Source organism: Hemicordylus capensis, chromosome 6 (assembly GCF_027244095.1).
Source record: "Hemicordylus capensis ecotype Gifberg chromosome 6, rHemCap1.1.pri, whole genome shotgun sequence".
In the NCBI taxonomy this organism is placed as follows: domain Eukaryota; kingdom Metazoa; phylum Chordata; class Lepidosauria; order Squamata; family Cordylidae; genus Hemicordylus; species Hemicordylus capensis.
This window is the reverse complement of record NC_069662.1, coordinates 25,885,892-26,164,298: the sequence shown is the minus strand read 5'-3', so window position 1 is coordinate 26,164,298 and position 278,407 is coordinate 25,885,892. Positions and strand designations below refer to the sequence as shown.

Below are 278,407 nucleotides of genomic sequence, written 5' to 3'. Positions count from 1 at the left end.
CACGTTGGAACTGAAGTTCCTAAAGAAGTTATTTTACATAAATTTAAATGAGATTTTGAGCAGTCATGGTCAGTGCTGAGTGTACTATAGGCCCAAAGCTACTTCCTTTTTAGGTGCATTTGGAGATGTTTAATGTCAGCCTTATTTTCTCATCTAGTTGAACTACATTAAATATACAAACAACGGCTTGGTAATCAGATTTTCACAAGTTCTTTAATGTTAACCACTACTGTCAATGAGACTCTTTTTTGACTGAGGATAACGATGTTTCCAAACTATTTGACCATACAGGCTTGAGTTTGATTGATAACCTTTCCATTTGGGACAAGCAGTTTCCCCCACAGCATAGAATAAAGACACAAGACACTTGATGGCTTGAACTATATGTGGCATATATTAAAGTATGACATGTTGACATGTTATGCAGGCTCACACTTGTATTCCCAATCAGCCCATGCTGATTGACCATGACCATGGCTGATCCTGTGCAAGAGCATGCTTGTGCATATATTTAGCCCAGCATGCATGCACTTTAAGAGCACAATGTACATTGTTTCCAGTGTAAGTATCACTTCCTCTCTGAATAAGATGCACATATCTGTCGAGCTAGGGTGGTGCTGAAGCAGGAGATGGGCAGTGTTGTGTAGTAGTAGTAGTCAAGTCAAGTCAAGTCTTATTTACGGTCCTAGACCAAACAATCCATACATGCAAAAGGCAAAACAAATTTATAAGAGACTATAGGTTCTCATTATACATCTTAAGAGCAATATAACAAAATTTGGCTACAGAGTTAATTCCACAACTGCAGTGGTGCACTGTAGTAGTAGTAGTAATTTTATTTTGGTCACTGACCAGCAAATACAGAAGAGCAAAAGTGAAAACAACCCCCCCCATAAAATTCCTAGAAGTTCCTAGAAACATATAAACATATTGGGGGAAAACACCAACATCATTTATGGGGAGACAAGAAAAGGGAAATTAACTCAGTTTATAACAGCTATCCTTGATAGATAGTGATACTTAGTTGTTCAGGTGCAAAGGATGGTCTTATGAATCCTGTTAGCAATTAGGCAGAACCTGGCAACTGCATCAAGTGTTGTGTATTTTGGGGGGAAAGCAGCAGGATTAGTACAGAAGAGGCCAAAGCCAAAGATTTTAAAAATAGACCATCATAAGAAATATTAAATTTTAAAAATAGACCATCAGAAGATGTCTTGCTTGGCAGGTAGAAATAATGACTGAGAATATAAAAATCTAGTATTGCTGGGACAGACTGTTCTGGTAAAGTGCAAGGCTGAAGGTACGGCTCTCAGGGAGGGAAGAGGCTTAGTGTCCATTGTGAATTGCCAAATGTCCAGTGGCTCATTTTGACATTTGCATTGCATCCCTCCAGTCCACCTAGAGACCAGGATGGATTACATTGGTAATTAGGCTTGTGCAAATTCAGATTTGAAAATCTGGGTGGGTTTTTTTTTTAACCAAAATTGCCCCAAATTGGTAAAAATTGGTAAAATCCAAATCTGTTTGTTTTAAATGGATCAGTAAAGTCACCCCATAGATGTGAATGGGGAAACTGAAAGAAAATTACCAAAAATCAAGGTACTAGAACCTTGAAAACTGAAAAAAAAATGTGGGGAAGGAGTTTGGGGGGCCCTGTAGTGAATCTGAAGAGAATTTATCAATCCCTGGTATTTGATGAATTTTGAAATTTTTGTTAAATAAAAAAACCCTGCTAAAAATTGTGAAAACTTGGCTTACAATTGAAAATATTCCAATACTGTATTCAAATAAAAGGCGTTGAATGACAAATTTCATTTTAAACATTGGGGCTAGTCTTATGATCACAAAAATCGGGCTAGGAAAATCCTAGCCCGGTGGTTCTGTAGCGGCTAACCCGCTCCTGTAGCCAGCCCCTTAGCCTGGGTTTGTGGAGCAAGCACTCTGCAAACCCGGCCTATCTGCTTGTGAGTAGCCGTGTTGCGGCTCTGCACCATGGCTACTCGTGAGTAGACCCCCGGCCAGGAGGCTTAAAAGCTGCCTCCCAGCTCGGGGGTCTCCCCAGTATGCCCTGCGCGCTCACACAGGGCATACTGGGGCTTCTGGGGGCCGTGTGGCCCCCGAGCTTCCCAGCCCTCGCCGGCTCCGTCTCAGAGCTGGCCATCATGTGGGCGGCTGATCTGGCCGCCCAGGGCTCCCTTCCCACTCGTGAGCGGGGAGACCGGGCTTAGCCCACTCTTCCCACTCAGCGCCCTAAACCGGGTCTCACTGATCGTGAGACCCGGTCCATTGTGTTATTTGTCCAATTCTCCTGAAATTTAAGATAATAGGTTTCATGGCTTTGATTAAAAATGGACAATGTGCTAATATTCACATGGGCACAAGGATACCCAAGAGTAATTTAAATGTTTCTGAAATCAAAACCAATGTGGGGGTTTAAACAAGACCTTCTCAAGCTTGTCAAGCTTCAGGATGTTGATGGGAAAATACTGCACATACACAACAGTTTCCCTTTGGGTAAATCTTGAGTGAGATAGGACTTTGACAGCTCTAAGGAGGAGATATATAAAAGGAAAATTCTCATTAGAAAGCAGTCAAAAATTCCAAGAATTATACATCTACACAACTGTGGAATGCACCTTACAAACAGGACAATGAACAGACGTCAATTTTTTCGTCGTATGAGGTTCTCCCTGTTGTTCATCTCTGGCCTCAACACAATAATGTAACATTTGGGGGAAAAGATGCATCCCAGCAACCCAGCACTGGAGGACAAGATGGAGAAAATCTCCACAGCTACCATGTATTTCCCCTTAGTACTCAGGTAGGTTGGGACAAAGGACAACCACACACTGCAAAAGACCAACATGCTGAAAGTGATAAACTTGGCGTCATTGAAATTGTCTGGAAGTTTCCTGGCAAAGAAAGCCACAGTGAAACTGATAATGGCAAGTAAGCCCATATACCCCAGGACACAGTAGAACATAGTGACAGACCCCTCATTACATTCAATTATAATTTTGTCAATCACAGAGTGCTTGTCAGCATCTGGAAATGGAGCTGAGGTTGCCAACCACACAGCACAAATGCCTGCTTGTTTAATGGTGCAAGAAATAACAATAGTAAATGCCAGTCCTTTCCCCATCAATCTCCTCATCCTAGATCCTGGTTTGGTGGCCATGAATGCCAGAACCACCATGATAGTTTTTGCCAGCACACAGGAAACAGCCATCGAGAAGATGATGGCAAAAACTGTTTGTCGGATGAGACAGGTCACCTTCTCTGGCTGGCCAATGAACAGCAATGCAGACAGGAAGCAGAGCAGGAGGGAGACAAGGAGAGTGTAGGTAAGGTTCCGATTATTGGCTTTGACAATAGGAGTGATATGGTGCTTCATAAATATTCCTAGCACCAAGATTGTGCTGAAAGAAAAGAAAAGAGCAAAACAAACTAAACTAAGTCCCAAAGGTTCTTCATAAGACAAAAAGCTGACCTCCTTGGAAATGCAAGAATCTCGTTTTTTGTTTGGATACTTTTCATCAGCGCATTTATAACAGTCATTCATGTCTGGAAGAAAAAGAAGTGGTCTCAGCTGCACCCTCTCTATAAATCTCACCCCAACATTCTCTGTTTCTTAGATAAAGTAACCATTTGATACAATTTGATACAGAGGAGTTATTCCATTCTGATCCTTTAATATGTGAGAGGAAAGGCATGATAGTGAACATTACCAGCACACACATAGAGAATATTTTTAAATATAATGTTATTGAATGATTTCATTTTGTAGCAAGAAATGAATTGTTTTGCTTCTTCCCATAAAGCTAAGGTATTATGGTGAAATTCCAGAGAATTGTTAAGTTGATTTATTTATTGCATTTATGTAAACTACTTACAATTTTCATTCTTAATGCACATGCAATTTAAAATGAAAATTCAACTTCCAAGACTATTTTCGTTATTTTAAAATCACAGCTAATAGCACTGTCAAAATCATATTGGATCCAAATTATCTTTGTTTTCAGGAGACTGACAGAAAAAGAGAGAAACAGACATCCACTGGAACACTATTTTAGTGCTCCGAGGATACACAGAAAGGACTTGATTCCCATATACTGTAAACCAACCTGACCTCTATAGAAGCAATGATTTATCTCAAAATTCAAATTACTTACCATAGCAAAGGTGCTTTCTGAGCAAGGTGTGCTGGCTTTGAATCAGGCTAAAAACAACTTTGAATTAGACTCTGAAATAAATAGGTGGTCAAGGTAATGGCTTCAAAAAAGAGTCATAGGGCTAAAATGACTAGTGCCCTTCATTAACTGGACAGTATAATTTTGAACCAGTTGAAATTTCTGAAGAGTCTTCAAGTTCCACATGGAACACTTGTCTAATTAAGACATTACATTAGTTATTGCCTTATACAGCTACGGATGGAGCCACCATGCCAGACAAACCTATGAAGAGGCATTTCATGACACAGCTACCTACATTACAGAAAATTTAGGAGAAACCTGAACCCCCAAATACTCTCAAACCATGAACTTGTACCCATCTATGACAGGTTTTCTCCATCCAGGCAATCTATGGGGTCCCCACCCATCATTAAATCCATTTTGTATGCACTGAATTTAGATTTATCTGCCTCCATCTGGCCTATTAGCCAGGCATTATTATCTGGCATTGAACTTAGATTTATCTGCCTTCATCCAGCCTATTGCCCATTTTTGGCATGAATTCAAGGATGTCTTCTCTACATAGGATGTGAATAACAGGACAAACAGAGATGGGTACCAACAGCATACTGACTGCTAACACTGGACAATCTCAACCACTGGACAACCTTAACCAGCATGTCACACTTGCGAGCACGTGTGCATACCTGCCGACATGTGCAGGCGCGTCAGGTACTTCTAGTGATGTGGTGTCTGATGGGGAAACAAGGTGGCAGGGAGGTACACTCCCACCTCGAAGGACCCTTTGCTAATGGAGCACCAGTGGGGGGAAGTGGAAGGAGGGGTAAGGGCACCCTTCCCTGCCCTTAAAACCACCACCCCCCACCTTCGAATCGGCAGAACTGCCGGTCATTCAAACTGGTTCAGAGGCCCATAAAGGGTCTCCAAACTGGTTCCCTGAACATCCCAATCAGAGAGGAGGCCAGCAAGAAGCATGGCAGACATAGGCAGTGGTGCATCTAGGGAATTTTGGAGCCTGGACCTAATGGCCTTTTGGAGCCTTCCCCCACTCCCACTACCACCACCACCAGCAGCAGATAAGCTGCAATGCTCTATTACTAATTTTTTACACCAGAACTTGCTCAAGGAAGTTTTTTTCCTGGACTGTTTTTCCTTATTCTATTTTTAGAAGAGATTCTGAATAAGATATTTCTCACTGACTTGCAGAGAGATACCACATTTTGCATGGACGATTCTGCCACTTAGAATTAGCTGATTGCATTACTTTTTATACCAGAATAAGCTCAAGGTGGGAAAAGGTGGATTTTTTAAAAGAAGAAACTTCCCACTGACTACCTGTGCAGCACTTACATTTTGCAGGGAAGCAATCCTTCCAGGCATTTCTGGGCTTGTCTGAGCAACCCTCTCGATGGTTTTGGCAGTGGCCACAGCACAAAACCCAAGTTACAGTGGTGGCAGAATTTGGATGACACAATGCCACTTTCAAAACTCAAGTTTGACAGAATTTGAGAGTTGAAAGGGAGCTTGGAAGTGCTTTAGTCCAACCCTCTGCTCAGAGCAGGAAACTGCTATAGCACCCCTGTAAGTGACTATCCAGCCTCTGTTTGAAGATCTCCAACAAAGGAGAGCCTACGCTGACATGAGGCAGTCTGTTCCATTTTTGGTTGCCATGTGTTCACCATGTCAATTCATCTGGGAAAGGAATTCCACAAACATATATTCCTTACCTTTCTGATTTGAAATCTTCCCTTCTGGACAGGGGATACAATCATAGCAGCAAAATGGCTTCCCCTCCTTTGCTTTCTTGATGGAACCAGGAAGGCAAACCTCACTACACAGAGAAACAGGCCGTGTCTAATCCATAAATGAAATAGAACAATAATAAACTTATTTAATAATTAGCTCAGAATCCTTAAGCTTCCAGAAGCATTTTGTACATTACTGAAGCATACAGAAGCCACTGTTCCATGGTCTTAATCCAGGCCACCGTGCTACTGTTGGAAATGCTGGGACTATGTAGGTGGAACAAATCATAGCAGGGTGACAACTAAGTGTAAGTGACCTCCATGATAGGTCACACCCACCATTTTCCAGAATGACCATGTAGGACTAAGCCACAGAGAAAATAGATTCCATGCCATTTCCACCTACGTATGTATGTTCTCATAGAGATCATTTGATATACTATATGCTGATGCTACTTTCTTTTGTTCTTTTAAAATAGTCATTATTATATATACATAAAGTTCTAGATAATTATCTCTGCATTTATCATTCTGCTCAATTATTAAAATTGACAGAGTAAAGATTTTATCATTAGTGCTCTGTCTTTTGAATTTAGTTTCTGAAGTTGTGGCATTTTATGACAGGAGTTGATGAAAAGAAGCACACTGCATTTATTTTTGTAAAGATGCAAAATGCATGGTCAAAGTGTTATTGAAATAAATATCAAACTGTAAGAAACAATGGCTTCCTGCAAGGATCAGCATGACATGGTTAAGTAACTATCAACATATAGGAAACTTCACACCACAGTTCACAGTTCTCTCTTACCGTTCTCTAGAGTTGACCTTTCTTCCCTCCCTCCCACAAGTAGAGGCAAGGGATGTGTGTGGAACCATGTGGGGGAGGCTTGAAGTTGGTGGAGGTGCTGCTGTGAGAGCGGGGCAGAGTGCACTTATCCCTCCCACCGCTTTTACCCTGCTGGCGTCCGTTTTTGTCAAAGCCCATTGGGGTGGCTGCATACCTCCCTGCTGCCCCATTGCCCCTGTTGTCCAGATATAACTGAAAGTATCCGACGTGCCTGTGCACGCCAGATACTTCCGCTTATATCCAGGCAATGGGGGCAATGGAGCGGCAGAGAGGTACGCTGCCACCCCAATGGGCTTTGACAAAAATGGACACCAGCAGGGTAAAAGCAGTGGGAGTGCTAAGTGCACCCTCCCCGCCCTTAAAGTTAGACACCTCCCACCATCGAACCAGTAGAACAGCCAGTTCCATGCACATCCATAGTAGAGGCCAGACTGCATTTAGTAGCTCCCAACAGACTCACCTGGTTAAACCATCTGTGCCATGTGATGGCATCCTCACTGATTGAGAATGCATATTCTGGAGGAAGCTGGGCATCCATCTTTCCAACTTTCACTCTTTGAAAGGAGTGGTTTGAGGAAGTAATCCAATTGATAATATCAAATCCAGCCACCAGCTCCCCTTTCTGATCAAATGAAATTTTGTCCCCAGCACTGTTGTTAAAGGAGACACTTCTCAGAAAATGATGGAGCTAGATGGAAAAGGAAAATCGAGAGATCAGAGAACTGTACATTTGGAGAGGAGTTTGCTGGGACTATCAAACTGAGATTTGCAAACATCTGCCCTGGATCAATGGAACTCTAATTTTTATCCCTCTGGAGCCAACCAGGCCTTAAAATATTGGTGCTAAATTTAAGTTCATTTTCAATTCCTTGAAGAATCTCACTTAAGTAGTTACAATGATGACATCTTGACTAATGAAACACTTGCAGAATACTAGCTACGTGAACAAAGTCTGGAACTCCAGAATAGTGTTGCATTGACCCTAGGCTACTTGCTCTTTCACAACACTGTGCAATTGTGGTATTTCTTTGTTTTCAATGACACTTCTGTGCAAATGCACCAGTGTGCTGTTGTGCAATTGTGACATCTTGCAAATTCCCAATTTTTAGCACAACTATGTGATATTCTTCCTTTGCTTGGCAAAGATGCAACAAAAAACAGGTTTTTTCATGCAGTCTATTCACATTAGAAATACATTTAAATGAAAGTGCATTGTATAAAACTTGAAATTTACTCTCTCTTTTTGTATTCAGAGGCCCCTCATAATGTGAGGCCCTAAACTGTAGCCTAATTAGCTTATGCCTAAATCCAGCACTGGACTAACTCCATCTTTTTAGTACTTCTGCCAGTCCATTCAAATGGAGAGTTACTACCTTGGGCTGTGGTGTGTGTGTGTGTGAGTGTGTGTGTGTGTGTGTAAGGATATCAAATCAAAGAAGATCATTTCTTTCCAGACAACAATCAAAGCTTTCAAATGCTTAGAAAGTGCACCAACTCTTCTTTAATGAAAATATATGTGGCATACATCTACAATCTTTATGACTTCTCCCTGTTGAATAAATGTGGTCATATTTTTCATTATTTAGCAAACTATATACAGTGGCTGAGATCCATACTAACAAAGCATTTGTACAATCAACAACGCTCTGCTAGTGCAAGAAGTTCACATAATTGTGCTAAGTCAGAGGGATTTTTGGAACTGTTCTCTTGTATAAATTCGTAAGATGGCAATGCAATACACATATTTAAAAAGCCTCCCAAGTATTTCTTTAAGACCTTCAAATTTATTGCAGAAAAACAGATGATAAAACCTTGTAAAAGCATTGTTTAAAATGTTGTTAAAAGCATAAAAAAACCCAGACATTTCCGCATCAGACACCAGCCTCTGTTTTGTTCCTACTTCTTCTGTGGCTCATCTGCTTATATGGTTCACAGTTTTAATTACACACACTCTGGCATTGTCCAAACTGAATAACCCATGTAATGAATACCACATGGAAAGTTTTGATGTAGAGGCACTGTATACTAATGTAGATAAGGAAGCAGGAGAAGTTTAGTTAGGCTATTGAGGAAGAGTAAAAGACAGGTAAATTGCTATGGATTTACAATTGGGGATATAGAGGAAGTGATAGAGGTCAGTTTAAAATGTAATGTTTTCAAATTTAATGACAAATTTTATTCACAGGAGACAGGACTTGCTATGGGCAATCATCTTGCCCCATTATTAGCTGTCAGCTATATGGACACACTAGAAAAGAAATGTGTAAAACAGAATATACTCCAATATAAAAGATATACTGATGAAATAATAATCATAACTTGGTCTAGAGAACAAGCTGATGTGATTTTTGAGAGGCTGAATATAGTAGGAAGCATAAAGTTAACTAGAGAGAGTCCCAATGTATTGGGTTTGTTACAGTATTTGGAAGTGGAAATTCATCTTGGGGGGAGTAGTCCCAAGACTAAGTGGTACAGGAAACCAGCAAAGAAAGACTTGATTATTAATAACACATCTGCACATCCACATATTATTAAAACTCACACTATAGAGAACATAATTAAAAGAGCAGTAACAGTCTCATCAGAAGAATATAAAGAACAATCAAAAGAAAGAGCTATAGCATTGGGAAAGAGTAATGGCTACAGGTTTCCTTTAAGGAGAATAGCAGAAATTAAATTTGTACCAGGCTTACCCATTTTGAAAATTCCCTTTGTATCTGACAATCTTGTTAGACAATACCAGAGAACATTACATAAGTATGACATTAAGGCCAATGTGGTGGTTCAGTCAGCTAAGATACTGGAACAACAACCGTTGAGAATGAGGTTACATGATAGGAGATGTGACAAGACAGACTGCCCAATATGTGAAATGGAGAAGGGGAGTTGTGGTTTGAAAGGAGTAGCATATAGAATAGCTTGTAAAGAATGGGGGTGTGTGTGTTATATTGGAGAAACAGGAAGAGAGTTACTCACTAGATTTAAAGAACACTTGGCAGATACAAAATATGTGAAGAGAGAGAGGCCATGGCCAGCACACATGACCAAATAGCATCATCATCATGTGCTTTGACTAACAATGCGCATTAAGGTGGATATAATGGAGGTGGAGCATTGTTTACTATGAATAAAGATTAGAGAGACTATATATATAGATAAACCCAAACCAATTGTAAATGGTAGGGAAGAGATAAAGGAGACTGTGAAGTATTTTGGCTGCTAAGGAGTATGTCATGTAGGAACACAGACACACAGCTGTGTGAACTTAGCTCTCTTTATCCCTTTCCCCCCACCCATCTACCTACCTGTTAACCTCATTTGTTGATTGAAATTACTGCCAGAGTATGTGTAATTAAAACTGTGAACCATATAAGCAGGTGATCCATGGAAGAAGTAGGAACATTACTAAGGCTGGTGTCTGACACTGTAATGTCTGGTTTTTAAAAATGTTTTTACAACTTTTAAAACAACATTTTAACAAAGTTTTATCATTTGTTTGTATGTAAATATTGTGTTCTTGTGCAAACATTCCCTGAAGATATATAAGGTGTGGCACAGGTTGTGTACCTTGTTGTGCTAATGCAAAAACTAGTGCAATATTGGAACAGAGACATCAAGAAGGGATGAATTTATAACTGTGTAACTATGTCTGTTCTAAATTTAAAGATCACATAGAGAAAAGCCCTCTCTGGCTTTATATAAACAGAAATGTGAACAATTCTGTAATTTCTGTTTGGTTGGGAGAGGAAGGAACATGATGCACAGTTTACTGCCCAGATTGCAGACTGTTATGAAATATAATACTATGTTCTCAGGCTTTAGGATATACAGCCTGTTACCTGCCACATGTGTTGATTCAGTCCCTCTTCATCTAGCATTGCCTTGTGTTTGAGCCTAAATGAACGCATAGCATGCAGAGCATTGGCCACAGCATAGGCAGCATTGTAGATGTTGTAGCTGTGACCAGTCATCCTCATTTCAAAAAGAACCCCAGGAAGACTCTCCAGCTTCTCATGCTCTGTGCAAATATTTCCCTCTGCCTTGCCTACGATTAGGTTTTTGAATGCACAATTGAAGGCCTGTTGCCAGAAGTCTCTGATGAAACCATCTCTTGTGTCGCTGGAAGGGTTTCTAGTCTCAACAAATTGTTGAAATCCTGCTACATCAGAGGAGTGAACAGTAAAGGATATTGCGCCATGGAATATTTCTACATCCCAGTCCCTTTGCAAAACCAGGGAAGTGGAATCCACCTGGGCTGTAGCTATCCACACTTTACCTTTTGGTAAGCTTGTCAACTCTTCTGATAAAAATGACAAACATCTAAAAAATGTCAAGGAATATGATTCTCCATAGGCAACCACTACATTGGCTTTGCTTTTCATAATTCTATCACGCATTTTCGCTCCTTGGTGAAGTTTGTCCAAAACATCAGTGAGAAAGGATGCTTGGGGGATTCTTTCTATGAAGTCATAACAAATTCCCTTCTGAGAAAACAATGGAACCACAGTTTGTATAAATCTTTCGCCATTGTCATTATCCATTACAGCTATCCCAATCCATATCCAGTTGAAATGCAGAAGCAGAGAAAGAATTCCCTGAAACTGACTTTCTTCATTGGGGGCCATCTGATAGAAGGGAAGTCCAGGAGTTTTATCATTCATCACTGGAGCAGGACCATAGATAAGCTAAAGAGAAGTGGAAAGCAGGGAAGGGACAATAACAATTAATGGAATTACTGCAGCATTTTCAAGAGTCCAAAGCACCTTGAGAGCAATAAAATATAGTATAAAATAAATGGCTGGCATATGGACTAAATTACTCCTGAATAGTCCTACTGAAATTAAGTAGAATACATCCAAAACATGACTATGGAGTAATTTAGTCTGGATGCAGCCAGTGAAATTTATTATTTTCATAGTGCAGATAGAAGTCTTTTCTATCACTTTTTAAAACCATATGGTAGCTTCATGGTGGGGGAGAGAAGTGTACAGGAAATGGCCACTCATTAAAAAAAGACATTGAGCCCCTTCTCACAACACAACCTGACTGGGTAGAAGAGAGTTAAGCTAGGTAGCTCATGTCATCTGGACCACAAGAGTGCTTTCCATATTAGACCCTAAAACAGGGTAAGGATGTATCTCTGAAGAGTGTTTCCACACTTCCTGTGATGTGACACTTCAGACACATCATGCAAAAACTCAGCTCCCTTGAGACATCCATAATGCTGAGAAAAGTTGATAGAAAGAGGACGGCCAGCAGCAAGGTGGATGGACTCAATTACAACAGCAGTAAACGCACCATTGAGAGATCTTAAAGCTGGAGACAGATCATCCTGGAGAGAATCTATCTATGTGGTTGCTTAGAGTCGCCAGCAACTTGATGGCACTTAATCAATCAATCAATCTGTCAATCAAGATTCTTATTAAAAGGTCAATAAGAAATGAAATACACATGAAATGGGACATGGAGAGCTCATTACATTTCACACATTTTTTGTTCCTTGTTGAATTATTGACACTGCATTTCTTAGACTAATTTTGAAATGTGAACAAAGTATAGTGTATTTATTTCAAATGAAATCACTGGTCTCAAATGCACAAAATCTATCTGGAAGGGCAAAGGAAGTGTGAATTAAGTGTTAAAATATCAAATAAAAAATACTACCTGTGTAATTTTGTAGATATCCAGAACCCTTGCCACATGAAGGGAAATTATGGCGTCCAGCCCTCCAATGACTGTTATCAGGTTATACTGGTCATCACATAGGTAGTTGGGAATAAATCTTTCCAGTGACGATGTAAGTAACAGTGTAGTGAAATAGGTCCACTTTGCACTGAAATAGCTATCATAGATATGGAAACCTAAGGTGATATTGGGTAAGATCTGAGGGTTTTCATTGATCTCCTTTACTGCAAATGCCAAGGCTAGGATGTGCTGGAAATTATTCATCACTATGCTAGAATGAGAGTTTATTTTATTATCATCATTATATTATTATTCAAACTTTGTAAGAATATTGCTACTATAATATGTATAATATGCACTTATGTAATAATATTATTATTTAGTACATGATTTATATACAATTTATTAATTCAGTCCTTACCCTTAGATATAACCAAGTGATATAGACAGAATGCTGGTGAGTAGATTCAGATAGGAAAGCAGAAGGTGTGTGTGTGTGTGTGTGTGAGAGAGAGAGAGAGAGAGAGAGAGAGAGAGAGATTTTGATTCAGAGAGGAAGACAAAAGCCAAGAGAAAGAGAAAGTAGGTGTGTCACAGAGGACAGCAAAAGAAAGAAAAATATATGCTAGAGCAATTTTTTCCCTGCACCACAATGTTATAAATCACTGTTCTTATTCTCCATCTCTTAAGACAGTCACTCTAGTGACCCAAAATAAAAAGGAAACAAAAATGAAAAAGCAACCTTTTTACAAAAATATATGTATAAAAAATCTCTTACACAAGATCTTCAAACAGTACCGGTGGAGGGACTTCAGTGAGTTGTGAAACTGAGTTGGGAACAATGAAGGTCTGAGAAGCAATGACACCAATGATGACATCTCCTGACTGAAGATAGTCATGAAATGGAGGGTGTGGATCACATAACCTGCATTTTACCATGTGACCTTCATATACAGCCTGGGGAATCAGTATCAGGAAAAAGAATGTTGATACTACCATACTGAACACTAATATTCTTCAATTGCCATGTATACCTAGGTCGGGATGCTGGAGTGTAAAATGTAAAGTACTAGCAATCAGATTGGTGGATCCTTGACTCTTATCTCTTGACCTAATTATAAACTTTACTATGTTTGTTCTGTATTTCATAGGCAGTTAGTAGTTTTGTAAGTGACCACAGAAACTCCGTTAGACTGCTAATACTACCATGCGGAGCACTAATATATCTAGACAAAGGTTCTCCTATTGCCATCTAGTTTTTAGCTCTGGAGGCTGGAATGTAAAATATCAGCTATCTTCCTGTTGGATCCTTGTCACTAATCTCTTGACCTAATTATGAACTCTACTGAGTATAGTTGTACTGTATTTCACAAGCAGCTACTTGTTTTCGAAGTGACCACTGAAACTTCATTGTGAAATACTCAGGTGATAGGTTTAATTACAGATGACATGAAAAGTAAGGGGAAAGTTAGTCATTACTTCAGAGTGGGACATTCCCTGTGGAATTGCTTAAGAAAACATGTTTGTCACATCTGAACAAAAGTTTTCTCTGCCATTTAGTTGAACAAGTTAAACCTGGACTTGAGATGACGCATAAAATGAGGAAATCAGATGGCTGGTTTGGATTTTACTTTTTCTGACGCAAACCAGTCCATGTGAACTAAAAATTTAAACTAGTTTTTGGACTAGTTGTGGAAAGGTTGTTTGGATTATGCCCCCTCCTCCATATACATGAGGAAAAAATTTACTCTGGGGATGTCAGGAGATGCAGAGGAAGCATAAAGTTGTGTGCACTAGCAAATGTATCCCTTGTTTTAATTGTGCGGGTTGGGGGTGTATCATTAAAAGCCACACAGATTAGAACACTATGCCCAGGGAGAAGATGGTCAGAATGTTTTACCATAGGAATGGCCTTGAGAATTTTACAAGCATGAGAGTATCTGAATATTTTTTTAAATGTGTGAAAACAACAGGAACAATTTTAAAAACATACATAAGGTCAAAGAAATAAAATATGGTAAACATTTTCATCTTTTACTATAATAAAATCTTTCCCTTTCTCAACTTTTTATAGTATATAGAATAGTATATAGATATCCATCACATTCCTCAAAACCTAACCAAACAAAACCAAACAAAACAAAAATAATAATAATAAAAGGAATAAAACTAACACAAAACAGACTCTGTTCTGAATACTTAAGGTTAGAAAAATAGCATACAAAGAAATGTCTGTTGCTCATAAAATTTATAAAATGTAATCAAAGATCATAAAATTTTACACAAAGCAGCTAGTTTACAAACATAACAATCCCTCCAAATTTGGTGCAGATCAGTTGAAAATGGCAGACATACAGCAGGTTAAAATAAATGCATGGGGTATGAGTATTGGCAGACTTTCTTTTCTTTTCTTTACCAAGGATTGTGAACTCTTAATCTTTTTTCCCTTCCTCTTTAATTTTATCCAGAAATTTGGGTCTATGCCCGAAATTCAGATCCTAGGCAAGAATACAGGCTCTCTTTTCCCTCCCCAGACTGTCAGGAAACCATAGGAGCTCTTCTCATAATCAGTGAGAAGAGCTATGGGGAGGTCTGTAGGGAGAGTGGGTTACACTTTTCCTCCCCGCAGATGAGTGTGCTTGCTACCCTGGGCAGGCAGATCGCCCACCCAGATGACCTGTTGGAGATGGAGTGCCACTGCATCGACCTTTCGCACCAAGTATCCTAATGACCACTAGGGGCATTGGGAGTAAAGACAGTGAGTTAGGGTCTCCCTATCTGTCCCTGCTTTGCTTCTACTCTATGTCCCCTGCCTCTTGATTCCTCACTTGGGATAGTGCCCAATTTTGAGGGTCATTATTATTTTGACTGGGCCCTGCCCATGAATGCTCCATGTCTTGTGCAGCTTTTGAAGCTTTTAGCACCTGGCTGGAGTGAGCACTGCGTAGCTGGACAGGCCTGAACACCACAGCATATTAATTAGATGATTTTTTTAATTGTTGGTCCAATAGCCTCAGGGCAATGCTCTCTCCTGCTTAACTCCTTCATGTATTTATTTATTTATTTATTTATTTATTTATTTATTTATTACATATTTGAAATATTTATATCCTGCCCCTCCAGTGCACTACTGCTTGGGGCAGCTCACAACAATAAGATAGACACATATACAATAAAAGTAATAAAATTAACTATTTTTTAAAGTCAGATTAAAAACCACAATTATTAGGTTCAAATTAAAACTGAAAATTATAAAAAGCTAAAGAATCTACCAGATATTACAAAACAATAAAGGAGCATTTAAAAGCCTCTTTAAAAGGTGTGTTTTGAGATGTTTTTTAAAAATACTGAGGGAGAGAGCATGGCAAAGCTCTCTAGGGAGGGCATTCCAAAGCCGATGGGCCACAATCAAAAAGGCCCTGTCTCTAGTCCCTGCCAACTGGATCTCTGTTCATGGCGGGGTCATGAGCAGGGCCTGAGATGATGAGCAGAGGGCCCTGGCAGATTCATATGGGCGAATGCTGTCTGACAGGTACACCAGCCCCAAGCCATGTAGGGCTTTAAAGGTAAATACCAGCACCTTGAATCTAGCCCAGAAGCAGACCAGTAGCCAATGAAGCTGACTCTGGATGGGTGTGATACTTGTGAAGTGAATTGCACCCACAAGCATCCTTGCAGCAGCATTCTGAACCAGCTGAAGCTTCCGAACAGTCTTCAGGGACAGTCCCACATAGAGCACAGTGCAGTAGTCCAATCTGGATGTTACCAATGCATGAGTGACTGAGGTCAGGTCCGACTTCTCCAAGTAGGGTCACAGCTGGCGTACCAGCCGTAGTTGGTAAAAGGTGCTTCTGCATACTGCTGCCACCTGCACCTCCAAGGACAGTGTTGGGTCCAGAAGAACCCCCCAAGCTGTGGACTTTGTCTTTCAGAGGGAGCGTGACCCCTTCCAAGACCAGATTTACCTCCTTACTTGGATGATCAGTTCTACCACCCCAAAGCACTTCCATCTTATCTGGATTGCGTTTCAGCTCATTTGCCCCCATCTAGTCCAGAACAGTTTCCAAACCCCAGTTTAGAGCATTCACTCTAAACTGTAGACTTAAAAGATAGGTAGAGCCGGGTGTCATCAGCATATTGATGGCACTGCAGCCGACACTTATGGATGACCTCTTCCAGGGGCTTCATGTAAATGTTAAACAGCACAGGGGACAGAATAGATCCTTGTGGCACCCCATAGGCCAAAGGCCAAGGGGTGGAGCAGGCATCCCCCTGCACCACCTTCTGAGTATGGCCCCCTAGGTAGGAATGGAACCACTGTATAACCATGCCCCCAAGTCCCAACCCAGAGAGACATCCCAGAAGGATACCATGGTCGATAGTATCAAAAGCAGCTGAGAGGTCCAAGAGGATCAACAGAGTCACAATCCCTCTGTCTATCTCCTGGCGTCGGTCATCCACTAGGGCGACCAAGGTAGTTTCAGTCCCATATCCAGGTTGGAAGCCAGACTGTAAAGGTTCTAAGTAATCAGATTCATCCAGAGCAGTCTGGAGCTGAGATGCTACAACGCTCTCCAACACCTTGCCCAAGAAGGGGAGATTTGAAACTGGTTTGAAGTTATTTAAGTCATCTAGGTCCAATGAGGGCTTTTAAAGGAGGGGCCTAATTACTGCCTCCTTTAGTGAAGGATAAGACCAAAGGGCCAACGGCTCAGCTTATGTTTTGGGGTATTGAGTTAGATTCAGTTGCAGGATGTGCCAGATTACTGGCTGACAAGCTGCAGGTGCTATGTTCACTAATCAACGAGTACCTCTCTGCATTTAAGGTTTCCCTCAGGCAACTCCAGGTTTTGTTGGGACATCTTAATTTCACCTGTACAGTAGTTGATCCTGGCAGGGTATTTTTATGGCACCTTTGCTATGCCAACAAGGGGCTTAAGACTCTGTACCAGAAGCTTAAGGTTTTGGCCCAGATGCAGGATGGCCTCCAGGTTTGGGAAGGCTTTATGGACATGTTTAATGGAGTTTCCCTTTGGTGCTGTGAGTGCCTCTTAGAGGCTGAGCAGCAAGTTCACTCAGATGTGGCAGTGGGCTTTGGTTTTGAGGGTTATTTCAGGGGCCGTTGGTGCACTGAATGGTGGCCTGCTGCATGGGTAGAGCAAGGCCTCACCCGAGACCTCATCTTTTTGGAATTCTTTCCTATTGCAGTCCACATATGGGTTTCTGCCATTGCCAATTCCATGGTCAGGTTTTTGGTGTGAAAACCAGGCTAACATTCTTTTGTCCCACAGTGCCTGCAGCACAACACTGTCCCCACACCCCAGTCCAAAGGAGCACGCAGACACAATAGGCTTGGGTAGAATGGGCCAAATATTATTGACGTGGTACAATCAGCATATTGTGTGAAGCAAACTCCACCCACTTGCAGTGTGGGCCTAACCAGGCCTGTTCCCTAAACAGGCGTGCTTCCCCAAACCAAGTTGGGTGCCGATCAGCGAGGTCCTGACTCGCTTGTGGGCCCAGAAAACCAGGGAGTGGCCGCAGATTAAGACACGCATGGGAGCCGCTGCTCCACCAGCACCTGCCAAGGAATAACAGTACATGTTGATTAGTGAATATACCGCAGAAGAAGCTTGGACCTCCAACGATCAATGCACTTAATTTCACCTTCGGCTAAGCCCAGCTTGCAGGTGGTGGTGGCAGCACCAATTCGAAAGGAGTGCAGGCTAAACAGGTGAGCTGGTTCGGCCAGGACAATGAGCGCTTTCTGCAGAACAGCCCAAATTTGGTATTGTGTCAGAGGCAAGCCATCAGGGTGCATGCGAAGGCAACCTGTAGGGTGTGCTGAAACGCACCGTACTGCCACAGCACCCATACCAGGCATAGCATGTCCACCCCTGAGGGAGCCAGCTACACCCACTGACCCTTGCCTCTATGGTCAGTCTTGGATCAGCGCAAGAACAGCTGCACCCCCAGTCCCTCAGTGCACAACTGCTACGCTGGAGAACCTCATTTGGCCGAAAGGCCCCAAAGTAGGTAGTAATGACAGCAGGTTGATAGAGCATTGCTTCCCAAAGGGCAGCTCAAAAGGGATTGGAGCCTATCGAGAAGGTTGCAACCAGCTCTATAGTTATAGTCCGCCTCTGTTCCAGGACCCTTGAGCCCTCCCTAGCCAGTCCTGCAATATGTGCCTCACTCAAACATCGCTTGTGGTATTGAGCACCCCCGTCACCCACGCCTCGACTGGCAGTACGGTATGTAGATGTACAAGGTATTGCATGAGGTGATCAGGTGGGATCAGCCAGCTTTCTGGCAGGCCCACACTGAACTCCTGCAAGAATTCCACCCACACTGCCAGGTCAGCACACATACCTTCCGTAATGCACACCCTATGATGTGGTCGCTTAACTCCAGAAATGGCATCACACGGAGGCCTCAAAAAGGCCCACTTGGGAGCAATGACCCTGCACGTGAAGTTAAGGTGACCAATCACCACCTGCAGTTCCTAGGGGTGAAGAGGGCAAACTTCTCAGCACTTCCAGCTTATCCTTCAGTAGGTGACTAAACTCAGCCACCGTATGTAGCTCAGTGCCTAGGAAGGACAGTCTTGTGGTGGGCCAGCCTGGCAAAAGTGTCCAGCAAATGGTGACAAACTTCAGAAGCCCCCAAGCAGGAAAAAGGAAATCGTCTAGGACAGGGATTCTCAACATTGGGTCCCCAGATGATACTGGTCTTCAACTCCCATAATCCCCAGTCCCAGTGGCCTTTGGTTGGGGATTATGGAAGTTGAAGTCCAATAACATCTGGGGACCCAGCGTTGAGAATTCCTGGTCTAGGTGATACTCTGTGGACGTGAAGCCTGTCCTCCACCTTTGTGCCCCCTCCAAAAATATGCTGAAAGCCTCAAAAGCAGTGCATGAGACCGAGCAGCCGCATAGGGAGCACTCCGTCCAAGTAAAACTTAACAGCCACTGCAAAGCCCAGCAGATCAAAGTCTAAAGGGGTGAACAGGCAGGAAGCAGACGGAAGACTCAACGTTACACTTTGCCAGCAAGGCCCTATAACCACAACCCCTGACCATCCTGATTGCCTCATCAAAAGAGGTATACTGCACCGAACACAGGTGCTCTGGGGTCCCATCATTAGCTGATGACTCCCTAGGGTAGAACAGGTGGTGAATCAAGCAAAACTCGCTGGGCGTCTTTGTTTGGGGACCACATCCAAAGAAGAGACCTGCAAATTAGGGGAAAAGGAGGGCTGTTGAAAGGGTCCAATGCCCTACTGGCTGCTGCTTCCTTTCCAGTTTTACATAGCACCACCTCCTCCATCGAACGTAAATTGTTGGCCTTCGATGCCTCCCACCTAGAGGATGAAGGGATCCTAAAAACTGATGTGAAAAGCCCCCCACCAAGTATGTAGCTGCCCGGCAGTCCGGTCACCCACCCAAAGCTGCATCAATACTGGGGGTGTGTGCCTCCCTACTGGGGGGTTTGCCTCCCTACTGGTTGGCCACACAACCCCTAAACTCTGAGCTCCAGCCCCTTGCCCTACTACAGGAGGAGCTGGGATGTTTGGCTCTGCATAAACCGCAGGTGTGGCAGAATTTACATTGGGACCTGGAGCAGCGCCCCCTGCTGTTATACTCCCAACATACAAGGTGGGGTTGAACCCACTGCTGGTCGGCACCTGAGGTCTGTGTCAAGGTGGGTGCTTTGGACAGCAGGTGACTGCTGTCCGCCCTCTCCCCATCCACAGGGCGTGAGTCACAACTCTTGGAGTGGGGAGTCCCATGGGAGGGTGTGGTCTAGAGCAGCGCACATTCTAAAATTCTCATTATATCGAGCCCAGGTGGACCCCACCAAATCCATGATGGCCTGGTGGATAATATCCATGTATTTTACCAAAGCCGGGCCTCTACAAGGCTGTGCCCTCAGTATGACACCCATGTAGATGCTGGTTGTCCTGCCAGAGCAGGTTCTGCTGGAACTGGTACCTCTGGAGGTGGGCTGTGGACCTCGGCTGGTGATGGCCCAGCAGCCTGCCAGACGTCTGGGCCACTAGGTGAGCAAGGAACCAGTGCTGACACAGCCTCCCCCTTCTCCCACAAAACCAACCTGTCCGACAAAGATTTCAATAATTCTGCCGAGCAGCCCCCTGGTTCTCTTCCCATGTTTAGGTAGCAGACCTGATGAGCCTGAGGCTTTTTGTGATGGGGCCTTCTTCATGTTCTCCAGTGCTGTTCCATCCTGTGCAGCAGGGCCCAAATTTACCCCATATCACCCTCATCCTCTGATGAGGAAGACTGCGGGGGCGGCATCCTGGGTTGTTTTACCAGATGCCCCTTTCTTCCCGTGCGCCTTCCTGGGGGGCATGGTGGTATGAGGGCCCCTAGTCCCTGAAGGAAGTATGTACACTGGAGTGGACTCTGCTCAGCAAGGGAGGCCCTGCTTAGCAAAGGAGACAATTCCCCAGGCCTTGTCAGGAAATTAAAGAAGACCGGGGGAAACTCTGTCCAGGAAAGGATCCCTTTCCCCAGGCCCTGCAAGAAAAGCAAACAAACCAGGGCAGACCCTGCTTAGCGAAAGAAACCCGGAGAAAATACCTCCCAGAAAGGGCCAGATCACCCAGATATTAGGGATATGCCCAGTGAAAATGGGGGGTGCATGGTGGGATATCAGCCACAGAGGGCCAATTGCACCAAAAAAAGAAGTGGTGGGGAAAGTGCTACTCCCCAAGGGGCTGTTCAGTTAGTATTAGCCACAGGCAGGGTGGGTGGGATTTTTCCGGGCCTACCCCCAAAGCCTCCCCTCGGGAAGCCATTGCCAGTCTGTGTAGACAGTACTAAGCTGGATGGACCAATGGTCTGACTCAGTGGAAGGAAGCTTCCTATGTTCATATTTTCCCTTGGGCTCATTTGCAAGGTGCCTGCCACTTTAAGGCAGCTCAGTGCTGTTTGCTGGACAGGCTTTCCCCAAGCCTGCTTGCTTTGCAGCCCACTCTGTTATCCAGTCTCTATGGTATCCCCGGGGAGGGAGCCTCAAGCAGGGTCCCACAGCGTTCCATGGCTCCACACGGGCACTGGGAGGGGGTAGGCAACCTCCCCTGCTTGCTGAACCTGGTTTTAGAGGAGGGGCTGGGAACTGGGTGACCCTCTTTTGACAGAGCCCTGTTTGAGAGCTTGCCAAGGTTTCACACGGGAGTGCTAACCCCGTCTTCAGACCTCAAGCCCTGTTTTTGCTGGTCGTGAGAATAGCTTCAATCTCTAGAGTATGCCTTTGATCCGGGGTCAGTTGCACTTCAATTGATAAAAATATCCCAGGAATTAGATGTGGGCATCAGAATAATCATAGGAAGCCCACTTTGGGAGAAACTCAAGCTTCAAAGGAATTCTCTCTGGACTTTCCATACAGGGGGTCCTGGATCTTTCCAACCAGTTTAAGAGAAGTCTCATGGGAGCTTGGTACTGGAAGAGCTTGCAGGGACTCAAAATCGTAAGAATGGCCAGGATAAATCTAACAGTGAGAAAAATCTAGAGGTTCCAGATCCTACTCAGGTGACAAAAACTAGGTACAAACCACCACAGATGCTGTCATCCATTATAAGCCCCTGCAAAAAACAAACAAAAAAGGATCCATGGAGGCATCGATCCCAGTGTCCATTCAGTTGATGACCAAAACAGCAGGGCACTATTGTCCTCAATCAGCATACTTAAAGCAAACTCCTTAGATCGATTAAATTTTGAAATAGTTTGAATATGTAGAGAACTTTGTCCAATAGAAACTGGCTTTCCTCTAGTATACAGCTGACTGAACACTGGGGGAACCTCCCTTTAACAGGCTCCTGCCCAACATGGCAACTTGGCCCTATTCATGGTGAGGCCTCTCTCAATCTCAGGCACCAAGCATCAAGTTTACCCTGCTGGTAGCACTCTTCCCAAAAGCCTTTGGCTCATGCAGGCATCCCCAAGCTGCGGCCCTCCAGATGTTGCTGAACTACAACTCCCACCATACCCAGCCACAATAAATTGTGGCTAGGGATGCTGGGAGTTGTAGTTCAGCAACATCTGGAGGGCCACAGTTTGGGGATGCCTGGCTCACAGTGTCCACAATGGGGAGCAGGCTCCCTACTAAAATCTGTGGGATGTAGTCTACAGGAACAACAAAGACACACTCTTCAATTCTTTCTTCTTATAACTTCCCCCCTGTCATTCATCTCAACAAAATAATGTAACATTTTGGAGAAAAGATGCCTCCCAGCAAGCCAGCACTAGAGGCTAAGATAGAAACAAATCTCCACAGCTAAGATGAATTTCCCCTTTGTGCTTAGATAGGCTGGAACAAAGGACAGCCAGACACTGCAAAAAACCAACATGCTGAAAGCAATAAACTTGGCTTCATTGAAACTGTCAGGTAGCTTCCTGGCAAAAAAAAAAGCCGCAGTGAAACAGATGATAGCCAGGAAGCCCAAATACCCCAGGACACAGTAGAACATAATCACAGACCCCTCATTACATTCAAGTACAATTTCTCCAGTCATGGAGTGCTTGTCTGTATCTGGGAATGGGCAAGAGGTTGCCAACCATACAGCACAAATCATTGCTTGAACAAGAGAGCAGGAAAGAACAAGAGAGTTGGCCAGTCTCTTCCCTACCCATTTCCTTATTCTGGATCCTGGTTTGGTGGCCACAAATGTGAGAACCATGGTGATGGTTTTTGCAAGCACACAGGAAACAGCCACTGAGAAGATGATGCCAAAAGCAGTTTGTCGGAGGAGACACATCACCTTATTTGGCTGACCAATAAATAACAATGGACAAAAGAAGCAAAGAAAAATGGAGAAGAGGAGAGTGTAGGTGAGGTTCCGGTTGTTGGCTTTGACAATGGGAGTTTCATGATGCTTCATGAATATTTGTAGCACCAGCACTGTGATCAAAGAAAAGAAAAAAGAAAAAGCAGCTAGTGTGAGTCCCAAAGGTTCTTCATATGACCAAAAAAATAATCTTCTTGGGAATGCAGAAATCAAAGTTTTTGTTTGGGTACTTTTCCTCTGTGCATTTATAACAGTCATCATGTCTGGGGAGAAGAAAAGGCTGTTGTCCCAATCACAAAAAATCTGTAAATTTCACTTACATTCCTTACCTGCTCCTTCCTTTGATAAGGTGTTCCCCATTCCAGTCAGAGGAATAACTCAGTGCTAATTGCTTGCTATTTAAAGTAAGGGATGTAAATGGCCATTATCATCCCTCATATATTGCACTTTTTTTAAAAAAAGTACTATAATGATATAATTGAACAGATCTAAAGAAGGTTTTTTGCATCTGCTCACAAAGTTATAAGCACCCTGGCAAAGTCACTGTTAGAAGTGAGAATTCTAAAGCATTGGTCTTAGCACTAGGGATGTGCATGGAACCGGCTGGCCCAGAGCGATTTGAATCCAGAGAGGACTCCAACCCAATTGGGCCAGTTTGGGCCAGCACCCACTAGAACCCTGCCAGCTCGGCTCAGTCCGGACGGGGTTCGAGAACATTTTTTTAAAAGAAGAACCTTATCCCAGTCAGGAAAGTTCCTGGAGGTGCTGGGGGGGATACGCAGATGTTCCCCTGAAAGTCTGACGTTGCCCTCAAAAAACAATGCAAGAAGTGGATTTTTTTAACTCCAGGTATAAATCAGGCTACACTCTAACGGCTGATGAAAAACCCAAATTGTGTGTAAAGGGCTCCCTGAGAACTCACAGGGACTTTGGGGTAAATTTGGCCGATATGTGAACACACACCTCCATTCTGTAGGAGATGTGAACTAAAAGCAGGGTGTGAAAAACCTCTCTGCATTTTTTCAGCATGTTTCAAGAAAAGTGAATATGAATGCATGTTTTAATGTACTGTAGGCTTATGTGTATTACAGCCAGGCTGTTTAATAAATATGTACCCAATATTTTATGCACATTTTTAATAGATCTTTGCCATGTCCGTCAAGCATATTTTCAGGGCAGTTTGCAAAAAAGGGGGGTGGGGTGGAGGGAAACAGCAATAAATGTATAAAAATCACATAATAACTAAATGTGATTTATTTTAGCGATGAAAAACAGCATTTAATAATGTTCAAAACTCAAAGCATATAAAGCATGGAAGAAGAAAATTGCTGATAGGATAAAGATGTGGGCATCATGCAAATCCATTTGGGGAGTGAATTCCACAAATGGGTATTTCTTTACCCTTCTGGTCTGAAATCTTCCCTTCTGGACATGGGATGCAATCATAACAGCAAAATGGCTTCCCCTCCTTCATTTTCTTGCTAGAACCAGGAAGGCAACTTTCAATACATAGAGAAATAGGCCGTGTCTAATTCATAATTGAAATAGAACAATAATAGTCTTGAGAATCCTTAAAATCCAGCAGTTTTCATGTGGTATAGAGCCAAAATTCCATGGTCTTAGGCTATGCCACAGAGCTACTATTAGAAATGACAGAATTATGTAGGTAGGGTCACTCTGATAAAGTAGAAGAGGTGAAAAATAGCCCACTTCCAAATGCAAAGTGGAACAAAGTTCATCAAGATTGAATCGGTGTAGATTTTATGACCAATATACATGTTCATGGCTTCTCTTAGAGTTTTAATGGATAGAGTGCCATTTTTACTTTTCATCTGAATTATAATGGACTCTACCATGTCCCTGTAATAATACTCATAAGAAACTGGGATTCCAATTTCTTATTTTTGTATTGTTTGTAAGATTTTTGAGAGTGTTCTTGTCTAATATTGAATGTTCTGTCATGCATTCACCTCGGTTCTACCCTACCAAGAGATGCAAGCAATAAATATGGATGAGCTGTATCCCATGTTTTTCAGATCGCAAGTTGTTTGGTTCTCTGGACTGAGACTGGTTGGAAGCACATTAACAGTGGAGATCTCTTTTCATTTCTTCCACCAACTTGTCAGTTAATATATTCAACAGCACAAGAATCAGAGTATATCCTTGCAGGGCCTCATTTCTTAAATATGTTTATTCATTGTGCTGTTTTCATTAAAACATTATGAAGCGGTTCTTACGACCACCAAAAAGCAGGCTAAGAGAGCCTAACCCACTTTTTGATGGCCGTGTGCTGCCACAGGAGCTGAGTGGCTCCCGGCAGCAAACCGCCCTAAGTACCCCACCCCTTAGCCCAGGTTAGCTGAGCAAGCACTCCACTAACCATGGTTAACGGATCATGTGCTGCTGAAGCGTGGCTCTGTGCTGCGGCAACTCACGAGGAGACCCCCAACCAGGAGGCTAAAAAGCAGCCTTCCAGCTCGGGGGTCCCTACATCATGCTCTGCACTCTTGTGCAGAGCATGCTGGAACTTCTGGAGGCCGTGTGGCCCCCAAATGCCCAAGCCCCCACCGGCTCTGTGATGGAGCCGGCAGTTGTGTGGGTGGCCAATCCAGCCACCCAGGGCAGAATGTAAAATTGTCTGTGGGGAGAGCGGGCTAAGCCCGCTCTCCTCTCTCAACCCCATTTTGCAGTTTCCGCTGATTGTGGGAACCGCCTCTAAGTATTATAAATATGTTCATCATTGTCAAATGAAAATAACTTGTAACATATCCTCAGATTCAGTGATCATTAAAAATAGAAAGCTTTTCCAACCTGGTGACAATTGAATCTTACCTGGTTAAACCACTTGTTCCAGATGATGGAATCCTCATTTATGTGGATTGCATGGTCTGAAGAAGCCTGGGAATCTATCCTCCCAACTTTCACTCTATGAAAGGATTGATTTGAGAAAATAATCCAGTTGATAAGATCAAATGCAGCCACTAGCTCTCCTTCCTGGTCAAAGAAAATATTGTCCCCAGCACTATTGTTGGGGTATGTGATACCTCTCAGGAAATGATGGAGCTATAGGGAAGAGGAAAATGTACACTCCAAGACACATTCTATGGCACTTTACTGAGAGTGAATATTCTGTGGATGTGTTTTTTTAATAGTCTAGATTCCTTTAACAATTTTTTTAAAAACCCTATTTCATTCAACATGTATATTAAAGTCTTTCCATTTTCACTCAAGCTCCAAAATGGAAGGAAATAGCAATTGTCAATGGCAATACTCTAACAGACTCATTATTCAGTCAATATGGATATGGTATGGTATCCTACGCTGTAGTCCATTCCAGCTTTGCCACCACCTTGGACCTGGATGGCTGTTGGTGGTGGAGTAATGTAACTGAGTCCCAGATTTGTTCGCTGTGGCTATCCTGCATGGAACAGGATAATGACCTTCAAGTTCCATCCAAATCTATAATGCTGTGTGGATAGCAGTGGTTGCTAGTTGGGTACTCATAACCAGAATGGCAGTTTCAACTGCATAGATTCCATGTGTCTATTCTATGTGTCTACTCTAGTGAACAGACACTTTTTGTCCACGACTCTGTCACTGACAGCCATCCAGCTCCATGATGGGAATAAAGAAAGAATGTAGGGAGGCAGTTGAGTATTACAGATTGCAGTCTGTGGTTAAATACAAAGATCCACATGTTAAGCAGTCATCTGCTGCTGCAAGAGATCATATGACGACAACAACAAATATATATATTTGTTGCTATCACAAAAATAAAAAGGGAAAGGTGGTGGTTTTTGGTATCAAATCCTGCACAAACAGATCTGGTTGGTGGAAAAAGAGATACCTTGAAGAAGGGAGATGCTTACAGGACTCAGTTAAACCCACTCTGCCTTTGCCTTGTACAAGACATCAGGTGAGCTCAGAGCAGCAACTCTGTGTGTTGCTGCTCTGGATACCTTATGACAGTGGACGGCTGCTCAACATATGAGCCTAAGGTATTACAATCCTACTGTTGAGGATGTTAAGCCTCTTACCTGCCACAAGTGTTGATTCTGAAGATTCAGTCCTCTCCATCCAGCATTGCCCTGTGTTTGAGTCTAGAGGAAGACATGTCATGGAAAGCATGGGCCACTGCATAGACATCATTGTAGATGTTGTAGCTGTGACCAGTCATCCTCATTTCAAAAATATGTCCAGGAATATTCTCCAGATTCTCTTCTCCTGTGCAAATATTTCCCTCCACATTGCCTATAACTAGATATGGGAATACACATTCAAAGACCTGTTGCCAGAAGTCCCTGAGAAAACCATCATTTGTGGTGATGGAAGGGGTTCTAGTCTCAAGGAATTGTTGAAATCCTGGTACATCACTGTAGTGAACACTGAAGCATATTGCACCATGGAATATTGATGAATCCCACGTCCTTTGCAAGATCAATAAAGTAAGTTCCATCTGGGCTGTGGCTATCCACACTTTACCTTTTGTTATACTTGCCAATTGTTCTGATAAAAATGGCAAAAATTTTAAAAATGTCATGGAATAAGATTCTGCATATGCAACCACTACATTGGCATTGCTCTTCATGATTTTATCATGGGTTTTCGCCCCCCAGTGAAAAAGGTCCAAAACTTCAGTGAGATAGGGTATTCGAGGGTTGCTTTCTATGAAATCAAAACAAATTCCACTCTGGGAAAACAAGGGCAACACAGTTTGCACAAATCTTTCTCCAGTGTCATTATCCATAACAACCACTCCAATCCATCTCCAGCTGAAACACAGAAGCAAAGAGATAATCCCTTGATACTGCCGTTCTTCATTAGGGGCCATCTGATAGAAGGGAAGACCTGGGGTTTTCTCATTCATAACGGGAGCAGGACTGTAGATGAGCTAAAGGGAAAGGGAAAGGAGGGAGAAGTAATAAGAAGACCTTTATCCTAACAGAAGATATATAGAATAAGTAGATTTTATCATTTCTGTGATACAGAAAGAGGACTGGAAATAAAGTGGGTTTTTTTTGTTTTTTTGTTTGTTTGTTTGTTTGTTTTGAAGCCATCTATTGAATTCAAGGCTGGCAAGGGAAATAAATGCTCCAGGAATTAATTTGCTTACAACTACAAATTTTAAATTAAAACACAATACAAAGAAACACTTTTTATTATGAATTATTCAGACATTTGTGCTCGAAACACAAGTTGCATTAGAAACATGAAAGTGAAATCATGGTTCCAAGTATTAACTGGGATCCAGGCCTATTATTGAAGATGGTCCTTATGGATACCTTTTCATACAGATGTTGCTGGATGCATTTCCACATAGCATCCTTTCCTTCAAACAATAGGCTGGAAACATTATTGTAAAATGTGTAGTGAGAGAAGAAAAACTTCTTGGGTTCTAAGAATCAGGCTCTAAAGAACGTGCAAGATCAGAGCACACTGTAGGAGAGAGTGAGTAATTGTTATTGCTAGTTACTTGGTTGCTAAGCAACAGTGGCCGAGTATCTGGATTGAAATTTCACTGTGGAGTGAGAGAGACTTCGGAGATTTCCTATTCATAATGGTAAAGGGGAGTGAATGTCCACAGTTTTAACTGACTAAAGGGCAAAATTCCAATGCCCATCATTGGACAAAGTTCAGAGACCAATAAGGTTATGATGATCAGCTGACAAACAAGGATTGGTTCAAGGTCTCTGAATACTCCCAGGGAAAACAGTATAAAAGAGCTCTGCGCATGAACCTGGGAGTGGGGGGAATTGTGTGGTGGTTGGAGGGAGGGAGAGTAGTAGTAGTGGTAGTGGTAACGGTAGCAGTAGCAGTAGCAGTGGTGGTGGTGTGGTAGTTGTGGTAGTGGAAGAGGAGGAGGTAGAAGTAGAAGTAGAAGTAGAGTGGCTAGAGTTACATAACTCTTATCATTTATAAAAGCCAATTGTTGGTGTTGCCTTTTATCATATGTATAACAAGTTTCAACCTCATTTTTATGGAATAGTCCTCATATTTCAGTCTTGAATGATGTTGCATGCCTCAGCTTCCCTCACCACTCAGGTTTCTGTAATTGGCCTGGTATGATTTTCAGGTTCTGATATTTAACTTGAATATGTTCTCCTTCTGGTCTGGACAATGTGATAGCCAGAGGGCAGTGGACTATAAGGAGAATTACATATCAAACTAAAGGAATTCATCACCATGTACCATTATATTTAAGAGATGTCAGAATTGGAGGAAAGATGGCGCTGTGACCTGTAGACTTTTGCTGAGTCTACAATACCTCTTCAGAGTAATTGGCTTGTTATCAATCATGAGGATTGTTCACAGAGGAAAAATGGAGCTATCACCCTGAGGGCAGGCTGGTGTCAACATTTAAGCTATAAAATGCCTTAGAATCAAAACAGAAATAAACCATGAAATGTCAGACAAACTCAGGAGAGACTTTCCATGAGTTTCCCACCCGAAGAGAAGAGGAGACAATAACACCTGCCATATTAGCGACCGCCTTCCCATTTTAAAATTCTTGTTCTTTTTCATTTTTTGTCTTTATTCTCTAAACTTCAAGATCTGCCAAGGTATTTTCTTTCTCCCCCCTCCCCCGCCCTGAATTGAGGATTTATGGTAGGCTATTTCCACCAAACAAACTGCCAACCAGAACAGCACGGAAGACCCAGCTTCCAGTTCATTACAGCACGTGCTGTTAAGGATTTACAACTTAGGAAACCTTCAAGTTATTTAACATTCCAGAATGGGACTGATCAATTACTTCGTCTAAACAAGAGGATGAACAATCAAAATGTAAGCTCAAGGTTTGTTCATAACTTTTTTTTCTCGTTAACTCTGTTAAACACTTCTCAAAGGATTTACATATTTCTGAAAGAAGAAGCTTAACGATGTTTTCCTTTCTCTTTTCTTTTTTCCTTTGGATACCACTTTTTTGTTAATTAACTATTAGTTTTGTAGGACTCTTAAGGATTTTCATACTTTTTGAGACGTATATCAAAGTTCAAAACATTTTTTTTTACATATATGAATAGATAGGCGAGTAATGAGGCAATGATCAACATTTTAGTACATTTTATTGGATCAACAAGGATTAACATTTTATTACAATGTAATAATGCTTTTCCAGATGACTATCATTAATGGATTATTGAAGCCCTTAACTGTTTTAACCAGGCTATCTGAGGATTCTGATGTTAAACTTTTATTAAAGTTATTAACTGAACTGAACAAGACTGGATTCAGCTTTCAGTCAATGACTTTATTTCAGTTAAGGCTTTACAATTTAACAATTTTGGAGTAATGAGCACTATTTAATATTATATGAAGCTTACAGAAGGATATTATTTAAATTGGACTGGATTTCTTTCTTTCTTTCTTTCTTTCTTTCTTTCTTTCTTTCTTTCTTTCTTTCTTTTCTTTTGCATTGGTAAAGAAGAATCTTTCTCGGCTGTGGGAATTTTTCCTCCTTAGCTTTAATGCAGAACATCTGTAGACTTTCCTGAGAAAGCTAACAGCTCCCCCGGATAGCATACTCTTACCTGCTTTGGAGTTCAAACCAACCATTTATTCCCCCTCTGGGAAGAAGAGGAGCTTTTAACACATTAACTATCAGATATTAATGGACTTTTGGTCTTTGTTAAATTTCCACAAAATGTGTTAACTGCCTAAAATGGTCACGAAGACTCTGCCCTGATAAATGATAATATTTACAGCTTACAAGCACAATTAAGGATTTACAATCTAAGCAATCTTCGAGTAAGGAGCATTGTAATTAGACTTCGAGTCAGGAGCATGGTTTAATGCTTTAGATTAGTTTATGAGGCTGCGCTGAACAATTAGCACAGTTAAACAAGAACATGATCAATCAGGATGTTTACTTAAGGGCAGTTCGCAACCAATTGGTTTTTATAATCTTGGTTACTTTTATTATGCATTTTGAAGAGAAGTCCTGGGTAACTTTTTGTTAAAACTTCTTTTTGCCAAATAATATAACAATTATTTTTTATTAGGTAACAAACTGGCTGTTTCTGAATGTTGACCAGGGTAGAATCATCAGAATAACATTTACTTATGTGAAGCTTATGTAAAACCACTAAGGAACTCTTATTGCTTTTTAAAAATATAAATTAGGATTTAAAATATCCTGTTTATTTGAATATGAAGGATTAACAGTGGCAGGACATTTGGATTTTAGCCCGGTTCTGCTTTGTGGTAATTCTTTTTTATTTCAGGACTTCATCCATCCATGAGAACTTTCTCCCTTATTTTTAAGCAGAATATTTGCCTACAGTTTGTTTTCATAAAGGACTTGAGAAAGCTGAAAACCTCCCAAGGCAGCATATTCCTGAAGACAGTGGGGGTTATATTAACTGTTTCCTCTCTTTCTGGGAAAAAATAGTTTGTGTTATTCTAATTATCAGATAATAATGGACATGTGCTAATCTGGACTTTAGAGCATTGTACGAGTTGGGGAACTATACTGTTAGGTAAATTCCTGTATTAACTCTTGCATTCCCTGTATATATTACTTGGTAACTCATTTATTCGGGAATTCTACATTATCTAAGTATAGTTAAGCTCAATAATTTCCTTATTTACTCTGCTTGGCATTACTGTTAAGAGGAAATTCGGTTAGGGCATACCACATATTTTAATTTGAAGGAAACTCCTTTATGAAGTTGCTTTTTGAAGACCATACATGTATTTAACATTATTATTCTCTGTGAAATTGCTTGGTGTTAAATACAGTAGGGAATTAAGACTGGCCTGTTTAGCATTTACTTTTCTCTGCAGAGTTACCTGAAGTATAAAACAAATGACACAGGTCTTTACATTCTCAAATTCGTTCTTCTTATTAGGTGTTCCCTGTTGGTGTTCGTTCTTCTTATTAGGTGTTCCCTGTTTATTAGGTGTTCCCTGTTGGGAACATCAGGCTTCAATACTATAATATAACATTTTGGGAGAGAGATGCATCCCAGCAACCCAGCACTGCTGGCTAAGATAGAAAAGATCTCCACAGCCACCATGTGTTTCCCCTTCCTGCTCAAGTAGGTTGGAACAAAAGACAACCAAACACTGCAAACACAGCACAGTTGGTTTTTAAAGGTGCCAAAACAGGGTCAAATCACTTCAAATTTTATTCAAATTGGAATCAAATCTTTGAACCAAATTTGAATTTGGATTGAATTCAAAATGAATTTTTGGAATTTGATTTGAATTTGAAATGAATTAAAAAATTGATTCACATCTTTTTTTTTATTCACAAAAAATTGTGCACATCTTAATGGCTTCCCACTAAGACAAGCTAAAGACTGATATGAAATCTCTTCAGAAGATTACAATCATAAAGCTGACCAGAGAGGAAATGACAGAAATGCTCTGGTGTGAGCAGCATGCATATGCAGAGATAAAGAGCTGTACAAGGAGATATAGCAAATGACACCAGCCTTACATTCTCAAATCCTTTTTCCTTATGAGCTGTTCCCTGCTGTTCAGCTCAGGCCTCAACAACAAAATGTAACATTTGGGGGGAAAGATGCAGCCCAGCAAGCCAGCACTTGAGACTAATATAGAGAACACCTCTACAGCCACCATGTATTTCCCCTTGGAGCTCAAGTAGGTTGGAACAAAAGACATCCAAACACTGCAAAAGACCAACATGCTGAAAGTGATAAATTTGGCTTCATTGAAACTGTCAGGTAGCTTCCTGGCAAAAAATGCCACAGTGAAACTGACAATGGCCAGGAAGCCCAAGTACCCCAGAACAGAATAGAACATAGTCACAGAGCCCTCCTTACATTCCAGTACAATTTTGTCAACCACTGAGTGCATGTCTACATCTAAGAATGGGGGAGAGGTTGCCAGCCACACAGCACAGATGCCTACTTGATTAAGGGAGCAGGAAAGTACAATGGAGTTGGCTACTCTTTTCCCCACCCATTTCCTTATTCTGCTTCCTGGTCTGGTAGCCATGAATGCCAGTAACACTGTGATGGTTTTTGCCAAGACACAAGAAACAGCCACTGAGAAGATGATGCCAAAAGCAGTTTGTCGAAGGAGACAAGTCACCTTCCCAGGGTGTCCTATGAAGAGCAATGAACAGAGGAAGCAAAGCAGCAAGGAGAAGAGGAGAGTGTAGGTGAGGTTCCGGTGGTTGGCTTTGACAATAGGAGTATTGTGATGCTTCATAAATATTCCAAGCACCAGAGCCGTGATAAATGAAAAAGAAAGAGCAAGACAGGCAAATGCAATCCCCAAAGGTTCTTCATAAGATAAGAAGCTTATATGCTTTGGGGTACACAAATTTCGGTTTCTGTTTGGATAGTTTTCATTTGTGCATTTATGACAGTCATTCATATCTGCAAAACATTTAAAAAATGAAGTGTCAATCTTTATTACAGTCATTGACCAAAGAACATTAAAGAAATGTTGTTTCACTCTGAAAACATGTCGTAAATCTCACCAACATTCTTTAACTTATCACCCACCTAGATAGCATATCATCTCTTCAAATGAGATTATCTAAGCAATGCTGATCCTCTGATCCTGTTGGGAATTTTGAAGACTACTTCAACATCCTTTTGGAGTTGTTGAAGGCTCTGGTCTCTCTTGATTTTAAAGTTGGTCTGATCAAGGTGCTATCCACAAAGTTATAAGGACTGAAGTGAAATCCTGGAATCTTGCAATATGTATTCAGGGGCAGATCTAGCAGGAAATCACAGGGGGTGCAACAGGAATTTCCGCCCCCATAAAAGATTCTCCCCCATACAAAACTTGGATTTTTTTCACTCTTGCAAATGCACTGTGCCAGGGGGTGTCAATCTCAAATCTGGTGGTGGTCCAGATTAGATTCTGATGCACCTCTGGGGAGCCACACATAGCCTTACACCCACCTTACACTACCTTCTGTCTTCCTCCTTCTCTCTGCTCTTTCTCTCATTCCTCCCCCCTCACCCTTAAATTAGCTAAGTTCACTACTTTCTACACTAAAATATACTCAGGGAAAGATTTTTTTTTTTGTATTTTTGGAAGATATTTTGAACATACCTGCCAATACCAGATATTGCATGGACAATCCTACCACTCTTCCTCTCTCCCTTAACAGAGGAGTTGCTAGGTACTTAAAAGATCTAGGGCTTGGGCCCACAGCTTCCCCACATTTTAAACCCTTTCATGCTTTCTTAAAGATATCCAACATTTTCCTCCCCACTAGTTTGCTTCACCCTAAAAATGAATATTTTCCTCCTGCATCAAATTTATCCTGCTATCAATACACACACAGTTGAGAACAAATGTGGTGTAGTGATTAGAGTGTTAAGACTAGAATTGGGGGACTTGCATCCCCCATTCAGCCATGAAAGTCACTGTGGGACTTTAGCTGAGACACTCTCTCCCACACTTCCAAACCTGTCCCACAGGATTGTTGTGAGGATAAAAGTGGGGATGAAGAGCATGTACACTACCATGACCTCTTTGGAGGGAGAACAGGATGTGTGTTATTAATATATAGCACTTAGACTTTTAGCCGCATGCACTCCACTCCTAAGCATGTAAACTCAGAAGCAAATTCAAATAGCCTTTTTATACCAATCACAGCAACACGCAATCCAGTTTGATCTCTTCTATTGACTACTTTTCATTTAAGCAAAAACTCATATGCAACTATAGTGTATGTCTATATACTACAGTATGTATACAATGTATAGTGTGTGTCTATACACTACAGAAAGAAAAGCCACCATTTTGATTTCAAATAGGACAGCAGAATGTCATATATGGAGTTACCCCAATTTTGCAGAATTTAAGGACACCCAATCATTTTATGTGCAAGGGAGTTTTAATAATGAGTTTCTTGTGAACTGGGTTGCTAAGCCTTATTTTGAAGCAAGTGTACAAAAATAGACATTTGGTCTATACACTACAGAAAGAAAAGCCACCATTTTGATTTTGGTGGGGGAGCACCATGCACAAAGCAAAATAAAATAAAATAGTAATGTTTAAAAGGGGAAACTTGTTAAGAGAACCATTTTCTCATATTTTGCTATTTAAACCATGTTGAGAACTCTGTTGCTTAAAAAAGCAGCATATATTTAAGGGCGGGGGGGGGGGGAGAAAGAAACCCAAACACAGAGACCAGATAAGAGCTATAAGCTGCGTATCTTCAGGAACAAAAACAAAACAGATCCATTTTGTCAGAACATTCTTTTCAAAACTTTTAATACTTTTGCACGGGCTAATTTCCTCACAAGAAGGTGTACTGTTGGGATGGGGAGGGTTTTTCTTAGAGGATTGCACTAGAACAGTTGTGGCATATTTGGAAAGGTTTTATTTTAAGCTTAAAACTCTCTCTCTCTCTCTCTCTCTCTCTCTCTCTCTCTCTCTCTCTCTCTCTCTCACACACACACACACACACACACGATGGGACTTATCTCACATGTACAACATACACACAGTGCATGGGTGTGGGGAGAGAGAGCAACACGGTAGCTTGACCAAGGGGAACAAATCACACACAAATGAAGCAAACAGCAGAGAATTCATTTTTACAAAATGTTTTACTTTCCTTCTTGGAGGGAGCCCAACAGCCAACTTCCTCAGCTCTTGCACAAAAACCCCTGGTTCCACCCCATATGTATTCATGGACTTCATACAAACGGATCCTAGCTTTAATTCCCAAAGCAGCAGACAAAGAAATTGTAAATCATATCATAATGGAAATACCAGTTTTGACATATTTACATTGTTTTAGAATGTTGCAAAACAGAAATGTGATGAAGCTTGTGTCAATGTTAACCCCACATTGGAACAACATTGGCTTTGCAGGGTACTGAGAAAGGGAGATAAACAGAGAGTTTCATTCGTATATTTCAGAGATATTAGAAAAACTGATGAGATTGCCATAAAAGCCTATCTGTCTTCTTGCTCATAGAAGCAAGAAGAACAAGGTCTCTGGGATAATAGGGCAATACCAGTACTTTGAATTATGCTTAGACAGAATCAGGTAGTTACTATAAAACTTTCAAACAAGAGTATAATGCCTAAAGTTACCCAGGGACAGCAATCCTACGTGGAAGCACATATTGGCCTCTTGAATGGGACAGAGAATTCAAGGCTCATGAAAAACTACATCCCCAACCTCCAAGGAAGATAATGGGGAGAGCAATCTGGTCCTAGGCATGAGTCAGTAAAGATCATATGCAGGAAGCTCCATTTTTCTTACCCTAGCAGACTCCACACATGCGGGTGTTGTGCAGGGGGAGCCAGGAGATGCCTCTCTGGTGCACAGTCATAGCTGGGGGGAGTGCCGCCATTACAGAAGTGGCAGCTAACAGAGGAAGAACAGGGATGGACCTACGCTCCTTCATGTTAAATGGTGTGTGTAAGCCCTCGACTTTAAAGGGATTTGCTTGCAATTTGGACACTGAATCACATTTCAAGCACATTCCTAGTTGATGGAACAAAAAAACCTATGAAAGACAGAGAATCAACGAAGTCCTATTCCCACTGTACGCTGTCACATGAATAAGACTCTGAAAGGACAACAAGGTGGGGACCAGGAGAACCTCCATTAGAAGGAATTCTCCAAATATATATTTCTTACCCTTCTGGTTTGAAATCTTCCCTTCTGGACATGGGATGCAATCGTAGCAGCAAAATGGCTCTCCCTCCTTCACTTTCTTGCTAGAACCAGGATGGCAACTTTCACTACATAGAGAAACAGGTCGTGCCTAATCCATAAATCAAAGAGGACAATTGTAAGCTTGAGAATAATGAATTTGAAATCCTTAAGGTGCTGGGTTCTTTGAATTTGTTAATGAAGTGGTATGGGAGTTGTATGGGCTTCATCCAGTGTCCCTAGCTTCTTTGACAATGCTGATATTATGTAGGTGTGGCTGGCCACTCGTATTGGATGCTTACCATCCACTTCTCACTTGAATGGAAAAGGAGATTGACAACCAGGTGGAAATGATCAGCATGGCAGTCCTCACCTCCAATTCTCCATAATGTCAAATTTCACCATAACAGCACAGGATGAAGTAAATAAATTAATGAATAAAGTTCTGATACTATTTCATTAATGCATTAATTGTTCATAGAACAATTGATATACCACAGACAGTTGCTACTTCTGATATTTGTATTTCTAATATGTGTATTACTCTCATATTTGTATTTGTAACCACAGTTTATCTGTTATTAAATACTTTACAGCATATTCTTTCTGTATACATTATTATAAGGATGGACCTATATAAAGCTTTTCAAAAATAGTAATTTCATCATTAATGCTATGTGCCACACACTTTTAAACTCAATTTCTGATTTAATAGGGATACCTCCCCCCCCACCACCAAAAGGCATTTCTGCTTAATTAATCAATATTAAAGCTTTTAGTATAGCACCATGCATGTACATGGTGGGATACCTTCAGCCAGCTGAGGGTGATGTAGCAGGATAACAGACGGTTCCAGTCAAGGACGTAGCTAGATCTGACAACATAGAGATAAGGTGGGAGGAGCCATGGAGGGTTTTGAAGGTAAAATAACTAGGTGAGAAACATGTACAACCCCAGACTAGCCCAGAAGGCAGTGTAGGGATTTAAGGAAGTGTGCGGTATGCATGGGTGTGGATCATTTTTGCAGCAGTATGCTGGAAAGAGGTGAGGTAACTAAGGTGAGATAATGCCAGACTGAAGAAGAGAAAGTTACAGTATTTGGGGTGAGAGTTTACCAGGAAACTGGCAGAGCTCTTTTTGAAGGGACAGAGAAGAAGTATCATGTTTTTGTAAGAAGTGAGAATAGTCAAAGGGAAAACAAATGATGCACAGGATGGATAGTGAAACTCTTTAATTGAGAAGAATAAGGAAAGGAGGACTTGGGAGGAAAGATAAGGAATTTGATCTTGGACATTTTGCATTTCAGACACCGTTGAATTATCCAAGTGCTGGATTTAGGCACAGGCTAAGTAAATTACAGACTAGGGCCTCACATTATGAGGGGCTCTGTTCTATAGCTGTTTCCCTCACAAACACAAACTAATCTTATACAGAGGTAACTAAGAGTTTATTCAGAAACAGCTCCATTTTCTCTTTCCATCCCTTTTCCTCTCTGATTCCACCACAAACACTCTCTACAGGAACCCCACTGGGACAAACATCTAAACAAAACTTAAACAATATCGGATAGACTACAACAGGCCTCTGAATTTTTTTAAAAAATACTAAATTTAAAGTTTTACATAATTGTTCCAAAAAATTTATATATACATATTTATTTATTTATTTATTTATTTATTTGTAAACCACTTTAGGAATTTTTGTTGAAAAGCAGTATATAAATATTTGTCATATTCGTATTTGTAAAAATAAAGGAGAAACAAAAAGGGCACTAAAACAGATATCATTCTGATAAAAGAAACAGCAAAGGGAGAGGTAACAGAAGGATTTCCCTTTCTAGAAACATTCAAGGATAAATTAGAAACAGTAAAGGATCAAACAATGAAGGATCAAGGAGAACTAACTGAAAATAGGATCACAGAGACCTAAGGCAAAAAGGAAGTCAAGTAAAAGAGAGAGGTTGCCTTCAGACATAACAACGAACCCAAGGCAAGGGTGCCAGAGGTTCAAGATTGCGGTAGTCTGAGAGCATGAAAACTCAGTTTTGTCACAGAACTGCAGATAAATTTTCGACCCCAAACCTGAATTTGAACCTTAGGTTTATATTGAATTTTGTCACCAAAACCTCAGGTTTGAAAGTGTCATCATGTCATCCAGATTCTACCACTGTGACACACAGCAGAATCCTTAATACTTAAATGGAGTTAAGGCAGACACAGATTCCTTAATCCTTAATCCTTAACTGGAGTTAAGAGTAGGAAGCTCCTCCCTCTCTCCTACCCAATTGGCCGCCATGGTTTTCTGTCATGCATCAGAGGAAGCCCACACAGTCAGTTCCTGCATCTTTGCAGTCTCCCAGACTATAGATTGCAATAGTCTGGGAGTGTGACAGGGGAGTGGAGGAAAACTGAGGGTCTGTTGGACCCATGGTTTGCCATTATGTCCGAAGGCGACCTCTGATCAACAGCATCAAAGGCAGCAGAGAAATCACAGAGGATGAGCAGAGACCTTTTGATTTGGCTTTCAGAAGATTATGAGAGTAGTTTCGGGGGGGGGGGTGTTAAGGACCAGGGGCGTAGCTATAATTGAACAAAAGAGCTCAAAGAACACGGGCCCCCAGCTCCTGAGGGCCCTCCAGTCCATCCCTCCCTATTTTCTTCATTATCTCCCTCACTCTGGGGTGCCGCCAGAGAGAGGAATGAACACAGGCCCCCTCTCCCCTAGCTACGCCCCTGGTAAGGACAGAAGTCAGTTTAAATATGAAAAGCTAGGGAGCAAAAGCAGAGATGGAACCAAGAGAAATGGAGAAAACTGAGACAGTGCTTGGGAGCAGGGACCTGAGACAGCAGGCAGACATGCTCCAGGAATTTGGAAATAGATATTGGATTTCTCTTCAGATAGAGATCTGGTCAAAGGATAGATTTTTCCGAGAGAGAATGCAAAAGTTCCTTGTTGAAAGCCATAAGGAAGGAGCCAGAAGAGAGGCATGAGGCTGCTAATGTTGGGGAAAAGAGGAGTAATTAAGGGGAGATGGTATTCAAAAGTCAACAGTGGGTAGGATCAAGAAAACATATTGTGGGGGTGGGGTAAATAGGGACAGCAGAGTAGTCAACATCTAGAAAGACGGGTGGGGTGTGAAGGGTCTGAGTGATGTGTAGGAGAAGGCAAAGCTAGAAGAGTGGGTGACTAAGGTCTCGGGGTGTGTGTGTTGTGCAACATTTGGATGTCATGTCATTTTTCTGTATTAACTTCATTTGACCAGGAAACAGAAGGAAGAAGTAGAAAGAAATGTCAGCAACTCCATTAATCTCCAGACACCAAGACATAGGGACATAGGAAGCTGCTTTATACCGAGTCAGATCGTTTGACCTTCTAGCTCAGTATTGTCTACACAAACTGGCAGCGGCTTCTCCAAGGTTGCAGGCAGGGGTCTCTCTCAGCCTTATCTTGGCGATGCCAGGGAGGGAACTTGGAACCTTCTGCATGCAAGCATGCAGGTGCTCTTCCCAGAGTGGCCCTGTCCCCTAAGGGGAATATCTTTCAGTGCTCACATGTAGTCTCCCATTCAAATACACACTGAGGCTATTCACACGATTGTAGAAAATTGGGCTTGCCTCCACTAGCCCGATTTTCTACAACCGTGTGAACGACCACGCTCAGCTGCAAGCCCGGTGGTTCTTGAGTGGGAAACCTGCTCAAGTAGCCCACCCCTTAAACTGGGTTTGGGGATTGTGAGTAGCCACAGCGCAGCTCCATGCCGTGGCTACTCATGAGTAGACCCCCGGCAGGAGGCTGAAAAGCAGCCTCCCAGCTCAGGGGTCTCCCCAGTATGCCCTGTGCACTCGCACAGGGCATACTGGAGTTTCCGGGGGCCACGTGGCCCCTGAACCCTCCAGCCCCTGCCGGCTCCATCACAGAGCCGGGAGTCGTGTGGGCAGCCAATCTGGCTGCCCAGGGCTCCCGCCCTGCTCGTCTGCAGGGAGAGCAGGCTTAGCCCGCTCTCCCCACGAAACCGGCAAAAGTGGGTCGCACTGATCATGAGACCTGCCCCACTGGGTCCTACTCTGCTTAGCAAAGAGAATAATTCAAGCTTGTTACCACAAGACCAGCTCTTTTCCCATCTGGCCCTCTGTATGGAATCTGGTTAAAATCTCAAATCTTTACGTATGGATGAATGAATGTATGAATGAATGAATGTATACACATATAAAGATGATCTGCTTTAATTCCTTCTACAGTTGTTAGTATATTCAAAAGCACACAGAACATAAACATGTGGAGCCATATTTGTTAGTGCTCATCCAAATTTTCAGGTTCCTCAAAGTGAAGACAATGGGTCCTACCTGATTAAACCATCGGTGCCAAGTTATGGCATCCTCCTTGATGGTAAATGCTTGATCTGGAGCTACCTGGGGATCCACCTTTCCAACATTCACTCTATGAAAGGATTGGTTGGGAGAAATAACCCAATTGATAATATCAAATCCAGCCACTATCTTCCCATTTTTATCAAAGGAAACCATGTCCCCTGCACTGTTGTTAAATGAGACACTTCTCAGAAAGTGATGGAGCTAGATGTCAAAGGAAAAGGCAAGAGATTAGAAAATGCCACAACTGGATTATTCAGATACTCTATTTAAAACAATGACACAGATGATGGCTCTTTGCAGAGACTGGGTCTTCCATGCATTGGGTTGTTTGATCCTTTTAATGTGGTGATTCTCTTTATTTAGCAGGCGGAGAGTAACTGGCCCTATCCATCCCAAGCACAGTATCTCCAGTGACTGTTGCTGGTGTATTATGTTTCTTTTTAGACTGTGAGCCCTTTGGGCATAGGAAGCCATCTTATTTATTTATTATTTCTCTGTGTAAACTGCCCTGAGCCATTTTTGAAAAGGTGGTATAGAAAAAGAATTATTAAGTTAATGAGGCCATACCTTTTCATTTATGTAGAATAAGATTAAAACCATTGAGTTAAGTGTGTATTTGAGGTATAGCAGGGGTGTAACTACCATTAGGCAAGGGGAGGCAGCTGCCTGGGGGCCCCCACGCCTCGAGGGGCCCCCCAGAGGCAAGTCACGTGTGAAGTGTGTGTGTGTGTATAAGCGAGGGGCCCATTTTAAAATTTTGTCTCTGGGCCCACTCCAGCCTTGTTACGCCCCTGAGGTATAGTAAATATTTTGATCAACAGAGATGAGCACTAAGTGCATTTTGGCAATGATTAAGATGCTTAAAATTTCAATTTATGCTCCAAGAAGCACAGAAATTGCAATTAAGCTGATGACCATAACTCTTTGTCAAAATGAGTGTGCATTTTATGTACTCTGAGAAGAAGAAGAATTAAACTGCCATTGTTCTGCAGCTCTGTTTTCCAGGTCAGGCTCAGGTTCAATGAAGTTAAGTGCCCTGTGGTGTTTCATCCACTTCTCCCCCATAGTACTGTCTAAAAGTGCACTTTTTGCTAATGTGGATATTGAGGTATCAATCCCTATTGGACTGCATGGGCAAATGAAATCACTATGCACTGATGGTACTAGGGGTCAAAGAGGCCCTACAAAATGCTGCATTTTGTAATAGTTGTAATATTGTAAGCACGTTATGTCCATAGATGCTTGGACCAGAACCTCCTCCTTCCTCCTGTCTTGTGGGGGGTGGGCACAAGATCATTCCTAGATGCCTAACAGAATAGGTGAACATTCTTCTCAATGTCTCTACAGATTGTTTAGAGATAAATGGTCCTTCAAGGAGACTATGAATGTACTGCCTCATTAACTTTCACTGGTTATTAAGAGCAAGAGGAGCAGAAATGTGTTGGTGGGGGAGGAGGGGAGTAAGAGAATGAGCATTATGTAGTGGTTAGGATATGTTGGACCCAGATTCAAAATGCCCACTCGGCCATGCAATTATCTGGATGAGCTTGGACCAGGCACTCTCAGTTTAATCTACCTCACACAGGGGTATCCTTAAAGAGCTCTGGTGGGGTGTGGGGCCTGGGGCAAATCAGCCAGTGTGGAGGCCCCTTCCAGTTAATTTTGCAATAAATAAATATGCAATGAATGAATGAATGATACATTTTGATACCACAACAAGACAGGGGTCCAGGCGGCTACTCTGCTTGTCCAGCCCTAAGGACAGCCCTGACCTTTCAGTTTACTTGTGAAGATAAAGGCAGTGGGCAGACCATGAACCTCAGTTCCTTGGGAGACAGGTAGGATAACAATGCAAAAAAACCAATTTACAATAAGAATTAAAAATGAGAGAAGCATAATTCATATTTTCAGAAAAGGAAATAGCATGGCGGTGGGGATATTACACACTTTCTATTCTTGATAGATCTCTGGTCGCATTCGTACATTACACAAAACCAGAGGTCCCTTCACCTCCGGTTTCATTAACTGTGTGTCCAAAATCAGGCAACCTATGTTTCATTCAGAAATAGGCCCAAGTTTCCCTCCCCAAACTCGATTTTGTACAGTCAGTTTGTAGTGAGTTTTGCCACTATTAACTCCAGTTCTGCGGTGCCAGCATTAAATCTGGATGCTGACACCACAGTTTCCCCTTTAAGCAACAGGAGTTGATGGAGAAAGCTCTTCCCATGTTCCAGCTGCTTTTGGCTGCTGGGGATGTCCTTCATCAAAGAGAGAAGCCGCAGCAGCCATTTCCACCTCCTCTCTGCAGTCAGTGAGACTGACTGCAGAGAGGGAGCTCTCCGTTTTGTCCAAATACAGACAGGAGAGTGGGGGAGGGGGACATGTCCTAAGGCAGCCACTGTGTAGATTGTAAATTCAGATACTATGATCAGAGGCGCTCTTTCCCCTGGACTTAGGGGCTGAAGTCCAGTGCCTCCACAGTCCCTGGGGCCCCACAAATCTTCTTTAGTCTGTTCTGGGTGGTATAGTCACCTGGCTGAGCATGATGATGCTTAATTTGCATGAGAGTGGGGGGCCTCCAAAGGCCTTTTGGTCCAGGCTCCAAAATTACCTAGGTGCACCTCTGACTATGATGTCTACAATGTGAACTAGTCTGTCAGTTCTATCCAATTGAGAGTGGAAGGACCATAATGAGTCAAAGTCAAAGTCAAGGTTCTTTATTTGCGACCCAAGGTCAGCATAACATAACATAACATAACATAACATAACATAACATAACATAACATAACATAACATAACATAACATAACATAACATAATGACATCTCATAGCGTAGAGAAATACAATAAGGAAGTAAAATATTTAAATATATAGATAAATATCCACAAACAAATGAACAATAAAATTTTACAATTAATCAAGGAAAAGCTCGCTGCTGCAACAGTACTGCAATAGAACAGAATTTAGCCACCTTAAAGGTGACATCTAAAGTTCTATCCGCAAGAAGATAGGAAACATAAAAATCTCCAGAGCAACCTGGGAAGGGTGTCAGAAGAGGAGTAAGTAAGGAACATCTTAAATTTCTATATAATGGACAGCGAACAAAACATGTTGGATGGATTCGACTTCCCCCATACCACATGGGCATAATCTGTCCTCTCTAGGAATCCCCAAAAACCTCCCTGAGAGCACCGCTGAAGGTAACATATCAAATCTTGCTCTAAAAAAGGCTCTCGGATAGCATGTCAAGCTCAGGGCATTCAAATAAGCACCAGGGCCCCAACTAAAACTGCTCATAGCCAGCCTCCTTTTAGTACAATCAGGGATTCGGGAAAGTTCTTGTTGGATTTCGAAGTCCAAGAGTCTTTGTTTCAGGATCTGCCTGGCCTGGTTGTGACTTAACAGGACCAGGTAGTCCATAGACAAACCCAAGGACACAATTTTGTCCTGGATAGCCTGGTCCTAGGTGGGCTGGAATACATCAGCCAAGATAAGGGAAATCCATCCTCGGGGTGAAAATCTGACTTTAAGCCAATAGGTCAAAATAGACAACCAGGCCCAGACCTCGATCTTTAGAACACCCAACTCGAACCTTAATAATGCATTGGGGACACATCTAGGTACTCTAAGTAGAGCCCTTAGGAAGTCATTTTGAACCATGTCCATAGACTTGTATGAAGGAAAAGGACCAAGTTGAGCCCCATATAATAGCTGGCTCCTAACTTTGGCCGTAAATAATTTCAAGGCGGCTGAAATGATCTCGCCTCCTTTAGAATAGAAAAATCTCCGGATAGCCAGAGAACTTCTCCGTGCAGTAAGAGTAACTTGATCTGTATGCGCCTTCCATGAACCCCTTGCTTGCAGGGTCACACCTAAATATCTATATGTATAGACCTGTTCTAACTGTTGATCCTCAATCGACCATCTTAACAGCCTGTGCCTTCTTGAAAAAAATCATGACTTTGGATTTTGAGTGATTGATCAAAAGATAATTGGCTCTACAGTAGAGGGCTAATCTTTTCAATGCTCGCCTCAGGCCCACCACGGTCCTAGCTAAAATAGCAGGATCGTCTGCATAAAGAAGTAAAGGACCATAATGAGGAGATTACAGGAAAGCTTTGGGGAGGCATTTTACCAAAGGCTGGTTGTTACATCCAGTATATATCACACTCCCACATGAGGATGTGCAGTCCATTACCTGCCACAACATCTGAATCAGAAGCATCAGTCCCCCTCTCACCTTCATTGCTTTGTGTTTGAGTCTAGATGAAGATATGGCATGTAAGGCATGGGCCACTGCATAGATAGCATTGTAGATGCTGTAGCTATGACCAGTCATTCTCATTTCAAAAAAAGGCCCAGGAAGGCTCTCCAACTTTTCCTCCCCTGTGCAAACATTCACATTCGCATTTCCCATACGTGCATTTGGGAATACACAGTTGAAGGCCTGTTGCCAGAACTCCCTGGTAAAATCATCTGTTATGCTGGATGGGTTTCTGTTCTCAACAAATAGTTGGAATCCAGGTAAAACATTTGAATGAACTGTAAACAATATTGCACCATGAAACATTTCTATATTCCATTTCCTTTGAAAGGCAAATGAAGTGAAATCTACCTGGGCAGTTTCTATCCAGACTTTACCTTTTGGTGTATTTACTGTATGTTCTATTGCTGATAAATATGGCAAAAATCTAAAGATTCCCATGGAATACGATTCTCCATAGACCACCACTATATTGGCCTTGCTGTTCATGATGTTATCACGGATTTTTGCCCCCTGTTCAAATAGGTCCATAACTTCAGAGAGGAAAGTTATTTGGGGGATTCTTTCTATGTAGTCAATGCAAACACCATTCTGGGAAAGCAATGGAAAAAGAATTTGCACAAATCTTTCTCCATGGTCATTATCTGTAATAGCAACCCCAATCCACCTCCAACTGAAATACAGAAGCAAAGAGAGAATCCCTTGATACTGATATTCTTCATTAGGGGCCATCTGATAGAAGGGAAGTCCTGAGGTCTTATCATTCATCACTGGAGCAGAACCATAGATGAGCTAAAGAAAAGTTATGAGGGGCAGCAAAAATAATAAGAACATTTAGGTACCACTGTCAAGTGTTCAACATACTTCACTTACACAATGTGAGCAATCAGTACAACAATCCTATGGTTAATACAGCTCACTCACTAAGTCAGTAATGCATTTCCTTTAATCCAGTATTCTAGGGGCCTGCATAAATAGTGGGTTTCCTAAAGTCATACAAAGGGTTCAGGGCTGAGATGAAAAGTGCCCTGGGGACTACTTGGCTTACAATGCCAGCTCTTCATTGAAGACAGTGTTATACCTGCCAACAAAGCTGTTTTATCAATCAATTGTGGATTTTGTGTGTGTGCTCTAAATGTATTGCTGCCAGTGCACATGTGGGTGCATACCCATTCTTGGGGAATACACTGATCTACCCCACCCATCGTTCAAGCTCAAGGAAAGGGCTGCTGGAAACTAGAGAGCCAGCTTGGTGTAGTGGCTAGAGTGCTGGACTAGGACCGGGGAGACCCGAGTTCAAGTCCCCATTCAGCCATAAAACTAGCTGGGTGACTCTGAGCCAATCACTTCTCTCTCAGCCTAACCTATTTCACAGGGTTGTTGTGGGGAGAAACTCAAGTATGTAGTACACCGCTCTGGGCTCCTTGGAGGAAGAGCAGGATATAAATGTAAAATAATAATAATAATAATAATAATAATATTTGAAAACCCCAACATTTGAAATTAACTGATTGTTCCATTGCCATTCCATCTGAACTTGGACTTATTTTCCTTTGATTTTTTCTTCCAATTTCCCCACAAAATATATCTGGATGTGTGTGTTTTTTTAACAACACACCCACATGAAACTTGAATTAAATTCAAGTAATGCCAGACTTTTCCCATCCTTACAGGTCATGATATTATATGTTGTTAATTATACCTTTAAATAAGAATTTCCCTACAAATGTATGAATGTCCCAATTCATAAAATTGCTTGATTTTATAAACTCCAAATGGATGTAATCAGGACTAATGTATTCTCTCATGAATGTGGCAAGAGATGAATATGGTAGCATTTCTGCCATTTCTACCCACAGTGCCTCATGTAGTGTCACCATGCTGCATGGGACACTTTTGTGGGTAGGTAAGCTAAGAAGCTGCCACCAGTTGGTATGCCTTTTTTGTGCTGGTGGCTTAACATGGTATAGCCACTAGTTGCTACCCGGGCAGAATCTTCTCCAGAGGGGCATGGCAGGCATTAGCAGTGGATTCCTAAGACTGTTGGGCTTGTGGTAGCAGTCAAAGAATGCCTTTTGCTTATGCTGGTCCTGGATAACATATTAATACAAAGGTCAGTGAAAGCTGACAAGAAGTGTTATCAGTGTTCCAAATCCAAATCCTACCTGTGCAGTTTTGTAGATATCCAAGACATTTGCCACATAAAGGGAGGTTAAAGGGTCCAGTCCCCCAATGACAGCCATCAGATTATACTGGATTTCACATAGGTAGTTAGGCACAAATCTTTCCAGTGTGGATAGAAGAAGCAGCACGGAATAATATGTCTGCTTTGCAGTATAATAGCTATCATAGATACGGAAGCCCAAGGTGACATTGGGCAGGATATGAGGGTTTTCATTGATCTCCTGTACTGCAAATGCAAAAGACAGGATGTGCTGATAATTCTTGGTCACTAACCTAGAATGAGAATGGCACAATAGTCAAACTTTTGGAAGAATGTTGCTAATGTGTCTTTCAGCTTTTATATTATTAATAATCATTCCCTCTAATAGCAAAGTCACAGCTCCCTGTTGCAGACACAAGGGGAAAGGAGAAGTTGCTACTTTTCAAAGAAAAAGTGAGTAGAACATGAGTAGAACAGGCCCAAATGAAGATGCCCTGTGACTACTTGATCTGTGAGTGCCTTTTCTTTGCATGACAGGGTTAAAAAAACCAACTATTTAAACATTTGTCCCTGTCTCAGGTATCCTATTGAGGAACAAAATTATCCACTCCATGTTATCCTTTGTTCCCCTTAGGGATTTATTATAAATGTACTACTCAACATAATCATACAACAAACATGAAAAACCTACCAAACCATAAAAAAATCTCAAAATTTCTCAGTTATCACAAAATGCCAAAAATAATTCCATAGCTGTAAGATAACAATCAATGTAATGTTCGTTATATAATACATCTGGGCTGACCAAAATGGGTGCCTATGCCAACTTTCCAGTGTGCCTGAAAACCGGTTGGCAAAACAGGACTGACCCTCTTCATAGCAAGGTCAGGCAGGAAGAATACCCACCCTGGAAGTACAGTATATTTAGGAGGAGCACCTGCCTCAACTGGGCACTTGATCACTCTCTCTCTGTTCCTCCGGCAATAGGCTGCTGAGGCAAGATGGAGAAACCACCTCATTTTGAAATGTTAGTGCTTATATTATCTGGAGGTCATTGTCTATGGTGCAGAAAATGGCTTTGCTTCAGAGAAGAAGACAACTTAAGTTGAGACAGAGACACTTGGTGTGACACAGAAGTTGGGAAAGAAACAAAATCTTAATCCATGCTAGTGAGGTTCCTTTCTCTCAAATCCCAGGCCAATAAACTACGTTTCCTGGGCTGCGCCAAACAAAACAAAACATGCAAATACACCAAAAGATTTTAAAGCACATAACTAACACCTTACAGAATCTCATCAAACGATGCTGGTGGTGGTTCTTCAGTGAAGTCTATTGAAAAGGAGACAATGCCCATCTGGGAAGTAATTCCACCAATGATTATGTCTCCTGACTGCTGAAACTGGTGAAGTGGAGGGTGGGGATCATTTACCATGCATTTAACAATGTCACCCCTGCATATTGTGCGTAGAATCAGGACCAGAAGCAAGAGCACTAATCCTGAGTACAAATTTATGTAGATACACATTTTCCTATTGCCAACTATTTCCATCTCTGATTTGCTGAGAGAGTTCTGACTTAGGAGAAGGCAGCTCCATATGTTCCACTCTCTATAGAGGAAAATGTCAGTGATCAGGAATTGGTCCCTTGTCTGTAGCTCTACCTCTGAATTCTGCAGAGTATATTGATGCCATGTTTTCACTGCCAGTTATTAGTTTTGTAAGTGGCCACCAAAATTCTATAGAGGGTTTCACAGACTGTAGAGTTAATTACAGATTGTTTGATAATTAAAGGGAAAGGTAGTCACCATTAAAGTTGGGGAATCCCTATGGAATTGCTGAAGGAAACATGTTTCTCACATCTGAACAGAAGTTTTCTCTGTCACTTAGTTGGAGAAGACTTTATACGTAGGCTGGAAATGACCCACAGCAAGGACATCAGAATAAAAGTACAGAGACGGAAAGCAAATCAACAAGTTTGACCATAGAACTGGCTTGAATGAGAATATGAAAATGGAAAGATGGCTATTCTTTTACTCTCACCTCACTCTCTTTTCACATTTTCATAGAGCTGGTTCAGACACACATGCACCTCTGTGTGTGCACACGCGCGCGCACACACACACACACCCCATCTTGTAAATAGTGAGCTAATACTTCATCAAGATGTGGGGGATGCCTATCATAGTAGTGCCAGGGAAAGCCCTAACAGGAGCCTAGGACTAAAATACTGTTGGCAGGACTGAACTGAGCAGGAAGGGAGTGCATTTAAGAGCCTTGTGACTGCTGGCCAGAAAAGCACGGGCATGACATTAAGAGCTGGAACCCCACCATATGCTTCAGAATGTCTACTGTATGTAGAGGGTGCCAAACAGTGAGAGTCCATTCTTGCCTTAACTGGACTCTAACATTGAATAGTGGATGAGAAAATGGAACTGGGATCCCCTGCAGTGCCAGCATAGAGGCTTCTGGAGATCTGTTCTGGTCTCTCTGCAGGCACCTGTGGCTGCCAGTGTTCCCTCTAACAGGGATTCCCAGATGTTGACTACAACTCCCAGAATCCCCAGTTGCAATGGCTGTTGCTTGGGGATTATGGGAGTTGTAGTCAACAACATCTGGGAATCCCTGTTAGAGGGAACACTGGTGGCTGCATATGAACTGCACAGATCAGGAATTTCTTTGCTTTGCCAGCCAATGCAAGACATTGTCATTGCAGCTTATTGATATCTTGATATGTGCAGAGGCGTATCTAGGGAAAACAGCGCCTAGGGCAAGCACTGAAATTGCGCCCCCACCCCGCAAATATCTGACACCCATCTTTCAGATAACTGGAGGGAGAGAAAGCTGAATAGATGCTTTCAGGCAGCAGGGGGGGGGAAAAGTAATTTACTGGAATGATAGTGATGGTTTTCAAAGTGGGCAATGAGCTTTCCTGAGAAAATGCAAACAGCTACTGGGAGAGACAAACCCCCTTTGCCTCAACTATGGACAATTGGTATTACTTTGAGTGTTGCATTTATAATCCGTACAGCAGACTTGTAAATAACCACTCATCAGCTGTGGCAAGTAAGACATGCATTCAGATGATCAGGCAGGGAATTTCTAGTAAAATGGAACAGTTGGCATTCTACCCCCCCCCCCACCTCGCCCCACTCCGTTTACAGACTGTATCAAAGACCTAAATGTAAACAAGACATACGCTGGTGAATTTGGGCAGCAGGCAAGTAACAAAGTTTGTGAGCTAGACACTTATGTCAAGTAATTTGCAAGATTTTACACAGCATCAATAAGTTGCTAGGTACTATTTCCCTTCACTTAGGAAAGCAGCAGCTGAAACCCATCGTGTTTAAGGAAGTTCACTGTGGTAAAGTTGAGTATCACCATCACCCCAGTCTAAGATGCATTGTGACAGGAGCCTTGGTTGCTTTGGAATTTGGGAGTTGGTGAAGGAAGACCTCACCCCAGATTTAAATCTCTCTGCTCCTGACCTTGGGCCAGTCATGATCTCTCAGCATAACTTACCTCACAGGATCATTGTGAAGATGAAATCAGAAAACCTTGGATATGCTGCTTGCCCTCTGAGCTCCTAGCAGGAAGGGTGGGATACCAAGGAGTAACAAATAAATAATGATTTTTTATAGAAACATTGCAAAATATGAAGGACTAGGACCGGGAAGACCCGAGTTTGAATCCCCATTCTACCATGAAACTCACTGGGTGACTCTGGGCCAGTCGTGTATCTCTCAACCTAACCTACCTCACAGGGTTGTTGTGAGGATAAACATAACCATGTAAACCACTCTGAGCTCCTCGGAGGAAAAGCAGGATACAAGTGTAAAAATAAATAATAATACATGTTCAAAAGAAAGGGTTAAATTGCAATAAATAAATAAAACTATTCTTATTCCAAGTGAGGATTTTCCTATGGATTTTGTTGGAGGGATTCCCCCTCCCATAAAACCATGATTCTACGTTCTACCTAACAGCGCTTCTGAAAAAGAGCCTTGATTTACAAGCAAAAAATGTATTCCTTGGACAAGGCAATGCATTATTTATGCAATATTTCACATCTTATCCTTTCCCTAGGCAGGCAGTTTTCTTAGGAAGGTAAGAAATATGACTGAAGCACTCCAGATATCCCTGGAGGAAACAAGCAATGGGGGGAGGAGGAAGAGAGAGAAAGAGAGAGAGCTGTACGAAATGACAGCTTTACACCTCAGAACTACACAGGCAAAAGCATCTCAGACTGCACAGGGCAGTCTTTAGCTAGATGCTTCAAAGACCAACCGGCTACAAGATGGTTTTGTCATAGCCACCATGCCCTGTCATTCACACTCCTCTCACCTCCAACCCCCACCCACCCACGCCCTTAACCCATCTCGGAAAGAGACCTTGCTCTGCGGTCTAAGGGGAGAAGAGAGAAATGGACGAGTAATAAAGCCAGCGTCCTCCTCCTTCTGGCTCGTGTTGGCCCTGGGCGAGGGAGGCGGGGTAGGGGAAGCCCTCTGCTCATCACTGGCAGCAGGTCACCCTGACTTCCATGCCGAAGCTTGCCTGCTCCCGGCCAGAAGGTGAAAACTTCCAGGAAAGCTCCAATTGCTCCTCCTGCCCAGCCAAAAGGGCTGGAGTCGAGCTTTCCTGGCTTCTGAGCCTGGATCGCCTCCTCAAGCATCCAACGTGGCACACAAAGCCCCCACTGCCAAGAACTGGTCGGAAGATTCGGGTCGAGAGCAGCTGCAGCTCATCCCGGACGCCCTACAGGGATATAGGGCTGTTATTTCGGCTATTCTTTGAATCATTGATGCATTCTGCAATACAATCCATCTTGCCCCTCCCACACCCAGGCTCCATCTAGGCTACTCTGCTCCTGAACACACTTCTGAATCCCTAATTCCAACCCTAATTCCAACCGTTAATCAGGCAGGCTCCGCTCCCCCTGCCCCGAACGGTACCCTTTTGATAGCAAAGTCTTCGTGTCCATTTCTCCATATCCTAGTCTCGACGCCCCCAATAAGAAACGTCCCAGGTATCTGGGATTTGCCGGGCATGATCCACGAAAGGATCCTTCGTCACGGCAGCCACACTCTGCTAGTAGTCCGCGGTTTGCACACACGCACCAACAATCATCAAGGCACAAACTTTGCAAGGAGCCTGTCTCTGCTACCTGGCGAGAGACTTTCCCTCCTTTCATTCGCCCTGCTGTCGTACTGGGCGGATCAGGTCTGTCGGGGAATGTCCCCTTTGGACTGCTCTGAGTGCTTGTGATTTCATTAATATCATGCAGAAAGTCTGTAATTGTGGAATAATATCCCTTTCATAAGTATAAGGTCCATTTCTATAAACCCTTGTGTAGCAATCAACCCTCCTTTAACCTAAAGAGTGAACTGGAAGTGAACCCTGTCCTGACTCACAGGCTAGGGAACAGCTACTCAGCGCATGGTGGGTGCGACCTAATGGGCCATGAGGAAGGAAGTGTGGTGTGTCTTTGTTCTCAGAAGGAGCTAGGAGTGAGATGAGAGAGGATGGGTGGAAGGCTTAGTGAGGAGGAGCAATGGAGCTATTGCTGCCTCATGGTCAAAAGCTAGCCTCAAGAATTCTCTCATAGAAGGACATCTGCAGGTTCATGAGAGACAGGATTGCAGGAAGCTTGAGATCTCTCCTGGAGTTTGGGGTGAGGTTCAAGGGAGAAGGAAGCCAGGGCTTCTGGGCTTCTGAAGGGTTAAGCGAGAAAACAGTTAGTTATCTCACATTAGATTTCTTTCTTTTTGTGTTATGCACATCCTTACAGCTGGTCCATTGTGTTTTATCTGTAATGTAAGAATGCTGAACCTGTGCCCACTTATCCATCGAGGGCACTGAAAAAATCTCTGTAACCTTTAAAAGTGCTTTTTAAAATTATCCTTGCAACTGAATAACCACAATTTTTAAAGTATGCCATTCCAAATATGAGCTGGAGTGTTCCATGGAAGTATTCTTGCAACTACTGAATGTTTCTGTTATCTGTAACTAAAAGCTGAGAAAGCCTCAGACTGAAGCAGTCTGTAGTATTTTGAATAAAGTTTTCTCTTTTTGTTCTTTGTATTTTACCTGCGTCTGAGTGGATGTTTAACTTGGGGAAAGGGGTTTTACTCTGGTGCAAACATGCCTCAATGTTAATTGCTCAGAAACTCACTACCAAGTGTTCTCTTAATGTGTAGGCTGCATGTGGAGGTTTTTTTTTTTTTTGTAAATTTCCGTTGGTAATTGAGAAGGAGAGTTCCCTGGAATTTTGCCCACACCCGGTGGGGGGACTCTTAAAAAGTGGGTATGATGGCAGCAAGTAACAAAGGAATAGTTTAAGTTTTAAACTATTTTAAAGTTTTAACTATTTAGTTTTAAGTTTTAACTTTTAATAAGTTAAGTTTTGCTTTGTTGAGCAAACATGGAGGAAATGATGCAGCATTTTTCTTCCCTTCATGTGGGCTTGCTCTGAGACAAAGGCTGGGCTTAAATCTGCTACACCTTGGCATATTGAAAGGGAGTATCCACTGTGATGGTGCTCCAGGTGTGTGGGTACTATCTCAGCTAGCCCCACTTCCCACACTCTGGGATGATCCAGCGACCTAGGCTGATTAGATGGGGAAGTCTGAACTAGTGTTCTGTGGGAAAGTGTTCTTGCTGACATTACTGGGGATGGTAATGTAAAATCCTATGTCATCCATTGCAGTGGTTTGAAGTTGGCACCAAGCTGTTGAACTTATCAGGCCAACCTAGCCACTATACTAAATGTTATTTTGCTTTACCACAACCGTTTGTAGCTAGATGTTTTTCAACCCTGTACACCTTGTCCTCTTCTGCTTTGACTTTTTGTAATTCTTCAGGGTAGAAGCTTCCAAGAACTGGCTCACCCAGTTAATCTTTTAGCACATCGACTGACCTTTCAACTCTTCTGCTGACAGGGTCCACTATAAACAGCTCTGTGGTATAGTTCTGTTTATATCCTTTCTCAAAAACTCCTATAATTTTAGAAATTCTAATGTGACCTCCTTAACACAGGTGCCTTGACTTCTTTATGGGTGGTGCTACCATAGACTGTTTTCCAAACAGCCAGATCATTGCTGGAGCTAACATCAACTGGCCTGGCTTGTATGGTTCTGTGAAAGATGTGGTTATAGCTCTTTAGGAGTTCAGGCAAGACATCATTATATCTGAATGTGTTGTGAGTGGTAAAATAGCTCCACATCCGAGTTTCTAATGTCCTATTCAGCCTCTCCACAAGGCCAGCTTTGACATCATTGTTGGTGACAAAATGGTGAATCCCATGCTCCTTTAACAGTACACCTACAGGTTTATTTAAAAACTCCCTCCCTCTATCAGTCTGGAGCTTGCCAGGCTCTCAGCCTTCTCTGAAATTAGCTTTAAAAGCAGCAACCACTTCCCTGTCTGTTTTGTATTTTAGCGGTACAGCCCAAGCGTATTTAGATGGAATATCCACCACTTTCAAAATGTACTTGTAACCTTTGTTGTATTTACAATACTGCTGCATATCCACTAAATCTGCCTGCCATTGTGCATCTACCCCGAAACAATAGTCTTGTTTCTTTTTAAATGAATCCTTGCAGGTTTGTGTAGAGTGTAAGCATCCTGCTCTGAAAGCCAGGCCTCAACTTGCCTTTTACTCAGCACTTTACTGTGCTGCCTGGCCTCTTGAAATAGCAGAGTTACGCTTCCAAAACTCCCCATTCTCCCAGGGATATAATGTATTTTCTTTAGGAGTTCCTTGTGCCTTGCCATGGTTCTGCTTTATACAGGTATGAACACACATATTTAAAAACAAAATTCTTTTATTGGTCACCAGCAGTGCAAACACATGAGATGCAGGATATGTTGATATCCCCGATGTGCATGTTCTCAAAGGCACAAAAGAGGACAACATTTTAATACCTCAGGGTAAAAACAAACAAAATAATCAAATTAAAACACATACAATTTACCAGCTCCTCAGGCTCCTCAGTTTGCTCTTCAGGTTTTGTAAGCACACTACCATCCATGCCTTCCTCCTCCTCCCCACTTTCAGATGATGAAGTGAAGCATACAGCCCTGCATTAAGAGGATCTTGGGCTGCCTGAAATTGGCATCAGGCAATCACAAGATGACCAATCTTCACTAGCCATGCAGCACTTTTTCACGCAATGTGACCTCCAGGGCCTGCTTGACAACAATGAATCACAGCCATACTCTTCATCTTCAGAAAAGTCTCCATCTGAATTTTGGCAACAGTTGTCATCATACCCCAAACACCTAGGTCTAAACAACTTTCGTTTCACAGGAGCTTTTGTTTCAGAATCTGATGAACTCATGTTTCCCTTTTTGGAGCCAGGAGCTAGAGGCTCTCAAGAGTCAGCTTCCATGACTGATGCAGGTTTGGTGTTACAGCACCCACAATTGCATTTCTATGTTATCATTCTCATCCATTGGGTGTGCCGTGAAGTTAGTTTTTAGTACCAGAACTTCACCAGCAATATGGGCAGCCATCTGGTGGGTTTTCAGACCTGTAGGAGCATAGGGCAGACTCTTTGGTGTCATAGGCCTAATGCCCACCTTCGGGAAAGGCCTGGACATATTCTAGGGTGGGGTGGAATATGTGACCTCAGTTACAAAAAGAATTAATGAATAATATTTCCTAAGTGGGAACTTCATAACTGATGAAAAGGAGAAAAATCAGTGCAATCATGGCAGCAAATTCCATAACTACAATTGATTTCATGCATTTGAGAGCATGAAGAGACTAAACTTTACCCTGTGAATCTGATCAGATTTACTACTACTACTACTACTACTACTACTACTACTACTAATAATAATAATATTGTAGTAAATTTAAAGATGTTTTCTGCTAAATTACAGCTTATTATGGTTTTTAAGGTATCTGCTCTTTCATCTCAGTGAGTGAGACAGCAGCATTACATTAAATTTAGATACAACTTTATGAAATGGAGAATCTCTGAAATAATTCAAGAATTAACTTTCCCCCCTTTCTCCAGTGTGAGTTGACACAAAAGAGAGTGTATCCTATAGTGCAATCTTTCCCTGCAACATAGTGTGTGAAATAATCAATTGCCCAAGAGGGCATGCACCAAATATTGAGCACTCTGTATACAAGCACAAGGATGTTTGTGCTAGTCCAGCACAAGTCTGGAATACAGTATCCGACTTAGTGGAAACAGAATATCCGTACATGTTCGCAACATTTCCACACAGGCACTTCGTTAGTTTACATGCCAATCACTGTCTGCAAAAAGGGCAGCAGATGAGGTAGAATTCCCCCCCACCCCCAGCACTAGGCCAATTAATTATTTGTTTTTGTGGTCTTGGTACTAACACCCTAAAAAGTTGACATTCTTTTTTCTTTTTTCTTTTTTTTGGCTTTTAAATTTTTTTATTGATTTTTACAATATCTTAACAATCTCGTTACATCCAATTAAACAAATGTTGACTTCCCGCTCACCAATCCACGCGAATCACTAACTATACAATTCAACCATTGCTATAGTAATTCAAAACATATATCCTGTACCTTACAAACTCGATTTTACTCTACTCCACCTGCTAATATTACTAAATTTCAAACCCTGTTGAAAAATCAAAGTTGACATTCTGACTAATCAAGCTCTGCTGCAACAGGAAAATCACCATACCTGCTTAAAAGTTACACTAACTCAGCTCCACTGCTGGCTCAACAATGGAAACATATTTCAGTTACCTCTCCTTACATGGGAAGAACTCTGTGCCAGCTGAAGATATGTCCTTGAGGACCATGCAGCCTTCAGAGACATATTCTGGGGCAAGACAGAGGACTTCTGAAATAGGGGGAGGTAGCTGAAATCCCCACACACACATTCTTGCACTTGTGCAGCTTTAGTCTGGAACTTTTCAGAAGCATTGGTGCTTCTCCTGTCAGCCCCTGTCACTTTTTTTCCTGTTCGTACCTGTCACTTGGGATTTATAAAACAATCTGAATTTGAATTGATTCAGCTTGAAACTCAATGATTTGATTGATTCAAATTTTAATTGAAACACCCTTTAAGAGGGCAGTTCAATTTGAATTCAATATCTGAAATTCAATTTGAATTTCACTTGAGAGCCTTTGGACACCTTTTTAAAAACTATTCAAGCCCCCAGTTGGTTTTTAAAGGTGCCAAAACAGGGTCAAATCACTTCAAATTTTATTCAAATTGGAATCAAATCTTTGAACCAAATTTGAATTTGGATTGAATTCAAAATGAATTTTTGGAGTTTGATTTGAATTTGAAATGAATTAAAAAATTGATGCACATCTTTTTTATTCACAAAAAATTGTGCACATCTTAATGGCTTCCCACTAAGACAAGCTAAAGACTGATATGAAATATCTTCAGAAGATTACAATCATAAAGCTGACCAGAGAGGAAATGACAGAAATGCTCTGGTGTGAGCAGCATGCATATGCAGAGATAAAGAGTAGGCATGTGCAAAACGTTTCGGGTACAGAACGATCCGTACCCGAAACAGTGAATTTCGGGTGATTCAGATTGGAACCGAATCACCCTTCTGGCCCTCCAAATTTTTTTGTAGCTGAACCGAATCACCTCCGTTTCAGCTCCGAATATTCAGATTTTCGGATTTTGGCGTCTATTTGAATTTCCCGCCTTTTTGTCTCCCATTGACTTCAATACAAAAAGTTCTGAAATTCTTCTACCCGAATTTTGAGTCCCAGGGGCAAAATAGTGGGGTGGGGTGGTAGTGCCTAATGGGTGGAGGCTGCCACCTCAATTGCAGAGGGATTGGGCAAAGGGCTGATCTATGGTGAATTTTTGAAGTTTTAGTGTCTTTGGGGCAGATTGGGGGCATAACTTGGGATCTGGGCCAAAAGAGTGGGGTGGGGTGGTAGTGTCTAATGGGTGGAGGCGAAGACCTGAATTGCAGAGTGATTGGGCAAAGGGCTGATTTTTGGTGAATTGTTGAAGTTTATGCGTCTTTAAGGTTTTCCCCCATTAGGTATATTGGAGGGTGTATCACTTCACGTCGGGGGGAAAGGGGTGGCCTAGAGCGGTGTGGGGTTGGTGGTAGTGCCGGGTAGGGGCAAGGGTTAGGGTGGATTCATGGTGTCTCATGAATCCACTCTAATTTGCTGTCATAGAATCCACACTCAGAATACCTCAGAAACAACAGAACCATGTACCCCATGGTTTAGAAACCCATGGGTGTGGTTGGCACCCCATGTGAACTACACCACTCTGGGCCACCCCAGCACCCCCCAAGTGCACTTATGGGGCTGCTGAAAGCTTCATTATACATTATGAGGAAAAACCTTAAAGACGCGTAAACTTCAACAATTCACCAAAAATCAGCCCTCTGCCCAAATCCTTTGAAAAAATTCAGGCAGCTTCCTTGCCCCTTCCCGGCACTACCACCAACCCCACACTGCTCACCTCCACCCATTAGGCACTACCACCCCACGCTTTTGGCCCCAGGACCCATTTTTTAAATCCGAATCGATTCAGATTCGGATTCGGATTAATTCGGATCTGAATCGAATCAGGGGTGATTCAGATGGGAAATATTCAGATACAGAATAGATTGGGGTGTTTCCGTTCGGATCCGAATCGAATCACCAAAAATCCGAATTGCACACCCCTAATAAAGAGCTGTACAAGGAGATATACCAAATGACACCAGCCTTACATTCTCAAATCCTTTTTCCTTATGAGCTGTTCCCTGCTGTTCAGCTCAGGCCTCAACAACAAAATGTAACATTTGGGGGGAAAGATGCAGCCCAGCAAGCCAGCACTGGAGATTAATATAGAGAACACCTCTACAGCCACCATGTATTTCCCCTTGGAGCTCAAGTAAGTTGGAACAAAAGACATCCAAACACTGCAAAAGACCAACTTGCTGAAAGTGATAAATTTGGCTTCATTGAAACTGTCAGGTAGCTTCCTGGCAAAAAATGCCACAGTGAAACTGACAATGGCCAGGAAGCCCAAGTACCCCAGAACAGAATAGAACATAGTCACAGAGCCCTCCTTACATTCCAGCACAATTTTGTCAAACACTGAGTGCATGTCTACATCTAAGAATGGGGGAGAGGTTGCCAACCACACTGCACAAATGCCTACTTGAATAAGGGAGCAGGAATACACAATGCAGCTGGCCAGTCCTTTCCCCACCCATTTCCTTATTCTGCTTCCTGGTCTGGTGGGCATGAAAGCCAGAACCACCGTGATAGTTTTGGCCAGCACACAAGAAACAGCCACTGAGAAGATGATCCCAAAAGCAGTTTGTTGAAAGAGACATGTCACCTTATCAGGCTGGCCAATGAAAAGGAATGCAGAAAGGAAGCAGAGCAGGAGGGAGATGAGGAGAGTGTAGGTGAGGCTCCAGTTGTTGGCTTTGACAATAGGAGTGTTGTGGTGCCTCATAAATGTTCCTAGTACTAGAGCTGTGGCCAAAGATAAGGAAAGTGCAAAACAGGCTAAACTGAGTCCCAGAGGTTCTTCATATAACAGAAAACTGATCTCCTTAGGAATGCAGGTATCCCTGTTTTCATTTGGATAGGTTTCATCTGTGCATTTATGGCAGTCATTCATATCTGAAAGAAATAAAACAGGCTTTTTCAGTCATAAATGAAAACATAAATCTCAGCAGTATGCTTTAACTGCTCTATAAGCCATCTAGAGAAAATAGTCTCCATATAATACAATATTTAGTGATCTTGTGATGTGTTACAGGTGAGGGGATAAGGTTGCAGAATATTAATCACATTCATTGCTTTGTAATGGTTTCTCAAAGAGTTTGATGAAGGAATTTTGCTTCAGAATGCTATAAAGAGTCATGATCTTATATGAGTATCACATAGGATTTTACAAGTAGGATCACATAGGCCTGGCCTTCCAGGATTCTTAAATCATTGTAAAGGGTTTTAATGTACCTGGTTTTTCAGGATTTTTAAACTGTTTTTATTTTTTAACGTTTGTTTTACAGCATTTTAAAATCTTTGTTTTAATTGTTGATTGATTTTAACTGTTTTTGTTTAATCTGTAAACCGCCCTGAGTCATTTTGGAAGGGCAGTATAGAAATTGAATGAATGAATGAATGAATGACTCACTCACTCACTCATTCAGTCAGTCATTCATGAAATTCAAATATACCACTTATGTTTATTCCCAAAGCAGCAGACACAAGAATTTTAAACATTGTTTGAAATCTGCTTCTACATATTCAGTTTCATAAAAGAAATAAAACCTGGTGTTCAGTCTTTACTGAACATATGTCCTACACTATGAACAAGACTCCGAAAGGGTAAGTATGAGGTGCCTTTCCAATGCTTATGGGGAGGGAATTCCATAAAGGAACATTTCTTACCTTTCTGGTCTGAAATCTTCCCTTCTGGGCATGGGATGCAATCGTAGCAGCAAAATGGCTTCCCTTCCTTCACTTTCTTGCTAGAACCAGGATAGCAACTTTCAGTACACAGAGAAAGAGGCCGTCCCTAATCCATAAATCAAAGAGGATAATTATGTTCTTGAGAATATTGAACTTGGAGTACTTAAGATCCCATGGCCTTTCATATATTAATGTAGGAGTATGGGCATCACTACTCTGTGGATTCATCCAGTGCCCCTGAGGATAATATCAGAATTATTTAGGTGTGTCTCATCATAATGGATTCTTCCCATCCAATTGTCACCTGTTCAGAAAAGAAGTGTGACAACCAAGTGGAAATGACTTGTATGATAGTTATCACCAACAGTGTTCAATAATTTATTATTTACTATTTATTAATTACATTTTATACTGACAAAAATGGGCCTCTCGTGGTCATTTTCTGCAGAAGAGTAAAAACAATAAAATCACAGTTCAAACCAGCTTAAACTGTTAAAACCAACTTACAGCAAATAATGTATTGATTAAATAATGTCCAATAAATCAAATATTTATATGTGAATGAATGGTTTTAAAAAAGTCCAAATGGCTCTTGAATTAAATTCAAATTGAATTCCAAGCATGTGTTTTGAATTTGAATCAAATTGCCCTTTTAAAGGGGTGATTCAATTCAAATTCAAATCACTCGAATCACCCATCTTCAAGTCAAATCAATTCTAATTTGAATCGATTTGTACATCCCTAATTCTCACACCTGAGGATATCCAACCTATTACCTGCCATGACTGTTGATTCTGAAGCTTCTGTTCTCCTCTATGCATCATTGTCCTGTGTCTGACTCCAGATGAGGACATGACATGTAAAGCATGGGCCACTGCATAGACAGCATTGTAGATGCTATAGCTGTGGCCAGTCATCTTCATTTAAAAAAAAAAAAAACCCAGGAAGGCTTTCCAGTTTCTCTTCCCCTGTACATATATTCTTATCCATGTTACCCACCACCATATCTGGGAATACACAGTCAAAGACCTGTTGCCAGAACTCCCTGGTAAAACCATCTCCTATTAGGATAGATAGGTTTCTGCTCTCAACAAATTGTTGAAATCCTGGTAGATCATTGGAGTGAATTTTAAACATTATAGCACCATGGAACATTTCTACATTCCATTGCCTTTGGAAAACAAATGAAGTGACCACGACCTGGGCTGTTGCTATCCACACTTTACCTTTTGGTGTATTTATTACTTGTTCTACTTCTGATAAATATGGCAAAAATCTGAACAGCGTCACGGAATATGATTCTCCATAGGCAACCACTACATTGGCTTTACTTTTCATAACTTTATCACGTAATTTTGCCCCATATTCAAAAATGTCCATAACTTCAGAGAGGAAAGTTATCTGAGAGATTATTTCTATGTAATCAATGCAAACACCATTCTGAGAAAATAGTGGATATATGGTTTGTACAACTCCTTCTCCATTGTCATTATCCATAACAGCGAGTCCAATCCATGTCCATCCAAAATAAAGAAGTAAAGAGAGAATCCCCACATATCAAAGGGATTCCTTGGGGCCCATCTGATAGAACAGAAGTCCTGGGCTTTTATCATTCATCACTGGTGTGGGACCATAGATCAGCTAAAAAGAAGAGAAGAGAAGAGAGGATGCAGATAAATTAAGGGTAGTGTTAAAAACATTTTACATTATCTATCTATCTTTCTATCTATCTATTGTTCCATTTCTATACTGCCTTTCATTGAAATAAGCCCAAAGCAGTTTACAGAATAATTAATCAATCCACAATTAAAATACAAATTAGAAGTAGAAATATAAATATAAATGTAATATATCTCTATTTAAAAGTTTAAAATCCAATATAAAACTGTAATACACAAAGAAGCAGCAGTAAAAACTGTACTCTCTTATAGGGATGTGCATTTCGTTTCGGGCACAGATCGTTCTGTGCCCGAAACAACGAATTTCGGGTGATTCGGAGCCGATCCGAATCACCCCTGCGCACCTCCGAAAATTTCTGTGCCCGATCCGAATCACCCCGATTTCGTGAAAAAAAATTCGGGTGATTCGGACCTCCGTGGGCATGTCTGCAGCCTCCATTTTGTGGCTGCAGAATTGCCTTCTTCTTCCCCCTCCATTTTAATTCTGACAGCTCTTTGAATTTCCCGCCTTTTTTCTCCATTGACTTCAATGCAGAAAAATTTTCCCATTCACCTCCATTGAAAATAAAAGTTCCTACCTGCAGAGGAAAATGACCAAATAAGGTTTGGATAGTAAATCACACCCTCCCATTGGCCAGGTACAGGTGGAGGTAGGGTCAAGGGTGGGGGTGATTTTTGGAGGGCTTTGCAGGAGGGTATTTAAGGGGCCACCAGTAGCCATTTTCTTCCTTTCTGCTGCCTTGCGTGGGAGAAGAGACACAAGAGAGAGATCTGCTGCCTTGCTTAGTAAGTCTTGCCTCCATTTTGATTTTGGATTTTTGTGGGTGCTGTTTTTCTGCATTGACGCCAGTGCTCTGCCTTGTTGGTTGGTTTTCTGCTTTATTTAAGCAATTTTTAAAATAAAGAGAGAAGAGGGTGGAAATTTTTTTTAAAGAAACCTCTGCCTTGCAGAGGTTTCCCACTGCTCATTTTTAAATCCTTGTTGGGGCTAGAAGAGGGGGAGAATTTTTTTTTTCTAAGAAAACCTCTTCCTTGCAGGGGCAAACCACTTTTCAATTTTTAATCCATTTTTGGATTAAAAGAGGGTGAGATTTTTTTTTAAAAAAAGAAACCTCTGCCTTGCAGAGGCAAACCCTCTGCTCATTTTTTAATCCTTGTTGGGGCTAGAAGAGGGGGAGATTATTTTTAAGGAAAGGATTGGAAGGAAACCTCTTCCTTGCAGAGCAAACCTCCTCTTCCCATTTTTTAAAATCCTTTTCTGGATTAAAAGAGGGTGAGATTTTTTTTTTTTTTTTAAAGAAACCTCTGCCTTGCAGAGGCAAACCCTCTGCTCATTTTTTAATCCTTGTTGGGGCTAGAAGAGGGGGAGATTTTTTTTAAGGAAAGGATTGGAAGGAAACCTCTTCCTTGCAGAGCAAACCTCCTCTTCCCATTTTTTTTAATCCTTTTTTGTGAAGAGAAGAAGAGGAATAGTTAGATTTTAGATTTTTTTTTAAACATCTGACTGCCTGCAAGCATTGCCAGCCTGCAGCCCTTGGTGGGAAAGGAGGGTGTTTTTTCTCCTTTTGAATCCCCCCACCCTATTTTTTGCCAGACCACTTTTTTGGGCAATTTTTTTCTGCGGAGAGTCACTGCTGCCTGTGCCTGCTGCCTGCACTCCAGGCCCACCTGTGTGACCAGCCACCAGACCAGACCCTCAGAGGTGGACGCCAGAGACCCGGCGTTGGAGAAGCCTACACCTGAGTGAGATTGGCCCAGCCATTTTATATTTTACACACGCACACAACACACAGACACACGCACGTCACGCACGGCGTTCTAATCTGTAGTGTTCCATTCTTTAACTGTGCGCTTGGGGTTTATTAATTTTTCCCTGTTTTTAGGTTTTTGGGGTTTTCACTTTTCTCTATAAGTGTTGTGTGATAGTTGTTGTAAGATTGGGTTTTAAATAAATAGTGTTTTAAATAAATAGGGTTTCAAGGTGTTGTGATAGTTGTAAGATTGGGTTTTAAATAAATAGTGTTTCAAATAAATAGGGTATTAAAGTGTTGTGATAGTTGTAAGATTGGGTTTTAAATAGTGTTTTAAATAAATAGGGTTCTAAATAACTAGGGATTGTGTGTAACCTTCCCCGGTAGCTAGCTATTAGGAGGAGGTCCAACTGTAGAGTAGCAGTAGACTGTAAGAGTGGCCTGGCCTAGCAGTGCTGCAACTTTATATTTCTGTTGCTGCTTTTGTGTATTTTGCAGAAATATTTTTTAAGGGCCTAGTCTGCCCACAGTTACTTTTCCATCTTGTTTGCCTGTGTAATTGACACAGAGATAATTTTTTGAAACATTTTTGTAACTGTGTGCTACTTTCAGACCACAGAGAGAGTAACTTTCCCCTGTGGTGGAGTGCGTTCGATACAACTACCCCTTCTTCACATTCTGAAATTTTTAAAAAAGTTTTAAAAAGCAATGGTTGGGAGGACAGCAGGAAAAGGGAGGGCGCAAGTAAGTGGGAGGCTTGTCTTCCCTACAGCTGGTCGTGGCAGGGGGCGGCAAGAGGGGCCTACTCCCCAAGTCACCCCCGGCCCTGCTTCGGCGGGCAGGCTTGACTTCTTCTTGGGTCAGCCTGGCCCTATGCCAGGGCCTGCGTCCAGGCAGGATTTAGGGGGGGGGGCCTCCCAGATTGCCAGGGAAGAAGATCTTCCTGTGGCAGCTGAGGAGGTGGTGCTGGTGGAGGAGGTTGGCAGTCCAGCCAGATCCACCTTGCGGACCCCCCAAACGGTCACTATGGGGGTTGGTGGGGGGCTCAGTCTGGCATCTGAGGGGGCTCAGGAGGAGGGAAGATCTTCTCCTGCCCCTGGGCCTTCCCATGCCAGCGCTGAGGGCATTGGTGGTGGTATGCCCGAGAAGGAACCAGCAAAAGTTCCACCAACAAAGCGACCTCGTGTCGCTGGGGAGTCTGGCAGTGTGGTCTGGGATCACTTTGAGCTTAGCCCTGGTGATCCCACCCATGCTGTGTGCACCCACTGCAAGGCACTGGTCAGCAGAGGCAAGGACCCTATGCACTTCACAACCTCGGGGCTGTGGTCGCACATGCGTCGGCGGCACCCAGGTGTGGAGACCTCTGCTGGCACTGGCAGTAGGCCCGGTGCCTCACCTGGTAGCAGAAGCAGTAGTAGTGGCAGCAGTAGCAAGCGGCCAGCGGCTCCTGCCCACAGGCAGGAAAAGCTGACCGATCATCAGTGGGTGCAATCTCTTGGGAAGCGGTCTGATCGTCCAAAGCCTCATCTCGTGACTCGGGCCATTGGTGAGATGATCGCTCTTGATGACCAGCCGTTCTCCATTGTCGACAATGTCGGCTTCCGGCGTCTGCTCCAGCTGCTTTCTCCGGAGTACAAGATCCCCTCAAGGACCACTTTCAGCAGGAGGGTGGTCCCCTCCCTGTACCGTGCGTGCAGGGGGGCCGTGTTGGCCAAGCTGCGTGCAGCTGGGCCAAACACCAGTGTGCATTTCACTGCGGATATCTGGACTAGCCGCAGTGGGCTGCACACTGCCTTCATGTCCCTGACAGCCCATTGGTGGGGGCATGGGGGTGAGGGGACATCTGGCGCTGCTGGTGCTGTATCCAGCTCCTCCCATGCTTGCACGCCTTCTTGGGCAGTGTTGCATGTGGAGGCGATGGACACAGACCACACTTCAGATGAGTTGGCTGCCGTCATGGAGCGGCAGGTGGGGGCGTGGCTGGCCGGGGAGCCAACCCTCCGCCGGGGCTTCATGGTGACGGACAACGCAGCCAACATCACCAAGGCTGCTAGGCGGGTTTACGGTGTGAACATCGCTTGCGCTGCGCACACCTTGAACCTCGTAGTGAAGGGTGCGCTTGGCCTCAAGGAGGCGCCGAAGAAGGCCAAGGAGCACCAGCGTGTTCGGGGCTCTTCCAGTAGTTTAGGTCAGGATCCTGCTGCTCCCGTGGCCGCCCTGGTGGAGCGTTGCCGCCAGGTAGCGGGCCACTTCCACCGGAGTGAAAAGGCAAGGCGCCAGCTCAAGGCCAGACAGATCGAGCTGGGCCTGCCCGAACACCAAATCCCCCAGGATGTTCCTACCCGGTGGAACTCCACCTTTCTCTTGCTCCGGCGCATGCATGAGCAAGAGGGAGCACTCAACAGCCTGGGGACGCGTGGTTGCTTGGATCTGTGCAAGTCTCTCTATGATGACTGGCCGGTGATCCGCGAGCTGGTCTTAGTACTAGAGCCGTTCTATTCTGCAACGAACGACTTGTGTACTCAGACCGCCACGCTGAGCCTGGCTTTGCCCACTGCTATTCTCCTGGAGAAGGCAATGAGCGATCTCCAGACCACTCTGACCACTGGGGTTGCGATTGCCCTGGCAGGTCGGTTGAGGACTGGGGTAGTTGAGCGGCTCAAGACACCATGGGCCGCATCTGCATGGCATGTCCTGGCATGCATTTGTGACCCAAGGATGAAGGGCAGCGCTGTGCCTCCTGGCGAGCTGCCCAGGTGGAGGGGCCTCCTGGTCGAACACGTGAAGCGTGAAGAGGAAAGGAGGCTAGGGATAGGTGCAGCAGACGACCAGGAGGAGGGGTCTTGGTCGCAGGCTGGCACTGCGCATCCCACCCCCAGCAGCAGCAGCAGCAGCAGCACTGCCACCACCCCCACTTCTTCCCAGTCCAGCGGCATGGTTTCTCCGGCACTGGGACCAGCAGAGCAGCCAGTGCGACCTCGAACCACCACCCGGTGGCTCAGGGGCTATGCTAGTCTCATGCCTGGGAGACGGGAGGAGCCTGTCCCTCGCCCCAGCCGTGCTGAGCAGACTGTTCTGCAGTACCTGGAGGAGGCGACGGAAGACGAGGAGAGTGAGCCGTTCCCCTTTTGGGCAACGCGTCGCAAAGTCTGGCCGGACTTGGCATCCGTTGCTGTCCGGTTTCTCTCTTGCCCGCCAACCAGCGTCTCGAGCGAGAGGTTGTTCTCCATGGCCGGGGACGTGGTGACTCCTCTGCGCTCACGCCTGGATGCTGATTTGGTAGAGCAGCTCGTCTTCTTGAAGGCCAACCTCCCCCTGCTGGGCTACCCCGAACTGGCCGTGGAGGGCGAGTGACTCGCGTCACCCCCCCTATGTAGCGCCTCCCACGCCACGGCAGTTCATCCCGGCCAGAAGATGTGTCACAGTCCATCCCTCTAAGCCCACCCTGCCACTAAAACATGCCCCGTGCTGCTGGCACATCCAGACACGCATGCATACACAGGCACCGCTGCACTGTCAGCCTGGGATGGTGGACTGCCAGGTGAGTGCTCCCAGCATGAGGGAGGGGTTACCACAGATGTGGCAGAGAGAGACAACTCCCATTTCCCACTGTCCTGATGGCTGGCCACCATCAAGACTAGGGACAATGGGAGCTGTAGTCACTGTCTCTGCAGAAGAAATCTGTGGTGGGCCCCCCCCTGATGCTGGAAGCACCCACTTGCCCAGTGCTGAAGGCTGGGCCGTAGGGCAGCGCACCATCCATCCACAACCTCAGAGACAGGCTGCTGCGTGTGCGTGTGTGGGGGGCACAGTCAGGATTGGAAGGGACATCCCTGGGGGAGAGTAGTGGCTCTGTGCAATGGGCCTGTGCCTCCTGGCGAGGGGGGCACACACACACTGTCACTGAGTGGGCTTGCCGCTAATTGCTAGCCTGCTTGCCTGCTAAAACTGTCATCATTGCTTCCTCCCATGAACAATTGCATTGAAGCTGTAATCTAAAAAAGGTCTGTCTGCTGCTTTTCTCAATGCGATGTAATTATTTCTGATTTCGGCTTGCTTGTCAGGTGATGTCTAGTTTACTTCTTTCTTCATGCTCTCCTCTGTTCAAATCCAAATATGTGGTTTGCCTTGGTCTACTGAGCTATTAGGTTGTCGCCGCCGCCGCTGAGTGAGATGGTCTGCTCTGCTGCTGCCTGCTTTTTCTGGCCACAATGGGAGTAGTACTACTGCTGTGCCTGAAGCGGCACACACACACACATGCACCCACCCTCCCCTCCCCTCCCCCCGCAAAGCTGTGTTGCCAATGATGAGCTTGATGCTGGTGCAGCCCTCACACAAATGTCTGTCTCACGCAGACAGAGAGAGCACACATTGCAACCTGAGGCGACACAGCCCTTTTCAGCCCTAACCCTCTTGCAGAGAGTGAGTGACTTGAGCAGCAAACCCGCACAGTGCACACACACAGGGGAATAAAGGCATCTTCTAGACTCCGAACTAGTGGTAATGTCATATCATGTGATTGCACAGTCTTTCTGCCCAGTATCTGCGGCATGCATTGGGATGCAATCCGAAAAAGCCTGCAAAAATTCTAGCTTGCTTTGTTGCAGAGACCTCTTCGTGGTATGTGGTGTTGTTGTGTGATGTGGTGTGGAGTGGTGTGTCCGTGTGGGGCCCGGTAAAGGACAGGACAGGTGCAATTCACTGTGCCTGTGCATGTGTGTGGGGAGATGCATCATTGCATTATGTTTCCAAATGAAGATCGGGTCATGTTTGCGAGTTGATTGACAGCATTTTATTTGAAGATTGTGCTTGCCGATACATAGATGCGGCGATCTCATGCCACAGAGTCAGACAGGAAAAGAAATGTCCAGAGACACGTGCGTGCTGCCATTCTCTTCTTATCTGCCATCATCATCCGTTACTCTTCAAAGCTGTGTGGGCGAGGAGGGGGCAACAACAACATGCCAAGACTTGCTGCTCCACTTGCGGAGTGTTGTTGTCTTGCGTGCGTCCTATGTGTGTTCCCTCCTGGCTGTGCCTGTCTGTTGACTGTAGTGGGTGAAAGAAGTTTGGATGAGGTGAGGTTCAGGGCAGGGCACTGTTGCTGGACTTAGAGTGGGATATGGGGCAGCAGAGTGGGGTGGGGTGGGGTGGTAGTGCCTAATGGGTGTAGGCTGCCACCCCAATTTCAGGGGGGTGGGAGGGACAGAGGGCTGATTTTTGGTGAATTACTGAAGTTTTTGTGTCTTTGGGGCAGATGGGGGGGACAGAAAGTGGATCTGCCCCAAAAGAGTGGGGTGGGGTGGTAGTGCCTAATGGGTGTAGGCTGCCACCCCAATTTCAGGGGGGTGGGAGGGACAGAGGGCTGATTTTTGGTGAATTACTGAAGTTTTTGTGTCTTTGGGGCAGATGGGGGGGACAGAAAGTGGATCTGCCCCAAAAGAGTGGGGTGGGGTGGTAGTGCCTAATGGGTGTAGGCTGCCACCCCAATTTCAGGGGGGTGGGAGGGACAGAGGGCTGATTTTTGGTGAATTACTGAAGTTTTTGTGTCTTTGGGGCAGATGGGGGGGACAGAAAGTGGATCTGCCCCAAAAGAGTGGGGTGGGGTGGTAGTGCCTAATGGGTGTAGGCTGCCACCCCAATTTCAGGGGGGTGGGAGGGACAGAGGGCTGATTTTTGGTGAATTACTGAAGTTTTTGTGTCTTTGGGGCAGATGGGGGGGACAGAAAGTGGATCTGCCCCAAAAGAGTGGGGTGGGGTGGTAGTGCCTAATGGGTGTAGGCTGCCACCCCAATTTCAGGGGGGTGGGACAAAGGGCTGATTTTTTGTGATTTTTTGAAGTTTTTGTGTCTTTGGGGCAGATTGGGGGCAGAAAGCGTATCTGCCCCAAAAGAGTGGGGTGGGGTGGTAGTGCCTAATGGGTGTAGGCTGCCACCCCAATTTCAGGGGGGTGGGACAGAGGGCTGATTTTTTGTGAATTTCTGAGGGTTTTGTGTCTTTGGGGCAGATGGGGGGGCAGAAAGTGTATCTGCCCCAAAAGAGTGGGGTGGGGTGGTAGTGCCTAATGGGTGTAGGCTGCCACCCCAATTTCAGGGGGGTGGGATAGAGGGCTGATTTTTTGTGAATTTCTGAGGGTTTTCTTGGGTGCAGCAGAGCAGAGTGCTAGATTGATTCATTCCCATACTCGTCATAGTAATTAAGGAGAAAGTGAGAGAAAAGCGAGAGTGTTAGGGTCATCTAGAGTTGAGAGTACTATATGCTGCATGAATGAATGAATCAATCACTCACTCTGCTGCACCCAAGAAAATCCTCAGAAATTCACAAAAAATCAGCACTCTGTCCCACCCCCCTGAAATTGGGGTGGCAGCCTAAACCCATTGGGCACTACCACCCCACCCCACTCTTTTGGGGCAGATACACTTTCTGCCCCCCCATCTGCCCCAAAGACACAAAAACTTAAGAAATTCACAAAAAATCAGCCCTCTGTCCCACCCCCCTGAAATTGGGGTGGCAGCCTACACCCATTAGGCACTACCACCCCACCCCACTCCTTTGGGGCAGATACGCTTTCTGCCCCCAATCTGCCCCAAAGACACAAAAACTTCAAAAAATCACAAAAAATCAGCCCTTTGTCCCATCCCCCTGAAATTTGGGTGGTAGCCTACACCCATTAGGCACTACCACCCCACCCCACTCTTTTGGCTCCAGAGTCCTTTTTGCTGATCCGAATCGATTCGGATTCGGATTAAATCCGAATCCGAAACGAATCGGGGGTGATTCGGGTCAGCAAAATTCGGACACAGAACAGAACAAAGGTGATTCGGCTCGGGTCCCGAGCCGAATCACCGAAAACCCGAAATGCACACCCCTACTCTCTTATAAAAGCATGGGTGAAGAGCCACCTTTTTGTTTTCTAAAAACTGTGGTGGAGGCTGAGGAGCAGCTGGGAGAGCAGTTTCACTATGAACTGTTTCACAGGTCATGCTGAACCTCCACAGGAGCATAGGAAGCTGCCATATACTGAGTCAGACCATTGGTCCATCTCGCTCAGTATTGTCTACACAGACTGGCAGCGGCTTCTCCAAGGTTGCAGGCTAGAATCTCTCTCAGCCCTATCTTGGAGATGCCAGGGAAGGAATTTAGAACCTAGATGCTTTTCCTGGAGCAGCTCCATCCCCTAAGGGGAATATCTTACAGTGCTCACACATCAAGTCTCCTTTCCTATGCAACCAGGGAAGACACTGCTTAGCTAAGGGGACAAGTTCTGCTTGCTACCACAAGACCAGCTCTCTTCCGATGGGAGGAGTGGAAGCGATCCACATCTATGTTTTCCATTATGAATTTTCGGAAGATAGGAACTTGGTAAGATCCCTAAATAGCATTTTACATATAGCACTGCCATGCTACTTTGAGGGGCAAATATGGTAAGCACTAGTACTATATTTCAGCATGGTCAAAGCCAAATAGTCTCCACCATGCCCATCTCCGTGCAGCACTGCACTGTTCTATTGTGTATGGAGGAGCTCCTTTACAGGAAGCAAAGCTCAATACAGTCCCAGTGATATCAACATGTGGGAAATGTTGGGGTCCCACTATGTTTCATATACTTTCATTTACTATTGGACAATGAGCATGGTTATTTCTTAGCCTAGTTCAGAAATGAAAACCCAAAATTGTCAATTTTGGTTTATATTTACTTCTGTGTCCAAAGTAGGGGTATGCGTTTCATTTTGGATACAAAACGTTTTGTGCCCAAAACAGGCCATTTCAGCTGTTTTGTAGCCAAAACAAAACACCCGATGCTCAAAACAGAAAATTTTGTAGCCAAAACAAAATGTCATTGTTTTGGATACAAAACATTTTGTTGTTTCCGCTGTTTTGGAACTCCATTTTGTAATCGCGAAAAGTCTTTCTCCTTCAGTCTCCATTTTGAGTTTTGACATCTGTTTGAATTTCTGGCCCTTCCAGCCTACAGATTGGTCTGCAGATTCCAAAGGAACAGGGCAAAGGGCTGATTTCTTAGGAATTGTTGAAGTTCACACGTCTTTAAGGTCCCTCCCCCCAAGAATAATGGATGTTTCAGCAGACCCATAACTCTATTGGGGGGGGCACTGGGGTGGCCAGGAGCGAGTGGTGGTGTAGTGCACATAATGTGCCAACCACCCACATGGGTTCCTAACCCATGGGGTGCTAGGTTCTGTTGTTTCTGAGATATTCTGAGTGTAGATTCTCTGATAGCATATGAGATTTTCATTGACAAACCATGAATCCACTCTCATATGCTACCAGAGAATCTACAATCAAACATCTCAGAAAAACAGAACCCAGTTCCCCATGGGTTAGCAACCCATGAGGGTGTTTGGCACCCTATGTGCTCTACACCACCACATGTTCTGGGCCACCTTCGTGCCCCTCAAGTGCAGTTATGAGGCTGATGAAACCTCCATAATTCCCTATGGGGAAGAACTTTAAAGACATGTAAACTCCATTAAATCTTTAAAAATCAGCCCTCTACCCAATTCCTTTGAAATAATTCTGGCAGATTCCTTGCCCCCACTGGGCACTACCACCCAGCCTACTCTGCTCTGGGCCACCCCTTCCTCCCACAACTTGAAGCTATACTTTTGCTGAAACCTGCATTATTCCCTATGGGAATAATCTTAAACTTCAAAAATCACAAAAAATCACCACTTGGCCCAATTCCTCTGAAATTTGGGTGGTAGCTTCCACCCATTGGGCACTGCCACCCCACTCACTAGTTTTGCCCTGGGGCTGTTGTTGTTTTTTCAAAATCTAAAATGTTTTGGATTCAGATTTTGCAATTTTGAACAAAGAACAAAATTAGGGTGTTTCAGATTGGTTGATTTTGAACAAAGAACAAAATGGGGGTGTTTCTGATTTGGGCCAAAAACAAAACAGAAAACAAAACAAAAAGCATAACTCTAGTCCAAAGCACTAAAATATCATCTGGAAGGAAAAAGGAAAACCCTTCACACAATCCTACCTGTGCAATTTTGTAGATATCCAGGACAGTTGCCACATGATGTGAGATTAGGGGGTCCAGTCCCCCAATTACTGCTATCAAGTTATTCTGGATACCACATTGATAGCTGGGGAAAAATCTCTCCCATGAGGAGATAAGAAGCAGTGTGGAATAATATGTCCACTTTTCACTGAAATAGCTGTCATATATATGGAAACCCAAAGTGACATTGGGTAAGATCCGAGGGTTTTCATTGATCTCCTTTACTGCAAATGCTAATGACAAGATGTTCTGATAATTCTTAGTCACTAAGCTAGAATGAGAAGTGCAAGATAGTTGAAAGTTTGTGAGAAAACTGCTACTGACTAACATCCAGACTAGGACTGTACTGTGCTGATTTAAGAGTGTAACATTCAGACTACCACGATGCCATTTTCAGCTATCTGCCTTTCCCTCTGAAGCCTGATGTGCACCCCAAAATATGTCCCTGAGGGTCATGGAACATTGCACAATTCAAATGTTATTACACAGCAGAATTAAAGGAAGTGGTCAAAGGTATTGATGGTAAGCTCATGCTGTGATTGATTAGCATAGTACAGGTAGATGCTGGTAGAAAGATGCAGATATCTGATATCCTAATGTAGTAAATATTGCTAGATGTGACCGGGTGAATTTTATTTTGCATATCAATAGTGCAATCAGTTTACTTTTTATGTTTTTTAATTATCAATAACAATAACTCCTAATAACAGGAAAGTGACTCGAAGCCCCTTAAAGACCTGCAAATTTCTAGATGGAAATCTACAGTCTACTTCATCAGATGCATAAAATGATATTCTAGGTTGCCAGGTATATGGAAAAAGATAAATAACCATCAATAAAAACAGGTATAGCCCCTTTCACCTCTAAAATTGTACAATTCTATGATTCTGTATCATTTCCAATATCTAAGTGTAATATAGTTATAGTGTAATATAGTTATAATATAGTGTAATATATACTTAGTGTAATATAGTTAGACATTGCTACACTAAACCACTTAATATTTAAGAAACCACAAGATTCTTTTTTGATTTTGCCACAACAGACTATCATGTCTAGTCCTCCAAAGACAAATAGTAAGAAAATGAACAACATCCAAAATTACTACAAAACATATTGAAAAACATCTACATTCTCCCGTGGGGTGGTATGGAAGGAAGGAAGGAAGGAAGGAAGGAAGGAAGGAAGGAAGGAAGGAAGGAAGGAAGGAAGGAAGGAAGATTCTTTCTCCCAATTCTCTTTTGAAAGAAAGGAGAATTGTAATATCTTCCTGTTATTACAGTTATCAGACTTTGTGGGATCATTGAAAATCTAAACCAAGAAAAAAGATGGAAAAGCTAATATGGGAATAATTGTAATGTGACTCCTCAAGGATCAAAAACAGTAGCAGAATGCAGCCATAGTTAGTTAGGGGCAGTACTGTTACTAAGGTGCAACAGGAAGGCATCACACATAGTAGCAAACTTGATGTGGCGTAACAAGGTCCATTATTCACTGGAGCATTCCAATCTCCAAGTTCCCACCATATGCTATCTAAAAGAAAGTGTTTGAAAATGTAGGGTGCCATAGCTGGAGAGGTTTCATGATGTGAGGCAGAGCACATGCTTTGGTTGTAAATGGTATGAGATTCAATTCTGAGCACCTCATGTTAAAGGTCTCTCCCTCAGATCTTGGACAGTTGCCTCCAGCATTAGTTGGCAGAGCTCGACAGAATAATGTTCTAACTCATTATAAGGCAGTGAATTCTTTGGAGGACTTGCTCATAAAGGCGCCATGAAAGAATTTTAGAAATGGAATTCTTGGAGCCCTATAGTGGAATTCTTGGAGCCCTAAAAATGGTTCCACAGAAGAGACAAAAATGACTCATTTCATTCATTTCATATTTCAAAATATGACAAAGGGCACATGCCCTCTGCTCTGAGTAGGCATTATACATTGACACATGCTGAATTATATGCACATATACATGGAAATCTGTGGAACTGAAATAGGAAAGAGAGAACCCAAGAGCAGATTCTGAGGGGAAAAAACTTCAGATGGGATAGAGAAACCTGGTGTGACACAGAAAATGGAAGAAAAAAGAATATATTTAACCCGGCAAGTGAGTTTTTCTCCCTAAGCCCCAATCTAATAAGTCACTTCTCTGGCCTGGGGATGCAACTCCTGGGACTAAACATACATTGACCTAAACAAAATAAAATATGGAAATAGAACTAAATGGTGTTTTGTTTGTTTTGCTTTAAAAAGAACAATGTAACATCTTACAGAACTTCATTGAACGATGCTGGTGGAGGTTCTTCAGTGAAGTCCATTGTACTAGAGAGAATGAAGGTCTGAGAAGTAATCCCACCAAAGAATACATCTCCTGACTGATGATACTCATAAAGTGGAGGGTGGGGATCATTTACCATGCCACTTAAGAATCCCCCTCCCCTTGCCTCGTGCAAGTGGGAGGGTGTTTGTCCCAGCCCCGTGCTAGCAGGCCCAGGAAGCAGCCCGATTGGCTGAATAGCCTGCAGGGGGCGGGGCTTTAGGCTCCAGCTGAGCGTTCGCTCGCTCAGCTTCTCAGTGCGGTTTGGGCTTCGGTTGAGGAAGGAGCTCAGTGGCAGAGCTCCTTCCTTGGAGGCCTAGTGGGGCGGGTACGCCCGAGAGCGGGCGAGGCAGTCAGTCGGCGGCTTTGCCGTCGTGGGTGCTATAGGGTCGCCGTTGCTCGGGGGTCTCCTCTTCGGTTCCGCGGGACTGGCGGCGGCAGCGTCCTGCGGGCCTGGCAAACGGCTTTAGGCCTCTCCCGTCCCAGCGTTCGGTTCAACGGGGCTTTGGCCCCCTGGTTTGTGGGATTGTCTGGTGGTTGGGCGTTGGGTGCTTGGTGGTTGGGTGCTTGGTGCCCAGGCCCTGTAGGGACCCTTTAGCTGGTAAGCGGGGTTGCCGGGTTGTTCCCTGCTGTGCTTTGGGGCTTTTTTGCCTTGGTATACGCTGTTTGGGTTGGGGTTGTTGGCCCTCTTTTGCACAGCGGAGAGTTTCCAGCCTTTTACAGTGAGGGCTGCCCTGCTTGGTGCTAGCTTGCTTGGTGGGCCCTGGTTTTGTTCCCCTGCTGGCTTAGGCTTTGCTTTTGGAGGATCCTGGTCTTTCTCCTGTGGGGCCTGGGCTGATAAGGCAGGATGCCTGGTAAAGCTAAGGGTAAAAAAGGGGGGTGGCCTATTAGGCAGCCCAAGCGGCCTGCCCCCCCCCCCCCCCGCAGTCCTCTTCTGAAGAGGAAGATGAGGAAATGACACTCATTAGGGGGTTAATTGTTAGAATGGAGGCTTTGGAAAAAGCGAAAGCCACCCCTTCCGATAAGGGTGCTGGCCCTTCAGGTGGGGGCGGGGTTCCACCTCCTAAGGTTCCTCGGAGAACTAGGGGGTCGGTGAAGTACCAGTTACTAACCTCTCTTTCTAGCAGGTTAGATGTGCTTGAACGGGGTCTGAACCCTACTGGACCTGATCCTTCTGCGCCTGCGTTGCCGCTTCCTGCTCCTGAAGCTCCTGTTCCAGAGGCGCCTTCACCATCACTTCCTGCGCCTGCAGCGCTGGTTGAACAGCCACCGCTGGATCTGACTGGCCCTTTGGTCACGGGTGAGCCTGCAACACCTTCACCACCCGGCATCACCGGCCAGTGGCCTTTCGCGCCCTGGCCGATGCCTGCCATGGGTGTCTGGGGCCCAGCTTCATACTGGCCCCCCTACACACAATCCTGGGGTTCGGGATCTCAGCTTCTTTTTCCAGGGGTGATGGCGGGTTTGCAGGGCGTCGCTGAGCAGGTTTGGCTGGGTAACCGGCAGACCGGCGGGTCACTACCTGTTCCTGGGTTTTCTCCTGCTCCAGTATCCGAGGCGGGTAGCTTGCCTGGTTATTATCCGATGGGGGTCTTGCCCTCACCACAACATGCTCCCTACGGGGGCATGGGTCTTCCCTTAGGGGGACACTTGCTCCCGTCCACCAAAGAAAAAATTCTTATGGGGGAGTATGTGGATATTTTTAGCTTATTGTTCCGGGAACCCAAAGTTAAGCACAAGGAGGGGGAGTCGTGTAAGGAGCATGAAGCCACTAAAAGGAAGCCAGTAGAAAAAACCTGGAACAATTGGCTGTCCGGCTTCATGATCTACATGGGTGTGATAGTCCAGGCCCAGCCCACTCGGGGTCCTTCCCTGCTGAAATACATGGATATTATTCACAGGGCGGTCTCTGACTTTGCCGGATCTTCCTGGATCCGGTATGATGAAAGCTTTAGGGTGAGGGCTGCGCTGGATCCCACGTTGCCTTGGGATGCCCCATTACAAGAGTTATGGTTAGTCACTATGTCACCGGCTCGGCCGGTAGATGGCGATAGGTCCGACAGCAGGCATCTGCTATCTCGGGCAGGGGGGACTTCATCTTCAGCCGTTCCGGGCCAGCAGTGGGTTCAACCCCACCTGGTCTGTTGGGAATATAATTCCAAAGGCAAATGCTCAAGATCCCCCTGCCGCTTCAAGCACATGTGTGGTGTCTGCGGGGCCAAGCACCCCAGCAGCTCCTGCCCTAGGGCTAAGTTTGGTGGTACCGGGTATAAATTTAAGCAACAAGACAACAAGGGTGCCCCCCCCACACCCCCTGCGGGTAAAGGGTCCTAGCCCTATTAGAGTTGAGGTTCTGGAGGGGCTGTTGCGGGACTACCCAGACCATTCAGCGGCTTTTTATTTGCTAAGTGGTTTTCGGGAGGGTTTTCGGATTCCTTCGTCAGCCCGAAGGGGTCTTGGTAGTCCTCGCAATCTTAGGTCGGTGGTAGGAAAGGAGGAAGTAGTGGTTAGAAAGATCAATAAGGAAGTGGCTGCGGGCAGGGTGATGGGGCCGTTTGATCTCCCCCCCTTCCCCGGCTTTCGGGTTTCACCGCTGGGTGTGGTCCCCAAGAGGGTGCCTGGTGAGTTTAGATTGATCCATCATCTCTCTCACCCCAGGGGGTCGTCGGTAAATGACGGCATCCCTGATAGTCTTTGCTCTGTTAGATACACTTCCTTTGATCAGGCGGTTGCAGTGGTCAGGAGTAGGGGCCCCGGGGCCCTTTTGGCCAAATGTGATATAGAGGCTGCCTTCCGCCTGCTGCCCGTTCACCCAGATGATTTTGGGCTCCTGGGCTTTGCCTTTGCTGGCCAATTTTACTTCGATAGGGCCTTGCCCATGGGTTGCTCTATTTCATGTGTGGCCTTTGAGGCCTTCAGCACATTCCTTGAATGGGCAGTCAGGCGGAAGTCTGGTCTTTTGGGTACAGTGCATTATTTAGACGATTTTCTTTTCATTGGCAGTGGGAATTCTGGGGAATGCCAGCACCTGCTGCATTCTTTTATTGCCCTGGCGGGGCAGTTAGGCGTTCCCCTGGTGCGGGACAAGACCAAGGGACCAGTCACCTGCCTATCTTTCCTGGGGATAGAGTTAGACATGGTGGCCGGCTGTTCCAGGCTGCCTCTAAGTAAACTCTTAGTACTTCTGGATCTGGTTAGATCACTGGGCCGCTCCAACAAGGCCACCCTGCGGGAATTGCAGGTTGTTCTCGGTCACCTCAATTTTGCTTGTAAGGTTGTGGCACCCGGCCGGGCCTTTTTGTGCCGGCTCTGTGACTTGAGGGTAGGTCTTTGGGCTCCCCACCATAGGGTGCGGATTACCGAAGGGGTCCGGGCCGATTTGGCTCTGTGGGAGGCCTTTCTGCTTGAGTTTAATGGGGTGGCTTTCTGGCGCAGTGAGCGGCTGTTAGAAGCTGACCTGCAGGTTCACTCTGCTGCCGCAGGTGGGATAGGTTTTGGGGTCTATTTCCAGGGTCGCTGGTGTGCCACCAGGTGGCCTGAGGAGTGGGTCGAACGAGGGATGGTTCGGGATTTAACTTTCCTTGAGCTTTTCCCGATTGTCGTTGCTGTGCATATTTGGGCGGAAGAGTTTGCCAACTCCTCAGTAAGGTTTTGGTGTGACAACCAGGCGGTGGTCCAGATTGTTAACACCCAGACTTCCCAGTCCCCGAGGGTTATGGGTCTTGTTAGGGCTTTAGTATTACAATGCCTGCGGGTGAATATCCTATTCCGGTCCCGTCACGTCCCGGGTATCCGGAATGATATAGCTGACGCTCTGTCTCGTTTTCAGTTAAACAGGTTCAGAGAGTTAGCACCTGAGGCTGCCCTACACCCGGAACCCATGCCGGCCTTTTTATGGGATCTTGGCAGGCGGAGGCACAGCAGGCCATAGCGGCTTCTCTGGCGCCTGGCACCAGAGCGAGCTACGCGGCCAAGCTCGAGGCCTTTGCTCTTTTTCGGAAGGCGGAAGGTTTGGTGGAAGTTTGGCCTGTCCCAGTGGAACAACTTCAACAGTTTTTGGTCTTCCTTCGTAGGGCGGGCCGGGCGGTGTCCACCTTGGCGGGCTATCTGGCCACCCTGGCCTTTGAGGCACAGGTTAGTGGGGTCAGGGACGCCTCCTCGGACCCTAGGGTTCGGCGCATGTTAGAAGGTTGGGCTAGGGGCGAGCCCAAGACCAAGGATCCCAGGCGCCCGTTTACTTTAGATATGGTGGAGTCCACTTTGGGCTACCTAGTCGGGTGCTGTGCTAGCCCGTGGGAAGTGTCTCTTTTCCGGGCGGCGGTCTTGGTGGCCTTTTTGGGGGCCTTCCGCCCTAGGGAATTACTTCCCTGTAGCGCGTCCTCTCCCAGGGACTGCTGCCTGCAGTTTTCTGATTTATCTTTCGGGGAGGGTGAGGTTTGTTTGCTTCTTCGGCGCTCTAAGACCGATCAGAGAGGCAGGGGCCATTTGGTTCGCCTGGCTGAGGCCCGGAATTCCGGTGTGTGCCCGGTCGCTGCCCTGAGGCGCTATGTTGGGTTGGGCCCTTTCCCAGGTGGGTGCCTTTTTTCACATGAAAACCAGTCCCCTCTCACCCAATATCAATTCTTTGCGGTGTTGCGGAAGGCCCTACAGGCTGCGGGGGTCCCTATCCAGGGGCTTACTCTGCATTCATTCCTCATTGGGGCCGCTACTACGGCCACCCGTATGGGGTTGCAGGAGGCTGCAGTGCGTAGAATAGGTTGTTGGAAGTCCGTGGCGGTCAGGCGTTATGTGCGCTGACAGCGGGCAGTCTGTTACATTGTTGACATGTTATTTTCTTTTGGCAGGTGCTGGCGGGGCGGCGGTCCCAGTCCGAGTCCTGATGTGTGGCCATTCGTTGGTCTTCTGGGCTTTCAAGCGGGCCAGCACCTCACACTGGGGATCCCAGCTGGGGATGGGTGGCAGTGCGTCTGTTTATTGGTTGGGCATGCGAGGCATGCTCTGGAGTCAGCTGCTTCCGGCTTTGAGAGACCATTTAGACAGGTTCCCTACTCCTAGCATTTTAGTTTTGCATCTGGGGGAGAATGATCTGGGCCAGCGGACTGGCCTGGCCATCTTTCAGCAAGCCTCCGCGGACTTAGCAACATTGCGCAGGTGGATGCCAGGGGTGCGCATAATTTGGATCAATTGGCTCCAATGTAGAGTGTGGCGTGGGGCTCAATCTGGCTTAAGCCTTGAAAAGGCACGCCGTAAAATTTCGGCTGCGATTGGAAAAACAGTGGTGGCTGCGGGGGGCTCTGTGTTGCGGCAGCCAGAATTGGCTGCTCGCTTCCCGGAGTTATTCCGTCCCAATGGGGTACATCTTTCCCAAAAAGGTTGCGACCTTTATATTCGCAACATCCGGGAGGCTATTGCTGGAAGTTTGGGCTGGCGTGGGGCAGGAAGGTCAAGCGAGGGCTAACCTTCCTTAGTGGCAGGAACAGTGCGGGCTTTGGGGTAAGGTGGTATATTTTATTGGTGAGCACCCTTGGATATTGTAAGGTGGATTGGTCAATCGCTTCCTTGTGGCCTGTGCGGCACGGGAAGACTTCGATTGCCATGAAACCTGCTTTGGGACTTGACAAACCTTTGGGCTGTGCGGTCCGGGGTGGATAAAGATCCGAAGCTGTCCAGATCCCCTCTTTTATAGGGGGCGGTCGGCTGTGAAGGAACTGGGTGGGAGGTACCTGCCTCTTTCCTGAGCCAGGGTGTGTCGCCCTTTGGGCTGATGGGTAGGATGAAGTAATCCTAGCCCAGGCCTAGGTGCCCGCACTGTTTTTTCTTTGGTGATTAATCACCTTGTTCAGTCCGCTATGTTTATGTTAATTTAATAAAGCGTGGCCCATTTCTCCCACTACAAATGTCTCCTTGTCTTCTTGGGCCTGGGTCTGGGTACAATATCATCCTTGCATATTGTCTGTGGAAGCAAGACCGAAAACAAGAATGTTAATACTGACATCCTGAGTACAAAGCTCTCTAGCCGCATATTTGCCTAGTGCCAACTATTGGAATACTGGTGGCTGGAATTTGAAAGGTAAAGCATAATTGATCAGTGCTCAGTTCCTTCCCATAAGTCTAGATCTGAACCCTGCAGAATATATTTGTAACATGTTGCATACTAATAACAGTCAGTTATTAGTATGTAAGTGGTTACAGCAATTCTATAGCTCCTTTCACAAGCAGCAGAGTTAATTACAGAACATGTGATAATTAAGGGGAAGTCACTACTAATTCAAAATCAAAGATTCCTTGTGGGATTGGCAAAGAAAACATTTTCATCACACTTGTACAGAAGTTTCTTTCTCTGCATAGTTGAAGAAGGTGAACTTTTGAGGACTGCATAGGGAAGGGGAAGAGAAGCATGAGGGTTGCCATACAGAGTGGTTAACAAAAAGAGCAAGGAAGCCCCAGTGCAGCAAGAGAACAGCCTAATAGAACTTTGCACCCAACTGCATCTGCAGCAAGGAAGTGCTAATCTGTCCCATAAGAACAGAAGAATAGCTCTGCTGGATCAGGCCCAAGGCCTATCTAGTTCAGCATCCTGATTCACACAGTGGCCCACCAGATGCCTTTGAGAAGCCCACAGACAAGAGCTGAGGGCATGCCCTCTCTCCTGATGCTGCTCCCCTGCAGATGGTATTGAGAAGCATCGTGCCTCTGAGACTGAAGGTGGCCCATAGCCACCAGACTAGTAGCCATTGTTAGACCTGTCCTCCATGCATTTGTTTAAGTCCCCTTTAAAGCTACCTGAGCTAATGGCCATCATCACATCCCATGGTATTAGTCTCAAGCACTAGTGCACTAGAGGGGTGGAGTTGAACAACAACAACAACAACAATGTGGCAGTTTTTCACACTGTTCCCTTCCCTAGGAAACTCTTGGGGCCACCCCCAAATCAGTCCCCCATGGTTGCACATCTCTTGGGTATATATTTTTGAGAGGCACAAAGGATTTCCTGGAGAAGTGGAGAGATCACACATTGCCATTTCCCTGCTTCACCAGCACAGTTTGTTGGGAAGCTCTATTAGGCTGCTCTCTCTCACTGCACCAGTGCACCCTTCCTCTGTGTGTCATCCACCTTTCAAGTGTTGGCTCTCTTATATTCAGTTGTGGGAGAGCAACTGTCCCTATTCAACCTGTAGCTGCTTGCTGGGGCTCTCTTGTACTTCACTTCACTTCACTTCTTGTGCTTCACTTCTGGATTGCTCACATGAGTGAGCAATCCATTTCACTGATGTCTCACTTCTTTCACTTATTATTTTGTGAGCCTCTTTGAGAAGGGATCCACTTTTAACCTACTTTCCATCAAAAGCAAGACTTTCCAAAGAAAGACGGCTTATGAGCTCACCATACATACATGGCTGTGCATATGGGATGGCATGTGTCTCCCTCTAATTACTGTTGTGCATAGAGTCTGATACAAACCAGCAGCACTCCCAAGCTACGTACCTGATCTTCTAGGGGGAGTATAACCCCATCCAGAACATGCAGATCTAAACCATCTCTCGGGTCAAATCACCCCACAGTCAGTACCTTCATCTTATTTGGATTCAACTTCAGTTTGTTATTCCTCATCCAGCCCATTACTGCCTCCAGGCAGTCATTTAGGAGAGATATGCCATTTCCTGATGAGTTTGGCATGGAAAAGTAAATCTGGGTGTCATCAGCATATTAGTTACACCCAGCACCAAACTTCCTGATGATCTATCCCAGTAGTTTCATGTAGATGTTAAAAATTATTGGAGACAATATGGAGCCTTGTGGGACCCCTCACTTCAGTTCTCACTTAGCGGAACAACAGTCTCCAAGTGACACCATCTGGAATCTGCAAGAGAGGTAGGAGTGGAACCACTGCAAGACAGTGCCACCCAATCCCATCTCCCCCAGGCAGTCCAGAAGGATACCATGGTCAATGGTATCGAAAGCCACAGAGAAATCTAAAAGGACCAGCAGAGTCACACTCCCCCTGTCAATAGCCTGTTGGAGATCACCCATCAAGCTGACCAAGGCAGTCTTGACCCCATAGCCCACACAAAAGCCAGTTTGAAATGGGTCTAGATAATCTGCATCATCCAAAATTGCCTGGAGCTGAGAGGCCACCACCCACTCATCCACCTTGCCCAATCATGGAAGATTAGAAACAGGTCTGTAATTAGCTAACTGAGGGATCCAGCGTAGCTTTCAAGAGTGGTCTAATAATAGCCTCCTTAAGACAAGAAGGCATCCTGCCCTCCCTCAGAGAAGCATTAATAATATTAACCAGACCCTCTCTGATGATATTATTATCCGATACAATAAGCCAAGCTGGGCAAGGGCCAAGAGAATAGGTTGTAGAGCTCACAGTCCGAAGCAGTTTGTCCATTTCCTCAGGAGTCACAAATTGAAAGTGATCCAGTCTAAATCCATAAGAGCAGTTGCTGGACACCTCCACAGTAGACTCTGCAGTAAATATAGAATTCAGCTCAGCCCGAATCTGAGAGTTTTTACAAAAAAGTTGTTAAAGACGTAACAGGAGTGACTGATAGATCCAAGTATAAATTTAAGGGGGAGGGGGTACATATTAGCCCCCTCACAACCCTCAACAACTCAGCTGGATGTGAATTTGCAGAAGCAATGCGGGCAAAAATTGCAAAACAATTTTGCAATTGTTGTAACCTATAAAGCCCTAAATGGCTTAGACCCTGGGTATTTAAGAGAACATCTTCTTTGTTATGAACCCGACCGCCCATTGAGATAATCAGGAGAGGCCTGTTTGCAGTTGCCACCAGCTCGTCTGGTGGCTACTCAGGGATGGGCCTTTTCTGCTGCTGTCCCAAAGCTTTGGAAAAGAGCCTCCCCATCTCTGACAACTCTTAAAAAATCTTTAAAGACGCATCTATTTACCCAGGCTTTTAACTAAATATTGTTTTAATACGGGGGTTTTTTTTTTGGCTTTTTAAAATTTTATTGCTTTTTACATCTTAACAATCCCATTACATCTAATTAAGTAAATATTGACTTCCCGCTCACCAATCTGTGCGATTCATTAACTATACAATCAACCATTGCTATAATAATTCAAAGCATATATCCTACACATTACAAACTCAATTTTACTCTACCCGACCTGCTATTATTGCTAAATTTCAAACCCTGCTGAAAAATCAATATTAGAAAAATAGTTCTTTAAGTATAGAAAGAATGGTTTCCAATCTTCTTTAAAACATTCCAAGTTTTCATCCCTTATCAGTACTGTAAGTTTTGCCATCTCAGCATATTCCAAAATTTTTATCAGCCAAACTTCTTTTGAGGGCATTTCATTGTCCTTCCATTTCTGCACATATACTATTCTGGCCGCCGTGGTTGCATACATTAAAAATGTTAAATTTCTTCTGGAAAACTCTCCTTGCATTATTCCAAGCAGGAAGGATTCTGGTTTCTTAGGAAATGTCATTTAAAAATTTTTCTTCATCTCATTATATATCATATCCCAAAAGGCCTTTGCCTTCCCACAAGACCACCACATATGAAAAAAAGTTCCTTCACAGTGTCCACATTTCCAACATTTGTTTGGAACATTTTTATACATTAATGCTATTTTTTTGGGTGCCAAATACCGCCTGTACATCATCTTATAATAATTTTCCTTTAAAGTATAACATGCAGTAAACTTTAAATCCATTTTCCATAATTTTCCCCAAGCTGCCATATATATATTATGACCCACATCTTGAGCCCATTTTATCATAGTCATTTTAACCATTTCATCTCTTGTCTCCTCCAGAAGCGGCAGCGTATACATCTTAGAAACTAATTTTTCATCATTTTCACACAAGTCCTTCTCAAATCTCGACATTTGATCCTCAAATCCAACTTTAAGATCCTTCTTATAGATTTCATTTAACTGATGGTACTGAAACCAGTTACTAACCAAATTTTGTACTTCAATTAGGTTTTTTAACTTACAGCCCTTTTCCTGGAAACATAAATCCCTATAGGTACCCCATTCAGGTTGCATATTTATCTCTTTACTTGCTAAAGCTTCAATCGGGGATAGCCATAATGGAGTTTTAAATTCCAACAATTTTTTATATTTAACCCACACTCTCATTAGACTCCTTCTTACATAGTGATTAAGAAAATCTTTATGCACTTTACTTTTATCATACCACAGATATGAATGCCATCCAAACCTTCTATCAAATCCTTCCAGCTCAAGTATTCTGGGATTTCTTAATGTTATCCATTCTTTTAACCACGTCAAACAAACAGCATCAAAATACAACCTTAAATCTTGCAGGGTAAGATCACCTCTTTCTTTAGCATCTGTTACATTTTTAAATTTAATTCTTGGTCTTTTCCCTTGCCAAACAAATTTGGTTATGTCCTTTTGCCATTGCTTGAAACAAGTTAAGGTGTTAATTATAGGAATAGTCTGAAAAAGAAAGAGCATTTTAGGTAAAACATTCATCTTCACAACTGAAATTCTTCCCATTAAAGATAAGTTCATTCTAGTCCATCTTTGCAAGTCAGTTTTTACTGTATTCCATATTTTGATATAATTATTTGAAAACAACAAAGAGTTTTTGTTTGTCAACCAGACACCCAAGTATTTAATTTTTTTCTCCACTTTCAGTTCACTTATTTCAAAAAATCTATCATTAGATTTCTGGTCCATATTTTTTGTAAACACCTTCATTTTAATCTTATTTATATAAAACCCGGCCAGTTGGCCAAATTGTTGTATTTTTTCCAAGAATCTTCCGATCTTCTCTAATGGATTTTCTAGAAAAGACACTACATCATCCGCAAAGGTTCTAAGTTTATACTCCTATTTCCCAACTTTCGGGCCTTGTATTTTATCATCTTCTCTAATATTTCTACAAAGCACTTCCAGTACTAATATAAAAAGTAATGGGGAAAGTGGACAGCCTTGTCTAGTTCCTTTTTGTATTTTACAATTATCTAATAGTTCCCCATTTATAATAATTTTAGCATATTGCTCCAAATATATTGTCTAAATAGCCCTAATAAAATTATTTCCAACTCCCATTACATCTCGTATCCTCGACATAAACTGCTAGGAGACATTATCAAAAGCTTTCTCTGCGTCCAGAAAGATCATATCTATCTGTTTATCATTATGTTTTTCATAATACTCCAATACATTCAAGACTGTTCTCACATTATCTCTTAATTGCCGTTTTGGCAAAAAGCCTGCTTGATATTCATGAATAAAAAGTCTTAATACAACCTTCATTCTCCTTGCCAAAATGGTGGCAAAAAGTTTATAATCATTATTTAAGAGTGAGATTGGCCTGTAGTTCTTGACTTGCATTAAATATTGATCCGATTTTGGAATTACTGCAATATTGGCATACTTCCTAGACTCCGGCATAATCCCTCTTTGCAAAATATCATTCATCGTCCATTTGAAAGGTTGTAATATTTGATCTTTAAAAGATTTGTAGTACAAAGCTGGTAACCCATTGGGGTCTGATGCCTTATTAGCTTTGGTTTGGTATATTACTTCTGTTATTTCCATTATTGATATCGGTGCATTCATAATTTCTATATGATCCTTAGAAAGTTTTGGAATATTTTGTGTCTTGATAAATTGGTCAATTTTTATATCTTCTGCTTTGTTTCCTTTATATAATTCAGAATAGTATCTAAAGAATTCCCTTTTTATTTCCTTTTCGTCATAGGAAAGCCCATTTTTTGTTAATATCTTGCATATGTATTTATTCTTTTTCTCACTTCTGATTTTCCAAGCTAACAACTTACCTGGTTTGTTTGCAAATTTAAATGACTTTTGCTTCACATATTTTAGGTTCCGTTCAACTTCATTTAATAATAACATAGCGAGCTGGTGCTGAAGCACTTTAATGACTTGAATAGCTTCTTCTTGTTCTTAGCCCATAGAAGTTCTCTTTCTTTTTTAGAAATCTCCATCAAAAATTCCTCTTTTTTCAGTCCCCTTTGTTTTTTAAGGTATGCATTTTGTTGTTGTTTTAATACTTTGAACATTGTTTAAAATGTTTTAAGATTTGAATCGTTGTAGTGTTTTAACTTTTGCTGTATTATTTACTTTGTTTTAACTGGTGTTTTAATTTTTGTTACCTATTTTAATGAATGTTTTAACTTTTTCTGTTTGTTTGTTTGCTTTGTTGTAAATCGCCCAGAGACGTGAGTTTTGGGTGGTATAAAAATATGTTAGATACATACATCCATAAAATAAAATAAAAATGGGAATATAATAGTGGAAATTCTGGTACACACACACACCAACAGAAAGCTCTAAACAGGAGACTAAATCACATGATACAGACCATTACATTCTCAAATCTTTTCTTCTTATGAGCTGTCCCCAGTTGTTCAGCTCAGGCTTCAACAATATAATTTAACATTTGGGGAGAAAGATGCAACCCAGAAAGCCAGCACTGGAGGCTAAGATAGAAAAGATCTCCACAGCTACCATGTCTTTTCCCATAGTGCTCTGGTAGGTTGGAGCAAAGGATAGCTAAACACTACAAAAAATCAACATGTTGAATGTTAGGGGTGTGCAATTCGGGATTTCGGGTGATTCGGCTCGGACCCGAACCGAATCACCCCTGTTCTGTTTTGTGCCCGAATCTGGGTCACCCGAATCACCCTTGATTCGGTTCGGATTTGGATTTAATCCGAATCCGAATCTGAATCGATTCGGGGGGGTAAAAAGGGGCCCAGGGGCAAAATTTTGCAGTGGGGTGGTAGTGCCCAAGGGGTAGAGTCTACCACCCCAAATTCGGGGGGATTGGGCAAAATCCTGATTTTTGGTGAATTTTTAAAGTTTTAGTGACTTTGGGGCAGTTCGGGGGCATAGCATGGGATCTGGGCAAAAGGAGTGGGGTGGGATGGTAGTGCCTAATGGGTGCAGGCTACCACCCCAATTTCAGGGCGATTGGGCCAAGGGCTGATTTTTGGTAAATTTCTGAAAATTTCATGTCTTTGGGGCAGATTGGGGCATATTGGGGCAGAAAGTGGGGCCTGGGGCAGAATAGTGGGGTGGGATGGTAGTGCCTAATGGGTGGAGGCTAACACCCCAATTTCAGGGGGTTTGGACAAAGGGCTGATTTTTTGAGAATTTTTCAAATTTTAGTGACTTTGGGGCAGTTTGGGGGCAGAAAGTGGATCTGCCCCAAAAGAGTGGGGTGGGGTGGTAGTGCCTAATGGGTGGAGGCTACCACCCCCATTTCAGGGGGATTGGGCAGAGGGCTGATTTTTTGAGAATTTTTGAAGTTTGGGTGTCTTTGGGGCAGATTGGGGGCAGAAAGTGGATCTGCCCCAAAGGAGTGGGGTGGGCTGGTAGATAGTGCCTAATGGGTGAAGGCTACCACCCATCCCCAATTTAAGAGTGATTGGGCAGAGGGGTGAATTATGGTGAATTTATTTGTATGAGGTTTGTCTTCATAAGGTGAAGTGTGCTAAATTGATTACTTCCTCATATTATTCATAGTAAAGGAAAGTGTGAAAAAGTGAAAGTGGGGTCATGAGAGTTGTTTAATTGAAAAAAATCTCATTTGCTATGATAGAATGAGAATTCACATCTCAGAAAAAACTTCTGAGGTGTGAATTCTCATTCTATCATAGCAAATGAGATATTTTTCAATTAAACAACTCTCATGACCCCACTTTCACTTTTTCACACTTACTATGAATATGAGGAAGTATTCAATTATGCCCCAGGCCCCACTTTCTGCCCCAATATGCCCCAATCTGCCCCAAAGACCTGAAATTTTCAGAAATTTACCAAAAATCAGCCCTTGGCCCAATCCCCCTGAAATTGGGGTGGTAGCCTGCACCCATTAGGCACTACCACCCCACCCCACTCTTTTTGCCCAGATCCCATGCTATGCCCCCGAACTGCCCCAAAGTCACTAAAACTTTAAAAATTCACCAAAAATCAACCGTGAACCGAATCACCCGAATTTTTCATGCCCAAAATTCGGGTGATTCGGCTCGTGCCCGAAAAATATCGGGGGACATCGGGGGTGATTCGGTTCGGCCCCGAATCACCCGAAATTGTTCATTTCGGGCACAGATCGTTCTGTGCCCGAAATTTTTTGCACATCCCTATTGAATGTGATGAACTTGTTCAGTTGTTCAGTAACATATTTTCGTAGTAATATTGCTTTAACTGACCTTATTTCCACTGTACCCCTACCCTATAATAAAAAACCTGTTTGAACTTTAAGCTCTCTGTTAATCCATTTTTCTGCCACCAAAGCTCTGCACAAAAAATATTCTGATTTGGAATTGCTCTACCCCAGCAAGCTATTTTCACCACACAAAGCCCAAATGCAATTTTAAGGTGTTCACCAATCACTCCGAGTGTACAAGCAAACTATTGCAGGCAGTGTTCTTGAATTTGACTAGCTGGCAGATGATCATTTAATGCATTAGTACACTATTTCACAGGGCTTGCTCAAAACTTGGTATTCTTCTATTTCCTTATGTGATGCTGGTGGGCAAATCCTCCCAAAACTCCCTGATCTCTCTTATATAGGAAGATGCCATGTACTGGGTCAGACCATTGGTTCATCTAGTTCAGTATTGTCTACACAGACTGTCAGTGGCTTCTTCAAGGTTGCAGGTAGGAGTCTCTCTCAGTCCTATCTTAAAGATGCCAGGGAGGGAACTTGGAACCTTCGGCATGTAAGCATGCAGATGCTCTTCTCAGAGCAACCCCATTCCATAAGGCAAATATCTTACATTGCTCACATGTAGTCTCCCATTCAAATGCAAAGCAGGATGGACTCTGCTTAGCAAAGGGGACAATTCATGCTTGCTACCACAAGACCAGCTTTTTTCTCTGTATCCTTTTCATAAGAGATGGTAATACATTTGGACTTGTATCTGGTCTGAACTTCAGCCATTTTCGGTCCACCTTTTTTTTCCTAAACTGGGAAACCCCTGGGGAAAGACAGCGAGGCGGGTCTCATGATCAATGAGACCCGCCTGGGGAGGTTGAGCAGGGAGAGCGGGCTTAGCCCACTCTCCCAGCACAAGAGCAGACAGTCTGCTCTGGGTGGCCAAAGTGTCTGCCCACGTGACTGCCGGCTCCATTATGGAGCCGGTGGGTGCTGGGGGGGAGTGGGGACCAATCGGCCTCTGGAAGCTCCAGCATACCCCTGCACAGGGCATGCTGGTGAGTCCCCCGGAGCTGGGAGGTGGCTTTTTACCTCCCCTCCAGGGGTCTCCTCATGAGTAGCTGCGGCGCGGAGCCACGCCGCAGCTACTCACGATTTTTAAAACCAGGTTTGTGGAGCGCTCACTCCGCAAACCTGGTTTAAGGGCAGGCGTACTTAGGCGGATTACCCACTTAGGAACCACTGGGCTTGCAGCCAGGCCCGGCTAGCTTCCACTAGCCTGATTTCATCCCATCGTGTGAATAGCCTCAACGTGTGTTGATGTGGGTCGTGAAGCCTAGGACCTCTGAAAAGTATACAGTGTACTGTGCTTGACTGGCCAGCAAACTCGCCTGACCTCACCCCATAGAGAATCTATGGGGCATTGCCAAGAGAAGGATGAGAGACATGAGACCAAACAATGCAGAAGAGCTGAAGGCCGCTAATGAAGCATCCTGGTCTTCCATAATACCTCATCAGTGCCACAGGCTGATAGCATCCATGCCACGCCGCATTGAGGCAGTAATTGCTGCAAAAGGGGCCCAAACCAAGTACTGAATACATATGCATGCTTATACTTTTCAGAGGTCCGATATTGTTCTTTTCTTCAATCCTTGTCTTCTTGGTTCCATGTAATATTCTAATTTTCTGAGATTGTGGATTTGGGGTTTTCATGAGCTGTACGCCATTATCATCACAATTATAACAAATTAAGGCTTGACTTATCTCACTTTGCATGTAATGTGTCTGTCTCATATATCATTTTCACCTTTTAATTTGCATTACTGAAATTAATGGACTTTTGCACGATTTTCTAATTTTCCAATTTTCACCTGTATATATGGATGTGACCTGTCTGGGGATCCACTCAAGATTCTGGCTTGCAGGAGAAAGATAATGTCAAATAAATAGCTGCCAACACCTATTTCTCAATCCAGAATTTTCACTCAAGGCACAAATGACCAGGCTCAAACTATCATACTTCAGACACATTATGCAAAGACCCAGCTCCCTTGAGAAGTCTATAATGCTGGGGAAAGTTGAAGGAAAGAGAAGAAGAGGATGACCAGCAGCAAGGTAGATGGACTTGATTACGACAGCAATGAATGCACCACTGAGAGACCTTAAAGGCCAAGTTGAAGACAGATCATCCTGGAGGTAATCTATCTGTGTGGTTGCTAAAAGTTGACACCGACTTGATGGCACTTAATCAATCAATCAATCAACATCTAATACTACTACAACAAATATTTATATACTATTTTTCAACAAAAGTTCCCTAAGAGATTTACATAGAGAAATCAAAATAAATAAAGATGGATCCCTGTCCCCAAAGGGCTCACAAACTAAAAAGAAACGTAAGATAGACAGAAGCAACAGCCACTGGAGGGATGCTGTGCTGGGGTTGATCTCTAATGCATTAGAGACCAGTTGGCCTACAAAAATCTCCACCTGAGTACTGGCAAGTAAAAAACCTTGAGATGGGATGACTTATACTCAAAATACACACAGACCAGTATACTTAGCATTTTAAAAGAGTCAAAGGTTTAATTTATGATACATGACACCAGAAATGTGTAGTCTTCTAACAAATAATGACGATCAGGTTACTAACTGATACTCACACTATAATCATAATCATTCTTCCATGAGACTTTCTCACCTTCTTTCAGTCAAACTTTCTCTTCCACTCCCTTTTCAACTCTCACACTCTCCCATCACTCACTTGATCCTCCCAGCATTCTGTTTCACTCTCCAGCTGTTCCTGATCCTTCCATTCCAATGGATTTCAAGGAAGAATGTTCAAAGGGATACTTTGGAAAAAGATGATGGATGTTCATACATTCTGCTTCCCATTAAGCAAATCTTGGTTCAGTTTTCCAAAGTAATTTTCTAGCTAGAGAGTGCTTGGTGAACCCTCTGAAAAAAGTAATCATGCTGAAAAACTCCTCCTCCACTTGTAAAATTGACTTAAAATTTTAAATAATGTTTTATTGGATTGTATTCATTTTGGAAATTTAAAATCAAGGTCTAATGATGGTTATTTTATGATTTTGTGATATAGTTTTGAATATACTGTATTACATGTGCTATTATGTTTTTTCAAAATATTGATAAATTTGGGAAGCATCACTTTAGTATAGCATTATAGTTGGATTTTCTTTTGATTGTCACAATACATACTCTACATTGCTTTTCTTTTTATTAACTGTTCCCTGTTGTTCGGCTCAGGCTTCAACAATATAATGTAACATTTGGGGAGAAAGATACAGCCCAGCAAGCCAGCACTGGAGGCTAAGATAGAGAAGATCTCCACAGCCACCATGTATTTTCCTTTTGTGCTCAGGTATGTTGGAACAAAGGATAACCACACACTGCAAAAGACCAACATACTGAATGTGATGAACTTGGCTTCATTGAAACTATCAGGCAGTTTCCTGGCAAGAAAAGCCACTATGAAACTGACCATAGCCAGGAAACCCATATAGACAAGGATTAAATAAAAGAAACTTACAGACCTTTCATTACATTCTAGAATGATTTTGTTAACTACTGAGTGCATATCAGCATCTGGGTAAGGAGGAGATACTGCTAGCCACACAGCACAGATGCCTGCTTGAATAAGGGAGCAGAAAATAACAATGGAATTGGCCAATCCTTTCCCTACCCATTTCCTCAGGCTAGATCCTGGCTTGGTGGCCATAAAAGCCAGAACTACTGTGATGGTTTTAGCCAGCACACACGAAACTGCTACTGAGAAAATGATGCCAAAAGAAGTTTGTCAGAGAAGGCAAGTCATCTTCTCTGGCTGACCAATGAACAACAGTGGACAAAGGAAGCAAAGCAGGAGGGAGAGGAGGAGAGTATAGGTGAGGCTCCGGTTGTTAGCTCTGACAATGGGAGTTTCGTGTTGTTTCAAAAATATTCCTAGCACCAGAGCTGTAATCACACACAAAAGGAGAGAAAAACTGGCTAGTATGAACCCCAAAAGTTCTTCATAAGACAAAAAACGTATATCCTTTGGAATGCAGAAATCCCGGTTTTTGTTTGGATGCTTTTCATCTGTGCATTTATGTCCAATATGGACTTCATGTATGCCAGATTGCATAATTGTTTGCTCATCCATTATGTAAACATAAGGCGGGAGCAAAGGAGGCATGTTGTTACCCCTTTTCATGAAGGCAAAGGGAAGATTCCTCCGCATACTGGTGGACTGATGGCCCAAGGAGGGTCTTCAGTTTCAGAAGTGTTTGTAAAGTTCTGGCTTGAAACCAGTCAGATTTCACAATTGTAAGCCATTTCTTTAAAAAATTCCAGACATTCACAAAATAACAGGGGGGTGAACAGTTCTTTTTTAAATTCAGTACATAGGGCCCTCACATCAATCTCCATATTTGTGGTAACTTATTTATTTCTTATTATTTATTTTTTCAATTTTTATACCGCCCTTCCAAGCTGGCTCAGGGTGGTTTACAATTAAAAACAGAAACTTTCAAGTCTCTAGCTGAGTGGCCAGATTTGGCTTTTTAAAAAGCCAAATTCTGGCTTACGGCCTATTTGACCCACGAGTATACCCCTTAGGTTCTGGCAACCTTGGCTCTCTAGGACCAACTGGTGAGTTTTGGTGATATTTTGGTGACACTGACCATTATTGGGGAAAATTTGAATTTGAATTTAAATTCTGAATCTGATCTGATAGCCAACATTGCCATAGCCCATAGAATCTGAATCCAACCATTTTCAAAGTTATATTAGGTTTGATCTGAATCCAAATTCAAATTTTTGGAATGCACACAGGCCTAGTAACTTTAGGTTTGCTCCAGGTTCAGAGGAAGGAGGCCCTGGAATATCAGTTGCAGGGGAGCCACAGTGAGAAAGGGTCCATGACTTCAAGCCTGCCTCTTGCTTGTGGGATTCCCAGAGGCATCTGTTGGACCACTGTGCAAAACAGCATGCTGGTGTAAATGGGCCTTGGGCCTTATCAGCAAGGCTCTTGTTTTTGTTCTTATTAAAATCAACCAATAAACTCTTTCTCTCATGGATGCATTCCATATTTGGCTACCTCGTCCAGACCTTTTCTCTTTCTTGTCTTTTATATGTATCCAAACATTCAGGTCCATGTGGGTGGAACCTCCAATTCTGTAAAGCTTTTAGCAAGCCCATTTGACAATTAGATCTACAGCCACAGCTCTGGACAGTAGTTGAGTTGCGGAACAACATCTTGAAATCTCTGCACGTGGTTGTCTGCTGCCACAGAGAATAAAACACAGACAAGAAGTTGAGTGAAGTATCTAATATTTATTGCATCATACTCAGTTTAAAGTAGCAAAATAATGCTCAGGATCATCCAACGAAGATTAGAGCCCTACGTGGAAATGCTGAATGTTCAAGCTGGTTTCAGAAAAGGCCGAGGAACAAGAGACATCATTGCTGATGCATGCTGGATAATTGAGAAAGCCAAAGAATACAAAGAAGAAGTCAATATGTACTTTATTGACTACAGAAAAGCCTTCAGTTGCATCGACCATGTCATGTTGTGGAATATCCTTATGTAAACGGGCATCCCAGAACATCTCATTGTTCTCATGAGAAACCTATACACAGGACAGGAAGCCACAGTCCAGATGGAACATGGTGAAACAGACTGGTTCCTGATCAGCAGAGGAGTAGGAAAAGGCTGTATACTTATTTACAATGAATACGAATATGATGAACACTTATATACCGCTTTTCAAACAAAGTTCCCAAAACTGTTTACATAGATATAAATAAAGATGGATCCCCATCCCCAAAGGGCTCAAAATCTAAAAAAGAAATAAGATAGATCCCAGCAAAAGCCACTGGAAAAATGCTGTGCTGGGGATGGACAGGGCAAGTTGCTCTCCCCCTGATAAATAAATAGAATCACTACTTTAAAAGGGTGCCTCTTTGCTCATTTATCAGGGGTTTATTCAACTTATATGCTGAACCTATACTGAGAGAAGCTGGATTGGAAGAAGATGAGCATATTTTTAAAGTTGGAGGAAGAAACATCAATAACCTGCGATATGCTAATGAAACCACTCTGATAGCTGAGAATGCAGATGATCTGCAAGCTCTAATAATGAAAGTAAAGGAGCAAAGTGAAAAAATGACAATGGGAACAGCAACCAGCCTCAGAATTGCTAAGGGAGACACTGAAGTGGTGGATGGCTTCTGCCTTTTAGAATGGACCATCAACAGTAAAGGTTCCAGCAGTCAAGAAACACTCCACAGACTAGCACTTGGTAGAGTTGCAATGAAGGCCTTGGAAAGGATATTTAGGTGCCGTGGCATGTCTATACCTACAAAGATTAGAATTGTTCGGACAAAGGTTTTGCCTGTGACCTCTACAAATGTGAAAGCTGGACTTTGAAGAAGCAAGATAGCAAAAGTATTGACACTTTTGAACTAGGGGTGTGCACAAAACCAGTTTGCTTGGTTCAAACCAGGTTCGAACCAGGGTGGTGTGGTTTGGTTTTGGTTTTGCTCGGACCCCCCCTGGTTCAGTTTGAATTTGAACCAAGTTCAAACCATTTCAAACCAGTTTGAGCCTCCAAAATGGTTTGGGTGGTAGGCACCCATGGGTGCCAACTACCACCCAAACCCCAAAGCAATCGGACACTCCTACAATGTTTTATGAATTTTTGGATTTTTTATTATTGCCCATTATTCCCTATGTGGAGTACCTAGGGGTGCAAAAGTGGGGTGGGTGGTAGGCACCCAGGGGTGCCTACCATGCACCAAACACCAAGGCAATTGAATGCTCCTACTATTAATGGTGAATTTTTACATTATTTTTCCCCACAGTGAATAATGGGGATGTGGGGCAGCCCTGAACTCTCCATTTGGGGGTGACAAGGCACCCCAAATTTGGTCTGGGGGTATGGCAGGATGGCCTCAAGCCATAAGAGGCACCCCCAAGTCCCTGGGATTTTTAGTTTTTAAGATATTGATTTTTAACGGTTTTTATATTTTCCCTCCAATTTGCAGGTTGCAGATTTTGCAGAAACACTTTCACTGACCTAATTGCTGACCTCAGGTCACTCATTAAGCAAATAAGGTTATGAGTGCATAGTGTGTTCCCTTACAGGGAAAGTAATAGTCTGCAGACTGCAAGTATTTTGCAGTTGCATAAGAGAAAGAAGAAGTGGATGGACTCAATTACAAAAGCAATGAATGCACCAATGAGAAACCTTAAATGTCAAGTTGAAGACAGATCATCCTGGAGATAATTTATCTATGTGGTCGCTAAGGGTTGACACTGACTTGATGGCAATCAGTAAATCAATCCACCTAAACGTATCTTATACAGTCATTTAACATATGGGTAACAAATATATCTCAATAAAGAACCTCTCTGTGAAATAGGGGTGTAACTAGGGGAGAGGGGACCTGTGAATGCCCCTCTCCCTGGTGCTCCCATGGAGTGAGGGAGAAAATGAAGAAACTTGGGAGGGGTGGACCTGGGAGGCCCTCAGGAGCTCAGGGCCTGGGTTCTTTGAATCCATTTGCTCGATTATATATAAACCCCTAGCATGAAATTTCATAAAATGGGGCCAAATTTTCTAAATTATTTGAGTATTAGAATGTTCAAGTACAGGTGTTAGCAATTCCAAATGGAGAATATTGACCAGTGTTCACCTTATGTGTAGAGAAAGATTCCTAGGCAATGGGGATTTCCCCTAAATCTCAGATTTCACTATCCATCTCATAACTGCATACAGGTTAACAGGTAGAGAAACAAGAATCATTGTTATCACTTTTACAGCTTTCAAGAAACTAAACATTAAAATTAGCCTAGTAATAATGGGGACTGAAAATGCACCCTATTGGCTGATAAGATGATGACCTTACGATCCTGAACTTGTGTGAACAGATATACTGCCAATGGTGCTGCTCATTTTGCTGGCTTTACTGTTTCTTCAATTACTCTCATAGTTGTGTGTGTGTGTGTGTGTGTGTGTGTGTGTGTATATAAAAGTCTCCAGACATATATTGACTAGATATATGTCAGATCAATGCCAAACAGATCAAGGAGAACAACCAAAGTTCATGGTGGTAGTTATTTCTACTTACTTAAGTGTAAAAAAAACATGGCTTTCAAGCAGACCTTTTCAAAGGAAAACTTGTGGAAAACAGTGGAAGTTCATAATGCGGCCTTCCCATTAAGCAAATTTTGGTTCCAATTTTCAAATAAAATTTTCAGCTAGGGAGTGCTTGGTGAACTCTTGGAAAAAATTATATGACACAGCTGATGAGAGCAGGAAATTAGTTCTGAAGCATATACAGAGGCTATTCTCATGATGGGGGGAAATTGGGCTAAGGGAACAGAGCCCAGTTTTTCCCCAGCATGATAACCACTGGGTTTGCAGATGACCCCAGTGGTTCAAGGGTGGCTAGCCTGCCAAAGTTGCCCTCCCATAAAATGAGGTAAGCAGAGAGAGCGCTCCGCTAACCCCACTTTTTTATTGTGAGATGCTGTGTCATGGCTCTGCACCATGGCAACTGACAAGGAACCTAATGACTGGGAGGCTACAAAATGTCTCCTTGCATTGGGAGGCTCCCCAATGACAGAGCCAGTAATCATTTGGGTAGCTGATCTGGCTGCCCAGGCCTTGCCTCCCAATTGTCTGCAGGGAGAGTGAGCTTGAGCCACTCTCCTTGCAGAAACCTGTTAGGCTCTATACACCAATTGTGTGTAGAACCTCAAAAAGGCACATGGCATGGATTTTACATTGTTTTTCTTTTTATTAGCTGTGCCCTGTTGTTCAGTTCAGGCTTCAACAATATAATGTAACATTTGGGGCAAAAGATGCAAACCAGCAAGCCAGCACCCGAGGCTGAGATGGAGAAGATCTCAACAGCCACCATGTATTTCCCCTTCGTGCTGAGGTAGGTTGGAACAAAGGATATCCACACACTACAAAAGACCAACATGCTGAAAGTGATAAACTTGGCTTCATTGAAGCTGTCAGGAAGTTTCCTAGCAAAGAAAGCCACTGTGAAACTGACCATAGCCAGGAAGCCCAAATAGGCCAAGATCAAGTAAAAGAAAATTACAGACCCTTCTTTACATTCTAGGACAATTTTGTCAACTACTGAGTGCGTGTCAACATCTGGGTAAGGAGGAGACACTAGGAACCACACAGCACAGATGCCTGCTTGAATAGTGGAACAGGAAATAACAATGGAGTTGGCCAATCCTTTCCCCATCCATTTCCGCATGCTGGATCCTGGTCTGGTGGCCATGAAAGCCACAACCACTGTGATGGTTTTTGCTAACACACAGGAAACAGCCACTGAGAAGACGATTCCAAAAGCAGTTTGTCGGAGGAGACACGTCACCTTCTGTGGCTGACCAATGAAAGGCAAAACACAAAGGAAGCAAAGCAGGAGGGAAAGGAGGAGAGTGTAGGTGAGGTTCCGGTTGTTGGCTTTCACAATGGGAGTTTCGTGGTGCTTCAGAAATATCCCGAGCACCAGAGCTGTAATCACACAAAATAAAAGAGAAACACTGGCTAGTATAAACCCCAAAGGTTCTTCGTAAGACAGAAAACTTATCCCCTTTGGAAGGCAGAAATCCTGTTTTTTGTTTGGGTACTCTTCATCTGTGCATTTATAACAGTCATCCATGTCTGGAAAAATGTAAAATGTGGGAATTCAGTCTCAAAACCATGTTATAATTGTTTTATGCTACTGTTTTTTATTTCTGATTCATGCTACTGTTTTAATTGTTTCATGTGTTTTAATCTGTCCTGATTTTTAAATATTATTTTAAATTTTGTACTTTTCAAGAGGTATATAAATATGACTGACAAACAAACAAACAAACAAACAAAGCTCAACCAACACCCCTTAGCTTTTACCTCATCAAGATAATATATTATCCTTTTGATTAGGAGAATGCATTCAGGCCTGATCCTGCAAACCATAGCTTTTGAGAAGATGATGTTAAAGATACTGACCAACACAATGCACATGGTACAGGGCCATTGCAAACCAGTTTGGGACTGCTGTTAACATTTAAGACAGTCTGGGTGCTGCTTAGAATGAGTGGTTACACAATCAGCACTACCACATTTCCCTCCATTCACCATTCACTGCATTCACTGTTCTCTTGAGTACCCAAGACATGGCTAAGGCAGCAAAGCATGGGCTAGGCTGCCCATTAGAACCATCACAAGCCACATAACTCCCAGCAGCTCCTCAGCAGCAGACCTGGCTACAAATCCTATCTGTTAGACGAGGTTAAGGGAGTGATTACTCCCTTAACCCTGTTTAAGTGACCACCTGACAGTGCTGGCTGCTTTCAGCCGGTGCTGAGACACTGAGGGACGACCGCCCATCAATGGGAGAATACTCACAATGCACTGTACACTCACATAGTGCATTGGGGAAAGTATCCTGGCCCCTTCAGCTCCGCACTGCCTGGGGCAGCAGGGGGCAGCAGGGGGTTGTCTAGGTGTGAGATCTGCACATCCAGCAACTGGGACCTGTTTGTCTGTAGGGAGCTAAGCATCTGTAGTCTTCCTCCCCATTCGTCCTCCAGGCCGGGTCACTGATCGTGAGAAAGGGCCATTCAATCTGTGCAGCTTCAGGTCTGCCTTAAAATTCTGCAGCAGTTCTGATGTAGTAAAGAGCAGTGCCATACTGCTGCACGTGGTGTTGTTTACAGAACATCTTTTTGAATTGAAATGACCTCCATTGTTTAGAATTTGGACAGTCTTCCAAAGAAACTTTGATTCTACGCACAAACAATAAGGACCTATAGGAAATCTTATTCCCACTTCATTCATTCATTCATTCATTCATCCTCCATCTTTCTTTCAAGGATTTCCAGCTTTAATTTCCAAAGCAGTGGGGCCAAGAAATGTAAAGTTCTTTCATGATGAAAATAATTCTTGAGATTCCTTGTTTCATTGTGTTAATGACACAGCAAAGGGGGAATATGACAAAAAGTTTTCATCTGTAAAATCATTTGGGAAAACAGTCTTTGCAGAAGATTGACAGAAGGAGCGATAAATGAAGGATCCAGCACAATAGTATTCCAGAAACCGAAGGAAGGGGCCATACTTATAGAAAGATATACAAGACCATACTTGTATGAATTCTATAAAGGAGAGTTCCCTTCAGTGATCTTAAGTATTGGGGTGGCTTACATAGACCAGGTTACTCCTTGAGATAACCAAGACCTCAAAAATATAGGGCAAAACTATTGTTTTGAATTAGGCTGAGGAACAATCTGGTACTCAAAGTAAATCTTTTACACAAGAGTACTCTTGGCTAAAAAGTTACCATGGGATCCTATATCTGAATAAAGCATCCTCCCACCACTGCCCTCCGCAAAGAAGCAGACCTGTTGTTTAGCATCTGTGGCTGAAGTTGTATTCTGTCTGGTAGTCTTTTATGTTTTGTGATTTTAGAAGTTTGTCCCATTCGGGATCCCATAGAAAGTGTGGGTAGTGGAGTCAGAAAGAAAAAGGACAGAAAGGAGAAGGAGAGAAATTGAGTTATTCTGAATACAGTGTTACTTAAACCAAGTTAAGGTTACTTCATCTTTATGCGGGAAGCAGCTATAATACAACTGCTTTAAAAAAAATGGAAAAGTTGTTTTATTATTTCAGGCTTTCAGCTAGGGATGTGTACAAAACTGGTTTGCCTGGTTCGGTTCGGATCCAAACCGGGTCCGAACCAGGAGGGGTGGGTCGGTTGTAGGTTTTGTCCGAACCACCCCCTGGTTCGGTTCAGATCCAAACTGGTTTGGACTGGTTTGGACTGGTTCAGATTGGTTTGGACACCTGAAAATTGGTAGGATGGTAGCTGGCACCCAGGGGTACCTGTCACCCAAACCCCAAAGCAATCGGACACTCGTACGATTTTTAATGAATTTTTGAATTTTTCCCCCCATAGGATATAATGGGACTCGAACCAGCCCATTATTACTTATTGTGGAGCACCCATGGGTGCCAACAACCATGCAAACCCTGAAGCAATCAGACACCCCTGTGATTTTTTATGAATATTTGAACTATTTTAATTATTTTTCTCATAGAGTATCCGAACCAGTCAGGTTTGAAACAAACCACCCCCAGTTCAGTTCAGATCCGAACCTCCGAACCGGAACCGTTTCGGATCTGAACCGGTTTGCACAACCCTACTTTCAACCCTTTGGGGTTGCTTTATGGATGCTCTGTCTTTGTCTTTTTATGGCTTCTACTTTTCTTGGTATTTTTATGGACTTAATATTTCTAATTGATTTTAATATTTTAATGTGATTGTATGGAAATTTGTTGTATCTTAACTTTGGTAAACTGTCTTGGGATGAGTTTATGAAAGACAGTATCTAAATTGAACACTAAAAAAACAAACAAAAAACACAGAGTAATGTTGCCACATCCTTTCTGGAACATCAGCCTACAAGGATAACATGGTTGATAAAATATAGTGACTATGAAAGACCTGGAATCAATATGATCAAACTACCTCTGCTTTCTCTCCTAGAAACAGAATGATGTTGGATAACCGTTGGAATACCAAGAGAACCTCCCTTAGAATGAGTTCCAGAAATGTATATTCCTTACCTTTTTTATCTGAAAACTTCCCTTCTGGACATGGTGTGCAATCATAGCAGCAAAATGGTTGCCCCTCCCTCACTGTCTTCCTGGAACCAGGATGGCAAGGGTCAACACATAGAGAAAGAGGGCGTACCTAACCCATAAATCAAAGGGGACAATTATAATCCTTAGAATAAGAAACTTGGAATTCTTAACAGTATAGGGTTTGTTTTATTTTTTGTTTTTGTTTTCCCTGTATATAGCCAAATTGGTATGAGAGTTATTGTTCTGTGCTTCATCCTAAACTGACATGTTAATATTGTACTGGAAATGCTGTCATTCTTGATCTGGGTTCAAAACAGATGCTACTGCTAAGGATGCTGCAACCTATTTCACCCCACGATACACAAATCTTCAAGTTCAATGTCAGGCCAGCTAGAACTGTTTCAGCAAGAGGGTTTATGGCAGTCTCTCCCTCTTTAAACTTTGGACAAAGGGATGAGGAATGAGATTTTCCAATCCTTAATGTACATTAAAAGGTCTAGCACTTCAAGGAAACATGATTTCAAAGATGCAGAATCTCTCAGGAGCCCAGAAGGAATGTTTCTCATACCTGATTGAACCATCTGTGCCATGTAATGTCATCCTCATTGATCCTGATATCTTGGTCCGAAGAAGCCTGGGGATCCATCCTCCCAACTTTCACATTATCAAAGGAGTTATTGGAGGAAGTAACCCAATTCATCAAATCAAATTCAGTAACCATCTCACCATTTTGGTCAAAGGAAACAGTGTCCCCTGCACTGTTGTTAAACGAGAAGCCACTCAGAAAGTGATGGAGCTAGATGGGAAAGGAAACAGCAAGAGATAAGAAAATGCCACAACTAGCACAATTCTTGAAACATGTGCATTAAATGGCTGCTATTTTCTTCTTTTCCCTCTGAGACCAGGCATCATTTAAATATTAGATCTAAGCCTCAAGCCTGCACAGATTTTGCTATCCAATTATATGATACTCCATCATCCGAGAACGTTCATCCCATTACCTGCATCAACCGTTGCTTCTGAAGCCTCAATACCCCTCCATTGATGATTACTCTGTGTCTGAAGAGAGATGAGGATATGTCATGTAAAGCATGGGCCACTGCATAGATAGCATTGTAGATGTTATAACTACGGCCAGTCATACTCAGTTCAAACATATCCTTAGGAAGGCTCTCCAGCTGCTCCTCTCCTGTGCAAATATTCTTCTCCAAGTCATTCAGAAAATGATTTGGGAAGATACAACCGAAAAGCCGTTCCCACAAGTCCTGGATAAAACCATCCCTTCTGGTGCTGGTTGGGTTTCTTCTCTCAACAAACTGATGAAATCCTGGTGGATCACTGGAGTGAATTGTGAAAGAGAGTGCTCCATGGATTTGTCCTAGATCCCAAGTTCTTTGAAAGGCAAATGTTGAAGTCTCCATTTGGATTGTTCCTATCCACACTTTACCTTTCGTTACATTTTTTGCAAGTCCTAATCCTGACACAAATGCAGCAAATCTAAAAAACGCCAAGGAATAAGATTCTCCATAGGTCACTACCACATTGGCTTTGCTGTCGATGACTTTATCTTGTAATTTTCCAGTTTCTTTCATCTTGTCCAGAAGATCAGAGAGAAAATCTATTTGGGGTACTCTTTCTATGAACTCAAAACAAATGCCTTTCTGGTAAAACAATGGGAAAAGAGTTTGCACATATCTTTCTCCATTGTCATTATCCATAACAATGCCAACAATCCATTTCCAGTTGAAATACAGAAGTAAAGAAATAATCCCCTGGTCCTGATGCTCTTCATTTGGAAACATCTGATAGAAGGGCAGTCCTGGGGTTTTATCATTCATCACTGGAGCATGACTGTAGATGATCTAAAGAGAATTTGGCGTGGGGGGGAGTGGTGAAGATAATCAAATTTATTTCTTACTTCCAAGTGGTAAGATCCTCATATATGTTTGCTGACATCCAGACTAATAGTGCAGGTGCAGAGATATAAAGGAGCCCAACTGCAGTAGTAGCATTCTCGCATCAGGCTTGTCTGTATGCCCAGAAGTCCCTCTTGGTCATGAATCCAGGAATATAGATTCAGGTGCGTCAAACTACATCCAGCTATGTTGAAGACTGGCAAAAATTAGCCCACTCTGTGTGTGTGACTAGTGCATGTACAGTGCTGGAGAAGAGCATCAGAACTGGGCCCCCTGGGCTGCTGCACCCTTGGTAATTGCTCATTTATGCCTTTTCCTGATGCTTTTCCTAGGTAATATTTTTTGTTATAAATTTAATGAGAATTAAAAATGCTTTTTGATATACTAGCTCTTTTGTTTTATTTTCGATCTACTAACAAACTAAAATTCAAACTAATTCCAACTCCAATTACTCCGTCCTTTTACTTCAAAGGCACCCAATTTTCTATCCCAAGGACAAAATCTCTTAGAATTATCAAAGGAAATGTACATTAATTCTTAAATCTCCACATTCCATGCAGAAAACCTACCTGTGGAATTTTGTAAATATCCAAGAGAGTTGCAATGTGAAGGGAGGTTAGGGGGTCTAGTCCCCCAATGACTGTTATCAGGTTATTCTGGGGGTCACATACGTAATTGGGGACAAATCTCTTCAGTGAGGACATAAGTAGCATTGTGGCATGATACGTTGACTTGGCATTGAAATAGCTGTCATAGATTTGTAAACCCAAAGTAATGTTGGGTAAGAGCTGGGGGTTTTCATTGATCTCCCTTACTGCAAATGCCAAGGCCAGGATGTGTTGGTAATTCTTCGTCAGTGTCCTAGAATGAGAGTTGCATTCTTTGTCAGAAGGATAACTAGAACTTTGAAGTCATAATGAAACTGTGCTTTATATATTTGTGATGATAAAGAGTAATTCCCTCTAATATTAAATTAGATGAGTCATTTATGTCAACCTGGGATCCCTTCATAAATTTTAATATCCGAAAAGGACATCATTTGTTCCCATTGTCTGGATTTGATTTGTGAAACTTTATGTACCCAGCTTTATGCAACCAAGTATAGATCAGATGTAATCAAATGTTGATCATTGCTGCCAAATTTTCTTAGAACTGTTAATATATTCAGAATGTGTTCTTTCTAGTACTTGCTTAAAGAAATATCATGACACTGTTTTTCTTTTCTTTTGCTTATGTTTCAATAAAATTGAGAAAAAATGTTATATATCCACACCTTTCAGGATGTCAGCAAAAAACCAATCCACTGAAAAAGAAGGGAGTGCCCAGGAACACATCACCAAAACTGAGGAAACACCTTGCCAAAAAAGCGGACTCAATATTTCATAAAATTGGCATGTGCCCATTTAATGTATAGATTTATAATTAGAAATGATAGATAGAACTGACATAGAATTCAATACAAGTAACTTTGGTTTGGAAGGCTGTGAAAAAGTAACCTGTATGCCTGCTTTTCTGCTATTCAGTAGCTAACTGTTGAAGTTCTCAAGGTCCCTGCACTTCCTTTTTAAGGTTCTATATATTGATTCTTCCAAACAGTGTTCAGTGTATCTCCTTTTTCTTGGTTTATTCCCTTCCTTGATGACCCCTTCTTCCAACTGCAAATAGCTCTGGATAAACATCTGGAATTATGCCCCAGCTGTCCATTTTCCTCTTCTACCACCTTCACCTACCTCAATCACACACACAGCAGCATTGAGACAGGAAGGGGAACACACCCAACTACCAGGAGCAACTTTGTGCATATAATGTCTTCTGAGTATTGTATTTGGCAGCCACAGAGAAGCAGCCAGTGAGCAGGGAAAGGACTGCCTCTCTCTTGAAAAATCATTGATCAGATGCAGCCAGCCAGAGCAGCAATGTGAAAATGAACCAAGTGTCATCCAAGCCAGCTGCCTGGGTTATATGTGTGGCAGGCAGGGTATTTAGGTATTATGCAGCTGATGGGTTTTGAATGTAGTATCCCCAACATTTACCCTAAAATTAGTAAGCTGAAAGAATTCCAGTGTGTGTGTTAGCTGAAACAAGTAAGCTCCATTCTGTGTGGATTTGCAGGCTTGTGGGCAGAAAAAAAATATACTAATGGGTAAATGTGGGTATAGATTATTGTGAATATGAGGAGGGAAAATTTGCTCAAATGGCTGTTGTAGGTATGCGTAAGGAAGACCTCAGACATCTCAAGAAGTGGATTGTACTCCATGAAACCTGATGCAAAAATAAATGTCTTGCTCTCTAAGATACTAGATCTTTGATGGTGTGGTTGTTGCAACAGAGTAACAATTATCTTTTTAGAAAATATCTCATTGAAACAAGCTGCTTGAAAATAATAATAGTAAACACTAATAAAAATAAAGTAGAACAAACAACTTTATATATATGTATATGTGTATATATGTGTATGTGTGTGTGTGTGTGTGTGTGTGTGTGTGTATAAATGAAAAAAGCAACATTGACTGCTACAAACCTTGGAGGAGAAAATGGGATTTTGGGGATGAAATTATATTGTCGTAATTCCAGACAATAGATGCTTCTCTGATTTTTATAATGGAAGGTCAGATACTGAAAAATAAAGCTTTCACCAATTAGGAAGGTAAGGAATTATAGAGAAGAACATAACAGGGAAAAAGTGGTGGGAAGGATGGGATGGGGCCACGAGTAAGATTTTTTCAGCGTGTCCTCTGGGCGAGATCAAATACACTTGCAAATTATTGCAGTTGCTTATGTGGGCAATTAGAGTTACTCTTCCCACTTAAGCCAAAATATAGTCATGAAGGGTGGTAACAACCACATCTAAAGCAAACCTGATACTAGGTTGTGATATGTGTAGTAATCAAGATGCAACCAAAATGTGTCGCATGCATCATCAGAAACCTGGCAGTATCTTGGAGAGACTGGTTAATTTTTAATTTTTTTTAGAAGACTCCTATTTCACAACTTTTCACCACATATCATCCAAGGGATGGATATGTGAAACTGGAGGGGCCACAACTGGAGGTGGAGCACATGATTTTGTTGAAAATGGCCCTAGGTTTGATTCCAAGCATCCCCAGTTAAGAGTCTCTGCTTCAGACCTTGGAGAGCTGCTTCCAGTATGCCTAGGTAATAATGAGGTATGCAGGTCAATCATCTAATAATTTATCGAGGGTCTTGCTGACTAAAGATATGTGCATAGAATTCTTCAAGTTCCATGCTTTAGAAGTCTTCAGAAATTAGTAGCTCCTATCAAGCTAGTGTGGTCAATGATCTGACTTAATTTGTGGCAGCTACAATGAATTCTTCAAGGTTGCTACTCCTTAAAATGCAGCCCTGTAGGCATCTTGAGATGTGCTGAATTAATTTTGATAGGAGAAGGAGGACTGAAAGGGTGATAGCTGCAAATGTCTAGCTTTGTGGGAAGAGGGAAATAGAATATATTTCGGCGGGGGGTCGGGGGGAGATTGACTATGTCCAACAGAAGAAATAAGAATGACTCCACCTTTGTTACTCCGGAATTTGCTGCAAATACAACTCCCATCATCTCCAACTATATTTTATTGTGCCTGGGAATGACAGGAATTCTGGTTCAGTGGTTTCTAGAGTACCATAGGTTGTGCATCCCTGCAACAAACCATTGCTTTTAGGCTACAGCTCCTAGGACTGATTATTCAGAGACCCAAAGGAAAGCAAAACAAAACTTAGAGATGCTGCAAATACATACACATTCCTTACATCAATTCATTTAACAAAGTTGCTGGAACTTTTTCAGAGAAATCTATTGGACTGGAGACAATGAAGCTCTGGGAAGTAATTCCGCCAATGATGAGGTCTCCTGACTGATGAAACGTATGAAGCGGAGGGTGTGGATCATTTATCATGCATTTGAAAATAGGAGCCTTGCATTCCATATGTAAAGGCAAGACCAAAAAGAATAGCACTAATGTGTCCATCCTGAGTAGTAATCTCTCTAGATACAGATACTCCTGTTGCCAGTTATTTCCATCTATGAAGGCTGGAATCTAAAGAATAACTCTCCAGTGATCTGTTATATGTCCCTATAGCTAGCTCTGAATTCTACAGACTGCATTTTAACCAGCATTCACTTGCAGTTGACAGTCAGTTATTGTTTCTCTAAGTAGCTACTGAAATTCCATAGAGGGTTTCACAGACAATAGCATTAATTAGCAGCAACTTGATAATTAAAGGGAAGGTAGTCACCATTTGAAAGCTGGAGATTCCTTGTGGAATTGTCAAAGAAAACATGTATCCAGCAGCTGGACACAAACTTTCTTTTCCACTTACAAACTTTTTTTTTTTTAGAAGAAGTTGTATTTTAGCCTGAAATGATTAGAATAGAGCCATAGACAGACATTAGGTTTTAGGCGTCTGTACACATGCACATGTTTTTCTGTGAATGACTGGGCTGGACACATTAACGTCGATAAAAGCCCCTTTAAATGCAGGGAAGAGATGTGTGCTTTGTACCAAGACCCCAGCCAAAAAGGACACAGAAATATATTTTGGGTAAAGGGCCACAACTTTATTTTAACCAATGCAAGGCATAGCGGACTGACAGCAAAGTGGGTGATTAATCACCCTCAATTAACAGTGCGGGTCTACCAAGGCCGGGTTAGGACGCTATCCTCCTTCCCCGAACCTTTAAGGGCGACACACCTTGGCTCAGGCAAGAGGCAGGTACAACCAACCCCCCGCCTTCAAGGCCAACCCCCTTTTCCAAAGGGGCCTGAATATTTCTAGGTCTTCACCCACCCCAGACCGCGCAGCCCAAGGGCTGGTGAATTCCTGAAGCTGGTGTCATGGCGAATCAATCTCCCTGGGCCGCACAAACCACAAAGGAGCGATTGTCCAATCGACCTATTAAATATTAAAAGGTGTTCACCAAAGTTCTATTCCTGAAATTACCCCCCAACCCGCACTGTTCCTGCCACAGAGGTTAGCCTAGCTTGATCTCCCTGCCCCATACTCCTCCAGAAGTTCAACAAGCCTACTCCTAATGTTTCGGATATAAAGGTCACACCCCGCCTCAGAATGGTGTACCCCGTCTGGGCAATACAGCTGTGGGAATCAGGCAGAAAGCCCGGGCTGGGGCAACACTGCACCCCCGCCAGCCACCACTAGCTTACCAATGGTGGCAGAGGCTTTCACTGTGCCCTTTCAATACCCCTAATATTCTGGACCCCACACCACGTCCGACGCTGTATCCAATTAAGCCATACAATGCGAACATCGGGTAGCCAACCCTTTAAAACTGCCAAATCGGAGGAGGCTTGTTGAACTAGAGAAATGCCAGTCCACTTGCCCAAGTCATTCTCGCCCAAATGAATGATGACAACATCTGGCCTAGGGAACCTGGCTAGATGATCCCAAACAGCCGGAAGCAACTGGCTCCACAGCATACCCCTCATGCCCTTCCAATAAACCGCTGCACGCTTCGCCAAACTGAGCTGGGTGCCCCATTGGGAGGTGCTGGCCCTCTTGAATGCCCAGAAGACCAACAAATGGCTGCAAATGAGGACACAAACAGGAGCCGCTGCTCTGCCAGCACCTGCCAAGAAAACAAACAGGTAAAACACCACTGAACTGGCAGCCACTTAGCGCACATAGCGCCTCACTACCGCGGATTTCCAAAACCCAATACGCTTCACCACCTCCTCATGAAGTCCCATCTGACTAGCAGTGGTAGCAGCCCCAATTCGGAAAGAATGGAGGGTGAAACCGGAGGTTGAAACCCCCGTAGAGGCTAAGGCCCTGTGCAGGACTGCCAAAAATTGGTATTGCGTCAGCGGATCCCCATTATCATGAACAAATAAACAGCCCCCATATGGGGGCCCAGGTCCAAATAGCACCGGAGTGCTGCTACGGGACAAATAGTGGGGGCACTGGCGGCCGCCAAGCGAATGACTTGCCCCCTTCCCTTTTGTTCTGTTTTGGACCTACGCAAGAACAACTGCACTTCCCCGTTAGAGAAAGACAGATCAGAAAACTGTAGGCAGCGGTCCCGAGGGGAGCGGCCACTCCTAGGCAATAGCTCCCCAGGCCAAAATGCCCCCCCCAAAGCAACCAGCAAGGCTGCCTGAAAGAGAGCAACTTCCCATGTGGACCTGCAACACGTAGGTAATTGCCCAAGCAAGGACTGAATCAAATCTAGTGTAAGGGGGCGCCTACCATCCCTTTCCTGCCTTACCCCACGAGCACATCCTTCCAACATCCTCCGGACCCTGGGATCACCTGAACAGTCCTCGACCCCACGTGCCTGGGCTTCAAAGGACAATGCTGCAATGTAACCATTTCAAATGGACACAGCACGCCCTTCCCTGTGTAACTGAACAAGGAACTGGAGGAGGTGGTCCCCGGGCACTGGCCAGTTCTCTGCCAACCGCTCAGCCCTTAGAAAGTGAGAGAAAGAGGATATTTTTGATGAATAGCTTGCCTGGGTGCTGGGCGCCAGTGAGGCTGCTATAGCCCGCTGTGCCTCTACCTGCCAAGGTGCCATAAGGTGGCAGGCATGAGTTCCAGGTGAAGTACTGCAATAAAGCAATAAAGCAACCCAGCAGCTGCTGGCATTCCATAGAATTAGCCTGTCCTGAGAAAAGAAAATCATCCAAAAAATGAGCTGTAAAATTCAGGCCCGCCCTCCACCTCAAGGCCCTCTCGAGGAATGTACTGAAAGCCTTGAAGGCCGCGCATGAGATAGAACATCCCATCGGCAGGGCACGATCAAAATAAAACTTGCCAGCAAATGCAAAACCCAATAAATCAAAATCTTCCGGGTGAACCGGAAGGAGATGGAAGGTGGATTCAATGTCACATATTGCCCAAAGGGCCCCAACCCCCCAGCTCTGCACCATCTGCACCGCCTCATCAAAAGACATATACTGAACTGAGCACAGGGCATCAGGAATTCCATCATTAACTGAGGATCCCCTGGGGCATGACAGATGATGTATTATACGAAACTCACCGGGCGTATTTTTAGGCACCACTCCCAAAGGGGAAACCCGCAATTCAGGGAAAGGGGTGTGGTCAAAGGGCCTGGCAACCCTGCCTGCTGCTACTTCTTTATTGATCTTCTTGGTGACAACTGCTTCCATTCCAAACACAGACTTAAGGTTGCTGGACATGGTGGGGACCCGGCGGGACATGGAGGGAATCCTAAATCCCTCCCTGAAGCCAGCTAACAAATAGGCGGCGGCAGCCCTGTCCGGATACTCCTGTAACATGCGCTCGAGTACATCAAGCCTGATTGGGCTGGGATCCTTTACCCACAGAGGGTGGGGGAGGTCCCCCTCTCTTGCTGCCCCCAGGCCAGAATTTGGATCCTGACCACGTGGCCCGAGCCCTTGGGCAAGTGGAGCTCAGGTGCTTTGCCCCGCAGAGTCCACAAGCATGCCTGAACTTGCAGCCTGCCACGCACAATGTCCCCCATTATTATATTCCCAGCAGACCATGTGGGGTTGAACCCACTGCTGGCCCGCCACTGAGGCTGAACAACCACTATGCAGCTTTGAAAGCAAATGGCCACTATCAGACCTATCTCTGTCCACAGGTCAAGACGGTGACATAATCACGAGCCAGAGCTCCTGCAAAGGTGTATCCCAAGGAAGGGAGGGGTCCAGGGTGGCCCGCATTCTAAAACTTTCATCATAGCGAACCCACGCCGTGCCTGCGAAGTCTGAAACCGCCCTATGGATTATATCCATATACTTAAGAAGGGCCGGCCCCCTAGCTGGCTGGGACTGCATAATAATCCCCCAATAGATAGTAAAACCTGAAAGCCAATTGTTCCAAGTCTTCTCAACAGGCTTTCTTTTCATGGCCTCATGCTCCTTGCACGATTCGCCCTCCCTGTGCTTCACCTCCCGCTCCCGAAACAAAAGGCTGAAGATATCTACATATTCCCCTTTTATGATTTTTTCCTTCGTGGTTGGAAGCAGATGTTCCCCTAAAGGGAGCCCAACCACACCATACGGGGCGTGCTGCTGGTTAGGCAACATACCCAAAGGATAGAAACCCGCACTACCCAACTGGCCAGAGGCAGCACGAGCCGCACCCTCCAAACCCATAGGTGGCAACCCCAAAGATGGCCTGTGCCCTAACCATACTTGTTCCGCTGCCCCCTGTGAACCCGCCATAGTGCCAGGAATGCCCGGCATGTAGCCTGTGCCCCAGTGTTGTGTGTAAGGCGGCAAGCATGGGCCTCCCCATCCGCCCATAGCAGGTATCAGCCAAGGAACTACTGGCTACTGGCCGGTACCTCCGGGTGGTGTAGGTGCAGCAGACTCACCCAGCACAACAGGAGCAGACGGATCCCCAGGGCTGGGACCAGCAGGCAACGCAGGTTCAGGGTTGCCAGGAGCCTCTGACACAGGAACTCCAGGAACAGGTGCAGGATCAACAGGAGCAGCAGGAGAAACAGGGCCAGCAGCAACATCACCGTGTTCAAGCACGCTCATATCCTCTGCACCAGGCCTCTGATAAGCACCATCTCCTCATCCTCCTCTTCTGAAGAGGAACGGGGTGCAGGCTGCTTGGGCCGCTTAACAGGCTTCCCACCCGACTTCTCCTTCGCCTTTCTAGGCATTATGCGAAAGATGGCCCCACCCAAGGCCAAAACCCAAAGGGAAGGGGAAATTGAGCGCACCCCCAATCCCCACTCAAGGCAAACACGCCCCTAAAAGAGCCAAAAAAGGGGGGCCCTGGTGCCAACAGGAGAGTGGCTGCCCACTAGGCCTCCCCAAGGAGAGTATCTGCCCACTCGCCCCACCAAGGCCAGACCCAGCCATCACCCAGATGCTGGCAGTCCCTTCCCGAAATGTCCCACAGCCCCCAGATGAGCCCTGCCCGGCAATCCAAACCACCACCCAGCTAAGGCCACCGCCCTTCCCCCAAACCCGACAGGGAAAAATGACGCCGCGGTCCCTAGTGAGGGGCTGGGACCGGGCCCAAACCGAGGGCCGAAGCCCGAGTGCTGCCACGGCCACTCCGGCGGCCCACTGCAGCCGCAGATGCTGCCGCTGATGCCCCTGATCAGCAGGGCCGCTCTCACACCGCCAGGGAAGAGAAGACCAGGGCCGAAGCCCGAGTGCCACCACGGCCGCTCCAGTGGCCCACCACAACCGCCGACGTCATCGCCGCTGCTTGTGTCCCTGAAGCAGGGCTGCCCGCTTGCCGCCGGGGAGGAAAGAACCCCTGCGCTTCCAGGAACCGAGAAGGAGCACCACAGAGGAGCTCCTTCTCTGTTGAAAGTCGAGCCAAGACTGAAAGTTTGGGGTGGGCACTGCGAGCAAATGGCTCAACCCCCGCCCCCTCTCAGCCCGACCAATGAGGTTGATTTTTGGCCTCGTGCAGGGTGGCTGGTACAAATCGCCCTCCCCTCTGCATGAGGCCAAGGGGAGGGGCATTATCCCTAATTAATAGATCCAAGAAAAAAAGAGTCCATGGAAAGCTCATTCTCTCTTTTCTAGGTTCTCGCTTCCTGGCTTCCAGAGCTACCTTTCTGTCATAGTTCTTCAGGCTTTCAATGAGGTGATTCAGGGAGACTGATTTGGACACAAAATAAACCAGGGATGATTCTATTTGGGCACAATATACGATTCTATTTGTTTCCACATTGACCATGGTGGGGGAAGGGAGGGTATAAATTGGAATTAGGATTTGAATTCTGAATCTGATCTGATATCCTACATTGACAGGGGCAATAGAATCTGAATCTAATATTTTTAAGTTCAGATTGGGTAGAATCTGATTGTGAATCCAAATGTTCTGAACACATGCAGGCCTATTGTAATTACAAATTTTGCATGGACAATCCTGCCACTTGAATTAGCTGAATGTACTACTCTTTAAGAAGAATATTATCAGGGGAAAGTTGACTCTCCTTTTTTGGTATTTTTTGAATAAATTCTGAAAAAAACATACTTCCCGCTGATCTGAAGATCGTAAATTTTGCATGAACCATCTTCCCACTTAAATGGGCTGAATGCGCTATTTTTTATTCTGTTTACTGTTTATTTGTTTATTTCGGCCCAAGGCCAGCATATTAAAAAAAAAGCAACAGCAAGAATAAATACATAAAATAGATTTTTATTCCAGAATATGCTCAGGGAGAGCTTGATGGGTCTTTTTGTATTTTAAGTACAAGTAACCCTAGCAAGGATAAAATAAAGATGGTGGCAGTGGTAACCAGGCCCAAAAAGTCGGGTGGAATGCCACCACTTCTTGTATCAGGACTACAAGATAAGAACTTTTTATACCCATGTGCCTATTGAACTATACATCTGTTTGAGAATTTTGGATTATATTTTTATGCACTTTGTTACATCAAGTGGGAATGTTACTTTAGCTCTGATATGTCTAATATATAAAAGAATTGGGGGTGATTCGTTTAAGTCTTGAGCATTCCTCTTTCAAAATATTCAGTCACGGTGTGTTATTCATTTATCTGAGCATATATCGCATGACTCGTGTTGGGTTACAGTTATTTTTTATAGATACGGGGAAAGGAATAAGGCAGCAGCTAGAACCAGACCCAGCTAGTGGGATGCCAGCACTTTAGTGGGCAGTGGGGTGTGTGTGGGTGGAAGAAAAACCATTGGGTTCACAGGATGCCCCACACACTGGTTGCTGAGGCATGGGGGAGATTCCTGGTGCTGATTCCTTGGCTTGGTCTGAGAGACTGCTCATTAGGAGGGGAAACAACATTCCAATCTCAGTGCTCCAAGGACTTCTGGACCCTCTGTGCATGTTCCAGGGCTAATAATATCATAGTGATATTTCTTAGTGCGTTTTTGAATGCACTGCTGACCTGGGGGCTCACAAGAAAAACCTGGCTAGAAAAGAAATAGGAGTAGGAGAGGTATGAGTATAAAAACATTGCTACAAAGAGATGAACATTTTTCTTTAGGTAAATCGGTTTAAACAGGGAAAGGTGGAGCTTGGGTGCCCTCAGAACCTGAGGGCCTAGGTTCTTTGAACCCATCTGCTCAATTATTGCTACATATCTGGTGTGAAATATCATAAAACAGGGCCAAATTTTCTTAATTTCTTGTGTATTCGAATGTTTGAATACAAGTATTTGCAATTCCAAATGAAGACTACTGATCAGTGTTTGCCCCACGAGTACAGAAAGATCCCTAGGCAATGGGGATTTCCCTTAACTCTCAGATTTCAGTATCCATCTCATAACTGCAGGTCAACAGGTAGAGAAACAAAAATCATTGTTGTCACTTTTACAGTTTTCAAGAAACTAAACATTAAAATTAACCTAGTAATGGTGGGGACTAAAAATGCACCCTATTGGCTGATAAGATGATTACTAGAGATGTGCATGAATCAATTTTTTTAGATTTGATTTGTGCCTGAATCAAATCAGCCCAAATCTGTCCCCCTGAAGCAACTCAGATTTGATTTGGATTTGATTTGATTTGATTTGGATCAATTTGGATCACTTAAAAAAGGTCCTGGGCACCAAATTTGGGTGGTGGGTAGGTCCGCATTGGTGCCACCTACCGCCCAGATTTCAAAGCAGTGGGGAACTAGGTTGACATTTAATGATTTTATTTATCTTTTTAAATGTTTTTGTATATTTCCACCATAAGAAATAATGGGGAATCAAAGTTGCCCTTTCCTAACCCTAAAATGGATCTCCAGCTTTCTTAAAAAAAAAACAAAAAACCCAAAAAACCAACCTAAGCTTATAGAAGCGGAATTTTGCAGCAAAATGTGCGGTCACTATTTTTTCAACTGTTTGAATTCTTTTGGTGTATAATAGCTTTTCCTCATAATGAATCCCTATGAGGATTCATTGCATACCTTCATTTCTTCTGTTCATTTTGACTGTCATTGGACAGTGCCAACTGCCATGTGCCAACTACACTCCCCCCACCTGCAAGGCAGTGGGGTACTCAGTATATTTTGTAGGAATTTTTGAAGTGTTTAGATTATTTGGTGTCTTCATTACACACTTTCATTTCTTTTGTTAATTTTGACCCCATTACTTTGCGGGTGTGGAATTAATGGCATCCCATGTGCCAACTACCCCACAACCCTCAAGCCACTGTGTACTCAGTTTATATTTTAGGAATTTTTGAGGTGTTTAGACACTTTGGTGTGTAATAAATCTTCATAGGTATTCATTATGAGGAAAGGTTGTTAAACACCAAAGAGCCTAAACACTTGAAAAAAAATTCCTAGAACATAAACTAAGTAGTACCCCTCTGTCTTGTGGGTGGGAGGGGTCTGTAGTCGGCACTGTCCAATGACACTAAAAATCACCTCTTTGCCCAATTTCTTTGAAATTTGGGTCGTAGCTTCCACCCATTGGGCACTACCACTCAACCCACTTTGGCCACAAAATGGAAGTGCTAATCTCCAAATTTTAGGGCTCTGAATCTTGGGTGATTTGTTTTGTACCCAAATCTGGGCAATTGAAGACAGGGGTGATTTGTTTTGTCTACAAATCACCCAAATCATTCAGATTTGGGTAGAAATCTTTTTGTACCTGAATAGTTTGATACATCCCTAACATGCAGTTGATGGAGGAAGTGGGCAGCAATACAGAGCTTCTAATACACTCCACCACACACCACCCATCTTATATGTGCAGGGTGTTGTGTTGGGCTTGACATCCTACCTTCCCCTCGATATGCACAGCACCAAGGTATGCCCTATAACACCCTATAAATTAGGCCAGTGCTCGGTGGCTCCTTGTAGGGCAATTGTGCTGTGCTAGACAAGACAGTGCACAGTCTTTTGTTGATAAGGCCCACCCCTTGTGGAGGAGGAGGAAACCTTTTATTTCAGGTTATGCCAAAGGATTTATTGAAGCTAAATCTTCCTGACATTTCCCCTCTCAATACGATAACTGAGTTTCATAATGACCTGACTGGAGTATGTAGGACATTCTGGCCATTGAATGGTGTGCTGAGAAACCAACCAGAGGATAGTTTATTTTCTCTAAACATAGATGGCTATCTTGAGGGCCAAAATGAATGGGACCTCTGAATTATTAATGAATTATTTGGGGTGGTATAGGGTTCATTGATAATATTCTAAAGAATATTTGGGATGATCAGGTGAATTTTATTTTGAATACTTGTTAAGAGACATGAATTTGTAATGAAGACTGACTGACTGACTGACTGAATGACATTTGGGAAGAGGGCATTCTCATAAACTGAGGTAAAGGGTCAGGTTTCAGAAGGTAGAGCAAGTATCTGTAGACAGAGGCAGAGCCACCATTGAGCAAACTGGTTCCAAGAACCTGGGCCACTGCCAATGAGGGACTGCACCTGGCACCCCAACCACACACCCTGCATTTGACATCAGAGGCAGGGGGCATATTTATGCTTTCAAATGAAATGGGCTCTCCCTTTTAGGCAGGTGGAGCCCCTCTGATCGCCCTGCGAATGAGGTGCTAACCGGAGGATTTTGCTTGCAAACAGGGCTATGTGGCCCTGCTTCGAAGCAACCCCCTGACATCAGATGCGGGGGGAGGTCTTAGCATCTGACATCAGATGCAGGGGTGGGAGTATGTGGACAAGGCATCAAATTGGACCCAGGCTGCCACTGGCCTCCATCCGCCCGTCTGTAGGGTGACAGAGGGTGTGGACTCAAAGCAGGTCGTCTGCAAGTGTGTCCTGTTGAAAAAAGAAAAAAGAATGCCAACCAGAAAGTGTGTGTGTGTGTGTGTGTGTGTGTGTGTGTGTGTGTGTGTGTACATAATTTTTTGCATTTATATACCTTTGTATAAAATCCCAGGGCACTTCACAATAATTATTAACACATTAAAATTACCATGAATTGAATTTTAAAAATTTAAAACATCATAAACTAAAAGCCTGACAAAAGAGGTATGTTTTCAAAAGTCATTAAAGTAGTAGTAGTAGTAGTAGTAAGCAGAATGAGTAGAACAATTGGAAGCTGATTAAAAAATGTTTTTGCTGATATGCCTGGGATTAAAAATTATTTAGGAGTTCAAACCAATTGTCTCAAAGGGAAACTTGAGAAAAGATAATGGATATTCATAGATGCTGCCTTCCCATTAAGCAAATCTTGGTTCAGTTTTCCAAATAAATCTTGCCATTATATCAACAGCTGCTGAGAGGGTTTTTTGTTTTTAAATAAGAGTGTGAATAGACACTCACATATGATATAGACCTTATATTGCCTTTCTTTTTATTAGCTGTTCCCTGTTGTTAAGCTCCGGCTTCAACAATATTATGTAACATTTGGGTAGAAAGATACAACCCAGCAAGCCAGTACTGGAGGCTAAGATAGAGAAGATCTCAACAGCCACCATGTCTTTACCCTTAGTGCTCAAGTAGGTTGGAATGAAGGATATCCACACACTGCAAAAGACCAACATGCTGAAAGTGATAAACTTGGCTTCATTGAAACTGTCAGGAAGTTTCCTAGCAAAGAAAGCCACTGTGAAACTGACCATAGCCAGGAAACCCATATAGGCCAGGATTAAATAAAAGAAAATGACAGACCCTTCATTACATTCTAAGACAATTTTGTTAACTACTGAGTGCATGTCAGCATCTGGGTAAGGAGGAGATATTGCTAGCCACACAGCACAGATGCCTGCTTGAATAATAGAGCAAGAAATAACAATGGAGTTGGCCATTTCCTTCCCCATCCATTTCCGCATCCTGGATCCTGGCCTGGTGGCCATGAAAGCCACAACCACTGTGATGGTTTTTGCCAGCACACAGGAAACAGCCACTGAGAAGATGATGCTAAAAGCAGTTTGTTGGAGAAGACATGTCACCTTCTGTGGCTGACCAATGAACAGCAAAACGCAAAGGAAGCAAAGCAGGAGGGAGATGAGGAGAATGTAGGTGAGGTTCCGGTTGTTGGCTTTCACAATGGGAGTTTCGTGGTGCTTCAGAAATATCCTGAGCACCAGAGCTGTAATCACACAAAAGAAAAGAGAAACACTGGCTAGTATAAACCCCAAAGGTTCTTCATATGACAGAAAACTTATCTCCTTTGGAAGGCAGAAATCCCGGTTTTTGTTTGAGTACTTTTCATCTGTGCATTTATAACAGTCATTCACGTCTGGAAAAATGCAAAATGTAGGAATTTAGTCTCGAAACCATTTCAAAAAGCTCACTCAACGTCCATTTATTTTTCACTCACCGGTGCCATTGCAAACCACATTGGGACCTATGTTAACTTGTAAGACAGTCTGGGTGTTGCAGAGAATGAAGCTTTTCTCACAATCAGCAGGAAACTGACCTTGTGTAAGTGCTGGCTGCTTTCAGCTGGTGCTGAGACACTGAGGTACACCTTGACACTTAGGGGTGATGGGTGCATCACTGGGGGAATACCCACAATGCAATGTGCACCCATGTGGTGCATTGTGGTATTTCTAGGGCTGGCATGATGCATCCTGGTCCCCACAGCTCCCCACTACCTTGGGCAGCAGTGGATTGTCTAGGCATGTGATCTGCATGCCCAGTGATTGGGACCTGGCTGAATGTGAGGGAGGTGAGCATCTGTAGTATTCCTCACTGTTCGCCCTTCTGCTTGCGCTTCTGCCCAGGCACCTGTTCATGGGAAAGGGTCATTCAATCTGTCCAGCTTCAGTTCTACCTTAGAATTCTGCAGCAATTCTGATGTAGTAAATAGCAGTGCCATACTTCTGCCTGTTATGTTGCTTACTGGACATTTTGTTGAATTAAAATGGCCTCCATTGTCTTAGAATTTGGTTGGTCAACTAAAGGAACTTTATTTTTACCCACAAAAAAGGACCTATATGAAATCTTAGTCCTGCTTCATTCATTCATTCATTCTTTATATATGTTGCAATGATATCCAGCTTTAATTTCCAAAGCAATGGGCCCAAGAAATGTAATGTCCTCACACTGTCAGGAAGACACAGAAACATTTCAAATTGGGTATAAGGGCCACAACTTTATTGCATAATCAAATTAGCGAACTAAGTATGGAATAATCTCCACCCCACAACAGTGGGTTCAGACATTCCTGTCCATTCAAAGGCTGGGTTCAGACATTCCTTTCTTTTCCCGCTTCATCCCCATCATTGCCAACCCCAAGGGGTTAGGGAACTTCTAGGCGCACAGATGTTGAGGTTTGTGAAAACCTGAAGCAGGTGTCATGGCAAATCAAAGTCCCCAGGCTGTACAGCCTCTGAGGACCAATTGACCAATTCACCCTTTTAAAATGCCCAAGGGTGTTCACCGGTCTCAAACCCTTCTACACCTCCACCCAGCCCACACTGCCCAGTTGTGACCTATAACTAACTAGCATGAGGAAAGACAGAATGGAGTAATCAAAAAGCCCCCCCCCCCAACATGGCCAATCCATGGAGGGGCCGAAAAATCCTACTCGGCCTCCAAAAGGATGATCAGCAGAGCCCGTTCTGCCTCTAGTGATGGGACGGAGGGTAAGCCAGTAAAAACAGACTGAATATGGAAGGCAAGGGACATCCTCAATGGCATGCAAACCCCATCTCCCCCTTAGCCCTGACCAAACAATGTGCTCCCTGCAGCTGTTGCTGAGGGGGTGGGACAAAAGACCCATCCCTCAGCATGAGGCTGCAGGATGGGGCATTCTTTCATAATGATAATAATACTTGAAATTCTTTGTTTCATTATTTTAATGTCACAGCACAGGGGGAATATGACAAAAAAGTTTTCATTAGTAAATCATTTGGGAAAACTACTGTCTTTGCAGAAGACTGACAGAAGAGGTAAATGAAGGATCAAGTAGAACGGTATTCCAGAGACCAAAGGAAGGGACCATACTTGTAGAAAACTGTCCAACCTCTATAAAGTTTGGAGCACAAAGGAGAGTTCCCTTGAGTGATCTTAAGTTTTGGCCTTACATGGAGAGGGTTACTCCTGGAGATATCCAAGACTTAAAACAGGTAGGGCAAAACTATCATTTTGAATTAGGCTGAGGAACAATCTGGTAGTCAAAGTAATTGTTTCAACACAAGAGTACAATTGGCTAAAATTTTTCCTTGGTATTCTATACCTAAAGAGAAGCATCCTCCAACCATTGCCATCCACAAAGAAGAACTGTTGTTTGGCATCTGTGGCTGCTTTTGTGTTCTGTCTAATTGACTTTTATGTTTTGGGATTTTAGAAGTTTGTCCCAGTGGGGATCCCATAGAAGGTGTGGGGAGTGGAGTCAGAAAGAAAAGGGAGGGAAAGGAAAGAGGGGGAAATAAAGTTGTTTCAGAATAAAGAGTTAAAACTAGTTAAGGCTACTTTGTCTTTATGAGTGAAACAGCTATAAAACAGCTGCTTTAAAAAAAAACCAACCTCTAACAGCTTGTTTTATTTGGTCAGGCTTTTCGTCCTTTGGGGTTGCCCCTCTCTCTCTCTCTCTCTCTCTCTGCTTTCTGGCTGCTCCAGCTTTGTCATTTTATGACTTCTACTATTTGTTGTTTTTATGGTTTTAATATTTTAAAGTGATTGTATGGGATTTTATTGTATGTTAGCTTTTGGAAATTGCCTTGGGATGAGTTTTATGAAAGACAGTAATGCTCCTAAACAGGATCGGTGTGTAGGGCCTTACTGGGCTCTACAGGTAGAATGGGCTTAGCCCACTCTCCCCACAGATGATCAGCGGTGGAGCCCGGGGCAGCCAAATCAGCTACCCACACAATTGCCAGCTCCGTCACGAGTGCATGGGGCATCCTGGGGAGACCCCAGAGACCGGGACGCTTGTTTTTAGCCTCCTGAGGGGGGTCTCCACACAAGCTGCCTCACAAGATCACAACCAGGAAACCCGGGTTAGCAGAGTACTCACTCCACTAGCTTGGGTTAAGGGGAGGGCTGAGAATCATAGGGCTTGCCCATGGGCCCAGTAGTTCTCGCGATGGGGGAAAACTGGGCTGTGCTCCATTAGCCTTTTTTTTCCCCATCATGAGAATAGCCACAGTATCTAAATAGAATCTGTGGTGCTCTTACCCCTGGTCATTGGGGCTGAAGTCCAAGGTCTCCTCTACACTCTATGGGGACCCCCGAAATCCTCTTCAATCTGTCCTGGGTGGTGTAGACGCTGGCCTGCACTGAGCCAGTCGGCCAAGTGTGATTATGACTTGTGCTGGGTGCTTTAGAGAAAGAGTGGGAGTGGGGAAAGAAATATGTGGGATAATATTAGGGGGATGGTGCTTAATTTGCACATGTGGGGTGGGCTCCAAAGGCCTAGGCACCAAAATTACCTAGGTATACCTCTGAATAAAGCAATAAAAACAACAACAAAAAACACAAAGTAATGCTGCAGCTTCCTTTCTGGAAAGTCGGCCCACAAAGATATTAAAATATAGTGACTATGAAAGACCTAGAATCAATATGACCAAACTACCTCTGCCTTCTCTCTTAGAAACAGAATGATGTTGGATAACAGTTGGAATTCCAAGAGAACCTCCCCTAGAAGGAATTCCACAAATGTATATTCCTTACCCTTTTGGTCTGAAATCTTCCCTTCTGGACATGGTGTGCAATCATAGCAGCAAAATGGTTGCCCCTCCTTCACTGTCTTCCTGGAGCCAGGATGGCAACTATCACTACACAGAGAAAGAGGGCGTACCTAATCCATAAATCAAAGGGGACAATTATAATCCTGAGAATGAGAAACTTGGAATTCTTAACATTCAGAGGTTTTGTTTTTGTTTTGTTTTTTTCTGTATCTTCCCAAAATGGTATGTGTATGGGAACCATTGTATTGTGATTCCATCGTACACCAACCATTTAATGCTATACTGGATATGCTGTCATTTTGTAGCTGGGTTCAAAATAGATGCTACTACTAAGGATGCTCTAGCTACCTAATGGCACAGTGGGGAAATGCTTGACTAACAAGCAGAAGGTTGCAGGTTCGAATACCTGCTGGTACTATATCAGGCAGCAGTGATATAGGAAGATGCTGAAAGGTATCGTCTCATACAGCACGGGAAGAGGCAATGGTAAACCCCTCCTGTATACGACCAGAGAAAACCACAGGGCTCTGTGGGTGCCAGGAGTCAAAATCGACCTGACAGCACACTTTACTTACTAAGGATGCTGCAACCTATTTCACCCCACAATACAAACATCTTCAAGTTCAATGTAAAGACAGCTAGAACTGTTTCAGCATGAGGGTTTAAGGCAGTTTTTCTTTCCACCTCTTTAAACTTTGAATCAAGGGATGAGGGATGAGATATTCCAATCCTTAACATATATTAAAAGGTCTAGCACTTCAAGGAAGCATGATTCCAAAGTTGCAGAATCTCTCAGGAGCCCAGAAGGAATGTTTCTCATACCTGATTGAAAGATCTGTGCCAGGTTACATCATCCTCATTGATCTTGAATGCTTGGTCCTGAGAAGCCTGGGGATCCATCCTCCCAACTTTCACATTATTGAAGGTATTGTTGGAGGAAGTAACCCAATTCATCAAATCCAATTCTGATACTATCTCACCATTTTGGTTAAAGGAAACAGTGTCCCTTGCACTGTTGTTAAATGAAAAGCCACTCAGAAATTGATGGAGCTAGATGGGAAAGGAAACAGTAAGAGATAAGAAAATGCCACAACTAGCCCAATTTTTGAAACACATGCCACAGATGGCTGCCATTTTCTTCTTTTTCCCCTGAGACCAGCAATCATTTAAATATTAGATCTAAGCCTCAAGCCTGCACAGATTTTGCTGTCGAATTATATGATGCTCCATCCTTTGAGAACGGTCACCCCATTACCTGCATCAACCGTTGTTTCAGCAGCCTCAGTCCCCCTCCATCCATGATTACTCTGTGTTTGAAGAGAGATGAGGATATGTCATGTAAAGCATGGGCCACCGCATAAATAGCATTGTAGATGCTATAACTATGGCCAGTCATCCTCAGTTCAAACATATCCTTAGGAAGGCTCTCCAGCTGCTCCTCTCCTGTGCAAATCTTCTTCTCTAAGTTGCTCAGAAAAGGATTTGGGAAGATACAATTGAAAAGCCGTTCCCACCAGTCCTGGATGAAACCATCCCTTTTGGTGCTGGTTGGGTTTCTTCTCTCAACAAACTGATGAAATCCCGGCAGATCACTGGAGTGAACTGTGAAAGAGAGTGCTCCATGGATTTGTCCTAGATCCCAAGTTCTTTGAAAGGCAAATGCGGCAGCCTCCATTTGGATTGTTCCTATCCACACTTTACCTTTTATTGCATTCCTTGCAAGTCCTAATCCTAACACAAATGTGGCAAATTTAAAATGTGCCAAGGTATAAGATTCTCCATAGGCCACTACCACATTGGCTTTGCTCTCCATGACTTTATCTTGTATTTGTGCACTTTCTTGCATCTTGTCCAGAAGATCAGAGAGGAAATCTATTTGGGGTACTCTTTCTATGAAATCAAAACAAATACTATTCTGGGAAAACAATGAGAACACAGTTTGCACATATCTTTCTCCATTGTCATTATCCATAACAATGCCAACAATCCACTTCCAGCTGAAATGCAGAAGTAAAGAGAGAATCCCCTGGTGCTGATGTTCTTCACTTGGGAACATCTGATAGAAGGGCAGTCCTGGGGTTTTATCATTCATAACCGGAGCAGGACTGTAGGTGATCTAAAGAGAATCGGAAAGGGGGGAGGATAAGAATAATCACATTTATTTAGCACTTTCAAGTGGTATTTCTTTCAAGTCAGACAGGTGTTATTGACTGGTTTGTTTTATCCAGACATTGAGTCCTTCCCAAGGACCTGGGATGGCTGAATTTTATTATCAATATTGTTCTTGTTGTTATTATAGATATCGTTGCAGAATATAGGCTGTTCCCAGTAAAGTTGCTTTTTGTAATTGGCTGATGGTGATTTCTGTGGCCCCTATGGTGTTGAGGGGCTCTTCGAGGTCTTTTGGAATTGCACCTAGGGCACCAATTACTACTGGGATTATTTGGGTCTTCTTCTGCTTCTTCCAAAAATGGCTCAGGGCAGTTTACACAGAGAAATAACAAACAAATAAGATGGATGCCTGTTCCCAAAGCGCTCACAATCTAAAAAGAAACACAAGATAGACACCAGCAACAGTCACTGGAGGTACTGTGCTGGGGTTGGATAGGGACAGTTACTCTCCCCCTGCTAAATAAAGAGAATCACCACATTAAAAGGTGCCCCTTTGACAAGTTAGCAGGGGTTAGGTAGGATCTTCATATATGTTTGCTCACATCCTGACTAATGGTGCAGCACTGCAGGCACACAGGTATAAAGAAGTCCACCTGCAGTAATATCATTCTCGCATCAGCTGTGTCTGTGTGCCCAGAGGTCCCTCTTGGTCATGAATCCAGGAATATATATTCAGGTGCCTCAAACTACATTGAAAGATGTTGGGGATTGGCAATGATTAGCCCACTGTGTATGTGTGACTTCTGTGTGAACACTGCTGCTGTGGCTGAGCTATTTATCACTCTGCACCTACAGTGTTAGTCAGGATTTCAGCCGTCATCAGGAATCCTTAGAATAACCCCATACACATGTTAATGAAATCACTGTATTCCTGTGTTCTCTATTTCAAATGGGGATCTAAGTTAATAATATAGTACATGTAAGAACAGATCCTAATAGAACCCAAACTACAATGATAAAGCAGCTAAAAAATGCTACTACCTCTTAATATGTCAAAAACAGACAAAACATGTAAGAACAATATAAAACATGGACCCAATTAGCAATATATACATTTTGAAGGATTAATACAATGGAATTAATCATTATAAATACAATAAAGAGCAAAATCCATTAGATGAGATTGAAAGTAATAAATATTTATCAAAAAAGAACAACAGATATGTCAATTGTACCAAGTAAGAGGAATAGAAAATTCTTGGATTATTTGTTCATCAGTCAGGGTTTCTGGCATTTTAAGAAAGGATTGCTTTGAAAAATGCTTTGAAAGAAAAATGCTTTGAAATTTTTTTGTTAGTGAATTTGGATTTTGGAAAACAGTTTTGGGGTTTGTTACTGTGGATTTTGAGCTTATGTATTTTTGAGGTATACAGTGATTACTAATTAAAATCAGTAATTGGGAATATTTTAAATGAGACTGACTCATCTATTCCTCTTGCCTGAATATTTTAAATAAGATGGACTTATCTTTCTTTCATTCTTGATATATATTTATTATAACTTTAGATTTTATTTGTTTATTATTATGTTCTATTGAGTTCATGTAATATATTGGAGAAGAGTTCGGTCCTCCCTTGGAGACCAAGTCTGGAGAAGGGCATCAGCACAGGGCCCTATGGAAAGCCGCACCATTGGTAGTTGCTCATGGTTGCCTTGTGCTGATGCTCCTCCTAGATAACATCTTTTGTTAAACATCTAATGAGAATTGAAATACTTTTTGAAGTCCCATTTCTAGGGTATTTTTGTTTTATTTTTGATCAACTCACAAACTAAAATTCAAACTTATTCCAAATACAAATACTCCATCAATTTTCTTCAAATGCACCAATTTCTCTATCCAAAGGATGAATCCTCATTAGAAAGAACGAAGGAAATGCTCATTAATTCTTAAGTCTCCATATTCCAACCACAAAACCTACCTGTGAAATTTTGTAAATATCCAAGACTGTTGCAATGTGAAGGGAAGTTAGGGGGTCTAGTCCCCCAATGACTGTTATCAGGTTATTCTGGGGGTCACATACGTAGTTGGGGACAAATCTCTTCAGTGAGGACATAAGTAGCATTGTGGCATGATACGTTGACTTGGCATTGAAATAGCTGTCATAGATTTGTAAACCCAAAGTAATGTTGGGTAAGAGCTGGGGGGTTTCATTGATCTCCCTTACTGCAAATGCCAAGGCCAGGATGTGCTGGTAATTCTTCGTCAGTGTCCTAGAATGAGAGTTGCATTCTTTGTCAGAAGGATAACTAAAACTCTGAAGTCACAATGAAGCTGTATTTATATATTTATGATGATAAAGAGTAATTCCCTCCAATATGAAATCTGATGGCTCCACACCTTTCAGGATGGTGGAATTACTATGGGAAATCAATAACATAAACTAAAATTGTATGTGGATGATGTACTTTTTACTATTACACAGATAAACGACTCTCTTGACATTTTTCTGGCACATATATATCAATATGGCACTGTCTCTGGTTTTAAGTTTAATAGTAGTAAAAACCTAGAATGCTACAGATACTGAATTGGACTACTTCCACAATACTTCTGGATTCCAGGTTACCAAGAAACCAATTAAATATTTTGGGATTAATTTAACTAAGAATAAGAAAGACTTGTTTAAAAATAATTACCTGCAAACTTGGAAACTTATCTTGGCAGATTTGGACAGGTGGGAAAAGTGGTATGGTATGGAAGAATATCTTTCCTACTATGGATTTTACAGCAGGGTTTGAAATTTAGTAATAATAGCAGGTTGGGTAGATTAAAATTATGTTTGTAAGGTTTATATCTATGTTTTGAATTATTATTATTATAGCAAAGGTAAATATTATAGTTGATGATTCACGAAGAGGTGTGAGTGGGAAGTCCATATTTTGTTTATTTGTTGTGCATGTTAATAAGAATATTGTTAAAATCAATAAAAAATTAATTTGCAAAAAACAAAAAAACAAAAGGTATGGAAGAATATCATCGATAAAAATGAATATATTACCAAGGGTGAATTTTCTTTTTCAAATGATTCTGATAAGGATTGAAGATAAGACATTAAAACTGTGGCAGAGTCAGCTAAACATGTTTATTTGGAATTATAAAATGCCTAGAATCAAGTTTAAGGTTATGCAAGTTTTAAAAGAAAGAGGTGGTTCAAATCAAATCAAATCAAATTTATTATTACGGTCCATGACCAGAAAACAAACAAACAAGGAATAAAAACAATACAATACAATAAAAATATACAACATCAAAACAATAAATTACATAAAACTGAGTTACAAGGATGGCAAGGTCATACACAAGTAAGTTTATCTCGTCTCATTTTACATGCTGCAGCACAGAATCTTGCAATCCTCTCTGTAACCTCCGCGCGGCAGTCCATTAAAAATAAAAAACATAATACTCATCAGAATAACCCGGTTTGTCTTTTAAAAGAGGTTCTATCCATATAGGGCAAATAGTCCTATAAAAGGCACAGTGTAAAAGGACATGCGCTACTGATTCAACAACTCCAGTGCCACAAGTGCATAAACGATTCCTTAAGGAATTCCCTTAAACCTCCCTTCTAACACCGCAGAAGATAAAGCGGAAAGAGGTGGTTTAACTGTTCCTAATTTGAAGCTTTATTATCATGCCAGCTGCTTGACTTGGATTTCTGATTGGATTAAGTTTCCCTTTGTTAGTTTCATGGAAATGGAGGGCTCTGGCCTTTCCATAGGTTTAAATAATTTCTTATGGATAACCGGGAAAAAGAAGGATCCAGAGATACAGCAATATAGGATTAGAAATAGTCTTTTACATGTTTGGGACAAATATCAAATAGAATAGGATAAGCCCAAGATTATCCACTTTGGCATCAATTCTAAACGTCTACTTTCACGAAGAAGAAATGTTTTGCATATATACATTTTGGAGAGAAAACTCATATACTTTACAAAGTTTAACTTTGGATAAGACAAAGGTGAAATCTATTCAAATGCTTACAAAGGAGTTGGCTCAAAAACCTCCATGGCGTCAATATCTTCAGATGGTTTGATTGTGCAGAAAGAGTTACAAAAAAAGGGGGGAAACTTAGAGAATTAACTGATTTAGAAGATTTAATTAATCAGAAAACTGATCACATGTTGCGTGTGATATATAAGTTGTTACTGAAATATGAGACAGAAACTGATCAGATCAAAGAATGTATAATAAAATAGATGCAGAATATCAACAAAATGATAGATATCTCCAATTGGGAACATCAATGGAATAAGAATATTAAATTTACTTTAAGTGATAATTTAAGGGAAAACTGGTATAAGATGTTTTTCAGGTGGTACACTGATCATTAATAAGATTGATAATTGCTTCTCAAAAGAATGCTGAAAATATAACCAACAAGTGGGGACATTTTATCATATGGGGTGGACTTGTAACAAAGCCCAATCATTTTGGAAGCAAATTTACTCTAAAATGGAGCAGATTTTGGAAATCAAATTCCCGTTTTCTGCCAGAACTCTTTCTTCTAAATTTGACAAAACTTTACATTCCCATTAAGTTAACTGAGGTATTTTTATACATGATTACAGCAGCTAGGATTTTATAGGCTACTAATTGGCACTCTTCAGTGAACAGCGCCTCAACAGAGTCATTTATGCTTGTTTGGGAACCTTTTATAAATGTTAACGTTCACCAAGGCCATCATTTGTTCCCGAGATCTGGGTTTGATCTGTAATTTATTTTGTATATCGATTGTAATTATGTTTGCATTAAGACCAGAAGGTGGAAGTAATCTTATCTTTCTTCTCTCTTTTAGTATTTTGTGTGTATGTTTCAATCCTTTTCTTGTTCCTGATCTCCAATCCACTTTAAAGGTCTTACCTTATTCTGTGTTTCAAAAGCTTTACCTTATTCTATGTTTCAAAAGCTTGACTCCCGGCTTTACTATTGCAATGTGCTCTACGTGGGGCTGCCTTTGTACGTGGTCTGGCAACTTCAGTTAGTTCAGAATGTGGCATCCAGATTGGTCCCTGGGGCAACCTGGAGAGACCATATAATGCCTGTTTAGAAAGAGTTACAGTGGCTGCCGATATGTTTCCGGGCAAAATACAAAGGGTTGGTTATTACCTTTAAAGCCCTGAATGGATTGGGTACGAGATATCTTAGAGAGCACCTTCTTTTACATGACCCCCACCGCACGTTAAGGTCATCTAAGGAGGTCCGTCTCCAGTTCACTTGGTGGCGACTCAGAGGCGGGCCTTCTCTGTAGTTGCTCCCAGGCTGTGGAATGCACTCCCAGCATATAATACAATATGACATATAATAAATACAATATAAGGAACTTTAGTGAGGAAGACTGTGGAAATATAACCTGTATGCCTGCTTTTCCCTATTCAGTTGCTAAGTGTTGAAGTACTCAAATTCCCTCCTCTTCCTTTTTAAGGTTCTATATATGCATTCCTCCAAGCAGAAAGACAATGACTGAAATTTCGAGGAACTGCATTGCTATTTTAATAATGAGGAAACACCTTCTATTTAGATTTTTTTTTAAAGTATCAGTGTTAAAGGCAGGGCACCTGAGTCAAGAGATGGACTTGCTTTTTGCATATAAATAGTTCAGTACAGTTTTGGGGGTATCTATAACAATATATCATAATACAAGAGAGAGACTGGCAATTTAGCATAAGAATACATGTTCTAAAACTTCCCACTTCAGATGCTGTTTTAGATTTTCAGGCATTGTGGGCACAGAGAAAATACTAATGGGGAAATGTGGGTATTGATCATTTTGAATATGAAGAGGACTGAAAAGAATGTGCTCAAATGGCTGTTGTAGGTATGTGTGTGAAAGACCTCAGACACCCAAGGAAGTGGATTGTAGTCCACGAAACAAGATGCAGAAACAAATTTTTTGCTCTCTAAGGTACCAGATCGTTGATGTTGTAGTTGTTGCAAAAGATTAACATGATCATCTCTTTGAAAAATGTGTCAATGAAAAGAAATACTAGAAAATAGTAGTAGTAGTAATAAATTCTAAAAAAATGAGGAGGGGCAGAGCAAAAATCCTTAGGAAGAAAATGGAATTCCTGGATGAAATTATACCATTGTAATTTAAGTCTTTAGATGCTTCGATATTACTAAAAAATCTGACCTTCCACTGTAAAGCTTTTACAGATCAGGAAGGTAAGGAATAAAAGAGAAGAATATAAAAGGGGAAATGAGGTGGGAAGGATAGGACGGGGTCCGCAGTAAGATCTTTCTGTGTCTCATCTGGGTGAGATTGAATACACTAGCAAACTATTGCAGTAGCTTATATGGGACTCCCAATTTGAGTTACTTCTGCCACTTAAACAAAACCATAGTCAAGAAGGCTGGCAACAACTGCATTTCAAAACAAGCCCGATAACACAGATCATGGCTCAAGGGTGTAGCAAGCCCTGAAGGGGGCCCGTGTTCAAGAACTGAAGATGCCCCCCCCCTTTTTGGTGGCACCATATAAAGAGAGAGAAAGGAGGTTAAAGGGGAAAGAAGCTTTAGCCTCCTTCTGCTATTGTGGCAAGAGGGAGCAATTTCACATTTTCACAATGAAACACACACACACACACACACACACACACACACACACACACCTCTCCAGAGTCCAAATGCACACTTTTGCCCTTAATAAAAGATATAATAGATCTTTTTAAAGATATAATAGATATAAAAATGAAACTTTGGTAAATGAAATTTTTCTTACTACAATATTGCAGTGTTGAACATTAGCACAGTAGCACTTAATAAGGCTGGCTGATTAAGTGTCACAGCCCTTCCTTGAAAGTCCCTGAAGAGCTACTGGAAATAGGGCATAGGTTTTAATGGTAGCTGGACCCCCAAAAACAGCTGTAGGGCACCAGGTGATATTCTAACCATGCCTTGTTGTTGCTCCAGAGTCAATAGCGCTGGCACTGTACAGTGAAGGCACACAACCCTTTGCTTTGTTTCCTGCATTTTTCATGGTGAAGTCTGCACTCTGCACACTCCCAGGAGCTTGAGCCATGCAGCAGCAAGCACTAGCAGTGGTCTCAGCTAACAAAGCTGCTGCTGAACTTAAAACAGGTCCTCTAACTCTGAGATACAATCAGGAAATTAATAATAATAATAATAATAATAATAATAATAATAATAATAATAATTCGATTTCTATACCGCCCTTCCAAAAATGGCTCAGGGCGGTTTACAAAGAGAAATAACAAACAAATAAATAAGATGGCTCCCTGTCCCCAAAGGGCTCACATTCTAAAAAGAAACATAAGACACACACCAGCAACAGTCACTGGAAGTACTGTGCTGGGGGTGGATGGGGCCAGTTACTCTCCCCCTGCTAAATAAAGAGAATCACCATGGTAAAAGGTGCCTCTTTGCCCAGTTAGCAGGGGTCACTGCCTGCTTATTCTCTGCCTGCTTATTAACTGCCTGCTTATTCTCTGCTGGAGGGTCACAATTTAAGCCACAGATAAAAACGCCTCAGGCAAATTAGCAGCTGAGCTGAACACAGTCAGACTCTTTCCCAAGAAGAATAAATAACAAAATTTTATTATATTACAAAGTGCTTCCTGAGTGGAAGGTTGGGCTGCTGCTGTGTGCCGTAACATGATCTACTACTGCAGTCAGGGTCATCAGAGAGCATTTCTTGTTAAGCTAAAAACAAAAAAGTGAAAATATCAGCCCGGGCTGGGGAGGACAGAGAGGAGCAAGCAATTCACTGAGCTGCCTGCCTGGCATAAGGTAAACACAAATCCAGAAGAGGCTGCCGCAGTGGGGAATGGAAACTTGGAATTATTGGAAAGCCAAACAGAACTGTAAGCTGAGCCACCCCTCCCTTCCTCTATCCCACGGCATGGTCCCCCCTGCCAACCCTACCCCACTTCTTCTGTGGCCAAGCTGGCTCCGTCTCTCTGACTCTCACTCTGGAGTCACTGGAGTGAGTGTGTGAGAGCTGCAGCTGCTGATTTGAGACAGCATCGCCCTGTGCTCCCCTTCTCCCCCCTCCCTGTTTGCTCCATTGCCTGACCAGCCGGTCCCTGCCTTCGACTTGTTTGCTAATTGCTGCGGCTGACACAGAGTTGCTCAGCTCTCTCTCAGCCTGCCACTTACGTGGCTCTCGCTGTGCTGCACAGTTCAGGAAGTGGTGGGCAGGTTCAGGCTGCTGGATATCCTCCCTCAGTCTCCTCTCCTGCCGGGACTGCATCTGGGGGTTCCTTCTTAGACTTCGATGAAGTGCCTTTGAAAGGGGGGGGGGTCCGAGGGGGTGCAGTGCTAGCAGCTCCTTGGGGGCAGCAGCCCGGGTTCTTTGAACCCATTTGCACAATAGTAGCTTCGCCCCTGTCACTGCAATTACTAAGTAGTTAAAACAGTGTTGTTAATCAAGGTGTTAAGAAGATGAATCCTATGCATCATCAGAAACTTGAGAGTTTCTTGGAATAATTGGGCAAGTTTTTGTTCAGAGACTCCTGAAGGGCTTATGTCTGTAAATTTCCAGCTTTGTGGGGAGAGGAAAACAAAATTTCTTGGGAACCTCTGCAACAAACCATTCCATTTAGGCTACAGCTCCTAGGACTGATTATTCAGAGACCAGAAAGAAAGCAAAAGGAAACATAGAGATGCAGATAGATAGTAATTCCTTACATGAATTCATTGAACAATGCAGGTGGAGCATCTTCAGTGAATTCTAATGTATTTAAGATAATGAGGTTCTGAGAAACAATCCCGCCAATGATGAGATCTCCGGACTGATGATACTTATGAAGGGGAGGGTGTGGATCATTTATCATGCATTTGACAATATGAGCCTTGCATATCATATGTAAGCACAGGACCAGAAACAATAGCAGTAATTGGATCATCCTCAATAGTCATCTCTCTAGACACAGATACTCATATTGCCAATTATTTCCATCTCTGAAGGCTGGAATCTAAACTATAACACTCCAGTGATCAATTCTATGTCCCTATATCTAGCGCTGAACTCTACAGACATTATTTGTACCATCATTCAAAGTCAGTTCTTGTTTCTGTAGGTAGCTACTGAAATTCCATAGAGGATTTCACAGACAGTAGAATTAATTAGCAGCTATGTGATAATTAAAGGGAAGGTAGTCACCATTTGAAAGTTGGGAATTCCTTGTGGAATTGTTGAAGAAAACATGTTTCCAGCAGCTGGACACAAACTTTCTCCTCCACCTTCCTAGAAAGGAAGCTGCATTTTAGTTTGAAATGATTAGTAGAAAGATTAGAGCCCTAGATGGGCATTAGGTTTTAGGTGTCTGCACACATGTACAGAATTTTAACTGTAAGAAATCTAGCCAGATTTCCCAGAGGGGACTGGAACTCAAATGTGAAATTGCTGATCTCCTAGCAAAAATATGTAACTTGTCCCTACAGTCAGGCTCTGTACCGGGAAACTACAGGTTTGTGAGCTTAACCTCCTTGCCCAGTAAATTGAATGAAAGCATACTTATGGAAGAAATTATTCAACATATAGAAGAACAGGCCTTACTGAAGAAGAGGCAGCATGCCTGCTGCAAGGGCAAGCCTTGCCTCACTAACCCTTTGGAGTTCTTTGAGAGTGTCTATAGGCATATGGATAAATGTGATCCAGTTGACATAGTATACTTGTACTTCCAAAAAACCTTTGCAAAGTTCCTCACCAAAGGCCCTTGAGTTAACCTAGTAGACATGGGATAAGAGGATAGGTTCAACCGTGGATTGGCAACTGGTTGAAGGACAGGAAAAAGAGGGAATAAACAGACAATTTTCACTACAGTGGGAATATATGTTCTTATTAAGAGGGGCTTGGATAACTACATGGAGGTCTCTCAATGGCTACTAGTCAGAGGGCCACCTCCAGCCTCAAAGGCAGGATGCCTCTGAGTACCAGTTGCAGGGGAGTAAGGTTGACTCAGCCTTCCATCCTTCTGAGGTCGGTAAAATGAGTACCCAGAATGTTGGGGGCAATATGCTAAATCATTGTAAACCGCTTAGAGAGCTTCGGCTATAAAGCGGTATATAAATGTAAGTGCTATTGCTATTGCTATTGCTAACAGCAGGAGAGAGGGCATGCCCTCAACCCCTGCCTGTCAGCTTCCATTGACATCTGGTGAGCCACTGTGTGAAACAGGATGCTGGACTAGATGGGCCTTGGGCCTGATCCAGCAGGACTGTCCTTAGGTTCTTAAATAAGAAGAGGAGTCCAACCACACCAGGGATCTGATTTGGGAGCAGTGCTCTTTAACTTATTCAACAATGATCTAGAAGTTGGGGTAAGTAGCCAAGTGGCCAAATTTGTAGATGACACCAAACTATCACACCCACACCCCAAGGAGACACAAGTTAGTTTGTAAATAAGGACCACAATTTATTGAATTTTAACTGTAAGAAAACATAAACTATTTTATGGATTTGCGCTCCACCCCCAACAGTGTGGTTCCTATAAGGCCAACCACTGAAGTGGCTGCCTTAGCCTAGTTGACACGGGGAATAACACCTTGGCTCCAGGCAGCCCCATAGACCTAAAGTGATGGCTGCCCACCTTAGCTGACCTAAGGTCAGGTCTCTGTTGTTAGTGGCACCATCACCCCCGAAGCCGCTTAGCCTTTCAGAAGGACATTGTTCAACAGAGTAGAAGGGGTAAGCCAACATCCCTGATCCACCAAGCCTCACGGGATGTGACAGCCCTTCATGATGCCAAATGCTTACTTAAGGTGCTCACCAAGGCTTAGCTGTTGTTCCCAACTGCATTGTGCCTGCCACAGCAGGCGTTAGCCTAGCTTAACACCCCACACCTCCCACCAACCATGAAGTATAGCTGCCAGTCCCAGCCGTAAATCCTCCAAAAATATCCTTATGCACTCTGGGGAAAGGTGAATGCCACCGCCACTATAGAGGCTAGGCTGGGAAAATAAGATATCTGTGTGAAGCAAGCAGCTGCCGCCCACTGAAGCCAAGAACTGAGCCAGAGCCGGTCAGTTGGCACCGGAGCTTCCCTGACCCAACCCTCCAGCACACGTCTAACCCTGAAATCACTCAAGTTATCCTGCAAGCCCCTAAATTTCGCGAAGAACACAAGGGCAGCCAGATGACCTGATATGTTACTAACTGCCAAACCCTGTGAATGCAGGTACACCAAGTACTGCATCAGGTGCTCCGGTGGGGCAGGCCACCCTTGACCCACTCTGTACACTGCCCCAGCCATGCCTCTGCCGAGCAGCCCAGCACACATCCGCCCTCCAAGCCACAAAGCAATGGACTGTTGAGGGAGGCAGAGCTGGGCCGTTTTGTGTCCTAAGCCCCACCCCCCAACTGAGAAGGAGCCAATCAGGGGAAGCCCCTGCCGCATGCTCTTTGCAAGGGGGCTGGGGCAAACAAGCTGCGGCACCCATTCAGGCAGTGAGGCTAGATTTAGGGTAATGGAATCTGAAACTGATCGTGAGGAGCTCCGAGAGGATCTCTCCAAACTGGGTGAATGGGCAACAAAATGGCAAATGCAGTTCAGTGCAAGCAAGTGTAAAGTGATACACATTGGGGCAACCCCCTCCCCAACTTTACATATTTACTGATGGGGGCTGAGCTGTCGGTGACTGATCAGGAGAGAGATCTTGGGGTCATGGGAGTCAGCTCGTTGGAAGTGTCAGCTCAGTGTGCCGCAGCTGTGAAACAGGCAAAATCCATGCTGGGATCTTTAGGAAGGGGATTTAAAATAAAAATTCTAATACTATAATGCCCATATACAAATCTATGGTCTGGCCGCAGGTGGAGTACTGCAGACGGTTCTGGTTAACGTTTCTTAAGAAGGGCCTTGTAGAACTGGAAAAGATGCAGAAGGATCAAGATTATCAGGGGCCTGGAGCACCTTCCTTATTAAACCATGTTCTTGAATTTAATAGCTCGCTGATGATTGCTTAGGATTGAGTTCTAATGCACTATTCTATGTGACTTGCCCAGCACCCTATTCCATTTTGTATTTATTTACTTTTTGGAGGTTGGCAAATCCACCCAATATTCCCTGCTCTCTCTTATAGGGATGTGCGAACTGGTTCAAATTTGAACCGGGGTGGTTCGGAGGTTCGGATTTGAACCGAACCAGCCATCAGGTTCGAGCTGCAGGTTCGAATTCGAACTGAACCAGGGGGTGGTTCGATTAGAACTGGTTTGAACCAGTTAAAACCAGTTCAGAAACCCCAAAATTGATAGGATGGTAGGTGGAACCCAGGGGTACCTGCCACCCAAATACCAAAGCAATCGGACACTCGTACGATTTTTTATGAATTTTTGAAAATTATTTTTATTTTTTTCTCATAGGATATAATGGGACTCGAACCAGGCCATTATACCTTATTGTGGAGCACCCATGGGTGCCAACAACCACTGAAACCCTGAAGCAATAGGACAGATTTTTAATGAATATTTGAAATATTTTTAATTATTTTTCTCATAGAGTATAATGGGAAATTAACCAGTCCATATCCCCTATTGTGGAGCACCTAGGGGCACAAAGGTGGGGTGGGTGGTAGACAGACAGGGGTTCCTACCACCCAAAAAGCCCCAAGGCAATTGGACACTCCTCTGATTATTGGTGAATTGTTAAAGTATTTTTGAATTCCTCATAGAGAATAATTAGGATTGCAGCAAATGTATAGCTTCACGTTGGGGGAAAAGGGGTGCCGTAGAGTGGAGTGTGGTGGGTGGTAGTTCCTAAGGTGGGCAACGAAGCTATCAGAATTATTTGAAAGGAATTGGGCAAAGGGCTGATTTTTAAGTGATTTTTGAAGTTTATGCGTCTTTAAGGTTTTTCTCCATAAAGAAGCATGGAGGTGTCAGCAAATGTATAGCTGCACGTCAGGGGCAAAGGGGTGGCCTAGAGCAGTGTGGGGTTGGTGGTAGTGCCAGGTAGGGGCAAGGAAGCTACCTGAATTTTTTCAAAGGATTTGGACAGAGGGCTGATTTTTGGTGAATTGTTGAAGTTTACGCATCTTTAAGGTTTTTCCTCATAAGCTATAATGGAGCTTTCAGCAGCCCCATAAGTACAGGGGTTCTGTTGTTTCTGAGGTGTTCTGAGTGTGGATTCTATGATAGCAAATGAGAGTGAGTGGATTCATGGATTCATTGAAAATCTCATTTGCTATCATAGAATCCACACTCAGAATACCTCAGAAACAACAGAAACCTGTACCCCATGGGTTAGAAACCCATGGGGGTGGTTGGTGGTCTTGATGATGGTGCAAGGGTGGGCGGGTGGGTGCAGTGCCACACCGAGGCAAATTGGGCACCTGGACTGCCCCCGCCGTGAGGCCATCTGCTGCTGCTGTGAGCCCCCTGCGGCCACCGTGAGCCTCCCCCCCCCACTGCCATTGCTGCCATGAGGCAGAACCAGTGACCCTTGCACGGACAGTCATTCCAGTGGTCTCTCCCACTCCACCAGCGTATGGAAGGAGGAACCGGTGGAGCCCTGAGCGGTGTACTACATACTCAAGTTCCTCCTCACAACAACCCTGTGAAGTAGGCTAGGCTGAGAAAGAAATGACTGGCCCAGAGTCACCCAGCAAGTCTCATGGCTGAATGGGGATTTGAACTCGGGTTTCCCCAGTCCTAATCCAGCACTTTAACCACTACACCACGCTGCAGGCAAGGGCAGCTGCAGGCAAGGGCAGGGACACTCCTGCTCTTGTCCAGTGACTTGCAGGGGACAGGAAGGAGCACAAAAATCCCCGTTCAGCCATGATACTTGCTGGGCGACTCTGGGCCAGTCACTTCACTCTCAGCCTGACCTACTTCAAAAGGTTGTTGTGAGGATGAACTTGAGTATCTAGTACACTGCTCTGGGCTCCTTGGAGGAAGAGTGGGATATTCTATATTCTTAATTCTTCTAGATGGGCCATGTGCCCTGAGGGGCGGCTGGAAAGCAGTTTGACAGTTGGATCGTGGGCACAGTGAAGCAGCAGGGAGTTCGGAGGCTGGGGGCAGCTTCGGGAGCTGGACAGTTGGCTCTGAGGGCTGCGGGCGACAGACAGTTGGCTGAGCTGCACTGTGAAGTGGCAGGGAGCTCGGAGGCTGTCAGGCGAGCAGGCGACAGTCACTGGCAGTGGCAGGGGAAGCAAGGACTGTGAGACAGAGACAGAAAGACAGAGGACAGAGAGCACGAGCACAAGACTTGCGGGGGGGGAGTTGCGGGGGAGCGAGCAGGGGTGGCAAGAGTGAGCGAGAGCATTGCGGGAATGGCAAGAGACTTGTGGGGGGGAGCGGGGATGGCGAGAGCAAGTGAGAGCATTGCGGGAGTGGCGAGAGACTTGCGGATGGAGAGCGAGGGTGGCGAGAGTGAGCAAGAGGGCTGCGGGAGTGGCGAGAGACTTGCGGGGGGAGAGCGGGGGTGGCGAGAGCGAGTGAGAGCATTGCGGGAGTGGCGAGAGACTTGCGGGGGGAGAGCTATTGCTATTGCTATTGCTATTTTGCTATTGCTATTGCTATTTTGGCCCCTTGCTCTCTTTCCCCCGAAGGTGCTTTAGTTGCAGCCTTTATGGCAATGTGGTGTTTCTGATGTGATTTAAAATAATTCCAGCCATTTTTCAATGGTGCGGCTTTTACGCTGATGAGGGCTTTCTACCAGAAAATATGGTAAGTTGCTGCAGGGATTAGACATACATGTCCCAAAGTTGGCTGCTCGGTGGCTTCCAGTACTTTTATATGTGGATAGCAATAGCAGCAATAGCACTTACATTTATATACCGCTCTATAGCCGGAGCTCTCTAAGCGGTTTACAATGATTTAGCATATTGCCCCCAACATTCTGGGTACCCATTTTACCGACCTCGGAAGGATGGAAGGCTGAGTCAACCTTGAGCCCCTGGTCAGGATTGAACTTGTAACCTTCTGGTTACAGGGCGGCAGTTTTACCACTGCGCCACCAGGGGATGATGTGGTCATTCTGTCCCTAGTCACAAGAGGGGATGAGAAGAGTTCTTAAGGCCCTTGTCCTCTATTGTAAGGATGAACAACTGCATATTAATTATCAGAAGTCAAATATGTTGGCCTTTTCCAGTAAGGGGAAAATATGAATGGAAGATAGATAATCATGACACATAGCAGGTCAAAGGCTTTAAATATTTGGGGCTGGTATTTCAACAACCTGGGAGGAAGACTGCTCCAACTGAACATGTTTCAGCCCAGGCTCAGATTCCAAAGACAGCAAGGAGGGTTGTTTATTCCAGCCGCCATCAATTTATTTAAGACAAAGTTGATGACTCAAATGTTATACGGGGCACTGTTAGGTCCACTATGCTCTACTATGGCAGGTCCAAGCCAGGTTCTAAAGAGCACTATTTCTGACTCCTAGATGTATTTCCAACATCACTCTGAGAGTGGAATCTGATGTTATTAAGGCTGAGGCTAGAACATGTGATTTAATATTAATAACCTGGGGAAGAATTAACCTAACACCCCTCAGTCTTTTACTTTTAATATCATCAGATAAGCACAGCTTTACTTGGTGGGAAAACTGCACAAGGAAACTCCTCTGCTACAGTCTTTGACCTGAAGTAGTCCTTTTTGTGGGATTGGACAGGGACAAAAAAGTCATCAAAGAATTTGGGATATTGAGTTTCATAACAACCAGACAGGAATATCTAGGGCATTCTGGCCATTCAATGGTGTGCTGAGAAACCACCCAGTAGATTATTTATTTTTTCTAAACATAGATGGTTATCTTGAGGGCCCAGATGAATGGACCCTCTGAACTATTAGGTGTTAGATATAGCAAAACTTCATTTGAGCATAGATAATGGCCCTGCAACTCTTATTAGATTGAGTTGGTTGTGCATAGGGATGTGCAAAACGGTTCAGGTACAAAACCAATCACACCAGATTTGGACCTGAAAAATTCAGAGATTCAAACTTCCATTTTGTGGCCAAAGTGGGTTGGGTGGTAGTGCCCAATGGATTGAAGCTACCACCCAAATTTCCAAGAAATTGGGCAAAGGGGCCACCCTGGTTCCCCCCATATGGAGCTACAAGGTTGCTGAAATCCCCATTATTCCCGATGGGGGAAAGCTTACAGACGTGCCAACTTCAAAAATTCTTTTAAAATCCCCCTTTGCCCAATTTCTTGGAAATTTGGGTGGTAGCTTCCACCCATTGGGCACTACCACCCACCCCACTATTTTGGCCCCAGGATGCTTTTTTACCCAAATTAAATCAGATCTGTAAAATCTGGGTACAAATCCAATCTGGGGTGATGGGGGGGCAATTCAGACCCAAAACAAATCGGGGGTGATTCAATTTGAGTACAAATCAAAATGGGGGAAAAATCAATTTGTGCGCATCCCTAGTTGTGCATGTGCTCTTGTGGTGAGCCTTTTATTCAGACCTTAGGTGGAGGTTAATCGGTCCTATTTTTAAAAAATGTGGGGGACGGGACCAGATGAATTTTACATTGAATATTTGTTAATAGACATGAATTTGTCAATTACATATTCAGTTGCAAAATTTTACAGTTCTGCAATATGAGTCAAGGGTACTCTGCTTGCTAATGGGTAGTTTGAATGTATAGTTATCTAATCAGCATGGCTGTGTTTAAATGTACATAACTCTTTTAGACATCCTGATCAAAGACCATAATAAATACTGACTGACTGACTGATGGATTTATTTAGTTTATACATTTCTATATCACCACAAACTAAAGTCTCAGGGCAGTTCACAATAATAAAACAATACAAAAATACAAAACATTAAAATCAATTAAAATGCCAAAAAGCAGCCTAAAAACAAAAACAATTTACAGTATTTAAAATTACAAAAGTTAAAAGTTAAAAGATTAAAAGGCCTGGTTAAAAAGATGAGTCTTCAGAGCTCTTTTAAAGACCACTAGGGTTTTTTAGGATTGACTGACTTTTGAGAAGAGGTCAGTCTGATAAACTGCGATAAAGGGTCAGGATTCAGAAGGTACAGCATGTATCTGTAGGGTATATGACAGAGGGTGTGGACTCAAAGCAGATCATCAGCAAGTGTGACCTATCAATAAAATAAAAAATAAAAAAGGATGCCACCCAGGAAGTATTTATTTATTAGTTGTATTTTATTTGTTGAATTTATATACTGCCCTAGAAAGTCCCAGGGTGCTTCACAATAATTATATAAACATTAACTCATTAACATAACCATATATATTTTTAAAAAACCATATATATTTTTTAAAGCAACGTAAACTAAAAGCCTGACAAAAGAGGTGTGTTTTCAAAAGTCACTTAAAAGAATAATAATAATAAGCAGAATGAGTAGAAAAATTGAAAGCTCATGAACATTCCCCCCCCCCAATATTTGCTTAGGATTAATGATTATTTAGGCGTTCAAGCCAATTGTTTCAAAGGGAAACCTGAGAAAAGATACATGCAGCCTTCTCATTAAGCAAAACTTGGTCCATTTTCCAAATAATATCTGCCATTATATCAACAGTTGCTGAGAGGTTATTTTTGTTGGGTTTTTTAAGAAGAGTGTGAATAGACAGTTACACAGAGAGCTCTGAACCAGACCTAGGCACATGATGTAGACCTTACATTGCCTTTCTTTTTATTAGCAGTTCCCTGTTGTTCAGCTCCGGCTTCAACAATATAATGTAACATTTTGGAAGAAAGATACAGCCCAGCAAACCAGCACTGGAGGCTAAGATAGAGAAGATCTCAACAGCCACCATGTATTTCCCCTTAGTGCTCAGGTATGTTGGAATGAAGGATATCCACACACTGCAGAAGACCAACATGCTGAAGGTAATAAACTTGGCTTCATTGAAGCTGTCAGGAAGTTTCCTTGCAAAGAAAGCCACTGTGAAACTGACCATAGCCAGGAAACCCATATAGGCCAGGATTAAATAAAATAAAAATACAGACCCTTCATTACATTCTAAGACAATTTTGTCAACTACTGAGTGCATATCGGCATCTGGGTAAGGAGGAGATACTGCTAGCCACACAGCACAGATGCCTGCTTGAATAATAGAGCAAGAACTAACAATGGAGTTGGCCATTTCCTTCCCCATCCATTTCCGCATCCTGGATCCTGGCCTGGTGGCCATGAAAGCCACAACCACTGTGATGGTTTTTGCCAGCACACAGGAAACAGCCACTGAGAAGATGATGCCAAAAGCAGTTTGTCGGAGGAGACATGTCACCTTCTGTGGCTGACCAATGAACAGCAAAATGCAAAGGAAGCAAAGCAGGAGGGAAAGGAGGAGAGTGTAGGTGAGGTTCCGGTTGTTGGCTTTCACAATGGGAGTTTCATGGTGCTTCAGAAATATCCCGAGCACCAGAGCTGTAATCACACACAAAAGGAGAGAAAAACTGGCTAGTATGAACCCCAATGGTTCTTCATAAGACAGAAAACTTATCTCCTTTGGAAGGCAGAAATCCCGGTTTTTGTTTGGGTACTTTTCATCTGTGCATTTATAACAGTCATTCATGTCTGGAAAAATGTAGGAATTTAGTCTCAAAACCGTTTCAAAAAGCTCAATCAACACCCCTTAACTTTTCATTCAGCAAGATACAATATTAATTATCCTTTTGATTAATAGAATGCAATCAATATCTCTTGGTGAGACGATTTTAAAAATCCTGACCAACACAATGCATATGATACAGTGCCATTGCAAACCACACTGGGACTGCTGTTAAATAGTAAGACAGTCTGGGTGCTGCAAAGAATTAATCTCTTCTCATGATCAGCAGAAACCAGGCTGTGCCCCGCAAAAGGGCTACCTCGTTGGGTGTCTTCTGCCACTGCTTGCAGCCACAGTGGGGACACTTGGGAGGGTGGATCCCAAACATTTACTCCACACTCGCATGGTGCTTTACTGAGGCTTTGGAGGGGGGGATGGCGGTGCATGACGGCGCTTCCCTACACCCAACCCCCGGAGCCCCCAGCAGAAGCCAGAGCCCTAGTTGTGACTGTCTGTGGGGAGGTAAGCACGTTCGAGCTTGCTCCCCACAAAATAGGGTAGCCTTCTCAAGCAATTATGAAAATAGCTTAAATGAGTGGTTGCACAATCGGCGCTTCCACATTTTACTCCATTAACAACTACTCAATGAGGCTTTACTAATGAGCAGCCAAGGCAACTCTAAGGTCTTCAGCAGCAGACTCAGCTGTGAAGGCTGGGAGTGAGTGCTCCCTTAGCCTTGCCTAATTGACCATGTGTCAGCACTGACTGTTTCAGCTGGTGCTGAGACACCTAGCGGTGATGGGTGCATCACTGGGGGAATGCCCATAATGTAGTGTGCACCCATGCGGTGCGTTGTGGTATTTCTAGGGCTGGCATGATGCATCCTGGTCCCCGCAGCTCCATGCTACCTGGGGCAGCAGTGGATTGTCTAGGCAAGTGATCTGCCTGCCCAATAACTGGGACCTGGTTGTATGCGGGGGAAGTGAGCATCTGTAGTCTTCCTCCCTGTGCGCCCTTCAGCTTGCGCTTCTGCCCAGACACCTGTTCATGAAATAGGGCCATTCAATCTGCCCAGCTTCAGCGCTACCTTACAATTCTGCAGCAATTCTCATGTAGTAAATAGCAGTGCCATATCTCTGCCCATTATGTTGCTTATTGAACACGTTGTTGAATAAAAATGGCCTCCATTGTCTAGACCAGGGATTTTCAATGTTGGGTTCCCAGATGTTATTAGACTTCAACTCCCATAATCCCCAACCAAAGGCCACTGGGGCTGGGGATTGTGGGAGTTGAAGTCCAATAACACAGCTGGGGACCCAACGTTGAGAATCCCTGGTCTAGAATTTGGTTGGTCTACCAAAGGAACTTTGCTTTTATTCACAAACAATAAGGACCTATATGAAATCTTAGTCCTGCTTCAGTCATTTGTTCAATCATTCATTCATTCTTCATATTTGTTTCAACAGTTTCCAGCTTTAATTTCCAAAGCAGTGGGCCCAAGAAATGTAAAGTTCTTTCATACTGAAAATGATTCTTGAGATTCTTTCTGTCATTGTTTTAATGTCACAGCAAAGGGGGAATGTGCCAAAAAGGTTTCATTTGTAAAATCAGACAGGAAATATACTGTCTTTGCAAAGGATTGACAGAAGGAGTGATAAATGACGGATCCAGCTGAATAGTATTCCAGAGACAAAGGAAGGGACCATACTTGTAGAAAGAGATACAAGACCATACAGTGTATAACCTGTATAAAGGCAGGAGCACAAAGGAGGCTTCCCTTCAGTGATCTTAAGTATTGGGGAGGCTTACTTGAACCAGGTTACTTCTTGAGAAATCCAAGACTTCCAATACGTACGACAAAACTATCATTTTAGAAGCAAGTTAAAGTGAATTTGTCTTTATGAGTGAAACAACTATAAAGCAGCTGCTTTTAAAAAAGAACAACTAAAAGCTGGTTTTATTTGTTCCGGCTTTTAGCCCTTTGGGGATGCCCTCCCCCCCCCGCTTTCTGGCTGCTCCTTCTTTGTCATTTTATGGCTTCTACTTTTTGTTGTTTTTATCATTTTAATATTTTTAATTGGTTTTAATATTTTATGGGATTTTAACTTTTGGAAACTGACTTGGGATGAGTTTTGTGGAAGACAGTATCTAAATAGAAATCAGTGATGCTCTTACTCCTGATCTTTGGGGCTGGAGTCCAGGGCCCCCTCCACACTCTTTGGTGGGCTAGCTATCAGAGAATCATAGGGCTTGCCTATGGGCCCAGTAGTTCTCGCAATGGGGGGAAACTGGGCTGTACTCCATTAGCCCAGTTTCTCCCCATCATGAGAATAGCCACAGTATCTAAATAGAATCAGTGGTGCCCTAGTCTTTGGGACTGAAGTCCAGGGTGTCCTCCACACTCTATGGGGACCCCTGAAATCCACTTTAATCTGTCCTGGGTGTTGTAGATTCTGACATGCACTGTGCCAGGTGGCCAAGTGTTATTACAACGTGTGCTGGGTGCTTTAGAGAAAGAGGGGAGAGTGGGGAAAGAAATATGTGGGATAATAATAGGGGGATGGTGCTTAATTTGCATGCGGGGGGTGGGCTCCAAAGGCTTTTAGGTCTAGGTACCAAAATTACCTAGGTATACCTCTGAATAAAGCAATAAAAACAACAACAAAGAAACAAACACAAAGTAATGCTGCAGCTTCCTTTCTGGAAAGTCAGCCCACAAGGATATTATGGGTGATAAATATAATGACTTTGAAAGACCTGGAATCAATATGACCAAACTACCTCTGCCTTCTCTCTTAGAAACAGAATGATGTTGGAATTCCAAGAAAACCTCCCTTAGAAGGAGTTCCACAAATGTATATTCCTTACCCTTTTGGTCTGAAATCTTCCCTTCTGGACATGGTGTACAATCATAGCAGCAAAATGGTTGCCCCTCCTTCACTGTCTTCCTGGAGCCAGGATGGCAACTGTCACTACACAGAGAAAGAGGGCGTACCTAATCCATAAGTCAAAGGGGACAATTATAATCCTGAGAATAATGAATGTGAAATCCAAAACATTCTGGTGTGTGTGTGTGTGTGTGTGTGTGTGTGTGTGTGTGTGTGTGTGTTGTATCAAAGTGGTATGGGAGCATTTGTTTTATGGCTTCACCCTCCACAAACATTAATACTGGAAATGCTGTCATTCTTGAGCTGGGTTCAAAATAGATGCTACTGCTAAGGATGCTGCAACCCGTTTCAACCCACAACACATGTCTTTAAGTTCAATTTAAGCACAACTAGAACTGTCTCAACTTGTAGGTTTCTGGCAGTTTCTTTCTCCCTCTTTAAACTTTGAACAAAGGGATGAGGAATGGGAGATTCCAACCCTTAATCTCCATTAAAATGTCTAGCACTTCAAGGAAGCATGATTCCAAAGATGCAAAATAACTCATGAGCCCAGAAGGATTGTTTCTCATCATACCTGATTAAACCATCTGTGCCATATTATATCATCCTCATTGATCCTGAATGTTTGGTCTGGAGAAGACTTGAGATCTATCTTCCCAACTTTTAATTCATAGAAGGAATTATTGGAGGTAGTAACCCAATTCATCAAATCAAATTCAGTTACAATCTCACCATTTTGGTCAAAGGAAACAGTGTCCCCTGCACTGTTGTTAAATGAGAAACCACTCAGAAAGTGATGGAGCTAGATGGGAAAGGAAACAAGAGACTAGGAAATGCCACAACTAGCACAATTTTTGAAATACTGTGAGGCTTTTCTCACGATCAGTGAGAAGAGCCTGGGGAGGGTTAGCGGGGAGAGCAGGCGTAGCCCACTCTCCCTGCACACGAGCAGGCAGTCTGCTCTGGGTGGCTGAAGCAGCTGCCCACGTCTGCCGGCTTGGTTACTGCCAGGATCGGGGGCTGCGTGGCCCCAGAAAGCTCCAGCATGCGCACATGGCATGTGGGAGAGAACCTCGAGCAGGGAGGCTGCTTTTCAGCCTCCCAGTCAGGGGTCTCCTCATGAGTTGCTGTGGCGCAGAGCCGAGCCGCAGCAACTCATGATAAAAAAAGCCAGGTTTGCGGAGCACTCGCTCCACAAACCCAGTTTAAGGCGTGGGGTAGTTCGGTGGGTTAACTGCCTGGAGGACACTCTCATGGTCCACCGAAATTGGGCTAAGCTCCCCTAGCTCGATTTTGGTGGACCGTGTGAATAGCCTCTGTATGTGCCTTAGATGGGTGCTATATTATTCCTTTCCCCTAAAACCAGACATCCTTTAAATATTGTCTCAAGTCTGGACAGATTTTGCTATCCAGTTATATGATGCTCCCTCCTATGAGAATGTTCAGCCCGTTACCTGCATCAACCATTGTGTCTGAAGCTTCAGTCCCTCTCCATCCATAATTGCTCTGCGTTTGAAGAGAGATGAAGATATGTCATGTAAAGCATGGGCCACCGCATAGATAGCATTGTAGATGCTATAACTATGGCCAGTCATCTTCAGTTCAAACATTTCCTTAGGAAGGCTCTCCAGCTGCTCCTCTCCTGTGCAAATCTTCTTCTCCAAGTTGTTCTGAAAAGGATTTGGGAAGACACAACTGAAAAGCTGTTCCCACCAGTCCTGGATGAAACCATCCTCTGTTGTGCTGGTTGGATTTCTTCTCTTAACAAAATGATGAAATCCTGGCGGATCACTGGAGTGAATTGTGAAAGAGAGTGCTCCATGGATTTGTCCTAGATCCCAAGTTCGTTGAAAGGCAAATGTGGCAGCCTCCATTTGGATTGTTCCTATCCACACTTTACCTTTTGTTATATTTTTTGCAAGTCCTAAATCTGACACAAATGGAGCAAATCTAAAAAATGCTGTGGAATAGGATTCTCCATAGGCCACTACCACATTGGCTTTGCTCTCCATGACTTTATCTTGTATTTGTGCACTTTCTTGCATCTTGTCCAGAAGATCAGAGAGGAAATCTATTTGGGGTACTCTTTCTATGAAATCAAAACAAATACCATTCTGGGAAAACAATGAGAACACAGTTTGCACATATCTTTCTCCATTGTCATTATCCATAACAATGCCAACAATCCACTTCCAGCTGAAATGCAGAAGTAAAGAGAGAATCCCCTGGTGCTGATGTTCTTCATTTGGGAACATCTGATAGAAGGGCAGTCCTGGAGTTTTATCATTCATCACTGGAGCAGGGCTGTAGATGATCTAAAGAGAATGGGAGTGGGGGTGAGAATAATCACATTTATTTAGCACTTCCAAGTGGTAAGATGTCTGCATAGATGTCTGCTGACATCTTGACTTGTGGTGCAGGTGCAGAGCTATAAAGGAGCCCACCTGCAGTAGTAGCATTCTCACATCAGGCGTGTCTATGTTTCCAAGATTCCCCCTTGGTCATGAATCCAGGAACATAGATTCAGGTGTCTCAAACTACTTCCAGCTATGTTGGGTATTGGCAAAAGATAGGCCACTGTGTGTGTGTGATTAGTTTATGGACACTGCTGCTGCAGCTGAGCTACCAATCGCTCTGCACTTACGCCGTTAGTCAGGATGTCAGCCATCATCAGGATGGAATCCTTAGAATAACCCCACACATATGTTAACAAATTCAATGTATTCCTGTGTTCTCTATTTCAAATGGGAAACTGAGTTAATAATCTACTAGATGCGAGAACAGAACCAAATAGAACCCAAATTACAATGTTAAACCAGCTAGAAAATGCTAATTTAATATGACATTTATTATGATATTTAACATATCAAAAATGGATAAAACATGTCAAAAACATTTTCCACAATATAAAACATGAACCCAATTAGCAATATATACATGTTCATGATTTAATACAATTGACTGAACAATTATAAAGACGATAAAAGCCAAAATCCATTTGATGAGACTGATTGATTGATTGATTGATTGATTGATTGATTGATTTAGCAAATTTATTGACCACCTGACTTCCTTAGACTCAAGGCAGTTTGCATAAATTAAAACAACAAGGAAGACAAGAGGAAAATGGAAGGGAATGGGTCGTGGAGAAAGAAAAGGGAAATAGGAAAAGAACCCTCTGCCCAAACAAACACACACACACACACACACACACACACACACACACGTTAAAAACTAAAAGCCTTACAAAATAGATAGGTTTCCAGGAGCTTCTTAAAGGACAGAAGAGAGGGGGAATTATGAATCTCAGGAAGCATGGGGTTCCATAAGGAGGGGGCTGCAACAAAGAAGGCCCTCCCACAAACCCGAGCTCCACATACTTCACCTGAGCCCGGAACTCTGAGAAGGCCCACCTGAGACAACCTCATAGGGCAGATCCAAATAATAAGAACTGGTCAACAAAGAACAGCAGATGTGTCAATCTTATTTTTAAAAAACGTATCAAGCAAGAGGAATAGATGGCACCATAAAGGAAATTCTTGGATTATTTATCATTCTGGGTTTCTGGCATTTTAAGAAAGGATTCTAAGAAAAATACTTTGAAATTTTTGTGTCAGTGAATTTGAGTTTTGGAAGAGAATTTGGGGTTTTTTTACTGTAGATTTTGAGCTTCGTTTATTTTTTGAGATATACAGTGATTACTAATAGGAATGTGTATTTGGGACTATTTTAAATGAGACTGACTCATCTATTCCTCTTGCCTGATATATATTTTAAATAAGATGGACTTATCTTTCTTTCATGCATGATATATATTTGTTATGACTTTGGATTATATTTGTTTATTATTATGTTCTATTGAGTTCATGTAATATATTGGAGAAGAGTTCAGTCCTCCCTAGGAGACCAAGTCTGGAGAAGAGTGTCAGCATGAGGCCCTATGGAAAGCCAGACCCCTAGGTGCTCATGGGCACCTAGGTGCTCATGGGCACCTAGTTCTGATGCTGGCCCTGGCTAACTTTTTTTGTTAAATATTTAATGAGAATTGAAATACTTTTTGAAGTCCCATTTCTGGGGTATTTTTGTTTTATTTTTGATCTACTCACAAACTTAAATTCAAACTAATTCCAGCTACAAATACTCCATCAATTTTCTTCAAATGCACCAATTTCTCTATCCAAAGGATGAAACCTTATTAGAAAGAAAAATATAAAGCAAATATACATTAATTCTTAAACCTCCATATTCCAAGCACAAAACCTACCTGTGGAATTTTGTAAATATCCAAGATAGTTGCAATGTGAAGGGAGGTTAGGGGGTCTAGTCCCCCAATGACTGTTATCAGGTTATTCTGGGGGTCACATACATAGTTGGGGACAAATCTCTTCAGTGAGGACATAAGTAGCATTGTGGCATGATAAGTTGACTTGGCATTGAAATAGCTGTCATAGATTTGTAAACCCAAAGTAATGTTGGGTAAGAGCTGGGGGTTTTCATCGATCTCCTTTACTGCAAATGCCAAGGCCAGGATGTGTTGGTAATTCTTAGTAAGTGTCCTAGAATGAGAGTTGCATTCGTTGTAAGTAGGATAACTAGAACTTTGAAGTCATAATGAAGCTGTGTTTCATATACTTTTCATGATAAAGAGTAATCCCATCTAATATGGAATCAGATGGCTCCACGCCTTTCAGGATGTTAGCAAAAAATCAATTCACTGAAAAAGAAGGGAGTTGCCAGCAACACATCATCAAAACTGAGGAAACAGCTTGCCAAAAATGGGACAAAGGAGGACTCAATGTTGCATGAGATCGCCGTGTGCCAATTTAATGTATAGATTTATAATTAGAAATGGTAGATAGAATTGACATAGAATACAATAAAATAGTGGGTAAGACTGTGAAAAAGTAACCTGCTTTTCACTATTCAGCAGCTAACAGTTGAAGTTATCAAGGTCCATGCTCTTCCTTTTTAAGGTTCTATATATGGATTCCATTAAGCAGAAAGACAATGACTGAAATTTTGAGGAACTGCTTTGCTATTTTAATAATGAGGAAAACACCTTCTATTTATTTTTGTTTTTGTTTTTAAAGAGTCAGTGTTAAGGGCTGGGCATCTAAGTCGGCTGATGGACTTTTTTTCTTTTTGCATATAAATCATTCAGAATTTTTTTTTTGTTATCTATAACAATATATCATAATACAAGAGAGAGACTGGCAATTTATTTTAGCATAAGATTACATGTGCTAAAACCGCCCAAATCAGATGCTGGTTTAGATTTGCAGGCATGTGGGCACAGAGAAAATACTAATGGGTAGATGTGGGTATAGATAATAGTGAATGTGAGGAAGACTGAAATGTGTTCTAATGACTGCTGTAGGTATGTGTATGGAAGACCTCAGACATCTAATGAAATGGATTGTAGTCCATGAAACCTCATGCAAAAATAAATGTCTTTCTCTCTAAGTTACCAGATCTTTGATGTTGTGGTTGTTGCACCAGAGTAACATGATTATCTCTTTGAAAAATGTGTCCTTGAACAAAATTTTAATAAATAATAAGAATAGTAGTAAATACTAAAAAAGAAAAGAAAGCAGAGCAAAAATCCTTTAGGAAGAAAATGGATTTTTTGGATGAAATTATACTGTTGTAATTAAAGTCAACTGTATAATTTCATTATCTTATTATTATTATTATTATTAGGATAGAGAAGTAATAATAATAACATTTCATTATTATTAAGAGGAAGGAACTTAATAGAGAATTCCAGGAAATTTAGAATAATTATAGAATAAATTTGGAATAATAAGGAATTTCAGAAAGCTGTTAGAAGAGGCAAGGAGCAGTACAACAATGATATCTGTAAAGGACTTGAGGATGGAAATAGACATGGAAAAACAAGTGAAGTTTTCCAAAAGATCTCTGAACTCAGAAGGAGGTTCCAACCTTGAATTCGTATGTTATGGGATGCCAAAGGACAGATAGTAACTGATTCAGAGATGATCAAACAGAAATGGAAGGAGTATACTGAAAATCTGTACACCAGGGACATCAACATCCAAGGTACTCTAGAAGATATTCCCTACTTGCAAGAACCTCTAATATGATAAGATAAAGTTAGATCAGCATCCTGGTCATTACCAAGTCAGAAGGTTACAGGAAGTGATGGAATGGCTACAGAAATATGGCAGGCAACAGAAGAAGAATCAGTCAGGGCTCTAGCCAAAGTATGTCAGCAAATTTGGATAGCAACACAGTGGCCAACAGAATGGAAGAGGTAAGTCTCCGAAGAAAGGAGACTGAACAGATTGCACAAACCATCGCACATATCCTTAATTTCACATGCTAGCAGAATAATGCTCAGGATCATCCAAAACAGATTAGAGCCCTACATGGAAAGGGAAATGTTGGATGTTTAAGCTGATTTCAGAAAAGGCTGAGGAACAAGAGACATCATTGCTGATGCAGTCTGGATAATTGAGAAAACCAAAAAATAACAGAAAGAAGTCAATACGTGCTTTATTGACTACAGGAAAGCCTTGGATTGCATCAACCATGTCAAGTTGTGGAATATCCTTAGAAAAATGGGCATCCCATAACATCTCATTGTTCTCAAGAGAAACCTATACACAGGACAGGAAGGCACAGTCCAGACGGTACTTGGTGATACAGACTGGTTCCAGATCGGCAAAAGGGTAAGGCAAGGATGAAAACTTTCTCCTTATTTATTCAGATTATATGCTGAACATATACTGAGAGAAGCTGGATTGGAAGAAGATGAGCATGGTTAAAGGTAGATGAAGAAACATCAATAACCTGCTCTATTCTGATGACACCACTCTGATAGCTGAGAATGTGGATGATCTGCAAGCTCTAGTAATGAAAGTCAAGAAGCACAGTAAAAAAAATAGGACTACAACTAAATGACTAAACTAATGACAATGGGAACAGCAACCAGCCTCAGAATTCATAATGAAGACACTGAAATGGTGGATATGTTCTGCCTTTTGGTATCGACCCTCAACAGTGAAGGATCCAGCAGTCAAGAAATATACCACAGACTAGCACTTGGTAGGGTTGCAATGAAGGCCTTGGAAAGGCTATTCAGATACTGTGATTTCAAAGCAAACCTAACACGGATCACTGCAGTTACTAAGTTGTTATAACAATGTTAATCAAGCTGCTACTAAAATGTATCCTATGCATCATCAGAAAATTGACAGTCACTTGGAGTAACAAGTTAATTTTTTTGTTAGCAGATTCCTATTCACCAGTTTGATATAAGAAGGTGGAAGGAAAGGCTTATGTCTGTAAATCTCTAGCTTTGTGGGGAAGGAAAACATAGCATCGCTCTCTCTCTCTCTCTCTCTCTCTCTCTCGAGAGAGAGAGAGAGAGAGAGACTTTGACTATGTCCAACCCAAGAAATAAGAATGAATGGTTCAGCCTGTGGTTATCCAGAATCAGCTGAACTACAACTCCCATCATCTCCAGCTATAATTTATTGTGGCTGGGGATGATGGGAGTTCTGGTTCAACAACATCTGGAGTACAGGTTGGGAACCCCTGAAACAAACCAAAGTTCCTAGGACTGATTATTCAGAGACCCAAAAGAATGCAAAAGAAAACATAAATATGCAAATATATAGTAATGCCTTACAGCAATTCATTGAACAATACAGGTGGAGCGTTTTCAGTGAAATCTATTGAATTGGAGACAATGAAGTTCTGAGAAGCAATCCCGCCAATGATGAGATCTCCGGACTGATGATACTTATGAAGGGGAGGGTGTGGATCATTTATCATACATTTGACCATGTGAGCCTTGCATTCCATATGTAAATGCGGGACCAGAAACAATAGCAATAATTGGATCATCCTCAATAGTCATCTCTCTAGACACAGATACCCCTATTGCCAGTTATTTCCATCTCTGAAGGCTGGAATCCAAAGTATAACACTCCAGTGATCAGTTCTATGTCCCTATATCAAATGCTGAACTCTACAGACATTATTTGTACCATCATTCACAATCAGTTAACAGTCAGTACTTGTTTCTGTAGGTAGCTACTGAAATTCCACAGAGGATTTCACAGACAGTAGAATTAATTAGCAGCTATGTGATAATTAAAGGGAAACTAGTCACTATTTGGAAGTTGGAGATTCCTTGTGGAATTGTTGAAGACAACAGGTTTCTAGCACCTGGACACCAGCTTTCTCCTCCACCTTCCTAGAGAGGAAGTTGTAATTTTGTCTGACATTAGGTTTTAGGTGTCTGTACACATGTACTTATTTTTTTGCTAATGACTGGACTGAAAAGTCAAAGTGGATAAAGGCTCCTTTGGATACATGGAAGTATTGGTAACTGCACTATAATGCATGTACATTTAACATAATGGGTGCATTTTGCTAACTTGGCAAAGAGTTAACTGGGCAAAGAGTTTGCCCAGAGGCATATCTAGGGAAAATAGCGCCTAGGGCAAGCACTGAAATTGCATCCCAACCTGGCCCAAACATCTGACACCCATCTTTCAGATAACGTTACCATAATATCAGCTCAAAAATACAAGTCAAGCTCATTAATTAACAAATATTTTAATTTACATATTATGGCACTACCTGAAAATTATAACTACATCTTCCTTGCTTTCACTGATGCAATGTGATCAAAGTCAGCATTGGACACCCCTTAATCTAGGGTGGTGTACTACATACTTAAGTTTCTCCTCACAACAACCCTGTGAAGTAGGTTAGGCTGAGAGAGAAGTGACGGGCCCAGAGCCACCCAGTATGCCAACAACAGGGATGAGATAATTCTAAAAATAGTTCTAAACAAGATCTGTGCATAAATAAATCTCTCTAAGCAGTTTCCATGCATCAGACCCTCATTCTTCCTTTTCTGCATCATAGTCATCAGAATCTGGGCTACAGAATGCAAAGTGTGGAAGCTGAATTTTCCATTTAGAGCACACTAGGTTAAAAAGATCCTGTATTATGTAGCTGTTTCCAGATAAGTAATGAGAGAAAAAAGGAAGTGAACCCAGGACTTTACATTTGTTGTGGATGGCGGGGAATGTCAGTAATGCATTTTAATGAACCCCTAATCTTTTAATCCCTGCTTTTGCCTTCAAGAGATGGGAATGCCCCCTCTCCTGGCCTCGTGCTGAGGGGAGGGCGATTTGTCCCAGCCACCTAGCACGTGGCCCCAGGAAGCTCCTGATTGGGCCTCAGCGTCTGGCAGGGCAGGGCTAAGGCTGCTGCTCCTGCGGCTCCCTGTTCCGAATGCTCAGTTCAGCATTTGGTTCCCCCACCCTCCCTTACCTAGGAGTAGAGAGGGTCTAGAGGCTGGTCATCCTTCTGGGGGCCGGGTGGGAATTTTTGGCTCCCAACGCATTGCCTATGTTGGGGTTCCCCCCCCCCGCCTACTTCATTCTGTTACCGTTTGTCATCGATGGCTAGTTAGGTCACAGCTTGGCAGGGACAGTGCGAGATGGGTGGTAAGTAGATGGGATGGAACATTGGTGAGCACCTTTGGACAGTTAAAACGGGTGCTTGGTCAATCGCTCCCTTGTGGTTTCTGCAGCCCAGGGAGGACAATTCACCATGAAACCTGCTTCAGGCACTTCACACACCCCTGGGCTGCACGGTCCAGGGTGTGCGAAGACCTAGAAGGATCCAGGCCCCGCTTGGGGGTTGGCCATGAAGGGGAGGGAGCAGGTTTTTCACCTGCTGGCTTCCTGAGCCAGGGTGTGTCACCCAAGCAAGATACGGGGGACGACACAGTAGTTCGAACTGGGTCATTGCTAGACCCTGCACTGTCTTGAGGAGGGGGGCTTAACCCTTTCCAGTCCGCTAATCATATTAGAGTTTATCAATCATAATATCCTATTATAGTTTATCAAATTCAACAATAAATTCAACAATAAATAAAATAGAGCTGTGGCCCTTTTTACCCACTACATTGTTGCCTATGTCTTCTTGGGGCTGGGGACACTATTTTCTCAGGAAAATCTAACTACAACATCTCGGTCTGCCTGCTTTGTAGGATGGATTAGTAGTCTGGGCTGTTTTCTGACATTTCTTTGATCGGGAACACGCACGGGGGTGGGAGGAGAGAAGGAAAGAATGCAAAAGAAATGGGGGGGTGGGGTAGCCACACAGATCCGTTTTCTCCCCAGCCTTGTATTGTTTTCTCTGTTTGGTGCTCCTGGGGAAGCAGGGGAATTGGCTAGGACTAGGAGGCAGGTCTCTGCTCAAGCACATTTAATTTAATTGGCTCCTTTTTAAACTAGAGGGGAATCAGATGGAGGGAAGGTAGCGGGGAGGATGGAGGCACACCAGACTTGCAGGCAGATCTTGGAGGCTTAGAGGTTTCATTGGCAGAGAGAGCAGAAACAAGCTTTAAAAAAACCCCTCTTCATGTTTGCAGAGAAGCAAAAGGGCTTCGGGTCATGGGCTAAATTCAAGAAAGAGGGAGGCAACCAACTGCAGTTCTTCCCATCACGTCTCTCTCAGTCAGTATTACAGATTCCTCTGGGTGGAAGGGACGCGAGGCTTCTGCAGCAGTTCCACCAGCCCCCGCCCCTCCTGCCCTCCACCACCACTTGCGACGGTCTCTGAGGGGGAAGCATAGCCAGCCAGCCAGCAATCTTCTTCAGGTCCCCCCTTATAACTTGATACACAATAAATTCTGGTTTTAACTAACTTTATAATGAGCCTTTAAGCTGTTTTGTATTGAATTTTGTCTTTCTATCTTTTCTTTGTGTTATGTGTTTTTATTGTATGTTTTAATTCTCTGTTGTGAGTTGCCCAGAGAACAATTTGTTATGGGGCAGCTAACAAATAAAGTTTGTTTTACTGTTATTGTTGTTATTAAATTTTCACAGTCCCAAAAATGTTCCTGGATATATTTTTTTTACAAGCTAAAGTGGAAAAAAATGATTAAAGAAGTTAAGATAGGCAAGTGTAAACATGATTTATCTTCATACATAAAAGTGTGAAAATTGTACAAAAGAGGAAAATATTTAAACTGCTGAATTTCAACAGTTTATCCAATCTTTTGACATTTGAATGACTTAATCAGGCAAAGAGATTATATGCATAAAGTATTGTGAAGCTGGAATTGTCTTGATTTTATTATTATTAATTTTTTCAGGTGTTACAGTGTTTATTCAGCACATCAACAGTATGTACTGTCAATAACCAGACAATAATAACAGCAATAGATGCTAAACAATCATCTAAAACTTTATGAAAGCTTAAAATAACAACAATCCCAATAACGCAGGCTGTAGCTTGCAGACAGCAAAACAATATTTTGCAACATTTAAAGAAATGGCATCATTATTATCAGACAATAAAATTTGCAGATAGAAAGCATCCAACTTCAAGTATACATTGATGGGATCTGAGCTGTTGGTGACTGACTAGAAGAGGGATCTTGGGGTCTTGGTGGACAGCTCGTTGAAAGTGTCAACTCAATGTGCGGCACCTTTCTTATGAGGCAAGGCTACAACACCTGGGGCTATTTAGTTTAGAAAAAAGACGACTGTGGGGAGACATGTTAGAGTTCTCTAAAATCATGCATGTAGTGGAGAAAGTATACAAACGGAAGTATTTTTTCACACAATGCATAATCAGCTTGTGGAATTCTCTGCCACAAGATGTAGTGACAGCCGACAAACTGGATAGATTTAAGAGGAGATTGGGTAACTTCATGGAGGAGAGGTCTATCAAGGACTACAAGTTGGAGAGCTATAGGCCACCTCCATCCTCAAAGGCAGGATGCCTTTGAGTACCAGTTGCAGGTGAGTAACAGCAGGAGAGAGGGCATGCCATCAACTCCTGCTGTAGGCTTCCAGTGGCATCTCGTGGTCCACTGTGTGAAACAGGATGCTGGACTAGATGGGCCTTGGGCCTGATCCAGCAGGGCTGTTCTTATGTTCTTATGAGTGCCCTGGATATTTTGACAGCAAGTCATCAGAAGAGAAGTTGGTCTTATTAGGTTGGAATCCTTATACTGGTGCTGTATTTTTCGATTTTGGTTAAAATTGAGTTTTGGAAAGGTGGGTTTAGCCTCTTTGGCTATGAATGATGGTTTTAATTCAAGCTGGAAACGAGCTGTGTTGAGCAAATTTTCCTTTTTTGGCCTCTCCATAGAGGATTTGCATACTGTAGGAATTGAGCAAGTCAGGAAGTTAGTTAAGCAACGTGTCCTGGATATAGAAGTTCAACAAGAAGGTGCATGGCTCAAGCAGGGTTTATACTTAGGGAGTCAAGCTATTAATCTTAAACCAGCTAAATATTTTGATGTGGTGCTTGTCCCTAAATTTAGATTAGCCCTCACTTTAGCACGTTTAAATGTTCTTCCTACAGCAGTATTGGATGGCAGGTTCAAGGGAGTTCTGTTATTTTTATGACTTTGCCCATGTGGCAAAGGGGTTATAGAATCCACCACACACGTTATTCTTTATTGTGATTTTTATAGGGAACCCCGTTTAAGACTTTTATCTCCTATGTTAGACAATTTGCCTGGCCGGTCTGATGAATTTTATTTAAATTATCTTTTAACTAATGAGGACACTGATATTATTTCTGTTATGGCCAGGTTTTGTTATATTATTTGTAAAATACGTACTGGTTTATTGTAAATGTTTGCTGGTCAATGACCGAATAAACTTATTAATAATAATTTTGACAGCAATGGTAAGATTAATCAAGCCCAAACATCTTTGTAATATGGGCAGTACAGTAGGACATGAGCAGAAAATTAAACAACCCCAGCTCCACACGGGCAAACCCTGGCCCCATCAACAGTATGTATACAATTGTTCCAGTGCCAACATGAGTTGAACTTTTGTATTCTAAAATGGTAGAATACTTTCCAGTGCTCACTCCATATTTATACAAGAACTCCCAGAGATGTATCATAATGAGGTTAGTTCATTATCATTCCATTAATTAGTTCAGATAAGTGACATGGTTTCTGAGGGTGGAGCAGCTGTGAAAGTGAGAAATTATGTCACAGATCAGACATTCACTCTGACATGCCAAAATGGGATAGCAAGCAGGGATAGGGGAAACTAGAATTTTACAAAATATACTTTCTCTTGCCTCTCTGAGGTTCAAAAACTGGAGACTTGCCAAATATCTGCCATGCCTTCAAACATGACTGTTGCTGGTTTGGAGGCCTGGTGAAAGCAATTGAAATTATGGGAGTATTGTTACCCAAAAACGTATTATTTGATGTGATGAGATGTTCAAGATATTGTTAAAATCAATAAAAATTTAAAGCAAAATAAAAGCATTGTTACCCAAAAACGCATTCATAGCAGGTTTTGAGTCTTCCATTGGGGCATTGGGTGTTTCTGACCTGGATGTTCACAGGTTGCGTAGGCCCAGTGTTGTCCTGGGAACTGCAAACAAAATTATGGCTAGCTGAACATTTCAGGACCTACTTCTGGATTCTGGTGAGTGCCCTGGAAATACTGTGACTCTAAAAATTTATTCCATGTGGCTTACATCCTCCTCAGCATAAAAAGATTCACGAAGATGCATGCATGCTCCTGCAATGTACTCAAAAGTACGCTCATGATGTTGTGGAGGCAGAGCGCCTCCTTGGCTCTCAGCACTGCATAATCACTTTCGCAACACTGCTCCTATCATTCCCAAAGAGAACAGCATAGGACTACCAATAGCACTGGGCTTAGGAACCATGGAGCAGCCCTGTTCTTTGTGGTAAATCACAGCAGTGTCTGCACTTGTCACTTGGATCAATAGTGCCCTTCAAAAAATATAAGCCAATTTTGTTTTAGCCTCGTTTAAATTATTTTCCCCGCCCCTCCAGTATAGCAGTACTTAAGGGGCAGCTCACAAAAATAATAAAAGCCCAATGTTTGGCCATTGATGCACCAATTATTCTTATAGATTTATAGCATTCTGAGGAGAAAACACTAAAAATAATATAATCTTCTTTGTAATGGGCGTGGAGGGGGGAAGGTTCTGGGCTTCAAGCAGAGATGCTCAAAGGGAAGCCTGGGAAAAGATTGTACATTAAACATGGCTTATTTTTAAGCAAAATTTGGTTCACATTGCTTTCTTAATTTGTTGCTAAACAGTTATTTATCAGGAAGATTTATATCATGCAGCTTATAAAAGGAGAAAATTCGGGGGGGGGGGAATCTGTTGCACTCACACACAAATATGGACAGTTCTAAAATGGCAACTTATGCAAATATCAGAGACATTATATAAAATTCTTCCTTATTAGCTGTTCCCTGTTGTTCAGCTCAGGCTTCAACACTATAATGTAACATTTAGGGAAAAAGATGCAACTCAGCAAACCAGCACCGGAGGCTAAGATAGAAAAGATCTCCACAGCTACCATGTATTTCCCCTTGGTGCTTAGATAAGTTGGAACAAAAGAAAGCCAAACACTGCAATAGACCAACATACTGAATGTGATACATTTGGCTTCATTGAAACTGTCAGGGAGCTTCCTGGCAAGAAAAGCCACTGTGAAACTGACAATGGCCAGAAAGCCCATGTAGGCCAGGACAAGGTAAAGGAAAATTACAGAGCCCTCATTACATTCTAGTACAATTTTGTCATCCATTGAATGCATGTCAACGTCTGGGTATGGGGGAGATATCACCAGCCACACAACACAAATCCCTGTTTGAATAAGGGAGCAGGAAATAACAATGTAGTTTGCCAGTCTTTTCCCCACCCACTTTCTCATGCTGGACCCTGGCCTGGTGGCCATGAAAGCCAGAACCACTGTGATGGTTTTTGCCAGTACAGAAGAAATTGCCACTGAGAAGATGATGCCAAAAGCAGTTTGTCGAAGGAGACAAGTCGCCTTCCAAGGATGTCCAATGAATAGTAAAGTACATAGGAAGCAGAGCAGGAGGGAGATAAGAAGGGTATAGGTGAGGTTCTGGTTGTTGGCTCTGACAATAGGAGTGTTGTGATTCTTCATAAATGCTCCTACCACCAGAGTGGTGATACAAGAAAATAAAAGTGCAAAACTGGCTAAAGTGAGTCCTAAAGGTTCTTCATAGGATAAGAAGCTAATAGTCTTGGGAATACATGAATCATGATTTCTGTTTGGATATTTTTCATCTGTGCATTTATCACAGTCATTCATGTCTGGGAGAGAGAAAAGAAAAGGCAGTTTCACTCAAATAATGTCATAAATCTGCCAGCACCTAGTGAAACATTTTCTATTTTAATCAGTGGAACCATTTAATGCTGATTCCATAATACACGGCTGCACAACTTTAACTCTTCTGCAGATGTTGGACTACAACTCCCATCATCCCTGACTAATGGCTACTGTATCTGGGGAACATTGGACTTTTAGTCCAAAAACAGCTGGAGGGCAGAGGTTCTGCAGCCCTGCCATAATATATAACTGGTGAGAGGATGAGGTTAAAGATTCATCACCAACTGAACATTCTTTGAAATATAGAAGTCTTGCATTACGTTGAGTTTTAAATATCTTCCAAAGGAACTTATGCTTTTATGCATAAAGGCACAAAATTAAATCACAGATTATAGCAATATTTATTTATCTATTGAAAATTCATAACAACCAGTTCTAGCTTTCATTTTGAAAGAAGAGGAATAAAATTTAAAACCATTTAATCATGAAAATAGAAGCATTGATACAATTTATATCACAGCAAAACAGCAGTATGCTAAATTAAGGTTCATTTAATATCAGGGTAAATCATACCCCAGTTGGTAAGGAAAAGGATAAATTCTGTTCAGCGTTTTGCTACTCCATCTTCGATGTAAATATCAACCTTAATATGGTCAAGTGCCTTGGGTATTTCATCCACCACCCCATCAAAACTGATGCAGCCTACCATTTCTTTAACATTGCAATAAAAAATTCAAGCGCTATGTATTTACAGTGCCAGGGGACAAAGAGAGGTAAAAGAGACCCCATTTCATTATGCCGTCAGAATAATGAAATTACACTTTGGCTGCATTCACATGTATTTGGACGTCTGTCCAGACATCTGTCTGACGTCTGTCTGAATTCAGACATCACAGAGAATGATCTCTCTGCAGTCAGCGAGACATCAGAGAGGAGGAGGAAATGGCTGTGTGGGCTTCCTTCTGGCATGAAGGACAGCCTGCACAGCCAGTCATGGCTGGAAGGAGGGAGGAGAGGACCTTCCGCTCTCAACACTGGCTACAGCTAACACAGCCTGCGGTTCTGAATTTGGGCGACATGCTGGTTCCATGGAACCTTGGGTTGGGGAGACAGAACTCACTACAAACAAAGGGTTCAAACTGGAGTTACAAAACTAAAACAGAGGGTGAGTCACTGCAAGGAACTTAAGTTGCAAGCATTCAGAGGACACAGTGAAGACACCTCTGGCCCCTGAAACTCCAGTTCTGTATTATGTGCGAATGCAGCCTTCATATCTATAGATGCTTAGACCACAATCTGTTCCTTCCATGTCTTGTAGGGAAAATGCAAGATCTTTTGTAGACTCATAACAGACTAACACCCTATTCAGATGTTATATTAAAACCCATATTATGTTGAAAACCCATATGTGTACACTGTACACAAGAACAGATCTATACATAATGTGTTATTCACACACATTTGGGGCTATTCACATGACTGCATGGTTGGACAGTTGGGTAGGTGGGGGGGGGGAAGCAGGGTTTAACCTACTTTCCCCAAGATGATCAATGTTAGCACAGATCAACAGAAGTGAGGACTTGGGTGGGGGGTTTGCCTCTGGATATCCCACAAGGAACTGCATGATGAGTGCGGTGCCTTGGGGGATTCCTCTGACAGATAGATGCTCTAGGCTCCTGTCTCTGTATCTTCTTGGTCTTCATGGAGACTGAGCAGCCACACAATCCTGGCAGCCAGGTTAATGGAATTATTGCTCCCTTAACCTTGGCTAAGATCTGGGCTTGGTAGCAGGGTTAGGATGGGTGAGAGTTCCAGGATCTGTGTGGATCATGGCACTCCACATGAGCAACCTAGCCCAAGCTAGGCTGCTCATGGGAAAGGCCTCATTATGTTAAACACAGCTACAGCAGTATCATTCTCTTTGTACCATGCTTTTGACAGGTGTGTACCCAGGTTAACTTTTTAAATGAAAACAGTTACTTCTACAAAAAAATGTCTGACTAGGGCTCAAATGTTCACTCTCCTCAATATATCTACCATTGGTATGGGGGATAAATAGTATACCAAAGATTAACCAAATCTTAATAGAGTAGCATAGTTTGGGTAGTTAGAACAATCGTTTGAATAATCAAAAACAAGTATTAAGGTAATAGTTTGAAGATTTCATGTTAAACTATCAGGTAGTGGGGTACATCTAACCAACTGGGTCCTTATAAATGATGAAATACAAATGAGGATTTTATGGACTCTTAAACACTGGGGAGGCTTATTTGGGTTAAGATTTACTAAAATATTCAGGATTGAGTATTTGTAAATTTAAAAACCCCACTTTAGAATATGCTCAGAAATAATCTGGTCACTAAAGTGAAGTTTTCATCTGAAAGGCATGTTGGGATCCTACCAACAGAGAAGTACCCTCTGGCCACTGGCTTACTCAAAAGAGCAGAACTCTCATAAAGTGGTGCCCAACCTCCTTCCTGGAAAGTCTGTCTAGAAGGATATTATGATCAATGGAACCAGAGGCGCTCTAACCCCCAGACCATGGGGCCCCAGTCCATGGCCTCCAAGGTCCACGAGGCCTCCAAATGTCCGGGGGGGGGGGCTCCTACAGCCATCGTGCGACTGCCCACCATGGTGAACCTATGTGGGTTTTTTTAAAAAAAAATCAAAGCTGCCACATGGCTGAGGGGTGGCTGCTGGTGGGGGTGGGTGGATAGCCAAGCAATCAACCTCCTCCCTCACAGGCAGCGGCAGGCGGAACAACCGCTGGGCACGTCCTCTTGGCCCAGAGGCTGTAGTGAACCGTGAGTTGCTCCTGCACAGTTCAGAGGAAGATCGTTGCATGTCTCACAGGTTTGCAACGATCTTCCTCTGAACTGTGCAGGCATGCCTCACAGTTCACTACTGTCATTTGGCCGAGAGGACATGCCCATCAGTCACTTTCCCCACCGCCTCCAGGGAGTGGGGAGATGGACTGCTTGGCTACCCCCAACACCCGCCAGCCACCCCTTAGCTGTGCGGCAGTTTTGATTAACAACACAACTACGCAGGATCGCCACAGGAGGTCCCCAAAAGCAGGTTTTGGGGTCTCACGGGGAGGCCTCATGGGGTGGGGGCCTTGTGGCAGGGTGGGCTCACAGAAGGGCTGGTCTGGGTGCCAGAATCACCTAGGTGTGCCCCTGAATGGAACTAGCAACCTTTGAAAGATATCAAACCAACATGGTCACATTCTATCTGTCTTCTCATAGTGTGGGGCAGGACTCTGAAAGGATTATAATGTGGATACCAGGAGAACATTTCTAAGAACAAATTCCACAAACATATATCCCTTACCCAGAACAATTTCCACAAAGAATTCCCCTTACCCTTCTGAACTGAAATCTCTCCTTCTGGGCATGGGATGCAATCATAGCAGCAAAATGGCTGCTCCTCCTTCACTTTCTTTCTGGAACCAGGCTGACATCTCTCAGTACATAAAGAATGAGGCCGTGTCTAAGCAATAAATCAATGAGGACAATTAGAATCTTGAGAATAATGAACTTGGAAGCTGAAATGAAATGGTGCATTTTTATATCTTACCAAAGTGATATGGGTGCCAATATTCGGTGGCTTCCTCCTATGCCAGCATTTTAATAATGGAAATGCTGGGATGGTATATGTGTGGACATTCATAAGACCGCCACCCTCTCTGAGCTTAATAGGTCTGTGAACCAAAAGGTGACTTCTTCATTCTGATGCATTCCCCATGCATTCTGATGCATTCCCCATTCCCCATGGAGCCTCACTGAGAACATTTGTCCAAAATAATAATAATAAAATAATAATAAAACATCAAATAAAGCTAGCATGCAACAGAAGTTAGTTTTCTTATAAGTTTATTGATCCACTACTTAAAAATATACATTCCAGTCATATAAGGTAATGTGTTTCATTTTTATTACTGTTAAGACAGGGGTTCTCAATCTTAAGTCCCCAGATGTTGTTGGACTTGAATGGCCAATGACCATCATGGCAGGGGATTATGGGAGATAAAGTCCAACAACATCCAGGGATCCAAATTTGAGAACCCCTGACTTAAGAAATGTGTCCTACTAATACAAAACCTCCCTTCCTCTATCTGAAGTCCAGTATATCTAGGGGCTATTCTTACGATCACAAAAATCGGGCTAGGAAAATCCTAGCCCGATTTTTGTGATCGTAAGAACCACTGGGCTCGCAGCCGAGCCCAGTGGTTTTGGAGCAGCTAACCTGCTCCTGTAGCCCGCCCCTTAGCCTGGGTTTGCAGAGCAAGTGCTCCACAAACCTGGGCTATCTACTTGTGAATAGCCGCAGCACAGCTCTGCGCCACGGCTACTTGTGAGTAGACCCCTGGCCGGGAGGCTTAAAAGCGACCTTCAGGCTTGGGGGTCTCCCCAGTATGCCCTGCATGCTCGCGCAGGGCATACTGGGGCTTCTGGGGGCCTCATGGCCCCCGAGCTCCCCAGTCCCCGCCGGCTCCGTCTCGGAGTCGGCCATCATGTGGGCGGCCGATCTGGCCGACCAGGGGTCCCTGCCCGCTCGTGAGCGGGGAGAGCAGGCTTAGCCCGCTCTTCCCGCTCACTGCTAGGAACCAGGTCTCACTGATCGTGAGACCTGGTCCCTAGTCATGCAAACAAGTATCCAAACTCTCATATATGCAGCCCTTGAGTTATCCAAAGAGTAGCTATTGTGCCACTCAAATGACTGTATCTATTCTTTTTAGAGATTAACATATCCAGTTGCTTCCAGGGATGTAGCAATGTTCGACTAGGCACTGGGACAAGATGCAACCCCAACATCCTTTCTTTCCCCTTCCCCCATGCCTTTTCTGAAGAATTTGAAGGACCTCTTTCTCTGTTCTGCTCCTGAATGGTGTAGTGTTGCTGGGCAGTGGCACCTCATGGTGCCTATCAATCAGGATGCAAGTGCTTCTGCCCAGCTTGACGGCTGTGCTTGACCCCAACTTTTTGCTGGCCACTCTTCAATCCAGCTGACATGGTTTGTTGACATCACTTAGTTGGCACAGCCACTCTGATTTGATAAGCCAGAATTGCCCCAATCTCAGAGGGGCCTCCTGTTCCCTCTGGGATCAAGGAAGCTCTGCATCAGTGAACTGCTGTGGCTGCAATGACTCGGTGATGCCATCAGGCTGTGTTGACTTGACTAGAGAGCAGGAGGCAAAGAGTTGAGGCTGTGCTTTGCAATCGAGGTGGCAAGAAGCACTCACATCCCAACAGATGGGCGTTGTGAAGGTAGGCTTCTCATGCAGGGTGTGCAAGAACCCCCACCCTAGGTGTGGGTGGGAGAGGCCAATCCACCGGCAGCCCTCTGACATTTGTCCCATTATCCTCAGTGGTTGCTACACCCCTGAGCCATTTAACTTTTTCAGATCCCTATCTACCTTGCACTATGATGAAATAAACATGTGGAATCCCAAACTGGACACAGGAATCCAGATGCTGTCAGGCTACTGTGCAATAATATTACTCGTTTTCACTTGGGAACTATTGTGCTGTTAATGCAGCCTAAATTTCCATCAACAGAATTGGAAAAAAATACCTCCAAACCTTAATTCAGCCTAAAATAGTGTTAGTACTCCTTCAAAATGGAAATACTTCTGTAATTCATGACAACTGCATCCTACCTGATTAAAAAACCCATGCCATATTATAGCATCTTCATTGATGGTGAATGCTTGCTCTAGAGAAGCCTGGGAATCCATCCTCCCAACTTTTACTCGAAGAAAAGTTTGGTTTGAGAAAACAACCCAGTTGATAACATCAAATCCAGCAACTATCTTCCCAGTCTGGTCAAAGGAAACAGTGTCCCCTGCACTGTTGTTAAATGAGACACCTTTCAGAAAGTGATGGAGCTGGATGAAAAAGGAAGAGACACAAAATTAGAAAGTGCCACAGTTGCCACTAGGCCTGTGCACCACCAGAAATATTGGATCAATGCTGTTCCAATAAGGAAATGCACCCCCCCCACACACACGCAACCAATACAGCCTCCCCAACACTTTTATTGTTGGATTGATATTGACCCAATATTTTACTGATAATCCTTTTCAGAAGCCAGCTTGGAGAGAGTCTGGCTGCAGACCTGGATCTAAGCACTGCACCCCTGAAATCAGGAGGTGGGGAACCATGGTAACCCCTCCAGGAAGCACTCAATGGGCTAGTGGGGTTACTCGAGGAAGCACCCACTTCCTGTGTGTTTACTGCCCCCCATCCAATTTTGAGAGTGCAGTGTTTAAAAACAAACCTGGAGCTGTGTTGGAGAGAAAGTCTCTCCAAGTTGCCAGGCTGGTTTTGTTCCAATATTACAAATGGAAGTAAAATGATTTCCAATAGGACAGCAGGAATTTTAGTCAGGATTCCAAATATCAGGGCTCTTTGTTGTCCTTTCAGAAATCCATTCTATAATGCTTGATAGTGGGCATAATTCTCTGATATTCCTATCAGACCAGTTTTATAGCATGACCCTAGTTGCCACATTTCACAAACTGGATGGATGTTTTCTTCTGCTGCTTGTTTATCTGGCTGTCTTCAGTTCATTTAAAAACTGAGTAAACAGTCACACAGGGACTTGGGGTGGGGAAACCCTGCACCAGAATTAGTACAGTTTTTGCTGCATTCACACAGAAAATTCAATTGATACATTCATCTCTGCAGCAAGAAAATATTGTTCAAAAGATTAAAACTGGTTGTAGAGAGTCATCAGTGTTGGAAGTGAGGGACTATGCACTGCTTCTTGTCTCAATGACATAGAAGGACAGACTAGTGAGTCAGAGGGTTAGAGGATCAAGACACTGGTCATCCCTTCTCTACTGCTCTGACACTATCCCTTTGATATGTAGATTGCTAATCTTAGGGACTTCCTTCCTTCCAGCCACTTCCTTTCTTTTCCCTTCTCTTCCCTTCCTTCTACCTTGCAACATGCAAGGTTCTCTTCCCTGCACTATGTGTGCAGAGATGCAAAATCCACCTGCATCCAGCTAGATAGATTAGAGATCCCGTCTCCTCACTTTCCTATCTAGAATGGAGTTCTCTAATAAATACTATTTATATTGATTTGAAGCTATGAACTGGCTCCAAGTTACTTTACTCTCAGCATACACACATGCCTAACTAAATTTCACTGTGTTGTGCCTCTGTGCACTCTGCTATAATGTAAAAGGGTTTCTCTTACCAGAGAGAATTCCCAACAATCAATGCCAACATTCCTTAGCAGAGTTAGAGATCCCTCCTCCCCACTGGTCTTAGCTTATGTTTAAGATATTTTATGAAGTCACAACTGTTGATATCCGTCTATTCCTTTCATAGCTATCTAGAACTATGTTGGAGATTTTAAATGCTATTCAATTAAAGGGGAAACAACTTTTGGCTTATATGGATAGTTATGGGTATGGCAGCTCCAACTTAGCTCCAAAAAGGCAAGGAAATTCAATGACCCGTGATCGCCATGAAATGAGGGCATGAGATCTGATGCCCAGTCTGAAATATTGTACTGGCCTACAAAATCATATCCATGTAAACGCAACTTTTCAATGCCTGGACCAATATGGACCAAATATGGTACAGCTGTAGTGCCACATAGGGACATCTCAATGGCATATTTTGTGATGATGTAATCCACTCCAATTCAAGATGATGGATAAGTGAATGTTTGAGGTGGAAGTGGGTTTAAATGAATTGTGGAACCAATATTCACCAAACTTGGTATACATGTTAGGTTTATAGAGGACACCAAACTCTTATAGACAACACCCAGTTTTTGGTGGGTGTCCTATCTTAAATTGGCAAAAGGGCCTGTGCAGGAAAAGTCATTTTGTGCAGCCGTCGTGTGAGGCTCTGTTTTTGCTGAGAACAGCACCTGTTGTTGTGTAGTCTGCGCATGGCCTTTGCTCCCAGTCAAAATAAGACCAAGCATGAGGTCATCAGCACTTGACTTCTGATTTTGAATTAGGAGTCTGGAAAGTGAGAGTGGAAACCTTTAACTGAGGCCTGAGAACAGGATTCTTGGGGCAGAAGGAAAAAGACCTGAGTGGATGCTAACATGGATTGGAAATATTTTTGATGGATAAGTCAACTTGGAAGCCACCTAATGGTGCAGCAGGGAAGTAATGTGCCCAGGGAGCAAGAGGTTGCTGGTTGAAGTCCCCACTGGTATGTTTCCCAGACTATGGGAAACACCTATATTGGGCAGCAGTGATATCGGAAGACGCTGAAAGGTATCATCTCATACTGCATGGGAGATGGCAATGGTAAATCCCTTCCGTATTCTACCTAAGAAAACCATATGGCTCTGTGGTTGCCAGGAGTTGACATCAACTCGATGGCACAACTTTACTTTACCTTGGAAAGCTGGTTTAGTATGCCCTTGGAGGGGGAGAGCATTTTATTCTGAGGCTGGCCTTTTGTATTTGTTTTTGTTCTATTTGCTGCTTGCTACTATATTTTTGGAACTGAAGATCTCTGCTCAAGTGTGTACCTTGACTTTATGTCAATGACTGTGTTCTGCTTCCATTACATTCTGTAATTAGTAATAAAAGTGATATTAGGGGAGACACGAATCCCTTTTCTTCATTTTCTTTTTCTCATCAGAACAATGCTTGGCCTAGCAACAGTCTAGGATTATAGGGTTCTCTTGGTTGGGTGAAAGGCCCAGCTGGTATTGAGTACCCATTCCCAGCTAGCACACTCCTCTCCCGCTCCATGGTTAAACACAGGACAAAACCTTGATATCCAGTCAATGAATTCCAGAACTCATTTCAAAATAGCCACTGTGTTCTCTCCTAACAGCCATCCCTCCAGTGGCAATTGCTGGTGTCCAACCTTATGTTTCTTTTTAGATTGTGAGCTCTTTGGGGACAGGGAGCCATCTTTATTTATTTATTTTTATTTTTTCTATGTAAACTGCTTAGGGAACTTTTGTTGAAAAGTGGTATATAAATATGCATAGTAGTAGTCGAAGTCAATGGCAGCGATCAATGGGAGCCGCCTGAGGAAGGTTTAGGGGAAAGCGGGCTTAGCCTGCTCTCCTTGCAGATGAGCAGTCAGTCATACTTAAGCGGGTGACCCGCATAAGAAACACCAGGCTTGCACCCGAGCCTGGTGGTTCTCACGATGGTACAAAATTGGTTTTCTACTATCGTGTGCATAGCCTCTGTGTGTGCTCCTCCCTAACAACTTTACAATGCCTGGATCAATTTGGATCTCAGAGCTGCTGAGGTTCCTGTCTTAAACTTGTTAGAACCTTGTTCTGACAGAACAAGGATTTTAAAATTCACTGAACTCATTTTTGGTTTTTCCAGATTCATTGATGTTTTTTGATCATTTTAGATTATTTCTGTCAGCTTAATATATAAGATACAGTATATATTAGCTTAATATATAAGATAATACACTATATTTTTCATTTAATATATCTGGGACAGAAGAGATTAGAAGATCCAAGACCTTTTAGAAATCTCCTCTTTGTTTAGTATCGGAGAATAATACATAATAAAACATATTTTATTAAATATATACAGTATAAGATTCAATTAATTCACCTAATGAAGTTTATGCTGGTTTCAAATCAGATGTAGGACAAAATTGAAGCAAGGGACTCTACTCTCTCCTATAGAATATAGAAATTAATCATTAATATTTAACAGCGTTTTTGAGCTTGTGGGTTTGCAGGGTGGAGCCCATACCATAGAGCATTGAGGATGTCTGGTTCTGTGCTTGAATTATTCACATTACTTCTATTTTGTATGTCATAGCTGGGTTGGTTCTCTCCTCTTTAGACTGCTTGACAGTATGATAATCAATCAGGTTGGGGGGGGATTTCTCCTTGAGGTGTTCAGGATACTTTATTGATAGCTATTGATGCCTAGTCTTAGACCTTTTAGACACCTTAGACCTTTTAGTATTCTTATGTTTTGGTTTTGATGGACAAGATCTTGTATGTAAACTTGTATGGTTTTGTTTGACTCCCAGAGATGATGATGATGATGATGATGATGATGATGATGATGAATGTAACCTTTCTGTTTCTACTTATAATACTAATAAAAGCATTTTTAAAAATAATAATAATAAAGATTCAGAGGAGAGTCGAATTGTATGGCGTTTCCCCATTAAATTAGAATGGGTCTGATCCTCCAAAACTAGGAGAACCAATCCACTTGGATGAAATTTTAGCTTTAGCCTGTACTTAAGAACTGCCAACCATGTTCTGGTCTCCACCTTGTTCACTTAAGGCTGAGTTGGATATGCCTTTTGGCATCTGAAGAATTGCTCTTAGACATTTGGTTTGAACAACCTCCATGGGGCATTCAAGCATTCAAATACGGGCCCAATTGAGCTCCAAATAGCAACTGGGCCACCATACTGTTTGTTTGTTTGTTTATGTGATTTATATGCTGACCTTCCTAAAGTGGCTCACATAAATAAATACATCAAAGTTCATTGAGGTGACTGGAAAAGTCCATGTCTAACATCCTAATGAACAAAGCACAGGTGCTATGTGAGATGTGCTGGTGCTGTGGATGAGTTCCTTACTAATAAAGTACTAGCACTTGCATAGCACTGCCCACAGAAACCCTCTGTGCCATACAAAAATATGTCCCGAATGACTGCATAACCATTGGGGACATATTTTGGGGTGGCACAGAGCACCCCAAGTGCCAGTTCTGAGTTTGTTGCTTATCAGCAGTACAGCTACAGCTCATGTAGCACTGACATTTCTTTAGTTAGGATATTGACCAGTCAGCCTGTTTGATAAGTGCTGCTATATGTGCCAAATTCCAATTACCTTGTTATAATTGAAATTTTGACTGCTAATAACTAGAAACATGCTCAACAGATTTGTTTTTTCAAAACAACATTAGCATATATTCATCTATGGTTATTGAGAGAGATATAACAGGATATATTAAAAAAAACACCAGGGCTTTTACCGTTGGTAAAAAATAAATTGCTTCCATGGTCAGAGCATCTTAGTGGTCCATCATCTTTTATCTCTGTGCATATTATTCCTTTCATTTTAGAGTTCTTGTTTATTAAATTATTTTCTTTTTATTATTAAATATTTCCTTTTTAAAAAGAATAAAATGTTTCAGAAAAAAATGAACATTAATAAACAATGTTCCTGAAGCAAAAGTGCTGATATTAAACTAGTTTAAGAAAAGTATAAAACCTATGATGGCCTAATAAACTTAATAAATGGACTACCTTTCTAGATAGAAAAGAGAGTTCAGCTAGATGGCAGGAGAGAAGAATGATGCAGAATTTCCAGAAAAAAAGGACCACAGTAGTGGATAGTAAGCAAATGTTAACATATTACACACTGAGGTTCTCCACATGAGCAGTGTGGAGAGCCTGCAGGGCTTGTGTGAAGAGAGCGGACTTAGTTTGCTCCCCCCACACACGATCAAACATCTAGCCCTGTGTGGCCGGATTGGCCGCCCACACAACTACTGGCTCCATAACGGAACTGGTAGGGGCTGTGGGGATCAGGGGCCGCCCAGCCCCTGGAAGTCCCAGGATGCCCTGCACAAGTATGTGGGGCATCCTGGGGAGACCCCTGAGACCAGGAGGCTTGTTTTAGACTCCTGGAGGGGGTCTCCTCATGAGTTGCCACGGTGAGCAGCCATGCTGTGGTGACTCATGATCACCAAAATGAGGTTAGCAGAGCACTCGCTTTGTTAGCGGGCTACCTTGGCAGGCTAGCCACCAGAGAGCCACTGGGCTCGCCCATGAGCCTAGTGGTTCTCATGAGGGGGGGAAACCAGTCTAGGCTCCTTTAGCCCAGTTTCCCCCCAGCTTGAGAATAGCCTCACTGTGTATATTGTGCACTGAGAAACCACACCGATGAAATGGGAATGGTAATTGAAATATGAACAATCCTGTCATTTTTAGTGAGGAGAATGACTCACAATAAGGGGAATACAAGAAGCATTTTTAGAGAAACATTATTAGACAGACTCTGGCCTGTCATTACATCCATTTACAGGATATGTCACACATACATTTGTTCAGTTCATTACCTGCCACCACTGTTGATTCTGAAACTTGAATCTTCCTCCATCCATTCTTGCTCTTCGTTGAAGTTTAGATGAGGACATGGCATGCAAAGCATGGGCCACAGTAGTGACAGCATTATAGATATTGTAGCTGTGGCCAGTCATGCTCATTTGAAAAGCACTCCAAGGAAGATTCTGCAGCTTCTCCTCTCCTGTGCAAATATTCCTGTCCACCTTATCCAGCAATGGATCTGAAAATACACAATTGAAAACCTCTTCCCAGAACTCCTTGATAAAGCCATCATGTGTTGTGTCAGTAGGGTTTATGCTCTCAACAAATTTGTAAAATCCTGGAAGATCATTGGAGTGAATTGTGAAGGATATTGCACCATGGAAAATTTCTACATCCCAAGTCCTTTGAAAGACAAATGAAGAAGGCTCCGTATGGGCTGTGGCTAGCCATACTTTACCTTTGGGGGCATTTGTCCCTTGATTTTCTTCTGATAAGTATGCTACAAATTTAAAAAATGCCATGGAATAAGATTCTCCATAGGCTAGTAGCACATTTCCTTTGCTGCCCATAACTTTATCAACTATTTGTGTCCCTTGTTGTAACATGGCCAGAACATCAGAGATAAATGATATCTGAGGGATTCTTTCTATGAACTCAAAGCAAATACCTTTGTGGGAAAACAGTGGAAACACAGTTTCCAGAAATCTTTCTCCATTGTCATTATCCATAACAAGAACCCCAATCCATATCCAGCTGAAATGCAGCAGTAAAGAGAGAATCCCCTGATACTCAAGTTGTTCATTTGGGAACATCTGATAGAATGGAAGTCCCGGGGTTTTAGCATTCATCACTGGAGCAGGACCATGGGTGAGCTAAAGAGAAGACAGACGCATAAGAATAATCACATTTTTTTTCATGTAAAATTTTACTAAATGGCATATTCCTGCAACACATACTGAACTTTCTTTATATATGATAACAGCAGCAAGAATCCTTTATGCTTTCTTTTGGAAAACAAATTTGATTCCAACTTTAGATGACTGGCACCTCAAAGTTTAGGAATATGCATCAATGGACAAAATAACTGCATATATTAAAAATAAATCTGAGGATTTTTTCTTTCAAGTGTGGGAACCATGTATTTAATATAATATACTGCAGGGAGTGATACCCCATCCAAGATATGGCTTTTCTTTGTAGAGGAAATTAATACAGACAGCAAGAATATCATTGTTGATTCAGTTCTATACTCAATAATGTGTAAAGTGCGGGGGGCGGGGGAGAGGAGATATGTTGGCTGAAGGAATTAAGGTTGACGTATATAGACTATATTGAGAATCTTTGTAATGGCTGGGTTTGATTATTCTGTTTCTTGTTTCTTTTCTGTTTCTTATTTATCTTTGTTTATATCTTTTAAAAAACAATATAACTATATATATATATATATATATATATATATATATATATATATATATATGAAAGAATAATCACATTTATGTAGCACTTCCAAGTGGTAAAGCACTTTACATACCCTGCCTGATATGATGTACAGCCTACCACCTCCATAGCATTCTGGGACTGCTGCAATAGGGATGGTAGCACTACTGTCGCTTCAAAAGCCCCCTGCTACCCATCCTGTGCCTCCTACTTAAAAAAAAATAAATCACACATGAGCCGAAAAGGTGCGTGTATACAGCTAGAAGACGGGTAGAATGCTTCTCCTACCCCATTTATCATTGTGTGAATGAACCTAGTATTTTCCTTTGTCAGAGTTGGTAGACTGTTAGATAAACCAACTTCTGTTTGAAGTTTACTCTTTGAGAGATCCTAGTTATTTCTGTGGATGTCTTATTCACAGAGCTGAAACTTAGAGAGTTGCAGAGAGAGCACAGAGAATCAGAATCTGAATCAGATTTTTATTATGGTCATTGACCAGTCCATCACAATTAAACCCATCACCATCCATCCAATCCTCTATATCCAGTCCTCTAAAACTCTATAAGCCTAATAATCCAATCTGAAATGGAAGAAACTAAATAGCACAAGCAACTTTGTTTACTTAACTATCTTCATCTTCTAGAATGAGGGAAGCCTTTACAATTTAGTAATTAACTTTATGTGCAATAGCAAAAAATTGGCAATACAAGAGGTTGTTTGTGTTCATCTTAATTTCATATGTAAAGCCTAGAGAGTTTTGGAGCTTATGAGAGAGCACAGAGAGTTTCTTTGCCCCACCTAAAACAAAGGACTGCACACCATCATGCGTCTAGGTTGAGATTCTGAATCCCTCTCTTCTGCAACTAAGAATTTTAACCTTCTGGTCTCTAATGTCTCAGATTCTGGGAGTAGGCATGGAGGTTTTATGCTTTTTGTACATTTTCCTTTTAATTGCCTGGAAATTCTGTTCTGTGATCCTTACTGCAGTAAGCTAAACTTTTTATCTTTTTATTATTATATGGGACTGTGCTGAGCTTTAAGCCATACTCACAATCACTCTGGTTATAACTATGCAAAGGCACTGGGATTTTAGAGCGTTCCCATTCGACTTCAGGGGATATGCACATTGGCATGCCTGGACATTTCTGTGAGTGTCTGGGAGATTCAGAGTGTCTCAGCTGTCCAATCTAGGGATGTGCAAAACATTTCGGGCACAGAACGATCTGTGCCCGAAACAATCAATTTCGGGTGATTTGGAGCCGAACCCAATCACCCCCGATGTCCCCCAATAGTTTTTGGACCCGAAACGAATCACCCCTGTTTCGGATCTGAAAATTTCGGGTGTTTCAGACCTCCATTTTGTGCCCCAGAAAAGTCCTTTCCTTTCCTTCTTCTTCCCCCTCCATTTTAAGTTTGACGTCTCTTTGAATTTTCCACCTTTTTGCCTCCCATTGACTTCAAAGAAAAAAGGTCTGATGTGATGTCTGCTTGAATTCCAGGTCCTAGGGGCAAAATTGGGGTGGGGTGGTAGTGCCTAATGGGTGGAGGTTACCACTCCAATTGCAGGGGGATTGGGCAAAGGGCTGATTTTTGGTGAATTTCTGAAGTTTTAGTGTCTTTGGGGCAGATAGGGGGCATAATGTGGGATCTGGGCCAAAAGAGTGGGGTGGGGTGGTAGTGCCTAATGGGTGGAGGCTACCACCCCAATTGCAGAGTGATTGGGTAGAGGGCTGATTTTTGGGGAATTGTTGAAGTTTATGCGACTTTAAGGTTTTCCCCCATGAAGGGTGTATCGCTTCACGTCGGGGGGAAAGGGGTGGCCTAGAGTGGTGTGGGGTTGGTGGTAGTGCCGGGTAGGGGCAAGGAAGCAACCTGAATTTTTTCAAAGGATTTGGGCAGAGGGCTGATTTTTGGTAAATGTTGAAGTTTACGCGTCTTTAAGGTTTTTCCTCATAATAAGTTATAATGGAGCTTTCAGCAGCCCCATAAGTGCACTTGGGGGGTGATGAGGTGGCCCAGAGCGAGTGGTGGTGTAGTGCACATAGGGTGCCAACCATCCCCATGGGTTTCTAACCCATGGGGTACAGAACATCTCTTTTACTAATAGTTGCTATCATAGAATCCACACTCAGAATACCTCAGAAACAACAGAACCCTGTACCCAGCAGTCATGTGGGCGGTCAGTTCGGCTAAGCCCACTCTCCCCACTAACCCCATTTCGGCGGTTCCCACTGATTGCGGGAACCGCCTCACTAGCTTAAGTCCCTCTCTGTTCACAAGGGCTTACTTCTGATTAAGCCTGCACAGGATTTCAGTATCCCTTTTATTCCCCCTTAGGAACATAGGAAGCTGCCATATACTGAGTCAGACCATTGGTCTATCTAGCTCAGTATTGTCTTCACAGACTGACAGTGGCTTCTTCAAGGTTGCAGGCAGGAATCTCTCTCAGTCCTATTTTGAAGAAGCCAGGGAGGGAACTTGAAACTCTCTGCTCTTCCCAAAGCGGCTCCATCCCTGAGGGGAATATCTTACAGTGCTCACACTTCTAGTCTCATATTCTCCATTCATATTCTCCCCTGGTATATTCTCCCCTGGTGGTGCAGTGGTAAAACTGCTGCCCTGTAACCAGAAGGTTACAAGTTCGATCCTGACCTGGCCCAAGGTTGACTCAGCCTTCCATCCTTCCGAGGTCGGTAAAATGAGTACCCAGAATGTTGGGGGCAATATGCTAAATCATTGTAAACTGCTTAGAGAGCTTCAGCTATAGAGCGGTATATAAATGTAAGTGCTATTGCTATTGCTATATGCAGCCAGGGTGGACCCTGCTTAGCTAAGGGGACCAGTCATGTGTGCTACCACAAGACCAGCTCTCCTTCACTATCCTCCTTTGTCTGTTAGGCAGGCAAAGAGTGGCTCCCTATTGCCCTTAAAATGGCCTGACAGTTGACTGTGCCTAGACCTTGTGGATGGAGGCATCTTTGTATTTACTATTTCTGAAATGAGGGGCACTATGGCAAAGAAGAAGAAGAAGAAACCCTCAACAACTTCAGAATGAGAGCCATTTCTCTACACAGTCCTGTCTTTTCCTCTGCATTGTGTGTGTGTGTGTGTGTGTGTGTGTGTGCGCGTGTGTGTGTGACACTTTAAGAGTAACAGCCTTGTCAAGCTCCAGTGCCATTTGGAGCTGAAGGCATGCATAGAGTATTGGGAAGCATACTCCTTCCTAGCCCTTTCCCCATAGAACACTATGGGGCAGGTTCTGGAAAGCACTTCACTTCCCAGAGTTCTGTATCTTTCAAGGTACTGTTGTATATACTGTAATACATCACAATGATGATGGTAAAACTCTTCTATAATGTAAAATATAATATAACTGTTTAAGAAATAGATAAAATATAATGCAATCCAGTAAGGGAAAACAAATCTGAGTCCACTGGCAGCCGTCTTTATGACAGAGCACAAACGGTAGAGGGGGCAGGTAGTGGAGATCTGCTGCTGTACTGAGTACATAATAAAGAAGGCCACTGACTGCTCAGAACCTATTTTTAGTGGCAATCTACATACATGATTACCAGACCAAGTCTGTGGGCTCCTCTTTTATTCCAACCTCAGTTGAGAACTGCATAGAGAAGTAAGTCTACCCAGATCTGATGGGCTGCATACGAGGCAGCCCCATGAGTTCTCACAAGTGGCACACAGGGGAAATGCTTGACTAACAAGCAGAAGGTTGCCAGTTCAAATCCCTGCTACTATGTCGGGCAGCAGAGATATAGAAAGATGCTGAAAGGCATCATCTCATACTGTGCAGGAGGAGGCAATGGTAAACCCCTCCTGTATTCTACCAAAGAAAACCACAGGACTCTGTGGGCACCATGAGTCGAAACTGACTTGACGGCACACTTTACCTTTACTGCCTCTGATCTTCCTTTTGCTGACCTCCCTTTTGCTGATCATGTGTAGGACCTCATTGTCTTTTTAGGATCAGCACTAAATGTGACATTATGTTATATCATTATCATACTGTAATGATAAATTTATTTTGCACAAGCCATAGAAGTTTGATGGTAAAACAACAACCCTTGCCAATTTGGTTAGGCTATCTCATTCTGACTTAAGCTCCACACAGCCAGAAGACTGGAACCTTAGGCTGATGCCTTATATGCCATGACCAGAGTTCAAATCCCCACTCAGCCAAGAAACTCACTGGGTGACTCTGGGCCAGTCATGCATCTCTCAGCCTAACCTACCTCACAGGGTTGTTGTGAAGATAAACATAACCATGTACACCACTCTGGGCTCCTTGGAAGAAAAATGGGATATAAATGTAAAAATAAATGAATAAAAATGATGTTATACATTGTCACAATTTGTGCTCACAATTGCCCTACATGCATCCACACATGTTCTTGGTCTTTGAGGGTTAGCTCCAAGGAGAGGATGAGTTCCTGACACCAGAAAAAATGCCTTGCATTGTCCATGTAGGTACAATACAAGCTGTTCCTAAGAGAGAGGAATTCAGAAACATCGCTATCCAAAAAGCCCTGTATAGCTTTAGAGTATTTTATGGGGTGCTGGGGGTGGAATATACAGCAAGCAGCACCCTCTGGCTGGAATGCTGTCATTGGTGCTGGTGTAACACTGCAAAATAAAAATAAAATAAAATAAAATCTCAGCAGATAGTGTTGTGGAACAGAGCTGTTCTGTTTCATCATTAAATCGTGTGAACACAGTTCTGCGATGTGACTCCCATTGCAAATTATGGGTGTTGCATTACGCAACTGCATTTGTGCAATGTTATGATGGAGTGGACCATCAGCAGAGCTTACATCGATGCAGCAGAGCTTACATCGATGCAGCAGTGTGGGCCATGTTCTAACCACCCATGTTGACTTCCATGGTATGTCAGCTAACATTTCTAAGCTGATGTCCACCCATTGGCTTAACATGCTTCCATTTCTGTATCCAAAGCACAACATCTCATCTGGAAGGACAAAGGAAGTATACATTCATGGTTAAATATCATAATCTAAACACAAATCCTACCTGTGAAATCTTATAAATATCCAAGATGTTTGCCAGATGAAGGGAGGTTAAGGGGTCCAATCCCCCAATGACTGCTATCAGGTTATTCTGGGTATCACATTGATAGTTGGGGGCAGATATCTCCAATGAGGATGCAAGTAGCAATGTGGAATGATAGGTCCATTTTGCATTGAAATAGCTGTCATAGATACGGAAACCCAAAGTGACATTGGGTAGAATCTGAGGGTTTTCATTGATTTCCTTTACTGCAAAAGCCAAAGCCAGGATGTGCTGGTAATTCTTAGTCAGTACCCTAAAAAAAGAGTTACATTCCTGTCAAAAGTATAACCAAAACTTTGCAGTTATTCTTTTAGTGTGTTCTGTATTTCCCCAAATTATTATGAATCATTCCCTCTAACAGCAAAGTCAATGGCCCCATGCCATCTGGTGCAAAAAACAAGACTCAGGATTAGGAGGTGTGCGCAAACCAGAAATTGTAGTTCAGCTCAAGTTCAGGTCTAATTTGAGCCAAATTGCATGCTGCCAAAGTGGTTTGGTCGAATCAACCGGCCTGTCTGGTCCATTTCACCAACTTAGTTCAGCAGTTCGGGCAGTTAATACTTGTAAAGGTGAATCCGGTAAGGATTCCCCTTTACAAGTACAGGGGTGGGAATCAACAAAATGTTCAGGGTGGCTGGGCAGGGACAGTGAGAGAGGTAAAAAGGTCCTTACCTGATCATGAGAGAGGTTAAAAGGTCCTTACCTGACCGACATGGCTACCGGTGCCACCCACTCTCCCACCCTGATGCATCCCCAAGGTCACGTGGGTGGCGGAGGCACAATTCCAGGCCGGAACCGGGGTATTACCATGTCTGCATGGCATGGTAAATGGAGCTTCATGTATGCTTGGCTGCTGAACCAGTTGACCTGAATCAGGCCCCAATCATGGGCCGAACTGCCCCCACTTTGGTTTACGATTGAGCCGCTGAACTGGCCCAGTTCAAGGCAAACCAGTTTGGTGGCAAACAGTGTGTGCACATCCCTACTCAGGATATGGAGAAACCACATGAGAAAATTATCCAATGTCTCCCCTTCAGGATGAACTCTTTGAAGTTAAATTTCATGAAATGTGTGTGAATTGTGTGTTGTATTTATTCAAGTTCTATCCTTTGGCAAAATAGGGTGACTGACAAAAAAGGAAGTAGTCAGATGCATATCACCCCCACCCCCCAAAGAGAGGACAATGTACACAAAACCTTCATCAGTTGATTTATATTCATTGATGCAAATTAGAAATGATTACTTTAAATAGTAATGCAACACAACTCACCTTAGTTGTGAAAAAATGATCTTTTCCCCTAACCGGCCCCTACTCTCCCTTCTTATCATGCTTTATTTTGAATTCATGCCTCATGTCCCTTCAGACTGTATCTCCTTATTGGTGTTTGTTTTCCCCTTCCTCCATCTCTAGGTAGTGCTGTGTATACTGAAGTTCTTCAGGAATCTCACTTTCACAGTCAGCTTGTCTGCACAAAAGAATCTGGGGTGTGTGTGAAATGTATATATGCAGCATACATATTTAATACATGCAGTCTATGCTGAGTATGCACATTTGACCCATACCTCCCCATTCTCTGATGAAGAGCTCAGTCTGAGAGTGGTTTTTAAGCATGGCTCAGAAAAGGAAAACATACTTCAGAAATTCCCCCCCTCAGCAAAGGGTGAAAAGCTGGTCTTGCAGTAGCAAGCATGAATTGCCCCCTTTGCTAAGCAGGGTTGCCTTGCATTGCATTTGAATGGGTGACTACATGTGAGCAATGTCAGCTGTAAGATGGAACTGTAAGCTCATTGGAAGAGCATCTGCGTTGCTTGCAAAAGGTCCCAGGTTCACTCCTGGCATCTCCCGGTAAGACTGGGAAAGGCTCTTGCCTGAAACCTTGGAGAACCGCTGTCAGTCAGTGTAGACCAGGGTTTCTTAAGGCCACAAAGGCCATGTCTGGGGATTCTGAGAGTTGTAGTCCAACAACATCTGGAGGCCCAAACTTAAGAAACCCTGGTGTAGACAATACTGAGCTAGATGGACCAATGATCTGACTAAAAATATGGCCGCTTCCTATGTCCATATGGAAGAGGGACTACTACTCATAATGTGCAGGCTCATTCTATAATGGCTTCACTAAACAAGTTCTGCAGGTTGGGGAATCTTTTCAAGAACCCACAAGACTTGTTTTCACAAAAGTACTTCTGGGTGTTCTATTATTCCCAAATTCTGTAAATAGTTTTCCAGCCCATCAGGAATCTACAACCTGTTAACTTAGAGACAGCCACCTGTGGACCAAGTGTCTCCTGATGGAACAACATGAAAAAATTCTTGTTTCATATGGCCAAAAAAATAAACTTTCAGAATGACAGCTTATTTCTATATCAATGTCAGGTCCTGCTGCAGAATGTTTTATTGAATTCATACACGATAATGTCTATCTATGACAAATAATGCTTTTTCCCCTTTTAGGGGAGGAAATGTGTCACCCTTTTCTGAGGCAACCAGGCAATCTTCTTGTTCAGAACTGGAATGCAGTGAAATGCGGCTAAATAAATTCGACTAAGTCAAGAAGAGTTACAACCTGGCAGTCTTTCCTTCATCTTTCAAGAAGGACCTTGTCCAGCAGCAGCCTGAAAGCAGGAGAGAGGCAGATTTTCTCTTCTGTATATTGCAATAATTCACCAATTATATGTTAATATACTACAAGTCTTGAATTTCTGCATAGGCATTTTTTTAATAACATAGCATTTGGGTGAAGAATCGTAATAGGACAATCATCCGTAGCTGAAGGAAGTGATTGTGGCTGGATTGGGGGCCTCTTGACTAGATGGAATTTTGGGGAATACTGAAAACTAATAAAAAATGTAATACAGAAACAAAAATGTTGCTGTCCACCCAGTAACTCAAAACAAACCAAGACATGGAAATACAACCAAAATTTCTATTTAAAAACACCTAACTCCTTACAGAAGTTCATTGAACAATGGAGGTGGGGGTTCTCGAACGAAGTCAATTGAATTGGAGATAATGAAGGTCTGAGAAGTGATGCCACCAATGAGAAGGTCTCCTGACTGAAGGTATTCATGAGGTGGAGGGTGTGGATTATTTACATAGCATTTGGGAATGTGAGCCTTGCATACTATATGTGGAAGCAGGACCACAAGCAGAAACACTAATGATACCATCCTGAGAAACATTCCTAGAAACAGATCTCAGAAGTCTGGTGTCTAAACTGGAACGTATCCATGATCAGCTGTCAGATTCATGTCCCTGTGTCTATCCCTGGATCCTTTGGTATATTTATTCATTCACTGCCAGCTATTCGTAAAGGATGTGGTCACTGAAATCCCTTAGTGAGTTTCACAGGCAGTAGAATTAATTACAGAGGATAGTCAACAATTAAAAGTTGGAGTTTCCCTGTGGAATTGCTAAAGAAAACATGTTTTTCACAAAAAGTTTATTCTCTACTTAATTGGAGAGGAAGTTAAACTTTGGCTTGAAATGACCCACAACAAGAATAGAGTCCTGTTGAGAAATTACATTATAAGTACTTGCAGGTTTCATTGAAAATGTACCAGTGTTTCTGTGAATAACTGGACATGTGTGAATTATAAATGTGTAATGGGGGTGCCAGTCCCCTGTAATACAATAACAGACAGGTACTGCAAGACTGTACATGCATTTAATGTAATGTGTGAATAACTATGTGTGTAGAGATAACAACATAAGAGCAGCCCTGCTGGATTAGGCCCCAAGGCCTATCTAGTCCAGCAAGCTGTTTTGCACTGTCGCCCACCAGAGGCTTCTGAGGAGCCCACAAGCAAGAAGGGGGGGCATGCCCTCTCTCCTGCTGTTTCTCCCCTGCAACTGGTATTTTGTAGCATCTTGCCTCTGAAGCTGGAGGGGGCCTATAGCCACCAGACTATTAGCCATTGATAGACCCATCATCCATAAATTTGTCCAAGCCCTTTTTAAAGCCAGCCCAGCTAGTAGCCATCACCATATCCTATGGCAGACCATTTCATAGAGTAATTATGTGCTGTGTGAAAAAGTACTTCCTATTGTCGGTTCTAAATTTCCTGGCCTTCAGTTTCATGGGATGCCCCCCGCTTCTAGAGTTGTGAGAGAGGGATTTAAAAAAAAATCTGTTCACTCTCTCTGCACCACCTATAATTTTATACACCTCCACCATGTCTCCCCATTGTCACCTCTTTTCCAAACTAAACAGCCCCAGATGCTGCAGCCTAGCCTCATAAGGAAGGGGCTCTTGATCATCTTGGTTACCCTCTTCTGCACCTTTTCCAGTTCTGCAATGTCCTTCTTAAGATACGGTGAGCAGAACTGCACACAATACTCCAAATGTGGCTGCGTAATAGATTTGTATAAGGGCATTAGGATATAAGCATTTTTGTTTTCAATCTGCTTCCTAATGATCCCTAGCATGGAATTTGCTTTCCTCCCCCCACAAACTATGATGAAATTAGTCACGCTAACATGTTGAAAGTCAGATGGGAATAAAAAAAAGTTAGTTGCTGCAAAAAAGCTAGCTTTTACGTTAACTTTCGGAATGATTTAGAATGGGCTGCAGGTAAGGAAAACTCAGCCTATTGGGGGCATCTAGTTTCGGGCAAATTGAGTGAAGTAAAGTTTGCCTTTGATAGCCCTATAGTGGCATCTATATGGGAAGATTATTATTTGAATTTATTTGAGGGAGGTACTGTCATAGGTGATATCCTTGATGGTAATATTGATATTTTAGATATAACTTCTACTCTGGATTGGCCGCCAGTCTCCACCCATGAGATAAATCTTTGATACAGTTGTTGAAATCAAACAAAGCTTCAGGAGAGGCCTTTCTTCCCCCAGGCAGTATGAAAGACAGTATGAAAATTTAAAAATAAATAAATAAATAAATAAATAAACAAACAAATAATATTCATGTATTTGTGCATTCAGAAAACGTGAATGGCATTGCACAAATGAAAGTGAAATATCTCCCATCAGTCCATAAAGAAAATGATTATGGATTAACTACATACATATATACATACATGTTCACACAGCATCCCTTTCTCGAAACTACAATTTAGTAATATTAGGACCAGGTTCAAATTGGAGGGATGCTCTGCAAGAAGCATTCTGGTACAATAAGATGCAATAAAACACAATAAAGCACTGTCTGAGAATATATCAATAAGATTACAGTAGAGTTTCTGAGCCATTTGGGATGTTACTTTTGGTTAGAGATATAAATATGTATTTTCCACAAATGTATGGAATATACAGAATCTGTGGAAACTGCCACCTTTAATAAAAATCCTATTTAATCTGTTGGCGATTCGAGTGACTGCAACCATGTGCACCATGATGAATATAGCCATGGAAGGAACTAAGAAACATCCCTTCCCACAATTCCTCATGCAGCATTATATTTGGGCTTTAGGACTGGGAAATATGGTAAGCTTCTATGTCCAATTGCAACATTAAAAAAAAACCCAACCAAGAACAGGCACACCTATTTCAAAAGAAGTGGAGTGGAGGCAGTTGGATAGGATCTCTTGGCATCAACCGTGGGTCCCACAGAATGCTTGGGCATCATTAGCTGCTCTCAAAAGCCCTGTGCCAATGCTTGTCAGAAAACCTGAAATACCTCTTCAGGTCTCATCATATTATCTAATTGTCTTAAACTGTTGGTGAACCATTAACACTGAATTTCTAAGACCATCTACTTACTTAAAATGCTCCTGTTTTGTATACAAAGCAAAAAAAAATCTCATCTAGAAGGACAAAGGAAGTTTACATTTACTTGTAGAAATCTGTATTCCAAACACAAATCCTACCTGTGCAATTTTGTAAATATCCAAGATGGTTGCCACATGAAGGGAAATGAGGGGATCCAGTCCACCAATGACTGCAATCAGGTTATTCTGGGTATCACACAGGTAATTGGGGACAAATCTCTCCAATGAGGATGCAAGTAGCAGTGTTGCATGGTAGGTCCACTTGGCATTGAAATAGCTGTCATAGATGCGGAAACCCAAAGTGACATTGGGTAAGATTTCAGGGTTTTCATTGATCTCCTTTACTGCAAATGCCAAAGCCAGGATGTGCTGGTAATTCTTCGGCAGTACACTAGAGGGAAAGTTGCATTCTTCATCAGAATGATAGGCAAACCTTTGTTATTGCTTTGTTAGTGTGTTGTGGATCTTTCTCCTTTGTTATTGATCATTCTCTCTCCTAGCAAAGTCAATGGCTACAGTACATTGGTCGGTTGCAAAAGGGGTAACAGTCTAAAATATATACAAAGTAGTCACCAACAACAGCCTCTAGAGGAATGCTGTGCTGAGGCTGGATAGCAACAGTTGATCTCCCCCTGCTTTATATAAGAGAATCACCATTTTAAAAGTGTTCCTTTGCTCAGTTAACAAGTTAAAGTGGCATTTCTAACTACAAATAGAAGGATAAAAGAACACACTGAACCATAAGGGAAGCATCAAGTACATTCAAAGCTAAGCCAAACAAAGAAGGGAGCATAATTCACAAATATGTTCACCTCCACCCCACATTTTTTTAAATTATCTGGAACTCTTTTTATATTTGTGCAAGAAGAAAAAGCATGCATTGCAGCCCTATTAGCACATTTGCTCTGAAAAGTGATTGTTACCACACTTGTTACCAAACTATCTATGTTACCAAACTATCTATGCTTTGGCTTAAACTGGGGATATTAACTTAAATTGGGTGCAAATGTGCACACAGACATTTTTTATTTAACTGGCCACAGGTAAAGACAACTATGATGATAGGGTACCCAGAATGGAGCAATGGTGTCAGAACAGGTTCCTTGAGAACAGAGGCTAAGTTTATTAAAGGGGGGGGGATTACAAGATGAAGCAGTAGTTGGTAATTTCCCAGGCAGCCAATGACAGAGACTCTGACTATAAGAGGCTAGAGCCTTAAGTATAGCACCAAATTGACTCAGATACACACTTCAGAGAATCTTAGCCTAGAGGGATTCCCCATAGTGGACAGAGCGGAGGGAACAATAGGCAGAGAGAGAGAGAGAGAGAGAGAGAGAGAGAGAGAGTTACATTCATATACCTATTACCTATCCTATCCTAGGCTGTTCTGTGGGGTTGAACAGCAAGGATCAAGAAGATGCTGATGTCCTCTTCTGGGAGGAAGAGAAGGCCTTTTGTTGCAGGGAGGGAAACCAAATCTGTGAGACGTCTGGCTCAGGAAATAAGGCACTGTGTCCACCAGTTGCCAAGGTCTGTTCATTGTGTTATGCTGAGGCATCTTAGGAGAGTGGTAGCCAGGACATGGAAACATCTATAAATCTCTCCATGCGAGAGAAAGGCATCTCTGTGATGTGCATGTGTAGGAGAGGTACCTCTGAAACTATGTCATTCCAAGAGTGGCCCTTTGGAGTGGCCCTTTCATGTCTCCCCTCATTCACCTTTCATCTAAGCTAAAAAGCCCTAGGTGTTGTAGCCTTGTCTCATAAGAAAGGTGCTCTAGACCCCTGATCATCTTGGTTGCCCTCTTCTCCACCTTTTCCAGTTCTACAATGTACTTTTTTAGATTCGGTGACCAGAATTGTACACAGTACTGCAGGTGTGGCTGCATCACAGTTTTGTATAAGGGCATTATAATATTAGCAGTTTTATTTTGAATCCCCTTTCTAATGATCCCAGCATGGAATTGGCCTTTTTCATAGCTGCCACACATTGAGTCGTCACTTTCAATGAGCTGTCCACCATGATCCCAAGATCCTTCTCATGATCAGTCACCGACAGCTCAGATTCCATCAACGTATACTTGAAGTTGGGGGTTTTCACCTCAATGTGCATCACTTTATACTTGCCAACATTGAAGTACATTTGCTATTTTGTCTTCCACTCCCCCAGTTTGGAGAGATCCTTTTGGAGCTCCTCACAATCTGCTTGGGAGTTCACTACCCAAAAGAGTTTGGTATCATCTGCAAATCTGGCCACCTTGCTGCTTACTCCAACTTCTAGATCATTTATGAATAAATTAAAAAGCACTGCTCCCAATACAGATCAGTGGGGGACCCCACTTCTTACTTTCCTCCATTGTGAAAACTCTCCATTTATACCTACCATCTGTTTCCTGTCTTTCAACCAGTTAGCAATCCACATATGTACTTGTCACCTTTCCCCATAATTGCTATGTTTTCTCAGAAGTCTTTGAAGAGGAACTTTGCCAAATGCTTTTTGGAAGTACAGATATACTATGTCAACTGGATCACCATTACCCACACACTGGTCGACACTCTCAAATAACTCCAATAGGTTTGTGAGGCAAGATTTACCATTGCAGAAGCCATGCAGGTTCTCTGGTCCATCTAGCTCAGTATCGTCTACACAGACTGGCAGCAGCTTCTCCAAGGTAGCAGGCAGGAATTTCTCTCAGCCCTATCTTGGAGATGTCAGGGAGGGAACTGGGAAGCTAGATGCTCTTCTCAGAGCTGCTCTATCCCCTAAGGGGAATATCTTGCAGTGCTCTCACATTTAGTCTCCCATTCATATGCAAGCAGGGCAGACCCTGCCTAGCACAGGGGACAAGTCATGCTTGCTACCACGAGACCAGCTCTCCTCCCAAGTTAGACTTTGGTTTGAAATGACCCATAGGAAGAAGAGAAGCTCTATGTAGGAATCACATTGTACTAGCGGATCCAGCGCTGAGCATCTGCACCCCTAGTTCTCCCTGTCTCTCCTCCGCATCTTCATTCCCCCTCCCTTCAGCCCTAGCATGTTATCCTTTCATGCCTCTCCCTTCAGCTCCAGTCCGTTCTCCTTTCACCCCGCTCCCAGTTCCCTCCCCAGCCAACCAGCTGCTGCCATTTTATCACTTCATCCCCATCGCTCTCCAGGCAACTGCTCACAAACTCTCATGAGAGCTGCCACACATGGGATTAGCGACAGGTACTTTTAAGGGGATTAAATATATAGAAGATATTATCTGTAAAAATGTAGCTGTTTGAGATATATTCATTTTAGATGTTTGACCTATGTACAGCCCCCTAAAATATAGGTTGCAGATAGAAAATGTGTAACTGTACATCTGTTGAGCATAGTATGAATCATGTGTGTAGAGATCTATATATTTGTACATTATAACCTGATTGTACCTGCACTAGATAACATGTGAAAAGAGCTTCAGATATCAGAAAGATAAAAGATGTTCCAAAGGCTGAAGCATCTGAAGTTGGGGATCATTTTCATAGAGTGGATACAGCTGAATGTGTTGTATGAATGTGACTCAGGAAGAAGCCAAGAAGATGCCTGTGGAAGAAGGTCATCACTTTTGTAAGATATGTAGCAAGTTGTCTTATGGTGATTGATTCAGATCATGGTTCTATCTAGCTCAGTACTGTCTACACTGACTGGCAGTGGCCCGCCATAATTTCAGATGTACATTTCACATCCCACCTTGGATATGAATTTAACCTGGGATTTCCTACATTCAAATCATACACTTCCACAGATGCACTTCCACAGAGTTACCATTGTTCTACACTTAATCGTTTTGTGACAACAAGCAGAATTTTCAAATTCCAGTAGGTTGGGACTCAACCTTTTGATAAATATTAGAATGCTGAGAAAGCTGTCAACAGTTCGCCTGACCTGTCACTGACTCCGGACCCTCAGATAACATGCTGCAATTGTTGCCCATAACGGGCATAAAATTCACTTAACTTGAGACAAATGGCTCATAATTTGATAGATACACTATAAACCTTTCATAAAACCATCCTGAAACCATCCTGGATTTTTGTTGTCAATCTGAACAGGAAATAAAATGAAATAACAGGCACATGCAAACATGACTGCATACACATACATCAAAATTGGGACAATTGTAGTCCTATTTTTGGTTCTTTCCAGTGAGACACAGTGAAAGCTGGCCACCCAGACAATCTTCTGTTGCCCCAGCTCCTCTTGCCACCCACCATGTTTCATGCCCTGAGGGAGAATAGAGTCTCCTCATGATGTTTTTCACCCAAGAAGAGCTATGCCCTGCTGGTGTCCGGCATGGGGTTGCCATTTGCCAGTGACCCGCATTTCAACAATATCATTGCATTGATTGCCTCACACAGCCTGCCTATGCCGAGGGATCTGATGATCCACCATAACATCCAGCAATGCCCTCTAGACCATAGAGAAGACAACCACAACCAGGGCCATGAACTAGAGGAAGGGCTCATCGCCTTGCAGGGTCAGTGCACTGATGCACCTTTGGACTGTGCCTCCCAGCTTGAGCCTAACAATAAGCCGAGCACACTAGTTAACCCTCCAGAGGTGGGGAGCACTCATGACCCCCCTGCTGACTCCCCAGGACTGGAACTAAGACAGACAGGGCCTGAGAAGGAAGCTTTGGACCACCTGAGTGCCTCACCAATTCCTCTTGCACCAGCAGTGCAGGTGCTAGCAGATGCCCCTCCTCCCCACTTACTTCAGGAAGATTTGCAGTCCCCCAGCTTGCCTGCCAGTGATTACCTGAATCCTGACCTTATTCTCACATCGACTTTATGACATTGCTCAGACCAGCATAAGATCAAGGTCATGACATGGGATTTGCCAGAGTGACGCTGTTCCAGAGACGCAGACGCCTACAATTTTCTCTCCCAATTTGACATAATTCTGTTGCAGGAAACCTGGACAGTGGACAATGTTACCCTCAATGGATACCACTCATTCTCAGTTGGGGTGGTACCTGGGACAGGCCATGGGAGGCTCAAAGGAGGACTGGTGATATTAGTCTCCACCACACTGTGGGTAACATCGACACCTCTTACCTCACTGAAACAAGGATAGCTATGGTTATGTTAATCCACTTTGGTCCTAGCTTGCTATTAATAATCAACACTTATCTCCCACCACAGCAGCAGAAACCTGAAATCAGCTCTGTTTGGGCTGTACCTGAACACTAAACAAACAACCTGCTTTTGGCCAATCATGAAGTGCTGGTGGTGTGGGGGGGCTGACTTCAGTGCTAGGCTGGGGCCTGATTATTATACCCTATTCTCTCTATAGCAGCTTTCCAACCCATTCTCGGAGATGGAGCTCCTACCCCTTACTTGCTCTTCAAAGGACGTGAGATCAAACTATGTGGGTCTTTGCCTTGCACAAATGACCACCAGACCTAACCTACTAATCCTGAATGGCTCATTTGCAGGAGATCATCCTGGGTAATATACCCAGCTCTAAAACAAGTACCATTGATTATATTGACATTTCTCAGAATTTGTTCCCTTTTGTTGAGAAATTTCAGGTCATATCTTATCTAGATAGCAATCACTTGCCGAAGTCCCTTCAATTAGTGTCCTTTACCCAACAGTTGCATCTGGAAACCTGCTACACTCCCCATATTCTACCTATTGGTCAAGGCAGGTGTCGTGCCAAATGCACCCCTCATCTTGACCAAACATTAAAGGATATGCTTGCCGCGGAACCTCTTCAGAGCTACCAGTGTGATCTCATGTCAATGGCATCTACTTGAGCCCCCTGATGACCTGCAAGGACCTAGTGAACGAGCTGCGAAAGCATCTAATCAGAAAGACTGACTCCTTAAAAAGCCATCTGTGTGCCCATCCAAACCGTGATTTGATAAAGACTGTGTAGAAGCTGTTCAGGCTACTACACAGAAGCGTTTGGTTCAAACTCAGACCAAACCAGGCATTCAATTGGCAATGCCTGTCCAAGTTCGAACCTATCAAGCCAGTTTTGGTTTGAGCCATTTAGAGCTGGTTCGAAGGTTCTAGAGGCCATTTTAGATGTTGTCCTCCATGTTGTGTGACTTGTGTTGCTTGATTTCGTTGACTGAGCTCTTGCTTCCCTGATTGGCCAGATGAGTCTGGCTCTCCGGTAGGCTCTGCACTGTGCCAGTCCTTGAGAACTGGCACCCTATTGGCCAGGGGGGAGGGCAAAGGTGGGGGCTCCCAAAGGAAGGAGTTTCAAATCCTATTTAAAGCCAAGTTTCTGGCCTAACAAAATCACTCTGGCTGCAGTCTTGCTTGGCTTCCTTCTGGCCTGCCGTGGCTAGTTCTGGTGTGGTGAGAGTCTGTTTGGCAGACTGCTGTGTTTTTCTTCCCAGTCTTCCCTTCTGCCTGTTTTTCTGCCCCCCTGTTCACTCTCCTGCTTTAAATCTGTTTTCCCCTGTTGTGACTGTGTGTGTGTTTGTTCTGCTGCTTTTTTCCCCTCATCCAGAGTTAGTGAGTGTCTGTCTCTTTCTCCCCACTCTCCTCTGGGCCAGGAAGGCCAAGGCCCTTTGGCCGGAGGCCTCTCTCTGGCCCATTTCCCAAACTCAGTCCCCACTTTCCCCACCTTTTTTGCTTTTGTGGTGGCTGCTGTTTTTACATCTGTTGGCTGAGTTGAGACAGAGAGAGTCCTCCTCAACTCAGCAGCCACTGCCAGTTGTTTGTATTTCATTCTGGGGTTTGGGGGGTGGGGTGGCGTTTTCCTTGTTTTCTCTGGAGCAGGTGCTTTTCTTTGTTAATCCTTTTCTTGCTGTACTTAACACACTGCCTGCTCCAGCATCCAGCACCTCTATCCTCCCCTTTCCTTCCTCCCCCCCCCTTGCCCACCCCTTCTCCATCCCCATCCCCACAGCCTTTTTTCCCCACCAGCCTTTTTATTTATTTAATCAGTGTTCTTACTTTGATTTGTTTGGGTGTGTGGGTGAAATAGCTGGAAAGCTCTTCATTCTGCCCCCACCCCCCTGCCCTGGCTTTGCCTGCCCACCCATGCTCTCCTTTCTGTAAATAGTGTTTTTGGTCTCGTTTGTGTAGATAGATAGTTGTTTTGGGTGTGAATATTACTGCATAGTTGCAGTATAGATGGATTTGTAGATATACGTGTGTGTGTGTGTGTATATATATATATATATATAGAGAGAGAGAGAGAGAGAGAGAGAGAGAGAGAGAGAGAGAGAGAGAGAGATTTTATTGTGCCCCCCCTTCCCCTCTCGTTTCTTCTGCTGACATACAAGCAAACAACACACACACATCAGACATGCATGAACTGGCCATGAGTGGTCTCCTGCCACACCACGTTCTGGGTGGCCTCCATTGACCCACCTCAATGCTGGACGTTCCTATCCCTTTAGTTTTTTCAGAGCCCCCTTCTCCTTCCCCTCTTCTAGCTAGCAGCACACACATGCACACACCAAAAGCAAATAAGCATGCACACTGCTGATGACTATATATGCTCTGGTGCAACCGCGTGCCTGGTGCCCTGTGTGGCCTCGAGCAAAGATATGGTAGACCCTGAGGCATTTATTTCCCTACAGGCAAAACACATTAGGAGCAGAAGAACAAGGTGCGTGGCATGTGTTACTTTAAGTTCTCCTTCAGTGTGTTGGTATGTTCTTTGCAGTTTGCATTTGGTTTTACTCTGCCCAAGAGGAAAACCGACTTGAAGACCATTCCCTTTGGGAAAAGGGTGAAGCTGGGAAAAAGTGACTGGATTACCTAAAGGATTGTTTCCCACTAAAAACAAAATGGTTCGCAATTCTAAAGCAATTGTTTGCTAAAAGCTCTTAGAAAGCTCTGAGCAAAATTTATGTCAGTCAGCCTAGTAGAGAAGAAAATACAGAAAAATTCTTATGCACATGCACATGCACAAGCACAGAAACAGCTCTGAAATGGGTACTACTATAAGGGATAGCAAATTTACACTCACAAACTCTTTCTTTTTGTTAGCTGTTCCCTGTTGTTCAGTTGAGGCTTCAACACTATAATGTAACATTTAGGGAAAAAGATACAACCCAGCAACCCAGCACTGGAGGCTAAGATAGAAAAGATTTCTACAGCGACCATGTATTTTCCTTTAGTGCTCAGGTAGGTTGGAATGAAGGATAACCACACGCTACAAAACACCAACATGCTGAATGTTATGAACTTGGCTTCATTGAAACTGTCAGGCAGCTTCCTGGCAAAAAAAGCTACAGTGAAACTAAAAAGAGCCAAGAAGCCCATATAGGCCAAGACAAAGTAAAGGAAAATTGCAGAGCCCTCATTACATTCCAGTACAATTTTGTCATCCACTGAATGCTTGTCAACATCTGGGTAAGGGGGAGAGGTTGCCAGCCAAACAGCACAAATGCCTGCTTGAATAAAGGAACAGGAAATAACAATAGAGTTGGCCAGTCCTTTCCCCACCCATTTCCTCATTCTGGATCCTGGCCTGGTGGCCATAAATGCCAACACCACCGTGATGGTTTTTGCCAGCACACAAGAGCTACTGAGAAGATGATGCCAAAAGCAGTTTGTCGAATAAGGCATGCCACCTTCTCAGGATGGCCGATGAATAGCAAAGCGCAAAGGAAGCAGAGCAGGAGGGAGACCAGGAGAGCGTAGGTGAGATTCTTGTTGTTGGCTCTGACAATGGGAGTGTTATGGTGCTTCATAAATGTTCCTAGCACCAGAACTGTAATGAAAGAAAAGGAAAAGGTGGAACTGACTAATGTGAGCCCCAAAGGTTCTCCATAAGATAAGAAGCTTATATCCTTTGGAATACATAAATCCTGCTTTCTGTTTGGATAGTTTTCATCTGTGCATTTATCACAGTCATTCATGTCTGTGGGGGGGAAAGAAAAGAAAATATGGTTCACTCTCAATAACATGTCAGATCTACCAGCAGCTAGTAAAATATTCTCCATCTAAATCAGGACAACCATTCAATCCTCATCCTCTAATATATAACTAGTGAGTGGGTGATGTTAAAAGATTCTTCACACAATGAACATTCTTTGCAATGTAAAGGTCTCTGGTTTCTTTTCAGTTTTCCATGTCTTCCAGATGAACTCTTCTTTTACTCACAAGGTGACCAAGGATGAAATTTAAATCCCTGTCATTCATTCATTCATGACAAATAAGTCTTATTGTTGAATTGATAGACCTCTCCTCCATGAAGTTATCCAAACCCCTCTTAAAGCCATCCAGGTTGTTGGCTGTCACCACATCTTGTGGCGGAGAATTCCCCAAGTGGATTATGTATTGTCTGGACCTTTAGAAGTGGGCCAAATTGATCTAAATCAAATTGAATCTAACTCACATTGAATCTGATCAAATTCAAGTTTGCAGATTTCAGTTCTAATTGAATCTGGCTGATTCAATTCAACCTCAAATCGAAATCCAAAAATCAATTCATGCACATCCCCACCTTGAGGATTAGGTTAGAATTTTTGGGGAGGGAGATGTAAATCTTTTCCCATGAGAACAGAAACACGTTTCCCCCTGGAAAGAGGAAGTTATTTCTAAAGAGAAAGAAATTGATCTCTCAAGCAAGTCAGACAGAAAAATAGGTGGGCTGGCTGCATCCCACATTTTCCTGCAGGGCAGAGTGTTTTAGAAAGGTATTTGCAGAGAAGACTTCTGCATCAGAATTTGAGGACTAAAGGGACCATCCTACCTTTTGAGAATCTAAGAAAGTAACATGAAGACAGGAAATTGGAATCTGGAGGAAGTGATGTGTGTGTTGAAATGGAAGAGTGCTTTCATGAAGATATATGTAGTTCTTCAATTGGGCATGAAGTTATGTTGGCATCTATGGCCTCTATTCTTCCAGTATGGAATCATCATAAAACTATCTTGTCTCACCTAACTCTGGCATGTTGTCTCACCCCTCAGTCCAGTATTTTTACGCCCAAACAGGATTTATGTGGTGTATTTGTAGTATCTTTGTGGTGCCATTTGCCCCCAAATTGTTTGTAGAGATATTGAGAACTGTGAGCACTTTGTCTATTAAAAATCTAGAAAAGGTCTTGTATGTTCAGTCTCTGGACCAGACATGGAACACTAAACACCAGACCTGTGTTCAGCATTTCACACTGGCTGGACACAAAATGAACAAATTGTGGTCTAAGCATCTGTGAACATAAAGAGTCATTACAGTATTACAGCAGTATGTGGTGGGGTGTCTTTGCTTTCTAGTGCCAAAAAGTACATAGCGTTTTAACATTTCTTCATGTTTACCAATCTGCTTCTTATGAATGTTGAAACACAAAGGAAGTTCCTATAAACTCATAAATATTGGGCAGACTTGTCTGTATAAAGATCTTAAAAATAATGAGGACTGATGGTTTGTAGGACAAACCCCGATATTTGGATAAGATTCAGAAACAATCTGACTGCCAAAGTAAAGTTTTCATCACATAGCTACCTGGGGACTACCTTCCAGGAAAAAAAAGTACCCGCTGACAAAGGAGCAAAACCATCACAAAGTGGTGCCCCAACTCTCTTCGTGGAAAGTCAGTAAAATGAGTATTATGATCAATGTAACTAGCAACCTGCTTTCAAGATGAATCAAGATCGTCATATTCTCTATGACTTTTCCTCCTGTGGACAGGAATCTGAAAGGATAATAATATGGGTATCAAGAGATCTTCTCTGAGAATAAATTCCACAAATGTATATTACTTACCCTTCTGGTTTGAAATCTTCCCTTCTGGACAAGAAATGCAATCATAGCAACAAAATGGTTCCCCCTCCCTCATTTTCTTCCTGGAACCAGGATGGCAACTCTCACTACATAGGGAAAGAGGCCGTGTCTAATTCATGAATCAAAGAGGACAATTAGAATCATGAGAATAAAGAACTTGGAAGCCTTCATATTCTGCAGCATCTTTATATTTTACCAAATAATATGGCAACCAATATTCCTTGGCTTGCTCCTATGCCAGCATTTTAATAGTGGAGATGCTGGGATTATGTGTGTGGGGCCATTCATGAGGGCTGATTTCAATGGTCTTCTTGTCTCAGTTGTCATTTGACTGCAAAACGAGGGTGATTGTCAACCAAGTGGAATTAATGAGCATGATACTTGCCAACCTTATAGTTCTTGGCAACCTCATAGTCCCAGACTGTTGTTGCCCTTAAAGCAAGTTAAAAAAAAAAAAAAAGGTTCTACCACTACAAAACTCGGCATTTTATTGCTGAAAATTATGACATTATTTGAGCTAATAATTTGAAAATAGCTGTGCATGATCTGCTAGATATGTTCTACAAATGTGCTTATTTCAAAGTGATCTATTAAAAATTGCCACAGGTGTAGCAAGTTAAATAATGCAGAAAACCAACAAATTAACCCATTTCTCCCCAAAGTGTATTTGTCCTCCCTGCATCCACAGTATTGCTATTTCTAGGAGTCCCAGCTCAAAATGGGGAAGGATGCATGTTTGGCACCAGCAAAGATGATGCCTTTGGTGTCTCTGTGAGTGCATGGAGGAAAAGTTGTAAGTGAGAACAATTTGTGACTTATGCACATTGCTACTGATCACATGGCACGACTGTTAAGGCATCCGTCTGCTTTTGTGGAACTAGTGCCAGTCTGAGATAGCTGTAACTATCTTAACCAGTAAGCATTTTGACTGTCAAATATTTTAAATAAGAACAGAAATATAATAAATGTTGCTGAATGACCATACCTTTGGATGTATTGTGTACCACATTCAGTAACAATTTTTCAACAAGGGCATAGCTGGGAATGCAAGTTTTCACACATTTATGGAACCAGGCATCAGAACCTACCCCATAACTCTGGATGATTTTGAAAAATTCAGTAGGATAAGACAATTGCTTCTGTTGTTTTTGCTGTTCAGAAATACCATCAATTGATATTTAATGTTCATTAATAATGGACACACTTAAGTAATGACAATGGCATCCTACCTGATTGAAGAATCTGTGCCATGTTATGGCCCCCTCATTGATGGTGAATGCTTGTTCTGGAGGGGCCTGGGGATCCATCCTCCCAACTTTCACTGTTTGAAAAGAATGGTTTGAAAAAATAACCCAGTTGATCACATCCAATCCAGCTATTATCTCCCAATTCTGGTCAAAGGAAACCTTTTCGCCTGCACTGTTGTTAAATGAGACACCTTTCAGAAAGTGATGGATCTAGATGGAAAAGGAAAAGGCAAGATATAAGTGAATGTCACCAATGCAACATCTCACAAACATCTGCCTTGGATAGATGCAGTTCTAATTTTTATTTGCACAACACTGCCACAAGCAGACCAAGAGCACAAGAGATTGTGCTTTTTTGAGCATCCACTTAGACACGTGGCCTTCTTCCATGTGTCCATCTTTATTTGTTACATTTGTGCAGCATTATTTATTTATTTATTTATTTAAATATTTCTATTCCACCCAAAACTTGCATCTCTGGTGGTTTACAATTAAATTCATTAAAAACATTAAATCTATTAAACAAAATCATTTAAACATTTAAATCATTTAAAACCCAACATTACAAATATTAAAGCTATACATCTAATTTAAAGCCTGGGTTAATAAATATTTCTACAGTGACCTTTTAAAAGTTTCCAGAGATGGGGAGACACTTTCTCAACAATGAGCACATTCCCAAATACAGGGGCCATAACAGAGAAGGCCCGTTCCCAAGTAGCCACCAAACGGGTTGGCGGCAACCACAGATGAACCTCTCCAGATGATCCTAACAGGTGGTGGGGCTCAGGGCGAAGAAGACATTCTCTTAAATACCCAGGACCTGAGCGGTTTAGGGCTTTATATGTAATAACCAGCTGCTTGTATTTTGCCTGGAAATGTATCAGCAACCTTTAAACACAGGAGTAATATGGTCTTTCCAAGATGACCCAGAGACCAACCTGGCCGCCGCATCCTGGATCAACTGCATTAATCTGGATTTATAGCTATTGTTTGAGTGGGTGTATTCTAAGTAATATTGTAAATAATAATAACATATTTATATTAAAAATATAAAACACAGTAATCATGTTTTAAACATCCAATAATCCTTCTTCAGTCCATGAACTCCTCTCTGTTCTTAATTTTTTAGTCTCTTTTCCTTAACAAAAGTAAGCTCATGAGATCACCCAACAGTGTGTGTGTGTGTGTGTGTGTGTGCCTTTTAATTCTGGAATGCCTGGGCCAATATGAACCAAATTGGGTACAGTTATAGGAACACATAGGGGCACATAGAGATACCTGAACAATGTAGCTTGTGATGATATAATCCGCCTCAATTCAATTTGGTGGATGCGTGAATGTTTGAGGCACACAAGGGCTAACTTGTGAACCACCTAACCAATTTGAATCCAATTTGCTACAACTGTAGGGACACATAGGGACACCTCGATGGTGTAGTTTGTAATGATGTCATTCATGATGATGCAGGATGGCGGACATGTGAACATTTGAGGTACAGGTGGGCTAACCTGTGGACCACCTAACTGATTTGCACCAAATTCAGATGATCTTTGTCAATAAAAATTATAGTGAACGGAGAGTCCGCAGATTAGTTCTTATCAGAACGTCTAGTTTTCAAATGGATGTTAATAGTAAATTTAATATGTATAATCACACGGTAACTTGGGGAAGGGGTGAGAGCTCATTACCAGTATTGGTATAATAACTTTTTAAAAAATGTGACATGGTGCTGTTGGCTAAAGAATCAATGTAGTTTCTGCTTCATCCTTACTGCTTGCTGATTAATTGATTAAATACTACCAAGTCGGTGTTGACTCTTAGCGACTACATAGATTCTCTCCAGGATGATCTTTCTGCTTGCATGGGAGATAAGTTTTGATTGCCTCTCTGTCCCCTAGAAGTCCTCTGTGCTATCCAAGAATATGTCCCTGATGGCTGCATTACCCTAGTGGCATAGAGTACTTATCTGTCGGAGAGCTCATCAGCTTTCCCATACACAAATGAATACCAGTTAGTTGAACTCATCAGTAGTACCAAAATATCTCACATGGCACTAGCACTACTTAAGTTAGGATATTGACCAATCACACTTTTTGATAGCTGTTGTAATATGAATGAAAACATGAAAACATGATTGCATTCTTAAAATGGAAATTTGGATGGCTAATAAATATAGAAATGCTCACCAGATTTTGTTTTCTTTAAAAGCAACATTAGCACATACTTGTCCATGGATATGAGCATTTCGATACATATAAAAAGATGGGGGCAGGGGAAGCAAAGGTATTTACAATCGGCCAAAGATAAGCTGCTTCCATGTGAAAAAGAGTTTCTTGGGGGATTTAATTATTCTCTGCCTGTATGCTGTGCCTCTAACCTTTAAATTCTTCTGCTTATTAAAGTATTTTATCTGATATTGTTCAACCTTTTTGTAAAAATAACATAAGAAGAGGAAAAAATGGTTTAGATAAATGAACCTAAGATGCCAGGTTCCTGGAGCACAAATGCACAAGCAGGAGGGAAGCAACCCCCCCCCCCCAAAAAAACCCCTTCAATAACGAGAACCTTTTCTTTAATAGTAAAGGAAGCACAACTGAATGGTGGAGGGGAAGGAATGATGCAGAATATCAGAAAAAGAGAAGGCAAGAGGGAATGGATACTAGGCAAATTTTAACAGATTCAGTACTGTATATATTGTATGCTGAAAGAAAACCACAAGGAAAACACACAATGCCACTTGAAATATGATCAATTCTCTCATTTTTAGCTAGTGAGAAGAGAGAAGAACAGGGTATGGGGAGTATAGGAAGAGACACTGTTAGGCAGATTGTGGCCCATAGTGATGCCTGTTTAGACGGTATGCTCCTACATCAGTTGGTTGATTACCTGCCAGAACTGTTCATTCTGAAGCCTGAATTCTCCCTCCATCTTTACTCTCCGTTGATGTCTAGACTGGAACAAGGCATGTAAAGCATGGGCCACAGTATAGGCAGCATTGTAGATGTTATAACTGTGGCCAGTCATGCTCATTTCAAAAACTGACCCAGGAAGGCTCTCCAGCTTCTCTCCTCCTGTGCAAAGATTCCCCTCCACCTCATCCAAAACTGAACCTGGGAATATGCAACTGAAAGCTTGTTCCCAAAATTCCTGGATAAAACCATCCCCTGTTGCGATGGTTGGGTTTCTGCTCTCAAGAAATTGGTGAAATGCTGGTAGATCATTGGTGTGAATTGTAAAGGATAGTGCTCCATGGAATATTCCTCCATCCCAAGTCTTATGGAAGGCAAATGAAGCAGGTGCTAGCTGGACTGTTCCTATCCATACTTTACCTTTTGGTGTATTTGTCGCAAGCACTACTTCTGATAAATATGTTGCAAAACTAAAAAATGCCACAGAATAAGATTCACCATAGATCACTAGCACATTGGCTTTGCTCTCCATTACTTTGTCATGTATTTTTGCCGCATCTTTATTCATGTCCGAAAGATCAGCGAGAAATGTAATTTGTAGAATTCTTTCTATGAACTCAATGCAAATACCACTGTGGGAAAACACTCGAAACACAGACTGCAAGAATTGTTCTCCATTGTCATTGTCCATAACAAGGACCCCAATCCATGTCCAGCCGAAGTGCAGAAGTAAAGAGACAATCCCCCGATACTGATGTTCTTCATTTGGGAACATCTGATAGAAGGGAAGTCCTGGGGTTTTATCATTCATCACTGGAGCAGGACCGTGGGTGAGCTAAAGAGAAAAATGACCACATTTATGTAGCACTTCCAAATGGTAAATCACTTTGCATACACAACCTAACATGATTCATGAACTCCTTGCCGCCTACCACATTTCTAGCACTCTGCCTTGCAGCTGCTGTGGACTTGGAAGGAACTCCAAACCTGTTCTGGAGCAGTTGTACAAGTGACACAACTAACACTATTGCAGTAGTGCTCTTTTTGCACCTGCTGCTTCAAAACAGTGTTGGGGCTCCTTCTGAGTTTGCATTAACTACAGTGAGGAACATTCCACAGGCAGTATGCTATGTATCAGGTCAGCCACTCTCAGTGATCCTCAAAATGAAAGTATAAAATAATGAAATTCATGCATTCCTATATTACCAGTAGACAATGAAGAACACAGTAGGCTTATTCACAGGGCTGTTTACTTTTGGTAGCTGTGCATACTCTTGACTTTTGGTTGTGTGTATGGTAATAGCTAGGTCAGAGAAGGAGACAGTTATTGTTTGGGAAGTGGGTGGAAGGTTCTTTTGGACCTCCCTGACGCTTTCGATACTTTCAAACATGGTATGCTTCTGGATCACTTGGAAAATTTGGGAGCAAATGGTAGCCCCTTCTGCAGTGATCCTGTTCCTATGTCTCGGGTAGATTCCAGATGCTGTAGCTAAGAAATGCCCTCTGAAATGAGAGCTAATGTATGATGTCTCTAAGGCTCCATCCTATATCCCATGCTTTTTAACAACTACAGGAAACCACTGGGTGAGATCATCAGGAGATTTGGAGCAGAGTGTTATCAATACGCTGATGATAGACAAATCTATTTCTCCATGACATCATCGTCATAGAATGGTATAACTCCCTGAAATTCCTGCCTACAGAGAGTAATGGACTGGATGAGATGAAGGATAATAAATTGAAGCAGAATCCAAGCAAGATGGAGGTACTCATGGTAAGGGGTCATACTTTGATGGAAGTGATACATCTTGTTCTCCATGGGGTTGCACTCCCCCTGAAGGAACAGGTATCTTGCTTGGGAGTGCTTCTGGACCCAGGCCTCACTCTGGTTTCTCAGGTGGAGGATATGGCCAGGAGTGCTTTCTATCAAGTTTGGTTGATAAGACAGCTGTCTCCATTTCTTGAAGACAATGATTTCAGAACTGTGGTGTACTCTCTGGTAACCTCTAGGCTTGACTTCTGCAATCCGATCTATGTGGGGTTGCATTTGCATGTGGTTTGGAAACCTCAGTTGGTCCAAATTGCAGCAGCTAGATTGGTAAATCTCCAGGACTTCTCAGAGAGACCATATTATGCCTCTTTTAAAGCAATTGCATTGTCTACCAATAGGTTTATGGGCAAAATACCAAGTGCTGGTAATTTCTTTTCAAGATCTAAATGGCTTAGGACTGTGTTACCTGGAAGAGAGCCTTCTTCTGCATGATCCCAACCACTCATAGAGGTCATCGAGAAAGGTTTGTCTCCCAAGCTGCCAGCTCATCTGGTGGCAACTCAGAAGCGGTTCTTCTCTGTGGTTGCTCCTGGACTCTGGAAATGCACTCCCTATAGCCATTCATGGTTCACCTTCTTTACCCACCTTTAAAAGAGCCCTTGAGTAGAGATGTGCATAAAACCAGTTCTCCCGGTTCGGTTCGGATCCGAACCGGGTCTGAACCGGACCGGGGTGGTTCAGTTTTGGTTTTGCCGAACCACCGCCCGGTCCGGTTTGTATCCGAACCGGTTCGGATCTGAACCGAACTGGTTTGGATCTCAAAAATAGCTGGTTTGAAAGGCGACCTTGTGGTCTACCTGCCACCCAAATTTCAAGTCGCTTGGACCTTCCTCTGATTTTTTACAATTTTTTTAAAAAAATTCAATTTTTGCCCATAACTCCCTATGTGGAGCACTTAGGGGCAAAAAGCTGGGGTGGGTGGTAGCCACCCATGGGTGTCATCCACCCCAACAATCCCAAGGCAATTGGTTGCTCCCAGTATTATTGGTGAATTTTTTGGGGGGGAAATTTCCCATTGGCTAGAATGGGGGTTTTGGGCTGCCCCAGACCTGCCTCTGTGGGGCGGCAGCACCCCCAAAGTGGGTCCAGGGCCATGGCAAAAATGGCTTCAGTCCCTCCCAGCAATCTCCGGAGAGATAGGAGTGATGGTTTTTTTAATTAAGATTTTCTAAGGCATTAAATAATATCTAAGGCATTAAATAATATTAATAATAATAATAATAATAATAATAATAATAAAGAATAGAATGTGTTTCACTGGGTGAAAGGTAAAAGCCACATAGAGAGACAGTTATTTAATGCCTTAGGAAATCCTAATAAAAAAACCATCACTCCTATCTCTCCGGGGGTTGCCGTGAGGGACTGAGGCCATTTTTGCCATGGCCCCGGACCCACTTTGGGCGTGCTGCCACCCCACAGAGGCGGGTACACGGGGCTGCCCCAAATCCCCATTCTAGCCAATGGGATTTTTTTTTCTCTTCAAGAAACCCACCAACAATGCTAGGGGCACCCATCAATTGCCACCCCAGCTTCTTTGCCCCTCTCTCTCTGGGCGCCCTACATGTAACACCCAGTCAGTCCACCTTAATACCTACCTACCACCTACCCAAGCAACTAAGATGACACTCAGAGAGACAACACCAACTCCCTGATCTAACAAAAAGGCCGCTGCTGCTGCTGCCTGCCAGCAGTGGAGCAGCACACTAAGCACACACACAGAGAAGAAGCAGGAGGCGGAGCAGAGCAGAAGACCTGCTGCTCAGCACTGGAGGGGGGCCTGGCAGGTCAAGCCTCCCGCATACCAGGCATGGCGCCATAGCAGAACCGCTGAAACCACTGGGCGGATCTCGAGTCGGTAGCAACTGGCTGCTGCGATGGCGCCGCCTGGGATGCCGCGCTGCTGGACAGGGAAGAGGAAGGGGAAGGGGAAGCTGACGCCGGCTGGCCGCCCATGCTGCTGCTGGGTGCGGGTTGGGCCACGAGGGCTGCCCCCGCACCACTACCAACATCCTGGTCTCTGCGGGCCCTAGCGGCCTCCTCCTCCCTAACCTTCTCTACCAGGATGCCCCTCCACCTGGGCAATTCGTCGGCACTCACGGCATTGCCCTTGAGGGCTGGGTGACAGAGACAAGCGAGGACATACTCCTCCCTCTCTCCCAGCACCCTAATGAGCCACCTGTCAACCCCAGACTTCAGCCTCCCAGCCAGAGCACGACCCTCTGGCGTGGTCAGAGAAATCTGGAGTTCACCCATCAGCTTCTCCAGACCCATAGCTGTGGGCAGCGCCTGGCTCAAGGGAGTGGTGTCGGCACACAAGCCCTTCATGGCAAATTGGAAGGGCTGGAGTGCAGACACTGCCTCAGACATCTGCTTCCACTCTGCGTTCGAGAAGTCGCAGACATCCAAGGTCTCGTCCCTCGCCAGGGCAACAAGGGCTCTATCCTGCTCCAACAGGCGCTGGAACAGGAGGAAGGTGGAGTTCCACCGCGTCTCAACATCCGTAGGGATGAGATGGCGAGGAAGCCCAAGGTCATCCTGCTTGTGGCGAAGCAGTCTCCTGGACTTCTCGCTGTGGTGGAAGTGGGTGGCCAGCTTGCGAGACTTCTCGACAAGCGTGGCCGTGGCAGCAACAGCAACTGGGATGGGACGCCCCCCCTTCTCCTGGGACGCCTTCAGCTCCTTAAGGCCAAGGGCGTCCCTGACGGTCAGATGGAGCGTGTGTGCCATACACCGTATGTTCACACAGTCCATGACTGTCTCGACAGCGGCAGTAACGTTGGCTCCATTGTCGGTGACAATGAAGCCGCGGGAGAGGTGTGGACACCCGCCAATCCACTCCTCTATCTGGCGGTCAAGTACGGCTGCCACCTCCTCCCCGGTGTGCCTCGTGTCCATCGTCTCCACGTGCAGGACGGCCCACCTGTGCCGTAGTGCAGCGGAAGCCGCACAGGACCCGAAAGCATTGCCCGAGGAGGTCCCCTCACTCTCCGGTCCCCACCAGTGGGCAGTGAGGGCCAGGAAAGCAGTGTGCATCCCACTGACACTGGTCCGGAGGTCAGTCGTGAAATGCACGCTGGTGCCCGGTGGAGCTGCACACAGCCCGGCCGACACGAGCTCCCTGCACTTGCGCTACAGGGAGGGGACCACGTTCCAGCTGAACGTGGTCCTTGAGGGGATGACATATTCGGACACCAGGTACTGGAGTATCCGGCGGAAGCTGGAGTTCTCGACCACCTGAAACGGCTGGTCATTGGTGGAAATCATCTCCCCTATGAGGCGGGTGAGGTGATGATGGTCCACACGAACAGTACGCTGGCTGCCCGATGACTGCGTCCACCACTGGACGGGCAGTGTACCCTGCCTGCTGGCAGATGCACAAGGCGCGCTAGCACTGCCAGCCTGTCCCCTGAGACCTGGGTGGTGACGCTCTATGTGTCTCCACATAGGCGTCATACCCAGGTGCGCAGGGTCCCTGCCACGGCTGACCTGCATCCTGCAGTGGACACAGCGGGCGTGGAATGGGGCATCTTGAGGGACCTCAAAATGCGCCCACACACCACTGCCCTTGGCCTCCTGCGCCCTGGGCACCGTCCTAGGCTGTTTTTCCATGGGTGGCTGCAGTCCGGGGGGGGCGGCCCCCGCCGCTGCCTGCCCACTGCTGCCACCCAACCCGCCCCTTCCGCCCTCCACACCAGAAGAAGGGCCCGGCTTCACTGGCATCGGAGAGGCAGGCCTCTCCTCCACCAGCTCACCAGACCGCTCCCCACCAGAGTGTCGGGCTTCGCGAGGGGGGCCCCCACTGAGTGGCGAAAGGATAGGGGGCCCCAGAGGGAGGGAGAAACTGGCTACATCCTCACCGCCCTCTACCTGCTCTTCCGCCTCCACAGCCTCCTCCACCACAATGACTGGCGGTACCTCAGCAGCACCTGGTGCTGCCGAGGAGGGACCCGCCACGGCCCTAGTCCGAGTGAGCATGCCCGTGCCGCGATTGCCGGCAGCAGGCGGGGGAAAACGAATCCTGCGCACCAAACTCGGAGCCGTGGAAAAGAATTCTCCAATGGGGACGACCGGGGTGTCCTCAGGCTCCCTGCGTCCTCTCCGTCTCTGAGTTTCCACAGGCGCACCCTGCTCCTGGCCTCTCCCAAGTCCTCTGCCTGGCAATCTAGAGTGAGCCCTGCCTGCCACACAGCGCTCAGACATTCTTTCTTATCTAGGAGGAGGGAGGGAGACTTTAAGAGTAAGGCCAGGAAGGGGCAAAAAAATAATTTGGAGGGGGTTGAAAGGGGCCAGAAAAACACAATTGATTTTGAGCTGACGGGGGGGGGGCTGTTTTGAAAAAGTAAGCCAATTGGGGGGGGGGGAAGAATGGAAGACTTTTTGATGGGGGTGGAAGCCAATTGAATTGAGGGGGAGAGGGTGACCTTTTAAAATTTGGGAGTCAAGCCAATTGGGGAGATGGGTCTGGGAGGTTTTTTTAAAAATTGGGGATTAACGGGTGGACCACGGGCAGTTGGGTGGAGTAGTTGTGGTGTGGGTGGCAAGTTTTATTTTTTATTTTTGGGGAGAGTGGATGGGGGGAGGGCACAGCACCTACCGGGGAGGGGAGGGACGCAGTCAAAGCTTGGGCACCTGCAGATCAAAGGAGGAAACCCTTATTTAGTGAACTGAAACACACAGTGTGGTATGGTTCTGGGGGGTGGTTTTCAAGTAATGCTCCTGTGGGGGGAGCATCAACCTCAATGCAGCCTATTTAGTGACTTTAAATTGCACACAACCAAAACCAGGAGCCAGTCGCACCTGCACAGAAGTTGAACCCACCCACACTGTGACTCTGCCTGTCATGGCAAGCAAGCAGCAGCAAACACTTGATGGCAGCATGGATGGAACATGATCATCATATATGTGTATTGGCACAGCATGTAGTAGCAGCAAGCATCAGATCAGAACCCATGACCCCACTCTGCCCCACCCAGAGGCCAGGAAACTCTCTGGCATGGCATTGGCACAGCATGTAGTAGCAGCAAGCATCAGATCAGAACCCATGACCCCACTCTGCCCCACCCAGAGGCCAGGAAACACTCTGGAAGGCACCTGTTCAAAAACCAACTGCAAGACGCATGCAATGCAACACAGCACACACAGCAGCAATTTCTTCATTGAGCAAGAAGACACAAGTTACAACAGTACATCTCCTCTCCAAGGGTCCCTCCCTCCTCCCCACACCCAAATGCATTTCAAAATAGGGGTGTCCCTATTTAAAACCGCCAACTAGGAAAGGAAAGGGGGCAACAAAAGGTGCACAATTGCACATGCACTAACCCCTCTTCTTCCGGTCCTTCTCCTGCCGCTCACTGCTGGTCACGGATGCGCCGCCGCCAGCCAGCCACCCTGGGCTGAGACACAGGCAGGGCGGCCGCACGAGGCACAGGCAACCGGGGTAGGTCAATGATGGAGGGGGGCAGAAGTGAGGAGACAACACTATTTGTGTCACTCAACTCACCCCCAAACAGAGACAAATCAACCAAAAACTTTCAAAAGAAAAAAAAAACGATGGCAGCCGCCAGGTGGGTAGGCTACTGTGTGCGGCTGCAGCTGTGGGAGGAGGTGGAAAGTGAAGGGGAGCAGAGAGAGAAAAGTCAAAGAGAGAGAGAAAAGAGGGGGGGCGGCAGGGACAAAGAGAAAGAGAGAAAAGAGAGAGAGCGGAGAAAGAGAGAAGAGAGAGAAAAAAAGGGGGCAGGGACAAAGAGAAAGAGAGGAGAGAGAGGGGGAGAGAGAGAGAGAGAGAGAGAGAGAGAGAGAGATGAGAGAGGAGGAGCGCAGCGCAGCAGAGAGAGGGGATTCAGGTGTGGGGGAGGACAGCAGTAGCAGCGGTCCCAAGAGATGGGGGGAGCAGAGGGTGTGTGGGTTGGGGGGCTAGTGTGTGGCAGGGGGCCTGGGGTAAGTAGAGGGAGTCAGGGGCAAGAAGAAGGAGAGGTGGGGGGAGCGGAGGGTGTGTGGGTTGGGGGGCTAGTGTGTGGCAGGGGGTGTTGGGGGGAAGGGAAGGGGGCAACAAACAGCAAAGGAGAAACTAGAACAACTCGGGCGGGTAGCAGCAGCGATTAGGCTGGATGGGGTGGGGGGAGGAGCTGGGCTAGGGTCTTGGAGGAGGGAGAGTGGGGGGGGCAGGCAGGTGGGAGGAGGAGGAGGAGGGGAGCAAAATATATAAAGCAATATATTATCAAGAACACAAGCAAGTTTTAAAAAACACAATAAGAAAGACTGACTCTTTAAACCAAAACCACTGCAGAAAGAAACTCGTGGGTCGGGGTGTGGGGAGGGGGAGGGGAACCAAACACTGACTCGGGGGGGGGGCACTAATTAAATAGAGACAACAACGAAACAACAATTGCTGCAAATAATAGCAAATAAATAAGTGGTACTGCAAACAAAAAAAACTGGACTCTGTTGGGCAGCAGCGATTGGGAGAAGGCTGCATGGGGTGGGGGTGGGGTGGGGTGTGTTTGGTTTGGACTTGGAGGGGCAAGTTAGGAGCAGTGGGGGGGCCACCACACAGAACAAGGAGCAACTTAAAAAGCTGAACACACAGAACCAATATTGTCAAATCAAGGCAATGGAGGAGCACACAACCAACAAGAGAACCAAAATTGATTATATGGGACAACAAAAAACAACAACAGAATCCTCTGGGGTGGGGGGAAGGGAACCAACTCACAGGGCAGCAGCAGAAACAAAAAAAATGCTACTACACAATTTAAGCAAAACCAGCAAGCAATATATAAATGAAATACCAATGGAATGTGAAAATCAAAAAGTTGAACAAAAACAAGGCAGGACACAAAGAGCAATAATAAATAGAAGAACTTTTAAAGCAATGAGAATGCAGTGGGTGGGAGTGGGGAGGGTAGGCCCAAGGGAGGAATGAGAAGGGAAAGGGGGGGAGGGGGGAGAAAAGCAGACAGACAATGAAACAGGGGAATTTGGGGAAAATTAAGAAAGTAAAGTAAAGTAACAGTACAGACAAGAGACAGACAGACACACAGAGAGTCACAAGGGGCAGGTGGACAAAGGATTAGAGCACACAGACAGACACAGGACACAGTCAGGGACAGGACTCACAGAGACACCAGCAGCCAGCAAAGGGCAAGTAGCAGGTCTCAGAGATGATCCCACAACTGCAGCCAAGAGAAGTTTCCAGACAAGAGGCTTGGGTTTATATAGGTTTTGAAATTCCCTCCTTTGGAAGCCCCCACCTTTGCACTCCCCCCACGGCCAACAGGGTGCCAGCTCTCAACAGTACAACAGCCAAGCAGCCTACCAGATCAAAGGACTCATTCTGGCCAATCAAAGGATCAATAGCGCAGCCAATGCAATGCCTGAAAATAGCCTCACAAAATGGATGCCAGGAGCAAAAGTTTCAGGAAGGAGCCACAAAATGGAGGACACACTTCTAACTTACAAGATACACTGAAGACAGTCAATAGAAGCCTCTGCGACATCCGAACTGGCCCGATTCCAACCGGGATCGAGCTGCCGGATCCGAACCGGTTCGGAACGAACCGGTTCGGATCCGAACCGAACCGCACATCACTACCCTTGAGACACATCTTTTTTAGTAATCTGTGAATGTTTTAAATGGTTGTTTTAATGGTTGTTTTATTTTACCTTTATTGTATTTACTGTTGTGAACTGCCTAGAGCCATTGGAGTGCAGAGGTATAGAAATTTAATAAATTAATATAAAATAAATAAATAAAGCTCTGATGGCATTTCCTCCTCCCTTGGTAATATGGTGGGTAAAAGTCCTGGGTAGGGTGTCAGCTTTGCAGCCTGCCCTCATCTCTCACACAAATCACTTACTCCTCCTGCAACCTAGTGTTTAATTCAAATAACACCCCAAATCAGCAGTGTGCACATCTGCCAAAGGTAGTTTGGTCATTTGTTCTACCCACTTAATGGTCATGTGAACAAGCCTAGTGGCTTGGCTTAGGACTTTGCAGGTATTCAAGTCTGAAAGAAAAACTGCACTGACTCAAGACAATTCAAGAACAAAATTATTTGGCTTACAATTCCCATGCTTTAATGAAGACATTATGGCCACATTCACACATAACATGGAAAAGACCCAAGGACCCATGGTTCAGCTCCCCACCCCCACACCCAGTCCTCTGTCAAAATAATGGAAATAATGGACAATATGGAAAGCAGGGAGCCTGCAGTCAGTGAGGAAGCAATGAGGTGGGGGACTAGCTATGCAAGCTTCCTTCTTTCATGAAGGACAGCCCACACAGCCAATGACAGTCAGAAAGCGGTAGGAGCTTCCTCCCTCAACTCCGATTGGAGAGAACACAGACTGCACTTCCTCAGTTCACTCTCAGTGTGGAACTGGAGGTTGAAGGGGCTGCCCTGCATTCAGACATACAGGCTTGGAAACGCCTGACCCCTTCAATGCAGGTTCTTTGTTGTACATGAATTTGGCCTACAATCATTTAAAAACAACACAATTTTGAATGTGTTGGGATGGGGAAATAGCTGTGGGAAAGCAGCTTTACTGGGTGCTGTACCACAAGCATAGAGGGAAGGGGCGTGGAGTGGTGTCCATCCATGGAGGCTTTTGCCGAAGGTGTCTCCAGCATTCAGTTCACGGCCCTTTGCTCTTGACTGGTTTTGGAACTCCGAGCCCTTTGCCCTTGGAAGAGGATGCTGAGATGTTCCAGATTGAAGTGAGTGGCCTGCTTGGAGAGTTGCATTGCCCATACCCTTCATTGATGGTGGGGGATGTGACCACCAGACACAGCACCCCAGACTGCTTCCCCATCTCTTGTACTTTTTGAGTTCAGAACTCCCTGCAGCCTGGCTCCAGGCCTTGAAAAAGTCACATTCAGTGAAGGAAGAAGACAGAGCCAATTAAGCTATTTGTGAACTCCAGCATATCTGCCAGGCCTTGGGAATGCCTCGCCAAGATCTCAGCTGCCCTGTCCATCAGCCCATGGAAGACACTGAATCCAAGATTTTGGAGGTACTTTCCGAAGCAGTGTCTAAACATGGGGATGGTGATTTTATGTTTGTATTTTAAAACTTTTTAGTCATATTTATGTTTTTATATTTTAGTTTTGTGCCAAATGGCCACCAGACTTGACCTTTCCATTCTGAACGGCTTATTTGAAATAGACCATCCTGCCGAGTTTACTTATCTTGCCAGCACTGGAATGAGCCTGATTGATTATTTCATTACATCAGGGAACCTGCTTCCTGTAGTGGAGGGATTGGAGGTTGTTCCTAAATTTGATAGTGTCCATCTCCCTATCTCGCTACTTCTAAAACCACTCACCCATCAGTCACACATTGAGAATCATCACAATTCCTCCATATCTTCATTGGAGGGAACATATTGCCATGCAAAATGGTCACCACGGCTGGATCAAGTGCTACGAGAGCTACTTGCCTCTGATCTTTTGCAGCCTATCCACTCATCTTTACTTAACAATGATCCTACCTCTATGCCTCTGGAGCTAGGTGGCCAGATTTGGCTTTTTAAAAGCCAAATTCTGGCTTACGGCCCATTTGACCCACGAGTATACCCCTTAGGTTCTGGCCACCCTGCTCTGGAGTCATACAAAGCACTAGTTCAGTAACTACAGCTGCTCCTCTCTCTAAGGACCCGTGAGCCGCATGTCCTGCATCAACCACCTTCCCAGCAGTGGTTTGACAAGCACTGTGCGAATGCCCAAAACTCCCTTGCTAATACCTATCAAGTCTACAAATCCAGCTCTGGTTTGCGGGCTGCACAGACTATGCTTCAGCAGAAAAAGCAATATAAACTTCTGTTGACCCACAAGAAAAAAGAGGCGATTAAAGAGGCCTGGACGGGATTAATCCAGGCCGCTAGATCCAGGGACTCGGCCATGTTTTGGCATCTCACAAAGTCTTCTCCCAGCTATGGGACAAATAATCTGGACTGTCACATTCATCCAGGGATCTAGAGAAACACTTTTATGACTTATACAAAGATCCCGTTGCCGCCTGCAGAGATTCCCCTAGTGCCATTGAGGACACTCCGGCATGGGTTCCGGTGTCAGCCTCAGAGATTCACAGTCTTGTTGCCCAGTTGAAGCCGGGAAGGGCTCCAGGTGAGGACCTCATTCCAGCGGATGCTGTTAAAAACAATCTGTAATGGTGGGCCCCTATCTTGCCATCGCTCTTTTCCTTCATCGACCCGAATGGCCAAATCCCCAAGGATAGGGGGGTAGCAATTATTTTAAAAGGGCAAGAGGAATGATCCTGCCAATTACAGACCTATCAGTCTACTCAATACCATTAGTAAACTTTATGCAAGACATCTTTATGGGAAACGTAGGGGTTGGCTGGAACAGGAAAAGCTCCTTGCCGAGGAACAAGCAGACTTTAGGGAGGGGCGCTCCACTATTGATCAAGGCCTTGTTCTACAGCACCTCATTGGGAAATAATCTTCCTGTAGGGCAAATTCTCTATATGCTGCCTTTATTGATCTAAAGGCAGCATTTGACTCCATCTCACGTGTCAAATTATGGGAGAAGCTGGAGGCCTCCACCATTAACCGGTGCCTGCTATATCTCATTCGATCTCTGCACCATAACACTTCACTCAAACTGAGAAGTCGTCCACAAGTGCTGTTCTAACACAGAAGGGAGTCAAGCAAGGGTGCATCTTGGCCCTGCTCCTATTCAATTTCTATATCAACTCAATGGTGGACCAGCTCAGCAATACTGATTGATTGATTGATTGATTGATTCAATTTTTATACAGCCCTTCTGAAATGGCACAGGGTGGTTTACAATTAAAAACAGAAACCATTAAAACCAATAAAAATTAAAACAGAAATATAAATATTAACACCAATTAAAAAACATCTTAAAAAACAATTATACTATCAGAACAATTAACACCTTGAAAACCAGGTTAGCATTAAAACAATTAAAACTAATTGAAAACCCTGAAAGGCCAGGCCAAACAGATGGATTTTCTGGGCTCTCTTGAAAGTAAGTAAGTGCATTCCACATTCCTGTGGAGTGCATTCCACAGGCTGGGAGCAGCTACAGAGAAGGTCCGCCTCTGAGTTGCCACCAAACAAACAGGTGGTAATTGGAGACAGACCTCCCCAGATGACCTTAGCATGTGGTGGGGATAATTTTCACCCTCCTAAGCTCACAGGGAGACATATAGCCACCCTAATATATGTGCATGATGGAGCCCTCATCTCAAGGACTCCAATTGGCCTCAAAAGAGAATTGAGGGCCCTGATGCTGCACTGTAAGGAAGATTGTTTGGAAATCAATCATCACAAAACTAAAATCATGGCCTTTGCTAGGAGGCCCAAGATCCACTCTTGGAGGATTGAGGGGCATAAGATCAAACAAGTGGCTCATTTTAAGTACCTGGGCATAGTCTTTCATTCCAGTGACTCTAGAGAAGGCCATGGAGAACATGTGGCCTTAAATGCACAGAGAAGATCCTCCGCCATCCTTCAATTCATGTGTACAAGAGGAGGTCAATACTTTCCCAAGAGGTGTCTCCAATGCCACCCTACGACTGGAGACAGGCCAGATCAATAATTGAGGCTAGGATATAGATGGCCACTCTTTCCTGTTGGCTTAGACTATCCTTTTGCCCAATAGGTCTTGCCCCTTTAACCCTGCATGATGAATATAATTCTAGTTGAGCTCAGGCAGTAGAGGTGAAATCAGCTTCCCTGGGCCTCTCCCCACTGTCCCTGTTCAACATGGGCTACGATCAGGCAAAAGCAACTATTAAGCAGCGCATTACAGACACTGAACACCAAACGGACCTCAGTAGTGTCTCAAAATTTTATATCAGTGAGGAGCTTAGATATACTGCCTCTCTTGCAGCATATCTCACTCATTTGGAAGGGTGTTTACTTTTCCTTGCTGCCATGGTCTCCCCCCAGCAGAATGATGCCATTACAGAATGATCCTAATTGCAGAGCGATTGTGTCCCTGTGGCTCAGAACAGATTGAAACATTCATGTTGCCCTCATTCTCCCGGGATGTTCGAGACAATTCTACAGCTTTCTCTTGCTTCCTGACTCTAACCCTACCATTACACATAGTGTTGCCAAGTTCTGTGCAGCTGCGATCGGCATCTGTCGAAGGATGATAGGCTGTGAGTCCCCTTAATCTGATTATTGATGACTCTGGATTGATTTTACACTTGCCCATGCCTCCATACCTATTGTTTTATTGCATTGTACTGCATTTTATGACTTTTAAACATAATAGGAATAGTATCATTATTATTTTATTCATTTTAATTTTTAGTATTTTAGTACTTTTAGCTTTTTTAGTACTCATACTTTTTAACATGTAACCACCCTCTTACATTTTCAGTATTATTTGTTCTTTTAATGTTAATATGCATCATCATATATGTAACCACCTTCTATTTCCACTTTTATCTACTTGTATTCTTTAACATGTACTTTTATGTTGGTCTTTAACTGTAATAAATGATGGTGATGATGATGATGATGACGACGATGATATTTTAGCTTAAAGTTTAATTGTGTATTTTTATAGTCTTGTTTTAGTTTTTCGGTGGATTGTTTTAATGAAAGGCAGTATATAAATTTAACAATAAATATATATATAATATTCATGCATTTCTGCATTCAGAACATGTGAATGGCATTGCACAAATGAAAGTGAAATATATCTCATCACTCCATAAAGAAAATGATTATGGATTAAATACATACATACATACATGTTCACAGATCATCCCTTTTCTCAAAACAACAGTTTAGTAAAATTAGGATAAGGTACAAATTGGAGGGATGCTCTGCAAGAAGCATTCTGGTACAATAAAATGCAATAAAACACAATAAAGCAGTGTTTGAGAATATATCAATAAGATTAACGTAGAGTTTCTAAGCTATTTAGGATGTTAGTTTTGGTTAGAGATTTAAATATGTATTTTCCACATATGTATGGAGTGTACAGAATCTGTGGAAATTGCCACATTTAATAAACTCCTATTTAATCTGTTGGGGAATCAGAGGTGACTGGAAACATGTGTTCCATCATGAATATAGCCACGGGAGGAACTACCATTGGAAACATGCCTTCCCACAATTCCCCATCTGGCCTTACATTTGGGAAAAATGAAAACGGGAAATGTGGTAAGCTTCAGCATCCCATCGCAATGTTAAAAAAAAAACCCAACCAAGAACATGCACACCTATTTCAACAATAAGTGAGTATAGCCAGTTGGATAGGATCCCTTGGCATCAACCGTGGGTCCCACCGAATGTTTGGACATCAATAGCTGCTCATGAATGCCCTGTGCAGATGCTTCTCAGGAAAACTGAAATACCTCTTCAGGTCTGATCAGATTATCTAATTGTCTTAAACTTTTGTTAAAACCTTAACACTGAATTTCTAAGCCTAATACCTTCTACTTACATAAAATGCACCTGTTCTGTATACAAAGCATTAGATCACATCTAGAAGGACAAAGGAAGTTTACATTTACTCTTAGAAATCCATATTCCAAACACAAATCCTACCTGTGCAATTTTGTATATATCCAAGACGGTTGCCACATGAAGAGAAATGAGGGGATCCAGTCCACCAATGACTGCAATTAGGTTATTCTGGGTATCACACAGGTAGTTGGGGACAAATCTCTCCAATGAGGATGCAAGCTGCAATGTTGCATGGTAGGTCCACTTGGCAGTGAAATAGCTGTCATAGATGTGGAAACCCAAAGTGACATTGGGTAAGATCTGAGGGTTTTCATTGATCTCTTTTATTGCAAATGCCAAAGCCAGGATGTGTTGGTAATTCTTCGGCAGTACACTAGAGAGAAAGTTTCATTCTTCATCAGAATGATAGGCAAACCTTTGTTATTGCTTTGTTAGTGTGTTGTGGATCTTTCTCCTTTATTATTGATCATTCTCTCTCCTAGCAAAGTCAATGGCTACAGTACATTGGTCTGTTGCAAAAGGGGCAACAGTCTAAAATATATACAAAGTAGTCACCAACAACAGCCTCTGGAGGAATGCTGTGCTGAGGCTGGATAGCAACAGTTGATCTCCCCCTGCTTTATATAAGAGAATCACCATTTTAAAAGTGTTTCTTTGCTCAGTTAACAAGTTAAAGTGGCATTTCTAACTACAAATAGAAGGATAAAAGAACACACTGAACCATAAGGGAAGCATCAAGCACATTCAAAGCTAAGCCAAATAAAGGAGAGAGCATAATTCACAAATATGTTCACCTCCACCCAACATTTTTTTTAAAATTATCTGGAACTCTTTTTATATTTGTGCAAGAAGAAAAAGCATGCACTGCAGCCCTATTAGCACATTTACTCTGAAAAGTGATTGTTACCACACTTCATGACTATCTATGCTTTGGCTTAAACTGGGGGAATTAACTTAAATTGGGTGCAAATGTGCACACAGCCATTGTGTATTTACCTGGCCACAGGTAAAGACAACTATGACAGTAGCATACCCAGAATGGAGCAATGGTGTCAGAACAGGTTCCTTGAGAACAGAGGCTGAGTTTATTACAGGGGGCGGGGGGGGGAATTACAAGATAAAGCAGTATTTAGTAATTTCCCAGGCAGCCAATGACAGAGACTCTGACTATAAGAGGCTAGAGCCTTAAGTATAGCACCAAATTGACTCAGATACACACTTCAGAGAATCTTAGCCTAGAGGGACTCCTCATAGTGGACAGAGTGGAGGGGACAATAGGCAGAGTAAGAGAGAGAGAGAGAGAGAGAGAGAGAGAGAGAGAGAGAGAGAGTTACAATCATATACCTATTACCTATCCTACCCTAGGCTGTTCTGCTGGGTTGAACAGCAAGGATCAAGAAGATGCTGATGTCCTCTTCTGGGAGGAAGAGAAGGCCTTTTGTTGCAGGGAGGGAAACCAAATCTGTGAGCCTTCTGGCTCAGGAAAAAAGGCAGTGTGTCCACAAGTTACCAAGTTCTGCTCATTGTGTTATGCTGAGGTATCTCAGGAGAGCGGTGGCCAGGGCAAGAAAACATCTATAAATCTCTCCATGCAAGAGAAAGCTATCTCTGTGATGTGCCTGTGTAGGAGAGGTACCTCTGAAGCTATGGCATTCCAAGGGTGGCCCTTTGGAGCCATGCACCCAAAAGCAAGGAGGGAAGCAATGGAAGCAGAATGTAGAAAGCATGGGTGCTTTAAACACAAAAATGGCCCTGGGAAATGAATAGGTGGGAGCCTAGGCCAGCAATAATTCTTAATTTTGCTACACAAGATATGCCCCTGTGAGAACTACCATCATGAAATTATTGTACATCTTAACTTCCACATTAAAGCATTAAGAATGAAAAGGCAACAACATAACAGAATAGAAAGGGGAAAGGGATACTAATTATGAGAAGTGGGGTAATTTTTTTCATGTCCTCTTGTGAAGGAGTGACAAACAGCAACTCACTATTTGCTAGTTTGGTACACGAGTGTTGTAATCAAGATGCTACACAAATGTATCCCATATGGCATAGTGAACTGAACAAAACTTTCATGGAGTAACAAGGCAACTTCTTTATTAGTAAATTTCTATCCCCAGTTTTCAAACACATATAACCCCAAGGGGGGGAAATGTGGAAGTGAACAGGTTGTAGCTTGAGGTAGAGCATACGCTTTGCTTATAAATATTTCTAGAATCAATTTCCAGCATCTCCTGATAGAGGCCTCCACCACAGACCGTGGAGAGGGGGTTCCAGTTTGAGCTATAAAGACCAGTACTTTGAATTTGTATATGGCAGCTGCATATAATTCTTCAAGGGACCTGAGCTGAGCTTCCAGTTTGAGTAAACATTCCACAGCTTAATAGGCCAGTGATCAAAACAATATAAGACAGATACATATAATTCTTCAAGGGTCCTGAAGACCTTTAGGAAATTTAAGAGAAGCAAAAGTAATGTTGCTAAAAGCAGAACAAATGAAAGATATATCCCTCTAAATCTGTAGTGCTAAGGAATGAGACAAACATAATCAGTTCACAATTCTTTGGAATGCTATGTCCCACAGAAGACAAAAGTGATTTGCTATTTCCAGGACCGAGAAAGTATATCGAATGTCACCATTTCAGATCTACTATCTAAAACTAACGTTTACTATACATTTTTACTATCTAAAATAGACATTATGTATTTAGATATATAAAACTGCAAAATTAAAGCAGGAAAGGGAATGCAGGTGAAGATTCAGAGAGGAAGCCCTAAGACAAGAGAATCTTGGTGTGGCACAGAAATTGATAGAAAGAAGAAAATCGGAAACCGAAGCTACAGAGGGCCTCCCCCCAAAAATATCCATAAAGCCATTGCTTATGTGCTACTGTTGTTAGCACTGATTGGCCAGTGCCCAAAACTGAAAGGAACAAAACATGGAAAAGCAGCCAACCTTTTTAAAAATCTAACTGCTTACACAAATTCATTCAGCTGTGGAGGTGGAGGTCTTTCTGTGAATTCTATGAAACTGGAGAAAATGAAAATCTGAGAAGTGATGCCACCAATGATGAGGGCTCCAGACTGAAGATACTCATGAGGTGGAGAATGTGGATTGTTTATCATGCATTTGACAATGTGCACCTTGCATACCATAGGTGGAAGCAGGACCTCAAGTAATATCATCATCCTGAGTAGAAATCTCCCTAGAAAGAGATTCACATTTTCTTCCATTTTCATCTATCAAAAGGCTATCTGCTATTTCAGAAGGCTGGTATCTGTGAGCACCTATTAGATTCATGTCACTAGATCTCGCTCTTAATCTTTCAGAGTATATCTACATTTTTTCCCCAGAGCCAGTTCTTCATTGGGTAAGTAGTCCTTAGACAAATCTCATAGCAGGTTTTACAGGCAGTAGAATTAATTATAGACTATGTGATAATTAAGGGGAAGGAAGACACCAATTAAAAGTTTGAGATTCCCTGTGGAATTGCTGAAACAAAGATGTTTTCCACATCTAGTTTCTCCTCCACTCTTTGAAACAGAAGTTATGGACATAGACATAGGGACATAGGAAGCTGCCATATACCGAGTCAGACCATTGGTCCATCTAGCTTAGTGTCATCCTCACAGACTGGCAGCAGCTTCTCCCAAGGTTGCAGGTCGGAATCTCTCTCACCCTATCTTGGAGATGTCAGGGAGGGAACTTGGAACCTAGATTCTCTTCTCAGAGTGGCTCTGTTCCCGAAGGGGAATATCTTGCAGTGCTCTCAGATTTAGTTTCCCATTCATATGCAGCCAAGGCAGATCCTGCTTAGCACAGGGGACAAGTCATGTTTGCTACCACAAGACCAGCATTCCTCCAAAGTTAGACTTTGTCATGAAATGACCTCTAGCAAGAATAGAAAATCTATTTAGGAATTGCATTGTATATCATCTGTAAAAATATACCTGTTTGAGCGTGATGGTTAGAGTGCTGGACTAGGACCAGGGAGATCCAAGTTCAAATCCCCATTCAGCCATGATACTAGCTGGGTGACTCTGGGCCAGTAACTTCTCTCTCAGCCTAGCTTACTTCACAGGGTTGTTGTGAAAGAGAAACGTAAGTATGTAGTACACTGCTCTGGGCTCCTTGGAGGAAGAGTGGGATATAAATGTAATAATAATAATATATTCATTTTAGATATTTGACCTGTGTACAGCCCCCTGAAATACAGGTTGCAGATAGAAAGTGTGTAACTGTACATGTGTTGAGCATAATATGTATCATGTGTGTAGAGATCTATCAATCAATCAACATTTGTTACTGTCAGAGACCAGCATAAAATTAAATGTTAACTGAGAGTGATTATATAATACTAGCTGAACCCGCACAGAGCTTCTGTGCGGTAGTTTTCTTACTTTTTGTAGTTGTGTTGTGTTTATTTGGCTGGTTGTTCAATTGTTTCTTTATTTTCCCATGTGTCTTCATTGTCTTTTTGCAGTTCTTTCTGTGCATCAGAAGGCGAGGCACTGGGGCAGAAGGCAGGGGGATGGAAGGCGAGACACTGGGACAATAGGCGGGGGGATGGAAGGCGAGGCACTGGGGCAGAAGACAGGGGGATGGAATCCCCCCCTTCCATCCCCCCACTATTGCCCTAGTGTCTCCCCTGCCATCCCCCCACCTTATTAGGTATTGTCCCTCTCCAACTTATTGCCATCCCCCAAACTATTGCCCTAGTGTCTCGCCTGCCGTCCTGCTCACCAATTGCACCAGTGCCTCGCCTTCCATCCCCCCACCTATTGCCCCAGGGCCTCGCCTACCCCCCCCATTGCCCCAGTGCCTCGCCTTCCATCCCCCAACCTTCTGCCCCAGTGTCTCACCTGCCACCCCCCACCTTCTGCCCCATTGTCTCGCCTTCCATCCGACCTATTGCCCCAGTGTCTCGCCTTTCATCCCCTGCCTTCTGCCCCATTGTCTCGCCCTCCATCCCCCCACCTTCTGCCCCAGTGCCTCACCTTCCATCCCCCAACCTTCTGCCCCAGTGTCTCGCCTTCCATCCCCCCACCTTCTGCCCCAGTGCCTCACCTTCCATCCCTCCACCTTCTGCCCCAGTGTCTCGCCTTTCATCCCCTGCCTTCTGCCCCATTGTCTCGCCCTCCATCCCCCAACTTCTACCCCAGTGCCTCGCCTTCCATCCCCCCACTATTGCCCTAGTGTCTCGCCTACCATCCCCCCACCTTATTGGGGATTGTCCCTCTCCACCTTATTGCCATCCCCCCACCTATTGCCCTAGTGTCTCGCCTGCCGTCCCCCCACCTTCTGCCCCAGTGTCTCGCCTGCCATCTCCCTCACCTCTTTCCCCAGTGTTGTCTCTAAAAGACCCTAGGTTTTTTTTGTTTGTTTCTTTGAATGTTTTTGTGGAATCTTTCCCCTCCCTACCTCTTACCCCAGTGTTTGTCCTAGAAGTCCTGTGCATTTTGGCGGGCCAGCAACCTCTCTCCCCCACTGCCCCAGTCTCTGGCCCGGCCACCGCCACCTCCTCGCCTTGCCTCCGCACTGGGCTGGATCCGCCGCCTCTCTCCCCATGCCCCAGTCGAGAGGGCCGGCTACCTCTCCCCCCCCCCACTCCGCCCAGTCTCAGGTGGGGCCGACTGCCAAGTGCTGCCGCCGCCTGTTGGGCCTGCCGAGAGCCGCTTGCCAGTCTTTGCAGCTGGCCACCCCTCCCCCCACCCCCACCTCCTGCCGCAGTATCGGGGCCCGCCACCGCTGCCGCCTCCTTGCCTGTCGGCCAGTCCTCCTCGCCTTGCCTTGCCTCCTTGCCCCTCACACTACCCGTCGCCACCAGGCCGGGCCCGCCAGCGGTCATGGCTCGCAGCGGCCAATTCTCCTCCTCCTGGGTGTGCCAGCCAATCAGGTGCCTCCGCAGCCCAGCCAATCAGCTGGGCTGCCGGGTTGCATTTTTCCTGGGCACACCTAGGAGAATTGTATATATAGATATTAGTATTAAAAGGACTAATAGTGAATGCGAGTTAAAAGTTACTTTTTAAAGTATACGGGAGGATAAAGGTGATTGAATATATGATGATACATATTATGAAAGGGCTAAAATTAAGTGTGAGTACAATTTAAAAATAGGCAAGTTAAAGTAGATACAAATGATTACCTATATACATGTTAATACTTACACACACACCCCACTACTAAAACTAAAAATGAGAGGGATAAAATAATGCTATTTCTATTATAAAGATGCACATAAGAGATAAAAAGGGGAGTATAAAATTGTAATAAAACCGAAAAATCCAGACTGAAAATTATAAGAAGCCATAAAAAGCAATTAAAAACAATGAAAAGGGAGGTGGCATTGGAGACACATCTTGGTACACAGAGCGCTGCTCTCAGGTATTTAGATTATACACGTTCCAGAGTCACAATCCTGAGGAAAGAGCCTAATTGAGTGCCATAGAGCATTTGAGCTGATGACTTGGCTTTGAACATTTTTAGAGTTCTGGGTAAGTAGTTGCCTTCTCTTGTACATGGGAATTGGAGGATGGCACAGGAACTTCTCTGAGCATTTAAAGCCACGTGTTCTCCACTGGCTTTTCTAGAGCCACCAGACTGAAAAACTACTCCCTTGTACTTGAAATGTGCCACTTGTTCAATCTTATGTCCCTCAATCCTCCAGGAGTGGATCTTGGGCCTCCTAGAAAAGGCCATGATTTTAGTTTTGTGATAATTAATTTCAAGGCAGTCTTCCTTGCAGTGCAACATCAGGGCCCTCAGTGTTCTTCTAAGGCCAATGGAAGTCCTTGAGAGGATGGCTGCATCATCCACATATAACAGGATGGCAAGGGGTGAAGGGCCTATAACAATGGCCTGTCCAAGAAGGTTATTGGATCCAATAGGATTCCAAGAAGCCTTGGTTGGATTTAATGTTGGCTCAGCCGACGATCCAATTGAGGCCCTGATGGAAAATTGGAATAGTCAACTTACCAGGGCAGTAGACTCCTAAGTGTCCTCTACGACCTGCTTCAAAAATGGCTCCTTGGTATATGGAAGATCTGCAGGAGCTGAAGTGGTAAGGTAGATGACTGGAACACAAGTGGAAGAAGACTTGTCTCGAATCCAAGAAATTACGACTTAGAGCGCACTTAAATACCTATGCTCTGGCTATATGTGCCACAAAGAAGCGCTTCTTTTCTGCCCATATTGCTTCTGCAAACTCACATCCAGCAGAGCTTTTTAGGTTTGTGAGGACCCCCTGCCCCCTTGAATCAAAATTTGAGTCCATCAGTTGCCCGCTGTGACACTTTTAATGAGTTTTCCGTGGACAAAATCTCTCCTATTCAGGCCGACTTCGACTCCACAGTTAGTGCAGTATCAGATGCAGAGGTATCCAGCAACTCCTCTTGTGTGGTTAAACTGGATCAGTTCCAGTTTGTGACTCCTGAGGATGTGGACAAGCTGCTTGGAATGGTGCGCCCTACCACCTGTCTACACGCTCCTTGCCCAACGTGGCTTACACTCTCTGGCAGGGAAGTTGTTGTGGAAGGCCTAATAGATTCGGAATATTTCTCCATGTCAACTTCATCAGGAGAAGGCATATCCTCTCTGAATGCCTGCCTGGAGGCGGTAATGGGCTGGGTGATGGATAACAAAAATCTAGACAAGACGGAAGTACTTGTTGTGTGGGGTTGTTACTCGGGAAACAATATTTACCTGCCTGTTCTAGATGGGGTCGCACTTCCTCAGAAGGAACAGGTATGCAGTTTGGGAGTGCTTCTGGATTCACACCTCTCCCTGGTTTCTCAGGTTGAGGCAGTGGACAGAAGTGCTTTTTATCAGCTTCAGTTGATATGCCAGCTGCGTCTGTTTCTTGAGATTCATGACCTCAGAACAGTAGTACATTTGTTGGTAACCTCCAGACTTGATTACTGCAATGCGCTCTATGTGGGGCTACCTTTGTACATAATCTGGAAACTACAGTTAGTAGAGAACGTGAGAGCCAGGTTGCTCTCCGGGTCCTCTCGAAGAGACCATATTACTCCTATTTTACAGGAGTTACACTGGCTGCCAATAGGTTTCGGGCAAAATACGAAGTGCTGGTTATAGCCTATAAAGCCCTAAATAGCTTAGGCCCATGGTATTTAAGAGGGTGTCTTCTTCTGCACGATTCCCATCATCCACTGTGTTCATCAGGGGAGGCCTGTCTGTGACTACCTTCAAGTCGTTTGGTGCCTACTCAGGGACGGTCCTTCTCAGTTGTCACTTTGAGACTTTGGAATGTGCTTCCCACTGACATAAGACTCTCCACAACTCTAATGGTTTTTAAAAGATCTTTGAAGACTTATTTTTTTAACCAGCCCTTTTAGCATTTATAATGTTAAATATTGTAAATTGTTTTCATTTTAGGCAGCTTTTTGTAGTTTAATGTTTAATTGATTTTAATGTTTTATTTATTCGTATTGTTTTATTATTGTGAACCGCCCCGAGACTTTGGTTTGGGGTGGTATATGAATGTATTAAATAAAAATAAATAAATAAATAATATGTCTCCCTGCAAGCTTTGGAGGGTGGAAATCTGTATTGCTGAGCTGGCTCACCATTGAGTTGATATAGAAATTGAATAGGAGAGGGGCCAGAATGCATCCTTGTTTGATGCCCTTCTGTGTTAGAACAGCACTTGTGAGATATAGCAGACGCCGGTCAATGGAGGAGGCCTCCAGCTTCTCCCATAACTTGACACATGAGATGGAATCAAATGCTGCCTTGAGATCAATGAGGGCAGCATATAGAGAGGTCACCCTACAGGAGGAGTATTTCACAATGGGGTAATACTAAGCACTGATCAATAGTGGAGCACCTTTCCCTAAAGTCTGCTTGTTCCTCACCAAGGAGATTTTCCTGTTTCAACCAATCCCTAAATTTCCCATATAGGTTTCTTGCTAATAGTATTGAGTAGACTGATGGGTCTATAACTGATGGCCTCTTCCTTCTTGCCCTTTTAAAATATGGAGACAATGATAACTACAACCCAGTCCTTGGGAATTTGGCCATTTGTGTCGATATAGGTAAAGATTGATGACAGGATAGGGGCCCACCAGTCTAGATTGTTTTTAACAGCTTCAGGTGGAATAAAATCATCACCTGGAGCCTTACCCAGCCTCAGTCGGGCGACAAGACTGCGGGTCTCTGAAGTTGAGACCATACTCCATGCTGGAGCATCCTCAATGACATTGGAGGAACTTCTGCAGGCAACGGCAGAGTCTTTGAATAAATCATGGAAGTGTTTCTCCCAGGTCCCCTGGGTAAATATGACAGTCCAAATGATTTGGTCCATAGCTGGGAGAATATTTTGTAAGACGATAAATCATGGTTGAGTCTCTGGATCTAGCGTCATGGATTAGCCTCCTCCAGGCCTCTTTCATGGCCTCTTTTTTCTTGCGGGCCAGCAGAGGTTTATACTATTTTTTCTGCTAAAGAAAAAGGTAGCAACAAAGCATACCCAGCATAGGCCACCTTTGCATCTGCCCCGGCCTGCCCCAGGTACAGCACCAACGGTATATGAGTGGAAGCCATTGAGTAATAGATCCCAGATTATCCAGGATTCCTGAATCAGTATAACATCATGGCAAGTAAGATTGTCTTTAAAGGAGGGGTCCAAGAGAGAAGAGTTCCAGCCATTAACATTCCACAATAGGAGCCCAGTTTTATGCTGGTCTACTGAATATCATTGTGTACTAGGTGGTGCACTGTCAAGTTCTTGAGCACTAACTGTCACTTCTGCCCTTTTGAACAGCTGGCTTGGATCCAGGACATTAGAAGAGTCCAGCATGTTCCCAAATTTGGGAGGGCTATCTTGAAAGTTTGGCTCAGCATTGTCTGGGGAAGTTCCTGGCCCTATATCCTGTGTGATGATGTCTTCTGAGACTACCGAGCTGAGAGTTGGGCAAAAGCCTGTGTCAAAGATTTGTGGCCCCCCAGCTTGCCTGCCGGTGATTACCTGAATCCTGACCTTATTCTCACATCGACCAGCATAAGATCAAGGTCATGACGTGGGATTTGTCAGAGTGGCGCTGTTCCAGAGATGCAGACTCCTACAACTTACTCTCTCAGTTTGACAAAATTCTGTTGCAGGAAACCTGGACAGTGGACAACATTACCCTAATGGATACCACTCATTCTCAGTGGGGGCGGAACCTGGGACAGGTCATGGGAGGCTCAAAGCAGGACTGGTGATATTAGTCTCCACCACCCTGCGGTTAACATCAACACCTCTTACCTTGCTCAAAGAAGGATAGCTATGGTTATCCTAATCCACTTTGGCCCTAGCTTGCTGTTAATAATCAACACATATCTCTCACCACAGCAGCAGAAACCTGAAATCAGGTCTGTATGGGCTGAACTTGAGCAAACGACCTTCTTTTGGCCAAACATGAAGTGCTGGTGGGGCTGGTGGGGCTGACTTCAATGCTAGGTTGGGGCCTGATTATTATACCCTATTCTCTCGATATCAGCTTCCCAATTCCTTCTTGGAAATCGAGCTTCTACCCTTTACTTGCTCTTCAAAGGACCTGAGATCAAACTATGTGGGTCTTTGCCTTGCTAAAGTGATGACCACCAAACTTAACCTACTAATCCTAAATGGCTCATTTGCGGGTGATCATCCTGGGGAATTCACCTATCTATCCAGCTCTAAAACAAGTACCATTTATTATATTGCTATTTCTGAGAATTTGCTCCCTTTTGTTGAGAAAATTCAGGTCATAGCTTATCTAAGCAATCACTTTCCGATGTCCCTTCAGTTAGTGTCCTTTACCCAAAAGTCACATCTGGAGACCTGCTACACTCTCAGTATTCTATCTATTGGTCAAGGCAGGTGTCGTGCCTAAGCAGGAATGTTCCTCAATTGATCATCGTCTGCTCTGTCTAATCCACAGCCTCCACACACACAACTCTCAAGGTAAGGTGCAGCCTTCAAGGACACATTGCAAACCCTGTCCCAACTCAGAAGGATGCAAAATAGGGATGCATCCTGGCCCTGCTTCTTTTCATTTTCTACATCAATGACATGGTGAGACAGCCTTAGTAACCCAGATTTCCATCCCCCAAAGGTGGCCAAAAGAAGCATCTCCACCCTGATCTATGCTGATGATGCCACAATCCTCTCAGGGACACCTCGAAGTCTCAGAAGGGCATTGGTGGTAGGGATGTGCAAATCAGTTTGTGTACAAATTGGGTATAAAGCTCGGAGAAAAATTATCAGTCAGCCTAGTAGAGAAGAAAATACAGAAAAATTCTCATTCACATGCACAAGCACAAAAAGAACTCTGCAATGGGTACTAATACAAAGGATAGCGTATTTACATTCACAAACCCTTTCTTCTTATTAGCTGTTCCCTGTTGTTCAGTTGAGGTTTCAACACTATAATGTAACATTTAGGAGAAAAGATACAACCCAGCAACCCAGCACTGGAGGCTAAGATAGAAAAGATTTCTACAGCGACCATATATTTTCCTTTAGTGCTCAGGTAGGTTGGAATGAAGGATAACCACACGCTACAAAACACCAACATGCTGAATGTTATGAACTTGGCTTCATTGAAACTGTCAGGCAGCTTCCTGGCAAGAAAAGCTACAGTGAAACTAAAAAGAGCCAAGAAGCCCATATAGGCCAAGACAAAGTAAAGGAAAATTGCAGAGCCCTCATTACATTCCAGTACAATTTTGTCATCCACTGAATGCTTGTCAACATCTGGGTAAGGGGGAGAGATTGCCAGCCAAACAGCACAAATGCCTGCTTGAATAAAGGAGCAGGAAGTAACAGTAGAATTGGCCAATCTTTTCCCCACCCATTTCCTCATTCTTGATCCTGGCCTGGTGGCCATGAATGCCAGGACCACCGTGATGGTTTTTGCCAGCACACAAGAAAGAGCTACCGAGAAGATGATGCCAAAAGCAGTTTGTCGAATAAGGCATGTCACCTTCTCAGGATGGCCGATGAACAGCAAAGCGCAAAGGAAGCAGAGCAGGAGGGAGACCAGGAGAGTGTAGGTGAGGTTCCTGTTGTTGGCTCTGACAATGGGAGTGTTATGGTGCTTCATAAATGTTCCTAGCACCAGAACTGTGATGAAAGAAAAGGAAAAAGTGAAACTGGCTAAAGTGAGGCCCAAAGGTTCTCCGAAAGATAAGAAGCTTATTTCCTTTGGAATACATAAATCCTGCTTTCTGTTTGGATAATTTTCATCTGTGCATTTATCACAGTCATTCATGTCTGTGGGGGGAAATAAAATAAAATATGGTTCACTCTTAATAACATATCTAACCTACCAGCATCTAGTAAAATATTCTCCACCTAAATCAGGGCAACCATTCAGTCCTCATCCTCTAATACAGAACTGGTGAGTGGGTGATGTTAAAAGATTCTTCACACAATGAACATTCTTTGCAATGTAAAGGTCTCTGGTTGCTTTCAGTTTTCCATGTCTTCCAGAGGAACTCTGCTTTCACTCACAAGGGGACCAAGGACAAAATTTAAATCCTAGAATCTCATTCATTCATTTGGAAATCATACCAACTACTCAGAGGCGTATCTAGGGAAAATAACTCCTAGCTTATGAACTTGGCTTCATTGAAACTGTCAGGGAAAGAAAATATGGTTCACTCTTAATAACGTGTCAGATCAACCAGCATCTAGTAAAATATTATCCACCTAAATCAGGGCAACCGTTCAGTCCTCATTCTCTAATATATAACAGGTGAGTGGGTGATGTTAAAAGATTCTTCACACAATGAACATTCTTTGCAATGTAAAGGTCTCTGGTTGCTTTTCAGTTTTCCATGTCTTCCAGATGAACTCTGCTTTGACTCACAAGGGGACCGAGGAACAAATTTAAATCCCTATCATTCATTCATTCATTCATTCGGAATTCATACCAACTATCTTAGTGTAATTGGCACATGACACTTGGCAGTTGGCACTTTCCAATGACAGTAAAAACAAACAGAAGAAACGAAGGTGTGCAATGAATCCTCATAGGAATTCATTATGAGTAAAAGTTATTATACACCAAAAACCCCAAGTACTTGAAAAATAGTGACCAAACATTTTGGTCTATAACTACACTTCTACAAGGGCTAAACCTAAGAGGGGGTTTTTTTTGGTTTTTTTTTTTTGTTTTGTTTTAAAGCTGGGGGTCCATGTTAGGATTAGAGAAAGGGCAACTTTGAATCCCCATTATTTCCTATGATGGAAATATACAATATCCATAAAGATAAAATAAATCATTAAAATCAACCAAATGGCCCTCTGCCTTCCAATGTGGGTTTCAGATGGAACCCATGGGGACCTACCCACCACCCAAATATGGTGTTCCTAGGACCTTTAGAAGAGGGCCAAATTGATCCATTCCATCCTTATCCTCTAATATATAACTGGTGAATGGGTGTTGTGAAAAGATTCTTCACACAATGAACATTCTTTGCAATGTAAAGGTCTCTGGTTGCTTTTGAGTTTTCCATTTACTCAAAAGTGGAACAAGGAACAAATTTAAAACCCTGTCATCCATCCATTCATTCATTCTGAATTCATACCAACTAGCTTTCATTTCCCATGCAGAGGGCAAATAATTTTTTTAAAAAATTTCATGATGAAAATTCAAGCTTTAGTACTATTTGCATTGTTCAGCATTTCCCACTGGACACAGAAGGAACAAATTGTGGTCTAATCATCTGTGAACATAAAGAGTCATTACAGTATTACAACAGCATTTTGAGCGGTGTCTTTGACCTCTAGTGCCAAAAGTGCATAGCATTTTAACATTTCTTCATTTTTACCAGTCTGCTTCTTATGAATGTTGAAACACAAAGGAATTCCCTACAATCTCATGAATGTTGGGGTGACTTATCTGTAAAGTTCTTTACAATAATGAGGACTGATGGTTTGTAGGACAAACCAGGCTATTTGGATTAGATTCAGAAACAATCTGACTGCCAAAGTAAAGTTTTCATCACATAGGTACCTGGGAACTACCTTCAAAAAAAAAGAGTACCCTCTGACAAAGGAGCAAAACCACCACAAAGTGGTGCCACAACTCTCTTCATGGAAAGTCAGTAAAATGAGTATTATGATCAATGTAACTAGCAACCTGGTTTCAAGATGAATCAAGATGGTCATATACTTTACGACTTTTCCTCCTGTGGACAGGGATCTGAAAGGATAATAATGTGGGTATCAAGAGATCTTCTCTGAGAATATATTCCACAAATGTATATTACTTACCCTTCTGGTTTGAAATCTTCCCTTCTGGACAAGAAATGCAATCATAGCAACAAAATGGTTGCCCCTCCCTCATTTTCTTCCTGGAACCAGGATGGCAACTCTCACTACATAGGGAAAGAGGCCGTGTCTAATTCATGAATCAAAGAGGACAATTAGAATCATGAGAATAAAGAACTTGGAAGCCTTCATATTCTGCAGCATCTTTATATTTTACCAAATAATATGGGAACCAATATTCCTTGGCTTGCTCCTATGCCAGCATTTTAATAGTGGAAATGCTGGGATTATGTGTGTGGGGCCATTCATGAGGGCTGATTTCAATGGTCTTCTTGTCATTTGACTGGAAAAGGAGGGTGATTGTCAACCAAGTGGAAATAATGAGCATGATGCTCAAGGTTGACTCAGCCTTCCATCCTTCCGAGGTCGGTAAAATGAGTACCCAGAATGTTGGGGGCAATATGCTAAATCATTGTAAACCGCTTAGAGAGCTCTGGCTATAGAGCGGTATATAAATGTAAGTGCTATTGCTATTGCTATTGCTATGATACTTGCCACCCTTATAGTTCTTGGCAACCTCATAGTCCCAGACTGTTATTGCCCTTAAAGCAAGTAAAAAGAAAAAAGGTTCTACCACTACAAGACTCGACATTTTGTTGCTGAAAATTATGACATTAGTTGAGCTAATAATTTGAAAATAGCTGTGCATGATCTGCTAGATATGTTCTACAAATGTGCTTATTTCAAAGTGATCTATTAAAAATTGCCACAGGTGTAGCAAGTTAAATAATGCAGAAAACCAACAAATTGACCCATTTCTCCCCAAAGTGTATTTGTCCTCCCTGCATCCACAGTATTGCTAGTTCTAGGAGTCCCAGCTCAAAATGGGGAAGGATGCATGTTTGGCACCAGCAAAGATGATGCCTTTGGTGTCTATGTGAGTGCATGGAGGAAAAGTTGTAAGTGAGAACAATTTGTGACTTATGCACATTGCTACTGATCACATGGCACATCTGTTAAGGCATCCGTCTGCCTTTGTGGAACTAGTGCCAGTCTGAGATAGCTGTAACTATCTTGACCAGTAAGCATTTTGACTGTCAAATATTTTAAATAAGAACAGAAATATAATAAATGTTGCTGAATGACCATACCTTTGGATGTATTGTGTACCACATTCAGTAACAATGTTTCAACAAGGGCATAGCTGTGAATGCACGTTTTCACACATTTATGGAACCAGGCATCAGAACCTACCCCATAACTCTGGATGATTTTGAAAAATTCAGTAGGATAAGATAATTGGTTCCATTCTTGCTGTTCAGAAATACCATCAATTGATATTTAATGTTCATTAATAATGGAAACACTTAAGTAATGACAATGGCATCCTACCTGATTGAAGAATCTGTGCCATGTTATGGCCCCCTCATTGATGGTGAATGCTTGTTCTGGAGGGGCCTGGGGATCCATCCTCCCAACTTTCACTGTTTGAAAAGAATGGTTTGAAAAAATAACCCAGTTGATCACATCCAATCCAGCTACTATCTCCCCATTCTGGTCAAAGGAAACCTCTTCGCCTGCACTGTTGTTAAATGAGACACCTTTCAGAAAGTGATGGATCTAGATGGAAAAGGAAAAGGCAAGATATAAGTGAATGTCACCAATGCCACATATCACAAACATCTGCCTTGGATAGATGCAGTTCTAATTTTTATTTGCACAACACTGCCACAAGCAGACCAAGAGCAGAAGAGATTGTGTTTTTTTTGAGCATCCACTTAGACACGTAGCCTTCTTCCATGTGTCCATCTTTATTTGTTACATTTGTGCAGCATTATTTATTTATTTATTTATTTGAATATTTCTATTCCACCCAAAACTTGCATCTCTGGTGGTTTACAATTAAATTCACTAAAAACTTTAAATTAATTAAACAATTAAAATCATTTAAACATTTAAATCATTTAAAACCCAACATTACAAATATTAAAGCTATACATCTAATTTAAAGCCTGGGTTAATAAATATTTCTACAGTGACCTTTTAAAGGTTTCCAGAAATGGGGAGACTCTTATCTAAAAAATGAGCACATTCCCAAATACAGGGGCTGCAACAAAGAAGACCCCTTCCCGAGTAGCCACCAAACAGGTTGGCGGCAACCACAGATGAACCTCTCCAGATGATCCTAACAGGTGGTGGGGCTCAGGGTGAAGAAGACATTCTCTTAAATACCCAGGACCTGAGCAGTTTAGGGCTTTATATGTAATAACCAGCTGCTTGTATTTTGCCTGGAAATGTATCAGCAACCTTTAAACACAGGAGTAATATGGTCTTTCCAAGATGACCCAGAGACCAACCTGGCTGCCGCATCCTGGATCAACTGCATTAGTCTGGATGTATAGCTATTGTTTGAGTGGGTGTATTCTAAGTAATATTGTAAATAATAATAACATATTTATATTAAATATATAAAACACAGTAATCATGTTTTAAACATCCAATAATCCTTCTTCAGTCCATGAACTCCTCTCTGTTCTTAATTTTTTAGTCTCTTTTCCTTAACAAAAGTAAGCTCATGAGATCACCCAACAGTGTGTGTGTGTGTGTGTGTGTGTGTGTGTGTGTGTGTGTGTGTGTGTGTGCCTTTTAACTCTGGAATGCCTGGGCCAATATGAATCAAACGGGACAGTTATAGGAACACATAGGGGCACATAGAGATACCTGAACAATGTAGCTTGTGATGATATCATCCGCCTCAATTCAATTTGGTGGATGCGTGAATGTTTGAGGCACACATGGGCTAACTTGTGAACCACCTAACCAATTTGAATCCAATTTGCTACAACTGTAGTGGCACATAGGGACACCTCAATGGCTTAGTTTGTAATGATGTCATTCATGATGATGCAGGATGGTGGACATGTGAACATTTGAGGTACAGGTGGGCTAACCTGTGGACCACCTAACTGATTTGAACCAAATTGGGAACAGTTGTAGGACACATAGGGACACCTCAGTGGTGTAATTTGTGGTGATGTCATCCATTCCAATTCAAAATGGCAGATGCATGAATGTTTGTGGCACAAGTGGGATAACTTGTGAAATGCCTAAGTGATTTGAACCAAATTTGGTATAGTTGTAGGACACATAGGGACACTTCATTGATATAGTTTGTGATGATGACATCCACCTCAATTCAAGATAGTAGATGCATGAAAGTTGAGATGATAACATGGAGATGATAATTATCAATTAAAATTTTAGTGAAAGGAGAGTCGGCAGATTAGTTCTGATGAGAATGTCTTGTTTTCAAATGATGTTCATAGTTAATTTAAAATGAAGAATCACACAGTAACAGAGATGAGAACTCTTTACCAGTATTAGTATAGTAACTTTTTTAAAAAGGTGACATGGTGCTGTTGACTAAAGAATCAATGTAGTTTCTGCTTCATCCTTACTGCTTGCTTGCTTGATGAAGTGCCATCAAGTTGGTGTCAACTCTTAGCGACTACATAAATAGATTCTCTCCAGGATGATCTTTCTGCTTGCCTGGGTGATAAGTTTTGATTACCTCTCTGTCCCCCAGAAGTCCTCTGTGCCATCCAAGAATATGTCCCTGATAGCTGCATGACCCCAGTGGTATAGAGTACTTGTGTGTAGGGAAGGGGAGCTCATCAACATTCCCATACACAAATGAATACCAGTTAGTTGAACTCATCAGTAGTACCAAAATATCTCACATGGCTCTAGCACTACTTAAGTTAGGATATTGACTAATCAGACCTGTTGATAGCTGTTGTAATATGAATGAAAACATGAAAACATGATTGCATTCTTAAAATGGAAATTTGGATGGCTAATAAATATAAAAATGCTCACCGGATTTTGTTTTCTTTAAAAGCAACGTTAGCACATACTTGTCCATGGATAGGAGCATTTGGATACATATAAAAAGATGGGGGCAGGGGAAGCAAAGGTATTTACAATGGGCCAAAGATAAACTGCTTCTGTGTGAAAAAGAGTTTCTTGAGGGATTTAATTATTCTCTGCCTGTATGCTGTACCTCTAACCTTTAAATCTTTCTGCTTATTAAAGTATTTTATCTGATATTGTTCAACCTTTTTGTAAAAATAATGTAAGAAGAGGAAAAAATGGTTCTGAAATATGAACCTAAGATGCCAGATTCCTGGAGCAGAAATTCACAAGCAGAAGGGAAGCAAAAAAAAAACAACGGAGATGCCTCAGTTAAACTTCACTAATGAGAACCTGTTCTTTAATAGTAAAGAAAGCCAAAGTGAATGATGGGGAGAAAGAATGATGCAAAATATCAGAAAAAGAAATGGCAGGAGGGAATGGATACTCGGCAAATTTTAACATATTCTATACTGTGTATATTGTGTGCTGAAAGAAAACCACAAGGGAAACACACAATGCCACTTGAAATATGATCAATTCTCTCATTTTTAGCTACAGAGAAGAACAGGGCATGGGGGGTATAGGAAGAATATCTAGAGACACTGTTAGGCAGATTGTGACCCATAGTGACACCCATTTACAGGATATGCTCCTACATCAGTTGGTTGATTACCTGCCAGAACTGTTCATTCTGAAGCTTGAATTCTCCCTTCATCTTTACTCTGTGTTGATGTCTAGACTTGAACAAGGCATGTAAAGCATGGGCCACAGTATAGGCAGCATTGTAGATGTTATAACTGTGGCCAGTCATGCTCATTTCAAAAATTGACCCAGGAAGGCTCTCCAGCTTCTCCTCCCCTGTGCAAAGATTCCCCTCCACCTCATCCAAAATTGAACCTGGGAATATGCAACTAAACACTCGTTCCCAAAATTCCTGGATAAAACCATCCCCCGTTGTGATGGTTGGGTTTCTGCTCTCAAGAAATTGGTGGAATGCTGGTAGATCATTGGTGTGAATTGTGAAGGATAGTGCTCCATGGTATATTTCTCCATCCCAAGTCTTTAGGAAGGCAAATGATGCAGGTATTATCTGGACTGTTCCTATCCATACTTTACCTTTTGGTGCATTTGTTGCAAGCACTACTTCTGATAAATATGTTGCAAAACTAAAAAATGCCATAGAATAAGATTCACCATAGGCCACTAGCACATTGGCTTTGCTCTTCATTACTCTTTCATGTATTTTTGCCCCATCTTTCATCTTGTTCAGAAGGTCAGAGAGAAATGTAATTTGTAGAATTCTTTCTATGAACTCAATGCAAATACCACTGTGGGAAAACACTCGAAACACAGACTGCACAAATTTTTCTCCATTTTCATTGTCCATAACAAGGACCCCAATCCATGTCCAGCCGAAGTGCAGAAGTAAAGAGTGAATCCCCCGATACTGATGTTCTTCATTTGGGAACATCTGATAGAATGGAAGACCTGGGGTTTTATCATTCATCACCGGAGCAGGACCGTGGGTGAGCTAAAGAGAAAAATGACCATATTTATGTAGCACTTCCAAATGGTAAATCGCTTTGCATACACAGCCTAACCTGATTCATGAACTCCTTACAGCCTACCACATCTCTCGCCCTCTGCCTTGCAGCTGCTGTGGACTTGGAAGGAACTCCAAACCTGTTCTGGAGCAGTTGTACAAGTGGCACGACTAACACTATTGCAGTAGTGCTGTTTTTGCACCTGCTGCTTCAGAACAGTGTTGGGGCTCCTTCTGAGTTTGCATTAACTACAGTGAGGAACATTCCACAGGCAGTATGCTGTGTATCATGTCAGCCACTGTCAGTGATCCTCAAAATGAATGTATTAAAAAATGGAATTCATGTATTCCTATATTACCAGTAGACAATGAAGAACACAGTAGGCTTATTCACATGATGGTTTACTTTCAGGAACTGTGCATACTTTCAATTTTCAGTTGTGTGTATGTTAAAAGCTAGCTCAGAGTAGGAGAAAGTTATTGTCTGGGAAGTGGGTACACATCTCTTTTGAACCTCCCTCAGGCTTTCAATATTATCGAACATTGTATCCTTCTCGATAACTTGGGGAAATTTGGCAGTAAATGGTACCCCTCTGCAGTGGTTCTGTTCCTATCTCCCAAACAAATCACTTACCCCTCCTGCAACCTAGTGTTTAATTCATGTGGTACCAGAGGTTGAAGGGGCTGCCCTGCATTCAGACATACAGGCTTGGAAACCCCTGGCTCCTTCAACTCAAGGTGTTTGTTATGCATGAATTGGGCCTACAATAGCTTCAAAAGAACACGTTTTTGAATGTGTTGGGATGGGGATGTAGCCATGGGAAAGCAGCTTTGCCTGGTGCTGTACCACAAGCATAGATGGAAGCAGTGTGGAGGGGTGCCCATCCATGGAGGCTTTTGCCAAAGTGGCTGAAGCTGGTGTCTGCAGCCCTGTTCACCACCCATTGCTCTTGGCTGATTTTGCAACTCCAAGCCCTTTGCCCACTGGTGATGGGTCCTGTAGATTCTGAGACATTCCAGATTGAAGTGAGCAGCCTGCTTGGAGAGTTGCGTTGCCCATACCCTTCAATGATGATGGGGGATGTGACCACCAGACACAGCACCCCAGACTGCTTCCCCATCTCTTGTACTTTTTGAGTTCAGAACTCCTTGCAGCCTGGCTCCAAGCCTTGAAAAAGTCACATTCAGTGGAGGAAGAAGACAGAGCCAATTAAGCTGTTTGTGAACTCCAGCATATCTGCCAGGCCTTGGGAATGCCTCCCCCAGATCTCGGCAGCCCTGTCCATCAGCACATGGAAGACATTGAATCCAAGATTATGGAGGTGCTTTCCACAGCAGTGTCTAAACATGGAGAATGGTTATTTTATGCTTGTATTTTAAAACGTTTTATTCATTTTTTAAAATATTTTAGTTTTGAGCCAAATTGCCACCAGACTTGACCTTTCCATTCTGAATGGCTCATTTGAAAAAGACCACCCTGCCGAATTTACTTATCTCGCCGGCACTGGAATGAGCCTGACTGATTATTTCATTACATCAGGGAACCTGCTTCCTGTAGTGGAGGGATTGGAGGTTGTTCCTATATTTGATAGTGAACATCTCCCTATCTCGCTACTTCTAAAACCACTCACCCATCAGTCACACATTGAGAATCATCACAATTCCTCCATATCTTCATTGGAGCGAACATATTGCCATGCAAAATGATCACCACGGCTGGATTGAGTGCTACGAGATCTACTTGCCTCTGATCTTTTGCAGTCTATCTACTCATCTATACTTAACAATGATATTACCACTACGCCTCTGGAGTCATACAAAGCACTAGTTCGGTAACTACAGCAGCTCCTCACTCGTAGAACGCATGAGCTGCGTGTCCTGCATCAACCGCCTTCCAAGCAGTGGTTTGACAAGGATTGTGTGAATGCCAAAAAAGCCCTTGCCAATACTTATTAAGTCTGCACATCCAGCTCTGGTTTGAGGGCTGCACAGAATATGCTTCAGCAGAAAAAACAGTATAAACTTCTGTTGGTCAGCAAGAAAAAAGAGGCCATGAACGAGGCCTGGACAGAATTAATCCCACTAGATCCAGGGACCCGGACACGTTTTGGCATCTCACAAAGTCTTCTCTGAGCTATGAGCCAAATCATCTGGACTGTCACATTCATCCACGGATCTGGGAGAAACACTGGAAGAATCTTTTATTCAAAGATTCCACTGCCACCTACAGAGATTCCCCTAGTGCCATTGAGGACACTCTGGCATGGGCTCCGGTGTCAGCCTCAGAGAATCACAGTCTTGTTGCCCAACTGAAGCCAGGAAGGGCTCCAGGTGAGGACCTCATTCCATCAGATGCTGTTAAAAAACAATCTATAATGGTGGACCCATATCTTGGCATCACTCTTTTTGTTCATCGACATGAATGGCCAAATCCCCAAGGATTGGGGGGTAGCAATTATTGTCCCCATCTTTAAAAGGGGCAAGAGGGATGATCCTGCCAATTACAGACCTATCAGTCTATTCAATACCATTAGTAAACTTTATGCAAGACATCTTTATGGGAAACTTAGGGATTGGCTGGAACAGGAAAAACTCCTTGCCAAGGAACAAGCAGGCTTTTGGCAGGGGCGCTTCACTATTGATCAATACCTAGTTCTACAGCACCTCATTGAGAAATACTTCTCCTGTAGGGCGACTTCTCTATATGCTGCCTTTATTGATCTCAAGGCAGATTTTGACTCCATCTCACGTGTTAAATTATGGGAGAAGCTGGAGGCCTCCATCATTAACCAGTGCCTGCTATATCTCATTCGATCTCTGCACCAAGACACTTCACTCAAGGTGAGATGTAGTCCACAAGGTCACCTTACAAGTGCTGTTCTAACATAGAAGGGCGACAAGCAAGGATGCATGTTGGCCCTGCTCCTTTTCAATTTCTATATCAACTCAATTGTGGACCAGCTCAGCAATACTGATTTTCACCCTCCAATGCTAGTGGGAATACATATAGCCACCTTACTATATGTGGATGATGCAGCCGCACTCTCAAGGACTCCCGTTGAACTCAAAAGAGCATTGAGGGTCCTGATGCTGCACTGTAAGGTAGATCAATGATCACAAAACTAAAATCATCGCCTTTGCTACGAGGCCCAAGATCCACTCGTGGAGGATTGAGGGACATAAGATTGAACAAGTGGCTCATTTTAAGTACCTGGGCGTAGTCATTCATTCTGGTGGCTCTAGAAAAGCCCATGGAGAACATGTGGCCTTAAATGCACAGAAACGCTCCTCCGCCATCCTTCAATTCATGCGTACAAGAGGAGGCCACTATTTTCCCGCAACTCCTGAACTGTTTCAAGTCAAGTCATTACCTCGACTCCTCTGTGGCGCACAACTGGGTCCTTTCCCCAATATTGTGACCCTGGAACATGTACAATCCAAGTTCCTGAGGGCAACACTCTGTGCACCAAGATGTGTCTCCAATGACACCCTATGACTGGAGACAAGCCAGATCAAAATTGAGGCTAGGGTACGGATGGCCACTCTCTCCTATTGTCTTAGACTATCCTTTTGCCCAATTGGTCTTGCCCCTTTAACCCTGCATGATGATTATCAACCTAGTTGGGCCCAGGCAACTGAGGCGAAATTTGCTTCCCTGGGTCTCTCCCCACTCACCCTGCTCAACATGGGCTATGATCAGGCAAAAGCAACTATTAAGCAGCGCATTGCAGACATTGAGCGCCAAATGGACCTCAGTACTGTCTCAAAATTTTATATCAGTGAGGAGCTTAGATATACTGCCTCTCCTGCAGCATATCCCATTCATTTGGAGGTCCCAAACCACAGAAGTGAGTTTAGTTTGGCTCGCTGCCATGGTCTCCCTTCAGCAGTGCTAGAGGGCCGTTACAGAAAGATCCCACTTGCAGAGTGATTATGTCTCTGTGGTTCAGAATAGATCTAAATTATTGAGAATTTCCTTCTATACTGCCTGTTTTATAGAGACGATCATGTCACCCTCGTTCTCCCATTTCTAAGCAAGTTCCCGGGATATTTGAGACAATTCGACAGCTTTCTGTTGCTTTCCTCACTCAAACCCTGCCATTACACATAGTGTTGCCAGGTTCTGTGCAGCTGCAATAAGCATCCGTCGAAGGATGATAGGCTCTGAGTCCCCTTAATCTAATTCTTGTTGACTCAGGATTAACCTTGCACTTGCGCATGCCTCCATACCTATTATTTTATTGCATTGTACTGCATTTTATGACTTTTAAACATAATAGTAATAGTATTATTATTATTTTATTCATTTTCATTTTTAGTATTTTAGTACTTTTAGCTTTTTTGGTACTCGTATTTTTTAACATGTAACCACCCTCAAACATTTTCACTATTATTGTTTTAATGTTAATATGCATCATCATATATGTAACCACCTTGTACTTCCACTTTTATTTACTCATATTTGTTAGCATGTACTTTTATGCTAGTCTTTGACTGTAATAAAAGATGATGATGATGATGATGATATTTAGCTTAAAATTTTAATTGTGTATTTTTATAGTCTTGTTTTGATTTTTCTGTGTGAACTGCCTTAGCTTGTTTTAATGAAAGGCAGTATGAAAATTTAAAAATAAATAAATAAACAAACAAACAAATAATATTCATGTATTTCTGCATTCAGAACATGTGAATGGCATTGCACAAATGAAAGCGAAATATCTCCCCTCACTCCATAAAGAAAATGATTATGGATTAACTACATACATATATACATACATGTTCACACAGCATCCCTTTCTCGAAACTACAATTTAGTAATATTAGGACCAGGTTCAAATTGGAGGGATGCTCTGCAAGAAGCATTCTGGTACAATAAGATGCAATAAAACACAATAAAGCACTGTCTGAGAATATATCAATAAGATTACAGTAGAGTTTCTGAGCCTTTTGGTTAGAGATATAAATATGTATTTTCCACAAATGTATGGAATATACAGAATCTGTGGAAACTGCCACCTTTAATAAAAATCCTATTTAATCTGTTGGCGATTCAGAGGTGACTGCAACCATGTGCACCATGATGAATATAGCCATGGGAGGAACTAAGAAACATCCCTTCCCACAATTCCTCATGCAGCATTATATTTGGGCTTTAGGACTGGGAAATATGGTAAGCTTCTATGTCCAATTGCAACATTAAAAAAAAACCCAACCAAGAACAGGCACACCTATTTCAAAAGAAGTGGAGTGGAGGCAGTTGGATAGGATCTCTTGGCATCAACCGTGGGTCCCACAGAATGCTTGGGCATCATTAGCTGCTCTCAAAAGCCCTGTGCCAATGCTTGTCAGAAAAACTGAAATACCTCTTCAGGTCTCATCATATTATCTAATTGTCTTAAACTGTTGGTGAACCATTAACACTGAATTTCTAAGACCATCTACTTACTTAAAATGCACCTGTTTTGTATACAAAGCAAAAAATAAATAAATCTAATACTGAATTTCTAAGATCATCTACTTACTTAAAATGCGCCTGTTTTGTATACAAAGCAAAAAAAATCTCATATAGAAGGACAAAGGAAGTTTACATTTACTTGTAGAAATCCATATTCCAAACACAAATCCTACCTGTGCAATTTTGTAAATATCCAAGATGGTTGCCACATGAAGGGAAATGAGGGGATCCAGTCCACCAATGACTGCAATCAGGTTATTCTGGGTATCACACAGGTAATTGGGGACAAATCTCTCCAATGAGGATGCAAGTAGGAGTGTTGCATGGTAGGTCCACTTGGCATTGAAATAGCTGTCATAGATGCGGAAACCCAAAGTGACATTGGGTAAGATTTCAGGGTTTTCATTGATCTCCTTTACTGCAAATGCCAAAGCCAGGATGTGCTGGTAATTCTTCGGCAGTACACTAGAGTGAAAGTTGCATTCTTCATCAGAATGATAGGCAAACCTTTGTTATTGCTTTGTTAGTGTGTTGTGGATCTTTCTCCTTTATTATTGATCATTCTCTCTCCTAGCAAAGTCAATGGCTACAGTACATTGGTCGGTTGCAAAAGGGGTAACAGTCTAAAATATATATACAAAGTCGTCACCAACAACAGCCTCTGGAGGAATGCTGTGCTGAGGCTGGATAGCAACAGTTGATCTCCCCCTGCTTTATATAAGAGAATCACCATTTTAAAAGTGTTTCTTTGATCAGTTAACAAGTTAAAGTGGCATTTCTAACTACAAATAGAAGGATAAAAGAACACACTGAACCATAAGGGAAGCGTCAAGCACATTCAAAGCTAAGCCAAACAAAGAAGGGAATATAATTCACAAATATGTTCACCTCCACCCCACATTTTTTTTTAATATTATCTGGAACTCTTTTTAATATTTGTGCAAGAAGAAAAAGCATGCATTGCAGCCCTATTAGCACATTTGCTCTGAAAAGTGATTGTTACCACACTTCATAACTATCTATGCTTTGGCTTAAACTGGGGATATTAACCTAAATTGGGTGCAAATGTGCACACAGCCATTTTATATTTACCTGGACACAGGTAAAGACAACTATAATGTCAGGGAACCCAGAATGGAGCAATGGTGTCAGAACAGGTTCCTTGAGAACAGAGGCTGAGTTTATTACGGGGGGGGGGAATTACAAGATAAAGCAGTAGTTAGTAATTTCCCAGGCAGCCAATGACAGAGACTCTGACTAGAAGAGGCTAGAGCCTTAAGAAAAGCACCAAATTGACTCAGATACACACTTCAGAGAATCTTAGCCTAGAGGGATTCGTCATAGTGGACAGAGCGGAGGGGACAATAGGCAGAGAGAGAGAGAGAGAGATACAATCATATACCTATTACCTATCCTATCCTAGGCTGTTCTGTGGGGTTGAACAGCAAGGATCAAGAAGATGCTGATGTCCTCTTCTGGGAGGAAGAGAAGGCCTTTTGTTGCAGGGAAGGAAACCAAATCTGTGAGACGTCTGGCTCAGGAAAAAAGGCAGTGTGTCCACCAGTTGCCAAGGTCTGTTCATTGTGTTACACTGAGGCATCTCAGGAGAGCGGTAGCCAGGACCCATGCGAGAGAAAGGCATCTCTGTGATGGGCATGTGTAGGAGAGGTACCTCTGAAACTATGTCATTCCAAGAGTGGCCTTTTGGAGCCATACACCCATATACAGGGAAGGAAGCAATGGAAGCAGAATGTACAAAGCATGGGTGCTGTAAACACTAACATGTCCCTGTGAAATGAATAGGTGTGAGCCCAGGCCAGCAATAATTTTTAATTTTGCTACACAAGATTATGCCCCTGTGAGTACTGCCAACTTCCCCATTAAAACATTAATAGTGAAAAGGCAAAGACAGAAGAGAATAAAAAGGAAAAAGGGATACTAATTATAAGAAGTGGGGTAATGTTTTCATGCCCTCCTGTCAAGGGGTGACAAGCAGCAACTCACTATTTCTGAGTTTGGTACAAGAACATTGTAAATAATCAAGATGCTACAGAAATGTACCCCATATGCCATAGTGAACTGAACAAAACTTTCATGGAGTAATAAGACAACTTCTTTATTAGTAGATTTCTGTCTCCAGTTTTCAACCACATATAACCCCAAGGGGAAAAATGTGGAAGTGAACAGGCTGTAGCTTGAGGTAGAGCATATGCATTGGTGATAAATAGTCCTAGAATCCATTTTCAGCATCTCCTGATAGAGGCCTCCACCACGAACCTTGGAAAGGGGCTTCCAATTTGAGCTAGAAAGACCAGTACTTTCAATTTATATATGGCAGCTGCATATAATGCTTCAGAGGTCCTGAGCTGATCTTCCAGTTTGAGTAAACACTCCAGAGCTTAATAGGCCAAAGATCAAAACAATATAAGACAGCTGCATATAATTCTTCAAGGGTTTTGAAGACCCTTAGGAAATTTAATAGAAGCAAAAGTAATGTTGCTAAGAGCAGAACAAATGAGAGATATATCCCTCTAAATCTGTAGTGCTAAGGAATGAGACAAACATAATCAGTTCACAATTCTTTGAAATGCTATGTCCTACAGAAGACAAAAGTGGTTTGCTATTTCCAGGACAGAGAAAGTATATTGAATGTCACCATTACAGATTTACTATAAAAAATTAGTATTTACTGTACATTTTTACTATATAAAATAGAAATTATGTATTTACTATATAAAACTGCAAAATTAAAGCAGGAAAGGGAATACAGGAGCATATTCAGAGAGGAACCCATAAGATGAGAGAATCTTAGTGCGGCACTGAAAATGATAGAAAGAAAAAAATCGGAAACCGAAGCTAGAGAGTGGGCGCCCCCACCAAAAATAAAATATCCATAAAGCCATTGCTTATGTGCTGTTAGCACTGATCATACAGTGTCCAAAACTGAAAGGAACGAAACATGGAAATGCAGCCAACCTTTAAAAAAAATCTAACTGCTTACACAAGTTCATTCAGCAATGGGGGTGGAGGTCCTTCCGTGAATTCTATTAAGTTGGAGGCAATGAAAATCTGAGAAGTGATGCCACCAATGATGAGCGCTCCAGACTGAAGATACTCATGAGGTGGAGAATGTGGATTGTTTACCATGCATTTGATAATGTGCACCTTGCATGCCATAGGTGGAAGCAGGACCAAAAGTAATATCATCATCCTGAGCAGAAATCTCCCTAGAAAGAGATTCACATTTTCTTCCATTTTCTTCTATCAAAAGGCTATCTCCTATCTCAGAAGGCTGGTATCTGTGATCACCTATTAGATTCATGTCACTAGATCTCGCTCTTGATCTTTCAGAGTATATCTACAGTTCCCCCCCCCCCGAACCAGTTCTTCATTGGGAAAGTCGTCCTCAGACAAATCTCATAGCAGATTTTACAGGCATTAGAATTAATTACAGACTATGTGATAATTAAAGGGAAGGAAGACACCAATTAAAAGTTGGAGATTCCCTGTGGAATTGCTGAAACAAAGATGTTTTTAGCATCTAGTTTCTCCTCCACTAATTGGAACAGAAGTTATGGACATAGACATAGGAATACAGGAAGCTGCCATATACTGTCAGACCATTGGTCAAAGGAACATAAGAACAGCCCTGCTGGATCGGGCCCAAGGCCCATCTAGTCCAGCATCCTGTTTCACACAGTGGCCCACCAGATGCCACTGGAAGCCTACAGCAGGAATTGAGTGTATGCCCTCTCCCCTGCTGTTACTCCCCTGCAACTGGTACTCAGAGGCATCCTGCCTTTGTGGCTGGAGATGGCTCTCTGACTAGTAGCCATTGATAGACCTCTCCTCCATGAAGTATCCAAACCCCTCTTAAAGCCATCCAGGTTGCTGGCTGACACCACAACTTGTTCAGAGAATTCCACAGGTTGATTATACGTTGGGTGAAAAATTACTTCCGTTTCTTGCTCCTAGATTTCCCGACAATCAATTTCATGGGATGACCCCTGGTTCTAGTGTTATGTGAGAGGGAGAAGAATTTCTCTCTATCCACTTTCTCCACTCCATGCATGTTTTTATAGACCTCTTTCATTTCTCCCCTCATTCACCTTTTTTCTAAGCTAAAAAGCCCTAGGTGTTGTAGCCTTGCCTCATAAGAAGGGTGCTCTAGACCCCTGATCATCTTGGTTGCCCTCTTCTCCACCTTTTCCAGTTCTACAATGTACTTTTTTAGATTCGGTGACCAGAATTGTACACAGTACTGCAGGTGTGGCTGCATCACAGTTTTGTATAAGGGCATTATAATATTAGCAGTTTTATTTTGAATCCCCTTTCTAATGATCCCAGCATGGAATTGGCCTTTTTCACAGCTGCCACACATTGAGTCGTCACTATCAAAGAGATGTCCACCATGATCCCAAGATCCTTCTCATGATCAGTCACCGACAGCTCAGATTCCATCAACGTATACTTGAAGTTGGGGGTTTTCACCTCAATGTGCATCACTTTACACTTGCCAACATTGAAGTACATTTGCTATTTTGTCTTCCACTCCCCCAGTTTGGAGAGATCCTTTTGGAGCTCCTCACAAACTGCTTGGGAGTTCACTACCCAAAAGAGTTTGGTATCATCTGCAAATCTGGCCACCTTGCTGCTTACTCCAACTTCTAGATCATTTATGAATAAATTAAAAAGCACTGCTCCCAATACAGATCAGTGGGGGACCCCACTTCTTACTTTCCTCCATTGTGAAAACTCTCCATTTATACCTACCATCTGTTTCCTGTCTTTCAACCAGTTAGCAATCCACATATGTACTTGTCACCTTTCCCCATAATTGCTATGTTTTCTCAGAAGTCTTTGAAAAGGAACTTTGTCAAATGCTTTTTGGAAGTACAGATATACTATGTCAACTGGATCACCATTATCCACACACTGGTCGACACTCTCAAATAACTCCAAAAGGTTTGTGAGGCAAGATTTACCATTGCAGAAGCCATGCTGGTTCTCTGGTCCATCTAGCTCAGTATCGTCTACAAAGACTGGCAGCAGCTTCTCCAAGGTAGCAGGCAGGAATTTCTCTCAGCCCTATCTTGGAGATGTCAGGGAGGGAACTTGGAACCTAGATGCTCTTCTCAGAGCTGCTCTATCCCCTAAGGGGAATATCTTGCAGTGCTCTCACATTTAGTCTCCCATTCATATGCAAGCAGGGCAGACCCTGCCTAGCACAGGGGACAAGTCATGCTTGCTACCACGAGACCAGCTCTCCTCCCGAGTTAGACTTTGGCTTGAAATGACCCATAGGAAGAAGAGAAGCTCTATTTAGGAATCACATTGTACTAGCGGATCCAGCGCTGAGCATCTGCACCCCTAGTTCTCCCTGTCTCTCCTCCGCATCTTCATTCCCCCTCCCTTCGGCCCTAGTCTGTTATCCTTTCATGCCTCTCCCTTCAGCTCCAGTCCGTTCTCCTTTCACCCCGCTCCCAGTTCCCTCCCCAGCCAACCAGCTGCTGCCATTTTATCACTTCATCCCCATCGTTCTCCAGGCAACTGCTCACAAACTCTCATGAGAGCTGCCACACATGGGATTAGCGACAGGTACTTTTAAGGGGATTAAATATATAGAAGATATTATCTGTAAAAATGTAGCTGTTTGAGATATATTCATTTTAGATGTTTGACCTATGTACAGCCCCCTAAAATATAGGTTGCAGATAGAAAATGTGTAACTGTACATCTGTTGAGCATAGTATGAATCATGTGTGTAGAGATCTATATATTTGTACATTACAACCTGATTGTACCTGCACTAGATAACATGTGAAAAGAGCTTCAGATATCAGAAAGATAAAAGATGTTCCAAAGGCTGAAGCATCTGAAGTTGGGGATCATTTTCATAGAGTGGATATAGCTGAATGTGTTGTATGAATGTGACTCAGGAAGAAGCCAAGAAGATGCCTGTGGAAGAAGGTCATCACTTTTGTAAGATATGTAGCAAGTTGTCTTATGGTGATTGATTCAGATCATGGTTCTATCTAGCTCAGTACTGTCTACACTGACTGGCAGTGGCCCGCCATAATTCCAGATGGACATTTCTCATCCCACCTTGGATATGAATTTAACCTGGGATTTCCTACATTCAAATCATACACTTCCACAGATGCACTTCCATAGAGTTACCATTGTTCTACACTTAATCGTTTTGTGACAACAAGCAGAATTTTCAAATTCCAGTAGGTTGGGACTCAACCTTTTGATAAATATTAGAATGCTGAGAAAGCTGTCAACACTTTGCCTGACCTGTCACTGACTCCGGACCCTCAGATAACATGCTGCAATTGTTGCCCATAACGGGCATAAAATTCACTTAACTTGAGACAAATGGCTCATAATTTGATAGATACACTATAAACCTTTCATAAAACCATCCTGAAACCATCCTGGATTTTTGTTGTCAATCTGAACAGGAAATAAAATGAAATAACAGGCACATGCAAACATGACTGCATACACATACATCAAAATTGGGACAATTGTAGTCCTATTTTTGGTTCTTTCCAGTGAGACACAGTGAAAGCTGGCCACCCAGACAATCTTCTGTTGCCCCAGCTCCTCTTGCCACCCACCATGTTTCATGCCCTGAGGGAGAATAGAGTCTCCTCATGATGTTTTTCACCCAAGAAGAGCTATGCCCTGCTGGTGTCCGGCATGGGGTTGCCATTTGCCAGTGACCCGCATTTCAACAATATCATTGCATTGATTGCCTCACACAGCCTGCCTATGCCGAGGGATCTGATGATCCACCATAACATCCAGCAATGCCCTCTAGACCATAGAGAAGACAACCACAACCAGGGCCATGAACTAGAGGAAGGGCTCATCGCCTTGCAGGGTCAGTGCACTGATGCACCTTTGGACTGTGCCTCCCAGCTTGAGCCTAACAATAAGCCGAGCACACTAGTTAACCCTCCAGAGGTGGGGAGCACTCATGACCCCCCTGCTGACTCCCCAGGACTGGAACTAAGACAGACAGGGCCTGAGAAGGAAGCTTTGGACCACCTGAGTGCCTCACCAATTCCTCTTGCACCAGCAGTGCAGGTGCTAGCAGATGCCCCTCCTCCCCACTTACTTCAGGAAGATTTGCAGTCCCCCAGCTTGCCTGCCAGTGATTACCTGAATCCTGACTTTATTCTCACATCGACTTTATGACATTGCTCAGACCAGCATAAGATCAAGGTCATGACATGGGATTTGCCAGAGTGACGCTGTTCCAGAGACGCAGACGCCTACAATTTTCTCTCCCAATTTGACATAATTCTGTTGCAGGAAACCTGGACAGTGGACAATGTTACCCTCAATGGATACCACTCATTCTCAGTTGGGGTGGTACCTGGGACAGGCCATGGGAGGCTCAAAGGAGGACTGGTGATATTAGTCTCCACCACACTGTGGGTAACATCGACACCTCTTACCTCACTGAAACAAGGATAGCTATGGTTATGTTAATCCACTTTGGTCCTAGCTTGCTATTAATAATCAACACTTATCTCCCACCACAGCAGCAGAAACCTGAAATCAGCTCTGTTTGGGCTGTACCTGAACACTAAACAAACAACCTGCTTTTGGCCAATCATGAAGTGCTGGTGGTGTGGGGGGGCTGACTTCAGTGCTAGGCTGGGGCCTGATTATTATACCCTATTCTCTCTATAGCAGCTTTCCAACCCATTCTCGGAGATGGAGCTCCTACCCCTTACTTGCTCTTCAAAGGACGTGAGATCAAACTATGTGGGTCTTTGCCTTGCGCAAATGACCACCAGACCTAAACTACTAATCCTAAATGGCTCATTTGCAGATGATCATCCTGGGTGATATATCCAGCTCTAAAACAAGTACCATTGATTATATTGACATTTCTCAGAATTTGTTCCCTTTTGTTGAGAAATTTCAGATCATATCTTATCTAGATAGCAATCACTTGCCGAAGTCCCTTCAATTCGTGTCCTTAACCCAACAGTTGCATCTGGAAACCTGCTACACTCCCCATATTCTACCTATTGGTAAAGGCAGGTGTCGTGCCAAATGCACCCCTCATCTTGCCCAAACATTAAAGGATCTGCTTGCCGCAGAACCTCTTCAGAGCTACCAGTGTGATCTCATGTCAATGGCATCTACTTGAGCCCCCTGATGACCTGCAAGAACCTAGTGCTGTGAAAGCATCTAATCAGAAAGACTGACTCCTTCACAAAGCCACCTGTGTGCCCATCCAAACCGTGATTTGATAAAGACTGTGTAGAAGCTGTTCAGGCTACTACACAGAAGCGTTTGGTTCGAACTCAGACCAAACCAGGCATTCAATTGGCAATGCCGGTCCAAGTTCGAACCTATCGAGCCAGTTTTGGTTTGAGCCAGAGCTGGTTCGAAGGTTCTAGAGGCCATTTTAGATGTTGTCCTCCATGTTGTGTGACTTGTGTTGCTTGATTTCGTTGACTGAGCTCGTGCTTCCCTGATTGGCCAGATGAGTCTGGCTCTCTGGTAGGCTCTGCACTGTGCCTATCCTTGAGAACTGGCACCCTATTGGCCAGGGGGAGGGCAAAGGTGGGGGCTCCCAAAGGAAGGAGTTTCAAATCCTATTTAAAGCCAAGTTTCTGGCCTAACAAAATCACTCTGGCTGCAGTCTTGCTTGGCTTCCTTCTGGCCTGCCGTGGCTACTTCTGGTGTGGTGAGAGTCTGTTTGGCAGACTGCTGTGTTTTTCTTCCCAGTCCTCCCTTCTGCCTGTTTTTCTGCCCCCCTGTTCACTCCCCTGCTTTGAATCTGTTTTCCCCTGTTGTGACTGTGTGTGTGTTTGTTCTGCTGCTTTTATTCCCTCATCCAGAGTTAGTGAGTGTCTCTACCCACTCTCCTCTGGGCCAGGAAGGCCAAGGCCCTGTGGCCGGAGGCCTCTCTCTGGCCCATTTCCCAAACTCAGTCCCCACTTTCCCCACCTTTTTTGCTTTTGTGGTGGCTGCTGTTTTTACATCTGTTGGCTGAGTTGAGACAGAGAGAGTCCTCCTCAACTCAGCAGCCACTGCCAGTTGTTTGTATTTCATTCTGGGGTTTGGGGGGTGGGGTGGCGTTTTCCTTGTTTTCTCTGGAGCAGGTGCTTTTCTTTGTTAATCCTTTTCTTGCTGTACTTAACACATTGCCTGCTCCAGCATCCAGCACCTCTATCCTCCCCTTTCCTTCCTTCCCCCCCCTTGCCCACCCCTTCTCCATCCCCATCCCCACAGCCTTTTTTCCCCACCAGCCTTTTTATTTATTTAATCAGTGTTCTTACTTTGATTTGTTTGGGTGTGTGGGTGAAATAGCTGGAAAGCTCTTCATTCTGCCCTCCCCCTGCCCTGGCTGTGCCTGCCCACCCATGCTCTCCTTTCTGTAAATAGTGTTTTTGGTCTCGTTTGTGTAGATAGATAGTTGTTTTGGGTGTGAATATTACTGCATAGTTTCAGTATAGATGGATTTGTAGATATACGTGTGTGTGTGTGTGTGTGTGTGTGTGTGTATAGAGAGAGATTTTATTAAGTGTGCCCCCCTTCCCCTCTCATTTCTTCTGCTGACATACAAGCAAACAACACACACACACATCAGACATGCATGAACTAGCCATGAGTGGTCTCCTGCCACACCACGTTCTGGGTGGCCTCCATTGACCCACCTCAGTGCTGGACGTTCCTATCCCTTTAGTTTTTTCAGAGCCCCCTTCTCCTTCCCCTCTTCTAGCTAGCAGCACACACATGCACACACCAAAAGCAAATAAGCATGCACACTGCTGATGACTATATATGCTCTGGTGCAACCGCGTGCCTGGTGCCCTGTGTGGCCTCGAGCAAAGATATGGTAGACCCTGAGGCATTTCTTTCCCTACAGGCAAAACACATTAGGAGCAGAAGAACAAGGTGCGTGGCATGTGTTACTTTAAGTTCTCCTTCAGTGTGTTGGTGTGTTCTTTGCAGTTTGCATTTGGTTTTACTCTGCCAAAGATAAAAACCTACTTGAAGACCATTCCCTTTGGGAAAAGGGTGAAGCTGGGAAAAAGTGACTGGATTACCTAAAGGATTGTTTCCCACTAAAAACAAAATGGTTCGCAATTCTAAAGCAATTGTTTGCTAAAAGCTCTTAGAAAGCTCTGAGCAATATTTATGTCAGTCAGCCTAGTAGAGAAGAAAATACAGAAAAATTCTTATGCACATGCACAAGCACAGAAACAGCTCTGAAATGGGTACTAATACAAGTGATAGCGAATTTACATTCACAAACCCTTTCTTCTTATTAGCTGTTCCCTGTTGTTCAGTTGAGGCTTCAACACTATAATGTAACATTTAGGGAAAAAGATACAACCCAGCAACGCAGCACTGGAGGCTAAGATAGAAAAGATTTCTACAGCGACCATGTATTTTCCTTTGGTGCTCAGGTAGGTTGGAATGAAGGATAACCACACGCTACAAAACACCAACATGCTGAATGTTATGAACTTGGCTTCATTGAAACTGTCAGGCAGCTTCCTGGCAAGAAAAGCTACAGTGAAACTAAAAAGAGCCAAGAAGCCCATATAGGCCAAGACAAAGTAAAGGAAAATTGCAGAGCCCTCATTACATTCCAGTACAATTTTGTCATCCACTGAATGCTTGTCAACATCTGGGTAAGGGGGAGAGGTTGCCAGCCAAACAGCACAAATGCCTGCTTGAATAAAGGAACAGAAAATAACAATAGAGTTGGCCAGTCCTTTCCCCACCCATTTCCTCATTCTGGATCCTGGCCTGGTGGCCATAAATGCCAGGACCACCGTGATGGTTTTTGCCAGCACACAAGAAAGAGCTACTGAGAAGATGATGCCAAAAGCAGTTTGTCGAATAAGGCATGCCACCTTCTCAGGATGGCCGATGAATAGCAAAGCGCAAAGGAAGCAGAGCAGGAGGGAGACCAGGAGAGTGTAGGTGAGGTTCCTGTTGTTGGCTTTGACAATGGGAGTGTTATGGTGCTTCATAAATGTTCCTAGCACCAGAACTGTAATGAAAGAAAAGGAAAAGGTGGAACTGACTAATGTGAGCCCCAAAGGTTCTCCATAAGATAAGAAGCTTATATCCTTTGGAATACATAAATCCTGCTTTCTGTTTGGATAATTTTCATCTGTGCATTTATCACAGTCATTCATGTCTGTGGGGGGGGGGGGGAGAAAAGAAGATATGGTTCACTCTCAATAACATGTCAGATCTACCAGCTGCTAGTAAAATATTCTCCACCTAAATCAGGGCAACCATTCAGTCCTCATCCTCTAATATATAACTAGTGAGTGGGTGATGTTAAAAGATTCTTCACACAATGAACATTCTTTGCAATGTAAAGGTCTCTGGTTTCTTTTCAGTTTTCCATGTCTTCCAGATGAACTCTGCTTTTACTCACAAGGTGACCAAGGATGAAATTTAAATCCCTGTCATTCATTCATTCATTCATTCATGACAAATAAGTCTTATTGTTGAATTGATAGACCTCTCCTCCATGAAGTTATCCAACCCCCTCTTAAAGCCATCCAGGTTGTTGGCTGTCACCACATCTTGTGGCGGAGAATTCCCCAAGTGGATTATGCATTGTGTGGACCTTTAGAAGTGGGCCAAATTGATCTAAATCATATTGAATCTAACTCACATTGAATCTGATCAAATTCAAGTTTGCAGATTTCAGTTCTAATTGAATCTGGCTGATTCAATTCAACCTCAAATCGAAATCCAAAAATCAATTCATGCACATCCCTACCTTGAGGATTAGGTTAGAATTTTTGGGGAGGGAGATGTAAATCTTTTCCCATGAGAACAGAAACATGTTTCCCCCTGGAAAGAGGAAGTTATTTCTAAAGAGAAAGAAATTGATCTCTCAAGCAAGTCAGACAGAAAAATAGGTGGGCTGGCTGCATCCCACATTCTCCCGCAGGGCAGAGTGGCTTAGAAAGGTATTTGCAGAGAAGACTTCTGCATCAGAATTTGAGGACTAAAGGGACCATCCCACCTTTTGAGAATCTAAGAAAGTAACATGAAGACAGGAAATTGGAATCTGGAGGAAGTGATGTGTGTGTTGAAATGGAAGAGTGCTTTCATGAAGATATATGTAGTTCTTCAATTGGGCATGAAGTTAAGTTGGCATCTATGGCCTCTATTCTTCCAGTATGGAATCATCATTAAACTATCTTGTCTCACCTAACTCTGGCATCTTGTCTCACCCCTCAGTCCAGTATTTTTACCCCCAAACAGGATTTATGTGGTGTATTTGTAGTATCTTTGTGGTGCCATTTGCCCCCAAATTGTTTGTAGAGCTATTGAGAACTGTGAGCACTTTGTCTATTAAAAATCTAGAAAAGGTCTTGTATGTTCAGTCTCTGGACCAGACATGGAACACTAAACACCAGACCTGTGTTCAGCATTTCACACTGGCTGGACACAAAATGAACAAATTTTGGTCTAAGCATCTGTGAACATAAAGAGTCATTACAGTATTACAGCAGTATGTGGTGGGGTGTCTTTGCTCTCTAGTGCCAAAAAGAACATAGTGTTTTAACATTTCTTCATGTTTACCAATCTGCTTCTTATGAATGTTGAAACAAAAAGGAAGTTCCTATAAACTCATAAATATTGGGCAGACTTGTCTGTATAAAGATCTTAAAAATAACAAGGACTGAAGGTTTGTAGGACAAACCCTGATATTTGGATAAGATTCAGAAACAATCTGACTGCCAAAGTAAAGTTTTCATCACATAGCTACCTGGGGACTACCTTACAGGGAAAAAAAGTACCCTCTGACAAAGGAGCAAAACCATCACAAAGTGGTGCCCCAACTCTCTTCGTGGAAAGTCAGTAAAATGAGTATTATGATCAATGTAACTAGCAACCTGCTTTCAAGATGAATCAAGATCGTCATATTCTCTATGACTTTTCCTCCTGTGGACAGGGATCTGAAAGGATAATAATGTGGGTATCAAGAGATCTTCTCTGAGAATAAATTCCACAAATGTATATTACTTACCCTTCTGGTTTGAAATCTTCCCTTCTGGACAAGAAATGCAATCATAGCAACAAAATGGTTCCCCCTCCCTCATTTTCTTCCTGGAACCAGGGTGGCAACTCTCACTACATAGGGAAAGAGGCCGTGTCTAATTCATGAATCAAAGAGGACAATTAGAATCATGAGAATAAAGAACTTGGAAGCCTTCATATTCTGCAGCATCTTTATATTTTACCAAATAATATGGCAACCAATATTCCTTGGCTTGCTCCTATGCCAGCATTTTAATAGTGGAAATGCTGGGATTATGTGTGTGGGGCCATTCACGAGGGCTGATTTCAATGCTCTTCTTGTCTCAGTTGTCATTTGACTGCAAAAGGAGGGTGGATGTCAACCATTTGGAAATAATGTGCATGATACTTGCCACCCTCATAGTTCTTGGCAACCTCATAGTTCCAGACTGTGAATGGCCTTAAAGCAAGTAAAAATCAAAAAGAAAAGAGGTTCTACCACTACAAGGCTCAACATTTTATTGATGATCATTATTTATTTATTTATTCATTGATTTTATTTAACTTATTTTTATACTTCCCCAAACGTAAATCTCTGAGTGATTGACAAAAAAACACACACAATGAAAACAGAAAGTAAAACATTAGTTAAAACAAAAACAAAAAGTTAAAACATTACATCAATTTAAAAATTTTAAAACAATATTTTAAAACAGCATTTAAACCATTAAAACAATATGAATTAAAAGCCTGGCTGAACAGATATGTCTTTAAAGAATTTTTAAAAGCTGTCAGAGATGGGGAGGCTCTTATTTCACTAGGTAGGGCATTCCAAAGCCTCAGGGCAGCAGTAAAGAAGGCCTGTCCCTCAGTAGCCACCAGACGAGCCGGTGGCAAATGCAGACAGACCTCTCCAGATGATCTTGGTGGGGTTCATGACAAAGAAGATGTCCTCTCAAATACCCAGGGCCCAAGCTGTATAGGGCTTTATCAGTTATAACAAACCCCTTGTATTTAGCTTGAAACATATCAGCAGCCAGGGTTGCTCCTTCAATACAGGAGTTATATGGTCTCTCCGAAATGACCCACATGGCTGCTGCATTCTGGACCAACTGTAGTTTCCGGACTACATACAAGGGCAGCCCCACACAGAGTGCATTTAAGTAATCCAATAAGGAGGTTACCAGCAGATGTACCAGTGTTTTGAGGTCATTCATCTCAAGAAACAGATGCAGCTGGTGTATCAGCTGAAGCTGATCAAAGGCACTTCTGGCCACCACCTCAACCTGGGAGACCAGGGAGAGGCTTGGGTCCAGAAGCACCCCTAGACTGTGTACCTGTTCCTTCTGGGGAAGTGCTACCCCATCCAGAAGAGGCAGATCAAAATCGTCTCTCGAGTACTGACCTCGTAAAATGAGTACCTCCGTCTTGTCTGGATTCAGTCTCAGTTTGTTATTCCTCATCCAGCCCATTACCAACTCCAAGCAGGCATTTGGGGAGGTTATACACTCTCCTGATGATGCTGACATGGAGAAACAGATTTGGGTGTCATCAGCATCCTGATAGCACCCTACACCAAATCTCCTGATGATCTCTCCCAGCGGTTTCATGTAGATGTTAAACAACATCGGAGACTATATGGAGTCCTGAAGCACACCATTCAAAAGTTCAGATTTTGAAGAACAACAGTCTCCAAGGGACACCATCTGGAACCTGCCTGAGAGGTAGGAGCAGAACCACTGCAAAGCAGTTCTTCAAACTCCCAACCCCCTCAGACGTGGCAGAGGGATACTATGGTTGATAGTATTGATAGCCGCTGAGAGGTCCAAAAGGAACAACAGAGTCACACTTCCTTTTTCCATTTCCAATTGGAGATCATCCATGAGGTCGACCAAGCCAGTCTCCACCCCATAGAGGTCATCTGAGGGGTCATCTGCTGCGGGTGCCAACAATGAGGGAGGCTAGGTTGTCATGCACTTGAGACAGGGCCTTCTCTGTTGCTGCCTCCAAACTCTCTGGAATGCTCTCCCGGTGGGTATCCGCTCCTCAGTCTCCATCACAGTTTTTAGAAAGCATGTTAAATTGTGGCTTTTTACCCGGGCTTTAATATGATTGTCTCCACTGCTGCTTCTTGTATTTTTTTTTTAATGCTTGTGTTTAATTTATTATTTTTAATCAGATTTGTTTTTATACTTTTTAGCTCAATTTTTTAATGTGTCTTTTTTTATAATCGTGTTTTTAAATTTTATTGTGAGCCGCCTTGCGATTTTCTTAATGAAAGGTGGGGTAACAATAAATAAAGTAATAAATAAATAAATAGCCAGCCCAAATGCCAGTTTGAAATCGGTCAAGATAGCCATTTTCCTCCAAGCCTGTCTGGAGCTGGGAGGCCACCACCCTCTCATTTTTTTAAAAAAGAAGAATTTTTGCTTTTATTAGTAACTAGCCAACCTGCACAGCGCATCTGTGTGTTCTTTGGGGCCGGCTGTTCCCCCCTCCCTCCTGCCCCACTCTCCATCCCCTCCCTCCCTTCTGCCCCACACTCTTGCCCCCTTCCTCCCACCCCACTCTCTCTTGCCCTCCCTCCCCCTCCCACCCCTCTCTCTTACCCTCCCTCTCACCTTCCTGCCCCACTCTCTCCTGCCCTCCCTCCTCTCCCCCTGCTCCTCTCTCATGCCCTTCCCCTCTCCCTCCTGTCCCACTCTCTCTTGCCTTCCTTCCTGCCCCACTCTCTTTTGCCCTCCCCCCACTCTTACCCTCCCCCTCCCCATGCTCTCTTGCCCTTCCCCTCCCTCTTGCCCTCCCCTGACCCACTCCCTCTTGCCCTCCCCCTCCCCCACACCCTCTTGTCCTCCTGCTGCCCCTGTCCCACTCTCTCTTGCCCTCCCCCACTCTTACCCTCCCCTCCCCCATGCTCTCTTGCCCTCCCCTCCCTCTTGCCCTCCCCCCTCCCCTGCCCCATTCCCTCTTGCCCTCCCCTGCCCCACTCTCTCTTGCCCTCTCCCCTCCCCCACTCTATCCTCCCCCTGCATATTTTTTTACTCTACTTCCAGGTGGCAGGCGGCCAAAAAAGGCCCCAACACCGCTCCTCTTCTCGGGCAGGGAACAGGAAAGTCCTGACACCCGGTTCCCTCCCACCCCAGCCTCCCATGGGTGCCTGGCCTTGGCGGCCAGTCCTGCCACCACCTGGCCGAGAGCCGCCTCCATGGCCTGGCCTGCTGCTGGGCCTGCCACACCAAGTGCTGCCTCTGCAGCCCGCCAGGCCCACTGCCACCGCTTGCCAGTCTCTGGGGCCGGTCTCTTTGGGGCCGGCTACCTCTCCCCCCACCCCCACCTTCTGCCCCAGTATGTGGGCGGGCCGAGTGCTGCTGCCGTGGCCGGACCCGCTGCTGCCTTGCCTCCGTGGCCAGGCCAGGCCCGCAACCACTGTCGCGGGGCCAGACCTGCTGCAGCCTGGCCCGCTGCCAGCCAATTCTCCTGGGTGCACCCACCAATCAGGCGCCTCTGCCGGCCAGCCAATTAGCTGGGCTGCCAGGACACACATTCCATGGCACACCCAGGAGAAATATACATATAGATAGAAATAGAATAGGTTACTTCTCTGAGACTGACATAGTCATACATGAATAAGAGCAATGACTTATCCACAGCAAAGAAAGCAAGGGGGGGAAACACACAGTAATAATATTTAAGTGTACTTAAATGAGTAAAGATAATCTGTAAGAAAAAGGGGGTATGTCTCAAAAGCTAAATCTAATCATCAGAGAGATAAAAGAACCTTAAACCTCACACAGAGCACTCCCCCTGGACTCAATGGAATGATTCAGAACATGAATATTCAATGGAGAAGAAAATGAGAATGTAAATACACTAGTTCTGCCATAAAGAAAAAGTGTATGTATTGTAAATACAAAACCACAGATCCACCAATATTTTGTAATCAAAATTCCCATCTTGTCCCATACAGGTATACAAAACATCATAATAAAGTAAGTGCCTAAAATCAGTAAAACCTTCAGTGGTACTCCTCTTCATTTAACAAGCAAAAAACTGGAGAGATAAATGGAAAGATATTTTTTCATGAAGAGGTAGACTAACTTCAGCCAGAACTGGTCTCTATAACCAACCACTGGGAGAATAGACTATCAAGCTATGACACCAAGATCTCTCCCCATACATACATTTAATCCTTCTCAATTTCCTTCTAATTATTTGCATCACATCAAGCAGTTCATTCAACCATTATAAAGTTTTCATAACAACCAATAAAAGCCCATAGGGGGAAATGAAAATAAAGAAAGATACTTGGGGGGGGGATGGGAACGATAAAGCTATATATTTCTGAAAAGTTGAAATTAGATTTCAATTAGAAGCTAAAGCTAACTTCAATTAGTTGTTCAAATATGCTCAAACCAAGACTTAAGAGTACCAAGAAATCAGACAATGAACTTTCCAAATAAAACATCTTGATACGTAATTTTTTTAAAACTATAATGTCATATAATAAAATAGAGCAAATAATCTTATTCCTTAAGTTTAAAAATATTATCAGTATTACAGCCACATATTTCTAAACGTTATTTCTAAAGGTCCACTGCTTCCGAATTCCCCTGTTCTTAATATATCTCATTTCTTCCATAAGAAGGAAAGAAAGAAACATAAAGAAACAAAGGACAAAAATATGTGGCAGTTCCTCAAGTCATTAAAACTATTGGGTTTATCATACAACATCCCAATTCCTGATTAGGTTATTGTCAGTTTTAAACCTTATGCAGAACCCCCTAATTGAAAGGCCAATCAATGAGGTATAATATTTAATTATATCAGTATAATTATATGAGTTAAAACCTATAAATGAAACCCTAAATTAGTCACATAAATTATCGTTTCCTCCATAAAGATATGTGACAATTCCTTAAGTCATTAGAACATTCGGGTATATCATAAAAAGTCTCAGTTCCTGAGTATAGAGTTCCCTATATCTCAATGTTTAAGAGAGAGAGAAAAGTAACAATTAACACAGGGAATACATTGAAATACAATTAATAAGGTATATTATTTAATTATACTCAAAGTTAAAACCTGTATATGAAACCCTAAGTAAATCACACATCTCAAGAAAAAGAACCACAAAAAAAGAAAGGAGACCTCAAAAGGAGAGGAAAATAGGAAAAAAACCAAGCACATGGGGAAAGAAACGTAAGAGAGAATAGATAATTCCATTATATTAAAAATATATCAGCAAAGAGAAATAAAATACTCATAGATACACCACTAAAAATATCGGGCTTTTCATTTATCCCAGCACAAAGACAAAAGAAATGGTAAACATCTCAGCTAGCTCACATAACATAGATAGTAGTATGAAACCTTGAAAGCAATGTTGAAGGGCACTCTTTCATTAAGGGGGAGACTCTCAGTTACCTTCCCCAGCCACGGAAGGCTGGAGACAGGCCTGTAGTTGCTCAGGTCTGAGGAATCCAAGGTAGGCTTCTTCAGAAGCGATCTAATAATTGCCTCCTTAAGACAAGGAGGCATCCTACCTTCCCTCAGACGCATTTATAATCTCTACCAGGCCTTCTGCAACAACCCCCCTTCCAGATAATATAAGCCATGTCAGGCAGGGGTCAAGAAAACATGTGGTAGGCCTCAACACTCCAATCAACTTGTCCACATCCTCAGGAGCCACAAACTGGAACTGATCCAACCTAATCAACAAGAGGAGTCGCTGGACACCTCCACATCAGACACTGAAGTAATTGTGGAGATGGAGTCTAAGTCAGCCCGAATACGAGAGATTTTTTCCACAAAGAATTCGTTAAACACATCACAGCAGGTAATTGGTGGTTCCGGATTCTGATTCAAGGGAGGAGGGGCACATACTAGCCTTCTCACAACCCTGCACAACTCCACCGGATGTCAACTGGAGGATGCAATACGGACAGAAAAGTATCACTTCTTTACTGCACGTATGGCCTGAACACAGGTCTTCAATTGAGCTCTGTGTTGCAATCTGTCAGATTCAAGCCGAGTCTTTCTCCACTTGCGCTCCAGTCATCTACCTCGCTGCTTCAGCCCCCATAGTTTTTCCATATACCAATGTGTCAGTTTTGAAGTGGGTCGGAGAGTACGCTTCGGAACAATCATGTCTACTGCCCCAGTGAGTTTGCTGTTCCAATTCTCCTCAAGGGGATTAAGAGGATCACAGGCAGAGCCAACACTAAATCCCTCCAAGGCTTCTTGAAATCCTATTGGATCCAATAACCTTCTCGGGTGGACCATACTAATAGGCCCCTTGCCCTTGCGAAGGCAGGAAGTGATGGTGAGTTCAAACTTAACCAGATGGTGGTCCGTCCATGGCAATGGGGAAATCACAGGATTCTCCAACCATGTAACACGACCCTGATCAGAGTGTTCACTGGCCATTTCTTGAGCTAATAATTTGAAAATTGCCATGCATGATCTGCTAGATGTGTTCTACAAATGTGCCTATTTTCAAAGTGATCTAATAAAAATTGCCACAGGTGTAGCAAGTTAAATAGTCAGAAAACCAACAAATTGACCCATTTCTCCCCAAAGTTAATTTGTCCTCCATGCATCCACAGTATTCCGAGTTCTTTGAATCCCAGCTCAAAATGGGGAAGGATGCATGTTTGGAACCAGCAAAGATGACCTCTTCATGTCTATGTGAGTGCATGGAGGAAAAGCTGTAAGTGAGAACAATTTGTGACATATGCACATTGCTACTGATCACGTGGCGTGTCTCTTAAGGCATCAGTCTGGCTTTGTGGAGCTTGTGCCAGTCTGAGATAGCTATAGCTATCTTAAGCAGTAAGTGTTTTGAACATCAAATATTTTTAAGAACAGAAATATAAGAAATACTGAATGGCCGTACTTTTGGATGTATTGTGTACCACATTCAGTAAAAATGTATCAACAAGGGCATAGGAACTTATCCCATAAATCTGGATGATTTTAAAAAATTCAGTAGGATAAGATAATTGGTCCCATTGTTATTGCTGTTCAGAAATATCATCAATTGATATTTGATGTTCATTAAAAATGGAAAGACTTAAGTAATGACCATGGCATCCTACCTGATTGAAGAATCTATGCCATGTTATGACACCCTCATTGATGGTGAACGCTTGGTCTGGAGGGGCCTGGGGATCCATCCTCCCAACTTTCACTGTTTGAAAAGAATGGTTTGAGAAAATAACCCAGTTGATCACATCCAATCCAGCTACTATATCCCCATTCTGGTCAAAGGAAACCTCTTCGCCTGCACTGTTGTTAAATGAGACACCTTTCAGAAAGTGATGGATCTAGATGGAAAAGGAAAAGGCAAGATATAAGTGAATGTCACCAATGCCACATCTCACAAACATCTGCCTTGGATAGATGCAGTTCTAATTTTTATTTACACAACACTGCCACAAGCAGACCAAGGTGACTGTGCTATTTTGAGCCTCCACTTAGACACGTGGCCTTCTTCCATGTGTCCCTCTTTATTTGTTACATTTGTGCAGCATTATTTATTTATTTATTTATTTATTTTATTTAAATATTTCTATTCCACCCAAAACTTGCATCTCTGGTGGTTTACAATTAAATTCATTAAAAACATTAAATCTATTAAACAAAATCATTTAAACATTTAAATCATTTAAAACCCAACATTACAAATATTAATGCTATACATCTAATTAAAAGCCTGGGTTAATAAATATTTCTACAGTGACCTTTTAAAGGTTTTCAGAGATGGGGAGACACTTTCTCAACAATGAGCACATTTCCAAATACAGGGGCCATAACAGAGAAGGCCCGTTCCCAAGTAGCCACCAAATGGGTTGGTGGCAACCACAGATGAACCTCTCCAGATGATCCTAACAGGTGGTGGGGCTCAGGGTGAAGAAAACATTCTCTTAAATACCCAGGACCTGAGTGGTTTAGGGCTTTATATGTAATAACCAGCTGCTTGTATTTTGCCTGGAAATGTATCAGCAACCTTTAAACACAGGAGTAATATGGTCTTTCCAAGATGACCCAGAGACCAACCTGGCCGCCGCATCCTGGACCAACTGCATTAGTCTGGATGTATAACTATTGTTTGAGTGGGTGTATTCTAAGTAATATTGTAAATAATAATAACATATTTATATTAAAAATATAAAACACAGGAATCATGCTTTAAACATCCAATAATCCTTCTTCAGTCCATGAACTCCTCTCTGTTCTTAATTTTTTAGTCTCTTTTCCTTAACAAAAGTAAGCTCATGAGATCACCCAACTCTGTGTGTGTGTGTGTGTGTGTGTGTGTGTGTGTGTGTGTGTGTGTGTCCCTTTTAACTCTGGAATGTCTGGGCCAATATGAACCAAATTGGGTACAGTTATAGGAAGACATAGGGGCACATAGGGATACCTGAACAATGCAGCTTGTGATGATATCATCCGCCTCAATTCAATTTGGTGGATGCGTGAATGTTTGAGGCACACATGGGCTAACTTGTGAACCACCTAACCAATTTGAATCCAATTTGCTACAACTGTAGGGACACATAGGGACACCTCGATGGCTTAGTTTGTAATGATGTCATTCATGATGATGCAGGATGGTGGACATGTGAACATTTGAGGTACAGGTGGGCTAACCTGTGGACCACCTAACTGATTTGAACCAAATTCAGATGATCTTTGTCAATAAAAATTATAGTGAAAGGAGAGTCCATAGATTAATTCTTATCAGAATGTCTAGTTTTCAAATGGATGTTAATAGTAAATTTAATATGTATAATCACACGGTAACTTGAGGAAGGGGTGAGAGCTCTTTACCAGTATTAGTATAATAACTTTTTTTTAAAAAAAGTGACACAGTGCTGTTGGCTAAAGAATCAATGTAGTTTCTGCTTCATCCTTACTGCTTGCTGATTAATTGATTAAGTACCACCAAGTCGGTGTCGACTCTTAGCGACTACATAGATTCTCTCCAGGATGATCTTTCTGCTTGCATGGGAGATAAGTTTTGATTACCTCTCTGTCCCCTAGAAGTCTTCTGTGCCATCCAATAATATGTCCCTAATGGCTGCATGACCCCAGTACTTCTCTGTAGGAGAGCATAGAGTACTTGTCTGTAAGTGAGCTCATCAGCTTTACCATACACAAATGAATACCGGTTATTTGAACTCATCAGTATTACCAAAACATCTTGCATAGCACTTGCACTACTTTAGTTAGGATATTGACTAATAAGACCTGTTGATAGCTGTTGTAATATGAATGAAAACATGATTGTATCTTAAAATGGAAATTTGGACGGCTAATAAATATAAAAATGCTCAGCAGATTTTGTTTTCTTTAAAAGCAACGTTAGCACATACTTGTCCATGTATATGAGAATTTGGATACATATAAAAAGATGGGGGCAAGGGAAGCAAAGGTGTTTATAATGGGCCAAAGATAAGCTGCTTCCATGTGAAAAAGAGTTTCTTGGGGGATTTAATTATTCTCCGCCTGTATGCTGTGCCTCTAACCTTTAAATTCTTCTGCTTATTAAAATATTTTATCTGATATTGTTCAACCTTTTTGTAAAAATAACATAAGAAGAGGAAAAAATGGTTTAGATAAATGAACCTAAGATGCCAGATTCCTGGAGCACAAATGCACAAGCAGGAGCGAAGCAAAAACAAAACAAAACAAAAAACCACAAAGAAGCCCCAGTTAACCTTCAATGATGAGAACCTTTTCTTTAATAGTAAAGGAAGCACAACTGAATGGTGGAGGGGAAGGAATGATGCAGAATATCAGAAAAAGAGAAGGCAAGAGGGAATGGATTCTAGGCAAATTTTAACAGATTCAATACTGTATATATTGTATGCTGAAAGAAAACCACGAGGAAAACACACAATGCCACTTGAAATATGATCAATTCTCTCATTTTTAGCGAGTGAGAAGAGAGAAGAACAGGGTATGGGGAGTATAGGAAGAATATCTAGAGACACTATTAGGCAGATTGTGGCCCATAGTGACGCCCGTTTACACGGTATGCTCCTACATCAGTTGGTTGATTACCTGCCAGAACTGTTCATTCTGAAGCTTGAATTCTCCCTTCATCTTTACTCTGTGTTGATGTCTAGACTGGAACAAGGCATGTAAAGCATGGGCCACAGTATAGGCAGCATTGTAGATATTATAACTGTGGCCAGTCATGCTCATTTCAAAAATTGACCCAGGAAGGCTCTCCAGCTTCTCTCCTCCTGTGCAAAGATTCCCCTCCACCTCATCCAAAACTGAACCTGGGAATATGCAACTAAACAGTCGTTCCCAAAATTCCTGGATAAAACCATCCCCTGTTGTGATGGTTGGGTTTCTGCTCTCAAGAAATTGGTGAAATGCTGGTAGATCATTGGTGTGAATTGTGAAGGATAGTGCTCCATGGAATATTTCTCCATCCCAAGTCTTTTGGAAGGCAAATGAAGCAGGTGCTAGCTGGACTGTTCCTATCCATACTTTACCTTTTGGTGCATTTGTTGCAAGCACTACTTCTGATAAATATGTTGCAAAACTAAAAAATGCCACAGAATAAGATTCACCATAGACCACTAGCACATTGGCTTTGCTCTCCATTACTTTGTCATGTATCTTTGCCGCATCTTTAATCATGTCCAAAAGATCAGCGAGAAATGTAATTTGTAGAATTCTTTCTATGAACTCAATGCAAATACCACTATGGGAAAACAATCGAAACACAGCCTGCAAGAATTGTTCTCCATTGTCATTGTCCATAACAAGGACCCCAATCCATGTCCAGCCGAAGTGCAGAAGTAAAGAGACAATCCCCCGATACTGATGTTCTTCATTTGGGAACATTTGATAGAAGGGAAGTCCTGGGGTTTTATCATTCATCACTGGAGCAGGACCGTGGGTGAGCTAAAGAGAAAAATGACCACATTTATGTAGCACTTCCAAATGGTAAATCACTTTGCATACACAGCCTAACATGATTCATGAACTCCTTGCCGCCTACCACATCTCTAGCACTCTGCCTTGCAGCTGCTGTGGACTTGGAAGGAACTCCAAACCTGTTCTGGAGCAGTTGTACAAGTGACACAACTAACACTATTGCAGTAGTGCTATTTTTGCACCTGCTGTTTCAGAACAGTATTGGGGCTCCTTCTGAGTTTGCATTAACTACAGTGAGGAGCATTCCACAGGCAGTATGCTATGTATCAAGTTAGCCACTCTCAGTGATCCTCAAAATGAAAGTATAAAATAATGAAATTCATTCATTCCTATATTACCAGTAGACAATGAAGAACACAGTAGGCTTATTCACAGGGCTGTTTACTTTCGGTAGCTGTGCATACTCCTGACTTTTGGTTGTGTGTATGGTAATAGCTAGGTCAGAAAAGGAGACAGTTATTGTCTGGGAAGTGGGTGGAAGATTCTTTTGGACCTCCTGGACTCTTTCGATACTTTCAACCATGGTATGCTTCTGGATCACTTGGAAAATTTGGGAGCAAATGGTAGCCCCTTCTGCAGTGATCCTGTTCCTATGTCTCCGGTAGATTCCAGATGGTGTAGCTAAGAGATGCCCTCTGAAACGAGAGCTAATGTATGATGTCTCTCAGGCTCCATCCTATATCCCATGCTTTTTAACATCTACAGGAAACCACGGGGTGAGATCATCAGGAGATCTGGAGCAGATCGTTATCTATACGCTGATGATAGACAAATCTATTTCTCCATGACATCATCGTCATAGAATGGTATATCTCCCTGAAATTCGTGCCTACAGAGAGTAATGGACTGGATGAGATGAAGGATAATAAATTGAAGCAGAATCCAAGCAAGATGGAGGTACTCATGGTAAGGGGTCATACTTTGATGGAAGTGATACATCTTGTTCTCCATGGGGTTGCACTCCCCCTGAAGGAACAGGTATCTTGCTTGGGAGTGCTTCTGGAATCAGGCCTCACTCTGGTTTCTCAGGTGGAGGATATGGCCAGGAGCGCTTTCTATCAAGTTTGGTTGATAAGACAGCTGTCTCCATTTCTTGAAGACAATGATTTCAGAACTGTGGTGTACTCTCTGGTAACCTCTAGGCTTGACTTCTGCAATCCGATCTATGTGGGGTTGCTTTTGCATGTGGTTTGGAAACCTCATTTGGTCCAAATTGAAGCAGCTATATTGGTAAATCTCCAGGACTTCTCAGAGAGACCATATTATGCCTCTTTTAAAGCAATTGCATTGTCTACCAATAGGTTTCTGGGCAAAATACCAAGTGCTGGTAATTTCTTTTCAAGATCTAAATGGCTTAGGACTGTGTTACCTGGGAGAGAGCCTTCTTCTGCATGATCCCCACCACTCATAGAGGTCATCGAGAAAAGTTTGTCTCCCAAGCTGCCAGCTCATCTGGTGGCAACTCAGAAGCGGTTCTTTTCTGTGGTTGCTCCTGGGCTCTGGAATGCACTCCCTATAGCCATTCATGGTTCACCTTCTTTACCCGCCTTTAAAAGAGCCCTTGAGACACATCTTTTTAGTAATCTGTGAATGTTTTAAATGGTTGTTTTAATGGATGTTTTATTTTACCTTTATTGTATTTACTGTTGTGAACTGCCTAGAGCCATTGGAGTGCAGAGGTATAGAAATTTAATAAATTAATATAAAATAAATAAATAAAGCTCTGATGGCATTTCCTCCTCCCTTGGTAATATGGTGGGTAAAAGTCCTGGGTAGGGTGACAGCTTTGCAGCCTGCCCTCATCTCCCACACAAATCACTCACTCCTCCTGCAACCTAGTGTTTAATTCAAATAACACCCCAAATCAGCAGTGTGCACATCTGCCAAAGGTAGTTTGGTCATTTGTTCTACCCACTTAATGGTCATGTGAACAAGCCTAGTGGCTTGGCTTAGGACTTTGCAGGTATTCAAGTCTGAAAGAAAAACTGCACTGACTCAAGACAATTCAAGAATAAAATTATTTGGCTTACAATTCCCATGCTTTAATGAAGACATTATGGCCACATTCACACATAACATGGAAAAGACCCAAGGACCCATGGTTCAGCTCCCCACCCCCACCCCCAGTCTTCTGTCAAAATAATGGAAATAATGGACAATATGGAAAGCAGGGAGCCTGCAGTCAGTGAGGAAGCAATGAGGTGGGGGACTGGCTATGCAAGCTTCCTTCTTTCATGAAGGACAGCCCACACAGCCAATGACAGTCAGAAAGCGGTAGGAGCTTCCTACCTCAACTCCGATTGGAGAGAACACAGACTGCACTTCCTCAGTTCACTCTCCATTTGGAAATGGAGGTTGAAGGGGCTGCCCTGCATTCAGACATACAGGTGAAACTTGGAAAATTAGAATATTGTGCAAAAGTCCATTAATTTCAGTAATGCAAATTAAAAGGTGAAACTGATATATGAGACAGACGCACTACATGCAATGCGAGATAAGTCAAGCCTTAATTTGTTATAATGGTGATGATCATGGCGTACAGCTCATGAAAACCCCAAATCCACAATCTCAGAAAATTAGAATATTACATGGAACCAAGAAGACAAGGATTGTAGAATAGAACAATATCGGACCTCTGAAAAGTATACAGTGTACTGTGCTTGATTGGCCAGCAAACTCGCCTGACCTGACCCCATAGAGAATCTATGGGGCATTGCCAAGAGAAGGATGAGAGACATGAGACCAAACAATGCAGAAGAGCTGAAGGCCGCTAATGAAGCATCCTGGTCTTCCATAATACCTCATCAGTGCCACAGGCTGATAGCATCCATGCCACGCCGCATTGAGGCAGTAATTGCTGCAAAAGGGGCCCAAACCAAGTACTGAATACATATGCATTCTTATACTTTTCAGAGGTCCGATATTGTTCTATTCTACAATCCTTGTCTTCTTGGTTCCATGTAATATTCTAATTTTCTGGGATTGTGGATTTGGGGTTTTCATGAGCTGTATGCCATGATAATCACAATTATAACAAATGAAGGCTTGACTTATCTCGCTTTGCATGTAATGTGTCTGTCTCATATATCAGTTTCATCTTTTAATTTGCATTACTGAAATTAATGGACTTTTGAACGATATTCTAATTTTCCAAGTTTCACCTGTACAGGCTTGGAAACGCCTGACCCCCTCAATGAAGGTTCTTTGTTATACATGAATTTGGCCTACAATCATTTAAAAACAACACATTTTTGAATGTGTTGGGATGGGGAAATAGCTGTGGGAATGCAGCTTTGCTGGGTGCTATACCACAAGCATAGAGGGAAGGGGCGTGGCGGGGTACCCATCCATGGTGGCTTTTGCCGAAGCTGGTGTCTCCAGCATTCAGTTCACGGCCCTTTGCTCTTGACTGGTTTTGGAACTCCGAGCCCTTTGCCCTTGGAAGAGGATGCTGAGATGTTCCAGATTGAAGTGAGTGGCCTGCTTGGAGAGTTGCATTGCCCATACCCTTCATTGATGGTGGGGGATGTGACCACGAGACACAGCACCCCAGACTGCTTCCCCATCTCTTGTACTTTTTGAGTTCAGAACTCCCTGCAGCCTGGCTCCAGGCCTTGAAAAAGTCACATTCAGTGAAGGAAGAAGACAGAGCCAATTAAGCTATTTGTGAACTCCAGCATATCTGCCAGGCCTTGGGAATGCCTCCCTCAGATCTCAGCAGCCCTGTCCATCAGCCCATGGAAGACACTGAATCCAAGTTTTTGGAGGTACTTTCCACAGCAGTGTCTAAACATGGGGATGGTGATTTTATGTTTGTATTTTAAAACTTTTTAGTCATATTTATGTTTTTATATTTTAGTTTTGTGCCAAATGGCCACCAGACTTGACCTTTCCATTCTGAACGGCTTATTTGAAATAGACCATCCTGCCGAGTTTACTTATCTTGCCAGCACTGGAATGAGCCTGATTGATTATTTCATTACATCAGGGAACCTGCTTCCTGTAGTGGAGGGATTGGAGGTTGTTCCTAAATTTGATAGTGTCCATCTCCCTATCTCGCTACTTCTAAAACCACTCATCCATCAATCACACATTGAGAATCATCACAATTCCTTCACACTTCAGCGGAGGGAATATATTGCCATGCAAAATGGTCACCACGGCTGGATCAAGTGCTACGAGAGCTACTTGCCTCTGATCTTTTGCAGTCTATCAACTCATCTTTACTTAACAATGATCCTACCTCTACGCCTCTGAAGCTAGGTGGCCAGATTTGGCTTTTAAAAAGCCAAATTCTGGCTTACGGCCCATTTGACCCACGAGTATACCCCTTAGGTTCTGGCCACCCTGCTCTGGAGTCATACAAAGCACTAGTTCGGTAACTACAGCCGCTCCTCTCTCTTAGGACCCGTGAGCCGCATGTCCTGCATCAACCACCTTCCCAGCAGTGGTTTGACAAGCACTGTGTGAATGCCCAAAACTCCCTTGCTAATACCTATCAAGTCTACAAATCCAGCTCTGGTTTGCGGGCTGCACAGACTATGCTTCAGCAGAAAAAGCAATATAAACTTCTGTTGGCCCACAATAAAAAAGAGGCCATGAAAGAGGCCTGGACGGGATTAATCCAGGCTAGATCCAGGGACTCGGCCATGTTTTGGCATCTCACAAAGTCTTCTCCCAGCTATGGGACAAATAATCTGGACTGTCACATTCATCCAGGGATCTAGAGAAACACTTTTATGACTTATACAAAGATCCCGTTGCCGCCTGCAGAGATTCCCCTAGTGCCATTGAGGACACTCCGGCATGGGTTCCGGTGTCAGCCTCAGAGATTCACAGTCTTGTTGCCCAGTTGAAGCCGGGAAGGGCTCCAGGTGAGGACCTCATTCCAGCGGATGCTGTTAAAAACAATCTGTAATGGTGGGCCCCTATCTTGCCATCGCTCTTTTCCTTCATCGACCCGAATGGCCAAATCCCCAAGGATAGGGGGGTAGCAATTATTGTCCCCGACTTTAAAAAGGGCAAGAGGAATGATCCTGCCAATTACAGACCTATCAGTCTATTCAATACCATTAGTAAACTTTATGCAAGACATCTTTATGGGAAACTTAGGGGTTGGCTGGAATAGGAAAAGCTCCTTGCCGAGGAACAAGCAGACTTTAGGGAGGGGCGCTCCACTATTGATCAAGGCCTTGTTCTACAGCACCTCATTGGGAAATAATCTTCCTGTAGGGTGAATTATCTATATGCTGCCTTTATTGATCTAAAGGAAGCATTTGACTCCATCTCACGTGTCAAATTATGGGAGAAGCTGGAGGCCTCCACCATTAACCGGTGCCTGCTATATCTCATTCGATCTCTGCACCATAACACTTCACTCAAGCTGAGAAGTACTCCACAAGTGCTGTTCTAACACAGAAGGGAGTCAAGCAACGGTGCATCTTGGCCCTGCTCCTATTCAATTTCTATATCAACTCAATGGTGGACCAGCTCAGCAATACTGATTGATTGATTGATTGATTGATTCAATTTTTATACAGCCCTTCTGAAATGGCGCAGGGTGGTTTACAATTAAAAACAGAAACCATTAACAATAACAATTAAAACAGAAATATAAATATTAACACCAATTAAAAAACATCTTTAAAAACAATTATACTATCAGAACAATTAAAACCCTGAAAACCAGGTTAGCATTAAAACAATTAAAACTAATTGAAAACCCTGAAAGGCCAGGCCAAACAGATGGATTTTCACTGCTCTCTTGAAGGTAAGTAAGTGCATTCCACATTCATGTGGAGTGCATTCCACAGGCTGGGAGCAGCTACAGAGAAGGTCCGCCTCTGAGTTGCCACCAAACGAACAGGTGGTAATTGGAGACAGACCTCCCCAGATGACCTTAGCATGTGGTGGGGATAATTTTCACCCTCCTAAGCTCACAGGGAGACATATAGCCACCCTAATATATGTGCATGATGGAGCCCTCATCTCAAGGACTCCAATTGGCCTCAAAAGAGAATTGAGGGCCCTGATGCTGCACTGTAAGGAAGATTGTTTGGAAATCAATCATCACAAAACTAAAATCATGGCCTTTGCTAGGAGGCCCAAGATCCACTCTTGGAGGATTGAGGGGCATAAGATCAAACAAGTGGCTCATTTTAAGTACCTGGGCATAGTCTTTCATTCCAGTGACTCTAGAGAAGGCCATGGAGAACATGTGGCCTTAAATGCACAGAGAAGATCCTCCGCCATCCTTCAATTCATGTGTACAAGAGGAGGTCAATACTTTCCCAAGAGGTGTCTCCAATGCCACCCTACGACTGGAGACAGGCCAGATCAATAATTGAGGCTAGGATATAGATGGCCACTCTTTCCTGTTGGCTTAGACTATCCTTTTGCCCAGTAGGTCTTGCCCCTTTAACCCTGCATGATGAATATAATTCTAGTTGAGCTCAGGCAGTAGAGGTGAAATTAGCTTCCCTGGGCCTCTCCCCACTGTCCCTGCTCAACATGGGCTACGATCAGGCAAAAGCAACTATTAAGCAGCGCATTACAGACACTGAACACCAAACGGACCTCAGTAGTGTCTCAAAATTTTATATCAGTGAGGAGCTGAGATATACTGCCTCTCTTGCAGCATATCTCACTCATTTGGAGGTCCCAAATCATAGAAGGGTGTTTACTTTTTCTTGCTGCCATGGTCTCCCCCCAGCAGAATGATGCCATTACAGATTGATCCCACTTGCAGAGCGATTATGTCCCTGTGGCTCATAACAGATTGAAACATTTGTGTCGCCCTCATTCTCCCGTGATGTTCGAGACAATTCTACAGCTTTCTCTTGCTTTCTGACTCTAACCCTACCATTACACATAGTGTTGCCAAGTTCTGTGCAGCTGCGATCAGCATCCATCGAAGGATGATAGGCTGTGAGTCCCCTTAATCTGATTATTGATGACTCTGGATTGATTTTACACTTGCCCATGCCTCCATACCTATTGTTTTATTGCATTGTACTGCATTTTATGACTTTTAAACATAATAGGAATAGTATCATTATTATTTTCTTCATTTTAATTTTTAGTATTTTAGTACTTTTAGCTTTTTTAGTACTCATATTTTTTAACATGTAACCACCCTCATACATTTTCAGTATTATTTGTTCTTTTAATGTTAATATGCATCATCATATATGTAACCACCTTCTATTTCCACTTTTATCTACTTGTATTCTTTAACATGTACCTTTATGTTGGTCTTTAACTGTAATAAATGATGGTGACGATGATGATGATGATAATGATGATGATATTTTAGCTTAAAATTTAATTGTGTATTTTTATAGTCTTGTTTTGGTTTTTCAGTGGATTGTTTTAATGAAAGGCAGTATATAAATTTAACAATAAATAAATATATAATATTCATGCATTCCTGCATTCAGAACATGTGAATGGCATTGCACAAATGAAAGTGAAATATATCTCATCACTCCATAAAGAAAATGATTATGGATTAAATACATACATACATACATTTCACACAGCATGCCTTTTCTCAAAACAACAGTTTAGTAAAATTAGGATATGGTCCAAATTGGAGGGATGCTCTGCAAGAAGCATTCTGGTACAATAAATGCAATAAAACACAATAAAGCAGTGTTTGAGAATATATCAATAAGATTAACGTAGAGTTTCTGAGCTATTTAGGATGTTAGTTTTGGTTAGAGATTTAAATATGTATTTTCCACAAATGTATGGAGTGTACAGAATCTGTGGAAATTGCCACATTTAATAAACACCTATTTAATCTGTTGGGGAATCAGAGGTGACTGGAACCATGTGTTCCATCATGAATATAGCCAAGGGAGGAACTACCGTTGGAAACATCCATTCCCACAATTCCCCATCTGGCCTTACATTTGGGAAAAATGAAAACGGGAAATGTGGTAAGCTTCAACATCCCATCGCAATGTTAAAGAAAACCCCAACCAAGAACATGCACACCTGTTTCAACAATAAGTGAGTAGAGCCAGTTGGATAGGATCTCTTGGCATCAACCGTGGGTCCCACAGAATGCTTGCACATCAATAGCTGCTCATGAATGCCCTGTGCAGAAGCTTCTCAGGAAAACTGAAATACCTCTTCAGGTCTCATCAGATTATTTAATTGACTTAAACTGTTGTTGAACCATTAACACTGAATTTCTGTGCTTAAGACTATCTACTTACTTAAAATGCACCTGTTCTGTATACAAAGCATTACATCTCATCTAGAAGGACAAAGGAAGTTTACATTTACTCTTAGAAATCCATATTCCAAACACAAATCCTACCTGTGCAATTTTGTATATATCCAAGACGGTTGCCACATGAAGAGAAATGAGGGGATCCAGTCCACCAATGACTGCAATCAGGTTATTCTGGGTATCACACAAGTAATTGGGGACAAATCTCTCCAATGAGGATGCAAGTAGCAGTGTTGCATGGTAGGTCCACTTGGCAGTGAAATAGCTGTCATAGATGCGGAAACCCAAAGTGACATTGGGTAAGATTTCAGGGTTTTCATTGATCTCCTTTATTGCAAATGCCAAAGCCAGGATGTGTTGGTAATTCTTCGGCAGTACACTAGAGTGAAAGTTGCATTCATCATCAGAATGGTAGGCAAACCTTTGTTATTGCTTTGTTAGTGTGTTGTGGATCTTTCTCCTTTATTATTGATCATTCTCTCTCCTAGCAAAGTCAATGGCTACAGTACATTGGTCGGTTGCAAAAGGGGTAACAGTCTAAAATATATACAAAGTAGTCACCAACAACAGCCTCTGGAGGAATGCTGTGCTGAGGCTGGATAGCAACAGTTGATCTCCCCCTGCTTTATATAAGAGAATCACCATTTTAAAAGTGTTCCTTTGCTCAGTTAACAAGTTAAAGTGGCATTTCTAACTACAAATAGAAGGATAAAAGAACACACTGAACCATAAGGGAAGCATCAAGTACATTCAGAGCTAAGCCAAATAAAGGAGGGAGCATAATTCACAAATATGTTCACCTCCACCCCACATTTTTTTAAAAATTATCTGGAACTCTTTTTATATTTGTGCAAGAAGAAAAAGCATGCATTGCAGCCCTTTTAGCACATTTGCTCTGAAAAGTGATTGTTACCACACTTCATGACTATCTATGCTTTGGCTTAAACTGGGGAATTAACTTAAATTGGGTGCAAATTTGCACACAGCCATTTTGTATTTACCTGGCCACAGGTAAAGACAACTATGACAGTAGCATACCCAGAATGGAGCAATGGTGTCAGAACAGGTTCCTTGAGAACAGAGGCTGAGTTTATTACGGGGGGGGGGGGGAATTACAAGATAAAGTAGTAGTTAGTAATTTCTAGAGATGTGTGAAACGTTTCGGACACAAAACGTTTTGTACCCAAAACAGCCTGTTTCGGGTGTTTTGTAGACAAAAAAAAACACCCATTTTCCAGATCCAAAAGTTTTGAATACAAAACAAAATGTCCCTGTTTCGGCTACAAAATGTTTTGTTGTTTCGGACCTCCATTTTGTGGTGATCTCTGAGTCAGTCTCCATTTTGTCTTTGAGATCTATTTGAATTTCCCACCCTTCCAGCCTTCTGATCGGTGACCTAAATCATGGGCTGACCTGCTGACAATTCCCTCCTTTTTCCCCATTGGCTCTTTTGCTTCTTCCCACTCTTTACTGACCCCACATTGGCCAGGGTAAGGGTTGCTAACCTATGGGGTGCTGGGTTCTGCTGTTTCTATGGTGTTCTGAGTGTAGATTCTCTGGTAGCACATGAGAGTGGATTCTTGTTTTTCACTGAAAATCTCATATGCTACCAGAGAATCTACAATGAACACCTCAGAAACAATGAAACCCAGTACCCCACAGGCTTGTGGGTGTGGGGGTGGTTGGCAACCTATGTGCACTACACAACCCCTCGCTCTGGGCAACCCCAGTGCCCCCCAAGTGGAATTATGGGGCTGCTGAAACCTCCATTATTCCCCATGGGAGAAATCTTAAAGACACGTAAACTTCAACAAATCACAAAAGATCAGCCCTTTGCCCTGTTCCTTTGAAATAACTCTGGAAGTTTTCTTGCCCCCATTGGGCACTACCACCCACCACACTCTGCTCTGGGTCATCCCTTTCCCCTTGATTTGAAGTGATACATTTGCTGGAATCCCCATTATTCCCTATGGGAAAATTCTTAAAGATGTGTAAACTTAAAAAAAAAAAATCACCAAAAAAAATCAGCCTTTTGCCTAATTCCTTTGAAATCTGGGTGGTAGCTTCCACCCATTGGACACTACCACCACCACCCACTCTTTTTGCCCTGGGACCCTTTTTAAAAATCCAAATCGATTCGGATTCGGATTCGGAAAATTTGGCTACAAAACAAAACAGAGCTGATTCGGATTCAGAAAATTTGGATACAAAACAAAACGGGGATGTTTCGATTCGGATACAAATCTAAACAAGAAAATTCCAAAATGCACACCCCTAGTAATTTCCCAGGCAGCCAATGACAGAGACTCTGACTATAAGAGGCTAGAGCCTTAAGTATAGCACCAAATTGACTCAGATACACACTTCAGAGAATCTTAGCCTAGAGGGACTCCTCATAGTGGACAGAGTGGAGGGGACAATAGGCAGAGAGAGAGAGAGAGAGAGAGAGAGAGAGAGAGTTAGTTACAAGCATATAACCATTACCTATCCTCTCCTAGGCTGTTCTGTTGGGTTGAACAGCAAGGATCAAGAAGGTGCTGATGTCCTCTTCTGGGAGGAAGAGAAGGCCTTTTGTTGCAGGGAGGGAAACCAAATCTGTGAGCCTTCTGGCTCAGGCAAAAAGGCAGTGTGTCCACAAGTTACCAAGTTCTGCTCATTGTGTTATGCTGAGGTATCTCAGGAGAGCGGTGGCCAGGGCAAGAAAACATCTATAAATCTCTCCATGCGAGAGAAAGCTATCTCTGTGATGTGCCTGTGTAGGAGAGGTACCTCTGAAGCTATGGCATTCCAAGGGTGGCCCTTTGGAGCCATGCACCCAAAAGCAAGGAGGGAAGCAATGGAAGCAGAATGTAGAAAGCATGGGTGCTTTAAACACAAAAATGGCCCTGGGAAATGAATAGGTGTGAGCCTAGGCCAGCAATAATTCTTAATTTTGTTACACAAGATATGCCCCTGTGAGAACTACCATCATGAAATTATTGTACATCTTAACTTCCACATTAAAGCATTAAGAATGAAAAGGCAACAACAGAACAGAATAAAAAGGGGAAAGGGATACTAATTATGAGAAGTGGGGTAATTTTTTTCATGTCCTCTTGTGAAGGAGTGACAAACAGCAACTCACTATTTCCTAGTTTGGTACACGAGTGTTGTAATCAAGATGCTACAGAAATGTATCCCATATGGCATAGTGAACTGAACAAAACTTTCATGGAGTAACAAGGCAACTTCTTTATTAGTAAATTTCTATCCCCAGTTTTCAAACACGTATAACCCCAAGAGGGGAAATGTGGAAGTGAACAGGTTGTAGCTTGAGGCAGAGCATACGCTTTGCTTATAAATATTTCTAGAATCAATTTCCAGCATCTCCTGATAGAGGCCTCCACCACAGACCGTGGAGATGGGGTTCCAGTTTGAGCTATAAAGACCAGTACTTTGAATTCGTATATGGCAGCTGCATATAATTCTTCAAGGGTCCTGAGCTGAGCTTCCAGTTTGAGTAAACATTCCACAGCTTAATAGGCCAGTGATCAAAACAATATAAGACAGATACATATAATTCTTCAAGGGTCCTGAAGACCTTTAGGAAATTTAAGAGAAGCAAAAGTAATGTTGCTAAGAGCAGAACAAATGAAAGATATATCCCTCTAAATCTGTAGTCCTAAGGAATGAGACAAACAGAATCAGTTCACAATTCTTTGGAATGCTATGTCCCACAGAAGACAAAAGTGATTTGCTATTTCCAGGACCGAGAAAGTATATCGAATGTCACCATTTCAGATTTACTATATAAAACTATCTAAAATAGACATTATGTATTTAGATATATAAAACTGCAAAATTAAAGCAGGAAAGGGAATGCAGGTGAAGATTCAGAGAGGAAGCCCTAAGACAAGAGAATCTTGGTGTGGCACAGAAATTGATAGAAAGAAGAAAATCGGAAACCGAAGCTACAGAGGGCCTCCCCCCAAAAATATCCATAAAGCCATTGCTTATGTGCTACTGTTGTTAGCACTGATTGGCCAGTGCCCAAAACTGAAAGGAACAAAACATGGAAAAGCAGCCAACCTTTTTAAAAATCTAACTGCTTACACAAATTCATTCAGCTGTGGAGGTGGAGGTCTTTCTGTGAATTCTATGAAACTGGAGAAAATGAAAATCTGAGAAGTGATGCCACCAATGATGAGGGCTCCAGACTGAAGATACTCATGAGGTGGAGAATGTGGATTGTTTATCATGCATTTGACAATGTGCACCTTGCATACCATAGGTGGAAGCAGGACCTCAAGTAATATCATCATCCTGAGTAGAAATCTCCCTAGAAAGAGATTCACATTTTCTTCCATTTTCATCTATCAAAAGGCTATCTGCTATTTCAGAAGGCTGGTATCTGTGAGCACCTATTAGATTCATGTCACTAGATCTCGCTCTTAATCTTTCAGAGTATATCCCCATTTTTTTCCCCAGAGCCAGTTCTTCATTGGGTAAGTAGTCCTTAGACAAATCTCATAGCAGGTTTTACAGGCAGTAGAATCAATTATAGACTATATGATAATTAAGGGGAAGGAAGATACCAATTAAAAGTTGGAGATTCCCTGTGGAATTGCTGAAACAAAGATGTTTTTCACATCTAGTTTCTCCTCCACTCTTTGAAACAGAAGTTATGGACATAGACATAGGGACATAGGAAGCTGCCATATACCGAGTCAGACCATTGGTCCATCTAGCTTAGTGTCATCCTCACAGACTGGCAGCAGCTTCTCC

At 43.1% G+C, this 278,407-nt stretch overlaps 8 protein-coding genes and 2 pseudogenes across 8 annotated transcripts; all 10 read right to left on the bottom strand.

Annotated features, from left to right (window-relative positions):
• Positions 1-2,324: 2,324 nt before the first annotated feature.
• Positions 2,325-9,778, bottom strand: LOC128332136 (vomeronasal type-2 receptor 26-like). The gene is made up of 4 exons (XM_053266495.1): positions 9,762-9,778; positions 7,246-7,473; positions 5,921-6,047; positions 2,325-3,564 (listed from the first exon to the last, which is right to left on the bottom strand). The coding sequence occupies exons 2-4, from the start codon at positions 7,321-7,323 to the stop codon at positions 2,663-2,665; spliced, it is 1,107 nt and encodes a 368-aa protein (XP_053122470.1). The 5' UTR covers positions 7,324-7,473; positions 9,762-9,778; the 3' UTR covers positions 2,325-2,662.
• Positions 9,779-59,378: 49,600 nt separating this feature from the next.
• LOC128330988 (vomeronasal type-2 receptor 26-like) lies at positions 59,379-62,581 on the bottom strand. The gene is made up of 4 exons (XM_053264355.1): positions 62,330-62,581; positions 61,861-62,001; positions 61,064-61,190; positions 59,379-60,289 (listed from the first exon to the last, which is right to left on the bottom strand). Exons 1-4 carry the CDS (start codon positions 62,579-62,581, stop codon positions 59,379-59,381), a joined length of 1,431 nt encoding a protein of 476 aa, XP_053120330.1.
• Positions 62,582-93,220: 30,639 nt separating this feature from the next.
• On the bottom strand, positions 93,221-94,240 carry LOC128330987 (vomeronasal type-2 receptor 26-like; annotated as a pseudogene).
• Positions 94,241-98,787: 4,547 nt separating this feature from the next.
• On the bottom strand, positions 98,788-108,483 carry LOC128330986 (vomeronasal type-2 receptor 26-like). The gene is made up of 6 exons (XM_053264354.1): positions 108,338-108,483; positions 105,142-105,433; positions 103,658-104,518; positions 103,225-103,452; positions 102,639-102,765; positions 98,788-99,692 (listed from the first exon to the last, which is right to left on the bottom strand). The coding sequence occupies exons 1-6, from the start codon at positions 108,481-108,483 to the stop codon at positions 98,788-98,790; spliced, it is 2,559 nt and encodes an 852-aa protein (XP_053120329.1).
• Positions 108,484-112,444: 3,961 nt separating this feature from the next.
• On the bottom strand, positions 112,445-129,269 carry LOC128330984 (vomeronasal type-2 receptor 26-like). Its single transcript, XM_053264353.1, has 7 exons — positions 129,244-129,269; positions 127,178-127,469; positions 124,342-125,202; positions 123,909-124,136; positions 123,070-123,196; positions 118,806-119,689; positions 112,445-112,546 (listed from the first exon to the last, which is right to left on the bottom strand). The coding sequence occupies exons 1-7, from the start codon at positions 129,267-129,269 to the stop codon at positions 112,445-112,447; spliced, it is 2,520 nt and encodes an 839-aa protein (XP_053120328.1).
• A 13,553-nt stretch (positions 129,270-142,822) lies between these two features.
• Positions 142,823-154,401, bottom strand: LOC128330983 (vomeronasal type-2 receptor 26-like). The gene is made up of 6 exons (XM_053264352.1): positions 154,244-154,401; positions 150,854-151,145; positions 148,044-148,904; positions 147,164-147,391; positions 146,570-146,696; positions 142,823-143,577 (listed from the first exon to the last, which is right to left on the bottom strand). Exons 1-6 carry the CDS (start codon positions 154,399-154,401, stop codon positions 142,823-142,825), a joined length of 2,421 nt encoding a protein of 806 aa, XP_053120327.1.
• A 6,427-nt stretch (positions 154,402-160,828) lies between these two features.
• Positions 160,829-188,480, bottom strand: LOC128330982 (vomeronasal type-2 receptor 26-like). Its single transcript, XM_053264351.1, has 8 exons — positions 188,464-188,480; positions 186,102-186,427; positions 183,263-183,434; positions 180,274-180,565; positions 173,805-174,665; positions 167,412-167,639; positions 165,115-165,241; positions 160,829-161,733 (listed from the first exon to the last, which is right to left on the bottom strand). Exons 1-8 carry the CDS (start codon positions 188,478-188,480, stop codon positions 160,829-160,831), a joined length of 2,928 nt encoding a protein of 975 aa, XP_053120326.1.
• A 5,517-nt stretch (positions 188,481-193,997) lies between these two features.
• On the bottom strand, positions 193,998-219,356 carry LOC128330981 (vomeronasal type-2 receptor 26-like; annotated as a pseudogene).
• Positions 219,357-227,582: 8,226 nt separating this feature from the next.
• LOC128330980 (vomeronasal type-2 receptor 26-like) lies at positions 227,583-244,551 on the bottom strand. Its single transcript, XM_053264349.1, has 6 exons — positions 244,406-244,551; positions 241,578-241,869; positions 235,080-235,937; positions 231,884-232,111; positions 230,495-230,621; positions 227,583-228,487 (listed from the first exon to the last, which is right to left on the bottom strand). The coding sequence occupies exons 1-6, from the start codon at positions 244,549-244,551 to the stop codon at positions 227,583-227,585; spliced, it is 2,556 nt and encodes an 851-aa protein (XP_053120324.1).
• A 7,139-nt stretch (positions 244,552-251,690) lies between these two features.
• LOC128330979 (vomeronasal type-2 receptor 26-like) lies at positions 251,691-277,881 on the bottom strand. Its single transcript, XM_053264348.1, has 6 exons — positions 277,736-277,881; positions 273,731-274,022; positions 264,511-265,368; positions 261,540-261,767; positions 254,453-254,579; positions 251,691-252,595 (listed from the first exon to the last, which is right to left on the bottom strand). Exons 1-6 carry the CDS (start codon positions 277,879-277,881, stop codon positions 251,691-251,693), a joined length of 2,556 nt encoding a protein of 851 aa, XP_053120323.1.
• Between the last annotated feature and the right edge of the window lie 526 nt (positions 277,882-278,407).

Excerpts from the sequence above, each read along its gene's own strand:
- LOC128330988 (XM_053264355.1), bottom strand. The coding sequence starts at position 62,581 with ATGGATAATGACAATGGAGAAGGAGTTGTACAAACCATATATCCACTA. Across the intron at positions 62,002-62,329 it reads ATTTATCAGAAGTAGAACAA|ATGACTGGCCACAGCTATAG; the intron begins GTAATAAATACA and ends TTTTAAATGAAG. Across the intron at positions 61,191-61,860 it reads AGAATCAACAGTCATGGCAG|GGACGGCCTCTTTCTCTGTG; the intron begins GTAATAGGTTGG and ends TTTATGGATTAG.
- LOC128330982 (XM_053264351.1), bottom strand. Across the intron at positions 183,435-186,101 it reads TGGAATACAGATTTCTACAA|TATGCAAGGCTCACATTCCC; the intron begins GTAAATGTAAAC and ends TTCCACATATAG. Across the intron at positions 180,566-183,262 it reads CCATTGTTCAATGAACTTCT|GGTACTGACTAAGAATTACC; the intron begins GTAAGGAGTTAG and ends CTCTTTTTTTAG.
- LOC128330979 (XM_053264348.1), bottom strand. The coding sequence starts at position 277,881 with ATGATAAACAATCCACATTCTCCACCTCATGAGTATCTTCAGTCTGGA. Across the intron at positions 254,580-261,539 it reads GGCATAGATTCTTCAATCAG|ACACGGCCTCTTTCCCTATG; the intron begins GTAGGATGCCAT and ends TTCATGAATTAG. Across the intron at positions 252,596-254,452 it reads GAAGATTTCAAACCAGAAGG|ACATGAATGACTGTGATAAA; the intron begins GTAAGTAATATA and ends CCCCCCCCACAG.
- LOC128332136 (XM_053266495.1), bottom strand. The coding sequence starts at position 7,323 with ATGGATGCCCAGCTTCCTCCAGAATATGCATTCTCAATCAGTGAGGAT. Across the intron at positions 6,048-7,245 it reads GGCACAGATGGTTTAACCAG|ACACGGCCTGTTTCTCTGTG; the intron begins GTGAGTCTGTTG and ends TTTATGGATTAG. Across the intron at positions 3,565-5,920 it reads GAAGATTTCAAATCAGAAAG|ACATGAATGACTGTTATAAA; the intron begins GTAAGGAATATA and ends TTTTTCTTCCAG.
- LOC128330984 (XM_053264353.1), bottom strand. The coding sequence starts at position 129,269 with ATGGAGGTTTTTGAGCCAACTCCTTT. Across the intron at positions 123,197-123,908 it reads GGCACAGATCTTTCAATCAG|GTACGCCCTCTTTCTCTGTG; the intron begins GTATGAGAAACA and ends TTTATGGATTAG. Across the intron at positions 112,547-118,805 it reads TTAACAACAGGGAACAGCTA|GAAGGAAAAAATCATAAAAG; the intron begins ATAAAAAGAAAG and ends GCTTCCAACCAC.
- LOC128330986 (XM_053264354.1), bottom strand. The coding sequence starts at position 108,483 with ATGATAAATGATCCACACCCTCCGCTTCATACGTTTCATCAGTCAGGA. Across the intron at positions 105,434-108,337 it reads ACTTTGTTAAATGAATTGAT|GACACTGACGAAGAATTACC; the intron begins GTAAGGAATGTG and ends CTCTCATTCTAG. Across the intron at positions 99,693-102,638 it reads GAAGTTTTCAGATAAAAAAG|ACATGGATGACTGTTATAAA; the intron begins GTAAGGAATATA and ends ACATTTTTCCAG.
- LOC128330980 (XM_053264349.1), bottom strand. The coding sequence starts at position 244,551 with ATGGTAAACAATCCACATTCTCCACCTCATGAGTATCTTCAGTCTGGA. Across the intron at positions 241,870-244,405 it reads CCATTGCTGAATGAACTTGT|TGTACTGCCGAAGAATTACC; the intron begins GTAAGCAGTTAG and ends CTTTCACTCTAG. Across the intron at positions 228,488-230,494 it reads GAAGATTTCAAACCAGAAGG|ACATGAATGACTGTGATAAA; the intron begins GTAAGTAATATA and ends TTCCCCCCACAG.
- LOC128330983 (XM_053264352.1), bottom strand. The coding sequence starts at position 154,401 with ATGGTCAAATGTATGATAAATGATCCACACCCTCCCCTTCATAAGTAT. Across the intron at positions 151,146-154,243 it reads GTATTGTTCAATGAATTGCT|GACACTTACTAAGAATTACC; the intron begins GTAAGGCATTAC and ends CTCTCATTCTAG. Across the intron at positions 148,905-150,853 it reads ATATTTACAAAATTCCACAG|ATCATCTACAGCCCTGCTCC; the intron begins GTAGGTTTTGTG and ends CATTCTCTTTAG.